Raw genomic sequence first — 287,097 nt, 5'->3', positions numbered from 1 at the left:
CATTATGATAATAACATTACTTACTTTATCATTTCAATAAGATATAAGTAAAAGTACTAGAGTAGGCGTCAGCGAAATAAATCATTTTTTTTCTTACTCTTACTTCAGTACGCTTGTAAGCGTAAGAGCTGAAGTGGACTAAGAAATAAAAATAATTTATTTTGCTTACGCCTTTATTTTAGTTTATTTTCTACTTACTTCTCACTTCTTACGCCTAATTCTTACTCCGTGTATTGTAGACGACGCTTCAGAGGTTAGTTTTTTCACAAGCGATCAGCTGCGGGCCCGATGGGAACCATGGTGGGAGTATAGGACTCTAGGTGGGGGTAGAGTTGTCGCTTCTCTGATTATCTAGGCCTCTAATCTACACACGGTAAATCTGAGTGTCGTCAGCAAAAATCAAGCGTTGGGTAAATCTAAGAAACGCACCAATGTCATTAATGAAAAGGGAAAAGAGGAGCGGTCCCAATACTGATCCCTGAGGCACGCCAGAGGTGATGGATAGCCACTCGGAGAATTTACCAACCAGATCAACGACCGCCTGAGAGCGACCAGTGAGGTACGAAAAAATTACGAGAGAGAGAGAGAGAGAGAGAGAGAGAGAGAGAGGAGAGAGAGAGAGAGAGAGAGAGAGAGAGAGAGAGAGAGAAAGAGAGAGAGAGAGAGAGACTATTTGCGTGTCTTATTACATATGTCCTCCGGGGCGAAGCCCGGGTAACCAGCTAGTATATATATTTTTTTTTCCAACTTATTTAACAGGGCGCCGATTTTTTGTCGGACTTAAAACACAGTTTATTGTTGAAATTAAAACCCTTCTCTCCCTGAAATTAAATTGACTCAATTTAATAATTTAAAAACTGTAAAGTATTTATTGCGAAAAATATTATCTCAGCCAGGATTCGGACCTGGAACCTCCTTCATTCCGTGAAGGGTGCCATACCAATTCGACTACCGAGGCATATGGTAATATTTATCGCAACAACCGGTTAACAATAGTTTGAAACGTCTTGCTCAGGCGACGTGAATAAATAATAATAAGAGAAAAATTAAGATCAAATGCCATACTGTTCAAGCTTAGATCTTTGACAGCCTTATATTAAGGTGGTCCTTTCGCGGACCCAGCTAGTCAAATAACAGTCCGTCATGAGGTAATTGAAAACAAACATATTGCAACATCCCAATAATTATAATAATATAAAATGATTTTACACGCACGATTTAATCATATTTAAGTATATTTATTAATTTAAAAAATATCACAATAGTAGTGCGGTTGGACTCGATTTTTTCGTCCGATTGACGTACAGATACATTTGGCAACACCGCAGTAGCTAGTCTTTTGTATAACCTACAAATTTGTTATCACGGCTTCGTCTCCGTCTCCGTATCACGTCTCCGTCTCCGTGTCTCCGTCTCCGTGTCTCCGTCTCCGTGTCTCCGTATCACGTCTCCGTTCCATGAGCAAAGGAAAGGCATAATATTCGTGCTGTGCACGGGCGTGAGAAAAGACACTTCGTTTCGAAATCTAAATATCGTTGGAGACAAAATGTGCTTGCGTCGAAAAAAAGAGCTGCCTTTCCGGCTGTCTCTAACGTGCCCGATTTTGAAATATGTGGTTGCCGTATTGTAGAACTGAAAACTCTTGCTCTCAATCTTTGGTGCATAGCTTGTGACATTCCTCTATCACTTCGTTACGTCAAAAGTGAGCAGAAATTCGGTCTGGCAAGCGTACTTGATGTGAAATGTGTAAAGTGTAATAAAATCTACACAATTCATACAAATAAACACCTACTAAGTGAGAGATTATACCATGTGAACCTCAAAGCGGCAACAGGAATGTTGATTTATTATAAAATGCGTAAACACAACGTTTTGTTCTGTGCTATATTTTAAAACTTACGTCATTTAATTTCTTCTTTGTAATGCATTGCAGCAATGATAGACGGTGGCATTGGAGAATCGCAGCTGAACATAATCTTTTCTGCTCTAGATATACCAAGTTTTTCAACTGCAACACTAAAACGTAATGAGAGAATTGTCGGTCCAGCTATCGAGAGTGTAGCTCGAAATAGCTGTCGAGAAGCTATCTAAGTGGAAAAATCCCTAACAGTACCTGCAAGCATTACTCCTGAGGCAGAGCTATCAAAGTGATTTTTTTCCATTCAATAAAAATAGAATTAAAGTAAAGTTCAATTTGTTATCAGATTACACATAGTCAGATATTGGGTTGTATTTTCAGCAATCCCGAACAATTTAATGATGAAGAAAACAGTATCACGATGGCAGAGGTGAATCAAGAGGAAAGCGTCAAGATCGTCGTATCATACGACGCTGGGTGGCAGAAGCGCGGAACTGGTCGAGCTTATAACAGTCTCTCTGGTTTGAATTTATGTAACCACGAGACTTCAAATACTTTATAGTTAGTTCGTTATTTGCGTCGATACTTAGGTCAAGGCAGTCTCATCGGGCATCGGTCGAAGTTAATCCTCGGGTACGCAGTTCAATGCAAGGCATGTGCATTTTGCGCACGGGGGCACTCCCGCGACGATCATGACTGTCGTAAAAACTATGAAGGTAGCGCGAAGTCTATGGAGCCTAACATGGCTGTGGAGTTGATCGTTCATAACCAGCATCTGAAGGACGAAAACGTTTGCGTTAACGTACTGATTGGCGACGACGACTTATCAACTATTGCAGCAGTACGGCGCGAATCTACCACACGAATAGATAAGTGGTCTGATCTAAACCACGCATCCAAGGCGATGATTAATGCGTTGTATGGTTTGAAGCTGCCAACTAAAATCATCGAGTATTTTTCACGATGCTTTACTTGCGCGATAAAAAAAAATGAAGGCAATTCTGAAGCAGTAAAGGATGCGTTAAAAAACGTCGTGTCTCACGCTTTTGGCAGTCATGAGCGTTGTGGCGAGTGGTGTCGCTATTTTAGCATAGGTGAAAAGTATCAGCACAAAAGCCTTCCTCATGGAAAGCCCTTATCGGATCCACAGCTAAAATCTGCACTTACTTCTGTCTTCACGAGATTCGCGAATAATTCTGACAAATTGGCACCGTGCGGTTCTAGCCAAGGCAACGAATCCTTTAACAGTACAATTGCCAGCAAAGCTCCAAAATCGAAATACTACAAAGCGTCAGAGTCCCTCAATTTTCGAGTAGCTGCATCAGTTTGCCAAAAAAATATTGGAGTGACCTACATTGAACAAGTGATTATTTTAGTTGTACGAAACTCGCCTGTATTCAATCGATTTCTCATCCGTTCCGATTTGCAACTCCAATTTTATTTACTGCTATGTTTAAGATTTATAAAAAGCTGAATCTGTCGCCGAACACAGTAAAATTCCGCGAATTGAAGGAAAATTTTAGAAAACGAAAAATCGAAAATTTACGGACTGTCGAAGCGAAACGAAGAAGACTGTTTTATAAGAAAAACCGATCAAGTAAAATGGCATCCGTACAGCGTCGCGAAGGAATTACGTATGAGACCGACAGCGGATTGAACAGTGTGTCTGGATTCATTGATGAGAGTCCTTACCAAGGTATCCTCTGCACTTACTCTTATAGACGCTGGTTTTCATGAACGGTCATCCCCAATATAAATGCGAGAAATATTTACTTTTAGCTGATACTTCCGACCACCAAGATGCAAAGATAGTAATTTTTGACCTGGAAACAACCGGACTGTCAAAGTCCTCAGAAATATGCCAGGTCTGTCACTATTGTGAAAGCTAGAAGGCGAAACACTTGACTTAGGTTTTCCTACACTTTCAGATAGCAGCTGTGCACGAGAAGGAAACATTTAATGCATATATTGTTCCAGCGGGAGGCATGTCTTCCAGGGCCGCAAAAGTCACTGGGCTTCAAATCCATAGGGGTGAGATGTTTTTGAATGATCAGCAAGTTGACACAACGCCACCTCAAATGGCATTTAAAAACTTCATTGCCTATTTACGGAGTATCGAAAATAGTATAATTCTCACAGCTCACAACGGATTTAGGTGAATTTCAGAGAATTAATTTTATTCATGCACTAACAGTAAAACGCTATTTTTTAAATAGAATTTTAGGTCAAAGATACGTTTTATATCGCACATTATTAAAGTCAAAATGCGTCTGATAATGGTCGAATATTTTATCGGTTATCATGATTTATGTTAGATTCGATGCACCGTTGATATTGCGACACATGAAAAAGTTCGGATTTCTTGAAGAATTTCAGTCTGTCGTAATAGGTTTCGCAGATACGTTGCATCTCTTTCGCAATTTATTTCCGAATCGGAAGAAAGAAAAAAAAGGTATACCCAAACAGCTCTCGCGGAAGATCTCTTAGGGTCTGAGTCGATAGCAGGAGCTCATAATGCTGTTACCGACGTCTCAATTCTAAAAAGATTAGTTTACAGTAGCTGAATTACCGACGATATGATAAAGGAAACAATAAAAATAACCGGTGAAATCTTGCGTGCAGAGAATAATGCTGTCGTCCATGCACACAACAAAATCACTCTCGAAAATTTGAAAGACATCTCGGCTGGCATGGAAACTAAAATGGCAAAAGCCGGCATCACATTGGAAATACTTGAAAAGACATTCGCTGATTTTGAACCGGAAGGGATTCGAATGCTGCTTTGCAAAGATGTTAGAGGCAAGCCTCGAGTAACGAAAAAAAAATCAAGTACTCATGGCGATTGTGCAACAGCTCGAATAGAGCAAACTTCAAACATTAATTAAAGTGTATAATTATTTATCATAATATAAGTGAATAAATATTGTATGTATAACAATTTAACAATATTTGTGTTCGAGAGCACGCGGGTAGCGCGAGAGAGCGCGAGATAGAAGACGACCACAGAAAAGGAGACAAGTGCAGAATTGAAAAATAAAACAGATATATTCAAAATGTATGTACAAGTATTTACAGTTCTTTTTTCCAGTGGCCGAAGAAAGCCGTGAAGCGCGCACAGAAGCTACGGCAAGCGACGCGGCGAAAGCGTGTTCAAAACGCGGAATAGCGAAAGGAGATGTGCAAAGCGGCGAAAAGCGGTGTGAAAAGCGGTTTTTCTGTGATCTGCGAGCGAAATCGATTCCGCGGCGCAGGCGGCGGTCCTTTTAACGCTTCCGAGGCGAAACTCCCTCCCTGGTGAAGCAAGGCGGGTGTATAATGATACTAGCGGTGATCTGCGAGCGAAAATCGATTCCGCGGCGCAGCGGCGGGTCCCTTTAACACCTCCGAGGCGAAACTCCCATCCCTGCAGATTTCTCAAAATTTCGGGAGGGTGATTGGCCGTCGGAGTCCCCGCGTCATGGAGCTGACGTCACCGATTTCACGTGGTGACCGACGGGGTCGTCATCTGTTTTCGAGTGTTTTGTGTATAGCATGGATCGTTCCTTTGTTCTAGCGTTGTTATTTGACTTTATTATTGATGACAATGTTAAAGTTTCAGGAAAGCTAATCTCGAAAGATCCATGCTATACCGAATATTTCCGTGACAAGTTTCATGCGACGATTTTACGCGAACCTTAGTCACTTTCATCTTATAAAATGCGATCTCAAACATTCCCGCCCGCCTCGTCATATGTTGACGAAACGAGACGGTGCGCTCGCTGAGGCGAGCGCTGTCGCGGCGCGACGTATCGAGTGGCGATCGATTAATGGTCTCGATCCCGGCGCGAGTGCGAGCGGCCATGTTGCGAGGTGTGCGGCTGCGCATTGTCATAACACGCGACGATCTCGAGCGAGAAACATATTTCGTGCGATACATATGTTTCCGTGAATATGTTCCGTCGGTATGTGCATGGTGCTGAAACCGGGAAAGTGAAGTGATGTTGTGACCGGACGGTATGTGTCGAGCCCGATTCCGACGGATAATATTCCTATCAAACGGTCGCCACTCGGTTTTACCTTAGACTACCGAGAAGGTAAGTTCGCATCAACGCCCCGATTATTCGCAAGACGCTAATAGGAATTATTTGTTTCAGAAGGATGTCCCTGATGGATCACCGTTGCTGCTTCTCGTCCCTGGATCCTCGCTTTACATCGCATACCAGATAGAGGTGAGTAAGGATAACTCAATTATATCCTAATTATTTGAATTTTATTTCAGACTGATGTCCCTGTTGGATCACCGTTGCTGCTTCTCATCCCTGGATCCTCGCTTTACATCGCATACCAGATAGAGGTAAGTAATTATAAAATAATTATGTACTAATTATTTTATGTTATGTTGCAGATCGACGCCCGGATTGGATCGCCGTTGCCGTTATCCGTCTCTGGATCCTCGCTTTACCTCGCATACCAGATAAGGATAAGTCCCGATAATTATGTTTAATTACGTACTAATGCGCTTCTCTTTTTTCAGTTCCCGCCTCGGATGGATCGCTGCTCTGTTGCTGCTCTGCTTCCCCGGATCCTCGCTTTACATCGCATACCGGATTGCCGCTGGACAACGTTGGACCATCGCCGAAGGACAAGGTAAGTAGAAGGTAAGTATCGATAATTTTTTTATAATTAATCAGGAAAATTTGTTTCAGAATTAATTAATCTTTAATGCCACATCATCATTTCAACGTTACAGGCCGTTTCACAATATCATAAAGGTGTCTCACAACGCGAGTTTCTCGCCTCGGTGTGAACGTCGCTTTATTTTAATAAAGTTGCACAATTATTCAAATTGCGTATCTCGGCTTATTCGTTTAGTCGATACGATGCTTTTATTCCAGATAATTATTCCGATCGGAGGACTGTGAACCTCGTGATTGTTAAACTATGATCACGCACTTGGCCGTGACCATCACTCTATCATACAATGTTCGTGCGCTGAATTAACGAACGAGTATTCGGTGGTTAAATACAATGATTAATAATGTCCGCACAATATTCCGTATCCGCGTGACCCAATGCCCGTGGTTGTCATATACTCGATAATTGCACTTCCACCAATTAACAATGTATCCGAATTTCAACTCGCGTATTGTTGCTAACACTCGATTGTATTTGGCAATTAATTGCCCCTCGCTGTTGGTTAAGACGAGTAATTTTACGCGATAGTACGCGGGAGTTCTCGGTTGTAAAGTATAACGCGTATGCCGATCGTATAGAGTGTGATACGTGTGTTCGCCACGGCTATACCCGAGAGACTGCCTCGAGCGGTCGCTCTCGCTTGGGCTCCCCACTTATGCCGGATCGTTCCCACTCCCCGGAACTTTCTCGATCGTCTATTGTTCGCGGCCGGCACATCTGGTGCGATCATGCGAAAACACGATGATTTTCACTACTCTCTCGCGTGTCCTTTTGCGCATCGCCCGTTCTAGAAGGTTCCCGTGGAAATTTCCACGCGCAACGCAGTGCGAGAACCTTCCTTCCCCGGTACCGCTGCACCAGGTTTTCACTCCCGGAAAATGTTCGACGCGGACGACGTCGACCTATGCGCACCTCCTCGAAGATGCCCCTGAAGGTGAATTTGGGTGTTCTCCCTGTAGACGACGTCCGGGTGACGTCGATGTCGTCGGCCGTTGACGCCGACCCTCTGGCTGTGTCTCCCAGGTGCTGGTATCGCTGTTCCGGGCCACTGTTCCTGGAGATGATGCGTATCCTGGGGATCTTTGTCGGAGCTCGACGTCGACCCCCTAGGCGGGTGTCCCAGGACTTGGTACGACCACCGGATGGATAAGTTCCTGGCGAAGATGCGTTTCGCCCGGTTTTTGCCGGATCATGGCGCCGACCCCCTGGGAGGGTGTCCCAGGTCCTGGTAAGACCGTCGGATATATAAGTTCCTGGCGAAAGTGCGTTTCGCCCGGATTTGGCTGGACAATGGCGCCGACCCCCTGGGAGGGTGTCCCAGGTCCTGGTACGGCCGTCGGATATATAAGTTCCTGGCGAAAGTGCGTTTCGCCCGGATTTGGCTGGACAATGGCGCCGACCCCCTGGGAGGGTGTCCCAGGTTCTGGTACGGCCGTCGGATATATAAGTTCCTGGCGAAAGTGCGTTTCGCCCGGATTTGGCTGGACAATGGCGCCGACCCCCTGGGAGGGTGTCCCAGGTCCTGGTACGGCCGTCGGGTAGATAAGTTCCTGGCGAAAGTGCGTTTCGCCTAGGTTTTGTCGGACAATGGCGCCGACCCCCTGGGAGGGTGTCCCAGGTCCTGGTATGGCCGTCGGGTAGATAAGTTCCTGGCGAAAGTGCGTTTCGCCCGGATTTTGTCGGACAATGGCGCCGACCCCCTGGGAGGATGTCCCAGGTCCTGGTACGACCGTCGGATCGATAAGTTCCTGGCGAAAATGTGTTTCGCCCGGATTTTGTCGGACAATGGCGCCGACCTCCTGGGGAGGTATCCCAGGTCTTGGTAAGACCGTCGGATGTGCAAGTTCCTGGCGAAAGTGCGTTTCGCCCGGACTTTGTCGGACAATGGCGCCGACCTCCTGGGGAGGTATCCCAGGTCTTGGTAAGACCGTCGGGTATCTTTGTACCCGAAGCCGGTATCCTTTTCGGGAACTTTGCTTCGTCGGTAAATCTGGCGTCGCACATTTGTGCGCCAGGTATGCGGGATGGTCCTCTGGTCCATTGCCTCTGCCGGTCACTACGGTTTGGGCGTCTCACGTTATCGATCCTCGCCTTCGTCCCCTCAGTCGGTATCTTCTCCATTGAGGATGCTCGTCGGATCGTTTCCGAACTCGCCTCCGAAGCGCGCGGTCGCAATGTAACGCGCGTGTGAGTGGAGTTACGGCTGACGGCCGAACTCACTGATTTCGTGACGTGCACGTGGCACGTTGGCGGAAGGACAATTGTAACAATTACGTGAAGTGACGCGCGATAAAACGTAATAACGCGAAACGACGGACGGTGAGGAAAGCGCGAGCGATTCTACGCGAGAAAGCGAGGGCTGTTCGGTGGCTCACGTATCCTCGACGGTGGTGGTGGTGTCGGCGGCCCCAGGAAGCAGCACCAGTTTGACAAGGGGCCGGACGAATTCGGAGGCGGCCGTGCGGACGGTCACCACTCGAACGACGCCGTCGTCTCCAGGATGCAGCTTAACGATCCGTGCGAGAGGCCATCGATTCGGCGGCGAGATCTCGGCCCGGATCAGGCACAGCCTGCCGACCTCAGGAACGTCCTCAGCTGTCAGCCACTTTGGTCGAGACGCGAGGTGCTGAATGCATTCGCGCGACCACCGCTGCCAGAAATGATCGCGCATCTTCTGCACCAGGTGCCATCGAGACAAGGAATTGTCCGGCCTTTCCTCAAGTGACGGCTCAGGAGCCGCCAGCAGCGGTGCCCCGATGAGGAAGTGCCCCGGCGTCAGTGCTGAGACGTCGTCAGGATCATCAGAGAGAGCGTGTAGTGGCCGAGAATTTAGGCACGCCTCAACCTGAGCGAGGAAAGTGGCCATTTCCTCGAAGGTGAGGGTCGTCTCGCCGATGACCCGTCGCAGGTGGAACTTGGTGGATTTCACCGCCGCCTCCCAGAGTCCGCCGAAATGCGGTGCGGCTGGAGGATTGAAATGCCACCGAGTTCCGTGGGCGGAGGCATCATGAGCGATGCGCCGGCCGTCGGATGACGACGCGCGGAGAAGATTTTTTAATGCCCGGTCCGCTCCAATGAAGTTGGTGCCGCAGTCGGAGTAGATGTCCGAACAGAGCCCTCGGCGTGCAGTGAAGCGACGGAGGGCGGCCAAGAACGCCTCCGTCGTGTAGTCGGAGACTACCTCCAGGTGCACCGCTTTGGTGACGAGGCACACGAAGACGGCGATGAACGCCTTGTGCGCGCGGTGTCCTCGCCCTTTGGTCGTGCGGATATGGATCGGGCCGGCGTAATCCACGCCGGTTCGTTGAAATGGACGCGCCGGAGCGACCCGTGCCCGAGGAAGACTGCCCATCGGTGGTTGCGGAGTGGCGGCTCGCCATCGGGTGCAAGTGACGCACCGATGCAGCAGCCGTTTCACCACGGCTCTGCCTCGTGGAATCCAGTGGCGGAGCCGAAGAGTACCGAGCGTAAGTTGCACTCCACCGTGGAGTGTTCGTCGGTGGCAAGACTCCACGAGCAGGCGAGTGAGCCAGGACTCCGAGGGAGCGATCATTGGATGGCGTTCGTCGTCCGGAATCAGAGCGTGTTTGAGTCGCCCTCCGACTCTGAGCACGCCGTGGTCGTCGAGGAAGGGACTCAGCTTGGCAAGTGGGCTGCGGTGCGGCACAGTGCGGCCGGCGGTGACGGCCCTGATTTCCTCCGGATAGTGCAGTGATTGCACCATTCGAAGCCAAAGGACGTGTGCCGCGTCGAGTTCCTCCGGAGTGAGTGTCGCCCGATCGTCCGGGCCGTGATCGTTGGTGCGGGAGGTGGTGCGTCGCCATCGTAGGCACCACGCGGTGACTCGCAACAGTCGGTGCAGTGACGAGAATCGAAGGAGCGTGTCGGGCTCCGTGTCGATCCTTCCGACGGCGGCTTGCACGACGGCCTTCCGTTCCGGCATCTCCGCGTCGGGGATCTCGTCGCTCTCGGCGGGCCACTGGGTTCGGTACTTCCGCAGCCACGGTGGACCCGTCCACCACAGCGGATGGCCGATCAGCTCGCTGGGCGCGATCCCCCGGGAGGCGCAGTCGGCCGGGTTTTCTCGTCCAGGAACGTGCCGCCACTGGGCCTCGGGGAGAGTTCGCTGGTTCAGCGATACCCGGTTGGCCACGAACGTCTTCCACCGGGATGCGTGACCCTTGATCCAGTAAAGTGTCACCCGGGCGTCGGACCAAAGGAAGATCGGTGCTGTGGACAAGCGTAAAGTGTCGCGAGCGTGTCGCGTTAATTTAGTGAGCAGTGCGGCCGCGGACAGTTCGAGTCGAGCGAGGGACACCTGTCGAATCGGGGCTACCTTGCTCTTTGCCATGAGCAAGTGCAGTATGGCGGAACCGTTCCTCGTGACGCGGAGGTAGACGGCCGCGGCGTAGCCTCGCTCGGACGCGTCGGCGAATCCGTGGATCTCGACTCGGGAATCTGCTCCGCTGTCAAGCCAGCGGGTCACGCGAACGAGTTCAAGCCGCGGAAGCTCCTCCAGGAAGCTCCCCCATTGTTGAGCGTCGGCCGACGGAAGAGGGGCGTCCCAGTCCAGCCCCTTCAGCCAGGTGGACTGGATGAGGATTTTCGCTCGGATCACGACGGGGGTGAGCCACCCTAATGGATCGAATAAGCGTACGGTCTCCGAGAGGACGCGCCTCTTTGTGAATACGGTGATTGCGCGCGGACGAATCGCGAAGGAAAATTCGTCTTCCGTCGGGTGCCAGCGGAGGCCGAGAGTGGAGTGTCCGTCTGTCTCCCACACGTGGAGGGCGCGTTTAAGTCGGTGCTCCTGCGGGATGCCGACGAGAACGTCTTCGGAGTTCGCGGCCCACTTGCGCAACGGAAACCCGCCCGCCGTGCAGAGTTCGCGCAGTTTGGTTTGCACGGCAACCGCGTCGTCGATAGTGTCCGCACCGGTCACGACATCGTCCACGTATCGGTCGTCCTCGAGAGCGATCGCGCCACGCGGAAACCGAGCCCCCTCGTCTTTGGCGAGTTGCAGGAGCGTGCGAATCGCGACCCACGGTGAGCACGTGAGGCCATAGGTGACCGTTGTCAGGCGGAGAACGCGCACGAGTAGTTCGACGGCACTTCGCCACAGGATCCGCTGGTGGTCACGATCTTCCGGGTGGACGATGATCTGGCGATACATCTTCTCGATGTCGGTGATCATCACGTAGCGGTGCCGACGCCAGCGCAAGAGCACGTCAGAAAGTGCCGGCAGGAGATTTGCGCCTGCGAAGAGGTGGTCGTTGAGCGAGTCTCCGGAGCTGGTGCGTTGCGAGCCATTAAACACTACGCGGAGTTTGGTGGTAGTGCTGGCTTCTTTCAACACGCCATGGTGTGGCAGGTAGCACACGCCGCGAGTTGTGTTCTCGTCCGACGGTGCTACGGCCTCCAAGTGCCCGAGGTCCTCGTACTCACGCATAAACGAGCGGTAGAGTTCTCCGAACCGGAAATCTCGGGCGCACTTGCGTTCCATGGCCGTGAGTAGTCGCTCAGCGGGCTTGCGGGTCTCGGCGAGGTGCTCCGGCGTCGAGGAGAACGGCAGTCGGACGACGTACCGGCCAGCGGGTGTGCGCTCGTGGGTGCGTACAAAGTGTTGCTCGCACTCCTCTTCCTCGGGAGTGAGCGCGACGGAGGCGGGAGGCTCGCTCTCTTGCTCCCAGAAACGGCGGACCAACTCGGCCAAGTCATGGTCGGCGGTACACTGGAGTGAGCTGTGGTGACAGTGGAGGGTCGCACCACAGCCCCCTGAAAGAATCCATCCCAGGATGGTTTTCTGAGCGATCGGCGTTTAAGGTTCGCCTCGGCGGAGACCATCCTCCAGGATGGTCGAGCACACCTCGGCGCCCAGCAACAGCTCGACTGGGTCGTTGGCGGCGAAGCGAGGGTCGGCCAGAGGAAGCCCTCGGAGGTGAGGCCACGAGGTGCAGCACTTATTCGCGGCGCCCTGGTAGAGCGAGAGACGCGGAAGCACGAACGCGACGGCGGTGAGAGTGGCTCCGGTGGTCTTCGACTTGATGGTCAGGGACACCTTGCCTCGTGTGGATCCCGACTGGGAGCCGCCGATGCCGAAGATAGACACTCGCGTGCGCGATCGCGGCAGGCGTAGTCGCTGCACCAGGGACTCCGACACGATCGACACTTCGGAGCCCTGGTCGATGAGCACCCGAACCTCGTGAGGATCTCCGTGCCGATCGGCGATAGTCACGCGCGCGGTCGCGAGAAGAATCGCCTTACTGTCGTCGGCCTTTCCGACGGCGGAAAGCGTGCTGACTTCCGCGGGGGGTGCCGTCGCGGAAACGTACGCGTCGTGCAACATCGAGTGGTGCCGCGCGTTGCACGTGAAGCAGTTCCGGGTTGACTTGCACTTCGCCATCTGATGATTGCCGAGGCAATTGAAGCAGAGCTTATTAGTCTCGACCACTGTCTTCCTCTCGCTGGCCACCTTGGCCTTGAAGTCGGGGCACCCCATGAGCGAGTGCTTCCCCTTGCAGAGCGGACACTGAGAAGGCTCGGAACGCTTCGCGACGTGAGTTTTCGCGGACCGTGATTGTTCACTCGCGGGTTTAGTGGTCTTTGGATTCGCTGCGTTCAGCGTGAGGATCCGTTTGTTGATGAAGGTCATCAGCGTAGCGTGAGTCGGCGGCTCGAAGGAGTCTCCCGAGGAGGACTCCCATTCCAGACGCGTTCGCGGGTCAAACAGTTCGACTACGAGGTGATTAAAAAGGTCCATGCCGTGCGAGTCGATGGGCCTTCCGATGCTTTCCTGCGCATTGACGGCGGACGTGACGGCGTTCTGGACGCGGCTGAGTTCGTCGGCGGTAGCGGCTTTCATCTTCGCCACGGCGGTAAACGTGGCGAAGTTGGAGCGTATCAGCTCTCTCTTATTTTCGTAGTGCTGGCAGAGCAGCTCCCACGCACGATCGTAATTTTCGCCCGTAATCGTTAATGATTTTATTATGTTTTCAGCCGGCCCCTTGAGGCATGAACGCAGATAGTGCAACCGTTCGACTTTCGAGATGGACGACTGCTCACCGATCACTGATTTGAAGAGATCACGGAAGGATGGCCAGTCCTCGTAGGAACCCGAAAATTCCCGTAATTGGATACGGGGCAGCGAAGTTCGCGACGCGCGGTCGGTACCGTGCTCCACCGGCGCGGAGGCTTGCGCGGGCTTGCGGCGATCGGCCTCGCCGGACAGGACGCTACGCTGCTGCACGTAAGCCATCTCGGCGGCCTCGAGTAAGTCTGATTGAGCGTACTCACTTTCAGCGTAGCGGCTCGAATCCTTGTAGCAGTTTCGAATCAGGTCGTGCTGACTCTCGAACTTTGCCCACAGGTCGTCGAGGATGCGAATGCGGGTCTCGATGGCGGCGAGGGTGATGTTCGCTTGCCCCATCTTCTTCAGGTTCTCTTCGGCTCTGGAGATACGTTTGAAGAGTTCGTGTTGGCTGCTGACCATGTTGCTCTGGTCGAGACTCATGGTCGTCTTCGGTTGGAGGAGGCACTCCCGAACTCGCGGTTGCCGGCGCTGATCCGGCTCGAAGGACCAAAATGTTCGAGAGCACGCGGTAGCGCGAGAAAGCGCGAGGTAGAAGACGACCACAAAAAAAGGGGACAAGCACAGAATTGAAAAATAAACTAAATATATTCAAAAATGTATAATGTACAGTTATTTACAGTCTTTTCCGTTTCAGGCAAAATACCGAGAGCGCGCACAGAGTTTAGCTCGGCGAAAGCGGCGATATAACGATTAAGTGCGAAAAGCGGTGATGAGCGGTGAAGCAAGGCGGGTGTATAATGATACTAGCGGTGATCTGCGAGCGAAAATCGATTCCGCGGCGCAGCGGCGGTCCCTTTAACACCTCCGAGGCGAAACTCCCTCCCTGCAGATTTCTCAAAATTTCGGGAGGGTGATTGGCCGTCGGAGTCCCGCGTCATGGAGCTGACGTCACCGATTTCACGTGGTGACCCGACGGGGTCGTCATCTGTTTTCGAGTGTTTTGTGTATAGCATGGATCGTTCCTTTGTTCTAGCGTTGTTATTTGACTTTATTATTGATGACAATGTTAAAGTTTCAGGAAAGCTAATCTCGAAAGATCCATGCTATACCGAATATTTCCGTGACAAGTTTCATGCGACGATTTTACGCGAACCTTAGTCACTTTCATCTTATAAAATGCGATCTCAAACACACACATAACACCAATGAACGACTTTTCTTTTCGCATCTTCAATTCTGGAGTGCGTTCAGGAATTACGCCTAGGCATACCTAGGTAATTTTAAAGCCCGGTCTACATAATTCGCGGTTCGCGAAACGCAAGACACACGCACAGTCCACATGTCACTCTAATCTCTCTGTGTATACAGGTTATTTTGACATATATACTGTGCGTGTATCTTGCGTTTCATGAACTGGGTACGGATCATGAAAATTATAGACAATAGACAATAGACTGCAGGGAGTGGGCGATCTAGTGAAATTCATTAGTCTATAGTCATGTTTGTAGTGCCGTATCATGCATTTTTTCCGGGTGCGGCACCCGGCACCGAATGACAGCCATTCACAGCTCAACTTATCGGAACTTGGGGTTATAGGTTATAATTTCTTCGAAGCTCTCATTATTATTCCAGGCTTTCAATCTCAATTTCAAAGGTACGTTATTGTTTGTGCACGTCTTCTGAAGAGTGGGAACATTAAATTTCGTACATATTACTTATACAACTGTTTATATTAGAAAATGAGGTGACAGCATTTTTACATTTTTTCAATTGTTACTAATTATTTTACATTCCCACTCTTCATTAGTGCCTATACTTTACTCCTGTAAAAGGATTTTGCGATCTATAAAGCCGTTTTAAAGAACGAGCTTTGTTTTGTCGGTATTTAGGATCCCCTTAAGTGCCAATAAGCGGAAGAAGAAGAAGAAGAAGAAGAAGAAGAAGAAGAAGAAGAAGAAGAAGACAGCTTAAAGGAAATAACAACCGCTGTGGTAAAGTTATAATTTTATAAACAATTTTACGTTTGTATATTCTGAAAACTTTACAAAATTTACATGAAAATATTATTGTTTATGTGAGATAAATTTTTTATACGATTAATACATCGGTTTCTTTAACAACTTGAAGATTCAATGTTTTCATTAACTTATATTATTAGTGATTGGTGATTTATACATAAATTAAATTTTTCTTTGTTTTTAGATGAGAACCACGGAAGAGCATTTCGGAATAATCCTCGATTATAGCGAGCATCATAGCGAGCTCATAACGAATAAATTTGTCGGAGCCAGAGGCAAAGAAAATTTGCACCGACAGTGGCAAGAGTTGGTGGACGTTTTGAATGCCCTGCAGACTGAGACGAGGACAGTAAAACAATGGAAACAGGTGTGTAAACAATTTTAATAAATTATAATTATTCATAGATTTTTTAACATTTGAGGCTCAATAATATTCATAATTCTATACAATAATAATATTCAAAGATAATATATGTATGTGTGTATATATATATATATATATAAATGAAGTATGCACGATTTTATATAAACAATAGCTTTATTTAGTACATGATTTAAAAAGATATATAAATTGACAATTTTGTTAGCTGCATAGTAACCGCAGCGAGCATTCATTGAATATAATATGGATTTTACAGGTTGTCGCAGACTGGAAATGCCGGGTAAAGAAGCAGTATGCTGAATTAAAGAAAGACTTCACAGCTACTGGAGGTGGGGCCCCGGTGATGGAAAACCTCACAGATCAGGAGATACGCCTCTTAAATATAATGGGCATGACTGCAGCAGATGGGGACGAAGGGCTACAGGAATACGGCTTGGAATTTGAAGTATGTTCGTAAAGAAATACTTATTTTTTACTTTTTCACCTACTATAATTTGATAAACATTCACTTTCTTTCTCTGTACGTACGTCTGTCTGTCTCCCTTTCTCTCTACTTTTTCTTCTATAATTTCAATATTTATTTATTTTAATTCAAGTAAACAATAGATGTTTTTTAGTAAATTTGTGGTATGTGTTGTCGACATCACAACTTTTATAGTTGAAACCGCTCGACTTCTTGTTCCTTTCTTGTTCCTTTTTCCTTTTTTTCTTCTTGTTCCTTTTTGCAGTATACATTCATTACTGACAAATCTTATCCGTTAAATCTTCAAACAGTAATTGTTCATGTTCTACAAACCTTGATATGTATTGTCGACGTTGCAAATTTTTACTTGATTCAGCACAACCTCGATTAATGATGTATGTGTATTTATAAGTATTATTCATTGTCAGTTAATTACTAAAGATTTCGTAGTGCACCATTTTTCATAAAGTAAAGTATATTGTAAAACTGAACAATGTACTTTTACGTTTCTCACGACTTCAATTTTTCAGAAGTCGAGCGGCCCTAACTAAAATTTGTAATGTCGACAATACATATCAACGTTTTGAACATGAACAATTATTGTTGAAAGATTTAACAGCCTAGTAATTGCCATGAATGAAGGTATATTGCGAAACTGAATATAATGTATTATACATGTTTAATGAATTAAATTTTTCAGAAGTTGGGTGATGTCAATTATAAATGTTGTGATATAAACACCACATACTACAAGTGTACTAAACAACATAAACAATTATTGTTTAAAGATTTAATGCCTGCATTAATTACTCTTTTCATTTGGTTTCAGGAAACTGACGAAGTTATTGAGCTTCTCTCCGCAGAGGATACAGAAAGTCCGGGTACCAGCCGAAATAAGAGGCCCCGATCTGCCTCACTGCCGAACCACTCGGAGTCGTCCAGCCAGCGAGCGCGTTCTTCCGAGTTAGTGGACAGTATTAGTGAAATGAACAATAAATCTTTGAGTGTCCTGAATGACATTAATGGAAATTTAAAGCGAATCGCGGATTGTTTGGAAATTATTGTGAAACGCGCGTTTCCGGAATAATAAATGATAAATATACAAATACATGTTTATTGATGTGTATATAACAAAAAGGCCATGTAATATATTACAGAAATAATATATACATATTATATATATATATATATATATATATATAATAAAAATTTAACAACAAAGTAACTCAAACACTATATTAAATTTCTTTATCGAATTAATTAAACGACAAAACTCTTATTGCTAATATCAACGCTGTAAATAATTTAGTATAATTTATAGAAAAATAAATGTGGATTTGTGGAATTGTATACGTATATATGTATATGTATACATGCATATATATATTTTTTTTCTCTGTATGGATTAAAAAATAATATTGTTTATTGAAAATGCAAGTTAATTAATCTTTGTCTGGCCTGCTGGCCACTTGCCAAATCTTCTTCCTGCATGTTTTCTTGTACGTTATTTTCTTGCACTCCTTCGGGACGCATATCATTCAAAACATCAAGGCGTCCACCATTGCAAATGTTATGCAGCACAGAACAGGCAACAATAATCCTTCCAACCGACAAAGGACTGTATCGTAACATTCGCTCTTTGAGGATACACCGAAACCTAGATTTGAGAGTTCCGATGCATCTTTCTACACAGCAACGTGCTTTAACAAGAGCATCTGTATAGCGGCTATCAGGCGTATTTGGTTGGGCATTGACAATAGGAGTCATCAACCACGGCTGCTGTGGGTACCCAGAATCGCCAATGAGCCACGTGTCGGTGTCTCCTACAGCAAATTAAATACACGTCATTGAAAGTTGTATATACACTTATAATGCATTAATCGTTTTTGTTAATATATGTATGTAAAATATATGTATGTATATGTATATGTATATGTATATGTACATGTATATGTATATGTATGTATGACTTTTGTACCTTACCGTGCTCGTAATTGTTACGTAAATGTTCAAGAATTGCAGAATTCCTCCATATGTAGGAGTCGTGTGTTGCACCTGCGTGTCGCGGATTCACGTTGAGAATATTTAAATCAGCATCACAGATCTGCAATATATTACAATATATCAAATTGTTTTTATGATAAATAAGCCTGTATATAATGAAGTCATTCATTTTATGTCCGCTTGCGTATATATTTAACTTACAATTTGCACATTTTTTGAGTGGAAGCCCTTTCTATTCAAGTAATTATGTTCCTCTTCTGCTGGGGTTATCAACGCAATATGCGTCCCGTCTATTGCGCCTATCGTGCCCGGAAATCCGAATGATTGAAGAAATGTTCTCTTTTTTTCTTCAATGACCCTTCGGTCAGTCGGGAACACAATCCATCTCTGCCCTAGGTGTCTACATATCAAATAAGTCACCATAGCGACATATCCCGACATCGTTGACTGAGCGATTGGGAACAGAAAATTCTGCCCAATTGACCTCTGGTAGCTTCCTGTAGCATAGAAATGAAGCACAGCCAATATCTTCAATTCTGGAGCTACGGATCTTCCATGTGCAGGGACAGACATATGTGGGCGTAACTCTTCAATGAGGTATTGAACCATTCCCTTATTTAAGCGGAAAAGTTCTATGAATTGTGATTCGCACATAGCAAATGGATCACTTGCGTCTCTTAACAAATGCCTCTTATTCCGATATGTTAAAATATCCTGACGCCTATCTTCTTCTATTTCAGCAAGAAATAGGGCATTTAAAATATGCTCTGGAAACATTTCTGCAATGTACATTTACAGAGATGCAAATTCCAAAATTCACACATATTTTCAGGAGACTTGAAATTTCAATCCTTATTCTTTTACTTGGCTGTGTACAATCATAGAATATAAAAATAATTAATGAAATGATGATATACATACCTATTAAAGTTACCAAAAAACACTTTTCAACAAAATCTTCAATCGTATACTTTGGATAGTCCTATCCAGGTTTTGACGCTTTCAATCCTTTTTGTTTACTGGGAAGGTGGGGATCCTTTTTTGTTTACTGGGAAGTTTTTTCTTACCGAAAGTATACGATTGATAAATCCCCACCTTCCCAGTAAACAAAAAAGGATTGAAAGCGTCAAAACTTGGATAGGACTATCCAAAGTATACGATTGAAGATTTTGTTGAAAAGTGTTTTTTGGTAACTTTAATAGGTATGTATATCATCATTTCATTAATTATTTTTATATTCTATGATTGTACACAGCCAAGTAAAAGAATAAGGATTGAAATTTCAAGTCTCCTGAAAATATGTGTGAATTTTGGAATTTGCATCTCTGTAAATGTACATTGCAGAAATGTTTCCAGAGCATATTTTAAATGCCCTATTTCTTGCTGAAATAGAAGAAGATAGGCGTCAGGATATTTTAACATATCGGAATAAGAGGCATTTGTTAAGAGACGCAAGTGATCCATTTGCTATGTGCGAATCACAATTCATAGAACTTTTCCGCTTAAATAAGGGAATGGTTCAATACCTCATTGAAGAGTTACGCCCACATATGTCTGTCCCTGCACATGGAAGATCCGTAGCTCCAGAATTGAAGATATTGGCTGTGCTTCATTTCTATGCTACAGGAAGCTACCAGAGGTCAATTGGGCAGAATTTTCTGTTCCCAATCGCTCAGTCAACGATGTCGGGATATGTCGCTATGGTGACTTATTTGATATGTAGACACCTAGGGCAGAGATGGATTGTGTTCCCGACTGACCGAAGGGTCATTGAAGAAAAAAAGAGAACATTTCTTCAATCATTCGGATTTCCGGGCACGATAGGCGCAATAGACGGGACGCATATTGCGTTGATAACCCCAGCAGAAGAGGAACATAATTACTTGAATAGAAAGGGCTTCCACTCAAAAAATGTGCAAATTGTAAGTTAAATATATACGCAAGCGGACATAAAATGAATGACTTCATTATATACAGGCTTATTTATCATAAAAACAATTTGATATATTGTAATATATTGCAGATCTGTGATGCTGATTTAAATATTCTCAACGTGAATCCGCGACACGCAGGTGCAACACACGACTCCTACATATGGAGGAATTCTGCAATTCTTGAACATTTACGTAACAATTACGAGCACGGTAAGGTACAAAAGTCATACATACATATACATATACATGTACATATACATATACATATACATATACATACATATATTTTACATACATATATTAACAAAAACGATTAATGCATTATAAGTGTATATACAACTTTCAATGACGTGTATTTAATTTGCTGTAGGAGACACCGACACGTGGCTCATTGGCGATTCTGGGTACCCACAGCAGCCGTGGTTGATGACTCCTATTGTCAATGCCCAACCAAATACGCCTGATAGCCGCTATACAGATGCTCTTGTTAAAGCACGTTGCTGTGTAGAAAGATGCATCGGAACTCTCAAATCTAGGTTTCGGTGTATCCTCAAAGAGCGAATGTTACGATACAGTCCTTTGTCGGTTGGAAGGATTATTGTTGCCTGTTCTGTGCTGCATAACATTTGCAATGGTGGACGCCTTGATGTTTTGAATGATATGCGTCCCGAAGGAGTGCAAGAAAATAACGTACAAGAAAACATGCAGGAAGAAGATTTGGCAAGTGGCCAGCAGGCCAGACAAAGATTAATTAACTTGCATTTTCAATAAACAATATTATTTTTTAATCTATACAGAGAAAAAAAATATATATATGCATGTATACATATACATATATACGTATACAATTCCACAAATCTACATTTATTTTTCTATAAATTATACTAAATTATTTACAGCGTTGATATTAGCAATAAGAGTTTTGTCGTTTAATTAATTCGATAAAGGAATTTAATATAGTGTTTGAGTTACTTTGTTGTTAAATTTTTATTATATATATATATATATATATATATATATATATGTATATATATGGTATTTTGTATACTGCACAATATCTCAGAAAATCTTTTTCATTTGTGTAATGCTGAAGAAATAATATATATGCCACAAACTTTGTAAATAAAGTATTTACAAGTACGTTTAACAAATATACTTTCAGTTTAATAATTGTAACATAGACATGCTTATGTTTGACAAATCTTTCCTTCATTTAACAAACTTAAAAATTTTACATAACTTTAATATTATTTATGATCGATAGAAGTGTTTTATATTTCTCAATTTTTTTATATTGATTTTTATTTTACCATTAATTTTCTAGATGAACGAAATACCTGGAAAGCAACCTGGTACAACAGTTTATGTGTACAATGACTACACCTATAACAAAGATTTTCGAAATAATAACATTTTACAATGCAGTACTCGTCGTTCTTCAAGATGTCCGGGTAAAATAACTATTGAGAAGAATGGCGAAATACATATAAAAGAAGAACATAATCATACTAAAACAAAATGCAAAATACAACAGGCTGCTATTATATCAGAAATGTTACAACTTTCCCGAGAGACGTATTTGCCTCTAAAAGAAATATTCGATAGTGTCTGTAGGAAGTAAGTACATATTCTATTTCTTAGTTTTATTAAAACAATTTTAAAATAAGGTAAAAAGACATTAGGTACTTATATAAAAAATGCTTAATAAAAAGATGTTACTTTTATGTAATCTGTTAAAAACTTGTATCAAAAAATGTTATTACTTTAATGTAAGAAAAAAGTTAAAAGTTTATTTACAAGAAACATATTTGTTTACCTTTATTAGAAATAATTTATCATGAAACTGTTTTTTTTTTGTACAAATAATAGATGTATATAAATCTGTTAAATCAGTTTTTCCTACAAAATTATTAACATCAAACAATTGTGCCAACTGACAATGAATTGTTTTGTTAAAAGTACGCAAGATTGCAAAGATAACTTGAAGTATTTAATATAAAACAGAAATTAATTATTAAGTAACAGTGTTTCTAAAATAAATATATAATTTAGGGTTTAAATGTGTATCTTTTCTATAAAAATAATGCCAACAGATGAATCAATATTTATAATACAAGTTTATTCTTTTTTAACATAATTGTATATTATTTAAATTTTTTTTATATTATATTAATATATAACAACATAGTAAAATTGAGATTCAAATATACTTGATTATATTAAAGTAATTTTTCGGTACAAGTTTTTGGACAGGTTGCATAAAAGTAAAGTTTTTTTATATAGCACCTTTTTCATATGCGCATTTAGCGTTTTTCTTAATGTTTTTCTAAAGGTAATTTTTTATGATACCATTTTTTTGTACATTTAACTTTACACGCTTTTTTAAAGGAAGAAGATATTCTCGTAGGTTATATTAAATATTAATTTATACATCTTTTTTTTATGTAAGCACTTAGCGGTTTTTCTTTTTTTTTACTTTTAACAGCCGAGATCAAAATTTATTTTATGTTATAACCTTATATAAATGTAATTATTTGACAGATAACATTATTATACATGAATTAATTGAAGCTAATATAAATTGACATAAGTTAATGAGAATAAAGTAATACAAAATATAGATTGAAAGCTTTGTTGCTTCTAAAATATATTTTTGAAACATCTTAAATATAAAGTATTTCAAATATTCGATAGATAATACGTCCAAAAATAATTACTTTTATACATGCTGTATAATAAGAATTTAATGGTTAAAAGTTACCTAAAATAAATTTTAATAATATACAGAATTTCTTATATTTTGTTAGACATATTGCTTATATTTCCTAATAAAAAGTTGTATATATAATTAATTAGAACTATAAATCACATAATCAATTAATTAATTAATAATAATTTACCTCTTCTATTACATCTCTAGAAAGGGATAAATATTTGTCTTTACACAGTCAGTCTCAAATGACTTTTATCGGACCTTGATGTTGACCTTGACCTTTAAAAAGTTTGAGGTCATTAATCTTTCCCGTCACTCGTTCAAGTTATTAACAAAACAAGACCAACTATTATCTGCTTTAACAGAGCTTTAACATGCTTTTACCATGATTAAAGCAGAGAATACATTGAGAAAAAAATTTACTGCATTTTAGTAAATATTAATTTGCATACAACTGTGATTCCATTTACTAAAATGAAGAAAATTTTCTTTTTTATTAGTATATTTTTTCTCAGTGAATACACAAATTTCTTTCTCAGTGTACTTTGTATTTATGTGCTTTCTGAAATATAAAATATAAAATTATATGGCCAGTATACATAATCGATTCCTACTTCAAGACCGTCTTAAGTAATGTCTAAAGATGCTAATTCGGTCTTAAGAGAAAGTGACGGTCTTAAATATAAGATCCAACTGTTCATATACCAACTCTTCTTTGCTTTAACAAATTATTTTTGTAACAGACATTAAACGTTAAAGTTAACGAAATAGAATAATATGGCAATTTATGGATATATAATACATGCGCTTTGTTCAAGCAGATAACAGTTAGTCATTGAAGGTGATCATTGAACCTTGTTTTGTTAATAACTTTTTATTGAACAATGAGCGACGGGAAAGGTCAATAATTTCAAACTCCTTCAAGGTTAAGGTCAACATCAAAGTCAGGCAAAAGTCATTTGGGGCTGACTGTGTAAAGGGAAATATTTACCGTAATTAATTTATCTTTTTTTAAAATATCTTCCTCATTAAAATTTAATTTACATATAAAATATCTGTCAAAAGCTCTGTGCTAACTACTTTACTCCATTTGTGTAATGAACTGTGATTCTTAATAAAGAAGTATGCGAGATAGAATTAAAATAATAAAAAAAGCTTTATACAAGGTTCAATACATAACTTCCCAACTTTAAACAAAGCCCAAGTTGTCTAACATCTAAAACTTTTTCTCTTTCTGTTATTCTACCGCTTAAGTATGCAGCTAGGAACATTGCAACACTTTCCCATTTTTTTATTTTTAGTTTACAGATTTTACTAATAAAATTAATTGTGTTTTGAACTGTCATATTCACAAACACGGAGAAGACTTTACATCGTTTTACGTCTAAAAGCACATCTCAAAAACATTTGCCTATCATTCTCCAGTACGGGAATTCTCTAACTTTTTTAGCGACAATTTTTGTATCGCTAACGTGACATTCAACTGATTTCAACCAATTACGACTCAGCGTTGAAAAGAATATATTCTAAACGGTAACAACAATTATCGTTAAAAAGTTAGAGAATTCCCGTTCTGTTCTCTAATCTCCGTGATCTTGAAAATAAATTCAAAAATCTGGCCCCTCGAACTTAATGAAAATCGACTTTTTACTTTTTGGAAAAAAAAACTTTCTGATAATATCAAATAAATAGTTATATATATATATATATATATATATATATATATATATATGTATATGAAAGGGCAGTTTTCAGTACCCAAAAAAATTTATTAATTTTATTGTATAGATGTTGAGTTCACCTCTTATGGAAGCTGAAATAATTGGAAAATTTTAAAAATGTAATCTATTTTCCGAGATATAAGCTTTGATATATTAAACGGCATTTTTAAAAACTAATACATTTTTCAAACAATTCGTTAAATTATATTATTTTTTAGAAATATTTCTGTTAGATTTATTTTATGTAAGTAATGAGAAGCATTATCTAGGCCTTGCGAGGGTATAATTTAGAAATATTAAGTCAATTTCTTTTACGTCTTGAAATAAATTTTTTAGTAAACAAATATGTTTATAGAAAGGCATTTTTCAGATCGTATAGTTTTATGTTTAAAACATAAAACCGGTACATATTTTACGATTTTACCGGTTTGAGAATAAAGTTACAAGATTAATAATGCTACAATATGTTGCTAAATAATAATAAGTAAGAAGATAATAAAAATCCAGAATAAAATTTTGCAACCTCAAAACTGCCATTTGACAGACACGATGTCAATAGTTGGGCAGTTTCCAAGTCTTTCAATTTCATACAACTAAAAACATATAAATAACAAGAATACGTTATAATATACAATCAATTAACATTAAAATAAGCCATTTACGGTCCGAGCTTGGATCTTAGTAGTCAAATAATATTTTTGATGTACAACACATATATTTCTCCTAATTTATTAATGAACTGCACACTGACTAACATATCAAATTAAAAACACAGTTTCCGTTGGAGTAATAAATTTGAAAAAATATATGTGTTGTACACAAAAAATATTATTAAACTACTAAAATCCAAGCTCGGACCGTAAATGGTTTAGTTTAATGTTGATTAATTGTATATCATAATAGTCATATTCTTATTATTTATTTTACGTCGTTTGAGAAAAACGTTCAAAATATTGTTAACCGGTTATTGTGATAAATATTACGACATGACGACAGCCTTCACGAAATGAGAGAGATTCCAGTTTCGAACCCTGGCTGAGATAGTATTTTTTGTAATAAATTCTTTATAGTTATTTAAATCGAATCAATGTAATTAAGGGAAAGGTTAGGATTTTTTTTACTCTAATGGAAAACTGTATTTGTAGTGTAATATGTTAGGCGCACAGTTTATTAATAAGTTCGGAACAATATATCCCAGACAGTACAATGTCTTAAATAAGGGATATAAGACATCTTTTAGACGTCTTTTAGTCATCTTTTTCATAAGACGTCTAAAAGATGTCCCGCTTTTGAACATGTATGTTGTCTGAGACGTATTATACTAAAAAAATACGGCTTGAGCCGTCGTGAATGGCTTATTTTAATGTGAAAACATATAAATTATAGAAAAAATTATAAAACAACTAAAAATCTATAAATTTCACAAAAAATATTATTGTTCTTATCTTGTATTGGTGGAATTACTCGATTTTATTACTGACAATAATAAATTTTCAGTTATTAAGATGTGATAGCGTCCGTAAGCAAAATATGTTAGGCGCAAGCATTTTCTAATTTTCATTAAACTCTTATATCTCAGCAATCGCAAATAATACACATATATGTATTATACAAAAAGCAGTTTTGTTCGTCTTTTGCGCTCTGGGACTTACAAGAGACGTATTGCCGGTATAATAAAACCGAGTAATTAGAAAACACATTAGGGACTAAACAGTGTTTTTTAAATCATTTTTATAACTTTAGTAATTGTCGAGATAAAAGCGTTCAATGAAAATGAAAAATTACTCGATGCTTGACTTGTTCCATTTCTGCGAGCGGTTTCATCTTAATATTTAGAAATGTGTTATTGATAGTTCTAAAATCGAGTAATTCCAGTAGCATAAAGTACGAAATTGATGATTGAATTGGACAAATGACCCAATCTTTTGACTTTGACGCCCTTTCTTACCTGTACTTGTCTATAACACATATTTAAAGTGTTCAAAAATGTTTTAATATATTAACTAACAAATATTAAAAACAATGCAAAAACAAAATTTTGATATACAATAAATATTGATAATATTGATTAACATCAACTAATTACTATTAAATAATATTATAATAATATAAATATTAATACTAATATTAAATTTAATATTAATATAAGATTTGTATATTTAAAACAATATAATATGTCTAATGTTAATAATGAGAACGCCTAAAGTTCTGCCTGATGAAGATTTTATTTAATAAATCGAATTAAAGTTAAGAACGATTAGTAATCAAAGAAACATAAATCAAGCAGGCATACATTAAAGAAACATAAATCTAAAGAAACCTTTTCTCTGTATGTGTGTACATACGTACACCCTGTATGGGACACCTTATATACAGGACGAATTATTTTAATCGACGCAGGCAAATATCTTGAAAAATATGGAAGATACGAAAAAATATTTCATACTTTTATGTATATAAGTATGAAGATAAAGTCACAGAAAAATGAATATTTTACGAGATATTTTATATTTTACATTAAAAATATTATAACAAAATTTTAAGTATCTCAGGAAATTCTTGACAAAAGAAAGCTTTATTATAGTGCTTTAAAAACTCAACGAGACCTACAACTTTCATATTAAGGAAAAAATAAACTTCCATTTAAGAAATTAGTCGCCTTCAAAATTTCCTGAAAATGACGAAATTTACGACATGACTCACATTGGAATCATGTGTCTCCCTTTAGACCATACAACTTTTGTCTGAAATTTTTCCGTATATTCATATTTTTCGAGATATTTGCCTGCATCGATTAAAATGACTCATCCTGTATATGTATAAAAGTGTGAATATGAAAAATAAATCTTTTTCATGTTTATATAGAATTATAATTATATTTATGTATAAACTTAAAAAATACGTTTTTTAAACGATTAAAATGGTTCTGTATAGTTCTGTATTGAAACGTTCCTTATTGATACTTGATTGTTGTAAAACATTACATATGTTTAAGAAACGTGTGTGAAAGTAACATATGCTATACCTTGATTGTCAGTTAGAAGGAGAAGAAGTACGTCTGGCGCGCCTAACTCACTCTGTTCAGTTCGTAGTGATACCTTGTCCCTTTGAATTGTTCAGCAGTAGTCAGCCAACATATGGCGCAAAGTTCAATGTTCATTCCAGATAAACAGGTTAGTTGATTTGGCAGCAACTTTACTAGTCAGTTAATAAATGTAGCCTTATGAGTGTTTCATACGATACTCACATTTATCATATAGAATGACGATATAAAGATACGAGTAAATAATAAAGATGTGCTCATAACAGAATGTAAAATGTAATATAAAAACTTGAGTGTATCTTTATCTGATAATAAGCCTAAACTTGTCGCTGCAATAAAAGATTTACATACACTAAAGTATGATGTAAGTAGATGTAAGTTTGATAATTAACACAATACAGTATATTTGTTTCATGAATGTAATTCTGAAGCTGTTATTATCGATTATATCGCGTCGTGATAATAAAAGTCTGAAAAATCTGGCAGGTACAAGGATTAACATTTAGATAAAACTCTCAGCCCTTTTTTGGTTGGTCTTAAAATTCGTCGGTAATAGGTCCGTTCTTTAAAATAAAAAAAAAAATATTTATTTCATTCTAACTTATTGCACTAGTTCAGAAGTCCAGCAAAAACAAATAGGCCTAATGCCTCCAAATTTCTTTAACATAAAAAATGTATCAATTTTTATCATGTTTTGTACTTGACTGAAGAAAAATCATATGAGACGACAAAAATCTTTAATAGTAATGAATTTTTATAGATAATATATCGCTTAAATAAAGGATTTTTATGGAAAATATTTAAAATTGAATGTATTTTAATATAAAAATATTTGAAATTAAGTCGATATTTTCAAGGAGTCATGCAAATTGGAGTGAAATGTTTAAATACAATATATGAAATTTTAAATAACAGAAGTTTTAGATAATAAAAAATTATGGATAGTGGAAAAATTTTGAGTATATTTTTGGAATATATTTTATATAAAAAAATATAAGGAATACGTCAGAAATTCCATTTGACAAATTTGCTGTAATTACCAGTGTAATTTAAATTTGATAACAGGATTAACTTTAAAAAAGAAAAAAGGTAAAAAGCAAAAAACTTGTATAAAAGAATATATAAGAATCATAACTGTAATCTTTTTATTCTTTACTCATTATTAAACAAAAACATTCAAATCAATTTCATAAAAATAAAAATTGACACAAATAAAATCCACAGATATAAAAATCAATAGAAGTACAAATACGCAACGTATATATCTATATTATTAAATAAAAACATTCAAATATCAATTTCATAAAAATAAAAATTGACACAAATAAAATCCACAGATATAAAAATCAATAGAAGTACAAATACGCAACGTATATATCTATATTTAAAGAAATATATCAATAGGAATGTGAAATTAACACAAATAAAATAAACGCTCTGTTCACATTTTATTTCATACGGTGTATTCGTGTGTTTCATCAGTGCTATCAGGATCTGAAACATTTATTACTTTATATCTATATGTTTTTAATAGCGGTAGGACAACACAATTATACAAGACTAATTATTTAATCTGATATAAAATAAAGAAATATTGAAGCTAAATTGAAGTTACCTCTCAAAATCTTTTCAGATAAAAGTTGATAAACATATACAGTATACATGTTTGAAGACATATATATAATATTTTAAAAAGCAAGATGGATTACTTTAATCAATCACGACTTACAATTCTGCTGAATTTTATTTTACGAAAAAAAATCTTTGACAAAAGTTTAAAGAATACGTATTTAATGGCTGTATCTGCTTCACTTTGAGTGATGCTTTCAAAGTTAGATTAAGGTTGTTTAAAATTTTTAAAATTGGAATTACTGCAATAAAAATAGTCATCATTTAAAGAAACTTAAGATAATCTAACTTGACCTTAACAACGCCACGCAAGTATACACAAATATTACAGTATTATTGTCTAAAACGCACACAATTATTGTCTAAAATGTTCTTTTGTAAGATAAAACAACAGAATTGTAGCAATCTCTTTAAGAAAATTCAAAAAAGTATATTACTCACTCTTAACAGGTTTATATTTTTTAGAAATTTCGTTATGAATCCAACTTCTAATCTGTGGAATAGAACGGCGGCTCAAACATTTGTTTTTCATTTTAATTTCTACCATTTGTTTTCCTGTGGGTTTACGTCCCGCTTTCATTAAATGTTTAAATCCGTTAGTGATTACATCACATTCTTCCTGCGTCCACCTAATACGTTTCGTGGGACCATACGGTGATGCTGTAGAATATTGATGTACATAATATTACGAGAAATCACATATATAATAAGAAATATAGGAATTAATTATTTTTTTTATACACTTACTACTGCGTTTCCTTTTTTTATTTGTTGCATTACAGATTGCACCTGCGCTAGAACTATTACTATCTACGTCAGAATTATCATTATCGATGCGATTGTCTGCTTCGCACGTCTTATTCATTACAACATCAGTCTCATATTCGTTATCTGGTACATCTTCTCCAGTATCGTCAGTTTCTCCTTGTGCTATTTTAAGTAATCGCGATATTTTTACTATTTCCAATTGTGGAATAGACTGACGATAATGTTGCATATGGATACTTCTTTCATGACCCAAATAATTGGCCAATTGTGTTATATCAGGATCTGACAAATTTAATGTAATACATTTTGTTGCAATATGTTTACGAAGTTTTGTACCTCGTAATCTAAGAGGCATTTTTGCCCCACAATCTAGAGAATATGTACGTAATAAATCACATGCTCTCAAATATTTAAAACGTTTCTTGTCATAACCCGGTAAGGCAAAGACATAGGGATTTCCTTGAGGTATATTTGCTTCTTTACGATAACGTAAAATTAAGTCTACACAACATTTCATTTCATCATCCAAAAGAACAGGTACAGATCTTCCCAATTTTCCTCTAATAACAAATCTTACATATTTATTAGCTACCTGAAATATATAAGATTATACATTTAATTAATTGCACAAATATTTATTCACTAAAAAATTATTATTAGATAGAAATTCAAAACAGAAGTATAAAATAACAGCATATATAAACAGCATATATAATGCTTGTTGTACTATACACAATTGGATCGTGCTTATTTTATCTTTTTTTATTACTAACTACTCAAATCTTGGAGCTTTATAATATTTTAAAGCATTAACAATATGCATAAATGTTAATTAGAAGAGTACTTACACTTCGAGCTTCGTGTGACAGGGATTTATATAAATCCGGATTTGTCTGTTCATTTATACCTTCTTGGTGTTTATAGTCATCGACAGTTATACGTTCAATTTCTCCAGCTCTTCGCCTATTAAATACTTGAACAGATATTAAAGTAAATTGCGCTAACTGCCGCCAAGTATTAAATGTAAATATTTCACTGAGCTGATTAAATGCCTTGCGTCTGTTAAGTTGCAGAAAACTGTGTAACAATTTTATGTCTTCTAATGAAGGCAAATCTTGTAATTGATGACGCTTAGCTTGTAATATAGATTCTTCAACAGTTTTATTAACTGAAACATGGAAGTCTTCTTGTAATAACTTTAAATAATTTTCTATATCTTGTTCTTTTTCAAATGTGTTTCGCTTTATACATTCAGCAATAGCCAGATTTCTTATTTGCTTTATAAGTGTACCAAGTCTTGATGCAACAGAAGGAACTGCATAGACTTTTGTGCTTATATTAAGGCCTGCCACCTGATTTACAGCTGTAATACAATCATCATATATTGATGGGTGATAGATACTAAAGAAATCAGTCACTTTCTTATTAATCGTTTTGAGAGCTTGTAAAAATCGTCCTAATAATCTTAAGCGGGCTCTGATCATGTCTTGTTGGTGCTGATGCTTATATTTAACACATAATTTGTTGCCATAAATAATTAATAGTTCGTCATATCTAATTAATCTAATAATATCGTCCTCTTTTAATACTGGAAATACAACATTTCTTAGAATAGAGTTTGCACACTGGTGAATTCGACCTTCAACTTTTCTTCCAAGTATTTTGACAGATCTGCCAATAGCTTTCTGTGTACATTCTTTAAAATGATGACGAATATTATTTTTAGTAAAAGATCCTTTGCATCCACCACAACATATAAAGTCACGTGCAGTCCTTTTCTTAGATTCTGTTGGTCTTCTACAAACTATAAGCTTTCCCTTATTATATGTGGGATCTGTATTGTATAAGTAAGCACCCTTTCGTCTAAAAAGTCCAATAATTTTCTGTCTTTCTTTATTACCTATAAATCATTAGATTTATATTAAAAACGAGAAATGCAAATTCATAACACAATTAGTATAACATAAATTCTAGTAAATTAAGTAAAGAATATGTACAATATCATATATCATATCATAAATATCATATATTTTAAAAAATTCTGAAAGAAACTTGCAAACAATAAAATATTTTTTTACTCTCAACAGATTAGATCATTATAGTTACTACATTAGGTGCTTTCCATTTACATCAAAACTCAAATAATTCTTACTTGTGACGTCGCTCTATCCTTTTTTATCATTAATGAATAATAGAGACAGAATGACGTCACAAGTGAGAATTATCTGAGTTTTGATGTAAAGGAAAAGCAACTATCATATTATAGTATTATTATACAGTGTTATATACAGATCATTATTATTATAATTATTACAGTATTTAATAAGATCATGATGTTACCAACGGTGTCATATTCTTGTTCATTTTGATAATTTAAGCTATTCAAAATTATGTCTTATTCAATTATTCAATTTTTAAGAAAAATTGTAAAATTCAAGTTACAATCTGATGGTATTATATATTAAAAAATATTTATTTTTATAAATATCTATATTAGTATATTTCATTATATAAATTTTTTATACCTTTTGGTAATATAGCAAATTTTTTCACTTCCTCTTCATTTTTGTGTACAGTTTCAAGATGCCTACCTATCTTTGATTGCAATTTTTTACAATAATAAAAAATTTTCTTTCCGGCACCTTCAGATTTAGAACTTTTACCACGTAAATCAGTGTTATTACAAACTGCTTGTCCAGAAACATTCAATGATGTCTGTAAGCTATCCCGCGTACTGTTATTAGATGTTTTTGAACACGATTGTTCAGGAATATTATTCTCTTCCTCAAAACTTTCCGAAGTTTCATTATGACAATAGTCAGGATCATTTGTTGCATCGTCACTGTCACAATTATTAATAATAGAAGACTCAGAACTATTACAGTCAGGATAATTTTTGTTGGAAAGTACTTCATTGGCTTGCTCTAAATTGTTATTTATTTCTTGCGCCGTGTGCATATCAGGACTATGATTAACTGATTTACTCCAATTAATATCTTCAATTTCTGTAAAATCATTATCATTATAAGTATTACAGCTTTTGACAGGCATCAGAATATTATCAATAACGTCATATTCTTGCACAATTTGATTGTTTGAGCTACTCAACACGATGTCCGCATTATTCAATTTCTTGGATAAATCCATAATATTCAAGTCACAATCTAGTATAAGAACATTATCGGTACAGACTGACGCAGACTGACTGATTTCAAACTGATTAATTTCTGTCTGATTTGAATCTCCACATAAAATATTTTCTGACAGTGTGTTGTTGGACATAACATTTGCATTTTTGGGCAAAATTTATGTGCTAAGGTTAGGATCGGCTATAAAAAGAAGCAGATAAATCGTAACATTTGACATTATCTCATTTAGTAATTTAAAATAAAATAAACAGAAATTATAACTCACCAATGTTCTTATTCAGTCGTACGACTGGTATATTTAAATTTAAATTTCTTGCTACTTTAGCAAGCATTTCACGATTTCCTGTGTACAAAAAGTTATGTTACAAATGTAATAAAGGTGAAACAAAAGTAATTTCTAAAAGATAACTATCGAAAAACCTATTGGTAATCATTAATGTTAATATATAAATGAAAAAATCTATGAACCACGCTAAATATACAATTTTTAACATAGTAATGACATACTTACTGTTAGATACAATCAACTTCCTTTTTTTACGTGCATCTCGTAAACAAACAGAGTACTTATTTCGATTTTTGTATAACCCATACATTTTAGAATGAATTATATGGCATTAACGCAGTCGATATGTTCGGGAAATACACAGTAACTATACAGTTCTTTAAGTAATCACATGTGATTTTAACTCCTAATTGTGACGGGAAAATTATTCTAATACGAATAATAACACACAACGTAGAAAGCGTCTTACGAATAGGCCACGATTGATACAGAGATCACGGCTGTCAATAAACTATGCAGGATGCGTCCACGCATGTGGCGGCAGCGCACAGCTGAAGAACAAAAAACGCGCGAATTAAGCCTGCGAGACAATAGTGACAGTGATAGCGACAAAATTTTCAACCTATCGGAATTCGTGTATCAATGCTGTAGCTTTGTCGACAATTTTGTCGTTATCATTATCGCCTTGCATTATGTATAAGGAGTTTTAGGCGCCGAGAGAATTATTATTTTCATTAAACGCTTAAATATCAGTAACCAAAAAAGATATAAAGATAGTTCAAAAAGTACTGTTTAGTTCATACTCTGTGCCATAAATAATACAAGACTATATTACTAGCAATTAATACATTTTAATTAATAAGACGAGAAAACGCGTGGAAGCCTAAGGATTCTGCCGCCAATTTCTCATTTACATTAAACGCTTGTATCTCAGGAATCACAAAAGAGAGAAAGTTGTTTTAAAAAGACTTTTTAGTTTGTAATCTATCATATCAGGATTACTTGGTTATATTACTAACCAATATAACATTTCTGATTATTGACACAAAAAAGCGAGCGAGTGTTTAACAAAACGGGAGCTGAGCGATTTCTCATTTTAATGAATCTCGTATATCTCGGAAACCGTAAAAGATAAAAGGATGCTTTAAAAACACTTTTTAGACGGTATTCGACCTTATTGAAATTACACGTTTATTGCAATTATTCAGTTCTGATTATTAAGAAATGCGCGCAAAAACCTAAGGTATTGGGCACTAAGCGATTTCTCATTATAATTAAATGCTTATAAAACTCGGCAATCACACAAGATAGAAAGATGTTTCAGGACTGTATATACTTTACGCTATTAGAATATCTCGATTTTATTACTAACAATTACGTACTTCCGTTTATTTGACGCGATAAAGCGAGCATTGTTAGTAATAAAATCGAGATATTTCAATAGCGCAGAGTATAAAAAGCTAAACAGTCCTTTTTGAATTATATGTATATCTTCGGTATGCTTGCCGAGATATTTACGATAAACTATAGAGAACAGACTTTTTGGCGCCAAGACACATGGCCTTGACCTTGCGCAGCGAGATTCTTATCAGCTGTATGTACGCTGAGTCCGGGAATGCCGGCGTGCACGGCACGTCATTGTAAACGTTTCGATGTTTCTGCTACCAGTGATCGATTACGGTTTTCGAAACACGGTAAAAATTACAAAAGTGAACAGATTTACTAGATATCGACCAATGAAATCATAGATACTCTAGTGAATCTCCTCACTTTTGTAACTTTTATGCTAGGTCTACAATGCGAGTCGTAAAGTCATGAGTCGTAAGAACTGACCAATCACAGTCGATTATTCTCCTCAAATTCGATTGTGATTGGTCAATTCTTACGACTCGCGACTTTACGACCTCGCATTGTAGACCTAGCATTACCTCGTTTCAGGAACCGTAATAAACCCATCGCTGATTTTTAAAGGTTCATTTTAAGTAAAGCGAGAGGCCTGCTTCCAAAGCAGTTTGCATTGCTAAAGCCCGGTCTACATAGGCCGCAGTTCGCAAAACGCAAGCACACACACAGTCTACATGTCAACCTAACCTCTTTGTTAGATTGACAAGTAGACTGTGCGTGTGTCTTGCGTTTTGCGAACTGCGGCCTATGTAGACCGGGCTTAAAGCCTCCTCGCTAATACGAAATGTGCCGTTAATGATATTGTAATCACGTAACTCGTGTAGCGCTAATTACAATGTTTTATATTGTTTTTTAATTATGTCGATATCTGTAATGATTTCTGAGATGCAAATATTTATTAAAAATGAAAAATTGCTTAACGGCTGATTCTTCATGTTACAGCACACTTTAATGTTTTAATAAACAAAAATACATAATTAACAGTCATTAATAAAATCGGATAATTACAATAATAGGGTAGGTTACGATCTACAAAGTCTTTCTTTAATCATCTTTCTGTCATTAGCGGTTGCCGAGATATAAGTGTTTAATTAAGTCGAGAAATCGCTCGATAGTTCCTTAGGTTTTTGTCGCTTTTACGTCTTAATAATTGGAACTGAATAATTGTATGAAGTCGAATAATTACAGTAAGGCGGAGATCGGCTTACAAAACGTTTACAATGACGTGCCGTGCACGCCGACATTCCCGGACTCGGCGATCAAGGTCAGCGCGTGCATACAGCTGATAAGAATCTTGCTGCACAAGGTCAAGGCCATGTGTCTTTGCGCCAAAAAGTCTTTTCTTTATTGTTTATCATAAATATCTCGGCAAGCATAAAAGAAAAGACTTTTGCTGTATGCACGCGCTGACCTTGATCGCCGAGTCCGGGAATGTCGGCGTGCACGGCACGTCATTGTAAACGTTTAGTAAGCCGATCTCCGCCTTACTGTAATTATTCGACTTCATACAATTATTCAGTTCCGATTATTAAGACGTAAAAGCGACAAAAACCTAAGGAACTATCGAGCGATTTCTCGTCTTAATTAAACACTTATATCTCGGCAACCGCTAATGACAGAAAGATGATTAAAGAAAGACTTTGTAGATCGTAACCTACCCTATTGTAATTATCCGATTTTATTAATGACTGTTAATTATGTATTTTTGTTTATTAAAGCATTAAAGTGTGCTGTAACATGAAGAATCAGCCGTTAAGCAATTTTTCGTTTTCAATAAATATTTGCATCTCAGAAATCATTACAGATATCGACATAATTAAAAAACGATATAAAACATTGTAATTAGCGCTACACGAGTTACGTGATTACAATATCATCAACGGCACATTTCGTATTAGCGAGGAGGCTTTAAGCCCGGTCTACATAGGCCGCAGTTCGCAAAACGCAAGACACACGCACAGTCTACTTGTCAATCTAACAAAGAGGTTAGGTTGACATGTAGACTGTGTGTGTGCTTGCGTTTTGCGAACTGCGGCCTATGTAGACCAGGCTTTAGCAATGCAAACTGCTTTGGAAGCAGGCCTCTCGCTTTACTTAAAATGAACCTTTAAAAATCAGCGATGGGTTTATTACGGTTCCTGAAACGAGGTAATGCTAGGTCTACAATGCGAGGTCGTAAAGTCGCGAGTCGTAAGAATTGACCAATCACAATCGAATTTGAGGAGAATAATCGACTGTAATTGGTCAATTCTTACGACTCATGACTTTACGACTCGCATTGTAGACCTAGCATAAAAGTTACAAAAGTGAGGAGATTCACTAGAGTATCTATGATTTCATTGGTCGAAATCTAGTAAATCTGTTCACTTTTGTAATTTTTACCGTGTTTCGAAAACCGTAATCGATCACTGGTAGCAGAAACATAGAAACGTTTACAATGACGTGCCGTGCACGCCGGCATTCCCGGACTCAGCGTACATACAGCTGATAAGAATCTCGCTCACAAGGTCAAGGCCATGTGTCTTGGCGCCAAAAAGTCTGTTCCCTATAGTTTATTGTAAATATCTCGGCAAACATACCGAAGATATACATATGATTCAAAAAGGACTGTTTAGCTTTTTATACTCTGCGCTATTGAAATATCTCGATTTTATTACTAACAATGCTCGCTTTATCGCGTCAAATAAACGGAAGTACGTAATTGTTAGTAATAAAATCGAGATATTCTAATAGCGTAAAGTATATACAGTCCTGAAACATCTTTCTATCTTGTGTGATTGCCGAGTTTTATAAGCATTTAATTATAATGAGAAATCGCTTAGTGCCCAATACCTTAGGTTTTTGCGCGCATTTCTTAATAATCAGAACTGAATAATTGCAATAAACGTGTAATTTTAATAAGGTCGAATACCGTCTAAAAAATGTTTTTAAAGCATCCTTTTATCTTTTACGGTTTCCGAGATATACGAGATTCATTAAAATGAGAAATCGCTCAGCTCCCGTTTTGTTAAACACTCGTTCGCTTTTTTGTGTCAATAATCAGAAATGTTATATTGGTTAGTAATACAACCAAGTAATCCTGATATGATAGATTATAAACTAAAAAGTCTTTTTAAAACAACTTTTTCTCTTTTGTGATTCCTGAGATACAAGCGTTTAATGTAAATGAGAAATTGGCGGCAGAATCCTTAGGCTTCCACGCGTTTTCTCGTCTTATTAATTAAAATGTATTAATTGCTAGTAATATAGTCTTGTATTATTTATGGCACAGAGTATGAACTAAACAGTATTTTTTGAACTATCTTTATATCTTTTTCGGTTACTGATATTTAAGCGTTTAATGAAAATAATAATTCTCTCGGCGCCTAAAACTCCTTATACATAATGCAAGGCGATAATGATAACGACAAAATTGTCGACAAAGCTACAGCATTGATACACGAATTCCGATAGATTGAAAATTTTGTCGCTATCACTGTCACTATTGTCTCGCATTGCGTAAGGGGCTTAATTCGCGCGTTTTTTGTTCTTCAGCTGTGCGCTGCCGCCACATGCGTGGACGCATCCTGCATTGTTTATTGACAGCCGTGATCTCCGTATCAATCGTGGCCTATTCGTAAGACGCTTTCTACGTTGTGTGTTATTATTCGTATTAGAATAATTTTCCCGTCTCAATTAGGAGTTAAAAACACGTATGTGATTACTTAAAGAACTGTATAGTTACTGTGTATTTCCCGGACATATCGACTGCGTTAATGCCATATAATTCATTCTAAAATGTATGGGTTATACAAAAATCGAAATAAGTACTCTGTTTGTTTACGAGATGCACGTAAAAAAAGGAAGTTGATTGTATCTAACAGTAAGTATGTCATTACTATGTTGAAAATTGTATATTTAGCGTGGTTCATAGATTTTTTCATTTATATATTAACAGTAATGATTACCAATAAGTTTTTCGATACTTATCTTTTAGAAATTACTTTTGTTTCACCTTTATTACATTTGTAACATAACTTTTTGTACACAGGAAATCGTGAAATGCTTGCTAAAGTAGCAAGAAATTTAAATTTAAATAAACCAGTCGTACGACTGAATAAGAACATTGGTGAGTTATAATTTCTGTTTATTTTACTTTAAATTATTAAATGAAATAATGTCAAATGTTACGATTTATCTGCTTTTTTTTATAGCCGATCCTAACCTTAGCACATATATTTTGCCCAAAAATGCAAATGTTATGTCCAACAACACACTGTCAGAAAATATTTTATGTGGAGATTCAAATCAGACAGAAATTAATCAGTTTGAAATCAGTCAGTCTGCGTCAGTCTGTACCGATAATGTTCTTATACTAGATTGTGACTTGAATATTATGGATTTATCCAAGGAATTGAATAATGCGGACATCGTGTTGAGTAGCTCAAACAATCAAATATCGCGATTATTTAAAATAGCACAAGGAGAAACTGACGATACTGGAGAAGATGTACAAGATAACGAACATGAGACTGATCTTGTAATAAATAAGACGTGCGAAGCAGACAATCGCATCGATAATGATAATTCTGACGTAGATAGTAATAGTTCTAGCGCAGATACAATCTGTAATGCAACAAATAAAAAAAGGAAACGCAGTAGTAAGTGTATAAAAAAAATAATTAATTCTTATATTCTTATTATGTATGTGATTTCTCGTAATATTATGTACATCAATATTCTACAGCATCATCATATGGTCCCACGAAACGTATTAGGTGGACGCAGAAAGAATGTGACGTAATCACTAACGCATTTAAACCTATAATGAAAGAGGGACATATACCCACAGGGAAACAAATGGTAGAAATTAAAATGAAAAACGAATGTTTGAGCCGCCGTTCTATTCCACAGATTAGAAGTTGGATTCATAACCAAATTTCTAAAAAATATAAATCTGTTAAGAGTGAGTAACATAATTTTTTAAATTTTCTTAAAGAGATTGCTACAATTCTGTTGTTTTATCTTACAAAAGAACATTTTAGACAATAATTGTGTGCGTTTTAGACAATAATATACTGTAATATTTGTGTATGCTTGCATGGCGTTGTTAAGGTCAAGTTAGATTTATCTTAAGTTTTTTTAAATAATGACTATTTTTATTGCAGTAATTCCAATTTAAAAAATTTAAAACAATCTTAATCTAACTTTATTCTTTAAACTTTTGTCAAAGGTTCTTTTTTGTAAAATGAAACTCAACAGAATTGTAAGTTGTGATTGATTAAAGTAATGCATCTTGCTTTTTAAAAAAAATATTATAGATATATATGTCTTTAAACATGTATACTGTATATGTTTATCAAATTTTATTTGAAAAGATTTTGAGAGATAACTACAATTTAGCATATTTCTTTATTTTATATTAGATTAAATAATTAATATTATATAATTGTGTTGTGCTACAGCTATTAAAAACATAGATATAAAATAATAAATGTTTCAGATCCTGATAAGACACAGTGATAAAACACACGAATACACCGTGCGAATAAAATGTGAACAGAGCGTTTATTTTATTTGTGTTAATTTCACATTCCTTTTGATATGTTTCCTTAAATATAGATATATACGTTTGCGTATTTGTACTTTCATTGATTTTTATATCTGTGGATTTTATTTGTGTCAATTTTTATTTTCATGAAACTGATTTGAATGTTTTTGTTTAGTAACGAGTAAAGAATAAAATGATTACAGTTATGATTCTTATATATACAATTTTTCTGCTTTTTTCTATTTTTCCCTTTTTAAAATTAATCCTGTTATCAAACTGAAATTACAGCAAATTAATTGCAGCAAATTTGTTAAATGGAATTCCTGACGTGTTTTGTATATATTTTTATTAAGTCCAAAAATAAGCTCAAAGTTTATTTATCATCCATAATTTTGTGTTATCTAAAATTTTTGTTATTTAAAATTTTAAATCATATATTGTATTTAAACATTCCACACCAATTTGCATGATTTCTATAAAATATCGACTTAACCTTTTGTAACTCATGTTGATGCGTTGGTATATAACAACTATTTTAAATTGATTTGCAACAGATAAATTCATGATTTAGAATTTTGATTGACACTTTGCCGGTTTTTGTAACAGTATTGTTACCAGGAGCTACAAAGGGTTAATTTAAAATATTTTTATATTAAATAATATATCCAATTTTAAATATTTTCCATTAAAACCCTCTATTTAAGCGATGTATAAAATTTATTAATATTAACGATTCTTTTCGTCTTATACGATTTTTCTTCAGTTAAGCACAATACATGATAAAAATTGATACATTTTTTATGTTCAAGAAATTTGGAGACATTAGGCCTGTTTTTTTTTCGCTGGACTTCTGAACTAGTGCAATAAGTTAGAATGAAATAAATATATTTTCTTTTATTTTAACGAACGGACCTATTACCGACGAATTTTAAGACCAACCAAAAAAGGGCTGAGAGTTTTGTGTAAATGTTAATCCTTGAACCTGCCAGATTTTTCAGACTTTTATTATCACGACGCGATGTAATCGATAATAACAGCTTCAGAATTACATTCATGAAACAAATATACTGTATTGTGTTAATTATCAAACTTACATCTACTTACATCATACTTTAGTGTATGTAAATCTTTTATTGCAGCGACAAGTTTAGGCTTATTATCAGATAAAGATACACTCAAGTTTTTATATTACATTTTACATTCTGTTATGAGCACATCTTTATTATTTACTCGTATCTTTATATCGTCATTCTATATGATAAATGTGAGTATCGTATGAAACACTCATAAGGCTACATTTATTAACTGACTAGTAAAGTTGCTGCCAAATCAACTAACCTGTTTATCTGGAATGAACATTGAACTTTGCGCCATATGTTGGCTGACTACTGCTGAACAATTCAAAGGGACAAGGTATCACTACGAACGGGACGGACTGAGTTAGGCGCGCCAGACGTGTTTATTCTCCTTCTAACAAACAATCCAGGTATAGCACATGTTAGTTTCATACACGTTTCCTAAACATATCTTATGTTTTATAACCATCAAGTATCAATATAAGGATCGTTTCAATACAGAACTATACAGAACGTTTTAGAAACCACAGAACCATTAGAAACCATTTTAATCATTTAAAAAACATATTTTTTAAGTTTGTACATATAGATAATTATAATTTTATATACCATAAAAAAATTTATTTTTTATATTCACACTTTTATACATATACAGGGTGAGTCATTTTAATCGACGCAGACAAAAATCTTGAAAAATATGGAATATACAGAAAAATGTTTCAGGCAAAAGTTGTATGGTCTAAAGGGGGACACATTATTCCAATGTGAGTCACGTAGATTTCGTTATTTTCAAGAAATTTTAAAGGCGACTAATTTCTTAAATGGAAATTGATTTTTTCCTTAAGATGAAAGTTGTAGATCTCGTCGAGATGTTTTCAAAGCACTATAATAAAGCTCTCTTTCGTTAAGAATTTTCTGGGATATTTAAAATTTTGTTATAATATTTTTAATGTAAAATATAGAATGTCTCGCGTGAAGTATTCATTTTTTTGTGACTTTATTTTCATACTTTTATGCAGTGCAGAAATTCTGTTTATAATGACGTTGCCATGCACGCCAGCATTCCCGGACTCGGCGATCAAGATCAACAATCTAGGTTAGTCTACAGTTGACAAGAGTCTTGCCGCACAAGGTCACTATGTACTTTGACGCCAAGAAGTCTTTTCTATTGTTTATCATAAACATCTTGGCAAACCCCAAATATTAGAGATGATTTAAAAAATATTGTTTAATTTATTTTCTGCGCTATTGGAACATCTCGATTTTATTACTAACAATTATGTATTTCCGTTTAACTCATCTTTGTTTATACTCTGATCTATTACAATTACTCGATATTGACAATTAAACTCTTTCGATTATTAAAGTGGTAAAGCCCACGAAACCTAAAGAATCGGGCACCGAGTTTCTCATTTCTTCAATTACACACACACAAAAAAATAAATGTCAAGTGCGAAGACTGCCACATGGTAGGTTCTATTCCTTGCGATGTATCTAAAGACCTGGAAGCAGTCCCACCTCGAGATTGGCTCTTGATTTCATTCTACAAGCCTGGTGAGGGAGTGAAGTTTGAAAAATCCAAAACATTTATATATATATTTTTTTTTATCATTGATTTTTTTACTATTTTTTGGGACCTCATACTTGCTGCAAACGACGCAGAAGCAATTCGCGTTATCTATACAATCGTGCAAATTTTTACCGGTCAGGTTGGGAAAGCGGGACCGCGGGCGTCGTCATCATGTAACCGTAAAAATTTGCACGATTGTATAGATAACGCGAATTGCTTCTGCGTCGTTTGCAGCAAGTATGAGGTCCCAAAAAAATCGTAAAAAAATCAATGGTAAAATAAAAAAAATATATAAAAAATGTTTTGGATTTTTTAAACTTCACCCTCTCACCAAACCTGTAGAATGGAATCAAGAGCCAATCTCGAAGTGGGACGCTTTCAGGTCTTTAGATACATTGCAAGGAATAGAACCTACCATGTAGCAGTCTTCGCACTCGACATTTATTTTTTTTGTGTGCCGGTGTTATCATTAAATGCTTATATCTCAGCAACTATATAAGATAGAAGGATGTTTCAGAAAGTATCTATTAATTAGTGCTCTGTTCTATTAAGATTAATTGAGATTTTGTTACTGGCAATTAAATATTTCCTATTATAAGGACAGAAAATCTAAGAAATCGCACGCCGAGCAATTTTTCTTCTTTATTAAACCCTTACATTTACTCTTGGCAACCGTAAATGTTAAGAGAATGTTTTAAAAATCATTTCGTAGGTTGAACTCTGCCCTATTGGAACAACTCGATTGTATTATTGTCTATTATACATTTCTGATTACTGAGACGGAAAAGTGCGCGAAAATTAGAAGCCGAGCGGTCTCCCATATTTATTACTTAAATGCTTATATCTTGGCAGCCACACAAGACAGAAAATTGTTTCAAAAAACATTTTAATTTATACTCTGCCCTATTAGAATTGATCGATTTTAATTGGCCCCACTGTGCGAACGATTTTTTATTTTAATTGAACTCTTATATCTAGGCAACCGTAAATGATAGAAGGGATGTTTCAAAAAACATTTTGTAGATCGTACTCTACTCTGTTGAAATTATTCGATTTTATTATGGGCAATTATTCAGTTCCGATTATTAACATGGAAAGGTGCGCAAAATCCTGAAGAATTGGGTGCTAAGCGGCTTCTTATTATCATTAAATACTTATATCTTGACAACCACTCAAGATAGAAGGTTGATTAAAAAAAAACATGTTATTTTGTTCTTTGCCTATTGGATTTTTAATACTGTCAATTAAACAATTTCAATTAGGGTAAAGTGCATATTTTGGATCAAATTTTAATCAGCAAATTTTAAATGCCTTTTTAGCTGACTGTACCTATTACATGTGAATTTTTTCACTAATTTCTATAACTATAAGAGATAGCTATAGATGATAGCGAAAAAAAATAACATATGATAGGTACAGTCGGCTAGAGAGGCATTTCAAATTTACTGATCCGAAATAGAATCTAAAATATGCACTTTATTCTATTAAGACGGGAGGTCTAACAAACCGGGGCGCCGAGCCAATTCTTATTTTAACTACTAAAAACTTTTACATCTCGGAACCCGGTAATTGATAGAAGGATGTTTCAAAGAGCACATCTTATTTTGCACTCTGCCTTTTTAAAAACACTCAATTTTATTATTGGCAGAAAATTACGCGAAAATCTATAGAATCGGCGCTAAGCGGTCTCATTTTCATTAAACCTTTTTATCTCAGGAACTACAAAAGAAACAAAGATGTTTCACAAAGCACTTTTTAGTTCGTGTTCGGCTCTATTGGAAATACTCTTTGTTGTGAGCAATTATACATTTTCTAATAATAAACCGAGGAAACGAGCAAAAACCTAATGAATTGTACAAACGATATTTCTTTTTTATTAAATGTTTTTATCTCGGCAACCGCAAAAATTATAATTGTTTTTCAAAAACACTGTTTTCTTAATGCTGTGTATTATTTTAATCAAATTTATTAATTGTAGTACTTTAGTACATCTCTGTTGCATCTTGTTCGTTATTTTGAGATACTAATCGATTAAGTGGACAGTGTCCTAGGAAATATACTCATGTTGTATGCCTTGTTTTTTAATGCAGTATAACACATGTGTGATGATACTCAAGAAATTATAATTAATTACTTAATAAGGACTAATTAATTTCCAATGTACAATCTCGTACAATAGTTAGGAAAATATAATCGATGGAAGGGTACTTTTGAGGTCTGACTGTCTAAAGAATGAGATATAAGTTATACATAGCTGTTATAACTGTATAAATATATAAAAAAACCGTTCTGGAGTGTATCTATATGAAGTAAATATGTATGTATACATTTATTATTAAATTAAAAGATATCTATATATTATAGATAACACTGTTTGTTTCAAAGGCAGATTTAAGTACTCTCTTCAAAAAATTTACGAATAGGCAGTATTCAGGTAATGTACTGATAAGTACCGCTTCGTTGGCAGGATTTTCAGTACCGACCTGGTAACTGCCAAAAGTTCTGAATCCTGCCGTGTGATATGACGGAACGACCTGAAATCTGCCCTTTCATATATATATACATACATATATGTATATACAAGTTGCTCACCTATACTAAATATTTAGTATTCAATAAGAATTATTCGCCAGTGATGAAATAATAATTCGGTATAGTTAAACGGCCTGACTGGCAAGTTTTATTAGTATATCACGACGTTTCGACCACTAATTTGGGTCCTTTTCAAGTTATTTTAACAATGCTAGAATACGAGAATAAAAGAATATATAAGAAATTAAAAAAAAAAAACATTACTCGTTGAACGGATTTACGATAATAACGATAAATAGGACTTACATGGATCATTGTGCGTCAATTATATAAAATTCGTAGCGGGTCAGAAAAATACGACGGTCTCATGTGAAGGCCGAAAAACTAATGATACATTATCGCATAATACAGTAAACATAGAAGGAGAACTTAAAGTAATACATTATCGCAAAATACAGTAAACATAGAAGGAGAACTTAAAGTGAAGAAATTATTCGATCATAGACCAATGGTAGGTTTTCAGTGTCTTTCTGTGAGTTGATTGCCCCTTTATGTTTTTTAATAAATAGCATTTCAGAAATTTCACGTTTTTTTAAATTTTGTTCTTTGTGTAAGATTGTAACATCCTGTCATTTGAAATTATGGTCGCAATCTGTTCTATGCTTACTGACGACCGAATGTTGGTTGGGGGGTTTTTTTATGTCTGCGCGATGCTCTTTTATACGCGTTTCTAAATGTCGCTTCGTTTGTCCGATATAGCATGCATTGCAATCAGAACAATCGAGTTTATAGACGACATCAGTGCATCTCCCGATCTCCAATTTATCCTTCCCTTTCCTGATTAGTGTATCCATTTTCTTAGGGACCGTATACAAAGTGTTCAAACCGTAATTTTTCAACGTACGGCGTAATCCCTCACTAAAAGTTTTTATGTAAGGGATGGGAACCTAATTTTTCAGATCGAGAGTAAATGCACTGTCCTCGTTGTTAGCGTTATCCTCATTATTCGATCGTTTGTTAATTTCTGAAATTCTTCTTTGAATGTGTTTGTTCACCAAAAGGTCCGGAAAACAGTTATTAGACAATATGGTTTTCACTAACTTGATGTTCTCATCGTGAAACTGTTCATCCGACAATAGTATGGCCTGGTCAACTAAATTAATGACCGTGTTAATCTTGTATTTCAAAGGATGACTGGAGAAAAAATTAATATACCTGCCAGAGAACGTTGGTTTTCGATACCAGTTGGTGAACAAACAGTTGCCGTGTCTAAAAACAGACGTGTTTAAAAAATTCAAGGTGTTGTTCTTCTCGAGTTCATACGTGAATTTGAGACGCGGATGATAGTTGTTAAACGTACGGACAACCTCATTAAGTTTCGAATGCGGAATGCACATAAAAATGTCATTTATCGCTGACGTTTCACCCCGAACCGTTACGTTTCGCTAATAATATTTTTTTTTATCGCGCGTCCGAACTCGTTCAAGGTCACTTTCGACGTCGCGTCCTCCCGCGAGGGGGAGCGTCGATCGCGCGCTTTTTCGTCCCGACGGGCCGGACGCGGTTTCACGAATAGTATTATTTTATCGCGCGTCCGAACTCGTTCAAGGTCACTTTCGACGTCGCGTCCTCCCGCGAGGGGGAGCGTCGATCGCGCGCTTCTTCGTCCCGACGGGCCGGACGCGGTTTCGCGAATAGTATTATTTTATCGCGCGTCCGAACTCGTTCAAGGTCACTTTCGACGTCGCGTCCTCCCGCGAGGGGGAGCGTCGATCGCGCGCTTCTTCGTCCCGACGGGCCGGACGCGGTTTCGCGAATAGTATTATTTTATCGCGCGTCCGAACTCGTTCAAGGTCACTTTCGACGTCGCGTCTTCCCGCGAGGGGGAGCGTCGATCGCGCGCTTCTTCGGCCCGACGGGCCGGACGCGGTTTCGCGAATAGTATTATTTTATCGCGCGTCCGAACTCGAGTTCAAGGTCGCTGTCGACGTCACATCCTCCTTTGGTTTTTTTTTTCGAGCGACGCGGCGAGCGGTTCGCGGAACACGCGCGACAGACTCGAGTTAACGAGGCACGGTGGTAATATGTATTTTATTTGTTAAATTTAAATCAAATTAATTTTATAAAAAAGATGTATAATGTATAAATTAATGAAACTTACGATTAAACATCATGGAAGAGTATATCCCTGACCCCTCAACAGACGGGAACGGAGCTCGGATAACAGCATGAACAATGCCATATTATCCGGCGGGTCACGCCGATCACCACCCGTTAAAAAGTCGCGCTGACCGATGCGGAAACGTGGACGAGTGTAGATAAAGCCCTCATCCAACCAGTCGGGCACCACCAGCGTAGGAGGGGCGGTTTCCTCCCCCGTATCGGCAGCCCGGAGTTCCTCCAGAGTCACTACACCTTTACATGGCACAAACTGCTCGAGAGGAGTCATAATCGTAAAAAATTGAAAAAGATGTTACGCGACGGAGAAACAGTCTCGAACTAAAGCGACTCGTTAAATTATATAAAGCTAGCAGTCATAATCAGCAAAAAAATGCGATAAAAATAATACCAATATAGTACCGGATGTGGTTTTCCGACCAGCCTCGTTGTATCGAGAGAGACCGAGAGAGACGATATCGCTCTCTCTTCGTTCACCCGAACCGTACGTTTCGTGAATAATATTTTTCATCGCGCGTCCGAAGATCGCTGTCGACGTCACATCTTCCTTTTGTTTTTCTCGAACGATGCGGTGAGCAATTGTCGTTTTTTTTTTCCGGGGAAAGAGTTTATCTCTGGGTATGGAAAACCAAAACGTTGAGATAACGAACGCGTATAAAAAGAGTTTTGCTCGCGACGGCGCGGCATACGGTGACGCGGATTGACAAATGTATCGTGACAGAGCGGTGCGAACCGATCGAAACGGGAATAAGTTGTTTTTTTTAATGCGGTATGAGCGACGAGTACGTAGAACTTTGCAAACCGGTGTTTAATCCTAAAATTAGAAAACCGATCGTAAAAATAAGCGAACCGTTCGTGAGGAATTGTTGCAGATCGGATTCGTGGAGAGTCGACGTAACGAGATATCTGATCCGTCGCGAAATCGGAATCGCCGATCGCCAATTGAACAGGAGGTTTTTCTATTGCCAAATATATATTTGAAAAGAATAGAGGACGGTATTTATACGTCTAATTGATTTAGACCCGACAGCGGTGATAATGTAGCAATGTGCATACTCGCGAATGAACGATCACCGTTATTACTCGTCCCGAGGAATCAGACGGCGAATCGCGCTGTTACGAGCCCATGCCCGCGTTCTCGTCGGATTCGAAAGAAGAATCGGCGAGACTCGAAACGTCGTTATCGTCAAACGCATGTGCGTTGGTGGTGGTGAAGGAGGACGCGCGATGGAATCTGGCGACTCATCATTTGCGGAGAGAGATCGGAGCGCGAACTGCGCGCGAGCGCGCGTGGATAGAGACGACGATGGTAAATTCCGCTAGGGCGCACGATTATACGCGTAAATTGCCGCTCAAATATCATCATTATTATCAGACGGTGTTCGGAGGAGAGAAGCTACGTAGGATTTACACCTGCGGGTCTCGTCGTCTTTTCGATCGAGTGAAATTCTGTGTTCCCGAGGGTGAAAGGCCCTTCTGGATAACATGCAGAAAAAGTGCGACGAATTGCTCGCCGCGGACGTCCGCGACGCGGACGGATATCGCGCGTGGAGACGACGATGCGACGAGTGTCTCCAGCTCCTGCGGGAGAGCTGTCGAGTCGGACGCTCCGGAGGGCGAGGCAACACCGGAGCCGTGACCGCTCTGGTGGCTCAAATAGCGCGACTGGAAGGTTCGAGGGAGGATCTGCGTCGGCGATTCGAACGCGCCGTGGGTGCCGGTTTGGACGGTGAGGGTGCAGGTAGCAGCAGCAGCGTCAGCGAAGGATTTTCGTGGGTCGAGATCGATACGGCGTTCCGAGGTCGCGTGCTCACAGGCGTTGCGACGAACTCGACGTACATCGAACCCGCGCGATTTCTCGAGGATGCGAAGAGCACCGTGCTCGAAAAAGTGCAGGACAATTTGAACAAACACGCGTGTTTGAAGGTAAATGTCATGTTCAATGGAGAATTCGTAGCGAACGATAAGATCGACGTGAAGAGTATCGTTACGCGGAACGAACAGCTCCTCCAAGCGTCCGATTTGAGCGAGTGGTACGATAGGCGCATGCGCGACGCAATTCTAGCAGGGTTGGACGAATTTCAGGAACGTGACAGCGGATGGGCGTTGTCTAGAATACTGAACTTAACGGTGAACGTGAACAAGTGTAATCCCATGCGCGTGGGATGTTGGATGGAAATACCGCGAGGTATAAGACTTAAAAAGGCGGTGGTAAACGTGCGATCGGAGAAGGACACGTGTTTCGCACGCGCGGTGGTCGCGGCTCTGTATCCCGCCGAGCGGAACGTGGAACGATGCGGCTCGTATCCCGATTACGCGACGGTGCTGAATCTCGACGGGATAAACTTCCCCATAGATCTGAAACACATCGGAAAGTTCGAACGTCAGAATGACGTATCGATCAATGTGTTCACCACTCGGGAAGAGATTGGAAAGAAAGATAAGTACGGACGGGGCGCCGACGACAACGCGATCGTGCCTCTGCGGTTAACCGACGATAAGAGGGATAGACACGTAAATCTCCTGTATCTGCGCGATACGTTGCGTGGCGTCGTCAACGGGGGTCATTTCGCCTGGATAAAGAATCTATCGCGATTGGCGAATTCACAATTGACCGTGAGCCGCTGCGCGAAGCACGTTTGCGATCGGTAAGTAAAAAAAAACTGAGGAACAAGAGAACGGAGAGATGTTATTTAATATATGGCGTTACTTCGCAGATGCCTACACTATTTCTATACGCGCGAAAAGTTGGCCGCTCACAGTGTCGACTGCGGTCGAATGAACGACTGCGCCATCGTTCTTCCAAACGAGAACGATAAGTGGCTGTCTTTCGACAATCACGACAGGAAGGAGCGACTCCCCTTCGTGGTGTACGCGGATCTGGAGTGTCTTCTCGAACCATGGGAGAGGGAGAATGCCGAAGGGGGGGCGAGATACGCTTATCAGCGTCACGTACCGTTCAGCCTGGGTTACTATCTGTGCTGCACCTACGACGATACCGTATCCACGTACAGATATCGTCGCGGCGAGGATTGTGTTTCGTGGTTCGTTAACGAGCTTCGCGTTCTCGCGCGTCGCGCTAAGACTAAATTCTCCACCAATATATCTATGATAGAACTTACGGAGGACGAGAAACGCGAATTTCAGTGCGCGACGCATTGTCACATATGTCGAAAAGTGTTCCAACCGGAGGACAAACGCATGCGAGATCACTGTCATCTAACCGGACGTTACAGAGGTCCGGCGCATGTTCGTTGCAATCTGAATTACAGAAACGTGTACGTGATTCCCGTGTTCTTCCACAATCTGTCGGGTTACGACGCGCATTTTATCATCGAGAAAATTGCGAACGATTTCGAGGGCAAGGTCGAGCTCCTACCGCTTACGAAGGAAACCTACATATCGTTCTCGAAGACCGTTAAGGAGACGCAGACGGATGGGACATGGGATCGGTACGTTAAGCTACGATTCGTGGACTCGCACAAATTTTTAGCCGCGAGTATCGAAACCCTGGCGTCCTATCTGAGCAAGGACAAGCTGAGAATAACGCGCTCGGAGTACGCGGATTTGAGCACGGAGGATCTCGATTTGCTCACTCGCAAGGGAGTATTTCCGTACGAGTACGTCGACAGTCTGGACAAGTTGCGGGAGACCGATCTTCCACCGCGCGAGGTCTTTTACAGCTCCCTGACTGACGAGACCGCGAGCGAGAGCGACTACGAGCACGCGACGAGGGTTTGGCGACGTTTTCGCGTGCGAGATCTCGGGGAGTACAGCGATCTCTATCTCAAGACTGACGTGCTTCTTCTGGCGGATATCTTTGAAAATTTTCGGGACACGTGTATGGCGAGTTACGGGCTCGATCCCGCGTATTATTATACGTTGCCGGGGTACACGTGGGACGCAATGCTGAGATACACCAACGTGCGTTTTGAGCTGCTCACCGACATCGACATGGTGCTGTTCGTGGAACGTGGAATACGCGGCGGCCTCAGTCAATGTTCGCTCAGGTACGCGCGAGCTAACAACAGGCACGTACCGACATACGATTCGTCCCAGCCCGATACGTATCTCATGTATTACGACGTGAACAATATGTACGGCTGGGCTATGTGCGAATCGCTGCCGTACGCGAATTTCCAGTGGCTCGACGACCCTGAGAATTTTGACGTGACGACCGTGCCACCGAACGGCGATGTCGGTTACATTCTGGAGGTGGATCTCGAGTATCCTGGTGACCTGCACGACGCCCACGCGGACCTGCCGTTGTGCCCAACGCGCGATAAACCGCCTGGTAAGCGGCAGGAGAAACTGCTCGCCACGCTCTATGACAAATCGCGCTACGTGACGCACTATCGAAATCTGCAGCAATGTCTGCGACTGGGTTTGCGACTGACGCGAGTTCGTCGCGTTCTGCGATTCACCCAGTCACCTTGGCTTCGTGGCTACATCGAGCTGAACACAACGTTCAGGACTCGCGCGAGCAACGAGTTCGAACGAAATATGTACAAACTGATGAACAATGCCGTCTTCGGTAAGACGATGGAGAACGTGCGCGATCACGTGGACGTGCGTCTCGTGACGCGATGGGAAGGCAGGTACGGCGCGGAGGCGATGATCGCCAGACCGAACTTTCACAGCAGGAGCGTCTTCTCGGAGAATCTCGTCGCGATTGAGCTGCGAAGGCTCGAGGTGAAATTCAACAAGCCGGTCTACGTGGGAATGTGTATTCTCGAGATATCCAAGACGCGCCTCTACGAGTTTCACTACGACTACATGGCACCGCTCTATCGCGACCGGTGTCGAATTCTTTACACCGATACCGACAGTCTGATCTATTCGCTGGAGTGCGAAGACGCGTACGAGCTTATGAGACGCGACTTAGACAGATTCGACACGAGCGATTACGCGGAGAATAACGCGCACGGTATGCCGCGCGTCAACGGGAAGGTGCCCGGTTTGATGAAGGACGAGAACAACGGCGCGATCATGATGGAGTTTGTGGGCCTCAGAGCGAAGATGTACGCTTACAAGGTACTCGGATGTGACGACACCAAGAGAATAAAGGGCGTCAAGAGAAACGTAGTCGCTAAGAAGATCACGTTCGAAGATTACGTGGCGTGCCTGCGAAACGCGCGCGAGCTGAAAACGCACCAGTCGTGTATACGCTCGTGCCTGCACGACGTTTTCACCGTGTCGGAGCAGAAACTTGCTCTCAGTCCGCACGACGACAAGCGATGCGTGAGGTTGGACAGCGTGGAAACGCTTCCCTGGGGACATTATACGGAATACCGTTGTAAAAAATAAAACAATATCATACGTTTTCTAAAAAATTGTATTATCGTAAGATCAATACTACAAAAAGGCGTGATATCTGTACAAAATTACCTTTTTTAAAAAAAAGGTAAAGAAAGGCGCCAAGTACACGCATAGTAGTGTATATGTTGTTACCTCGAAAAAAAAAACAGTGGTAGTATTATACCTTAAAAAAATCTAAGTAACAAGTGGTAGACGAAATCTTTGTATCTTGAAAAATCTCGAAAAAACCTAAACAGTGGTATCTTCACCTAAAAAAAAAACAAAGTAGTAGTATTATACCTCGAAAAAACCTAAGTAACAAGTGGTGGACGTAAGCTTTGTATCTCCAAAAATCTCATCACAAAATTACGTTACCTTATCAAAAAATGAGTCGCGCTTCAAGTGATCTATTATTACAATTACAAAAAAGAAATGATATCTCTTTTTAAATTACAGCGCCAATTACAGAGAACATACACTGAGAAAAAAAATTTGTCAATCCCAAGAAATATTTAGTCCGATACGTTCAACTAAACATTTTAGTTAGTTAACTAAACATTAGTTGAATTAATTAATTCTTGATTAAAGAAACGAAATAAATTGTTGAAACAACTAATATTTAGTTAACTAACTAAAATGTTTAGTTGAACGTATCAAACTAAATATTTCTTGGGATTAACAATTTTTTTTCTCAGTATATTTTTCGAGATACAAAGATTACGTCTGCCACTTGTTACTTAGGTTTTTTCGAGGTATAATATTACTACTGCTTTTCTTCGATTAGAATAAAAAATTGAATCATGAAGAATTACACAGAGGTAACAGTACAAAATACAAATATTTTATTAAAATATTTAAACCCAACAAGGGAATACAAGGTATTTAAATACAAAGTTTATATATGTATTTTAAAAGATTTAATCGCATCGCAAAGAATTACAGAGGTAACAGTACAAAAAATAAAAATATTTTATTAAAATACATAAATTTTTCTTGTCAAAAAACTTGGCGCTGCTAGACTCTAAAATTAGGTCAGCTTGGTGTGTGTGTGCGAGCGAGTGGGTGTGGGCGATGTGTGTGTGGGCGATGTGTGTGTGGGCGATGTGTGTGTGTGTGGGCGATGTGTGTGTGTGTGTGTGTGTGTGTGTGTGTGTGTGTGTGTGTGTGTGCGTGTGTGTGTGCGTGTGCGTGTGCGTGTGCGTGTGCGTGTGCGTGTGCGTGTGCGTGTGCGTGTGCGTGTGCGTGTGCGTGTGCGTGTGCGTGTGCGTGTGCGTGTGCGTGTGCGTGTGCGTGTGCGTGTGCGTGTGCGTGTGCGTGTGCGTGTGCGTGTGCGTGTGCGTGTGCATTTACCTTCAAACACGCGTGTTTGTTCAAATTGTCCTGCACTTTTTCGAGCACGGTGCTCTTCGCATCCTCGAGAAATCGCGCGGGTTCGATGTACGTCGAGTTCGTCGCAACGCCTGTGAGCACGCGACCTCGGAACGCCGTATCGATCTCGACCCACGAAAATCCTTCGCTGACGCTGCTGCTGCTACCTGCACCCTCACCGTCCAAACCGGCACCCACGGCGCGTTCGAATCGCCGACGCAGATCCTCCCTCGAACCTTCCAGTCGCGCTATTTGAGCCACCAGAGCGGTCACGGCTCCGGTGTTGCCTCGCCCTCCGGAGCGTCCGACTCGACAGCTCTCCCGCAGGAGCTGGAGACACTCGTCGCATCGTCGTCTCCACGCGCGATATCCGTCCGCGTCGCGGACGTCCGGCGAGCAATTCGTCGCACTTTTTCTGCATGTTATCCAGAAGGGCCTTTCACCCTCGGGAACACAGAATTTCACTCGATCGAAAAGACGACGAGACCCGCAGGTGTAAATCCTACGTAGCTTCTCTCCTCCGAACACCGTCTGATAATAATGATGATATTTGAGCGGCAATTTACGCGTATAATCGTGCGCCCTAGCGGAATTTACCATCGTCGTCTCTATCCACGCGCGCTCGCGCGCAGTTCGCGCTCCGATCTCTCTCCGCAAATGATGAGTCGCCAGATTCCATCGCGCGTCCTCCTTCACCACCACCAACGCACATGCGTTTGACGATAACGACGTTTCGAGTCTCGCCGATTCTTCTTTCGAATCCGACGAGAACGCGGGCATGGGCTCGTAACAGCGCGATTCGCCGTCTGATTCCTCGGGACGAGTAATAACGGTGATCGTTCATTCGCGAGTATGCACATTGCTACATTATCACCGCTGTCGGGTCTAAATCAATTAGACGTATAAATACCGTCCTCTATTCTTTTCAAATATATATTTGGCAATAGATTAAAGTAGCTAGGTAATATATACTTCTACACTCAGAGCGAATTGCGGGGGTCGGGGGGGGGACGTTCCCCGCGGGGGGAACGCCATAAGAGATGGGCGAGGGGGGTCCGGGAGGAGCAGGTGGTGGGGGTAAGAGTGGGGGAAAAAAGGAGTGGGGACGGACGAGGAGTGGGGGAAGAATTCCACTTCTGGCCTCAGGTACTCTGGAGGGGAGCGGGGAAGGGGGGTACCGCGATGCCGACGGTGCGCGAGGAGGGAGCGTCGTCGATCGCGGCGAGGCGCGTACTGTCGCCCGGGTCGGACGTGGTTTCCGGCCACCCGTTTTTTTTTAAACGGCGAAAATCGCGAGTCGTCCTCCCGTGAGAGGGAGCGTCGATCGCGCGCTTCTTCGTCCCGACGACGGGCCGGACGCGGTTTTCCGATGTACAACGTTGGCGATTGGCTACGCGGACGCGGTTTTCCGATGTACGACGTTGGCGATTGGCTGCGTACTTTTTTTCTACTTTTATCGCTGACGTTTCACCCCGAACCGTTACGTTTCGCTAATAATATTTTTTTATCGCGCGTCCGAACTCGTTCAAGGTCACTTTCGACGTCGCGTCCTCCCGCGAGGGGGAGCGTCGATCGCGCGCTTCTTCGTCCCGACGGGCCGGACGCGGTTTCGCGAATAGTATTATTTTATCGCGCGTCCGAACTCGTTCAAGGTCACTTTCGACGTCGCGTCCTCCCGCGAGGGGGAGCGTCGATCGCGCGCTTCTTCGTCCCGACGGGCCGGACGCGGTTTCGCGATCGTAGAGGCGCGTCTTGGATATCTCGAGAATACACGTCTTCGGGCGCCGCGGGGAAGGGGGAGGGGGGAACCGCGTTCGCGTTTCGCCGCGCCGCGGAGTCCGCGTGACGTCACACGGCACGCTCGCGTTATCTCTCCTTCGCGCGCGGTTTCTCGCTCCCGGCCCCGTTATCTTTCCCCGTTCGCGTTCTCTTTCCCTCGCGTGTTCTCGCTCGCGGTTTCTCTCGCTCGCCCCCGACCCCCGTTTGCGCGAATACCTGCACGTGTGCGTGAAGTCACCGCGAGACATATTCTTGAAAATGATAAATATAATAAATTACATTTCACTATATGTATAAGGACTATATATGTTAATTAAAATTAAATTATTATAATATAATATTATTTGATTATATATAATTGTATTATTTTCAATTGTATTTAACCATATTACATTTTTTTTAATCTAACCATATTACATTTTTTTTTTATTTATCTTAATATAAACTTAAAAAATATGTATATCTTAATAGTAAATATCTATGAATTTTAATATTATAATTATTGTATGCTTATATTTTCAATCTACATATAATGGCAATTCATAATTTCTAGGAATATTGTTAAATCTTTGTAAAACTACGTCAGCATCCAACCACTTGCCGATACAGGCTCATGGTTTAATCACACACAACACGCATTCACACTCCTTACATTTAATCTTTACATTTATGTTTAATCCATGCAATTGATTCATAATGGCATGCCAGTTCGGCCTGTACCCGTATCCCGGCACGTACGATGACGCGCGCAATAAAATAATACTATTCGTGAAACCGCGTCCGGCCCGTCGGGACGAAAAAGCGCGCGATCGACGCTCCCCCTCGCGGGAGGACGCGACGTCGAAAGTGACCTTGAACGAGTTCGGACGCGCGATAAAAAAAATATTATTAGCGAAACGTAACGGTTCGGGGTGAAACGTCAGCGATAAAAGTAGAAAAAAAGTACGCAGCCAATCGCCAACGTCGTACATCGGAAAACCGCGTCCGCGTAGCCAATCGCCAACGTTGTACATCGGAAAACCGCGTCCGGCCCGTCGTCGGGACGAAGAAGCGCGCGATCGACGCTCCCTCTCGCGGGAAGACGACTCGCGATTTTCGCCGTTTAAAAAAAAACGGGTGGCCGGAAACCGCGTCCGACCCGGGCGACAGTACGCGCCTCGCCGCGATCGACGACGCTCCCTCCTCGCGCACCGTCGGCTTCGCGGTACCCCCCCTTCCCCGCTCCCCTCCAGAGTACCTGAGGCCAGAAGTGGAATTCTTCCCCCACTCCTCGTCCGTCCCCACTCCTTTTTTCCCCCACTCTTACCCCCACCACCTGCTCCTCCCGGACCCCCCTCGCCCATCTCTTATGGCGTTCCCCCCGCGGGGAACGTCCCCCCCCGACCCCCGCAATTCGCTCTGAGTGTAGAAGTATATATTGCTTAGCTACTTAAGCTCTTCTACATCTCCCCAACAACCCTAAAAAGGTTTCATTGATACCGCTTCATTTCCGAGCAAAAGCCTTTTTTTTGTCTAATTTGACTGGACTAGCGGTCTAGCGGCGTCGTTGCGAACGAGGCCCCCGCGACCTGACGGACCCCGCGGCGCAACCGCGGACCCCCACGCGGCCCCCGCGGACCCCCACGCGGACCCGCGGCGCGAACGCGAATGGATCCATAATCATCCTGGCGACAATGGATGCTATGCGTTCGTATAATTATCGTTAGACATATTTTGTTTATACATTCCAGCAGCCGGACATCGGCGCTCGCTTTTTGTAATATGCCGCGCTATAACCGAATACCGCCGCGACGGTTAAATCGTAATCGGCAGCGGCTCTTCCTAGAAAAAACATGAAAAGGACTCCGCAACTGTTAAATCGTCATCGGTGACTTATCAATTGTTTACCTCGGCTATTTTATCTTCAAACCGTCGTCGGGCCATCGACGCTCGCTTTTGTAGTGAGACGCCATAACCGAATGGCGGCTCGCATGTTCTAGAAGGGTGAGATCATTGCAGAGTCAAGTGTCTAACTCGCTGTTTTGTTTATATTCGCCGATAAAATTCTAGCAGCCAAACGGCGCCTTTGTAATACCCCCGCGCCGATAAAGTGACGACCCCCCCCCCCGCGGACTACCCTCGGAGTAGAAGTGGACACCTACCTCCCCCCCTCGGCGATACCCCTTGTTAATACGATATGTTTATTAATATTTAATAAACATGTTCTGACACGCTCCCCGACTCCCCCCGCTCCCCTCTCACCAACGAGTTGTCCCCCCCGCTCCCTTTTGCCCTTGAGTCCCCCCCGCTCCGCTCCCCCCTCGGAGCTCCCGGGACAGAACTGTCAAAACATCTCCTACTCGCGAGCGTTACTTCTGTATAGTAACTTACGATAATTCACTCGTTTACGTGAAGCAAATTATCGTAAGTTACTACAAAATCCCGTTTAAGCGAAGGAATTATCGTAATACTACAGAAGTAACGCTCGCGTAAACATATAGTAAATGATAGATAGACTTTGTTTTGCCTTATAAGCAGAGATGGAATCGGGTGGGGTAAATCTCGCTTTGCGTGGAAAGTACAATGCTGTCTATATAGAAAATCATCCACGCAAAGCGAGATCTACCCCACTCCATTCCTGCTTACAGAACAAAACAAGGTCTATTATTGTACGATTCGGGTTTTCAACTTTCCACGCGAACCGAATCCACCTCCTCATCCACCTCCGTCTACATGTGTACCTATACTGTTTATACACATATATCTTCAAATTATTTCCCTTAGCACTGAAACAAACTGTTATATTTCTCAGATATATTTTAATAAACAACGAGCGACGGCTAGAACCTTCTAAAGGTTGCTCAGGAGAATGCTCTCTACAATACATGTGAAGGAGAAGGTTATTAAAGGAGGGTTCGTAAGGGTAAATTTTTACTGTTTTGAATATTAATAAACAAGTTTTGTGAGGTATCTCATTATGCCTCGCATAAATGCATAATAAGGAAAACTCACGCTTTAAATAAAACAATAATTTCGTCCTTTTAAACTATTCTTTCACAGTAAAACTTGTGTTTTTCTTATAGCAATTTATCCCGCGAAAAACGATTGTATTAAAACCGTATTAAAAGCTTATATGAATTTATTAAGAATCTTATTAGAATCGAATATGCAAATCAATTATAATTTAAATATGTCATATTTAAATCAAATTAAAGTACCCCATCTAATTTAATCTATATATGGATTAAACTGGACCTTGCTTTGTTAAAGTATGCAAAATCAGCCGCACAGACCTAAGGAAATGCAGAGTTAATATGATTTTAATTTGCCAAATGTGGATTAAATAAGGTAATAAATTCAAAATTAATTTGTTAAATATAATTATATAAGTCAAATATAATCATATAAGTCAAATATAATCATATAAGTCAAATTTGTCATATAAGTCAAATTTGTCATATATAAATGTTATTTGATCTTATTAGACTTTTATATAATTTTGTTTTAAATTTAAATTTATACCAATTTATAAATTTAAACAAGATTATATAAAATTTTATTTTTTAAGCGTGCTACTTTATTATAAGAGTGGACTTCACGATATAACTGATACAAAAATTGTGTCGTTCCAAGACAGTGTCGTGTCTTCTTGATACCGTTATCTTATACCACTTTTTGTCAAATTTTAATTACGAGAAACAGATCACATCGAATGCCATCTATCGGATACTTTGAGATGCAATATTCTGATCTGATCATATATAATCTTATATGACTATATTATTTATTTTTTAATTTGAATCAAATATTTTACATGTTAAGTTCGACAAATAAAGAAACAAATTTTACCGCAAATATTATTTAAACATTATTTAAACAAAAATACGTTTTAATAAGAATCAAATTAAAACCAAAGGGCCTAGCGGAGCCTAAGCATGTAAAATCGGCCCTTGATCATACAGAGCTGATATTAATGTCACAAGTTAGTACTAATATGATAAAACTTTCCATCAAATATTATTTTTAAAAATTCACTTTTTTAGAAGTTATGCAGGGAGAAAGTAAAATAAAAAAATGTATTTTTTTCGGAAACCACTTGACCAATCTTGATGAAAAAAATATATGTTATGTAGACTAATAAAAATAATTAACAAAAAAATGTCCAAAATGTTTGCCAAAAAAAGACCAACAAAAATATTTGAATTTTTTAATATTTTTTTTTAGGGTGATATTTTTGAGGTACCTCTTTGAAATTTTTACGAAAATTTCTCTTAAAGTGTCCACTGTAACATATATTTTTTTCAATTTATTTTAAATGGTGGAACATAGTTAAAAATACGAAAATCGTAAGCGTTGCGTCACTCCGGCGCACAGTGCAGTGCCATTCCGCGTTGCGGGTGTTTGATGTAACTTTACTAGCACATATGTACGTCTGCAATTAGCCTATAATATGTATACTTTTTAATTTTTATAGTTTCCAGAGTTTACCACGTAGAGGTTGCAGTACGGTTTTAAACTCCTTATTGGGGTGCTTTTTTAACGTGAGTCCCTTCGCCTCTCACTACGTTTCCGTAAAATCGGGGTGCTTTTTTAACGTGAGTCCCCTCGCCTTTCACTACGTTTCCGTAAAATCAGGGTGCTTTTTTAACGTGAGTCCCTTTGCCTCTTACTACGTTTCCGTAATATCGGGGTGTTTTTTTAACGTGAGTCCCCTCGCCTCTCACTACGTTTCCGTAAAATCAGGGTGCTTTTTGAATGTAAGATCCCTCGCTTCTCATTACACCTTACACCTACGATTTATTTAATCTTCTTCACTATCACACACTGTCTATTACTGGAATGTTATTTGTTTTCTTAAACAGATCGCTCAGTATTTCTGCTGGTTTCAAAATTTTCGCTAAATATTTTGCATGAGATACATAATATATAATTGCAGCAATATGACAGCTGCATCCAATTGTTCGTAGCCCATTAGCGATCTGTTTAAGAAAACAAATAACATTCCAGTAATAGACAGTGATAGTGAAGAAGATTAAATAAATCGTAGGTGTAGGCTGTAATGAGAGACGAGCGATCTTACATTCAAAAAGCACCCCGGTTTTACGGAAACGTAGTGAGAGGCAAAGGGACTCACGTTAAAAAAGCACCCTGATTTTACGGAAACGTAGTGAAAGGCGAGGGGACTCACGTTAAAAAAGCACCCCGATTTTACGGAAACGTAGTGAGAGGCGAAGGGACTCACGTTAAAAAAGCACCCCGATTTTACGGAAACGTAGTGAAAGGCGAGGGGACTCACGTTAAAAAAGCACCCCAATAAGGAGTTTAAAACCGTACTGCAACCTCCACGTGGTAAACTCTGGAAACAATAAAAATTAAAAAGTATACATATTATAGGCTAATTGCAGACGTACATATGTGTTAGTAAAGTTACATCGAACACCCGCAACGCGGAATGGCACAGCACTGTGCGCCGGAGTGACGCGACGCTTACGATTTTCGTATTTTTAACTATGTTCCACCATTTAAAAAAAATTGAGAAAAATATATGTTATAGTGGACACTTTAAGAGAAATTTTCGTAAAAATTTCAAAAAAGTACCTCGAAAATATCACCCTAAAAAAAATATTTAAAAATTCAAATTTTTTTTTTGGTCTTTTTTTGGCAAACATTTTGGACATTTTTTTTGTTAATTAGTTTTATTAGTCTACATAACATATATTTTTTTATCAAGATCGGTCAAGTGGTTTTCGAGAAAAATATATTTCTTTATTTTACTTTCTTCCTGCATAACTTCTAAAAAAATGAATTTTTTTAAATAATATTTGGTGGAAAGTTTTATCATATTGGTACTAACTTGTGACATTAATGTCAGCTCTGTATGATCAAGGGCCGATTTCACATGCTTACTCCGCTAGGCCCTTTGGGTTAAAGCCGCAATTGAATCGAGTAAAAGTCGCATACAGAACACATTAACTTTTTATTAAAGTTTTATATATAAATATTCTGCATCATGTATGTTTCTGGATCATATATAATCCATATAAGTTATCTTATTAAATACAAATTAAAGCCATATTTGATTCAAAGTGTTATATGATCCATATAAATGATCTAATTAAATTTTAATTAAAGCCCTATTTTATTGTGGATCATATTTAATCTACATAACTGATTTTAATAAGTGCAAATTAAAACTGTATTTAAACAAATATAATTTTAATATAAAATCTGGATTTAATTTGAATTTTACCCAAATTAAATATGATTTAATATGATTTTAGTTAGAATCATATTAGATCGTTTTTCGCGGATATTTTAAAAAATAATTTGGTCCAAAATCAAGTTTATTTATTTATAGAAAGTATATGTATTTGTTTTGCCAATAATTAATAAACGAGAAAGACTCTATTTTTATATTCGACAATGTTTGGCTAATGTGACAATTCGACCATTGGTTTTGGTCAGATTAATCGTCAAGACTTTTTTGACCATGGGTTTGGGTCGTTTCAAAATTGATTTAATCTCTGATACTTACATATATATTATATATATATATAATCATCTTATTTTTATTAAATTAAATAATTAAATTTATTGCGAAAAATATTACCTCAGCCAGGGTTTGAACCTGGAATCTCTCTTATTCCGTGTAGGGCGTCGTACCAATTCGACCACTGAAACATGTGGTAATATTTATCGCAATAACAAATCTTACTAATATGGAAACACCGATTTTTTTAGTCTTGACAATTAATCTGACCAAAACCAATGATCGAATTGTCACGACATTAGCCAAACGTTGTCGATATAAAAATAGAATCTTTCTCGTTTATTTATTTATATTTAATATGTTTTAAACCTGTTTAAAACCTTAGCATTCTTATTATGCACCGCGGGTTTCTTTATGATAAATTACTTCCTAACCCAATTATTTTGGTTTAGTCGTGAAGTATTACACACAGGTATTTGCATGTCTCGCGATTAATAGCTTGCATTAATATGTAGTAAAAAACACATTTTTACGTCCATGTAAAAGTTGCATAAATTTCTGATAAGTATCATGTTATTCGCCTGCTCACACACGATAGAAGCATATTATGCATACATGCACATTATACGTACAATACGTATAATATAATTACATTACGCGTTTTTGCGTGCACTAAATTACGAGAAGGAACTACTTATGCAGTGCATTCTCATTCACTTTATGTATTTAAATATTCACAACGTTCATTACTCACAACATTTGATTACAAATAACAATATATGAACAAAACACTAAATAATAATATCTTATTTTGCTATTAACTTTTTATGATCCGAATTAATTTTGCTTCCTCATAGAGGAAGCTTTGTAATGGTGAAAAATTTTTTTTTCGAGATTTTGATGGAAATAGGTTTAGAATGTTCTAAAATGTCGAAAAATCATATTAGTAAAAAATGTCCGGAAGTATGTATGTATGTATGTGTGTGTGTGTGTGTGTGTGTGTGTGTGTATGTGTGTGTGTGTGTACGGATTTTGTACACGCATCTACTTCTACAATTTTTTAGATACCGGTTTGAATTTTTGCACACAAATAGAGTATCATAGAAAGTATGTCCTCCTCAAATTTTATTGAAATCGGTCTACCGGTATAGATTTTATGCAAATTTTCCTTTTTTTGAAAAATGTGTTTTACGCTGCCGCTTTCTCAATATTTGAGATAGCGATTTATTTTTAATTTTATTATATTTTCCAGTTTTTTTTCTACCCCTATATTTCATATATAATTCATTAAAATTTGATTGATCAGATCTCGTATTACACACATTTGAAATTTCGAAGAATTCGTACATACATAGAAGCTTTATAAAACTTGATCTGATCAACCAAATTTTAACCAATTATATATGAAATAGGGGTAGAAAAAAGACTGGAAAATATAATAGAATTAAAAATAAATCGCTATCTCAAATATTGAGAAAGCGGCAGCGTAAAACACATTTTTCAAAAAAAGGAAAATCTGCATAAAATCTATACCGGTAGACCGATTTAGAAACTTGCACATTGTTTTCTTAGAGTTTTTAGGTGTGTAAGTAGAAATCTGCATATTGTGTTAGTTTTTAAGTGGACAAGTATTTTTAGTATTTTTTAGTGAATGTATATAATTATTTACGCAGTCCCCAAAAGAGTTAAGTGTGAAATCAGAACCTTTGCTAACAAAGCTTCCCCTATGAGGAAGCCAAAACAAATAAATACCGATAATTATACCTCGAATAAAATAAAAACTTGCACACTTAGGAACTATGAGGAAGCAATGTGCAAGTTTCTACTTGCACAATTAAAAACTACGAGGAAACAATGTGCAAGTTTCTACTTGTCAATATATCTGTCAATCGTTATATAATTAGATACTCCGTTTTATTTTAAACGTTAACAGAATATTGACTGATAGCATTGCTTAAACAATTATAAGTTTTGCTTTGCAGAAATTTTTATTAAAAAGTGGTTTATCAATTGTATGTATCGATTTATTGTGTGTCCCCGTAGGGTTTACAAGGCGTTTTTTACAAGGAACGTACCCAAACCTCATACAAAATTTGCAATTCCCCTTCGTTCAATTCCTGGCCATGTGCGACCTCACACTTAATCTTTTTCCCTTCCCCTAACCCTCTCCTCTTCTTTCACGTCTTCGTTCGTCTCCTTCTACCTCTTCCTATTCTTCCTTCCCGTCTACTTCCTGCCCTGGGTCTGCTGCTCATCATCCGCGCTCCTGCGAAGTTTCTCCTCCAAACTCTCTCGTGATCTCCTCCTTCTCCGACCTCCTCTCACCCCTACTCTCCTCCACTCTCTCTCTTAATCTCCCTTCCCACTCCGCTCTCTCTCTCTTATCCTCCGCTCCACCGATCTGTCCTCCACTATCTTTACCCTTAACCTATTTCCCGCTTTTCTTCTTGCCTCTAGATCCCTCCACTTCTCCTCCTCATTCCCCAGCCTAACCAGCAACGTTATCCAATCCTACTCAGACCTCCTCCCAATTTCCCCTCATCCTCCTTCCATTCCATCTCCCTTCTATCTCCCTCACTCTCCTCTAACCCCTGAGTGTGTTATCTGTGTGCGTGTGTGTGTGTGCGCCCGTCCAAACTTTGTCCTCCCCCTTCTTCTCCCTGCTTACTTTGCTCTCTCCTTGACTCCACCTGCTCTTACTTTCCCTCTCTTCTGCCCTCTTCTACGCCTCTCTGCAATTCTCCGGCATTCCCTCTTCACTTTTCTGCTTTCCGCTTTCCGGCCTCTCCGTCATACGTTCTCTTCGCCATCGGCCATACTGCTTCCTTGCCATACCTGCATGCCATCTACGGACGTTGGACATTCACCTCCTCGATCAACTCATCCTCTCGATTCATCGATTTCACCCGCTCCATCTCATTGGCCGCCGTGTTGAGCTCTTGTGCGCTCGCCTTAAAACCGTTCGTCTCTTGCGCCATCTCCCATCTCCTCCATCGCCAATATCACCTCTCTCTTCTTTACCGGCCTGCTCTGCCCGCAGCGCACTCCAGCTCATCGCGTCCTACCGCCCCGCGGTGGTGCCAACGTACTCTTTTGGAGCCGTCGACTCCCCGCGCCGGCTCTGACCGATGCCTCCCCCGCACTTCCTTCTCGCCGACAGCCAACCAGCGGGTCCCACGTATCCTCTTCCGTCCGCCGCCTCTCCCTCTTCCGTCTCCGGCGTCCTCCCACCACTTTCTCATCGTCATCCTAACCTCACTCTCAGCACTCTTCTTCCTGCTCGAGTTTCGACTGCGTTTCCTTGATTCCGCCCTCACCTCCAATGCCCCCGCTTTCTCTCATCCTCCTTCACCTTTTCCTTTACTCCTGCCCTTCACCCATTCACACACTCACGTCTACAGCACCCTTTCCGCCTCCTCCAACTTTCCACCTGTTCACCCGCCGAGAGCTAACGGGTGACCCCAAGTGGTTTATCAATTGTAATCGTTAATCACAGCTTCGAGTATTTGAAATGTTTTGCAGAAAGTTATCAGTTAGTCTTATATCGGTTGTAAGTGAGTTAGAGATAAAATGTATTAATATAAAGTTGGCCTGTCCACCAAGAGAGGGTGCTGAGTACAGTCGAGTCAGAGACAGAGAAAGATTCAATTAAAGACATACAAAATTCGTTTCACCTTCTCTTTTTTATACAAGAAGATTGTAAACTTTATAAATAAAATGGCTGTTAGTAGTTATACTAAGGGAGTTCCAACTCGGGAGCTCCGAGGGGGGGTGAGGGAGGGGGGGTATCGGATTACGCGGGGGGCGAGGGGGGGAGGAAAGGGGGTATCGGATTACGCGGGGGGGGGTGAGGGGGTGAGGGAGGGGGGTATCGGGATTCCCCGGGGAGGTGAGGGGGAGGGGGGTATCGGGTTACACAGGGGTATTAGGTTACATGGTGATAACGCGGGGGTGAGGGGTGGGGGAGGGGTGGGGTATCGGGTTACACAAGGATATTGGATTTCGAGGGAGTGAGGGGGAGGGGGTATCGGGTTACACAAAAAAATCGGATTTTTTGCGGGGTGGGGGGAAGGGAGGGTTGACATTGGCATACCACCGGGATGACTCACCGGGATGAGTCACCGGGATGACTCACCCGCGCCGTTGGTCCGCGCGAGGGGGAGGAGGTCCGCGTTCGCGTTCGCGGTCGTCGTAAACGTTCGTCGTAAACAACATTTTTCTAGGAAAAAAGGGGGTGTTATCTCGTAGACTAAACAATTTCGCGCTATTTTTTACGACGCAGTACGTAAAAAAACAAAGGAAGAAATGACGTCATCGGGACGATGATGGACCCGATAACGCATCGAACCTGTCGGGACACGTTCGTCGTAAACAACATTTTTCTAGGAAAAGGGGGTGTTATCTCGTAGATTAAACAATCCATCTACACAGTACGCGAGACAAAGGAAGAAATGATCTTTCAAAAAATCAGTTGGAGCGAGAGAGAGGGCAAAGGGTATATAACGAGGGATGAAGCGCGTCGAGCCGCATTAGTATACGATTTGAGAGCAATACATCGGTCAAAGAGTATCGAGATTTATTGTGTGGTTAAACACGTTATCACGTACAAGTGCTGTGAAGCGATATAATAAAAGAACTGGTGCGAAAGTGATCAAACATTAGCTTTTGCGATGTGAACATGTTTTATAACAGTGAGCAAGAAGAAATGGTATATAATCGCTCATGGACACCGGACTATAAAATTGACATCGATGAAATCGAAGAAAGCAGTGACTTTATATACTTTGATCATTTATTTTATGATGAAGGTTTATTAGATGATATCGCCAGTGCTTTGCGTGAAGAAAAAGATCGAGGAGGAAAATCGACGGATGTGCAACGAAACTCACTAGCGCAGTTTGTTCGCGATCGCGAACACGGGATACGAGGAACCGATAAACACATCGTTCATAGACAAGGAGTTGTTATCAAGGATTTCGAATATAGTAATAACTGGTACGGTAGCTCAAAATGGAGAATGTACATACAGGCGCGGAACGAGGATAAAGCTCATACAGCTTTATCTGTGACGAAGTCCTTTCCTTTAACAATAAACCTAACTTTAGGTCCGAGTATAAGGAGTGTCACTATTGGGAAGTGGCAATGGGAGTTACGTAAAAGTGATGGTTGGCATGATGGTGATGAACAATATGTGTCTGCAACGCTATTACCGTATGAACCATTGATATTTAATAAAGTATCGCTATTGGGCGACTACAGTTGTCGACTTCGTAGTGATGAACAACCTGAATCTGATGAACAACCTAAATCTGAATAGATAAAACATGGATCAATTTGAGCAAACCGAACGCGATCTATTGGAGCTATCCGACCAAGTAGCTACCGTGGGTGAATATTTCACATGGACACTGCAATGCGCGGAATTCGTCGAGCAGCTCGAGACACGCTGTAGTGCCAAACGTCAGCGGCTCTCCGACAATCCAACGATCGGGCAGAGGCAATCGTTGGTTGCCCGAATCGCGCGACTCGAGGGTGTGAAGTCGCGATTGGAAAGACAATTTATCCATAGCGGTGGTAATTATGCGAATGCAGGCACCAGTGGCGACACGCGCGCGGCAGAACTCGTATGGCGAGAAATCGACGCCGGGTTTGAAACGCGAATAATGACCGGTGCGGTAATTAATACAGAACATGTAGAACCGCGACAGTTTTTGGAAGACGCCTGCAGCGTAGTGTGCAAGCGAGTACGAGACATTATAAAAACACATAACTGTGTCAAAGTGAACACCGTGTTCAACGGGGAGTTTGTGGCGGGTGATAAACGTGCCAATAAGAGTATATGTACAAATAACATAGAACTCTGTGGTACATCGCACTTGCATGATTGGTACGAGCTGCACGTTATCGAGCCCACATTAGCGAAACTCGAGGAGTTCCAGGAACGCGACAGTGGGTGGGCGTTGACTCGAATTTGACGGTGAGCGTCAACAAGTACAATCCTTTGCGCGCGGGGTGTCACTTGGAATTGCCTAAAGATATTAAAGTAAAGAACGCGGTGATCAATGTGCTGTCTATGGACAATGCATGTTTTGCATGGTCAGTGGTCGCCGCCTTACATCCAGCCGAAAGACATTCAGAACGGGAATCTTCGTATCCACATTATTCAAGGGTACTGGATTTACGAGACATTGAGTTCCCAATGACGTTGAGTCAAATTAAACAGTTCGAACGACTCAACGATATATCCGTCAACGTCTATACCATCGAGGGACAGAAGACGTCAAACGTTCTTCCAATACGGCTTACCGACCACACGAGTGTTAAAAAACATGTTAATCTGCTGTACATGCAGGATCCGCGAGACAACAATGTTGGACATTTCGCATGGATTAAAAATCTATCCCGTCTCGTGAGCTCACAATTGAGCATGCATCATGGTCAGAAGTACATTTGTAATCGGTAAGTACTTATATTTTTTAATAATATATATATCATTTTTATATTTTGTGTATAAAAAAAATTTATATTTTATGATTCTTTTTTTTGCAGATGTCTTCACTACTTTAGTTCGAGCGACAAATTGCAGTCTCACACTGTGGACTGCCGAAAGATAAACGACTGCGCTATCAAACTACCGAGTGAAGACAACAAGTGGCTGTGCTTCAAGAACCATAGCAGGAAAGAGCGACTTCCCTTCGTGGTGTACGCCGATTTGGAGTGTGTGCTGCAGAAAACACAACCGGAGACGGAACACGCGTCATACGCCTATCAACATCATCGAGTATGTAGTATAGCATACTACGTACAGTGCTCGTATGACGAAACGTTATCAGCGTATCGATTTCGTCGCGATAACGACTGCGTCGCGTGGTTCGTCGAGGAACTCAAAGGATTTTCGCATCGCGTAAAGAACGTCTTGTCCGACATTGTATGCATGGTAGACCTAACGCAAGACGAGTGGGAGACATTTCACAGCGCGACGAAATGTCACATATGCGAACAACAGTTCGCGCCAAATGATAATCGTGTACGCGATCATTGCTACTTGACCGGGCGTTACAGAGGTCCAGCACACTCGACGTGCAATCTGAATTATAAGGATTCTCACTTCATCCCAGTAATATTCCACAATCTGTCAGGCTATGACGCGCACTTTATTATCAAGGAGATAGCTGCCGCGTTCGAAGGCTTAATCGATGTACTGCCTATAACAAAGGAAAAGTACATCTCATTTACTAAACACGTGAAAGACACCGCGGAAAGATCTGATTCGCGAAGCGATATAAAATTAAGATTTATCGACTCATACAAATTTCTGAGCGCGAGTCTCGCAAAATTGGCATCCTTCCTCGATAAGGATAAATTGAAAATTATACATTCCAAATTTTCCGCGTTATCCGACGACGTATTCGAATTATTGACGCGAAAAGGTGTCTTTCCATACGAATACGTGGACAGCGTCAAAAAGTTGGAGGATACGTGTTTACCACCGCGCGATTTATTTTACAGTTCCTTGACCGGTGACACCGTATCCGAGAGCGATTACGCGCACGCCGCGAACGTATGGCAGCAATTCTCCGTTCGAACTCTGGGCGAATACAGCGATCTATACCTGAAAACCCATGTCTTGCTGTTGGCCGATGTGTTTGAAAATTTCCGCAACAGCTGCGTCGCGAGTTACGGGCTTGATCTCGCGTACTACTACACTTTACCAGGCTTTACGTGGGACGCGATGTTGAAACATACATGTATCAATTTTGAACTACTGACCGACGTTGACATGGTCATGTTTATCGAACGTGGTATACGCGGCGGCCTGAGTCAATGTTCCGGCAGATACGCGAAGGCCAACAACAAGTATATGGAGTCATACGATTCATCGAAACCGTCATCGTACCTAATGTACTTCGATGTCAACAACTTATACGGCTGGGCGATGTGTAAGCCACTGCCCTACGCGGAGTTTCGATGGGTCGAAGACGCGTCAAATTTCGACGTTAACGCGATCGCTTTGGATTCGCCTACGGGCTATATTCTCGAGGTCGATCTTGAGTATCCGCAGGATAAACACGACGCGCACGCTGACCTACCGTTCTGTCCGATGCGCGATAAACCGCCCGGCAAACGGCAGGACAAACTTCTCGCCACGCTGCACGATAAGAAGCGTTATGTCATCCATTATCGCAATCTGCAACAGTGCACGCGCCACGGTCTTCGCATCACTAAAATACATCGCGTATTACAATTCGCTCAATCTGAGTGGCTCCGCTCTTACATCGAACTCAATACAAAATTCAGAACACAAGCCAAAAATGAGTTCGAAAAAACGTTATATAAATTAATGAATAACGCTGTTTTTGGGAAAACAATGGAGAATGTACGAAATCACGTCGATGTAAAATTAGTGACGAAGTGGAAGGGTAGATACGGTGCAGAGGCAATGATCGCACGACCGAATTTTCACAGCAATAGCGTGTTTTCAGAAAATCTGGTAGCCATCGAACTGCGCAAACTCGAGGTGAAATTCGACAAACCGATCTACGTCGGCATGTGCATCCTCGACTTGTCGAAGGTGTGCCTATACGAATTTCACCACGAATACATGTCTCCCTTGTACCGCGACTCGTGTAGAATCATGTATACCGACACGGACAGTTTGATTTATCATATCAAGTGCGACGACGCGTACGAGAACATGAAACATGATATAGTCAGGTTCGACACAAGTGACTATGCGGTAGATAACGCTTATGATATGCCTGTCGTCAATAAAAAAAGTGCCGGGCCTGATGAAGGACAAAAATAACGGGGCCATTATGACCGAATTCGTTGGACTTAGGGCGAAAATGTATGCCTTGCGAGTCGATAGCAAAAAAGATTGTAAAAAAGCAAAAGGTGTCAAAAGCAACGTCATCGCGCGCACCATCACATTCGACGACTACACGCGGTGTTTGAACGATGAGATCGAAATGACTCGACCGCAGTCGTGTATAAGATCAAAAATGCACGAAGTGTACACTATTAGCGAGACGAAAATCGCTCTGAGTCCGTACGACGATAAGCGATATATCGTATCAGATTCGACCGATACGTTGCCGTGGGGACATTATCGCATACCTTTATCATAGTAGTTATCATAATAAGGAACAGTGAAGATTCATGTATGTATGTATGTATGTAATATAATGTATGTATGCATGTATGTAATAAAATGTATATATGTATGTACATATAAATGTAATATAATGCATGTATGTATGTACATATAAATGTATGTACGTAATGTATATATGTAATATAATGTATGTATGTAATGTATGTAGTATAACATATATGTATGTAAGAAATAGTCCTCAAGTAAATATCGTATTATATATCAGAAGGGATATTAATAAGGATGTCGCGCACATGTATTTAGTATTTAATACTTTTTATTATATACTGTATATGTATCACACATATTTCAAACATTTTACATGTATCATTTTTTATATTAAGAATAAAATACAGTTTGCACGAATTAAATAACATTGTTCTTGTGTATCCAAGAGTTGTGCGATCCATCGAATCCCAGCCATTTAACGTAAACCTCGTCGCCCCTCCTGCGCAGTACTTTCTCCACGAGATACACGTCTGGATAAGTCGCGCGATGCAACTCGTACTCGTAGAACCCTCCAGAGACGGATTATCCACGATAGTCCTCGAGTAGATAGGTTACGGGATTAGTACGCTGCACTTTAACGATCTTAAACACCTCGGTGGTCCAATTCGGCGTGTAACCCTTCTCAAAAATTGTCTTGTATTTGCTGACGCGTACCGAGTCGCCCACTTTGAATTTTGCCGGGCCCGCGATCTTTATCGCGCTGTACACCGTAGCCAAGAGTCTTTCGGCGATCGCGGGGGTAACGTCGACGGGTCGCATGCCGATGGTTCGATGCTTGCGCGCGTTGTAATCCGACACGAGTCGCGGCAACGCGTCGACCCACTTGTAATTTCCGTTGAGCGTAAACATCTTCCACATGTTGTTCTTTAACGTACGATTGAATCGCTCGACGACCGACGCTTTCAACACCGAATACGTGGAATAATGATTGATGTCGTGTTTTCTGACGAGACGTTGCACGTCAGTGTTGTAAAATTCCTTCCCCATATCGGTTTGTAGATTACTAGGGCACCTTTCGCTATCTCGAATTATCTCAGCGATAGCGTCAGCCGTCTCGCTGCCACCTTTACCCTTGAGCCCTCTCTCTCGCTCCAACTGATTTTTTGAAAGATCTTTTCCTTTGTCTCGCGTACTGCGTAGATAAATTGTTTAGTCTACGAGATAACACCCCCTTTTTCCTAGAAAAATGTTGTTTACGACGAACATGTTCCAACAGGTTCGATGCGTTATCGGGTCCATCATCGTCCCGATGACGTCATTTCTTCCTTTGTTTTTTTTACGTACTGCGTCGTAAAAAATAGCGCGAAATTGTTTAGTCTACGAGATAACACCCCCTTTTTTCCTAGAAAAATGTTGTTTACGACGAACGTGTCTCGACAGGTTCGATGCGTCATCGACAAAAATACACGCTCCTACGCAGTGCGATATCGAGTTAGTCTTACCCATTGTACGCCGCCTAGCGGCGTCGTTGCGAACAAGGCCCCCGCGACCCGACGGACCCCGCGGCGCAACCGCGGACCTCTACGCGGCCCCCGCGGACCCCCGCGAACCCCCACGCGGACCCGCGGCGCGACCGCGAACGCGAACGCGGACCTCCTCCCCACCGCGCGGACCAATGGCGCGGGTGAGTCATCCCGGTGACTCATCCCGGTAAGTCATCCCGGTGGTATGCCAATGTCAACCCTCCCTTCCCCCCACCCCGCAAAAAATCCGATATTTTTGTGTAACCCGATACCCCCTCCCCCTCACCCCCACGAAATCCAATATCCTTGTGTAACCCGATACCCCGCCCCTCCCCCCCCCCTCCCCCCCGCGTTATCACCATGTAACCTAATACCCCTGTGTAACCCGATACCCCCCCTCCCCCTCACCCCCCGGGGAATCCCGATACCCCCCTCGCTTGCAGATGTATCATGAGAGATGGGGACATCAAGATAAGCTCGACATGTCAAAACGTTGCTTGAGAGAGAGTTAGGCATCAAAGTTAAATTGTACAAAGAACTTTGCGAACCATGCATTTTTGGAAAAGCACATCGTTTACCATTTGGCATCAGGAAGAAAGCAGCTAAGCCCGGAGAGTTGATGTCGACCGAAGAAGCGTTATTTAGTTGTGTTTAAAGACAGTTACACAAAATTTCGCTATGGCTTTCTTGTTAGAGAGAAGTCAAAAGTCAAGAATGTGCTAAGACAGATGATTACACATGCGAAAATATAAGGACATTCAATCAAGGAACTATTGAGCGACAATGGTGGAGAATTCGATAATGAAGAAGTTAAGAGAATTCTACATGAAAACAGAATCACGCAGAGACTGACAGCGCCATTTACGCCTGAACAAAATGGCGGTAGTGAGCGTGAAAATCATACAATAATCGAGATGGCAAGGACCTTCAAGTATTCAAATCCAGATTTCTAGAGGCAATTTGAGCTAAGTTAGTAATTTCCGCAGTGTATATTCTAAACAGAACTGGAAAATTATCAGAAGAAAGCGTCAGTCCATATGAGCTCTGGATGAATAAGAAACCGAGGATAAAACATTTACGTATAATCGAATCTGTTTGCTACGTTCACATCCCAACTCAGAAACAAAAGAAGATGGATGAGAAAGCTGTAAAAAGATATCTTGTAGGATATGATGGCGACGAAAGATATCGAGTCTATGTAAAAGAAGAACATAAAGTCGTTTTATCCAGAGATGTACAATTCCAGGAAAAACCTAGGGAATGTGAAGAAGGAGTCGAGTTGTTATTTCGAGATATCGAGTCTGAAGAAGAATGTCGAGAAGAAGAACATGAAAAGAACGACGAGAAAGATTACATGAAACAGAAGAAAGCAGTGATGAAGAAGATAAAAGATAAAGAAGACTCTCAGCTGTTATTAAGACGATGTCTCAGAGATCGCTCGACACTCAGAAGACCGAAAAAACTTGACAATTTTATTATGATGGCGGAAGAGTTCGTTAACGAAACAAAAAATCCTGAAACTTTCAAAGAAGCTTTGAATAGTAACCAAAGTGCTAAGTGGAGAAAGGCTATGGACAGAGAAATGGCCTCACTGAAAGAAAATCAGACTTGGAAACTAGTACATTTACCAAGAGGCGCCAAAGCAATACTATGTAAGTGGGTCTATAAGGCAAGATTAGTTGTCAAGGGATTTAACCAACGTCAAGGTATTGACTATAATCAAACATTCAGTCCGGTGGCAAAGTTGGGAACGGTACATTCAGTTTTAAGTATTGCTGCAAACGAAAAGATGCATCTTGCACAATTTGATGTGTCAACAGCGTTTTTGTATGGAGAACTCGAAGAATGAATATTATGAAACAGCCAGAAGGATATGACGACGATTCGGGCTGGGTCTGCGAACTCAAGAAAAGTTTGTACGGACTAAAACAAGCGCCAAGATGTTGGAACAAACGTTTTGGAAGTTTTCTTACAAAATTGGGATTCAAAGTCAATGAAGCTGATCTATGCCTGTACATTCGAGAGAGAGACGGCAAGAAACTTATACTAGTTGTATACGTGGATAATTTGTTGGTTGGAGCAACTGATCCACAAGATTTAGAAGTTTTTCTTAGAGATCTGAAATCGGAATTCAAAATAATCTCAAAAGAAGTAGAGTACTTTTTAGGACTTAAGATTAAACAAGAGAAAAATAACATTAAAATAAGCCAGAAAGCTTATGCAAGAAGAATTCTTGAGCGCTTTAATTTCTTAAATTGCAAGCCAATCTCAACGCCGATGCTGAAGAGTCCTGAAACTTCAAGAACAGGGAAAGATGATAAGGAGCACAAGTTTCCATATAGACAAGCAGTCGGTACACTGATGTACCTGATGCTCGGCACAAGACCAGATCTGGCTTACAGTGTGGGATTCTTGTCAAGATCACTCGAGAACCCATCTGAAGAAGATAATATTGTTCGAGTAAGGAGAATATTTTGATACATTGCAGGGACTATCGATTTGGGGATAGTTTATTGTCACAACACAAATAAAGGTATTCTAGAATGTTTCAGTGATGCAGATTTCGGAGGATGTACAAAAACTGGTCGATCGACTTTGGGAGTAGTTGTCACATATGCAGGCGGAGCTGTTTCGATAGCTACTTCGACAACAGAAGCGGAGATTGTAGCTGCAAATAAAGCGGTTAAGGAAGTCATTTGGCTGAGCAAATTATTTGAAGGCATCGTGAAATTAAAGCAAGTTCCGGTTCTTCAAGTGGATAATTCAGCGGTAGTAAGATTGGCTCAAAATCCGGAATTCCACCGTAGAACGAAACATATTGCGATCAAGCATTTTTTCATTCGAGAGAAGATAACTGAAGGAAGGCTAGGCATTCAACAAACTTCAACTGAGGAACAAGTTGCAGACATCATGACGAAGCCTCTACCCAGAATACGTCTGAAGATTTTGTGCAATCGAATGGGACTTTCATAAAAAAAAAAAGAAGTTTTTATTATTATTATTATTTTTGTAACTTTTGTTTGATTAATGTTCCAAAGATATTAACTTTAAATTAATAAGGGAAAGTGTTAAAGTAGAGATAAAATGTATTAATATAAAGTTGGCCTGTCTACCAAGAGAGGGTGCTGAGTACAGTCGAGTCAGAGACAGAGAGAGATTCAATTAAAGACTACATACAAAATTCGTTTCACCTTTTCTCTTTTATACAAGAAGATTGTAAACTTTATAAATAAAATGGCTGTTCTATCTGGTCAATATAAAGCAGATAGCACTCTGTTTGATTTCGCACCTAAACGTGACTCGATAGTTAGTTAACCTGACGCGTTTATCTAGAACATCCGTAAACCGGTGTACGACCGAAAATAAGTTGGCGCTGCAAGTTCATATTTTTTAATAAACTATAGCTTAAACGATTGCTCCCTAATTGCTCCCTCAGAATCGACAATTGCTCCCCTTTTAAAAGTATTATTTTTTAAGATATTTAAAAAAAACCTAAAATTTAAAATTTTCACTCAAAAACATATTTTTAATAACTCTATGCAATTAAATCCGGCATAGAACGATTGCTCCTTAATTGCTCCTTATTGCTCTATCATAATTATATGATTTATTGCATTTTTATTGAAAAATTAACAAATTAATCATTTCACAAGTGACGCCGCTGCCACTTATCGGCCGCCCAGACACCGGAAATAAGTTGGCGCTGCAAGTTCATATTTTTTAATTTACTATAGCTCAAACGATTGCTCCCTAATTGCTCCCTCAAAATCGACGATTGCTCCCCTTTTAAAATTATATCTTTTGAGATATTTAATAAAAACGAAAAATTTCTAATTTTTATTGAAAAACATATTTATAATAACTCTATGCAACTTTATAGGGCATAGAACGATTGCTCCTTCATTGCTCTTTATTGCTCCATCATAATTTTAATGATTTATTGCATTTTTATTGAAAAAATAACAAATTAAACATTTCAGTATCGGCCGCCTATTGTAACTATGGCTCGGCAGCGCATGCGCATGCTACCATAACTATTCGCATGCGCGATGGTATCTGTTAGAGCTCTTACGGATACCATAGCGCATGCGCGTATGGCTTCTGCTTTCTGCTCATGGCTCCTCCAATTTTATGTGCTTCCATCTTAACTATTTCTCGCTTCGCTCTATTGGGATTTTTAATTGCTCCATTCGTATAATTAATTTTGTATGATATTTTAGCAGAGAACTGTTTATTTTCTTGGAAAAATACATTTCTCACAGTCTTTTGCAAGTATATCCAACATAAAACGATTGCTTCTAAAATGCCCACCTGTCAGCATTGTGCATGAGCCCTTATTGACGTTAGGCTTAGTTTCCACGCGTCGCGTCATCTGTCGTTAAAGCCTCTTGCACAATGCCAGGCAACAGGCAATAGGAACAGGGAATAGAAATCAGAAATCATGTATAAATGCAGAATAAACAGTGACACAATCAATAGACACAGAGTTTCAGTCACGTTGGAAATTCTGTGCCTATTGCCTGTTGTCTGGCATTGTGCAAAGGGCTTAACCAATCTAAATATCCCATTACAAATAATGTAATAAAATAAGATGTTTTGATTGGTCGCGTTAGGCCCGGTCTACAATGGATGTCGGAAGTCGGAGTCGTAAGAAATTGACCAATCACAACCTATTATTCTCCTTGCGGTCGAAAAATAATGAATGGTCAATTGATTGGTCAATTTCTTACGACTCCGACTTCCGACATCCATTGTAGACCGGGCCTTATCTGTCGCGACCAATCAAAACATCCCATTTTGATCCTGTCACAAGTAATGTAATAAAATGGGATGTGTTGATTGGTTATAACTTGTGATGACGCAACGCGTGACGCGCTCAGCGAAAACTCGGCCAGTGCCCATCTACAATGACTACAATAGGTGTTTTAAGCCCTAAGGGTGCCTCCCCATGCAAGACGGAATCGCGGAAAACGGAATCTCGGAATCATTCTGATTGGTTAGTCCCATGAGGCTAACAGCAATCGTTAATTACAACCTAAAAAGTTTGAATGCTATGATTGGTTGGCAACAGGCAATAGGCACAGAATTTCCAACGTGACTGAAACTCTATTGATTGTGTCACTGTTTATTTTGCATTTAGACATGATTTCTGATTTTTATTCCCTGTTCCTATTGCCTGTTGCCTGGCATTGTGCAAGAGGCTTTAACGACAGATGACGCGACGCGTGGAAACTAAGCCTAACGTCAATAAGGGCTCATGCACAATGCTGACAGGTGGGCAATTAAGAAGCAATCGTTTTATGTTGGATATTCTTGCAGAAGACTGTGAGAAATGTATTTTTCCAAGAAAATAAACAGTTCTCTGCTAAAATATCATACAAAATTAATTATACGAATAGAGCAATTAAAAATCCCAATAGAGCGAAGCGAGAAATAGTTAAGATGGAAGCACATAAAATTGCAGGAGCCATGAGCAGAAAGTAGAAGCCATAGGCGCATGCGCTATGGTATCCGTAAAAGCTCTAACAGATACCATTGCGCATGCGCATAGTTATGGTAGCATGCGCATGCGCTGCTGAGCCATAGTTACAATAGGCGGCCGATACTGAAATGTTTAATTTGTTATTTTTTCAATAAAAATGCAATAAATCATTAAAATTATGATGGAGCAATAAGGAGCAATAAAGGAGCGTTCTATGCCCTATAAAGTTGCATAGAGTTATTATAAATATGTTTTTCAATAAAAATTAGAAATTTTTCGTTTTTATTAAATATCTCAAAAAATAATAATTTTAATAGGGGAGCAATTGTCGATTCTGAGGGAGCAATTAGGGAGCAATCGTTTGAGCTGTAGTAAATTAAAAAATATGAACTTGCAGCGCCAACTTATTTCCGGTGTATCAGACTACGGATTGGGATTGAGATTGGATTGAATTTTGACCAATCAGAGCAAAGTTTACTAAACTTGAGATCAGTTTTCTCTGTTCTGATTGGTTAAATTTCAATCCAATCTCAATCCCAATCCGTAGTCTGATACGGGCTTTAGGCTGAGTTCCCAATGTGCGCGTCACGCGTCGCGTCATCTGTCGTTAAAGTCTCTTGCACAATGCCAAGCAACAGGAACAGAAAATAAAAAAAAATGAAACTCCGTGTTTATTGCCTGTGTCACTGTTTATTCTGCATTTATACATGATTTCGGACTTCTATTCCCTGTTCCTATTGTCTGTTGCCTGGCATTGTGTAAGGGGCTTTAACGACAGATGACGCGACGCGTGACGCGCACAGTGGAAACTCAGCCTAACGTCAATAAGGGCTCATGCACAATGCTGACAGGTAGCGGTGTCGTCACTTGTGAAATAATCAATTTGTTAATTTTTTAATAAAGATGCAATAAATCATTAAAGTAATGATGGAGCAACGCGTAGCAATTAAGGAGCAATCGTTTTATGTTGGATATACTTGCAGAAGACTGTGAGAAATGTATTTTTCCATGAAAATAAACAGTTCTTTGCTAAAATATCATACAAAATTAATTATACGAATAGAGCGATTGAAAATCCCAATAGAGCGAAGCAAGAAATAGTTATTCTACCAAAAATCAATAGGAAATGTTGACTAAACTCTTTGAGATATAGTTATGAACAATGGAACTATTATATTACGTTTGAATATTTCCACCAATGGCTGCCGAGCCATAGTTACAATGGCGGCCGATAAGTGGCGGCGGCGTCACTTGTGAAATTATTAATTTGTTAATTTTTCAATAAAAATGCAATAAATCATAAAAATTATGATGGAGCAATAAGGAGCAATTAAGGAGCAATCGTTCTATGCCGGATTTAATTGCATAGAGTTATTAAAAATATGTTTTTGAGTAAAAATTAAAAATTTTACGTTTTTTTTAAATATCTTATAAAATAATACTTTTAAAAGGGGAGCAATTGTTGATTCTGAGGGAGCAATTAGGGAGCAATCGTTTGAGCTATAATTTATTAAAAAATATGAACTTGCAGCGCTAACTTATTTCCGGTCATCTGTAACAGTAAGGTCTCTCAAACTTCGCGTGATAACAATAGCAGTCCTAAGTTTAGTTAATAGAGTCCTAAAGTTTTGAGAGTTTATTAATCAAATTGTCCGAAATTCGCGCTTTGCAAACAATGTTTAGTTTAGACGATATTTACAAGATATAATAAGTAAAAAAAAATTTGTCTGTTGAGTTATGTGAGATATTGTTAAGTGTATTAATCAATTAATATTTTATAATTTGAACGTCTATCTATTATTTCGACATTATCTTGATAAAAAACAAAATTTTATTTGCCCTAAAAATCCTTTCGCATATATTCGTAAATGTTATTTTTGGATTATTTTTTCTTCTCTCTCTTTTTCTGAAACCTCACGGATTTCTTTTATTAAATAAATTTATTTAATTTCAGATACAAAAAGCCAAGAAATGGACTTGGTTTACAATATATCTTATACACACTCATACCAAATTTTTTTAACTTAACGCGTGCAACTATTAATTCATTATTCCGTATTTTCTTAAATTTTTTTTTAGAAAAACCATCCCTTAAGCACTAAACGACTGAATCCATTATTTGCACGTTAAACTCACAACCTAAACTCAAAAATATTTAAACCTAGTCCGCTTCAGCAGTAGGCCAAAAAATGGACATTATTCACTTATACACACACACACATACCTTCATACAACAACGTTCAACAACTAATATTAATATTCCATATATTTCTAAATTCTTCTCAAATCTCCTTTAATCCAGGAAGAACCAATATTATCTCGCTTTATCTTTAAAATAATTTCTTGCATCCTAAAACTTATAAAACTTGAATTCTAATGCATTCTCTCTAAACCTTAACTCCAGAACCTCTATCATATTTCATATATCTTAAACTCATATCTTCCATAACTTCTGCATGCGAAACTCAAAGCCTAATCTTAAAACTACAAAACATAATTTTCTCTCTTTTTCTTTATTTTTATTTCTACCTTAATATTACAACCATTGTCCTATTTTTCAACCACATATTGACATAATTCTTTACCTTTACCTTAAAATATTAACGCAACTCTCTCATCTTACAATACTCAATTTAACTGTAACCCTTACACACTCAGATATTTACATACACTTACATATAATAAACTCGACTAATAACAAATCTCCTGCTTCCTAACTAATACTTTCCTATGTCCCCCTACCAAACTCATCACACCTCCCTGTATGCCCCTCCCTCCTTTTCTTTTCTTTTCTCTTCCAATATATTATCTTTCTAATCTTAATCTTCCTGATCTTTTGAGTTCATTCCTAATTTAACTTAAAAAACTTATGTGCCCTCGAATCGCTCCATTCCTCTTCCTTATTTCGCCAAAGCACTGCTCCTTTATTCCTTTCCTACTGAATTGTTTCCCAGCTCTTCTTCTCTCGTTCCCTCCAAAGCAACATTTATTTCCTCCGCGCGCGTTCTCTGGTTATCTTCCCGTACCTCCTATCTGCCGTTGCATAACTAATATACCTGTATTCGCATCCGTGCCGTCCAAAGATATATTCTAATATTTCCAGAAAAATTCTGCATTTTTTCTTAAACTGTAACGTTCATACCTCTTATTTTTCCTCCTTCTACATTTCCTTCCTCTCCTCTTCTCACCAAGCCTTGTGTCCTCGTTTACTCCTTTTCCTATTTCCATCTTCTTTTACCTTTCCTTTTCTTCAATGCAGATAAGTTTTGCCAATCCTTGTTCCAGGATTACGCCAATCGCTTTTTTTTACCTTTCTTTTGTTCATTTTCTCTTTTCTTTATCATTGGCTTAACTCTTCCTCAGTTACTTATCTTCTTTTACTTCCTTTTCCTAAAACACCTCTGAACCCGCCAATCCTTGTGTCCTAGCTTTATTTTAGTTTTCTTCTTTTCATTTTCATTAACCCGGAGCTCGAGAGTTTCTACAACTACTTTTTTCTTCTTTCTTCTTCACATTTAATCCTCCCTTATTTCGTATAACCTCTTCTATAACAGCGCTTCTTTCACCTTCCTCTTGTCCTCTCCTGTTTTCTTCCCTTTTCCTCTTCTTCCCCTCTTCTTATTCTTTTTCCTATATATTTCCCAATCTAAAATTTACCTGTGTTCTGAGTTCAACCTGTCATCCCTTTAACTATCTTCTTAACCTATGCTTAATTTACGACCAAAGGCTCCTTAGCTAATCACTTATCATACAATCTTCTTTACAATCATCGATCGAAACCTTCCCTACTTGACCTACATTACCTTTACCGCCTTTACCGCCTAACTGACTCGTCACCAAAACCTCATCCTACCACGTTCTCTAAACACTTCTCTACTACTTTTCTCTACTTGCATTCTACTATCTCCCTTCATTCTCATCGCATCCCCTATTTACACCCTATCTTTCCATTATCCCTAATTGCTACATACTAAACTTTAAACCCAGAAACAAAGCTAAAATCGCACAACGCACTTTCACCGCTACCATTCACACACGTGCCATCTAACCAAGTCCGATTTTTTTTATTAAACATTTTTATTTTTTTTCATAGGTCACGATGTCGTACATGGAGATTTACAATGAAAACATTCGCGATCTTCTTAATCCTAATTCGGGATATTTGGAATTACGCGACGATACTCGTGGTCGCAACGTTCAAGTCTCAGGATTGACGGAAGTCTCTACTAATTCGACAGAAGAGGTATTTATTTATGTAATATAATGCAAGTTTAAGAAGCATTAAAAAAATAATTAAAATATTAATTTAAACAATTTAAAACAAGTAGATGATTAACTCCTACAATTTTCATATAAAATAGTCACAGTTAAATATATAGTTCTTTTCGGTCTAGATTAGAAGCGAATAATCACGAAATAATTAGAAAAATTTATTTTAAATTCTTATTTAATTTGTCACTAGTTAGCATCCTTTACTTGTATCCTGGAAATTTGAAATAAAAAAAATAATAAATTGTTGCAATAATAAATGTAAGACTGTGTGACGCCAAACGACATTAAATTTTTGAAGTGCATTCTTGTAAAAAATAATGTTTTTTGACGTTTATGTATCCGTATTCCTCGAAAAATATTAAAAATTTTTTTAAATTTTCTTAATCTTTTTAGAAATAAATGGACTGTTGATTGTTTAGTGTTAAAAAATTATAATTTTATTATTTGCACGTGCAAAGTTATAAAAAAACTAATTTTTTAAAACTATTAAATACCAACCAAAATATAAACCTTATTTATAAAAGGTTATTTATAAAGAAACCTCAATCAAAACGTAGCCAATTATATAAGAAAAAGAATAAGAAAAAAAATAATTTAAATATATTAACTTTTAATCACACACAGTGATGAGAAAAAGAAACGTAATGCCTTATGATTTCTACCTTATAATTTTTCTGCGTTCCTTCAGAGTGAACAACGTTGAGTGGTTTATTTAACATTTACAGGTAATGCAGCTGTTACACAGAGGTAACAAAGCGAGGACAATAGAGCCGACTGCTGCGAATAAGACTTCGTCACGAAGTCATGCGCTTCTCAGCGTTATAGTTAAACAATTGTCTCATCGAGTTCAAGATGACGAACAACGTGTGCGTAACAAAATAAAGCAAGGGAGATTATTTATGATCGATCTCGCCGGATCTGAACGGGCTAAGCAAACAAAGGTAATTTTTATATCTTGTTTTTTTCAAATTACGTAGAATGTTTAATGCAATTGTTGGCGCAGGTAATGAGCAAACACAATTTGCTAATCAGACAACTTATATTTAATACAAAAGAAATTACAACTGACTTATGTGCGAGAGGCGACTGTGACCGACGACAGACTGAGAACGATACTGATCGTTCATCGATGACGCATAGACTATCGATAGCGGCGGTAGCGCTCCTGGTAGAATTACCGAGTCACCACTCTACTCGGTATAAGATATGAGATGTCGATAGAGCACGACTACTTTACCCCACAGCAACAATTATTTTTAAATTTTGATTTTGATTTTTTGATTTTTTTACTTTAGTAGCAAGAAAAATTAATTATTCCCGGGTGTTTACATTAGTTTCTCAGTTTGCGATTCAGTGTTTATAAGTGAAATTTTAAACAAATTTAGTGACAATGCCGCTGTGTGCCATGAAAGGGTGCACAAACCGTTCTGGAAAAGGGAACTACCGATTTTTTTCTTTTCCAAAAAAAAGGAAGCTCCGTGAAAAGTGGATAATGGCGTGTGGAAAGAGAATAGGGGAAATTAAGGAGAAAAATGGTATGTACATGTTAATACAATTTACTTACAAGATCATTTTATTGTTCTTAAGGTGGCTCTTCCGTGTAGGGCCGGAAATTCATGTGTTTATATTTTTATATTTTTCGACATAAATTTACTTGAAATACATCTCAAACATAAGTAAAATTACTATCAGCAAAATTACAAAAATTTTAACTACTGAAACATTAATTTAATAACAATAATATTGAGACACTTTTTTATGATTTGTATATAGTTGATCACTTTGGCGTTTAACAGCTCCTCAGAATTGTCGATAATGTCATGTTTTTAATGCACGTTTTGATTAATAATTAATAATTAATTAATTACGGAATTTATTGATGCAGCTCGTGTGCTCAGCTCATTTTAATGAGTCATGCTACAAGAAGGTGTCCTTCGTAGACGAGTTAGCAGGAACACCAAGGAATTCTAGGCCCCTCAACCCAGATGCTGTACCCTTTGCATTTCCAGGGAATGATGGTAATATGTATTTTATTTAAGATATTCATATTCGTTATTAAATTTAGATTTGGACTCAATAATTTTCATAAATAAATTATATAAGCGAACATCTTTTTTCACGTTTATATGGGAATTCTAAATAATAAACATTATCTCTGCAAAAGTCTTTCTCTGTTTAGCTTCTATTAGGAGTAAAATTTTCCAATTAATATTTAATATTTAATAATTTCTCTTTACTTTTTTTCTATTATTATGTTATTATTTTCTTATTATTACAATTATTTTTTAGACATCCAGCAAATGCTTTATGAAGTCTGTGAATTGAGCCCCGTAAATGTTATTGCAACATCCGCAGAGACGTCCACACGTATTAGTGCTCCTATTAGTAATTGTAAGTTTATTATTAGTTAATTCAACTGTGTGTTATATTGTATACACTGTATATGCGATTAAGAAATATTTAGTTTTGGGTTGAAAATTAATATTTTAATAAATATTTCAGTGGCTGACCAGATATCAGAAGCTATAGTGACCTGTGAAGATCCAATGACGTCAACACTTGATATCTCCGGTAGGTATATTTATTATGCACAATTCCCAGTAATTTATTATAATGGAGATTGTTTATTTAACAATTACATCTATAACATAACGACTTATTACAATTAATTTCAGCATTTGACCAGATGATTGGCGAGTTCAACGAAACGAGTTCCAGCATTGAACCAGCTGCATCAACATCTGCTGCCACGTCCACCAGTATCACTGGTTCTGGCGAGTTCAACAAAATGAGTTCCAGCATAGAACCAGCTGCATCAACATCTGCTGCCACGTCCACCAGTATCACTGGTTCTATTCGTACGTATAAAATATTATTTTTTACTATTTTTTAATTTTTTTAATTTGGAAACCAGTGTCGTATGAACAACATTGGTACAGGTAACAAATATTACAGTTATATTACAAATATAATGACTTTAATTACCGATAGTGAATGTCATACCTAAATTTTTGTTATGAACAAAGTTTTACTGCATTTCTGCCTTCGATAAAGAACTTGTTATGTATTCAAATTCTTTATCGATGATTTTTATTTGAGACCTAAAACTTTATTATTATTATTGTTAAAAATATTGTAATTTAGAATTTCATTATTGCTACCTAAAGAAAAGTTGGCTCAAATAAATCATCGATAAAAAATATGTACACATAAAAGTTCTTTATCGAAATAGAATTACAATACAACTTTCTTCGTACAAAAAATGTAGGTCTAAAATTCACTAGCTGTGACTAAAATGTATTAGTCCTTTAATTTATAAAAATGTACATATGTTAGTCACCGACAGTAAATTTGAGACCTACATTTTTTGTACAAAGAAACTTTTACTACATTTCTGCTTCGATATAGAACTTTTATGTGTATTAAAAGCTTTGTAATGAACATGTAACGGCCTGTCTTTATCGAACGCGGACTGGTTTACGGGATCGGGAGTTCGATGAGAGACCCAGAGACAGTAATCAATTTGCCATGGGATAGTAACATGCACTTTATTCAAGATTCGAGATTACACGCAAGCTGGACGCGGTATATTACATGCGGAACGCGGCTACAGATATCAGAACGCGGGGCTAGGCTATATGAACCGAATTAACACAGGTGATAATGACGGAACGCGGTATATTACATACGGGACGCGGTATATTACATACGGAACGCGGCTACAGGTATCAGGACGCAGGCGCTCGGCTATATGAACCGAATTAATACATGTGATAATAACGGAACGCGGTATATTACATACGGGACGCGGTATAGTACATGCGGAACGCGGCTACAGGTATCAGGACGCAAGCGCTAGTTTATATGAACCGAATTAATACCGGTGACAACAGCGGAACGCGGTACATTACATACGGAACGCGGTATATTCCATACGAAAGGGTGGCGGAATCCCGCGGGCTCGCTTCGGCGGGGATCGGCTCGCTTCGGCGCTCGTCGGCGTCGTGCGGGAAGGCACCGGTGCGACGGATTTCCCGCGCACACGGCGCGTTTCAAGTCTTTAAAAAATGTGGGCGCACCACGCCCTGTGGTCGCCCGACGGAAGATCGGTCGGGCGGCTCCCGGCGGGTGGTAGCCGGGGACGATGCCTTGTCGTAAGGGGTGCATCGTTACAAACAGTTTAATTATTGTTACTTAAAACCAATTTTTAGGTTTGAAATAAATAATCGAGAAAGAACTTTTATGCGTGCATATTCTTTATCGATGATTTATTTAAGGCCTAAAACTTTTTTTAAGTAGCCATAATAAAATTTAATTATAAAGCTTATAATGAGAGTTCTCATTGCGTAGTCGAGACGTAGCATCGGTCGGGCTCGGACAAACAGTACACAGTTCTGTGTAAAATAAAACTTATTCGTGTTTCTTTTTTTCTGTGTATAATTTCGCATGTTTTAACTGTGAATTGGTATATCACTAAAAGCTCTCAAAATGCTTGCGCGTGAAATGAAGACATTGTTGATTAACAAAATTAATTATGTTCTCTGTAGGTTATTCCTTCAAAAATGTAATTTTCTGCAAACATTCAATTTTGAGTGAAACTTTTAGTTTATGCTTTCTTGTGTACACATTTCAGTATCTTATGTCATATTGAAGGCTAAGATTAGTTTATGCCTTCTTGTGTACACATTTCAATATGTTATGTCATATTGAAGGCTAAGATATTAAGTTCAAACTTTTATTTTCTCATATAACAATTTGTGTTTTAATAATACATTGCAATGTACAGTTCCAACATTATGTATTTTATTTTTATTTTTCGTTTCAGTGATGACAAATGCGAAGGATACGCCATTGTGTTCAGACAACTGCGTTGCATTAAAGAATGCATTAACTGTGGAAAGTCGCAATCTTCGCCAACAGTTGAAGAGGTGCAATAAGTTGGCAGAAAAAAAATGGCGCAACAAGATGCAAAATTTACTTCGAAGAGTATTCAGTCCAGGTCAAGTTAAACTTTTGCTGAACCCTGAACAAAAGAAAACTCGCTGGTCCGCAGAAGACATTGCAGAAGCTATTTCTCTTCGTAGTGTCAGTCCGAAAGGTTACCGTTATTTTAGAGAGAAGAAAAACTTGCCGCTCCCGGCACTCTCAACCCTCAGAAAGTGGGTCGCAGCATTCGATGTGAATGAGGGTGTCCTACATGATGTCATTGAAATAATGAAGTCAAAGGACAAAATATGACTGATATGGAAAAAATAATAGTCCTCTGCTTTGACGAAATACATTTAGCTAATCGTGTAGCAATTGAACGGAAAGAAGAGCGTGTGATTGGGCCGCATAAAAAGTGCAGGTCTTCGTTGCGAGAGAATTATTTTCTAAATGGAAGCAACCCATATATTATCAATTTGACCAGAAAGTTACGACGGAAATTCTCTTCAATATTTTGAGAAAATTGTACAACAGCGGTTACCGTGTTGTTGGAATGACATGTGACTTAGGACCGGATAATCAAGGACTGCTGAAGTGTTTGGATATTGATCCAATTTCCGAGGGAAGAAAAACATTTTTTCTCCATCGAAGTGATGCCAACCTACGAGTGCACGTGTTCGCAGATCCACCACACCTTATTAAACTTCTTCGAAACCATTTTATAGACCTTACAGTAGACGGTCAGTACATTTCAAAAGATGCTCTGAAACGATTGCTGTACCTCAATTCCGCAGAGTTAAAAATAGTTCATCGGCTCTCAAGGCTTCATCTAGACGCACAAGGAACCCAGAGACAAAATGTGAAGCTTGCTACTCAATTTTTTTCCAACACAAACGCGCAAGCTATTAAGTAGTGTATGGAACAATCATTGATGGAGGATCGAGCGGAATGGCACGCGACAGCGGAGTTTTTACAATTAATTAACGACTGGTTCGATGTTTTTAACTTTAACAGCTGTAGAAAATTTGGAACTCATCCTGGCCTGAACGCATATGGTATCGATCTAGAACGGCAAGATGCCATCATCACGAAAGTTTCATCGACGATAATGACACTTGCTCTCAATAATTCCAAGAAAAAACAGACTGGTTTACTTCCTTTTCAAAAAGGAATTCTGTTATCAAACAAATCATTGGTAAATCTTTGCAATGATTTAAAGAGCTTTAATGCAGATGTGTCGTATATTATGACTAATAGATTGAATCAGGACGTCTTGGAAAATCTATTTGGATATATTCGAGCGATGGCAGCCGCTCATGATCATCCGGCAGCTATAGATATGAGGTACAGACTGCGGTGGTATATTTTGGGAAAGCATTCTTCAGATGTATTCACCGAAGGTAGCAATACCAAAATTCAAGACACTACTGATGAAACTTGCCTTACATCCATGGAATTACGTATTGAGGAAATTGACAAATGTTTTGAAAATGACGATATGGAATTCCCTATAGGCAACGTTAATGATATACGCGAAGGTTTGTTCCTTTAAATTTTGCATCGTATGAGTTTTTGAACATTTCAGGGACCGTATTCTCGAGCCTACCCTAATAATTTTTGTATGCGACATTCTATTTGAAAGACATTGAATTTCGCATGCGAGTTTCATGAAAACGATTCGAGACTAGGACTCCAGGGCACGTAATCTGGACTTGTTCGGAATGGATTCCGATCGGAATTATTCCGTTTTCCATAATAGGTCCTCAGACTTTCCACAAAATATTTCATTTTGTTTTTTCAATGTTTACGTTTATTTTCTTTAGAATGTAACACTGTAAATTACAATTCAAGTTCAGCTGAATTAAATCTTGTCGACGAACTGGATAATTTTATAAAAGTTATAGACGTTATAGAAGAAGAGGGTCTGAAATACATTGCAAGATATGTGGCATTTAGGTTCCGCACCGAGTTTCCCACATTGGGAATATCGAGTGAGCTTTTAATCGATCCAAAACACGATTGGATTTACCAGATATCTAAAGGCAAACTTATACATTCTTCAGATGATCTAATGACTGTCGCTAGGGTCATGAATGTCGAATTTCAAAAGTATCATGGTTCATTTTTTAAAAAAGGACCGTGGATTTTTAGAAATTTAGCTACAATAGTTATAGCAAAAATCGAGAGTACAATAATTATACCGGAAAAAGCATTATTATGCCTCATACGAACGCGAACGTATATTCATTTACAAAACGTTAATAAATCTATCATGGCTAAAAACAACCGGAGAAAATTTAACAAAAAAATGTCAAAAATTATAAATAAAAAAATTACATAAAACGTAATTAATTGATTCCTTATTTACCATTCCATCATTTAGTATTATTAATATCCCAATCATCACGGGTTTATAGTTGGACGGATATATTCCGAACAGGACTTAATACTTATTTATTAGTTATTACATTTTTATAACCATTTATTATAGTAATGTAAACGTATAGTATTTTCAATATTTACTTATAACATATCTAAAATAAGAATAATAATTATACAATTACAAAAATTTAATAAACGTTATTATATAATAGCTATAATAATATTCAAAAATAATAATATTACTTCACAGTAGCTAGCAAACGTCTATTTTCTATTTTTACGTCTGCTTTATATATGTTTACATTCAGTCATATTCAAAATTGGCGCGAGGAAATGGCGCAGAGTTAGGACCTCTGTTCATTGGCTGAAAAAAATAGCTGCGCAAAAACACACCTTGTTTATTACATCATGTACTAGAGTATATATATAAAATTGGCCGATCTTTTTCAATTGATTTCTTAGTAAAGTAATGCGAATTTTGCAAAATGGTAGAAGACTAGCTTTTCTACTTATTGGTTTAACTCACTCTACTTGCATACAAGAGGTTCGGCGATTATTACCGGTCACCCTGTATATAATATAACTATATATGTATATTTTTACTAATATTTTAATGATATTTTAACTCTATGTATTTTAGTTTAGAATAATTTTTTAAAATAAGAGCTTGCACGTATACACGTTTACAACTATGTACATACATGCTTTTACTGACGCACGCGTCAATTTCTCGTGCAATCATCTAAAATTTAAAAATAATTTTTTGAAACTTCTAAAATAAACAATTCTTTTAATGTTATAATCACACTGTTGGAAAATTTTTGTAGTTTTATTAAAAAAGGTCCTTGTTAAAATTTTTGTGTAAAATAATCAACACATACATGTGTAAATTTAACATATACCTGCTATGTTAATTGAAATTAATAAATTAAAAATGTAAAATTATTAAAATAATTTAAAAAACATGTTAAAATAACACAATTTGAACGTATTTATTAAAAGCTTTAAAATTTACAGAAAAAGAATGTTGATTTTATTCTATAAAAGAAGTGGGAATAAAAATTTATAAAAAAAGAGTGTTGATTTTACCTTACAATCTTTAACTTCAACATAAAAGTTATGTTAATTATACATATAATTAACCTCAAATTACAATCAAAATTACATTTCCTTTCTGTTGAAATATTTTAATATAATATCGCGTGTTACCATTTATAGTCCAAGAGCCCGCTGCACAAAGCCCTCCCTCATCGAACATCCGGCTGAATTTTATTTGAATAGATAGCTTTTTTTAGTGGTTAACCCTGTGCTGGGTTTTATATGCCATGAAACTTGACCAAAATGTTAAAAAAGGGCCACTTCCGGCGTGATTTTTTGAGATGAAACCCCCTTAAAGAACATCCGGCTGATACTAGTGCCAATCGATTCAGGATGTCAAGCACTTTGATAAAAAAATATGCTGCCACCCCTTACCTTGACAGGAACCATGGCAGCAACCCTTAAACGTGACATATTTTCGTATCGTACCTCCCTCACAGAACATCCGATTTTTTTTTGGAAATGTAGCTTGAACATTCCTGAACATAAAAAAACAATGCTGCCATCGCTGGCCTTAACCAAAAATTTTTGTGCCACCCGTAAGTCGCGCGACTTTTAACTGCCAGTTTGTAACGGGTCAATATTTATTCTTTTATAGAATATACAATTTTTTGGGGAGAAATGTAGCTTGAACATTAATGAACATAAAAAAAACAATGCTGCCATCGCTGGCCTTGACCAAAAATTTTTGTGCCACCCGTAAGTCGCGCGACTTTTGGCTGCCAATTTGTAACGGGTCAATACTTCTCTCACAGAACATACGGGTAATCTCTTGCCATGTATTTAAATAGAAAATAAGAAAATCTTTGACGAGAACAATCTTAAGAACCGACTATGAATATCGTCCATACTAGCGCAAAAATTCCCATCGAATATTTTGTGGAAAAAATAGTTTGTGATAAACAAGCTGCGCGTACATTGGTAGAGGTATGGAATGAAACAAGGTAAGTTCATATAACATTCACGTATTTTTATTTATTTATTCTTTATTCTTATTTTTTTCTCTATTTAAAATCTTAAAAGTAAGAGATATAAAACATAAATATATAAATCACGTGAATTTTTTTAATTGCTATTGCTGTTGGAACTATCGACAGTATAGTCTTCGTCGTCACTATCATTATGCTCTATGACTAATTATGCTCTTATGCTCTATGCTCTATGAAAATTCAACTCTTAATGGAGTTGGATCTTCGTGGAACCATAGCTCTACTGACCCTGGCTGCATGAGGTAATATTGTTCGCCCTAAATTTAATTATTTAAATGATATATAAATATCAAAGATTACATGACGATAATCGAACCAAATCGTGGTCGTATTGTCTTGGCGATTATAATGGCCAGTAGAGTCGATTAATATTTCCATTGTTGTTTATCATTTAACTGGCGAAGTAAAAGTAATTTATTCCATTTATATTTATATTTTATAATCCTACTTTTAAGATTTTAAATAGAAAAAAATAAGAATAAAGAATAAGTAAATAAAAATACGTGAATGTTATATGAACTTACCTTTTTTCATTCCATACCTCTACCAATGTACGCGCAGCTTGTTTATCACAAACTATTTTTTCCATAAAATATTCGATGGGAATTTTCGCGCTAGTATGGACGGTATTCATAGTCGGTTCTTAAGATCGTTCTCGTCAAAGATTGTCTTATTCTTTATTTAAATACATGGCAAGAGATTACCCGTATGTTCTGTGAGAGAAGTATTGACCCGTTACAAATTGGCAGCCAAAAGTCGCGCGACTTACGGGTGGCACAAAAATTTTTGGTAAAGGCCAGCAATGACAGCATTGTTTTTTTATGTTCAGGAATGTTCGAGCTACATTTCCAAAAAAAAAATCGGATGTTCTGTGAGGGAGGTACGGTACGAAAATATGTCACGTTTAAGGGTTGCTGCCATGGTTCCTGTCAAAGTGGGGGGTAGCAGCATATTTTTTTATCAAAATGCTTGACATCCTGATTCGATTGGCACAAGTTTCAGACGGATGTTCTTTAAGGGGGTTTTATCTCAAAAAATCATACCGGAAGTGGCCCTTTTTTTAACACTTTGGTCAAATTTCAGGGCATATAAAACCCGGCACAGGGTTAACCACTAAAAAAGCTATCTATTCGAATAAAATTTAGCCAGATGTTCGATGAGGGAGGGTTTTGTGCAGCCGGCTCTCCTACTATTAACACATCCATATTATGTTAAATTAACACAAAAATTTGAGTGGACCGTTTGGGACATGTGATTTATGTTATATTTAACACAAATTTTCTAACTGTGTATTTTCTTTGCGTCAGAATTTATAAACATTATTACTTTATTTTTCATCATCTTGTATCTCCACAATTGAAGATACGGAGCCAATAAACAAACTACCCACAGTATGACAACAGATTTGCTTAGATGTCGTAACAGATTTGATATCATATATGTGTCCGCATTAAACTCATGTTTTGTCGATAGATCCTGCCACTATAAGACAGCAGATTGTCGACAGAAACAAAAAATCTGTTATTTCATAAATAGTTAAATGGAACATTTTAATAGTTACGAAACGGTAAGTTTTGCTCAGTTTCTGGAGTCAATCTGCAAGAATCCATTATATTCTGTTAGCAGATTCTGTTATATTTCTGCTGGCATTCTATCGATAAAAACACTTTCACAATCTGTTTTCGACATATTTGGCTATCCGGGGAGATATGAAACACTAAAAATATAATGTTAAGAGTAGCATAGTAGCATAGATATATAGATATGATGATTCTAATTCAGTGGGTGTTTAGGGGAAAGTTGGAATGAGGGGGAATGCTGTGTAAGAGGTGAATGAGTGGTTCGAGGAGGCAGAGAAAGGCCTCTCCATTGGAAAAAATGGTGGTGGGGATAGAAGCCATGTGAGAAAAGCCACTCTGATAATTTGAGGAGTGACTCTGCTGCTTTTCAGAGTGTGGGAGAAAAGGTTTTTGCGCCATCTGCTGATGTCTTATTTTTTATGATAAGAGAGATCGGATTATGTGCAACATGCGGTGTTATCATGTCTGAATAGAGAGAGTTTTTGGAGTACCCATTAATTTCTTATGATAAGAGAGATCAAATCACAACATCCGGTGTCATGTAGCTTTCGGTCGAAATCGCGGGAAGCATTGATCGAACAGCTGCAGCTTGATGCATCCGACATTGTCTCCATATAAACGTATGGCGAGGTGCTACTAAAATTAGATTTACTAGAAAGTGTATTCAAAGTTCGAAGCATAAGAATGTCAAAATGGAGAACGTGAAGAAAAGTCAGCAGAAAGATATAGTGTCGCTCTCTTGGACGAGCCATTTGTGGCTCAAATAGAAGTAGAACGTGATAAAATTAAAGTGTATGTAAAATGGTTAGAAACTAACACAATTCGCATATCTCTTAAATAAATAATATAGCTGTATTGTAGAATTTATGTGTAGTTATAAAACAATAAAGTATGTACATATATATTATAACGGTGTCTTGTAATGTCCTCATGGTAAAGTATCGCAGGAATCAGATATCGTTTCAGATGTCGTTGTATGAAATGAAAGCGAGCTTCAGTTTGGATACGGTGTAAACTCGTACATACACACGGGGACAGGAATGCCTTCTCACTTGAATTTGCAAGCGTATCGGGGCATATTCAGAGCGCGTGCTCCGTCTCTAGATATTCGTTCATTATGACTGTAAGGGTATCCTCACAAGACTCTCGTATAGTAATGCAACGTAACGTAACGTGGATCAGCGCACGAGAAACGTACCGGTTAAGGTGTTATACGTTTTTTGTGCGTTGATCTACGTTACGTTACGCTACATTACTATACGAGAGTATTGTGCGGAAGCTCTTAATTACTCGGCAAAGTTGTCTTAACATATATTTTAAGAATATTTTATAATAATATATTTTAAATAAATAAATAATTCATTAATAATATATATAATTTTAGGGTGTATTAATTAATAATATAATATCAGGGAAAGTTACGTTTGAAAAGTAACTCGTTACCGCGTAATTCGTTACTCATTAAAAAAGTAACTTATCGTTACCGTATACAACTCGTTATTCTTAAAAGAAGTAACTCGTTACCGTTATTTGTTATTCATTGAAAGAAGTAACTCATTGTTACCGTAACTCGTTACCGTTATTTGTTACCGTTATTCATTCGAAAAAGTAACTTATCGTTACCGTAACTCGTTATTCTCATTGCAAGAACACCAAAAAAACGGTTTTGCTGAAAATTCAAAAAATTTAGCTAGACACAGAACTGAAAATAATTTGATTATATTTTGGTGCACCATCAAAATAATTATGTAGAACGATCAAACTGATTTTTAAAATGTCAAAATTTTTTACAAAATTATTATTATACTCTAGCGACTTGCTATAATTATTTTGATGGTGCAACAAAATATAATCAAATTATTTTCAGATTTGTATCTATATTGCTAATTTTTTAGAATCTTCAGCAAAACCGTTTTTTCGGTGTTTTTGCAATGAGAACAACGAGTTACGGTAACGATAAGTTACTTTTTTCAATGAGTAACGAATAACGGCGAGTTACGGTAACGATGAGTTACTTCTTTCAATGAGTAACGAGTAACGGTAACAAGTTACTTCTTTTAAGAATAACGAGTTATATACGGTAACGATAAGTTACTTTTTCAATGAGTAACGAATAACGGTAACGAGTTACGGTAACGAGCTACTTCTTTTAAGAATAACGAGTTGTATACGGTAACGATAAGTTACTTTTTTTTAATGAATAACGAGCAATGGTAACGAGTTACTTCCGGAAAGAACGGTTTTGTTGAAGTATCTAAAAATTTAGCTAGATACAGAAAATAATTTTGTTGCAAAATCAAAATAATTATAGTAGGTCGCTAGAGTATAGATAATAATAATTTTGTAAAAAATTTGGACATTTTAGAAATCAGTTTGAACATTCTACATAATTATTTTGATGGTGCAACAAAATATAATCAAATTATTTTCAGATCTGTATCCAGCTAAATTTTCTGAATCTTCAGCAAAACCGTTCTTTCGGTGTTCTTGCAATGAGAATAACGAGTTACGGTAACGATAAGTTACTTTTTTGAATGAATAACGAATAACGGTAACGAGTTACGGTAACGATGAGTTACTTCTTTCAATGAGTAACAAAAGTAACGGTAACGAGTTACTTCTTTTAAGAATAACGAGTTGTATACGGTAACGATAAGTTACTTTTTCAATGAGCAACGAATTACGGTAACGATTTACTTTTCAAACGTAACTTTCCCTGATATTATATTATTAATTAATACACCCTAAGATTATAGATATTATTAATAAATTATTTATTTATTTGAAATATATTATTATAAAATATTCTTAAAATATATGTTGGGACAACTTTGCCGAGTAATTAAGAGCTTCCGCACAAGACTCTCGTATAGTAATGTAGCGTAACGTAACGTAGATCAACGCACAAAAAACGTATAACACCTTAACCGATACGTTTCTCGTGCGCTGATCCACGTTACGTTACGCTGCATTACTATACGAGAATCTTGTGAGGCTACCCTTACAGTCATGATGAACAAATATCTAGAGACGGAGCACGCGCTCTGAATATGCCCCGATACGCGTGCAATTTCAAGTGAGAAGGCATTCCTGTCCCCTGTGTAATGTAAGTTGTAGCACGTTACGTAACGCGACTTATCGTACACGAACGTGCAATGATGAGCTTTGGTGAGGAATTTATCACATTGTTTTCCGAGAGGCTTGTCGCGCGTCGGAAAATAACGAAAGGTCTGTATAAGGATTGTGGAGTTCTCACGGAGATGCGAGGTCGACCTCCAGAATGTAGCCGATAATGAAGTCTGTGCGATGTCACAGACAGTACGTTGAAGCTTTCGATGTGGTCAATCTATTGAAATTCGGCGTACTCTATAGCGGTTTACACATTGTCCAACTGTACAGATATTGTTCACATCGAAGTACAGAACGTCGATAGTTTCGTACAATGAATTGTACGATGGTACGTATTTGTTGTTGGCTCCGCGTACCTGTTTGAACATTGTTTCATTGTCAGACAAAACCGCGTATACTGTGTTCCACAAACAACACCATGTCGATGTCAGTGAACAATTCGAGTCGAACACCGTATTTTTTAATATTTTGGCATTCCATGTGTATCCCGGTAGTAATATGTAGAGTCCAACCTGTAACTGTTGATAGAGGTATCGGAATGCGGAAATTTTCGAAAATGTCTGCCAAAAGAAAATCACATCCGTTTTGAGATACAGATCGCGATACTCGTCAAGACACTTTACGTGAAAGCACTGCTAGAAGTTCAACGCGTGCTCGTAATTACTGTTGCGGTCTCGCCGGCCAACGAACTGTGGAAGGCCTCGCGCGGTGGTAACTGCAGCTTATCAACGCTGTTGACTCGTACGGAAATATACTTTTTAAGCCAGTCAATTCACGGTTTTAAATCAAAGTAAAATTTGGAAGCTTAATTTATGTGCAATTTGATAGTAAATGGCACTGATATAAACATATCCATTTTGTGGTTCGTCAACCCCACTCGTTTTTGAGGAGGAAAATAATTACCATGTTTAAAACTTGTTTTAATCTACCATTTTTCAAAAATTATTACAATTTAATTTCTGTACAGTTAACTGGAACTACATTAATATATTTTTAAAATGTTTAATTTTTTTCTTAGATAAGCTGAACGTGAACAAAGTAGGAAACCATGAAACCGCACAAAATTTTATAGCGACCTCTATAATGTGATTAAATATGTACCTATATTTAATAATAATAAAAATTCTTAAATATTGATATATGCACATTTAAACCCGCAATCAATAACATTTCAACAAAATATGTGTCTCAAAAATAATTTATAAAAAACATGCTTTTCTTTTGAACTTCAAAGTGTTATTCTCCCTTAATTGAATTCGCTGTTACAGAACCAAGGCAAAAGACTGCAGGAAGGCGCGCATATCAATAGATCCCTTCTGGCGTTGGGTAACTGTATCAATGCTTTATCTGGTGGAGCACGATATGTGAATTATCGCGATTCTAAGCTTACCCGATTGCTGAAGGATGCCCTCAGTGGTAACTGTCGTACTGTTATGATTGCCCATGTTTCACCAGCAAACGCGCACCGTGACGAGAGTAAAATTACCTTGATTTACGCGGACCGCGCCAACAAAATCTCCAATAAGATTGAGCGGAACGTATTGGACGTCAGTTATCTACATGTTGCGCAGTACCGTGATGTAATTACCGACCTGAAAAGCGAAATTTCGCGTCTGCGGAATAAAATGAAGGGTGAGAGACCGAGGCAGATAGAGGCGGAAAAAGAAATTCCGGGCGACACGCATGGCAACGATTTCAAATTGTTAAGAGAAAAAATCGTTTCCGCGTTTAAAGAGCAGATGCGATTGAGGTGCGTATGCACAAATAAAGTACTATATAAAAATCCAAAATCTGTTTTCTTTGAATTTATGTTAGTAAATTTAAATTAATATTTTAAACTTTTTTTGGTTAAGTTTACCCAACCTTCTCGGAAGGAAGGGGGGTGATACCCTATATTGTAGCGCTTGACAAGAGGAGTTGAGTGGTGATACTCTCCTTTGTTAACTCCCAAACGTTGAACCCCCAAGGGGGAAAACGTAAAACAGTCTAAAAAATAGATATTTGCACATTTATTCATTTTTTAACCTCTTACGAATTATGTAGCACCTAACCTTTTTTTTGTTTCGGAGGAAGAGGGGAAATGCCTCGCGCATTTAACCGAGGGCCGGCCCCCGGGATATGTGGAGTTTACACCCACTAAAACCCTTCTCCCTAAACACCGCACTACAGACTACAGTTACGACACGCGGAACACACGAAGCAATACTTCACGTGTCACAACAGTCCTCACGCTTGAGGCGACAGAAAACGTAATCCACAAACACAAGACCAACGACAGGTCGAACAAAGAGATGCTTTGATCCCCGAGAGAAGCCATCCCTAGTCGGATGGCAAAACGCGTGTGCGCCACCATCCCACCGCCTCGAAAATCCCACACGATGACGGATACGACGCCGATCTACAACCGCATCGCGGGGATTCCTTCATCGGCTACGAGGATGGTTCGCTCGGGGAGGTCCATCCCATAAACTACTCGTACACGAACCATAAGGACGTGCACGAACAACACGAACAGAAACCTCCTCTACCCAGAGAGAGGTTCTACATAGACAAAACACCAGTGTGACCACGCATTCGTCTAATAAGACGTGCACACCTTGCACCAAACAAACAAAGACGGACTAGATTACTAGTCCGCGTGAGTAGGCCGAGGTAACTCGGCTGGACAGAAGAGCTCCCAGCAAACGAAAAAAGATTGAAAAGCATTAAAACGGGATTGCCAGGAATTCAATTCAGGGATTTTCCGAATTCTACTCTAATGCAATTCCTTTACGGATTCCATAGGATTGGATGAAATTGAAAATTTCTTTTTTGGATTTCATGGGATTGGACCATCTCATTTCGAATCCCATCTAATTTCATCTAATTCCGCCAAAAAAGGGATTCAAAGGTATTAAAAATTTTTAATATTTTTTAATCCTTTTTCGTTTGCTGGGCTGTGCCCCTCTCTTAGGCCCCACGCGAACGGCTGAAAGACATGAAAGAAGGGATATCTCTGCCGCGAAACACGGAAACCCTCCAGAGGACGGCCGGCCGCGGACCGCCGCCACAAAGGGCTACCGACACCCACCGAGTAGTAGTGGACCGGAGCCCCAAACAGCAACGAGCGGCAAACCGCGGCCGACCAACCCCAGGAGAGCCCCGCAGCCCAAACGACGAAGAACCCAAAACAAACGTAAAAGGTCCAACTTGGACCGAATACACGTGGACCGTGTGCACTATGGCAGAACCCCATAGGGGATCCGCCCAGGCCCCCTCCCCGGACCATCGCGCGCGACATCATCCGCCCACCTCCATAAGGAAATGGGCAGATGCATAGAAGGAAAAGAAATCGCCGCTCAGGGACCACTCCCCGACGACCGGCGGCCCACGTCCCCCCAGTCCCTCCTGCGAGCTCCTAAAATAAAAACTTTAAAAATAAATAACAGAATACATGACCTACAGAAAATCCGACACCATAAACAAAAACAAAAGGCTCGAAGAACGAGCCCCGAATCCTACGGGCTGAGAGGAGCACTAGAGGCGGAAACCCCGTAGGTAATCCGCCCCAGCTCCCCCTCCCCAGACCGCCACGCCTAACATCATCCACCCGCCTCCATATCAAAGGTGGATGGATGTACAGGGGGAGGAGGAACCGTCGCCCGGACACCTTCGGCCGGTCTAACCGGTGGCCCGCGTCCCGCCGTATTTCGTGTAAATGTTGTAGCACTACACCAACCTTCGTTTCATGACTAATGGTAGTTTCTTTAGCGTAGTGGCCAACGTTTTTCTTCGAATCTATGACCCTAACGACCCCTTCCAACGTAATCAGAGTTCTTCCCTCCTCACAGTCGCCCAAGTCGACCGGCCTCAGCGCGTTGCCATGTAAGAATAGTTTATCTAGAAGTTGGTTAAGGATATCCGGTTCCAAGGTAATGGTTAGACCAGGCGTAGATCTTTTAAGCCGGTTAAGAACAATCTTGTAAGAGAGACTCCAGGAATCGTCGTCCAGGGTCTCGATTAGTTCTTGCCAAGACTTGGACTTGGCCCTGCGAATTTCCAATTTGAGTTCGCGGTTGGCTAAGATAAAAGCCGTTGTTTTTGTGCCAGAATTTCAGGCGTGTTCCTGTTACGACCTCGAGACCAGGCCCTTCTAGCCGTTACAGCTGTTCTCCTAAGGCGCGCAATTTCCTGGCTTCACCAGTATGTTTTAGGTCCAGATCTACGGTCGTTTATACGAGGAACCGCAGCTTTGCATGCGTTTGCGACACACAAATGTATCCACTTATCAGGCTTGGCGCGGATCATGTACTCCTCGTTTAAGGGAGTAACCGCGTAGGTCCACTGTGGCACCAAACCTAACCTAACCTTGCGACCGTGCGCAAGCGCGGCCCGCGTCGCGGAAACCCCGGAGCCAAAGGTGGTGCTGCGGCGCCTTTCAGGGGAGGCAGTGCGGCTGTTGGCGAAGCAGACGGGGCCAGAGGATGTGGCCGTGCCGGTAGGGGAGACCCAGGAGCGGGCCCCAAGCCCGACAGACGAGCTCGGGGTGCCTACTGACATGGGTAGGCTCCTGAAAATCGTGGAGATGCTCGAGGCTGAGCTGCCCGAGATCCTTGGGGCGGAGACGCAGGGGACCGTGGCGCCGGGAGAGGAAGAGATGACCGGGGGCGATCCCGCCATAGGCGACCACGAGCCCGTGGGGTCATTTAGGAGCCCGCAGGGGAGCGGCGGCTCCAACATCGACGAGGCGGAGTACCGTCGAGCGTAGTTATAAGATTAGCGATCGCGTTCCGAGGATGGGAACACGATGATCCAACGCACTTAATGTTTTCTCGTCGCACACGGCGGGGTACAATGGTTTTGTTTATTTTCCCGTAGGATCACAGTGCGAACATTGGTCCCATCCGGCGCATTAATAGTTATAAGTTTATTCTGCCGCGCCAATAGTTTTCGTTTATTTTCTCTTTTGCGTTCAGTTTCGGTTGTTTGGAAGACGATGGAGATACGCGATATTATTTTGTTCCCGTCGGCGCGGGTACGGGAGATCACGCGGCGGCGTGACAGGGCGAAGGCTCAACCACACTTTCCAGGAACAGGTTCCCGTGCGGATAGCCGGGAGGTTGCCGCACACTGGGGAGAACGAAAGCGCGCGGACGCGACATGGCGGACCGTCCGGGAACTCGCACTAGGTGCGTCATCCACGGGAGTCGGACACTCCCGACGTCTAGGGGCACGTCGCCGAGCCCACGAAACCAACTTCCGTCGAGATCGGTCGGCCGGGTAACAAAATGGCGGACCGTCCGGGAACTCGCACTAGGTGCGTCATCCACGGGAGTCGGACACTCCCGACGTCTAGGGGCACGTCGCCGAACCCACGAAACCAACTCCCGTCGAGATCGGTCGGCCGGGTAACAAAATGGCGGACCGTCCGGGAACTCGCACTAGGTGCGTCATCCACGGGAGTCGGACACTCCCGACGTCTAGGGGCGCGTCGCAGAGGCCACGGAACCAAGTCCCGTCGAAATCCGTCAACCGGGTAGCCAAATGGCGGACCGTCCGGGAACTCGCACTAGGTGCGTCATCTACGGGAGGTAGACACTCCCAACGTCTAGGGGCACTTCGCCGAGCCCGCGAAACCGGGTCCCGTCAAGATCTGTCAGCCGGGTAGCAAAATGGCGGACCGTCCGGGAACTCGCACCAGGTGCGTCATCTGCGAGAAAAGGACGTCCACGATTGTCGGGGACGTCCGTACGAGCGTCCGAATCCGATCGCCGGCGAAATCCGACGATCGGGGACAAAGTTAGAAAACCGTCCGCCATCTCGCGACCTGGACATCGGCTGCGGGGAGAAACCGCGGGAAGCGTGATACCAGGTTCGGAATAAGCCCCGAGGGGGGTCGGCGTCGTCGGCGAGCCTGATGCTCTGCACCCGGGCGTCTTCTTCAGGGAAGTCGTCCGGATGGGGATACTAGAGGGAGTAATAGACCTGGCGCACGGGTCGGCGTCAACGGCCGAGCGAAAATAAAAGTTTTGGAAAACGACTACCCTGTTGCCAGGACGGAGCAACCGCGCGAACGCAATAAGCATGGAAATTTCCACGGGGATCGGCGCAATCGGCGTAAACACCCGCGTGGAAAATTACCGGCAGCCGACGCGTAGACAACGGCGAGAGAAAGCGGGAGATACGCCCAAGTGGTGGTATACGGTACCGATAGTGGGGAGCTCGAGCGAGACGAGCGACTCGAGGCAGTCTCTCGGGGATGTTCGCGCGTATAACACGTAATAAGATTCGCTCCGTGTCGTCGCGCTAAGTCACCGCGATCGTTATACGAGTTCGAGAATTACGGCTCGCCAACATTCGTAACAACCGGGAACGCCCGCGGAACGCGTTAATTGTCGTCTTTACACTGACGAACGGCCTTTTTAGACCGAAATAACTTCGTGCGTCGTAGATAAACGGGGCGTGTGTGCCTACGTATACGAGCGTCCGACATTTTTTGTGACTTCAACTTCTGTGAACAACCAACACTGAAAATCAATAATATTGAATAAATTAAACAATATTTTCATAAAACATATCGAGAATTTATTAAATTGGACTTACCTTCTGACGGCCTGATCCATTGTCGTCGATCACTCGAAGTCCCTCGTTGATCCTGGATTCCGGTGGCAGCGACGATCCTGATCGATGACGGCGAAGATCCAGCGGTGGCAGGAACCTGAAAAAGGAAGAGAATTCGTCTGATTGATTGTTCGAGATATCGTTCGTTACTTACCTTCTCGGTGGTTCAAAGGTCAAACCGAGTGGCGACCGTTGATTTCAAGGGACACGTAGCGTTGATTCGTGCCTCTAATAGTACCGTCCGGTTACAACCTAACCTCATTTCGCGCGAAAAATATGCGAGGAGGCAGTACCTGGGAGGAGCTTTACCTCCAAACAAACTAACCTAACCCAATCCAATTGTTGTGTGCCTTGCAAAGTACATGCATGAACTTTTCACGCGTGGAAGGTTGTAAACCCATGTGGCATCTCGTTCCGCGCGAAAAGTGTATGCGTGGAGGCAGTAGGTTCAGCCCCCCTGCGGGTGGCTTCACATCTTTTAAACTAGACGCATAGTGTGCCTTACAAAGTACATGCGTGAACTTTTCTCGCGTGGAAAGTTGTAAACCCATGTGGCATCTCGTTCCGCGCGAAAAGTGTATGCGTGGAGGCAGTAGGTTCAGCCCCCCTGCGGGTGGCTTCACATCTTTTAAACTAGACGCATAGTGTGCCTTACAAAGTACATGCATGAACAAGATTGTTAGATTAGGTTAGGTTGTAACCGAACGGTACATAATCGGGCTACGAAACACACTGTTTTGTCCTCTGAGTCATCGGTCGCCACTCGGTTTATCCTTAAACTACCGAGAAGGTAAGTATCTATGACGTTAACGACGCTATGGTTAACCAATTTGTTTAAATATTCTTATTTTCAGATTCCCGCCACGGATGCCTCTTCACCGTCGCCCGTCCTCGGATCATCGCTGCCTATCGCCTACCAAGGTCAACCAGGGACAACGATGGATGACCACCGCTTGATCAGATAAGAACGTGTCAACTAATTACTTAACCCTTCTTTCTTTTTAGATTCCCGCCACGGGTACCTCATCTGCATCGCCTCCTCTCGGATCACCAATATCAGTCACCAGCCTGCGTCAACGTGGGACCAAGATGGCTGACCACCGCTTGATCGGGTAAGTTACTGTATTGTGGTAAATTAATTTAATTAATTCTCCTAATTTTCAGGTTTTCACTACGGGTGCCTCATCTCCGTCGCCGACCCATGGATCATCACTGCTGAACGCCGACCAGGATCACCGCGTACGCAAAATGGCCGACCACCCCTCTCACGGGTAAGTATAAGTAATGTGGTAAATTAACTTAATTAATACTGCTTCTTTTCAGGTTTCCGCCACGGCTGCCTCATCCACGTCTTCCACTGTTGCGGCACCGATGATAATCTTCGACCCGGAAGGACTCTTTCACAAGATGGCTGACCCCCGCTTGATCAGGTAAATAGAAGGTAAGTAATCGATAATTTCGTTTATATTTTCACAAATGATTGTTCCATTTATTTATCTTTATTGTTTCACACAGATGGTTGTTCACAATTATTGTTTCCGCACAAGATGGCGGTCGTACGTCTCGCAAAGTGCGCAGATTCGCTTGTCGGTGCAATCTAACCGTACGCCTTTTGTATCGACGACTTTCATCGCGTTATGCGGGCGTTCCCGTTTGTTTCGGACGCTGGGTAATCGAAATTCGTAACTCGTAACGCAATCGCGATAATTAACACGACACGCCGAGGTATACGCGCGAGATATGTGTTACCTCTTCGAGCGCCCACGAGAGACTGCCTCGAGTAATTTTCCTCGCTGTGGCTCCCCAGTTACAATATTTTACCCCCTCCATGGCGTCACGGCCGCTTTCTCCCGATGGAATATTCCATGCTACGCAATAACATCTGGTGTTTACCGCTCGCGAGTGCCAGATGTTCCCGGCGGAAAATTCCGCTTGATTCGCCTTACGAACGACGCACTTTATCGATGCCCGGGTAGTGGTTTTCCACCCCTTACAATTTTCGGAATTTTATGGCGCCGATCTGCGCGCACGGCCTCTTCTACGTCCCTATAGCGGAATCCGGACCGACTTCCTGGAGAAGATGTCCACGTATACTTCGTGATACCCGCCGTTGACGGCGACCCCCGGTGCCCGCTTCTACGGCACCGACTAGTCCTATTTCGAACTTTGTTCTCGTAGCCGATGTCCGGATAGCGATTTCGCGGACCGTCATCGTAACTTCTGTCCGGGTAATCGGATTTCGACGGCGATCGGTTCTTCGGGTGTACCAGGTCCCGCTCGTGAGGCACCGCGGGTTTTTCCCCGTGGATGACGCTTGGTTCGCTATCTCGTCACCTAGTGCTCGGATCGCAGCGCTTTTTGTTCCTGCCCCTATCTTACGACGCTGCGGTGCGGCACCGGTGGTTTTCTCGAGGCTTCGCGCGTTTGTTTTCCACGCAGTTGACCCCTAGTCAGCTATCTCTTTACCTAGTGCCCGGATCGCGGCGCTTTTCGTGTGTGCCCCTATTTTGCGACGCTGTGATGCGGCACAGGTGGTTTTTAGTCGCGCGCCCCGCACGGTTTGGTATTTTGTGTCCGCGTTTCCGTATCCTATCGCTAGGCTCGATCGGTTTTGCAAATTTCCGCGAATTCGTGTCCAGGCATTCCCGGCTTGAAGATTGTGTGTGACCCGATGCCTTTTTTATTTGCGCTGTATCACGATCCACGCGCGATTAATTAACGAAAATTTTTACGGCTGGGCCGAGCACCGAAGTGCCAGAAAACAAACTTAACTTGGTATGGATCGGTAACTAAAGAAGGAAACTATGTTATTCTCGCGCGAGCCGCTGCTCGGCGAGCGTTGTCGCATAAACTATATCTGTCTCATTCACTATTACGCCGGACGGATCTGGGGTACACAAAATCAAATTTGGGAAACATAATTTATTATATAATCTTAAATCGTGCCCCTTTTGCGCCATCATTGTATCCGTCCTCGGAACGCTTTGCGCTGTCTTAAATCTATTCGAGGGCCTTCCCCTCGTCGTACGTGACTCTCCGATGACGGAACCCCGCGCTTCCCTACCTGGAATGAGTAGTTGTTGTCTCTGTCCCATCAGGTGGCCGACACGGCGCATACGGTTGCAAGGTTAGTTTAGGCGCCACATAAACCGTAGGTGGTTAGAAGGTGATTAAATGTGCAAATATCTATTTTTTTAGACTGTTTTACGTTTTCCCCCTTGGGGGTCCAACGGGTGAGAGTTAACAAGAGAGAGTACCACCATTCAACTCCTCTTGTCAAGCGCTACAATATAGGGTATCACCACCTCTCCCGAGGGGGGGGGGGTTGGGTAACCCTAACCCTTTTTTTATTTATTTTAAACTTCCGATTACCGTTAATATTTTAAACAAAAATACAGTTTACTATATGAAATTTTTGAAGAAACATGATGGTTTTGAAATCTTACACATTACCATAATGTAGAACTATCTTCACGATAAATACTTTAGGATATACAAACATAAAGGAAAACATAAGAATTATCGTTTGATCATACACCACATATTTAATTATGTTCTAATTATTTTTGTCTAACAAATATAATAAAATTTATTACATTATTTCAGCTATTTGTATTAACAAAACACAAATACAAAAAAATTTTTTAAATCGTCGATTTGGAAAACAAACTTGGTCTTCTAATTCTCCAGAAATTAGAAGATTAATGTGAACTTAAACCTTAAATACATCGTTTAATTTAATTGATATGACAGGCGAAAGTTGATCGAACTGGACAGTCATCTTCTGAGTCTGAATATCGCTGCTGAACAGCAACATTCCATAATCTTGCATTGGGAATCAAGGAATAACAGTGTATACGGAAAATCACGAGATTCCAGTACATATCGTCCTGGTACGAATTACCAAGTAGACGAAATAGATGATGCAGGTAAGCAAATATCGATTTATTGTTATAATTTAAACCATGTTATAAATCATCATTTAAATTTTCTTATTAAGCATCATTTGGACAAAGATTCACTATTAGAATTAAAGGATTAATACTCAAAAGTTTTGAAAAGTTTTGAAAAGGTTTTTAGTTTATGCCAGTTCACACACATATTTATATATTTTTTGCAAGTAGATATTTTATATTTTCTATGTTAAATACTTTATTTAATGTAGAAAAATAAAATATAAAGATAATATAGGGTTTAATTTTGCTTATTTTTTAAACTTCCCAGGAAAATGTCTTGTTTATTACAGTCAAGTATTTTTCACAATACATATTAATTAAAAAAAGCAATTTAAAAAATAATTAAATTATTTATTAAAATAATCAGAGAAAAATTGTTTTTTTGGTATTAAATAATAATGTATTAGATTATTATTCTGGCATATTTATTACATTTAGTCTTTATTTACAAAATTGATTTAAAAGAAAAACACCTGAGAAAATCTTAAAAAAGTCAGAAAATAAAATTTTAGAAAGAAAAGACCTTACCAAGTGTTTGAGATCGTAACGATTTGCAGAACAGAAGTGACTCATTTTGATTATCCTGCATAATTCGCATCGCAAAAACCACTTTCGAGTGCATGTCAGCGCAAGCACGCATGAAAAATGTGCACTTAATATTTCGCCGCAAACTTGTCGCGATGATGTTCATTATAGCATGGATCTTCCTAGCATTCGCATCCTGGAAAGTTCGTCGACATTCGCTCGGCGAAAACAAAGTCAAGCAACAGAGCCAACACAAAGGAAAGATCCATGCTATAAACATTGCGGTTAAAAACAAGTAACGTTCCCTTCGGGTCGTCACGTGAAACCGGTGACGTCCGCACGATGATGTAGGGCTTCGATGGCCAATCACCCTCCCGAAATTCGTGGAAATTTGCCTGGAGGGAGTTTCGCCTCGGAGGCAATAAAAGAACCGCCGCCGCGGAATCGATTTCGCTCGCAGATCACCGCTAGTACACCGCTTTTCTATACAGCTTATACCGCTTTCCGCATTGATATTCGCACTCGTTTGCTTAACAGCGTCTTCGCCGCTTTTGCCGTGCTAAACTTTGTGCGCGCTCACGGCTTCTTTCCGTTGCTGGAAATTTAGAACTCTGCTGTAAATACTTATACATACGTTCATATTTTTGACATTATAAACTTTGGTTTTCTGTACTTGCTGTTACTTGCTTTTGTGGTCGTCTTGTTACCTCGCGCTACACCGCGCTACCGCGCACTCTCGAACACCAAGAAATTAAAAAAAAAATCAGAAAACTAAAATTAAAACATTATAAACGTTTATTTCATTGACTACAATTGGCAAATAATCATCGTGACGATTCGACCATTGGTTTTGGTTCAATTAATCGTCAAGACGTTAATGTTAATAATCTTTGATACTTATATATATAAGAATCTCATTTTTAAATAAATTGTCTTCACAATCAATCGGATCAAAACCAATGATCGAATCGTCACGATGATTATTTGCTAATTGTAGTCGATTAAATGAACGTCTAATATTTATTATAGCTACGGTCCACTTGACGCTACAAATGCTTCAAAGCATTTCTCTTCTCTTTTCTTTCAATGAAGAAAGAAGAAGAACGCTCCAAAGCATTTGCAGCGTCAAGTGGATCGCAGCCTATATCGTTGGCGAATTACGAATGTACTTTCGATTTAATTATACACCACGACTTAAATATCGGTGTCTCCATCTTATTATTGTTTAGTGTGTTATTGCGATAAATATTACCACATGCCTCAGTGGTTGAATTGGTCGATGCGCAGTATGGATCAGCGCAAAGCAGAATAATTAGTTAAGTTGACTTAGGGTGCCATTACATGGAGCGCGGAAACGCGGAAACGCGGAAGACAAAATTTACTAGATTTCCGTCGATCCGTTCCGTCTGTTTTGAATGCCTTATATTACATGGAGCACATTTTGAGCGGAAAAGCGGAACGGAGAATTATAAATCACGAGATAAAATATTAATTTTTAACGGTATTTATTGATTAAAATGCTTGTATTCAATAGATAAGCTAAAAAGATAAGCATATTAATAAAAATTGCAACAAATTAAGTAAACACAATGTTCAGAAATAAATACAAATGTCTATTTGTCACTATACTGTTCCGCTTTTTTACGCTTTTTTTGTGTTCCATGTAATATAAGGAGAAACAAACTCGCGGAACGAGCGCGTCAAATGTTCGTTCTTTTTCTCTGTACTGTTGCACGCAGATACACCTCAGATAGGTTATGTATTTTTATAATATATTCTATCCCGCTTAGAATATTGTGGACATTTTTCCGTGAAATTGGAAAAGTGAAAAGTATATTATGGATCCAAATATCATGTTAATGATTATTATGAAGTTTCTTATACAAGCAAGAGATGAACCGATGAGATATGCAGAAATAACAATGAAAAAAGTGACTTCAATGTATTATTTGTATTTGCGTTACAAGAAATTGGAAGACAAAAAGAATCGAAGAATATGGGTACGACCTATTTTTACCGAAGAAAGAAGACTTGCACAAGGTGACAGCAACAATTTACTTGTGGAGATGAGATTGACAGATCCCGAAAAATACTTTAACTATCTCAGAATGTCATCAACAATCTTCAATGAGTTACTCAAGCTTGTTGGACCATTGATCGAAAAACAAACAGTAATTTGAAAACCAATACCGGCTAGGACAAGATTGGAGGTGACTTTACGTTGGTTGGCATCTGGTGATAGCATGACATCGCTATCATATGCTTATCGCATTGCCCAATGTACACTATCACATCTTATTCCGGAAACGTGTGAAGCAATTTGGCTCTCTCTACAGAAGAAGGTTATGGTTGATCCAACTCAAGAAAATTGGAGTAGGATTGCAGAAGATTTCGAACTGATATGCCATATTCTTCACTGCATAGGCGCTATCGATGGGAAGCATGTCGAAATTCAGGTATGTATATTATGAATTTATTTACAATAATTCAGGTTCAATATACCTAAAAAAAAAAGAAAGTGGTAGTATTATACCTCGAAAAACCTAAGTAACAAGTGGTAGATCTTTATATCTCGAAAAATCTCAAAAAAATCTAAGCAGTAGTATCTTTATTTCCGAAAAATTATAACCCAAGTGATACACGTCACAAAATTATGTTACCTTATCAAAAAGAAGAGTCGCGCTTCAAGTGATCTATTACAATTACAAAAAAGAAATGATATCTCTTTAAGTTAGAGCGCCAATTACAGAGAGAACATGTATATTGCCTCAAAAAATAATTGTTGCACTACATTGAAAAATCTTTACATTGTGTCAATTAGAAAAGAATGTATAATAACAATTTTATAAGATTAAAAAATTTTATTTAAATTTAACAAGGGAATACAAGATATTTAAATACAAAGTTATTTACATGTGTATTTTTTAATGGCCACAAAGAATTACAGAAGTAACAGTACAAAATAAAAATATTTTATTAAAAAACATAAATTTTTCTTGTAAAAAAACTTGGCGCTGCTAGACCTTTTAAATAAATAAAAACAACAATAAATAAAAATAATTCAGAGAAGAATACAATGGGAGTAATATTAAATGATTATCAGCGTGGATGTGGGAATGAGTGATATGGGTGTGCGTGACTACGTGGACGGCGGATAATGCGGCTTATAATTAAGTATAGAATAAGTTTATTTATTTATTTAAAATTTCGAGGTCTAGCAGCGCCAAGTTTTTTTACAAGAAAAATTTATGTATTTTAATAAAATATTTTTATTTTGTACTGTTACTTCTGTAATTCTTTGTGGCCATTAAAAAATACACATGTAAATAACTTTGTATTTAAATATCTTGTATTCCCTTGTTAAATTTAAATAAAATTTTTTAATCTTATAAAATTGTTATTATACATTCTTTTCTAATTGACACAATGTAAAGATTTTTCAATGTAGTGCAACAATTATTTTTTGAGGCAATATACATGTTCTCTCTGTAATTGGCGCTCTAACTTAAAGAGATATCATTTCTTTTTTGTAATTGTAATAGATCACTTGAAGCGCGACTCTTCTTTTTGATAAGGTAACATAATTTTGTGACGTGTATCACTTGGGTTATAATTTTTCGGAAATAAAGATACTACTGCTTAGATTTTTTGAGATTTTTCGAGATATAAAGATCTACCACTTGTTACTTAGGTTTTTTCGAGGTATAATACTACCACTTTCTTTTTTTTTTAGGTAACAACATATACACTACTATACGTGTACTTGGCGCCTTTTTTTACCTTTTTTTAAAAAAGGTAATTTTGTGCGGATATCACGCCTTTTTGTAGTATATTACGCATTGTATAAACAGTATGTACAGGATAAAGCTATTTGGAGGTATAATACTACCACTTTGTTTTTTTCGAGGTAACAACATAACAGGGTAACAACATAATACATATACATATACACTATTATGCGTGTACTTGGCGCTCATTTTACCTTTTTTTTAAAAAGGTAATTTTGTACGGATATCACGCTTTTTTGTAGTGTTACGCAACTTAATCTTATAAACAATATATCTTATAATTTTATAAACCGTATATAATACAAGGTATGAAGCTAAAAGTGTTACGGACTATTATTTCTAAAGAAAACAACAATTTAATATTTTGCTCAGTTTTTTAAAAATAATAATCTGTAACCCTTTTAGTTGTACACCTTGTATATATTTTTCAATTTCAACATAAAACATAATCGCAATAAAGCATGATTAATGTTAATAAGTCGTTAACTGTAAAATTCTTTATTTATTTTTATTTGCGTGTCTTACTGAATGTTGTTCGCAACTGTATATGTACCGATATCTTCAGGTATCGATATTTTTGATAATTATTTTTACGTCAGACATAATTTTAATTCATCCAATTTTTATTATGTCTAAACATAATTTTTGTCCGTCCAATTTTTATTATGTCTAGACATAATTTTAATTCAGCGATTTTTATTATGTCATGACATAATTTTAATTCTGCCGCTAGGGAAATTTTAAGTCGATTTTTATGAATCAAGCTTGAATTCAATGTTTAGGTGTCCCAGGTTGCCGATGACGAGGTCCACATAGCGCGCTCTATAGTTTTCGGTGTCCAGGTGTATTAATACCTTGAATTTGATGGCCACGTGTTCCAAGTTGCCGATGACGAGGTCCACATAGTGCGCTTCGTAGTTTTCGGTGTCTACATGTATTAATACCTCGAATTCGATATCTACGTGTCCTACATTGGGTGCGTTCAGCCGATACTTTGCTAGCCTAGCAATCGTGAGCAGTCGCTCGTTTTCGCTCGTTTCCTCTTTTTTGACTTACTGGATTAAAAAGAGAAGAAACGAGCAAAAACGAGCAACTGCTCACGATTGCTAGGCTAGCGGAGTATCGGCTGAACGCACCCATTCAGATTTAAAAAGTTATTAATACACCTAGACACCAAAAACTATGAAGCGCATTATGTGGACCTCGTCATCAGCAACCTGGGACACCTAGACATCAATTTCAAGGTATTAATACACGTAGACACCGAAAACTACGGAGCGCAATATGTGGACCTTGTCATCGGCAACCTGGGACACCTAAACATTGAATTCAACATATTATTACACCTGGACACCGAAAACTACGAAGCGCACTATGTGGACCTCGTCATCGGCAACCTGGGACACGTAGACATCAAATTCAACGTACGATTACACCTGGACACCGGAAACTATGAAGCGCACTATCTGGATCCCGTCATCGGCAACCTGGGATACGTGGACATCGAATTCAAAATATTAATACACGTAGACACCGAAAACTACGGAGCGCACTATGTGGATCTTGTCATCGGCAACCTGGGACACCTAGACATCGAATTCAACGTACAATTACACCTGGACACCGAAAACTATGAAGCGCGCGCACTATCTGAATCTCGTCATCGGCAACCTGGGACACGTGAACATCAAATTCGAGGTATTATTACACCTAGACACCGAAAACTACGGAGCGCAATATCTGGACCTCGTCATCGGCAACCTGGGACACGTGGACACCGAAAACTACGGAGCGCACTATGTAGACCTTGTCATCGGCAACCTGGGATACCTAGACATCGAATTCAACGTACGATTACACCTGGACACCGAAAACTATGAAGCGCATTATCTGGATCCCGTCATCGGCTACCTGGGACTCGTGGACATCGAATTCAAGATATTAATACACGTAGACACCAAAAACTACGGAGCGCACTATGTGGACCTCGTCATCGGCAACCTGGGACACGTAGACATCGCATTCAACGTACGATACACCTGGACACCGAAAACTATGAAGCGCATTATCTGGATCCCGTCATCGGCAACCTGGGACACCGTGGACATCGAATCAAGAATATACAAGCGCACTATGTGGACGCAACCTGGGACACGTGGACATCGAATTCAAGGTATTAATACACGTAGACACCGAAAACTACGGAGCGCACTATGTGGACCTCGTCATCGGCAACCTGGGACACCTAGACATCGAATTCAACGTACGATTACACCTGGACACCGAAAACTACGAAGCGCACTGTGTGGACCTCGTCATCGGCAACCTGGGACACGTGGTCATCGAATTCAACGTATTATTACACCTGGACACCGAAAACTATGAAGCGCACTATCTGGATCTCGTCATCGGCAACCTGGGACACGTGAACATCAAATTCGAGGTATTATTACACCTAGACACCGAAAACTACGGAGCGCAATATCTGGACCTCGTCATCGGCAACCTGGGACACGTGGACACCGAAAACTACGGAGCGCACTATGTAGACCTTGTCATCGGCAACCTGGGATACCTAGACATCGAATTCAACGTACGATTACACCTGGACACCGAAAACTATGAAGCGCATTATCTGGATATCGGCTACCTGGGACTCGTGGACATCGAATTCAAGATATTAATACACGTAGACACCAAAAACTACGGAGCGCACTATGTGGACCTCGTCATCGGCAACCTGGGACACGTAGACATCGCATTCAACGTACGATTACACCTGGACACCGAAAACTATGAAGCGCATTATCTGGATCCCGTCATCGGCAACCTGGGACACGTGGACATCGAATTCAAGATATTAATACACGTAGACACCAAAAACTACGGAGCGCACTATGTGGACCTCGTCATCGGCAACCTGGGACACGTAGACATCGCATTCAACGTATTATTACACCTGGACACCGAAAACTACGAAGCGCACTGTGTGGACCTCGTCATCGGCAACCTGGGACACGTGGACATCGAATTCAACGTATTATTACACCTGGACACCGAAAACTATGAAGCGCACTGTGTGGACCTCGTCATCGGCAACCTGGGACACGTGGATATCGAATTCAAGGTATTAATACTTAATACACGTAGACACCGAAAACTACGGAGCGCACTATGTGGACCTCGTCATCGGCAACCTGGGACACCTAGACATCGAATTCAACGTACGATTACACCTGGACACCGAAAACTACGAAGCGCACTGTGTGGACCTCGTCATCGGCAACCTGGGACACGTGGACATCGAATTCAACGTATTATTACACCTGGACACCGAAAACTACGAAGCGCACTATGTGGACCTTGTCATCGGCAACCTGGGACACCTAGACATCGCATTCAACGTACGATTACACCTGGACACCGAAAACTATGAAGCGCATTATCTGGATCCCGTCATCGGCAACCTGGGACACGTGGACATCGAATTCAAGATATTAATACACGTAGACACCAAAAACTACGGAGCGCACTATGTGGACCTCGTCATCGGCAACCTGGGACACGTAGACATTGAATTCAACGTATTATTACACCTGGACACCGAAATCTATGAAGCGCATTATCTGGATCCCGTCATCGGCAACCTGGGACACGTGGACATCGAATTCAAGATATTAATACACGTAGACACCAAAAACTACGGAGCGCACTATGTGGACCTCGTCATCGGCAACCTGGGACACGTAGACATCGAATTCAACGTATTATTACACCTGGACACCGAAAACTATAAATCGCACTATCTGGACCTTGTCATCGGCAACCTGGGATACATAGACATCAAATTCAAGCTTGATTCATAAGAATCGACTTAAAAATTCCCTAGCGGCACTTTCTGCCAAGCATAGAGAACCTACTTTTCCGTTGACTCAATATTTATTATATATATACCTAATTTTTACTTAAATAGAAATCTTCCTCCTGACCGATAAGTTTATCGACCTAATTTTGAAATACGCGCGCGATATCGAAACTGGCGATACCTGCGCCGCCAGCGGCGAAAAAGTGAAAGTGACGTTTCTCTGATAGATCGCGGCGTTAGGAGGAGGAGGAGGAGGAGTATCTTAAAAATAAATTTTCACATTTGGACTTTGCGTCGCCATATCTCCGCTTGTAAGGCACGTAGCGGAATATTATGAGAGAAACCCCCCCCTAATTGGACCCCAAGCTATCGATCAAGCCTACTTAGAACTTGATCCATTCACTCGTTATCGAGATCTCAACATCTCGGGTACTCGCAACCCGTCGCGTCGCGTAAAAGAGTCACGGTCGGTCTCGCTCCGCGTGTACTTGGCGCGAGACACTACCGTGTCTCTTGATTACACATTAATAATGCAATGACATATGTGAAATGAGAAATATATATATATATATATATATATATATATATATATATATAACACAATAATGGTTTTCAATTTGCAGGCACTGCCTCGTAGTGGCTCATGCTACTACAATTATAAAGGAAGGCACAGCATAAACTTGCTCGCAGTAAGTGATGCCAAGAGTCGTTTTATTATTGTGGACATTGGAGCTGAGGGAAGGCAAAGCGACGGAGGTGTTTTCGAAAACAGCGGATTACCGCATCTACTGGAAACAAATGCTCTCCATTTGCCTCTACCTACACGTCTAAATAATATGGATTCGGATTTTCCATACGTTTTATTGGGAGATGAGGCCTTTCCTCTGAGCACCTATATGATGCGATCGTACCCTCGGAGTAGACGGCTGAATATCAATAGAAAAATTTTTAACTATCGCCTGAGTCGAGCAAGGATAACAGTAGAATGTGCTTTCGGGCTTTTGGTTGCAAGATGGAGAATATATTGTCAACCTCTTGTTGCATGCACACGTACTGCTGTAAAAGCTGTACAAGCAACGGTTGTCTTACATAATTTCATTATTAATAATGAATTAGATCTACCATTTGCAGCAAGACAGTATTCTAATATACAAGAAGAAGAACACAACCTCCTAGTTACAAGTACCGGACTTACAGCTGTAAGTTATAGAAACGTTTCGCAAAAGTCTGCAGCACTGAAAATTCGAGATAACTTTGCTTATTATTTCGAACATGTAAATCCTCTATCATGGCAGTTGGACAAAGTTTTAACTAACAACTTTTAAAACACTGTTGTGAGCGCACAACGCCCTTGGCAACCGAGTTGCCAAGCGTTAAAGAAACTCGACCCCAGCGACAAAACGTAGAGAGCAAGGTCCATCCACGAGGACCAATATCGCTGACGCGAAGGTCAGCGCCGAGCGCTGACCATAGAGGTTAATGCTACCACGGGCGATCCCGAGGTAGCAACCGAAAACCGATGTAAGACCGCCGAATCGAACAATCAGGCAGTCGGTCTGAAACCATCAAGCTGTCGCGTCGAGTCACCTGCGAGTTATCTATAAACGAGACGCGAAGTGGAACTTGTAATAAGGACACTCGTGTAAGGCAACTCAATTTATTAAAGTGGTTCAAAAATAACGCCTTCCTTCATCCTTCATATCGCGAACGGAGCACGATCCCTTTTAGCCGACAAAACGGCTAACAAATTGGTGGCAGCGGTGGGATCTGCCCCATCGATTTGCCAGGAAGGACCGGACTGCCGAAGAACCACGCATCTGAAACAAGAACGAGTTCGATTAACAATCGGTGGCAACATATCCCGGAAAGGAAAAGCCAGCCGAGACCCGAGCGAAAAGACGGTAGCAGCCGCGAGTGCAGAAGTGACACCTGAGACGGCCACGACCTACCGCACGGAATCACCGACTCCGAGCGACGCAGAGACACAGCGAAGCAGCGTAGCAGCGCGGCAGGGACGCAGCGATCACGCAGGGACGCAGCCAAGCAGCGAAGCGGCCCGACGGACCGATCAGGCGGAGCAAGGCGAAGCGGCCAAGCAGCAACATGCGAGTCGCAGCGATTTTGTAAGTGCGAAAATTTATGTAACCGCGAGCGTTAAGTAAATGTCGGACGACCCGAACCGACAGCCGCCCGTCCCGCAAGCATCATTTATACATAGCAAGTCCGCGCAACGCGCCGCGCGTAACCTCGCCGTGCGCGCGACGCGATCCGCAGGCGAAGGGTTAAACCGGCCCGCCGAAAGCGAAGGGTTAAACCGGCCCGCCGAAAGCGAAGGGTCAGACCGGCCCGCCGACGGACTAGACCAAGTCCGCTTGAATTTAGAGTCACGTTTTGCCGAAGGAGAAGCGCCCGTGCTATCTCCGAACGTCATTGTAGAACGCGAATTTCCGTTCGACGAGGTAGACGCGAGTGTAGTAGGCGAACACGCAAATCGCGATAACGACCAGACAGACTCACTCACAGACGTCTCCGACGACGCGCCAAGCCGCGCGTCACAACGAGGCGAATTTTCTCTCACGTCGTACGACAGCAGTATATTCATTCCCGACGAGAATTCCGCGGAGGCCGGGATGAGTCATACAGGAAACGCGACTCCTACCCGAGAGAACCGCGAGGAAAATACGGACCCAGCCAGGGTGACCGAACAAGGCGACGCCGAAATGGCGCAAAATAGGCCACTCGTCAGGCGACCGGCGACACACGAGCAAAATCGAGTCCCGGAGCCGACGCAACGAGAATTGAGAGCCCCGGACGCAGTGATAACCGATTTAGTAAATTTAATGCGCGACATGCAAGCACGCATGGACCGCGTCGAGGCTGCGGAATTCGACCGATCGGCCAAACTTCTTCGCGCTTTTCGCGAGTTACAGGGCCGCGTAAGCAGGATGGAATCCGCCACGCGCGAATCTTATAGTCGACAGGAGCGGCTATCACTTGATCCCGACACGCGAGACCGCCGCGTACGTAGTCAGGGCCCTTTAGATGTCACATATGGACGAACGCATAGCGACGTCCGGAATCAACCGGGTCTAGTTAACGGGTACCTCAGCCTTAAAGAGGCACGAGCAATGATACCCGAGATTAACGGCGAGTCGCGCGAACGTGTCCGTGAATTCGTGAACGCGAGCACGTATGCAATGAAGAATATCCAGCCGACCGACGAGTCAATGCTACTCGAAGCTATTCTGTGCACGAAATTTAAAGGGAAGGCAATGACGGACTTCGATACACGCGACATACGCGATTTTGACCAATTGAAGCGCGAGCTCGAGTCAGAATATCTAGGGAAACGCTGCATGACGCATCTGCAGCTCGAATTTAATTCGTTAACGCAAAAGCCGGGCGAGAGCGCGCAAGACTTCGGTAGGCGCGTCGAGAAATTAGCCCGCGAGCTTTACGAAGCAATGGAAGAGGGCAAAGGTCATACGCAAGAACAGCAAAAGGCCATACTAGATAATATCAAAATTCAAGCGCTGCATAATTTTCAAATTGGATTACATGATGACATAAAATTGTTAGTGAGAGCGCAGCGATTCCAGAGCCTGCAAGAAGCGATAACAGGCGCCAGCGCGGAGGAGAGAGTTAAAGGCCCCTCCCCGCGGAACGCACCGGCAACGGCAAAGAATAAATATCCCGCGATAAATGCGCGAACCGCAGGGAAGGGAAAACGGTAGAATGCCACAAGTGCGGAAAAAACGGTCATTACGCGCGAGATTGCCGTACGAGCCGTCACGCAAACAGATATGCATTGCCGAAAGCCGAGAAGTCTAGCATTAACACGATAGAGTGCTCGTATTGCAAGAAGGCAGGGCACAAGCGCGACGAGTGCTGGTCGTTAAACGGACGACCGAAAGCCGAGCGACCGCGCCGAACGAAAACGGAAGCAGTTAAGAAAACGCCCGTGAGTACTGTCAGAAAGACAAAGACGCAGGAATCTAGCGAAGAGGCATCCTCCCGCAGCAGCAGCGAGGAGGATGAGAAGCCCAAGAGAAGCAAAGCGCGCGCCGCCGAGACTTATCGAGTTGCACAGATAAGTAAGAAGCATGAGGAAGGACCGCTAGACTTAGTGACACTGCCCGTGCAGGAGGCAGAGAAGGGGGAAATGGACCTGTTACTAGACTCAGGCGCAACCCTCACGTTAATAAAAGTAGGAAATTTAAAAGAAAAAACAATGGTAAAGGAAGAACGGTTAGCGTTAGTAGGCGTAACCGGACACCAAATTCATACGATTGGGAAAATAAACGCCACTGTGAACTTAAGAGATAAAAAGATTCGCCATACGATGTATGTGGTGAAAGATGACTTCCCAATCGAATATCAAGGCATCTTAGGAAATGATTTCCTCACCAAGCACAAGGCGGATATCTCAAACTCGAAAAAACGATTAAAAATCGGCTCGACTTCTTTTAAGCTACGACCTTTCCGCAAGGTAAGACTTCCGCCTTACAGTGAAACAATCGTGGAAGCCGTCACTGATCATAATCATGTCGGCATAGTGAGAAGCGGCGAACCCGCCCCAGGAGTTTTTATCGGGCATTGCCTAGTGCAGCCCGTCGAATTTAAGTGTCCGATTAGCGTGTTGAATGTGACGGACAAGCCGGTGGAGATAATCACTCCGTATGTAACCCTAGAAGACTTGCCGCCGCCCGACACCGCGGACGTTCTCTCATTACGCGCGAGCGACGAGCGCGAGACCGTCGCCGAACGACAAAAGAAAGTACGCGAGCAAGTACAGCTCGACCATTTAAATGCAGAGAAGCGAGCAGCCGTAGAACAAATATGTGATGACTACGTTGACGTGTTCTACATAGACGGCGACTATTTAAGCGCGACTACCGCAATAGAGCACGAGATAAATACTCGGCCAGGTAGCGCGCCCGTGAATGTGAGACCTTATCGGTTACCCGAGAAGCATAAGGCCGAGGTGAAAAAACAAATAGAAAAGATGCTCGAGGATGGCATAATCAGCCCAAGCACGAGTAATTGGAACGCGCCGATAATAGTCGTTCTTAAAAAACCGGACGCATCCGGAAAAGTGCAATTTCGCGTGGTTATCGACTTTCGAAAACTAAACGATCTCACCTTGGGAGAATCTTTCCCCATGCCGAACATAACTGATATACTAGACCAGTTAGGTAACGCAAAATATTTCAGATTTTGGCCTCGGGGTATCACCAAATTCCTATGCACAAAAAACATAAAAGTAAAACAGCTTTCTCCACCCCGGATGGGCACTTTGAATTCAATCGCATGCCATTCGGTTTGAAAAACGCACCGGCAGCATTCCAGCGACTAATGTACGCGGTGCTGGCCGGACTACTAGGGCTGAGATGTTTCGCCTATATCGACGACATCGTCATATATGGAGCGACACTAATGGAACATATCAAACGAATAATCGCGGTGCTAATCAGACTTCGAAAATGCAACTTAAAGTTGAAACCGAGCAAATGTGCATTTCTACGCAAAGAAGTCGTATATCTGGGTCACGTGATCTCTGAAAAAGGGATCTCGCCGGATCCGTCGAAATTAATAACTGATCATAAGCCATTGATCTGGCTGTTCAATGTCACCGACCCCGGTTCAAGACTAATTAGATGGAGGCTTAAATTAGAAGAGTACGATTATGAAATCATACACAAGTCCGGCAAGAGTAATCTGAACGCCGACGCATTGAGTAGAAACCCGATAACAGAAGCGTCAGCTGTGCATGTGACACAGCAAGAAGAAGAAGATACACCTCGAGAATACTCGGAGGAGGAAAAGAAACAGATATTATATGAGTATCACGACTCGCCTATCGGAGGGCACCAAGGAGTCGTACGAACGTTAGACCGAATCCGACTACAACACGATTGGAAAGGTATAACGAGGGATGTCGAAAATTACATAGGCAGATGCGAACACTGCCAAAAAAACAAGCTAAGTAAAAAAACGAAGATGCCAATGGTAATCATAGACACGCCGGAACGACCGTTTGAAAAATGCGCCCTCGACATCGTCGGTCCGCTTACGGTCACAAATCAAGGAAACAAATATATTCTGACGTTTCAGGATAATTTAACGAAATTTAGTAAGGCGATACCGATCGAAAATCAAGAAGCCAGGACCATCGCCAAAGTATTCGTAACAAAAATCGTGTTAGAACACGGAATTCCAGAAAAGATTCTCACAGATCAAGGCACGAACTTTACAAGCGAAATATTCAAGAACACGTGCAAACTATTGAAAATTGAGAAGATACAAACAACGGCGTATCACCCTGAGAGTAACGGGGCACTGGAAAGATCGCACCGTACTCTAGCCGAATACTTGAGGCATTATATTAACGAAGATCAAACTGATTGGGACGAATGGCTCCCTTACGCGATGTTTACGTATAACACTACGCCACACTCTACTACCGGTTTCACGCCATTCGAATTAGTTTACGGGCACCGACCTGACCTACCAACGGCCCTAACAAAACCGCCGAAACTAACATATTCGTATGACGACTACGCAAAAGAACTACGCGAACGGATCCGCGCAACGAATCAAGTCGCGAGGGAAAATACGAAAGATGAAAAAGCAAAATCGAAATTACATTTCGATAAAAAGATCAATAAAGCAACCTTTAAAGTAGGCGATAAAGTGCTACTTTACGATGAAGAAGCTCGACTCGCAATGGGTAGGACCATATGTTATCTTAGAAAAGCATAACGACGTAAACTACACAATTAAAATCAAGCGAAAGATGCTACGTGTTCACGCGAACCGATTGAAAGCGCTAGTCGAAGAATAAAAGCACACACGGCAAAGCAAAAGCAGGATAAGCAAAAAAAAAGAGAGAGACGAAAGTTAACAGTACTCACCTAAGAATTATTCCGCCGCACGAGGGAGACCTCCCTCCGCCCGGTGGCCACGTCTAAGGTTATCCGTAAAGGAAAGATCAGCATGTACCTCTGAACCGCCTCTTCGTAAGTCGGAGGCGGCGAATCTGGCGACGCTGGCTCCTCAGTGGCGCGGGGAGCCTGAGCCACACGCAACCAATATGTGCGTAAACAGGCATCGCACGTGGACGGTGCGAAGAAACGATTGCACCTGAAGCACCTCATTTTAGCACTTATAATTTAACTTCACAATATAGGAGCGTTAGATACTGCACGAAGAGTAGCAGTAGACTAACGCAAAAACGCGCTACGTAAAAAAGAAATGACACTTGCTGACAGATAAAGTCAGCATAAAATAAAAGATAAATAGAACACCTCCAGGAACATATTCATATTACAGGCTAGCTATCATCCTACACCTCGCAGAGGAAACGACATCGGAGCAGCCACCGTACGAGATGACAGCGTTCACCGCCGAAGCCGGCATATATTATGAGAAAATCGGACAACTACAGCAAACGAAGGCAACATGGAAAATGGCAATACGCATAGACGTAACCGCCTTAAACATAAGATATCAACAATTCCAAGAAAATTTAGCGCGCATCGAAGAAATCTGCAACCATGCCATCAGAAGCGTCAAAAACACATGCCAAATCACTCTCCAGACCATTAAACGAGAGAATAGTAAAACGACACGCAACCTAGAACAACTACGAACCATTTACCGATCACCAGTAATTAAACGAGGCCTGATCGACGCTGTAGGTCAAATTTTGGCACTATGGACGCTGAAGACGCGAAAGTAATAAACGAACAAATACAATTACTAAATAATCAACAACAAACGTTGCAGCACGCAGCAAAAAATCAATTAAAAATCATTAATGCTACCATAGGTCATATGGAAAAACTAGAACAAACACTTTCATATAATGAAAACTTAATGGCTAACGTTACGAGAAAACTAGAGGAACAGCTCATATACCGAGAGGGAATAGACGAACAACTTCTAGTATTAACTGCTATTTTAAATGACCTCACGACAGACATAAATGACATTACAGATTACCTGACTCACGCAAAACACAATATTTTATTAACGCGTGTACTCCCAACCGAAAAAATAATCGTAGAACTAAGAGAAGCGACCTCACACATAGATATAAGATTAAACTTCCCATTTAAAATACAAGCCGAAAACTGGAATTCTATCCAAAAATACCTAGATGTAAACGCGTATTATGATAATTCGAACATATACACTATCCTAGCGTTCCCATTAATAGCGTATCCAATGTATGAAATAATAAAGATCACACCTGTACCAGTACACAATAGCCACAACGTTTTCACCTTCCTAGAACCCTCTCACACCCTATTAGGGATAAATCGAGAAAATCACAACTATGTAATATTAAAGGAAAACGATTTAAATAAATGTACACAAGAGAATACTAAGTTCACCTGCGCTCAGAACCTCCCTGTCTATTTTATAACGGCGAATGCACCGACCGAAATACAGCTCTTTGTAAAAACGTCTACACATATAGAAAATCGTAAGCAACGTCACATTATATCAAATGTAACATTCTGGATTGCAGTATCCGAACCTCAGACATGGTTATTTTCCACCCCAAAGACAATTGACATAGTAATTCAATGTAACGAATTGCCGGAAATAAAAATAAAAATAGAGAAAACCGGAAAAATAACATTACGCGACAGTTGTAAACTAACTACACCAGATATATATTTAGAGACAACAAATCGAGTTTACAATAAATATGTAAAAATGTATTTACCAGAGTTTAATATAACAGACATCATAGAAAAAAGTATAACGGTAAATAATATAAAATAGAATCTGATAAAGAAATAAAACTGGAACCAATAATCAAAGATCCAACAGAATTAATGAAAATAAGTTTAAGTTTAGAAGAAATCCAAAAGGAGATGGAAAATAACCAACCCAGCATATTCACGAATAAAAATATTATATCTTCCATAGGCTCCACGGTCACAATTGTAATAGTAATAAGTATCATAGCCGTAATCATTTATGTAATAAAAAAAAAATGAAGGGACCATTAAAACTTTGTAACAAAAAAAAAAAATCAAAAAATCATGTAAAAATAGCACATAATGTAACCTCTCAGGGAAAAAGAAGACGCATAAATAAACGAAAAACTACGTTTTTCTTTTTCCGCGGGGTGAAGGGTGTTGTGAACGCACAACGCCCTTGGCAACCGAGTTGCCAAGCGTTAAAGAAACTCGACCCCAGCGACGAAACGTAGAGAGCAAGGTCCATCCACGAGGACCAATATCGCTGACGCGAAGGTCAGCGCCGAGCGCTGACCATAGAGGTTAATGCTACCACGGGCGATCCCGAGGTAGCAACCGAAAACCAATGTAAGACCGCCGAATCGAACAATCAGGCAGTCGGTCTGAAACCATCAAGCTGTCGCGTCGAGTCACCTGCGAGTTATCTATAAACGAGACGCGAAGTGGAACTTGTAATAAGGACACTCGTGTAAGGCAACTCAATTTATTAAAGTGGTTCAAAAATAACGCCTTCCTTCATCCTTCATATCGCGAACGGAGCACGATCCCTTTTAGCCGACAAAACGGCTAACAACACAGTTTTCATTTAATGCATTGTATTTGTATGTAATATTTGTATGTAGCCTGTTTTGACGATCTATATTTCTATAGTTTAATAATTCGTACAATGTAATGAATCGAATAGAAAAATATTTTATTATATATATTGTAGGCGATTTTCCATAGACGTTGGTAACGGCCGACGCGCGGACCGTTGACGCGGTCATGTTTATCTCGACAAGCTAGTCATTGTTGACAAAGTCAAGTCGCACGAACCGAGTTCGTGAATAGATGTAAGGACGCTGATCGCCGAGGCCGAGAGAGCCAGAGCCCTCTCAGCCCGGGAACAGACAAGACGACATACCAGGAGAGGTGCCGAGCCCAGAGATCGAGCGGAAGAGTCCACCCGCGAGGCAGAGCATTATTCCTGCGGTGTAATAAACGGTCGCTTCAATAAAGTATTACGGAAATTATTCTTTCTGTGGCCATTCTCTACAATATATATATATATATATATATATATATATATATATATTGTCACGACTTTTTCACTCCCGGACCGCTCCGGGACGTGTGCCGGATCAAAAGGAGTAAGGAGAGCGGGATGACGGGCCTGTCCGACGATTCCCTCGCACCTCCGACACTTCGCGAAACGAATTTACCGTTGGGCGCCAGACGCGTCAACGCGCGTCCGCGAAATCGCGAAAGAAAGCCAACACGAGACGCAAAGCGAGACGTGCGGATGTGCGAGGAATCGGCTAGCTCGACCTAAGGGCTGGGGCGGGGGTGATGAAGGGCGGCGCGATATTCGGCGGGGTGACACGCCATAAATAAGGCCACGAACTCGAGCAATTAACAAATCAAAATAACATTTATTCGTTAGAATTTCACGCGTGAACCAATAAAAGCCGAGTCGGCTTCGGTCGGTCAGACAAATCATATCATCAATCGCGCGAGCGTCAGAAATGAAACAAAAGAATTAGTAATAGCGCGGACACCAGAATAAACGAGGTACTGCGTTATCGTATAGTAACGCTCAGAAGGCGCTGCGATTATCTCAGAACAGTATGACAAAACTTACAAGTAATATGGAACATCGACGGTAAACACGAAATAAGCACGGAATTAGAAAATAAGATCTCGCAGGAAAAGTCGCGACAGGACGATACCTCACGCTCGGAGTGCGTGAACGCAACGCCGGGAGTTGCGCGAGAATTCTGTCGCCAATTATCTTAAGCCTAACGCAAGTATGAATCGTGGCGTAAGCCACGTCCCAACGTAATGAGGATCGAACGCAACACAATAACGCGAGATCAATTTCGGCGCGATCGCAAGGAGACGCGAAATACTATAACAAACGCGAAAATACGGACTTAATCTAACGCGAGAAATGACCAAAGGTAGCGCCAGTCATTCGGGCAAAAACAATACTGTCCTCAGGGATTTCCGAACGCGAAAACGGGACGCCGAGGCAATCGGCGTAGCGCGAAATACTGAAAGAAACGCGAGGAACCTGTGCGGGATTACCGCGAGCAATAATAACACGCAATCACCGAACGACGCATCCGAACATAACTACCCTAACACGCACGATTCTCTGAGGCAAATAGCCACTCATAGACGGCCGATTAACGCGAATGATGTGCCGACGCATGCGAAATTCCACAAGAGCAATGTTTGGTAATTTGATACGCCGGGAACACGGAAGGCGCGAGGCACAACCACGAGCGCGGACATTATGCGAAACGGACGCGCAGCAACAGACTTCGCCACGAATCTATTGCGATTTCCAGAGGCTCGCAATCGCGTCTTTACTTCAATTCCGCGGCCACGATACCATCCCGAGGCCCTTCGCTCTCGCTGTCGATCGCTATTCGATACGCGGTCTCAAGGGACCGCACGCTTCGCGATATTACAACGTTATCCCGGACGAGAGCGTGCACCGGAGGGCGGCGTCGTGGCGTTAATTACTGCGATTAATTACGCGATTAATTACTGCGGGCAACCTCACAGGTGTGATGTCTTCTCGTAGGGCTCCTTGCCGTCACCTCGTATGGAGGATCGCCGCAGCGTAACAGAATTTCCCGACTCGGGGCGGCTATCGCGTAGCTTTTAAAGAAAACGTTCGCACTCGCCGACGGACGACCAGAGAGTCTCGCTAGATTCGCTCGATAGCGGAATCGATGCGGCACCCCCTTCCGTAGGGGCGTGCCAACCAATCGAGAGCGAGCTTGAAAGCTCGCGCGATATTCTCAAGCAGGATCGTCGTAAGGTGGATCTTTCGGGGGCGCGCAATGGTCCCTCGGCGGCGTAGCGACTTCTTCAATTTGTCCCTGGGCAGCGGACTGAACTTTGTTCTGGCCGGTGTGCCTCCGGTTGCCCTCGGGGCGGTGATCAGTCACCCCGCGGGCCGGTATTTCGTGGAGGCAGCTTGCTGAGGTCGGGTTTGCCCCGGTACCTGGGGCCCCGTTACCGGCGGCCTTGTCCATCGCCGCCTCATTCGCCGCACGCCTGCCGCGTTGCTCTCGCCGCCCGTGATCCATGTAGCTTCCGCTCTCGCCACCCCTTCTCGGTCCTTGGTCCTCCCGGACCCCTCTCGTTATCGGTACTCCCTCGAAGATTCACCGTGGTGCAGGTGAGGCGCCGTGCGCATTATATACAAGTTATACATAAAAATAAGAGAATAATCAAAACGCGGAAACGATATCGATTTCTGGCCTCTGGAGATCTCGTCGTCGCCTCTTTGGTTCGTCCCTGGGCGCAAATTTCCGCGCCTTGTGACGGCGGCGGGGCGCTGCCACGAAGCGGCGGGCCGCAACGTCACAATATACATGAAATAAAATAATATGTCAACAAAGTAATATGTTTATTAGGGATTCTCTCGCTCAATACGTTCCATATTCTCCTCTTGGATAGCAATATCTATAATTCTTCTTTGCAGATTTCTGCGTCGTATGTAGGGTAGTCGGCGTAAAATGTCACCAAGCTGATCTAAATAGCTGTCCACTACATCACGTTTTTTCCATGACGCTTCATCAATCATACTGAGAAATTTAGTTTCCATATCAGCTTGCCTTTGTGCAATCTTTGCTTCTGTAAGTAAATAATATATGCCTAATTAATAATCGGTACTTAATAATACATGATGAGTATCTAAAATACATAAAACCAAAAGACAATTGCTGCAGACTTTTATTTCTCGCCTCTGATGGTGAACATGATCTTCGTGATGATGCGTTTGATGTACTTGCAACGTCCATCATGGAATCATCACAAGTCGAGTGGTCTGCAGCCATGTCATTCCTTTGCATATCATTCTCATCAACACAGGATGAATTTGCTTTTAAAAGGTGCTGGATAAAGCTGACAGTCCTGGAAACAAAACAATTTTACAAATTATGACATTCAATTGTACGCAATTTGAATGTTTGCAAAATCTTAGTTGAAAGATAATATAAATACTTACGGTGCTGTCTTTTCAGTATTGTCGAGAAATTTCATTTCTTCATAATAAGCGAAAGAACTACGTAACGGATGGCCAGATTCCGCCGCAGAACCACTTCGCACGTATCCTCGCATTTTCTTTCTAGCTTTTATATACGCATCTCGAAGTTGTTTCCATTTCTGCTTTACTTCTGGCACATATAGAGATCCTATGATATTGTACAGAGAATCGTAAATTATTTACTTTATCATGCAAATAATATAATTCATATAAATAATTAAAGAATGATATCTCACCATCAAATACGTTTACAATTTCTTGCCAAAGATTTTCTTTTTTTAATTTTGTCCTTTGATTCGATGGAATAGAATGGTCCCACAAAGCCTTTCGGGTACGAACTAATTCAATGAGCAACTCATCTTGTGTGAATTCAGACTGTACATCTCTTTCTTTCGTATGCGGTATATCTTCAGTTTCATGTCTTTTTCCTTTAAAATAAATAAAAATAATAATGACTTAAATTACCATGAAATGACTCAATTGTCTGTTCTAATGGATCAATAATTAATTTTTTTACAACATTTCAATGTTTGTGTGTACTTAATAAGTTGTTTAATACTATCCCATATGTAAAATATACATTGTCAAAACAAAAATGTGTAATTATAATTATTCATAATAGCATTCACCATTTTGCAAAATTATTATGTCCCCCAAGGAAGAACTTTATAATATAATTTTACATATTATTATATATATTATTATATATATTATATTACATATTATGTAATCTATATATATAAAGGAAGATGTCCTGACTGACTCACTCATCAACGCCCAGCCCAAATCCCTGAACCAAATTTGTACCAAAAATATATGAAATGGGGGTAGAATTTTCCGGGGAGTGCCACTATGTGTATAGTTTTTTGTTACCGATTTTCTGGAAACCGGTTTTTCTAATTTTTCTAATTTTTCGGGAAATAATTCACCGAATTTCAAAGAATTGTAGATCAAACAGGGGTAGAATTTTCCGAGGAGTGCTATAAAGTGTATAATTTTTCGTTACCGATCTTTTTGGGAACCGGTATTCGACATTCTTTCATTTTTTTCGGGAAATAATTGACCGAATCTCAAAGAACCGGTTTTTCTAATTTCTCGAAAAATAATTGATCAAATTTCAACAAATTATAGATCAAACAGGGGTAGAATTTTCCGAGGAGTACTATGAAGTGTATAATTTTTTGTTACCGATCTTTTTAGAAACCGGTACCAAAATTTTTTCAATTTTTTGAGAATTAATTGATTGAATTTTAAAGAATTGTATTTAAAACAAGGTAGAATTTTCCGGAGAATGCTATAAATTATATAGTTTTTTGTTACCGATCTTTTTGGGAACCGGTATCTTTTTGAAAATCGGTTACGAAAGAGAGAGAAAGAGAGGGAGAGAAAGTGAGAAAAAGAGAGAAATTTTTTTAAAGAGAGAGACAGAGAGGGAGAGAAGGAAAGGGAGAGAGGAGAGAGAGGGGGAGAGAGGGAGAGGGAGAGGGAAGAAAGAGAAAGAAAGAGAGAGAGAAAGAGAGAAAGAGAGAGAGAAAGAGAGAGAGAGAGAGAGAGAGAGAGAGAGAGAGAGAGAGAGAGAGAGAGAGAGAGAGAGAGAGAGAGATTTGATTGATTGAACTTTATTAGCCTTCTCGGCTATTTTTTACATAAAATATCGTTAAATTAATTCCTCTACATGAGGTACAATATATTCTCTTAACCTACGTTTGAAAGGTTCAATTCTTTTGCATTGCTTAATTTTTATCGGCAGAGCGTTATACATGTTCAAACCTTCATAAAATATACTTTTCTGTGCGCTTCTCGTCCTGCGATATTGAATTCTAATATTCTCAGTCTGCCTCGTTTGCCGTCCACTCACATCTCCTACTATTTCTATCCTATTACTTAAATGTTTTGGCATTATGCCTCTTACTACCTTAAAAATAAAAATACATACATTGTACATTAGCCTCTGTCTTACATTCATAAACTTAAGGGTTTGCAGCATCAATTCTACCTTTGTATATCGCGAACACTGCAGTATGACTCTCATGGCACGGTTTTGTGCCACTTGCAGTCGATTCAGTTGCGTCTCACCCATGCCTATTAACATCGTCACGCAATATTCAAAGTGAGGCGCTATGATAGACTTATACACAGTACATCTAGTGTACGCCGATATATCATTTCCTATTCTATTCAGAAAACTCACTTTTTTCCCTATTTTCTTTAACATATAATCACAGTGATTCTCCCAACGGAGTTTACTATCGATCATTACACCCAGATGTTTCGCTATCTCGACACGCTCAATTATAGTTCCATCCAAACTTTTTACTATTATGTTTATTTTTATTTTTTTCCTTATACTTCTAACTATCATATATTTGGTCTTATCTGCATTCATTTTTAACATATTCACATTCATCCATTCTTCAAGTATACCGAGCACCATATTTAGTTTTATTTCTAATTCCTCACAACTTTCTCCTGTTACACTTGCGGTCGTGTCATCTGCAAATAATCTAAATATACTACCCTCCGGACAGACTTTAACTATATCATTTATATATAAAATAAACAATAGAGGTCCTAATACTGATCCCTGTGGCACGCCATATACTGTCTCAATTATTTTAGAACATATATCATTGAATCTAACTTGTTGCTTTCTATTACTTAAATACGATATTATCCATTCCAGTACCACTCCACTTATTCCATACTGATATAATTTTTCCACTAATCTTACCCTATCTATTGTCTCAAACGCTCTCCTAAGATCCAGGAATAACACCCCCACCATTTTTTTCTCCTCAATTATCAACTTCCATTTCTCGATAAAACTTTGAATTGCTGTCTCACACGACTGCTGTTTCCTAAATCCCGATTGGTATTCGGTTATTATTTCATTGTCTTTTAGAAATTTTTCCAACTGTTTTTTTACAACTAACTCTAATACTTTTTTATATATCGGTAAAATATTGATCGGTCTATACTCGCTCGATTTTTTTGGTTTGTTTACCTTTGGTATCGGTATTATCGTGGATGTTTTCCATCCTTCTGGGAATTTACCTGTCCTAAGCGAATCATTTATTACCCCTACAAACTCATCTTTTATCACAGGTAGCACCATTTTCAGTATATCACTATTTATCCCTTCCTCTGTTCCGTTCTTTCGTGGTAGTTTCCTAACAATTTGTTCCAGATCACTTGCACTAATTGGCTCAAAATTTTCTATAACTCCCTTATTCTCGATTACATAAATAGGTCTCCTACCTGTGCCTTCTATCCCCTTATTACCAATAGATTGCACAATGTTGCTAATACTTTTTACATAATATATATTAAATTTATCAGCTATATTGCTGTTCGAGATTCCCTTAACGTTGCGCCGTCCGATCAGATGGCAGCATCGATCGGGTAACGACGCTCGATCACCGCGGCAGCTTGCGCCCGCACGGGCGCGCTCATCGCCACCGTCTTCCTCGCGATCGAGTGTGTGTGCAAATGGCCGCGCGGTGACTAGACGCATAACGTGTGCTCTGTACGGTTCGTTCATTGACTTCGGTTAATCGTGCACATCGCAGTGCTCGCGCTGTTGTAGATCGTATCATAAACTGTGAAATAGGCCGCTCATCAACTCTGGTGCCTCAACACGACGACTCAGGCTCACATGTGCGCGAGTGCCGACCGCCACGTGTCTCACCGGCTCACGGGCGACTCACCACACGAGGAGGGCAATTGATATAATTGTCGCTCGCCTGCAACGATCATACAAAGACTTTTTTTTTATACACCGCTCATCGATTCTCAGGTCAGACTGTAACAATCTCGATACATTAAAGACGGCTCAGACTGTGGTCTGAGTTACACAAAATAAAGTGCATATTCGAGTTAACACCTTCCACGCGCGTCCTTCTCATCCCGCTTTCATCGTCGGGATTAATCAGCGATTTCGGGAACATTTGGTCCTTCGAGCCGGATGCGTGGATGTTGGAGTGTAACTCAGACTCGAATCATGTGAACGGAGCGTGCCATTCACGACATGCCGCGTAGACATTATCGCGCGCTTTCGCGAGTGAAGGACAGACATTCTCACTCGCGCTCGCGAGTGTTACGAAAACATGCTCACGCGCTCCCGCGAGTGTACATAGACATTTTCACGTGCTCACTATATGACATTGTAGACTCTCGATTCGCGTAGTGTTGTCCTAACGCGTTTCTCGAACGTTCTCGCCTCTTGCAGTGGTTCTCATACGTGTCCCGACATTTCTCAGGTCTCTCATCGGGCGCAGCTCATTGACGTCTCATCATGCTGGATCCCGCCAAAGCCGCGACGGGCGGCAAGACCCCGCCATTGCTCGTGCTGCCGGACGACAAGCGCACTTCAGATCGCCAGGCTTCGCCGGTGCGTTTGTCTACTGAACTCACCTTAAAGGTGAAGACTCAGATGAACCGCATCGCGACAGTGCGGAGAATCGGCGCGACGTTACCATCGGCTGTAGAGGACACGTCTGTGGATGAGGTTTTACAGATCTCTATCCAATTCGAGGAGGTGCACAAGGCGTTCCTCAAGGAACACGCCTATTTCGAGGTCTCATGGCCGGCGGCGCTCATCGATCATGAATATTTCTCCAACGACGCCTTCGCCGTGGAGGCGGAGGAGTGCATGACGGCTCGTCGCGCTCTGGCAAAGCTCAAGGGCGCATTGGCGGAAAAGATCGCTCCGACTACGGCTCCTGTAGCGGCTCAGCCCTCACAATCTCAGCAGAGATTGCCGGACATCAACATCCCGTCCTTTAAGGGCGTGTACGAGGCATGGCCTACATATTGCGATCTCTTCAAGGCAGTGATTTATGACAGCCAACGGCTCACAGACGTGGAGAAACTCCACTATCTGCGGCTCTCACTAGAAGGCCCACCTGCCCAGCTCATTTCCGGATTGCCTCTCACCGCCGACTCGCTCAAACCATCATGGGAAATGCTCGTCGATCGCTACGAGAATAAGCGACTGCTCATTCAGTCGTATCTGGACCAGCTCTTCGCCAGCTCAACACCGGTGCAAAAGAACGCCAAGGCACTGGACAAGCTGCTCAACTCGTTCAAGGAGGCCATAAAGGGCCTACAATCATTGGGCGTCTCGCAGGATCTTGGCGACTGCGTCTTGGTGTACCAGCTGTCTAGGCAGCTGGATCGCCAAACCAAGGAACAGTGGGAGACATCGCTGGGCGCCGCGCGCGAATATCCACGTTTCGAGAAACTCGAGCAATTTCTCACCTCGCGAGCACGAGCACTCGAGATGATAGAGTCAACGGCCAGCTCAGGGAGCTCGGCAGGGGCTGCGTCAACAACCCGGCGATCCTCGACGGCTCATCATGCGGCAGCCCAACCGGCACGCACCAACACCTCAGACGGCTCAACGGAGTACCCGTGCGATTGCTGTAACGGCACGCATTTCGTGGTGATGTGCCCTAAGTTCAGGGAACTCTCACCGGGCGATCGACAGAAGCTAGTGATCTCACGGAGGCTGTGCTTCAACTGCCTCGGCCGTCACAACGTTCGCTCATGCAAAAGCTCACGGGGGTGCAAGAAGTGCACCCACCGACATCATACGATGCTGCATGAGGCACATCAAAGCGACTCATCCTCGAAGCCAACCACCAGCTCAGCCTCAGCATCTCAATAAGACAACGGTGCAATCGTCACTCACTCATTTTTGGCTCGCTCATCACACTCAACATTACTCGCTACGGCCCTGGCTCAGATCAGCTCATTGGTTAATACTCAGTATGTACGGCTCCTCATCGATACAGGTTCCGAACTTACCTTTGTCTCGGAATCGCTCATACGTCAGCTCAATATACCTCGTCATCATTCTGTCATTCTTATCACCGGAATTGGTGGCGGAAAGTCCACGCAAACTCGAGGAGTTGCATTACTCAAGCTCCGCTCACTTCGCTCAAGATCAGACGTCATTATTCATGCTCACATTTTGCAGACGTTAACAAACATCTTGCCATCATTCAACGCTGCACCACAGGAATGGCCGCATCTCACCAAGTTGACCTTGGCTGATCCCGATTTTCTGACACCACGGCCAGTGGATATTATCATTGGAGCTGACTCATATGGGCAGATCATCAAGCCCAACATCATCAAACAAGACACATTGATGCCAATTGCGCAGCTCTCAATTTTTGGATGGCTCGTTCTCGGACCTGTCGACACATCATCATCAGCATCTGCTGCAGTGCATCATGCATCAATTCAGGAGAGGGAAGATGCTCTCGATGAGTTATTGTCGAGATTTTGGACACAGGAAGAAGTGCCTGCGAACAACAATCTTGAGCTTACTCCTGACGAGCAAAGATGTGAAGAACATTTCAAGAGTACTGTCTCACGGGATTCAACAGGTCGATACACAGTTCGACTTCCACTGAAATCATCACCTGATACTCTTGGCGACTCGTATCTCAATGCGCATGGATGTTTGCAAAGTTTACAAAGGAGACTCTCCCGAGATGACAACTATCGACGGCTGTATCATCAATTTATGACAGAATATCGAGATCTCAACCACATGAAGAAAGCCTCACCCGTTTCCAGTCAGCAAACGCAATATTATTTGCCACATCACGGAGTGCTCAAACCAGACAGTGCAACCACGAAATTACGTGTGGTATTCAACGGCTCGAGCGCATCCACATCAGGCCGCTCACTCAATGATATCATGCACACAGGAGCCAAGTTGCATTTAGACGTCACCGATGTCTTTGCTCTGGATTCGACAATTTCGACACCTAGTTGCCACGGACATCACCAAGATGTATAGACAGATCAACGTGCATGAAGATGACTGGGAATTACAACGGATTCTCTGGCTCGACGAACTGCTCAATGAAGTGGCATATTATTTAACCACGGTCACGTATGGCACCAAGGCTGCCCCGTTCTTGGCAGTACGAACGCTGCTGCAACTGGTGAAGGACGAAGGCCATAATTTTCCTCTTGCAGTGCCGTCCATCCTTCAAGGTCGATACGTCGACGACAGCTTTGGAGGCGCTGACACTGTCCAACAGTTAATCAAAATTGCATTGCAGCTGAAGAACTTGTGCATGGCAGGCGGTTTTCCCTTAGCCAAGTGGCACGCGACTCATCCAGACGTGCTCACTGCTGTTCAAGCAGAGAAAGACCAGGGCTCACAAATTACATTTGACGATTGCGCAACCAAGATACTCGGATTACGATGGCTTCCTCAAGAAGACTCATTTGCATTTGCAACAAGAATCTCGTCGCATACCGATCATCTCACCAAACGCCTCGTTTTGTCTGAAGTGGCTCAAATATTCGATCCACTAGGCTTTGCATCACCAGTCGTGATCAAGTCGAAGATGCTCTTGCAGGAACTTTGGCTTCATAAGCTCCAATGGGATGAACCACTGCCATCCCAGCTCTCATCACGGTGGCTCATCATCAGAAAGGAACTCACCAGCTTGCGCAAGATCTCAATACCTCGGTGGTATAACACATGGAGTACATCGACAGTGGAATTTCACGGCTTTTCTGATGCTTTTCAATTGGCAATGGCTGCAGTCGTATTTATCACCGTCCACGGCTCAAATAGCGCCTCGATTTCATTGGTGTGCTCCAAAACAAAGGTAGCACCTCTCAAGCGGCTCACCATCCCGAGACTTGAACTCACCGCAGCACTGCTGCTCTCACGACTCATGCAATACGTTCAAGCCACATTGAAGTTGAACGTCACAGCAACTCACCTGTGGACGGACTCTGTTGTGACACTCACGTGGATCAAATCTCATGCATCGCGCTGGAAGGATTTCGTGAGAAATCGGGTTTCTCAAATTCAAGAGCTCACTGCAAACGCACATTGGAAATACGTACCAGGTACGTCCAACCCAGCCGATTGCGCATCACGAGGATTAACTACTGCTCAACTCCAAAGTCACTCATTATGGTGGACGGGACCACCGTGGATACTCACCCCTGAAGCTTGGCCATCTCAACCCGCGCTTTCGGACGAGTTGAACTCGCACGAAGCTCGTTCTGGCATTGCGCTACATGCGGCCGCATCTCAACCGGAATATCACTGGAACCTGAGATATAGGTACTCAACTCTCAACAAATTATTGAAAATAACAGCTCTTTGTTTCAGATTCATATCGCTTCTGGGAAAGTGCCGACGCACGCCACTGGACTTGCACTCAGCTTTGGAGGAGGCCAGATTCTTTTGGATTAAGGCTACTCAAGCGGCATACTTTACGCACGAGATCAAGATGCTCACGGCCAACTCGAGACTACCAACTGCTCACGCATTCAGTCGATTGACTGCGTATATAGACGCTCAAGGGATCATCCGAGTTGGCGGCCGCCTCAACCAATCAGCACTAGCTCAAGACAGCAAACATCAGGCGATTTTGCCTCGCCACTCCCGGCTCTCAACCTTGATCATTTCACACGCCCATCTGCGTACTCTGCATGGAGGAACACAGCTGACATTGGCTCATGTCAGGCAAAGTTACTGGATCATCGGCGGACGGGCTCCGGTGAAGTCTCATATCTTGCGGTGTGTCGTGTGTGCTCGGCAGAGGGGGATCCGTGCTCATCAACTGATGGGCCAACTACCTCTCTCTCGGGTTACGCCGTCACGTCCGTTTACTCACACAGGAGTTGACTATGCCGGACCGCTCACCATCAAAACATGGAAAGGACGAGGTGCGAGGAAATACAAAGGATGGATCTGTGTGTTTGTCTGTTTCTCCACCTCAGCAATTCACCTCGAAGTAGTCAGTGACTACTCATCAGAAAGATTTATCGCAGCCTTCCGAAGATTTTCAGCGAGAAGGGGAATTGCTCAGACCATATATTCGGACTGCGGGACAACATTCATTGGAGCAGACGCCGCGCTCAAGACAATGTTCATCCAGAGCTCACAAGAACATCAACGGATCGCTCAAATTCTATAACAGGATTGCACCAGATGGGAGTTCAACCCACCAGGCGCTCCACACATGGGGGGCAAGTGAGAGGCGGTGGTGAAATCCGTCAAGTTTCATCTGAGACGGACTATCGGGGAGACTCTACTCACTACGGAAGAACTCACAACGTTGCTTACTTAAATCGAAGCCATTCTCAACTGACGGCCCTTAGAACCGCTGAGTGACGACCCGGAAGACGTCTCAGCGCTCACACCAGGTCATTTCCTCATTGGAGGTCCACTCACTACCATACCCGAGCCATCTCTGATTGACCTAGCAACCTCACGGCTATCTTGATGGCAGCTCATCCAGCAGCGAGTTCAAAATTTTTGGGCACAATGGTCGGCTCATTATCTGCAACGCCTGCAGGCGATCTCCAAGTGGCATCATCCTAACAACAACATTAAGGTGGGCTCTATCGTGCTGCTCACCGACGAACGCTCTCCACCGTGCAAGTGGCCACTCGCCAGAGTAACAGCTTTGCACCCCGGCAAGGATGGACTCACCAGGGTGGTTACCCTCAAGACGGCCACCACGACACTCACTCGGCCAAGTGCCAAGCTTGCAATTCTACCCATCTCAACAGAATGAAGGATCAAGAGTAAGGAATCATCAACAAGGTTGCTGATGGCGGGCGGAATGTTCGAGATTCCCTTAACGTTGCGCCGTCCGATCAGATGGCAGCATCGATCGGGTAACGACGCTCGATCACCGCGGCAGCTTGCGCCCGCACGGGCGCGCTCATCGTCACCGTCTTCCTCGCGATTGAGTGTGTGTGCAAATGGCCGCGCGGTGACTAGACGCATAACGTGTGCTCTGTACGGTTCGTTCATTGACTTCGGTTAATCGTGCACATCGCAGTGCTCGCGCTGTTGTAGATCGTATCATAAACTGTGAAATAGGCCGCTCATCAACTCTGGTGCCTCAACACGACGACTAGGCTCACATGTGCGCGAGTGCCGACCGCCACGTGTCTCACCGGCTCACGGGCGACTCACCACACGAGGAGGGCAATTGATATAATTGTCGCTCGCCTGCAACGATCATACAAAGACTTTTCTTTTATACACCGCTCATCGATTCTCAGGTCAGACTGTAACAATCTCGATACATTAAAGACGGCTCAGACTGTGGTCTGAGTTACACAAAATAAAGTGCATAGTCGAGTTAACACCTTCCACGCGCGTCCTTCTCATCCCGCTTCCATCGCCGGGATTAATCAGCGATTTCGCGAACAATTGCATTCTTCTATGTTTTCTAATATTTCAAAATCTACATTATCGATGTTCTCTGAACCCCTTTGCTCACCTTTAATTAATTCTTTCAAAGTTTTCCACATTTTTGTAGGATCACTCCTATTATTATCTATCATATTCTCATAATATTCTTTCTTTTTTGCTTTAATAAGTTTAACTACTGCATTTCTTTCATTTTTGAAAAATCCCCAGTCCTGTTCATTACCTGAGCTTATTGCTCTACTATGAGCCTCATCCTTTCTATCTGTTGCCATTCTGAATACCACATTTTCCCTTCCCATATTTTCGAAATCTTAAACTTTTTCTTAGGTGCTACAGTATCCATTACACTTACTATACTATTAACCCATTGGCTGTTTAAGAGAATTTTACTATTTGGGCCAAAAGTGTGTTGAAAAAAAGTTTATCGAATTATTATGAAACTTGATACCCTTATGTTTTTTGAGTCTCTGAATCCGAATATGATGTCAGATTTACAAAATTCAAAATGGCGGATCCAATATGGCGGATCAAAATTACAAAAAATGGTCTGATTTTCATCAAATTTGGTACCCTTATGTTTTTTGGGTATCTGAATCCGAATATGATGTCAGATTTTTAAAATTCAAAATGGCAGATTCAATATGGCGGATCAAAATTACAAGAAATGTTCTGATTTTCATGAAATTTGGTACCCTTATGTTTTTTAGGTCTCTGAATCCGAATATGACATCAAAATTAAATAATGGCGGGTCCAATATGGCGGATCAAAATTACAAAAAATAGACGGAATTTTATTTATTTTTTTATTTATTTTATATTATATTAAGATCTCTCTGATACCAAAAAACTTAAAGAATCCAAGTTTAATGAATATCAATACATTTTTTATAATTTTAAAGCGCCATATTACATCCGCCATTTTTTAATTTTGATGTCATATTCGGATTCAGAGACCCAAAAAACATAAGGGTACCAAATTTCATGAAAATCAGACCATTTTTTGTAATTTTGATCCGCCATTTCGAATTTTGAAAATCTGACTTCATATTCGGATTCAGAGACTCAAAAAACATAAGGGTATCAAATTTCATGAAAATCAGACCATTTTTTGTAATTTTGATCCGCCATATTGGATCCGCCATTTTGAATTTTGTACATCTGACTTCATATTCGGATTCAGAAACTCAAAAAACATAAGGGTACCAAATTTCATAAAAATCAGACCATTTTTTGTAATTTTGATCCGCCTAATTGGATCCGCCATTTTGAATTTTGTACATCTGACTTCGGATTCGTAATCAGCGACCCCAAAAACCCCCGTGTAACAAGTTTCAAGCAAATTCAAAAAGTTTTACTTTGTTTTTTCTACGTTGCGGCTATAGCCGTCATACGCATTCTTGGCCACTTTTATTTTTGCGGCTATAGCCGTCATCGACAGTTAAGGGGTTAACAAATCTCTCCGCCCTTATACTTATATCTAGCCCTTGACCTTGCTCAGTTCTTTCTTCTATTATTCTAAGAAATTCATCTACATTAAATTTACTACAGTCCTTGCCTCTAAATTCTTTATATTTATTTCTCTTTTTATTCATATATTAGATTCTACTTTTAGCCATGCATGGTCCGTTATTTTCGGTTTCTCATTCACTTGTACCTTTATTTCTTTATTCGAAAAAATTAAATCTATCATTGTTCGACTATCTTTTGTAACTCTCGTTGGACAATCAACGTATTGCCTCATCCCTAGGTTTTGCATTACCGTTAATAATTTCTTTGTGTAAAATGAATCTACCATTATATCTATATTAAAGTCCCCTATCACTATACAGTCATACTTTATTATTAGATCTTCAACCGTATCTTCCAAAAATCTCACAAAATCGCCATTTGACGCACTCGGCGAATGATACATTACTGCTATCATACCTTTATACAAATTCTCTCTTATTTCTACCACCACGCACCAACAATTTGACACTATCTTTTTCTTATCAACTATTTTAAATTTAATATCATCCTTAACATATATATATATATATATATATATGTAGGTCTGGAAGTATGTTCCGGGACTTTTATTTTTGATATCGGTATATTCCGGGACATTTGGCAGTTTCCAGGACTGTCCTGGAAAAAATTGATGTCCTACGGCATTTTTTGGGACAGTTTTTTGAATCTGATTACATATATATGCGTTATATTCCAGGACTGTACATTTCAAAAAACGTAAACAGTCCCGGAACATACCTCTGGACCTACATATATATATATATATATATATATAACAGTACTCCTCCTGTGTTTCTATTTTCAGCATCACATCTAACTATACTATACCCCGGTACATTGACCTCACTATCCTCAATTTCTACAGTCAATTTAGTCTCGGATAACGCTAGAATCGCAGGATTCACCCTCTTCATAATCTGATGTTGAATTTCATCCTTATGCGCCAAGAAGCTCTGCGCATTTGTATACCAGAGTAATTCCGCTTCTCCCTGTAGTTGCTATTTTGCATCTTCCCAGCCGGCTCTTTTTTTCTCTTCCTCCAATACTTTCTTAAATGTCGGACATTCCGAATTCAGCGCCTCGTGTTCAACATTTATCTTCAAGTTGTACGTCTGATTCTTATAGGTACAGTTTACACACCTCTTCTTCGACGTCGTACATTCATTCGCCTTATGATTTCCTGCACATTTATAGCATGTTTCCTGTCTCGTGCAATTCTTGGCAATATGGTAATAGCCCCAGCATTTAAAACATCTTCTAACACTAATATAATTAAATATAGGACACTTTCGCCATCCTAAATTTATTTTTTTCTCTGTTTATTAGTGAATTATGAGTGCTTTCATCCACTTCAATTATTACGGATCCTTGCTCAGTATCCTTATTTTTTCCTCTTAATACTTTCTTCACTAGGTGCATACAGGATTCTTCGCCAATTCTATTCTGCTTCTTGATTGTATCTATCAGTTTATCATCCTCCATTTTCATTTCTTCTCCACCAACATTAATTATTTTAATCTTTGGTTTCCTCTTCTGTGGCTCAGAGACCTTGACCTCCTCGCCCATTGCCGCTTGTACCGTCGTCTTTAACTTATCCTTCTCTTCTTCCGTCTCACATCCTAAGATCACTGTCCCTTTACTTCCCTTTCTTAATTTGGTAATTCCTATTTTCATTTTGGTTATATCAATTTTATCTTTAATTGTTTTCTTCGTAATTTCACTCTCTTGTTGTACTTTTGGTTTTATAATCAAGATATTTTCTTCTTTCCTTTCTTTAATCACATTGCTATATTTTCTTGTCGCTCCACTTGACGGTCCATATGCCCCTTGCGTCAACATTTTTCTCAATTCTTCTATTAATGCCTGTTTAATGCCTTCCATCTCCTCACGGACTATTTCTTTTATCATTGACTTGATGTCCTTTTTACATGCTGCCTCATCTTTTAATTCTTTCACTGTTTTTACAAGCCAATCTATTTTTCTATCAATATCTTCTGTTTCACTCGCGGCTGCTACTTTATTCCCGCTGCTTGGCGCCGGACTCATTTTTGCAGGTACCGTTGCTCTTCCTGCTGCTGCCACTGCTTTATTTATATCAGCTACTTTATCACCATCACTAATAATTAACTTCTCGAATGGGCCAGGACAGGACACCAAATCGCGGTTTCTATCATAAATTTTGTGCTTAGATACACAACCTGGATGGTAAAAAAGCTTAGTACAGGACTTGCATGCTATCACCTCCGTTTTTATCGCCTTCTTACATGCCGAACATCGATACTCGGCGTATTCCTCGTTCATTTTGCTAATATCGGCAGAGACAGTTAATTGACTCGTCACTTTAACACGTCACTTTCACACGTCAGCGTTTTGTGTTCGTCGCCGATATCTACCTGTCGTACGAGGCTTCGATGACCTCTGTACGAAATGCAGTTCTCGTGTCTATGTATCAACATATTCCGGCTAGATAACACTCATGGCTACCCCCGGTCTATGAAGATATTCGTTACACAACTTTTTAACACTCTCCCTCACTTCTAAACCACCCAAAAATTAACACTTTTACGGAGCGATGTTTCACACGTCTGCTTCTGCTGAGAGAGAGGGAGGGAGAGAGAGAGAGAGAGAGAGAGAGAGAGAGAGAGAGAGAGAGAGAGAGAGAGAGAGAGAGAGAGAGAGAGAGAGAGAGAGAGAGAGAGAGAGAGAGAGAGAGAGAGAGAGAGAGAGACTATTTGCGTGTCTTATTATATATGTTCTCCGGGGCGAAGCCCGGGTAACCAGCTAGTCATTTATAAAAGAACCATTGTTTAACATACTCATAGTAGCCACAGCATTTTCGTCAACATTTATGACGTCAGTATTTTCATCATATGCACCAAAACAATGATGGTCTAAATTGTTCCACATGATCCACGTAAAATGAAACCGCAGTATCCACACTTTGTAGCCTGCAAACATATACAAGTGTTTAATTATCTTTATTTCACATAAAATGAGGTTATGACTTCATTCAGTAGGTATATATTAATAGTAATTTTTTTAAATTTGATTTAAACGTTATGTCAATTCATTATTAATTTACAAATACTATAATATACTTAATACTCAATACTCAAATACTTACTGGACCGTTCATTATAAACGTTTTACACTTTTTTATATACTTTGATGTATTGTTTAGCACTTCTTGGCACACACACACAAAACACGCATGATTTCCGCTGTTCCGTTCAAATGGGTTTAATTGGAATAGAAAAAAGCGACGGAAACGCGGAATCTTGTTACTTTTTTTCCGCGTTTCCGCGCTCCATGTAATGGCAGCCTTACTGTGTTGAAGCTCGAGTCCGCTTGAGGTTGTGCGCAAGTCTGTGCGAAGCCATGGTACCTCTGTTTGCCTTACAAAAAAATGTATAAAAAATTCCCAAATTTTCTGCGCAACTTCAAACCGGTCTTAAAATTTTTCTAATATTCCCCAGAGTATTACCTATAAATTTCAAAAAAAATAGAAAATGGGGTTTTTGAGATATTCAAATTTTTTTGTGTTTTTTACTCTATTTGTTTAACAATATTATTATAAAAATTTTGAGTAATTTTTTTAAAAAATATGATTAAAATAGCGTATTTTATGATCAATAAATTTTTTTCTTAGACGTTGTCTAATAGGCGAGAAAATTCATTGAAAATCTTGCAGTCCTCATTTTGCGCAGACTCTATTTCGGAAACGCTACATCTCTATATACATAAAACAAAGTCGGGTTAGTTACAGCACTTATAACTCAAGAACGGCTGGATAGATTTTAATGATCTATGATTTGTTGGATTCGTCTCCGCCCCAAATAGCAGAATAACTAAAAAAAAAAAAAAAAAAAAAAAAAAACCGGGGCCGGGACGAAGCCCGGCGGGGCATGCTAGTTTATTATAAAAACGCTCTTATATGGGTATAGTACTCTTAAAGACCTGCTAAAAAACGAGCCGCCATCAAAAATAAAAAGGTCGAAGTTTGACCCCTCGCGAATTGGCGTGGAATGTCCCATATATAAGTATCAAAGATTATTAACATCTTGACGATCAATCGGACCAAAACCAATGGTCGAATTATCACGATGATTATTTGTCAATTGTAGAAATGAACGTCTAATGTTTATTATATGGCGTTGGCGAATTACAAATGTACTTTCGGTAAAATTAAAACTTCGTAAATATGTATATCAGCCCACTGAGTTGTTTGCAGCGAAAAACTGATAATATCTTAATGACTGTTTAGATCTTTTAGAGGGTGACCTGGAGGATGACGTAGCCGTGCAACAAGCGTGGACTGAACTGACGGAAATCACAAGAGAGCAAGAGAGATATGCCGAAATGCGCGCTGCTGCGGAAAAAGAACTCGAGGCCTGTCGAAAGTGTAGCGCTATGCTCGAGGATGTGAGGCTTTGCAATCATCATTTTAATTATATATAATGCAGTTATTATCATAATCACATATAATAATATAAAACTAAATTTAAAAGGCAAAAAAGAGCAAGGGTCTGAATAAGCGATTTTTATCGTAATAATATCAATATGTAGCGAAACTACGATAACATTTTATGAAAATAAATTTTAATCAAGCACATTCAGAGAAAGCTTATAACTCAAGAACACCATGACATTTTCTCTAGCAACTACCTTCACGCATCAACTCTGATGAGGAGCGCGAGTTATTGGCGTTGATGCTGCGAGTTCACGAGCTCGAAGCAGACAAGATGATGTTGCAGAGCGAAAGACTGGTCAAGCAGCACGAACTCAGACGTCGTGAATTATTGCTGCTCCGTTATGATCGACAGCGACAAATTTCTGACGAGATTATCACCAGGCAACGACGGATCATGGAAGGTCAGTGGTATAATCGGGTTTCCGATTCTTAATTGTTCCTATTTTTGAGTGGCTTGCATATGGTCCATATATATCTATCTTATATCTTATATTGCACAATAATATTGAATGTTTAAGGTTTCTGGATACTCGTCGCGGCCATGTCGGAATGTGACGTCAAAAGCGAGAAATGACACGTTGAAAATTTTTGCAGGATATTTTCAAATAAAAACATATTTGCTTAAAATAACACTACAGATCATTTCAGCACATTTCAAAAATACTCCGCGTTGCATCCCTTTTCCTTGACAGTTATTAAATATCTCAACATATCCGTAAAAGGAATGTAATACGATGCAGGCTTATGCGCAGGCGTATGACTTATAGGTTTCGTATTACATTCATTTTATGGCTGTTTATTAACTGTCAAGGGAAAGGGGTACCCTGGCGAAAATGAGCAGTTTTATGTACGTTTCTTTGACTTTGGCGTTTACGTGAGCGTTGCGGGAGTTCGTTGAGAGTTTGGAAACGGTCAGTAAAGATTTCATAGAGCAAAAATTCGCACACTGCAGCGTTTAAAAGGCGTTTGTACATAGCGTTTTTGAGAGTTTACACAGCGTTTACATGACGTATGACGTTTGCTGAGAGTTCTTTAAAACATTTATAGATCATCTGTTAAGCAATTAATAGACGTTTACGAATACGGTCCACTTGACGCTACAAATGCTTTGAAGCATTTTTCTTCTCCTTTCTTTCAATGAAAAAAAAGGAGAAGAAGAACGTTTCAAAGCATTTGTAGCGTCAAGTAGACTGCAGTCTACTTTTATCATTGGAAACTGCATGCAGCCTTTTAGTTAGAAGAATAATTTTTATTAATAGTAATGGAGGTTTCGAAAACAAATCTACTTTTCGCCTCACAGGGGGTCTGCTTATATACGCGGCTGGATGTATTTTAAATGCGAGAAAGATGCGCCGCCTAGCGGCGTTGTTGGAAGAGCGTTTGCTGAATGGAGGAAAAACGCTGTGTTACAGAGTCAGGAAAAGCGTTTCTTAGGCGTTTCCAAGCCGTTTGCGTAAACGCCCTATAATTCGCCGCATTGAAAAAGTGTTTGCTGAACGGAGGGAAAACCACTTTTGTCTTACAGCGTTGCATGGGAAAAGCATTTGCTAAACGTTTGACAAGTTTGACAACAAACTCTCTGCACAAAAGTGAATCAGCGTTTACTGAACGTGCTCTGAAAGGCGTCTCCTCAACATTGCAGAACTTTCACGAAACGTTATATATAGCGTTTTAAACCTTTAAAATCCAACGGCGTTGTGTAAGCGTTCTTACAAAGTTTGAAAGCGTATAAACTCTTAAAAAACCCTCATCGAACGGTTGTCAACGCTTTATAAAGCTTCTTATTTTTGCCAGAGTAGACCTAACCTAAACTCAGAGTATATTTTTGAAGTGTGCTGAAGTGATCTGAAGTGTTATTTTATGCAAATACCTTTTTATTTGGAAATGCCATGCAGGAATTCTCAACGTGTCAATTCTCAACATTTCTCGCTTTTGAGTCACATCTCACGAGATGTCGGGAAAGAGCCCAGGAGCCTTAGGGCCATTCTACAACACGTCGCAAACGATGGCAACTCAGGCAACTGCTAGTTGAAAAGTGTTATTTCCATATTGCGCTTGTCAATTGCGGTTGTCAAAAGAGAGTTGGCGAACTTTTAATTTTTTTTTGGCGACAGTAACTGGCAATCAGCAATCAGAAATAACACTTTTCAACTGGCAGTTGCCATCGTTTGCGACATATTATAGAACCGGCTTTAATGCATAGGGAGACCGGGGCACACTCAACACGATTTTTTCAAAAGCAATTTTCAACAACTAATTAAAATTTTCAAGCAAATACAATGGTACATTTTACGTCTTGCGTTTTACGTTTCGTCGGTAGGGTACTGTCGTGAGTGTCTAACATAGAGACAGTATGGATTGCTCGTATAGAATAACGTACTTTTATTACAATATCAGGAGATACAGAGCTCGTAACCGCCAGACAGAATACATCCACGAACCGGCGACTTAAAAACTAACTGAGAACGGACTCTCGCGCTATACTCGTTCTTGATTGGCCGATCGCGCGCATGTGCTCATACATAACAGTACACATTTAAAGAGTGTTCCTTAAGATACAAAATTGCTTCAGAAAGTTTTGCTGTGTACGTCGCTTTGTTTTGTCTCCAGGAAAGGAAAAATGAGGCGAAGACAAATTTTTAAATTGAAAAATGCCGGGGTAAACTCGACACTTTGTCTGATCGACAATTTGATTTGGAACTTATTTTTTTATTGTCTGAAAATGAAAATACACACACACACACACACACGCACGCACGCACGCACGCACGCACGCACGCACGCACGCACGCACGCACGCACGCACGCACGCACGCGCGCACGCACGCACGCACGCACGCACGCACGCACGCACGCACGCACGCACGCACGCACGCACGCACGCACGCACGCACGCACGCACGCACGCACGCACACACATTGTTTATCGTATATTTAGAAACTATAAAAATTCGGAATAAAGTAAAAGAATAATTGGAAAATAATATAAAAAATTGTTGAACATTCAATTATTTTCTTCTAAACTTATGTCTGAAAAACAATTAACGCAGGTAAACTCGCGATCGGACGTGCGCATACATTTGTTATGAGCCATATGGCTGCATCGTTTATTTTTTCTGCAGCTGTTTGATCTTCATTTTTTCCCTTTTTCATGGCAAGTACGGCTTCTTTCATCATTTTTTTTTCTATTGCTGGTCTTTTTGTACGTACGTACCATTTTACTGCAAGCTAAAAACAAATAACTTATTTACAACGCTTTATCAAAATAATTAGTGTCGACTTTGCCCGGACGCCCTTTTTCTTGTAAAAGCTACATGAAGTTGTATACCTTGTAGATACCTTGAATTGTATAATTTGTAGATACCTTGAATTTTCTTAACCTTTAGAGGCCGGGGGTGGTTGAAATATCGACCACCCAAAAAACACAACCTATTTGATGTTTTCAGGCAAAATTTGGTATGTTAAATAAGGGAAAAATAGTAAAAAAAAAAATTTTCCGGCTTCTAAAGGTTAAATATCTATATAAGTGTAAGACTTTAGACGGCGATTCCTCCTGATTTTGATGAAATTTTATAGGTACGTAGTACTTACTAAATGTAGTCGGAGCCACTAGTTGCAGAAATGCCTATACTCCGTTCAGATGTAACATCCACAAATTGGATGAAAACTTGTCCGTTTCGGGCAGGTCTCCGCTCATAGATACCCCCCTCCACACCGAACGTGCCGTATTTACGTATATGGTACCTACATATTGTTTGTAGCGCGCCACACTCTCTCCATTTTGCCTGAGCGCTAAATATAATAACGGTGGATGTTCTTTCGTTGGATAAAGTATATAGTGTCTAAGAATTTTAATTATTCAGCCTAATTAACGCCTAACGGTCTAAATAACTTTTCAAGATTGCGATATAAAAAAATAATTAAAATTCAAAAATATTTTGCTGAAATGTTTCATTTTATTAGTGTATTAAAAAACTGTAAGGGAGATCGGCGCTGTTGACCCCAGGGGTACCTATGTTGCTTACGTTGCTTTTTTAGTGTTTATCTTGAGAAGAACAATGAATAAAATTGCGATATTCCTTTTAAAATATAGATACTTTTTCCTGAGTTTCATTAAAATCTAAATAATATTACAGTTAAGAAATAGAAATAACTGATTTAGTAAATAATAGCAAAGTAAATTTTTAAGTTTCTCGAAATTTTGTACTAATATATTGTGATTATGTTTTATTTATAAAACTTTTTTTGTTAATAATTTTTTAATAAACAACGAGCGATGATATAAAAAAATGTAATGAGAAATTAAGATTTCTTGATTTCTTGTTTCTTTTTTTATAATATTTTGCCAACACTATACATATAGTTTCCTAATAATAAACTAATAAAATAAAACACTTTAGCAAAATATTTTTTAATTCTAATTATTATTTTATATCAAAAGCTTGAAAAACGTTAATTAGGCCAAATAATTAAAATTTGAATTTCTAGAAAAACTAGGCATTTTAGTAACTCCTCACTATAATAACTCCGATTATATTTATTAAATACTACGTACCTGTAAAGTTTTATCAAAATCGGAGGGTAATAGTCTTCCAAAGTTAAGCCTATATGTATAAGTAAGTACGAGACATTATAAGTATATCAATTATAATGTCGTGTAACTTTAGAGCCTATTTTTTTGCATGATTACATATATGTATAAATAAAAGTTAAACACTTTCGCTCAATTTACGGGATTTAAACAACAGACGGTCGTTTGGCGCTTCCGCCTGATCTGCAAAATCTATATGCCATGTATCAACAAGAGATCCAAGCCACTACGTATGTCGGAAGCAGTCTCAGCGATCTCGCCGTGTCTCCAATCGTGTTGTCTTTCAGTCGCGACAAGTTACCGCCTATATCCAGCAGGATCAGCATTTACGATAACTTTAGCAGTGATTTGAGAATAGTCAGTAGGTAAGTAAAATTGCGCGTGCATCGTTAAACAATTTTTCTGTTTAGAATTAAATTATATTGGACACTATTTTCTGATCGATGAAAGATATCGATCGTTTATTCATTGTAGCAAATAAACTAAACTATGTTTTGATTTATGCGGATAAATGTACGTATGTACGCGCTAAGATACTTTGTTCTTATCGCGACGAAGTACGTACATTTATCCGCATAAATCGATACATACAACACGACAACATGAGATCAATAATATACAATAATGATGAAAACGATCACTCTCGCCTTCGCATCACCGTTGCATCGCGTGCAAGGGTGAAAATTTTTATGCGATTTCCAAGAACACATTACGCGTCCTTCCTTGCCAAGGCGTGTAAACAGTGGCTCGTCTATGTTTATCACTCATCGCGATTGTTATGCGCCTTATCGATTTTCCTCATAGTTGACCATTTTTCATATTTCTTCGTTCGTGTGCGATCTATTAACAAAATTATACTAAATTGCATTCTCGTCTCGCTCCGGGAAAATAATGTATGTATATATGTATGTATATATATATATGTATGTATACATATTAAAGAGAAAGATTATTTGGAGAAACAGTTCCACGGATTCCGATTGGGATTCGCCGTTACCACCGATTCAAGAGCCACAAGAAGTGGAGCACGTGATGGGACCAGTGGTGCAACCGTTAATTTCACCAGCCGTTTTATTTCCGCCGATATCAGCAGCAAACTCACGAAATCAGTGAGAACATTTCGTTTATATAATAATAATCGATACACAAAATGTTATATATTGTATATTATATATTGTATTCGAACACATATGCGAATGGTTCCAATAATTTTGGCGACAAGTTTTACAATTGGACAGTTGTTTTTAATTATGTTTTCGTACACACAGAAAAATATCATTCTACAACCAAGAAAAGCAATTATTTATTTTATTTTACTTGTTCTAAGTAGTAGTTTTCTTCAACAAAGAATATTTTCTTAATAATAGTTTTAAGATATACTCGTCACAAATCTTAGAAAAGCTCATTATTTTGTGCTAAAAAAAAGAACACATTCTTTTTCAAGAATATTATGAAACTTTATCGAAGAAAAACCACATAGAATATTAATTTGAATATTTGACGATATATATATATATATATATATATATATATATATATATTAATATATATATATTAACACAAAAATATTTATTAAATAGAAGAAATTTAGTATGTTTTTTTCAATTCTATGTGCACACATGCACACATACACAACAGAATCAGAATAAATAAAATATAGTTTAATAAAGAGAAAGTTATTTTTACGTAAATCCATGTTTTCAATTCAAATAAATTATTTTTTCTAGAAACAAAGTCTCAGAACAAGTAATTACTTTTATTTTCATAGATTAATTTATCATAATTCTTCAGTTAAAAATATGAAATACTTTAAATTAATGAATTATTGCTTTTGAAAACTAAATATTGCAGCATTAAGAATATAGTCAGAGGTGTGGTCTAGTAGTAAAGTGTCAGATTTGTAGCCACGAAGAATCATAGGAATTTCAACATTCTAAACTGTATTCCTCCGCATAAAGACCTGCTCGCATCCTAAGAAACTTCATGTTCCATTTAGGAATTAAAGGAATCAGTCATCATCATCATCATCATTATCATCATCATTATCATCATCATTATCATCATCATTATCAGAAATATAACCTCTTTTTGGAAATAAGCGATTATTCTAGAGAAATAAAACGTATACTTGATTCAAATAGCAGATAAACTTTTCTCAAGAAAATGTGATATCTTTATTAAAGTATATGATTCTCTTTCGTAGACTCTATATATAGTAAGCAAACCAAATTTTCCCAGTAAGCAAAATTATAGCAACTAGTCTGTCGGCAGATTATTAGTAACTGATTCGATCAGACATGTCAGCAGACTGACATCAACTGCGTCCGCATTCAGCTTATGTTCTGCCAGCAGAATATGCTAACATAATCAGATTAGCAGTAGAAATCGCGCAGAGCCTAAACAGTTCTAACACGATCTGTTCAATTTCGGCCACCAATCTGCTGTTTGATTATGTTAGCAGATCTGTTGTACTTCCCACACAACACGCATGTCATAATGACGTTGTAAGAGACGTCTTAAAAGAGACGTCTCTATGATTTGTTAGAAATACGTCTGTATGACGTCATAAAAAAAACGTCTTTTAGACTTTGTTAAAAATACGTCTGTATGACGTCATTAAAAAAACGTCTTTCAGACTTTGTTAGAAATACGTCTGTATGACGTCTTAGAAAGACGTGTTTGAGAGTTTAACAAAATGTTAAATGTTAAATAAACAATGTCCATAATGTTTAAAGTTCTCAAATAATTGTAAAATATTTTGCAAGATTAGTTCATACTTTTTATTAGGAACTTGCGCTCTGTCTGCATCTCGATAATTGCGCGCACAACGGCTACTTCAGAGGCTACTTTGGCCACGATTGGATGGCGCATAAGGCGTGTTATTTGATTGGCTTAGAATGAGGTCACGTGACTAGCGCCTGCATGCGCCGGCACGCGCTGGGCTTTTGCGCCTTTTGCAAACGTATCGCAACGTGGAGGTCGTGGAGACGATGGTCTCACAATACGATATTTATTTCGACCCTTCGCCGCGCAATCCTTTGGGCTTAACGAACCCACGGACCCGAGTTTAATAGTGGAATAACACTCTTCAATAACAGAGTGATATGTGTTGTACGATCTTTCGGAATTCTGCTATGGCGTAACGGTGAAAACGCGCGATGATGAGCAGAATCGTGAGGCCCGCGGGCCATTGTAGGGGTGGCCCCATCTACTCCATCCTTTTGGCTGGATACTTTTATTTCGAACACCCTGTATATATATAACTTTACGTATAGCTACCGTCAATTAAACAATTGAATAATCAACGAAACATTTGTTGAACGTTGCTATGATTACTCCTCTAACAAAACCTCGGAAGTTAACGTTTTATCCTAGTGCATTTGCTTCTTGCGAAGGTTAATGCTGCCGCTGAAGATTAATACAACTTCAAAAACAGTTCTTCCGTAAAAAGAATTTTATTAGTAAACTTTCGAGCAGAGATTATGAGAATTGAGTGTCTTTTGACAACGGTATATAGAATCTCGTAAGAATTTATTGTCCTCTCTGATTCTGACCGGGTAACATCACTGATTCTAACAAGGTAAAGTATATAAACTTTTGCTTACTTTTGAAAGTCAACGACACAGTGGAATGTATTGCTTACTCCTGGAACAAATTCTTGGATGTCTAATGTTTTACTTTTATTTTAGTGCGTTTGCCTTTTGCATAGGTCTGTTGATCGCTACAAGAACAGTTCTTCCGTAAAAAAGAAAATTAATCAACTCTACAACAAAGAATTGGAGAATTGAGTATCTTTTTTTTGTAATATCACTGATTCTGACAAGGTAAAGTATATAAACCTTTTATTTTTACACAGTTTCCACTTAGCGCTTCACTCGTTGCGTCATGTGTCGTTAACCAATCTAAACATCCCGTCACAAATAATGTAATAAAATACGATGTTGCTTCCTTATAGAGAAAGCTTTATTTTCGTGAAAAAAATTTTTTTTGGTTATCTTTGGCAAAGAATGTTCTAAAACGTCAAAAAATCACTTTTGTACAAAATGTTTGTATGTGTGTTTATGTGTGTGTGCGTGCGTGCGTGCGTGCGTGCGTGCGTGCGTGCGTGCGTGCGTGCGTGCGTGCGTGCGTGCGTGCGTGCGTGCGTGCGTGCGTGCGTGCGTGCGTGCGTGCGTGCGTGCGTGCGTGCGTGCGTGCGTGCGTGCGTGCGTGCGTGCGTGCGTGCGTGCGTGCGTGCGTGCGTGCGTGCGTGCGTGCGTGCGTGCGTGCGTGCGTGCGTGCGTGCGTGCGTGCGTGCGTGCGTGCGTGCGTGCGTGCGTGCGTGCGTGCGTGCGTGCGTGCGTGCGTGCGTGCGTGCGTGCGTGCGTGCGTGCGTGCGTGCGTGCGTGCGTGCGTGCGTGCGTGCGTGCGTGCGTGCGTGCGTGCGTGCGTGCGTGCGTGCGTGCGTGCGTGCGTGCGTGCGTGCGTGCGTGCGTGCGTGCGTGCGTGCGTGCGTGCGTGCGTGCGTGCGTGCGTGCGTGCGTGCGTGCGTGCGTGCGTGCGTGCGTGCGTGCGTGCGTGCGTGCGTGCGTGCGTGCGTGCGTGCGTGCGTGCGTGCGTGCGTGCGTGCGTGCGTGCGTGCGTGCGTGCGTGCGTGCGTGCGTGCGTGCGTGCGTGCGTGCGTGCGTGCGTGCGTGCGTGCGTGCGTGCGTGCGTGCGTGCGTGTGTGTGTGTGTGTGTGTAATGCTTTTGTTGTTCGTTTATGCTTTAACTTACGTAATTTTTGAGATGCCGTAATGTTGAAATCTATTTTTTTTATTGATAACGTATTATATAAGAAAGTTTGGGATTAAATTTGGCGATGATTAATAAAGCAGAACATTTTAAATTTTGTCAAAGATATGAAAAAAATTTTTTTTTACGAAAACAAAGCTTTCTTTATGAAGAAGCAAAAAAGTGTGTAAATTAGAAACTTGCACATTGCTTTCTCATCATTATAGATCGCTACCTCTTATTTTATTTCGCTCATAAAGTTAATACTAATAATTATGCAACAAATAAAATACAAGCTTCCTCATAAGAGGAGCTTTGTGATCGAAATAAGATAGAAGGTAGCGATCTGTAATGATGAGGAAGCAATGTGCAAGTTTGTTTGATTGGTCGTGACGAATGACGCGTGACGCGCTCAGTAGAAACTCAACCTAACTGATACGTAAGAAAGATAAAATATATTCTTCATACGGTTTGTAATAGATATATGTTTAAAAGTATACGAATTTTCTATTGCTGAATTACCTACACCAGTTTAAGAATTGTAGATACACTAAAACATGATAATCTTGTATTTACAATTGTTGTACTTTAATATACGAAGATCCTTCAAGTATAGATGATAATTTGATTATTACGAAAAAAAACCATAAATAACAGGCTTCAGTTATCTCGTTTTTCAAGGTAGTTCCTCTCTTTGTAATGCAAGTACGTTATCAGACCAGTAACTTCCATATTCAATATTTTTTTGCATATTTTCGCTACTGTCTTTCGTATCATTTTTTCTACTTCTGTACTCTTCTCTATCTTCTTTTAAATTTGTTTTTTTCGTAATCCCCTTCTTCATTAAATATGTATATTTAATCACATTATAAAAGTTGCTGTAAAATGTTTTGCGATTTTATAGTTTCTTCCTTTGTTCATGTTTAAATCATTTGTGAAAATAAATTTAAATATCTTTTATATTTATATTAATGCAGTTTTAGTTGAGCGTACGTAAATTAAAAAAAAATATTTACTATTTTTTACCCCAAAATATACTTTTTAATCAAAAATTTTTAATCAAAATTTTAAAACACATAAACAACTACAATAACAATAATAATAATAATAATATATAATACCGTACGTAATGTGTCATGTATTTTTTAATAGGGTTTCCGTGGATAGGGAAAAACGCAATACAGAAATCCCAAAATTTAAGAAAAGGAAATCTAATAGTATGGATATTTAACGATATTAATATTTTGATTGCAGAGATTACGGTTTCCAAAAAATCGTTAATGAAAAATTATACACATCACCGCCATCCTCGAAAAATTTGAAAATTTTTGAAACACATTCCACCGGTACATCCGCGCAACGCGTGAGAAAAATAATATATATCTTTATCATACTTTATACTATAATATAAAATCCGACTGTTTGTCTGTCTGTCCGTGAACTACTCATTCGTTAATGGATTGTATCTCAAAGAATTGTATATGATGTAGGGGTAAAATTTTCCGGGAATTGCCATGATGTGGTTAATTTTTTGTTACCGATGTTTTGGGAAACCGGTTCAGAAAAAAATTAAATTTTTCATTAATGTATTGATTTTTTTAAAACTGGTGTTAAAAATTATCTAATTCTTCTGTCCGCGAAATATGTATTTACATTTTTTTTATTGATAATTTGTATTGGTAATTTTTCGTTAATGTATTGATTTTCTTGAAACTGGTGCTAAAAATTTAATTTTTCATTAATGTATTGATTTTCTTAAAACTGGTGCCAAAAACATACTTATAATATAAAACCCGACTGTTTGTCTGTCTGTCCGCGAACTACTCATTCGTTAATGGACCGAATTTTAAAGCGAATTATATATAAAATAGGATTAAAAAGAACTAAAGAATGTGTAATAGAATAAAAAAAATTGCTAATAAGGTGATTGCTCCAATTTCCGCAAACTTTGAGATATCAAGCTAAATTTTTTTTATAGATAATTTTTTGTTACCGATTTTTTAGAAACCGGTTTGGAAATTATTCAAATCTCGAGAAATAATAAGTATTAATCGACCGATTTTCTTGAAACCAGTGCCAAAATTTTTTTAATTTTTGAAGAATAAGTTTAATTTTTCATTAATGGATCGATTTTCTTGAAACCGGTGCCAAAATATTTTAATTTTTTGTTGATGAAACCTGTACCAAAAGATTACTAATTTTATGGGGATCGCTACTATGAAGTTGAAAATTGGGTTTTATGGGGTTCTATTGGTGCTCCTAATTAATGGGTGAGTTCGGGGAGAAGGGAATAGATTTTGAGCCCGCGCAAAGCGCGGGCAAAAAATCTAGTATACATATATGTATACGTGATTTTGTAGTCATTTTTTATCCCAAATTACAGTTAATGCAATTAATACCTTGTTCGAAAACAATTATTAGGATGTGAAGCGATGTCAACACTTAAATAATGCTATGCAAGAAAACGATAGTGTCCCATTATTGGAATTAGGTTCCGATACTGAATTTGTTCTATCAGATGCAAATGTTTTGCATCACAAAAATACTAAAGAAAATAATGAGCCACAAAGTCCGTCGGTATTATCATATCGAAAGAAAAGACGGAAACAATGTGTATGTCGACCTACATTTTATCCAGTCGAGGAGAATAAGGTAAATGCAACAGCTGTTACTGAAAATAAGTCACCTGAAAAAAAATTGTTAAAAAAAGATAAGATTAATGTGTGAATATCACTTAACAGTTGTGGTAACGTCAGTTGCTTAAATATCTAATAAAAAAATTATTTATAGATGGTCAAAAAAAAAGCTTAACATGCAATGTACAAATGACAGAGCAAAATTAAACGGCTCGGATTGCTGGCAATGCAGAGAAGTGAGTTTTATTTTTAATGCAATATTAACAGTATAATTTATATGAGATATAAATATATATATATATATATATATATATATATATAAATATATAAATAAATAAATATAAATGTTTTTCTTATAAAAAAGTAATTCATGATATTTGATTTTAGGTATTATGAAATGTTGTCATTGTCAGAAGAAGATTTAAAAAAACGGAAGAATCAAGTCTCGCGACATCGATACAAATATAAGCAACCGAATACACATGAAGGTATAATATTTTATTTTATTATTACTTTTTTATATTTTTTATAATAAATATAATCTTTTTAAAGGTTTTTAGGATCCGGAGTTTCCTGAGACATCAGGCACTTGTTGACAAAATAAAAAGTGAAATGTTTCGTTATTCTGATTTTTAAGGATTTTATCGCGACTCGTAATACAAAAATATTATCATAATATGACGCGTATAATCCTTTGGTTAACGTATTAAGTAACCAAAAGTGATAACTCGTAGCTCATCCCTTATTATTGTTTTTTTTTAAATATATATTTATAATAATATAGTATCAAGATTATGTGCAGCAGATGTAGAAGCATTATCAAATGACATATTGTCATTACAGAAATTCATATCAATTGAATTTGCTCGTCGCCCACGAACCATTACCGAGTTAGATCGTTGGAAAGCGACTGAATTTTGTATGTTTCTTTTATATTTTGGACCCATAATTTTAATGAAATATTTACCAGTGGATTATGTGAAACATTTCTGTACTCTGCACACTGCTATACGTATTTGGTATGAACCCGAAGATTGCCTGCGTAATAACAAATATGCTGAAGATTTATTGCTGCATTTTGTAGAAACATTCAAAATACTGGTGAAGACCATATCGTATACAATGTTCATAACCTATTACATCTATGTGAAGATGTTAAAAGATATGGTTCGCTCGATACATTCAGTGCATTCCAAATCAGACAAACCATTATCTCAACTACATAACAGGATTACTGAGTTCACAAAAATATCAGGCAATAATCCTGATGATAATGATCCGGATACATTTGAGCTATTGCTTGTAAAGTCTGCAGATGGAAAAAATTTACCTTTGGGATGTGTACGTTCACACAGAGAAATATGGTTTGCTAAATATAAATTGACAAGAAAACCAGCGGATAATTGCTGTTACGTTAAAGACGGATCCGTGTTTTGTATCGATTATATTGGTTTCAAAAATGATATTGCTGTTTTTCTGGGAAGAAAATATATGGATCTTAGACCTATCCCGATTTATCCTTGCAATTCGCAAGATATGAAAATTCATAAAGCAAGTAAGCTCAAAGACATAGAAATGATACCTATTACAGAAATTGAAGGAAAAACCTTCAGAATAATATTGAATGATGTACACTACATAATGCCTCTTTTACATTTAGAAATATAGTTGAATGTATATAACACGGTTGTACAAATATTTATCCATCTCTAAACACTTATTATGCTAGGCGACAAATAGGATTGATACTATCTTAGTAAATGATATAAAGGTACACATTTTAAAATATGGATTATAAAAATAGATATTGAAATAAACAGCATAAAATATAAGCTTTTCATAATTTTTGTATTGTTTCAGATGTATTACGTCATATTTTATAATAATTGGTGCTCCGTAGTACCTAACAGTTGGGTGGATCCCATAAATAAGAGTTTTGCATGGCCACCAAAGGGTGTACTAATATGAGATCAGCAATTATTAAAAAAATTATTCCCCATGATAACTGGACGATTTTAGAGTACCGAAAGATTATTGGACTATACGGTAATAATAATATAATTGTTTTGACAATACAATGCATTTTTTTATATATATATTAGGTTGTTCCAAAAGTTTGTATGTACTTCAATAAATTTTTGCATTGATTTTGTGCAAGACAATGACAAAAATTTTTGGGTGCACCTAATACTTACAATTCAAACATTAATTTATTTTTACATACTTATGAAATAGCGAGAAAACTTGAAAAGGAAGCTGAAACAATCTCTAAATCTGATGAAGCAGCCTTCAACAACATAGTACATGCAACTCAAGAAAACCAAAAAAGAACTATTAAAAAACCACTATTTCATGACAAAAAAGAGGATGATAGCAATGATGATAATAGCAGTAAGTCATTTATATGCACATAGTATCTCAAATCTTTTGACTTTGATTGATGTTATTTTTAATGTTGTATTTATTACACATTCTATCTTAGAATTTTTATTAATATTTGAGCTCATAAAACTGACAATTAACGTTGATGTCATGTCATAAAATTGAAAGAATTAGGATGATCTGTACATATATACATTTAAATGTACGCCATGTCTATACATATATATATTTTTTACAGATCATATTCAAAAAAGAAAAAAGAAACATATGGCAACTCCTCCATGTACATACATACCTGCAAATTCCACATGCAAATTCGTTGATACCGAACAAAGCATGGATGGTATGTATAATTGTTTGATTTTTTTATAATGCAATTCTAATTATTCTGCATATAAAAGTATTAAAGTAGTTATAAAAAAATTAATAGTTTACAAGATATTATATATTTTATTCTGATACACTTTGATATAAAATATAAACTATATCTTGTAAACTTTATTTTTTGGTAACTGATGTACTTTAACACTTTTATGAACAGAATAATAAGAATCAATAAGTGTAAAGAAAAGACATTGTTGCTTTTCAAAAATGACATGTAATTGTATATTTTTTTATGCAAAGCAACAATGTGTTTTCTTTACATCAATTGATTCTGATTTTATTATTCCGTACATAAAAGTGTTAAGGTACAGTTACCAAAAAATGAATAGTTTATGAAATATATTTTATATTTTATGTCAAGATGTACCAGAATAAAATATGAAATATCTCGCAAACTATTGATATTTTTATAACTTTACCTTAATACTTTTATATGTAGAATAATTAGAAGAATCATAGCATAACATGGAAAAAATTATATATTTATGAAAATGACGGTGACTTTTATGTGACCTTGAAAAATCAATTTTTTTGAACATTAGTTTTATTAGTATTTGTCCCACTTAATCCTATAACTTTTGTCTAAAACGTTTTTCCATATCTTGCATATTTTTCAAGGTAATTGCTTGGACAAACACCTTGTATACAGAGCATTTAAATTGAGACTCCTAAATATGTAAAATATGAAGCAAAGTAGAAAGAAATATTTTAGTCAAAAGTTGTATAGTGTAAAAAGATGCTTTTAATGGCAGTATTAATTTGACCATACATAAGTGGCGTTGCTAAAGCTAAGTTTAGGTCAACTTTACTTTTTTTAAATAAAAACCTATATTTTTTATTGTATCATCTTTTTGTAGCAATAAATTTGAACAACTTTTGTCTGAAACATTTTTTATCTGCCTAATACTTTTTGAGATATTCAAGGAAAACTTGGTAACTTTTTCAATAATAAACTTACAATATCTCGATAATTTTTGTCGGACGAAAAAGTGGTAAAGGACTTTTTGACTTTATTTTATCTGAAGAATATGCTGTTGCAATAGTACCCCAACTTTTGTCTAAAATCTTTCTATTTTGCTTTATTTTTTAGATATTTAGGTGTCTCAATTTAAATGTCCCACCCTATATACATCAAACTAGAGTGATAATGATAGCACATGAATAACTGCAATTATTAATTTTATAAAATATAGACACTGATTTTTAACAATAAAATATAATATAAATATTATCCTACAGGCTACAATAAAAAAGTAACTCAGCGTGTTGTAAAGCCAACTTCTCCTTCCGTTGAAAGGTCCACAAATATCACAAATGTATCCAATAGTGGTACAATAAATGATATGTATAATTTTCTATATTGTATTGTTACGCTCGTCGAGTAAGCTCGCCCCCGTAACACTATCGCGCACTCCACACTCGCACACGTATTTTGCGAAACTCGCAAAAGGAAAAAGAACTCAAAAGAACTTAAGAAATGCGTTTATTCCAAGCTCGTAAAACAGAACGCGTGCGGATTCCAAAAATCCGCCAGACAGAAAATAAATAAATCCATCAACAAACTCCCGTTGTCAAAGAGCGCGCTTCACAGCTTTCCGCGACTTCTTTACTCAGTGTCCAGCACGGGCGTAACATTGTCCCCCTCTTCTTAAGTTGTCGTCCCGACAACTAGAGGAAAGTTACAAGCAGTTTCTTTCTCTTAGATTTCCGGGAACTTGAAACGCTTCCTGCTCTACCTCGAGCTAAGCTGCGAGTTAACGAGCTTTGTTTCTTCCCTCAATCCAAAAACGCTTCTTTCCACGTGTGAACCTCTTCAACGTCGGCTTTCCTTCTGCTACCAGCGCTGTCCTTTTGAGAGTCTTTGGACTGGAGGGGGAAGCTTTCGTGGACCCTGCGTCTCGCAAGACTCCTCAGTCCCCGCCTTGGCATTTGCCCTAAGTCCCACGGAAAAACCACGATCAAAAACCGTGGGCAAGGCGGTGTTCTATTCAGCTAATATCTTCGCCTGATGTTGTTCGGCACCATCTTCCCGGAGAAGTAGCTAAAAGTAACAACAAAAGAAAAATATCTTTTTCTTAAAAACCTAAAAACTAATTAAATGAATTGAAATTTTTTGGGTTCCGCGCTCCGGATAAAAATCGTGATTCGAAAGGAATTACCTCTCATAAAAAGTAGCTAATCTATCTAAATGAACGACTTTGTTCTTATGCCGTTTAGACCTACGAATGCAATAAACTACATCATTTATTCTTTTAACGACTTTAAAAGGACCTTCCCAATTACTTTGTAACTTAAGAGTTATTCCTATTTTTCTTTGAGGATTAAATAACCAGACTTTTTGCCCAGGCTCATAGCATAATTGTCTATCCTTCCGATCATAAAGCGCCTTGGCTTTTTGAGACTTAATTTTCATACGTTGACATACAATGTTATGAATGAGATCCATTTTTCCTTTCAAGTGACGGAAATATTCTCTTTCCGAAGGAATAATCTCAGAACCAGAAGGATGTCCGCGAAGTAGATCCAAGGGTAATCTTACTCCCGACCTAAATGCAATTCAGAAGGAGTGAAACCAGTAGTTTCATGTTTAGAAGACCTATACGCCAACAACCCTAATGGAATCCAACGATCCCAATCTCGTTGATTTTCAGCAACGAACTTTGCCAGATATTTAACAACGTCTGATGTTGACGTTCCACCTGACCATTGGATTGAGGATGAAATGGAGTAGTTCTTGTTTTTTTAATTTCCAATAACTGAGTTAGTTCCAAGAATAATCGAGATTCGAAATTTCTTCCTTGGTCAGTATGTAATTCCGAAGGAATGCCGTATCTAGAAACCACTTGACTCAAGAAAACTTCCGCAATCGTTTTAGCCCTAATATTTCCAAGCGGAAAAGCTTCCACCCATTTCGTGAAACAATAAATTTGCATAGAAGACTTTCCTTTATCAGATGGCCCTCTCTTTGAAACGCAAACTTTACAAGTCCTACACCAATGTTCGACATCCTACTTACAGAAAGCCCAATAAAAATGTTTCCGGATCTTCTCTAAGGTCTTATTGACACCAAAATGGCCACCTGTGGAAGAATCATGAGCTTCTTCTAAGATTCGCGAAATCATTCCTCGAGGAACTATAGTTTGAAAAACAACGGAACATAAATTTAGAGACTCCCATTTCCTACACAAAATCCCGTCTTTAATCACCAGGGAATCCCATTGGAGCCAATAGTCCTTAGAAGTCGAATCTCTCTGAGCTATTTCTTGACGAAGAGGTCGCCTATTCTCCTCTTTTCCACGATAAATTCCTACAATTGAAGGGTCCTCCAATTGCATTCTTTTCCAGTCCGCAGATTCAATTTCTTTGAAGATTAATCTTCTAAAATGTCCCCTTACAATACTTTCTTCCCCTAACTCCACTTTATCACAATATCTGCAGTTTCCTTCTGCACATGGACGCCTGGACAACGCGTCAGCATTTGCGTGCACTTTTCCTGCTCGGTGCTTGACCACGAAGTTAAATTGTTGTAGGCGTTCCATCCAACGTGCTAACTGCCCTTCTAGATTCTTAAAAGACATCAACCAGCGTAACGAAATATGATCCGTTCTAACCGAGAATTTACGTCCATATAAATAGTGATGGAAGGTCTTCGAAGCCTCCACCAAAGCTAACAGCTCCCGACGAGTTACGCAATAGTTCCTTTCAGACTTGCTCAAAACCCGACTATAATAAGCTAAGACCCTCTCCCTACCATCCTGAATCTGAGAAAGTACCGCGCCCAAGCCGTGACTTGAAGCGTCAGTATCAAGAATAAATTCTCTTTTTTCTATTGGGAAAGCTAAAATAGGAGGAGAAATTAAGTTTTGTTTAAGCTTCTCAAAAGCTTCCTGACAACGCCCATCCCACACAAATTTTCTAAGATTCTCAGTTAAAAAAAATAATGGCTTAGCAATAAGAGAAAATCCCTTCACAAATTTTCTATAATAAAAACAGAGTCCCAAGAAGCTTTGCACTTGCTTCTTATTTTGAGGAATAGGCTACTCTTGAACGGTCTTAATTTTCTCCGAATCAGTGGAGATTCCTCTTTCTGAAACGACATGGCCTAAGTATTTCACTTCTCTCCCGAAGAAAGTACATTTTTTTGGATTGAGTTTTAAATTTGCACCCCGTAAACGAAGAAATACTTCTCTTAAATTTGCCAGCATTCCCTCAAAAGTTTTACTATAGATAATGACATCATCCAAATAAATCATACAGATCTTATTCAATATCTCACGAAGAACCTGCTCCATCAATCGCTCAAAAGTAGCAGGAGCATTACATAATCCAAATGGCATTACAGTAAACTGCCATAAGCAATTTCCTATAGAGAAGGCCGGCCGTTTTCTCCCTATCCTGAGGACGAAGCTTCACCTGCCAATAGCCGCATTTTAAATCTAAGGTGGTGAACCAGGAATTTCCGAATAAACGATCAAAAAGATCATCTATCCTGGGAATAGGATAAGAATCTTTTTCTGTAATGGCATTGAGCTTCCTGAAATCGATACAGAATCTAATCGTTCCATCTTTTTTTTTAACTAAAACAGCTGGAGAAACCCAGGCGCTATGAGATTCTTCGATGACACCACGTTGTTTCATTTCGTTTAAAATCTTTTCCACCTCTTTTCAAATATGCAGTGGAATTCGCCTAGGAGCCTGTTTAATCGGAGAAGAATTTTTCACCCTAACAGCATGCTCAACGACGGAGCAATTTCCTGCAACCACATCTTCCGAAAAGACATCTTGAAACTCGATTACCAATTCAGCAAACTGCTCCTTTTGAGAAGCGTTGAGAGTTTCGGAATTTTTCTCAAAAAATTTCTTAAGGAAAAAAGGAATCCCCCTATCAAAACTACAAATTCGGGAACAGAAAAAGTTTTCTTGACTCTCTGACACCGTTTCCTCAAAAACCGAAGAGAAAACGCTTCCTACCCTTATTTTTGAAAGAAAGTCCGCTCCTAGAATACACTCGTTTTTTATGGCCGCTATGATTACCGGAAAATCCAAAGAAAATTTTCCTATTTCGATTCCAACCACCACTCTATGTTTTACAGGAACCGTTTCTCCCGTTGGATAAGTCAAGAAATATCTCTCTACAGGAGTGGGTGATTTCAAAGAACCTAACAAATCTTCCTTAAGTACCGACACATCGGAGCCCGTATCTATTCTAAAGACGCAAGTCCGGCCATTAACTCGGCCGCGAAAACAAAAATCACTTAACCCGCTACTTATCCTACTTAATTTCGCAGGGCCTTTGCACCCCTGAGCCGAACATGCCCTGCTGAGCTCGGCTATTCCGAGTTTCCCTTCTCTTCGGTAGTTAGAGAAGAGCACTCCGACCGTAAGTGCCCTTTGGCACCGCACTGCCAGCACGTACTCCTTTTCCTCACGCCCGAATCTCGTCCTGAAACCCGAATTCTTCTTATTTGCAGAACTCTTTTCATCTTTCTCATTCCCCGCCGATTTAATTTCGTTCCCAGCTTTGCCTTTTCCGAGACCTCTACTTTCAAATTTCCGCGAAAAACTATTCGCTTGGATGACTTTTATTGCCATGGCCCTCTCTATGGCGGCTCTCAAGGAAGTTAATCCCTCTAACTGAAGAGTTTGTTTTACGAAACCGTCAGAAAGCGCCGCAACGAACTGGGCGCACGCAATCTTATCCCGCACCTCGGCCGAGCATTCCAAATAGGCTAAACGCGCTAAACGTTCTAAATCCGCTCCCAAAACGGGCAGATCTTCTCCGGGTTTTTGTCTCCGATTAGTACTGGGTGTAAAACGTTTGAGACATATGCGCTTCGCCAAAACGCAACTCTAACCTAGCCTCTAATTCAGAATAGCGAAGGCTCTCGAATTCGGTTACCCCATCCAATACGGCACGCGCTTTCCCTCTTAAGCTCGAGGCTAAAAGCCACGGTTTTCGAAGATTCCACCCAGCCATTCGCTTGCGCAATTAAATTGAACTGTGCTAAATATTCGCGCAGAGGAACAATCCCGTCGAACGTGTCGGGCTTTAATTTATAACCGAGCGCCGTCTCAGGGTGCAGTTCCATGAAGCGTATTGCGCGTATCGCGGATTGCGCGTATCGAGAATCTGACCAATCACAGACGTTCCGCTATTTTCGATACGCAGGAGTTTCATTCCTATGGTCCCATGGCGCGGAATTTGCGTAAGCGGATCAATCATGAAACGCTTTTCATTATTTCCTTCATCTAAACAATCTTATGATTGGCAAACCGCCGATCCGCTTATGCTAATTCCGCTTCATGGGACCATAGGAACGAAACTGACTTCTGCACAGTCACTTCTCTACAATTGACAGAATCGCTTGTAAAGAAAATTGCATAAGCATCAATTAATTAAAATTAATTAATTATATTTGTAAAATTTGTGCAAACTAAATACATACCGTGAGATCATAGAAAGAAAGAGAGCAGGCGAAAAAATATTCATAATGTGTAAGTAAATTTTATTAAATGTTAATTTGTTTAACATAATTAAATTAAAAAATTTGCAATTGGTTTTACAGGTGTAGAATGAAATAAAAAACAATATTGCTTTCGCTTTTGTTATTAACAAAACGTCTAAAACACTGCAATTATAATATTTTCATTAGGCAGGAAATATATCGTAAAATTATTAAAATGTATGCGCTTTATTCTATACTAAAAAAAAAATGAGAAAAAAACTATTAATAAAGGAAAACGAAAATATTGGGTCAGTCCAATATTTACTATTGAACGACGGTTAGCACAAAGAGCAAGCAATAATTTTGTTGATGAACTAGAGCAACAAGATCGTGAAAAATTTGTTAATTATTTCCGAATAAAACCGGCACTTTTTGAGAAATTATTACAATTGATCAGACCTTCGGTTACTAAACAATCTGTGGTTCGAGAAGCTATTCCACCTGAAACAAGATTGCATATAACTATCAGGTACTTGGCAACAGGAGATAGTACGCGATCATTATCGTATGCCTTTCGTATTGGACATAATACTGTCTCTAAAATAGTGTCAGAGACTTGCGAAGTCATTTGGAATAATTTGAAAGATACCGTTTTTATAAAAAATGATGAAAGCAGCTGGCAAAATGTTGCCGATGATTTTGAACGGCTTTGGAATTATCCCAACTGCATAGGAGCCATCGATGGAAAACATGTAACCTTCCAGGTGACGTATGAATAACTCATGTAATTAAAATTAAAATTAAAACTAATTATAACTAATTAAAACTTACACTGCAAACTTATATATTTTACATTAATATTGCACATAAATGTTTTTCGATAAACTTCCGAAAACGGCCCCCCTCCGATTTCGATGAAACTTTGTGAAAAGCTTCGTTTTGGGTCAAAATGAAAACCCTTAAAAGGAATTTTAGCGACTCCTATGATAAAGTCATTTTTTTTAGATAAAATGATAAAAAATATAGGAAAATCTTCATAATTCTACAGGATGTTATAAATTGAATATATACTGTTTGTATTTAAATAATCAAGGTCAGAAGCTAGTATGTATATATATAAACAAGCTTGTAAAGCGCGCCACGAACCCATGTGACATCTCGGTTCGCGTGGAAAGTGTATGCGTGAACTATTTCGGGACTACCGCACCTCCCCCGAAAGCACGGAGGGGGGGTGTGCGTGAACCTCGGTTTGCGTGGAAAGTGTAATATATTACAAAGCATATTATTTATGTATTCTGCTGTAAGTATATAATAAAAACATTAAATCATTAAATACAAACAGTATATATTCAATTTATAACATCCTGTAGAATTACGAAAATTTTTCTATATTTTTTATCATTTTTTCTAAAAAAATGGCTTTATCATAGGAGTCGCCAAAATTCCTTTTAAGGGCTTTCATTTTAACCCAAAACGAAGCTTTTCACAAAGTTTCATCGAAATCGGAGGGGGGCCGTTTTCGGAAGTCTACCCATGTTTTTTATTGCAGGCTCCACCGAACTCCGGTTCGACATATTATAACTACAAAAGAAATCACAGTATCAATCTCTTAGCAATTAGCGATGCCAAATATCGTTTTATTATTGTCGATATCGGAGGCGAAGGCTGACAGAGTGATGGAGGAATTTTTCATAACATTGTGCCCTATCCCGTGGTGGCAATGCTCGTAGTCGACTTCCTATTTGGAGGAGAAAACCGTCAACAGCATCAGGCGTCTTTTTTGACTCTTCAATGTTTGATAAGATTACTCTTTTTATTTCAATATCTGAGCTATCATCGTGTTCTTTTATTTCTGAAATGTAAAAACAATGTCTTTTTTACAAATTAAAAAGATTGGAATTATATTAAAGAAATACTGGAAAAATAATGAAAATTTAATTCTTTTCTTTGATGACTGCGACTTAAATGAGGAAGAATTATTAGTTGCTGGATCAGATGTGTTGGCCCAGCTATCTAACGAGATAGAATCTGATGAACTTTGAGGTAATGGAACCTTTTCAGCAGTATTGGTTATCGATTGTATTGGACATTCATCGATGTCTGCCGGTAGTGCCGGTAAACTAGTGTGACTGTGCTGTAGTATTAAATCCGCACAAAATTACATTTTTTAAAAAAAGGTAAAAAAAAAGGCGCCAAGTACACGTATAGTAGTGTATATGTTGTTACCTAAAAAAAAAAAGAAAGTGGTAGTATTATACCTCGAAAAAACCTAAGTAACAAGTTTTAGATCTTTATATCTCGAAAAATCTCGAAAAAATCTAAGCAGTAGTATCTTTATTTCCGAAAAATTATAACCCAAGTGATACACGTCACAAAATTATGTCACCTTATCAAAAAGAAGAGTCGCGCTTCAAGTGATCTATTACAATTACAAAAAAGAAATGATATCTCTTTAAATTAGAGCGCCAATTACAGAAAGAACATGTATATTGCCTCAAAAAATAATTGTTGCACTACTTTGAAAAATCTTTACATTGTGTCAATTAGAAAAGAATGTATAATAACAATTTTTTAAGATTAAAAAATTTTATTTAAATTTAACAAGGGAATACAAGATATTTAAATACAAAGTTATTTACATGTGTATTTTTTAATGGCCACAAAGAATTACAGAGGTAACAGTACAAAATAAAAATATTTTATTAAAATACATAAATTTTTCTTGTAAAAAAACTTGGCGCTGCTAGACCTCGAAATTTTAAATAAATAAATAAACTTATTCTATACTTAATTATAAGCCGCATTATCCGCCGTCCGCGTAGTCACGCACACCCATATCACTCACTCCCACATCCACGCTGATAATTATTTAATATTACTCCCATTGCATTCTTCTCTGAATTATTTTTATTTATTGTTGTCCTTATTTATTTAAAAGGTCTAGCAGCGCCAAGTTTTTTTACAAGAAAAATTTATGTATTTTAATAAAATATTTTTATTTTGTACTGTTACCTCTGTAATTCTTTGTGGCCATTAAAAAATACACATGTAAATAACTTTGTATTTAAATATCTTGTATTCCCTTGTTAAATTTAAATAAAATTTTTTAATCTTAAAAAATTGTTATTATACATTCTTTTCTAATTGACACAATGTAAAGATTTTTCAAAGTAGTGCAACAATTATTTTTTGAGGCAATATACATGTTCTTTCTGTAATTGGCGCTCTAATTTAAAGAGATATCATTTCTTTTTTGTAATTGTAATAGATCACTTGAAGCGCGACTCTTCTTTTTGATAAGGTGACATAATTTTGTGACGTGTATCACTTGGGTTATAATTTTTCGGAAATAAAGATACTACTGCTTAGATTTTTTCGAGATTTTTCGAGATATAAAGATCTAAAACTTGTTACTTAGGTTTTTTCGAGGTATAATACTACCACTCTCTTTTTTTTTAGGTAACAACATATACACTACTATACGTGTACTTGGCGCCTTTTTTTTTACCTTTTTTTAAAAAAGGTAATTTTGTGCGGATATCACGCCTTTTTGTAGTATATTACGCATTGTATAAACAGTATGTACAGGATAAAGCTATTTGGAGGTATAATACTACCATTTTGTTTTTTTTCGAGGTAACAACATAACAGGGTAACAACATAATACATATACACTATTATGCGTGTACTTGGCGCTCTTTCTTACCTTTTTTTAAAAAAGGTAATTTTGTACGGATCAACAGCTACGTCTAAAAATAAAATAATGTATCAATATGATATTATGGCTACGATCAACGTGACACTACAAATGCTTCGAAGCATTCCTCTTCTCTTTTCTTTCAATGAAGAAAGAAGGAGAAGAAGAACGCTCCAGAGCATTTGTATCACGTTGACCGTAGCCTATATATCAAGATATATATAATATCAACAACCTGTTCTCACCGTTCTCTGGATAGAATTGTAACACTGCTCTTGCGCTTCTTGACAGACATGCATACAACGTTGATAAGAAACGATATAAACGTCTTGTAGGATTGTGCAAAGTTTTGCTTGCATAGCACAACCACAAGCGCAGAAATACTGACAGCCCCATCAAACGTACCAGCTTTAAATGGCAATCCTTGACCTAAAAAATAAAATAATGTATTAATATGATATTATGGCTACGGTCAACGTGACACTACAAATGCTTCGAAGCATTCCTCTTCTCTTTTCTTTCAATGAAGAAAGAAGGAGAAGAAGAACGCTCCAGAGCATTTGTATCACGTTGACCGTAGCCTATATATCAAGATATATATAATATCAACAACCTGTTCTCACCGTTCTCTGGATAGAATTGTAACACTGCTCTTGCGCCTTGACAGACATGCATACAACGTTGATAAGAAATGATATAAACGTCTTGTAGGATTGTGCAAAGTTTTGCTTGCATAGCACAACCACAAGCGCAGAAATACTGACAGCCCCATCAAACGTACCAGCTTTAAATGGCAATCCTTGACCTAAAAAATAAAATAATGTATTAATATGATATTATGGCTATACGGTCAACGTGACACTACAAATGCTTCGAAGCATTCCTCTTCTCTTTTCTTTCAATGAAGAAAGAAGGAGAAGAAGAACGCTCCAGAGCATTTGTATCACGTTGACCGTAGCCTATATATCATTCATCGCACAAAATTTTTTTAATTGCAAATCGAAAACGTACCTCGAGTTGAGCTCTTCTGCGATCAACGAAGTCGGGATCGAACGTGTCAGTCGTCACTTTCTGCCAAGCGTAGAGAACCTTCTTTTCCGGCAGCGATAGTAGATGGGTGCGTTCAGCCGATACTCCGCTAGCCTAGCAATCGTGAGCAGTCGCTCGTTTCCTCTCCTTTTAATCCATTGGGTCAAAGGAGAGGAAACGAGCGAAAACGAGCGACTACTCACGATTGCTAGGCTAGCGAAGTATCGGCTGAACGCACCCAATGTAGGGATACGAAATCTTTAGATAAGCACGAAGCAATTCAATTCAGTATATCGCCGGCACGATTACGGTGTTACTGCCGTTTCGCGTACGCGCGTATGCGCGCGTTGTCGCACCTTACCTCGCGACGCGTAATAAAGAGTCACACGATCGGTCTCGCTCCGCGCGTACTACCGTGTCTCTTGATCGATCGAGATAGGTTAACTGATCAGATGATGAACTGACTGACAGGATAGCGCTCTAAACGAACGCACTGTCTGCACTGCACTGCACTGCGACACTAACGCCGCTAGCCGCCAGTGTCGAAAAAGTGAAAGTGACGTTCTCTGTTTGTTACATGTATGTTATAAAGAAAAGCGGTTGACGGAGACGACGTATCTTAAAAATAAATTTTCGCATTTGGACTTTGCGTCGCAATATCTCCGCTCGTAGTTCACGTAGCGGAATATTATGAGAGAAACCCCCCCCCCCTAATTGGACCCCAAGCTATCGATCAAGCCTACTTAGAACTTGATCCGTTCACTCGTTATCGAGATCTCAACATCTCGGGTACTCGCAACCCGTCGCGTCGCGTAAAAGAGTCACGGTCGGTCTCGCTCCGCGTGTACTTGGCGCGAGACACTACCGTGTCTCTTGATAAATCAATTTATAATTGTAATAAATTTTCTTTAATTTTACAAAAAATATTTACGGTGATTTTCCTATTATGTTATCTAGGAATTTCATCTGGTTGTACAAAGCAAAAGTCATCTTATCATTTTTTATACTTGCAGAAGATCCACTCGGTATGTATGCGTTTTCTTTTTTCTTCGTTTTAACATAGCTGTCGCGAAGTTGTTTCCAGCGTTTTTGAACAAATTCTAGATTTTCGTTTTCTTTAATATTAAAAAAATCAAAATTTGGAATTAGTTTTTAAAAGAGAAAACATATAATACTTATTGCAGTATTAGTTGAAATATTTTATTATATACATTTTATTATATTATGTAACTTGTAAAAACGCTCCCATTAAATTTCCAACTTCTTTCCATAATGCCTTCTTTTTTAAACTTGTTCTGTCTTTAAGAGGTATACGGTGGTCATATAATGCAGGTCTAGAGTATACAGCATTAACAAGCGCCTCATTATATTCACTTGTATTAGTTGTTTGAATGCTTGTCGATTGATCTTTCTCAACTGTAAACATAAAATAAGTATGAATATGTATATAAATGAATATATATATATATATATATATATATATATATATGTAATCAGATTCAAAAAACTGTCCCGAAAATTGCCGTAGGACATCAATTTTTTCCAGGACAGTCCTGGAAACTGCCAAATGTCCCGGAATATACCGATATCAAAAATAAAAGTCCCGGAACATACTTCCGGACCTATATATATATATATATATATATATATATATATATATATAAATTGATGTCCTACGGCAATTTTCGGGACAGTTTTTTGAATCTGATTACATATATATATATATATATATATATATATATATATTGTCACGACTTTTTCACTTCCCGGACCGCTCCGGGACGTGTGTCGGATCAAAAGGAGTAAGGAGAGCGGGATGACGGGCCTCTCCGACGATTCCCTCGCACCTCCGGCACTTCGCGAAACGAATTTACCGTTGGGCGCCAGACGCGTCAACGCGCGTCCGCGAAATCGCGAAAGAAAACCAACACGAGACGCAAAGCGAGACGTGCGGATGTGCGAGGAATCGGCTAGCTCGACCTAAGGGCTGGGGCGGGGGTGATGAAGGGCGGCGCGATCTTCGGCGGGGTGACACGCCATAAGGAAGGACACGACTCAAGCAATTAACAAATCAAAATAACATTTATTCGGTCGGTCAGACAATCATATCATCAGCCGCGCGAGCGCCAGAAATGAAACAAAAGAATTAGTAATAGCGCGGACACCAGAATAACGAAGCGCGGCGTTATCGTATAATATAATAAACGCGCAGAAGGCGCTGAGAGATATAGTATGACAAAACTTACAATTAATATGGAACATCAACCGTAAACGCGAAATAATCACGGAATTAGAAAGTAAGATGTCGCAGGAAAGGTCGCAAAAGGGCGATACCTCCCGCTCGGAGCGCGTGAACGCAACGCCGGGAGTCGTGCGAGAATTCTGTCGCCAATTAGCTTAAGCCTAACGAAAGTATGAATCGGGGCGTAAGCCACGTCCCAACGTAATGAGGATCGAACGCAACATAATAACGCGAGATCAATTTCGGCGCGATCGCAAGGAGACGCGAAATACTATAACAAACGCGAAAATACAGACTTAATCTAACGCGAGAAATGACCCAAGGTAGCGCCAGTCATTCGGGCAAAGACAATACTGTCCTCCGAAATTTCCGAACGCGAAAACGAGACGCCGAGGCAATCGGCGTAACGCGAAATACTGAAAGAAACGCGAGGAACATGTGAGGGATTACCGCGAGCAATAATAACACGCGATCACACGACCGATTAACGCGACGGGTGTGCCGACGCACGCGAAACGCCGCAAGAGCGATGTTTAGTAATTTGATACGCCGGGAATACGGAAGGCACGAGGCCCAACCACGAGCGCGGACATTATGCGAAACGGACACGCCGTCAGACCTCGCCACGAATCTATCGCGATCTCCAGAGGCTCGCAATCGCGTCTTTACTTCAATTCCGCGGCCACGATACCATCCCGAGGCCCTTCGCTCTCGCTGTCGATCGCCGTTCGATACGCGGTCTCAAGGGACCGCACGCGTCGCGATATTATAACGTTATCCCGGACGAGAGCGTGTACCGGAGGGCAGCGTCGTGGCGTTACATTTCGCGATTAATTACTGCGGGCAACCTCACCGGTGTGATGTCTCCTCGTAGGGCTCCTTGCCGTCACCTCGTACGGAGGATCGCCGCAGCGCAACAGATTTTCCCGACTCGGGGCGGCTATCGCGTAGCTCTTAAAGAAAACGTTTGGACTCGCCGACGGACGACCAGAGAGTGTCTCGCTAGATTCGCTCGATAACGGAATCGATGCGGCACCCCCTTCCGTAGGGGCGTGCCAACCAATCGAGAGCGAGCTTGCAAGCTCGCGCGATATTCTAACGCAGGATCGTCGTAAGGTGGATCCATCGGGGGCGCGCAACGGTCCCTCGGCGGCGTAGCGACTTCTTCAATTTGTCCCTGGGCAGCGGACTGGACTTTGTTCTGGCCGGTGTGCCTCCGGTAGCCTTCGGGGCGGTCCTCAGTCACCCCGCGGGCCGGTATTCCGTGGAGGCAGATTGCTGAGGCCGGGTTTTCCCCAGGCGCCTGGGGCCCCGCTATCGGCGGCCTTGTCCATCGCTGTCTCATTCGCCGCACGCCTGCCGCGTTGCTCCCGCCGCCCGGGATCCATGTAGCTCCCGCTTTTGCCACCCCTCCTCGGTCCCTGGTCCTCCCGGAACCCTCTCGGTCTCGGTACTCCCTCGAAGATTAGCCGTGGTGGGGGTGAGGCGCCGTACGCATTACAATTACACATGAAAATAAGAGAATAATCAAAACGCGGAAACGATATCGATTTTTGGCCTCTGGAGATCTCGTCGTCGCCTCTCTGGCTCGTCCCTGGGCGCAAACTTCCGCGCCTTGTGACGGCGGCGGGGCGCTGCCACGAAGCGGCGGGCCGCAACGTCACAATATATATATATATATATATATACGTATATAAACCAGTGTGCATTTATCATAAAATTTGATTGTTATAATTATTATTTTTAGATAATTACTAATAGTTGCAACATTGTTGTTATCAATGTGTAAAAGATGTTTTTCCTCATTATAATGTTTCAAACAATTATGTTGTAGCAAGCTAACATCTACAAACCCATCAAGTAGCCCGTCAAGTAGCCACCCACAGTATCCACATTTTATTGGCTGTAAAAAGTAAAAAAAATAATAAACATAAATAATTTGTTATTCATAATAAAATATATTCCTATTTATATTAAACTGAAATAATCAATGCAAACTAGAGAAATGTTTCATCAAATTTTAAATTAACCTCAAAATATTATTAAAAAGCACAATGTAAATACAAGCAATTACAAATATTACAATAATATTAAAAACTGCTAATTAGATACTTACAGGACTTTTATCTCATTTGTTCATCATCATTTGCAACAAGAACTTCCGAAATCAGTGTCTTCTGTTTTGTCTCTCTTTCAAGCTGTTTATATTCGACGCATATTACGCTACAATAATGGATTCGGCGGAACGGCAGCGTATCGAAAATAGCGGAACGTCTGCGATTGGTCAAATTCTCGATACGCGCAATCCGCGATACGCGCAATACGCTCCATGGGACTGCACCCTCACTCGAATCTCCACACACGGTGCGCCCCGCACACGAGCCCTTGCCCGTGCCCATCACACGCAGCGGCTCGACCGAATTTCCGCACGCGGCGCGCCCCGCACACGCGCTTTCACCCGCGCCTATCTCACGCGTCGCCTCATTCGAAATTCCGCCGCGAAAAACATTATTGGAGGGACTTAGTTGATGTACGGCTAGTTGCTCCTGAAGACGTGCCACCGTAGCATCGCGTTCCTTCAGGCGAGCCTCCAACTCGCTGCGGAAAAGCTGTTGCTCCTGCTGCTCCAGCCGCCGCTCCTGGCGCAGCTTTTGAAGCTCCAAGTAGACAGCTTCGAAAGCACCCGCCTCTTCCTCCGTCGCCCCCGCATCCTGCGGACGGGTCGCGCCCGCCTCCGTTGTTGCCGACGCCGCGGCCTGCGAACGGGTCCTCGGCGGGGTGTGCGTGGTCGTCATCCTGTTCGGGATACTGCGTTCGTCGCCTCGTATCCCGGACGAGCCCCCAAAATGTTACGTTCGTCGAGTAAGCTCGCCGCCGTAACACTATCGCGCACTCCACATTCGCGCACGTATTTTGCGAAACTCGCAAAAGGAAAGAGAACTCAAAAGAACTTAAGAAATGCGTTTATTCCAAGCTCGTAAAACAGAACGCGTGCGGATTCCAAAAATCCGCCAGACAGAAAATCAATAAATCCATCAACAAACTCCCGTTGTCAAGGAGCGCGCTTCACAGCTTTCCGCGACTTCTCTACTCAGTGTCCAGCGCGGGCGTAACAGTATATACACTTTGTAAGCTTTAATATATATGTACAGTTCCACAAGTAGACAGTACTATAATAGAAAACAAACCTATAAATCTTATTAGTTTACAAAGTCTATTAGAAAGTTTACTGTCTTTTGCGTAGTATATACAGGGTGATTCAAATTCAAAAGGTTACTGCCAAGGAACATATAAAGGAATCGAAATAGAACAACTTTTGATTATAAATCTATGTTCCTGAAAGTAATCCTGAGTCAGTACAGAAACCGTATTCTCGAGCTTGCCCTAATGATTTTCATATGCGACTAACTATTTGAAAAGCATTGAATTTCACATGCTCATGAAAACGATTCGAGAATAGGGCTTCAGGTCTTTGAATATATGAAAAACTCGGATAATATATTAATGAAATAATTGTAATTTGCTACTCTTTTATTAGCATTATTATGTTGTTATTAAAGTTTTGTTAAGAATTACATTAGCTTACAAACTAAATTTCCAAAGGTATTCCAATTGACGACCACATTCAAAGCATTGCGTTGTTGAATAAAATTCTAGTTTTGACTCCATCAAACACTTTTTATAAATTTGGTTTATAAACTAATGTAATTTTTAACAAAACTTTAATAAAATATAATAAAACTAGTAGAAGAATAGCAAATTATGATTATTTCATTAGTATATTATTCAAATTCCATGTATTCAAAGGTCTGTACTGACTCAGGATTACTTTAGAGAACATAAACTACGTTTACGCGAGCGTTACTTCTGTAGTAACTTATTACGATATATTACTCGTTTACGCGGAGTAAATTATCGTAAGTTACTACAAAATCCCGTTTACGCGAAGGAATTATCGTAAGTTACTAGAGAAGTAATGCTCGCGTAAACGTAGTAATAGGTACAGTCGTTCACGGAAAGGTTGCAACACTTTTTTTTGGATGGGTTTTGGAACGCACGAATATTTAGAGACTGCGAGCCACTGCGTCTAGGGAGTCGCCGTGACGGGCCGTGACCAGCAGTGAGCTGTAAGTGAGAGGTTAAGACAGCTGTCAAAAGAGCACATACAGGGTGTGTATACACAGCAAAAGACATCTTACAGCGTAACATCTGATAACAGGTAGGAACAAGACATCTTAAATAACGTATACTTTTTACGATATTTTAATTTAAATAAATAAATAAATAAATAAATAAATAAATAATTAAATAAATAAATAAGTCTATTTGAATTAAAATATTTAAATTAAAAAATAGAGTAATTTCAAGAACTTTCAAGTCTTAAATTATTTCTCTTACATATTTCGCGACGCTTGATAAGTCTATCTAGTTAAGATATAATATGAGCTAAACGATTTGTTATATATTTCTATGCGTTGTAGAATTTTGCCAAAAAGGACTTGAATAAAAGAAAATTTTATTTTGCAATAAATATTCTAATATATTTATAATTATAAGTCAGATATGATTTGCTTTACAAAGATGCAGACTGTAGTAACCATCATATATATTTTTGCAGATAATATAAAGAAACGAGGAACTGTCTCCTTGCGCAAACGTATATAGCACACTCTTCTGCATGTTGACAAGTGGATGAGCATGAGTGGATACATCTATTTATGGCTTCCGTGAACCATTTCCAAGGAAAGTCCCACGACCACCTGCAGGTTGAACGATAAATAAATATATTATTCAGAATAAAACATGAAAATTTGTTAGCCTAACTGGCAATAATTTTAATATTAATACAACAACGTTTCGACCTCTACTTTGGGTCCTTATCAAGTTATAAGTTATTTAGCAATGATTGAATTGCGCGTCAGGTTTTGAATCTAATGTTCGCTATGTGTTATACTTCCTGACCATATAGTTTAACGATGATAATAAGATTCAAAACCTGACGCGCAATTCAATCATTGCTAAATAACTTATAATTTGATAAGGACCCAAAGTAGAGGTCGAAACGTTGTTGTATTAATATTAAAATTATTGCCAGTTAGGCCGACAAATTTTCGTGTTTTATTATTTTATCACTGGCGAACAATTATTTTATGGATTATTCAGAATTTTTTTCTAACGAACAATTGTCCAAGGCGAATAGATTCGCAGAAACTTATTTCAATCAAAATCCAAACACTTTGTCAAGCATTATAAAGCTGATAGAAAAGCGTAAAAATAATCTTAAGAGGCCGTATTTATTTTTACAAACCGATTTGGGAAAATGAAAGAGACCAATTGATCTGATCAATCAAAAATATCAAATGTGACGCAAGATATATAATTATCTGCATAATTTTTCTAATAATATTATTTTTATTTATTATTACCGTTTTGTAAATAACATTTTATTCAGTTTTAATTACTTCTAATACGTCTTAATATTTTTTGAGTTCAACGAGTCCTGAGCTGAGCGTTGAATAGCGGCCGAAGAGGACGACCACGACGGCTCGCGCCGCCATGGAAGCCTCGCAGCAAGGAAGATCCGCGGGAGGCCAAGGCACGGGACCGAGCTCAGATCCCCGAGACTGGCGCAAGAACGCCGATCGGTTCACCTCGCCCAGGCCTGGCACGTGAAATAATGGCGTCGCTTTTTAATATTTAGTATTTTATTAATAGACTGGAAGTTACTGATAAAATTATCTACGACATATTACTGTTGTGTAATTAACAAATTATTTATATAGTATTATAGATTTGATGTTGTTTAATATCCTTCGTAAAATATTGTTTATAAACGCACTAAAGGTACGATTTATTACATTTGATATAGAGCGAATACATTTTTTAAATTGAATATATAATAATACTTTTTGTAGACATTATGTAATACTAATAGAATACTTAAATTTCAATATAAATTTGTATTATAATCGTTGATAGACTTTGAAGAAAAGACATGAAATAATAGCGTCGTTTTGTAATAAAAGCTATATTTCTAAACAGTAGTTATTATTATCTGTAGAATAAACATTGTATTTTCTGTTGAATCTTCAAAATTTAATATTGTTCGACAATCATCTGCATTCTCCGACTCTACCGCACAACTAAATATCTCTTCCAATCTTCTTGAACGCCGGAAAATTAAATACGGTATCCAAAGTATTAAATCCAATTATAATATCGATATCCTTTTGTTGCTGTAATCGAATTTCCTGCGACTGGCGAACAATGTTCGGTGGCGGACTGCAAATTGTTGAACTTCTTGCCGTTTATGTGCAAGCATTGTCAGGCCACCTTCTGCAAAGAGCATTTCAATATGGTATCGCACGAGTGTTTAAAAACGGAGACCGCAAAATTCGTTGTAGGACAATCGGCAAGCTTCCTGTGCTTGCGTCGTTGATCGAAATGCCTTGTATCAAGTGTAAGCGGCATTTTTGCGTGGCGCAGGCATCACGGAGCTGAGTGAAACGGAGAAGACACAGAAAAGGAAGAAAGGGGAGAGACAAAAGATAATAAGGGAAGAGAAGAGGAGAGGAGAGGAAAAAAAAGAGCAGGAAGGGGGAGGATAAAAAAAAGAAAAAAGGGGGGGAGTGGGGGGGGGGGGGTGGGGGGGGGGGGGGGGGGGGGGGGGGAGGGGGGGGGTGGGGGGGGGGGGGGGGGGGGGGGGGGGGGTGGGGGGGGGGGGGGGGGTGGGGGGGGGGGGGGGGTGGGGTGGGGGGGTGGCGGGGGGGGGGGGGGCGTGCTAGGGGGGGGGGGGGGGGGGGGGGGGGGGGGGCGGGGCGGAGGGGGGGGGGGGGAGGTGAGGGGGGGGGGACAAAAAACAAAGAACAAACAAAAAAAAAACACAAAATAAAAAAAAAACAAAATCAAAAAAGAAAAAAGACCCAAAGAAACAAAAAGAACAAAACAAAAAAAACAAAACAAGAAAACAAAAAAAAAAAAAAAAAACACCCAAACAATGCCAGAAAAAAAAAAAAACACAACAAAAAACAAGGAGAAAAAAAAAAAACAAAAGAAGAAACACAAAAAGCCTAAACTATAAAAAATAAAACATAAAACTAAAGCACCAAAAACTAAAAAAAAATCAAAAAACAAAAAAAAAAAACATAAAAAATAAAAAATTGAAAAAAAAAAAAAAAAAAAGAAAAAAAAGAAAAAATAAAAGGGGGGGGGGGGGGTAGGGGGCGGGGGGGGGGTGTGGGGGGGGGGGGGGGGGGGGGTGGGGGGTGGTGGAAAAAAGAAAAAGCCCTAACAAACACACTACTAAATAGACAGACAAACAAAAATCAACCACAAAAAAACATAAGAAAACACAGACAGATAAAAAAACACTAGTTACCAAAAAGAAACTAAATTAACAAGAAACAATAAAACAAATAAAACAAAAAAAAAACAAAAAATAACACTAAATAAAACCCAAAAAAACAAAAAAAAACAAAACAAACAAAAAAAAAAAAACACACAACAAAAAACCAAACAAAAATAAAAAAAAACAAAAACCAAAGGGGGGTGCTTCGGCACAAACCCCACAAAAAAAACACAAAACATCACCAAAACACACTCCAATTTGGGGTTTGAAAAAAAAAAAAAAAAACCGGGTGTGGAGGCGTGGGCGGGGTCAGGGGGGTGAAAAAAAACAAAAACAACAAAAAAAATACAATTAACAAACAAACAATTTTCCAAAACAAACAAAAACAAACCCGACATACAACACCAAAAAGAAGCTAAAAAAAAACATGCAACAAACCTCCCACCACGACATAAAACCACCACCACACCACAAAAAGTTATTATTATTAAAAAAAACAGAAAAATATTTTTAAACGGACAACGTAAGCATAGATGGGTATTCATACAAAGAGTGACCGCCAAAATAGCCTCTTTTTTAACCCGTGAATTAGATTTTACTTACAAGTACTAATGATAATCTATAATGAGTCATGAATCCTAGAAAGTTTTAGATTTAGCGGGCTTTTTGATTTTTAAGGATATGGAGAGTCAAAAGTTGTTGATTTCACAATCACAGGCCCCACAAAAAGAGAAAAGTTGTTTAGCCATGGACTAAGACCAGGGTGATGGCTGATTTTTTTTATCGATAAAGTATCATTTAAGGAAGGTTGGTATTGAATTTGGCGAAATCTGCATATTGTTTTAGTTTTTAAATGGACAATATTTTAGTATTTTTTAGTGAATGTACATAATTATTTACGCAGTCCCCAGAAAAGTTAAGTGTGAAATCAGAACCTTTGCTAACACAGCTTCCTCTATGAGGAAGCCAAAACAAATAAATACCGATAATTATACCTCGAATAAAATAAAAACTTGCACACTTAGGAACTATGAGGAAGCAATGTGCAAGTTTCTACTTGCACAATTAAAAACTACGAGGAAACAATGTGCAAGTTTCTACTTGTTTGTATAATTTATGTGATTGTTATATTTATCTAATTTATATGAATATTACAAATAACTGATGAATAACTAAAATCTCTCGTTGCAGTGTGGTATCACCACGTCGATAGCACACACACCGCAAGCTGGTAGGCTCAACACCCCGCGCGACGGAGAGTATGCGTTCACTCAGCTCGGCCAAGACATTCGGACGAACGGCGCTAACGACGACGACGGCAACGTTGGGGAGGACGACGCGACGGTGCACGAGACGGTGTTCGCTCGCTCAGATTCGCAAATCCACCCGTGCCAATAGCGAGCATCAACGCGGACGTTGGATGCGTTCGACGATCGAAGGAAGGTAAGTGGCCGTGGAAGGAAGAGGCAGTCATATATAGGTATGATTGCCTGATATACTCTATAAAAAGAAGAAAAATAAGCTCAATTTAATTATTTATAAACTTTTTCTATTTTGAATTTTACAAAGTAATTTACTCAAAGAGTAATATGTTTCAGGTACGGTGTCTTACCTGAGGTGAGAACTTCTCTTAATTATATATATAGGAGACCGATCATACATGACGACGGTAGTGGAAATTAAAAAAAGCATAAACTTTAAAATTACCTCGGATAGCTTTTACCTTAGAACGCTCTCATTCAATATTAATTCATTCAATCATTCATTCATTCATTCATTACGTTCATTCTATATTATAGTTTAATAATGTTTCTATATTTTAAAATATAGAAACATTATTAAACTATAATATAATATTTCATCGAGATTGTTCAAGCTACAATCATTCAATACCAAATTCATGCATAATCCATGGAAGGTCACATAGTATTAATACCGCGTGACACTTCCATGGTTGTCTAGCACCGCTCTTAATCTTTGGGGCATAGATTGCACTAAATTGTGGAATAGCGCGGGCCTTGCGCGGAAACCCTCCCACACATTAAGAACGTGTTGCTCAAGTTCTTTGCGTGTACGCCGAATTCTTGGATTCCACTCTTGAACAATTATGCCCTAAAGATTTTCGATCACATTCATATCCGGAGATTTGGCTGGCCAATCCAACGTCCTAAGGTTGGGTTGTGTGGCCAACCATTCCTGAACCAATCTCGATCGATGCACTCCTGAATTGTCTTGAACAAAATTGACACGAGGTACACCAGGAAATGTTTCCGCAACGTATGGCATCATATTAGTGCGCAATATGTTGACATACTCCTCACCGTTCATACGCGGTGTGGTGCGTACCAATGGTCCAGGGCCACGCGAGGTCATGCACCCCCAAAACGCTAACGTGATGCGGCCACTTCGTTCGCGGAAATATACGTTATTCGCATCGTACCTTGTGCCTTTTGTTCTCCACAATGTCACACGTCCAGATTCATCCGTTGAGAATACTTTTTCATCAGAGAAAATAGTATTCTTTCATTCATTCTCCCAAGCCAAATGTTCAAAGGCAAAAGCCATCCGTTGGTCTTGGTGATTTTCTGTTAACGCTTGTTTTTGAGCAGGGATACGATGGTGATATCCCTGTTCTCGCCATCTACGCCGAACAATTTCCGCGGAACAATTCAAATTATGTTCCACTACCGTCTGTTGTGCTGACCGGAATCCGTTCCCTTGCATCAAATTGCGGAGAAGTTCGTCGTTTTCAGCGGAAGTACATCGCGGTCGACCTGGTATCGGTCGTGGGTTCACGTGCCCTTCTACTCGCATTTGTTGCAGCACTCGATATACTGTACTCCTCTGCAATACGTTAAACGCATATTTTAATGATTAAATTAAATAATGCAATAGACGAGTTTAATGACGTGTAACTTATCCAAATAGAGAAGTACAGAATCATAAATGCATGGATACTTTACATTTACGTGACATATTCTCGAAACTACTGTTACCGTCAATCCTGCATTTGTATATGCAAGTATTTCACCTCTAACACGTTGCGAAGTAGGACCAGGCATTTCAATATTGTATGTAATTTATATATACACAAATATTTAACGTTAAAAATGGTTAACTCGTCTCAGTTTAATAACGCAAACACGTTGTCAACATAAACAAGTTGTCAATTGTTATTATGTAGGGAGATATATCTGAAAATATCTGATACACATATCTGAAGATATCTCATTACAACCTTAGCATTCTATGTAACAAATGCTTAATAACAATATAACTTTACACCTAATTCAAGATTTTATACACTTACAATATTGCGCGTTAGAAATTTGTATAAAAAAAGGTACATCATTAATATAATGCTCGATTAAGATATTTGTTATTACACGTGTTAATAAATTCAACGTTCAACATTCGCATGCACTTATATACTTGCAATATTTAATTTGTATAATACAAATAAGCTTAAATATATAGCGTTAACACTGCGATTTATTTATTTATATAATGAAACAAAATGCATATTGGAGACAGAATCAATCATTCAATTTTTCTTTGCCGTTTTTAAAAATGTATTTATTAAATTACCGCAAGTTCTTTATTTCCAATTTGTGTGAAAGCACCTACCGTACGATCTATATCTTCGGTCGAGTGCGCTGCGCTAATCTGAACACGTATTCTTGCTTTATCTTTTGGTACCACGGGATAGCTGAATCCAATGACGTAAATTTCCTTTTTTGTAAAAAAAAAAAGAAAGAAAAAGAGAAAAAAATCATTCTCGTGCAATATAATAGAATAAGTCGTAAAACTTTGATAATATATGGTAGGTGTTGTATATTTTATCATTGATAGTTTATTTCTTTAAAGATTTTATAATTTACAGAATAATAAATTTCTTTCGCCAGTATATAGAATAACAATTAAAGTAATTTAAATCGACCTGACTGGCAATATATATAACGTCTTTCCGATATGAACATTGAAAAACTGTGAGCCAACTTGGTTTGTCGGATTCACACAGCACTTTAGCAGGATTACTATTATTCTGTTTATTATACACCGTCGACCTAGTAATCGGTGCTCCATCTTACAGTTGTTATTGCGATAAATATTACCACAGCCCCAGTGGTCGAATTGGCACGACACCCGCACGGTATACGGGAGGTTCCAGGTTCAAACCCTGGCTGGGGTAATATTTTTCGCAATAAAATTAAAAACTATTTAATTTAGAAATTACATCAACGGACCAAAACTATGGTCGAAATTAATAATGTCTCGATATCGATCTGAAAAAAGTGCTGTGTGAATCCGACAAACCAAGTTGGCTCACAGTTTTTCAATGTTCATATCGGACAGACGTTATATATATTGCCAGTCAGGTCGATTTAAATTACTTTAATTGTTATTTTATAATTTATATGAAAATAATATTCATACCCATCATTTTATCTGCAAATGTTGTTGCTAATTTTGCATCACCCAACATAACACGACAAATAGGATGATTATCGCCGCTGACAATGAATCTAGTTTAGTCATCGCATTTCTGAAATGCTCGGTATTGCCTGCTAAACGATCCAAAAACTTTGTGCTGTCTGTTATAAGATCCATCATCTGTTAATAATGTATAAAGTAATGTTTAAATTAGAAAAGTTTAAATAGCAAAATATAAGTTTAATATCACTGCCTATCACTACGCATGCTGCCTGCTGCCCACCGCCTCTCTTCATCATCTTCATTACCCTCGTGGAAGCTGGGCTTTTTCACGTATTACACAGTGGCGATGGGTTGAGGTGAATCCCTCCAGGTCGATGCCGATCGACAGTGTCTTCATTTACAGACCGGACAAGCGGCTCGAGCTTTGGAGGTTCACTTTTTAATCTTTCAGATCTGTAAGAATTTGATTTTTTTCTACAACCAAAAACAGGGTGTTTTGTAGGGGCAAAATACCTTGTTTTTGGCTGTAGAAAAAAATCCGGACGTGTAGGGGCAAAACTGAGGTCATATTCGGTTTCAGCAGGCGAAAATACATGGGAATACCATGGTCTAGTCCATGGCGTAAACAACTTTTCTTTTTTGTGGGCCTGTGAAGTTGGTGAAATCAACAAATGCGATAAGTGAAAGTCAGGAGGCACAAACTCACACTGTAAATGTGATTGAAAAATGTGTGAACAACGCAGAGGTGTTTAATGTGATTTTTATATCATTAATAATGTCGAAACAAAAACACGTGTAGATTCTTAAAGCCTTTTTTCAAATAAAAACTAAATACAACGAATATGAAATCCAAACGAGTGGTGACAAGCGTGGTACATTGTGAAGCGTGGCTTTGAGTTAAAAACCAATGTAACTTTGCATCAAAGAAAAATATTGATTTTTGGACTTAACAGTAGGACTGAAAAACCGCGCATAACACTCCGGAGAAACTTTCGGATCTAGGATACATTCTGTGTCGAGACGTGAACATTGCATCGCGTGAGATTGCATTAGAGGACTGAACTGAGAATGGATGACGCAAAACAGCGTCGTCTGGCCAAAACCTGAGAAATTATTGAGTACATTTAATTTCTCCATGTCTCCTCCGAAAGATAGCCCAGTTTCGCCGCACGAGCCCCACTCGTGTGGGGAGTGGCAGTTTGGAATATAAAAATTCCTGTGATCAGGTGGACTCGAACCCGGGTCCTCGGGATTACGAGTCTGGCGCTTTACCACAAGACCACACTGCTACCCAATGTGCAACTAAATCCCGGCTCTAGTTAAAGTACCTATTCTACTTATTAAACTGTGAGCTTTAAAATGTTTCTTTAAATTTCTCAATAGTGGGCTCCTTCTATTACAATGCGTTTAACTGTAGTACAATTTTCATATGAGGAAATTATTCCTTACTAGAATTTATTTGAATGGTATACAATTGAGGATATTGAAACAAATAAAGAAGTTATAAATTATACAATACATATGTATATAACTTTCTTATTTAGTTCAATATCCTCTGAAACACGTATATGTATATATATACATATATATCACGTTATTGGACATATAAATAAATAATATATAAAAATATAGTATTAATATTTCTATAAATATATTTGATAACGGAAATATACTTTTATATACATTTTTACTACAATTTTTTTCATGTTTATTTAATCATTTTTACATTATTCATCTCTACATCATCTCTACACATCATCTCTACATTATTCCAAAAATCGCTCTTTAGTTATCGTGCACCGGCAACTCAGATTCACGCCGAGATACCGAGAAAGCATTTCCAGCGTAAAAACATTCGTCGATCGCGCGAGCTGTGTGAGAGCGACAAGGAGGGAGCGATATTCTCCCTCTCGCTCGGAACGGCCGAGCGCTGCCGACACACCGATAGACCGAGCGTCATTTGTGTGCGTTAGTGGAGGGGAAAATTCGCGTGCGTGCCGGGGCTCGAAATCGCAGCACGTCACGGCTACTCCCTAGACGCAGTGGCTCGCAGTCTCTAAATATTCGTGCGTTCCAAAACCCATCCAAAAAAAAGTGTTGCAACCTTTCCGTGAACGACTGTACAAATTTACAGTAGTCACGGATCACAGTAGCCTGCGATGGTTGCATAACCAGAAAAACCCTACAGGTCAATGGGCTTTTGAATTGCTAATATGACTACACCGTTCAATATCGAAAGGGATCTCTGCACCACGTGCTGGACGCACTGTCGCGGATGTATGAGGGGAAGAGAGAAAAGACTGTAAGCGTGAGCGCCGTGGTAGAGATCCTGGAGTATGAGGATACATCTGATGCCTGGTACCGTAAGCGATTCAACGAAGCAGCTACCGATCCCAAGAGGTTCGCACATTAGAGAATAGTGGAGAGGCGGTTATATTTTTTGCGGCCGAAATTGGTAATCTCAGATATCGTGGAAGACCTAGATCGGTGGAAGTTGGTGCTACCGCAGGAGCTCCGCGCGGAGGCCTTTCGCGAGTCACACAACGCCCCTCAGGCAGGTCACCTAGACGTTGAGAAAACCTACCATCAAATCGCCGTTTCGTATTATTGGCCGAACTTGTTTAAGGACGTATCGAAGTACGTCAGATCGTGTGACGTGTGCCAACGAACAAAGGCCGAACAGTCGAGTCCGGCAGTTGGTGTTGAAGACGACGATGATTGTCGCCTTCATCGAAATGGACCATAGGAAATGGGATAAGCATCTGTTGCGGCTACGGTTTGCACGTTTGTTGTATTAATATTAAAATTATTGCCAGTTAAGGCTAACAAATTTTCATGTTTTATTCTGAATAATATATTTATTTATCGTTCAACCTGCAGGTGGTCGTGGGACTTTCCTTGGAAATGGTTCACGGAAGCCATAAATAGATGTATCCACTCATGCTCATCCACTTGTCAACATGCAGAAGAGTGTGCTATATACGTTTGCGCAAGGAGACAGTTCCTCGTTTCTTTATATTATCTGCAAAAATATATATGATGGTTACTACAGTCTGCATCTTTGTAAAGCAAATCATATCTGACTTATAATTATAAATATATTAGAATATTTATTGCAAAATAAAATTTTCTTTTATTCAAGTCCTTTTTGGCAAAATTCTACAACGCATAGAAATATATAACAAATCGTTTAGCTCATATTATATCTTAACTAGATAGACTTATCAAGCGTCGCGAAATATGTAAGAGAAATAATTTAAGACTTGAAAGTTCTTGAAATTACTCTATTTTTTAATTTAAATATTTTAATTCAAATAGACTTATTTATTTATTTAATTATTTATTTATTTATTTATTTATTTATTTATTTAAATTAAAATATCGTAAAAAGTATACGTTATTTAAGATGTCTTGTTCCTACCTGTTATCAGATGTTACGCTGTAAGATGTCTTTTGCTGTGTATACACACCCTGTATGTGCTCTTTTGACAGCTGTCTTAACCTCTCACTTACAGCTCACTGCTGGTCACGGCCCGTCACGGCGACTCCCTAGACGCAGTGGCTCGCAGTCTCTAAATATTCGTGCGTTCCAAAACCCATCCAAAAAAATGTGTTGCAACCTTTCCGTGAACGACTGTACAACTTGAAGATAAATGTTGAACACGAGGCGCTGAATTCGGAATGTCCGACATTTAAGAAAGTATTGGAGGAAGAGAAAAAAAGAGCCGGCTGGGAAGATGCAAAATAGCAACTACAGGGAGAAGCGGAATTACTCTGGTATACAAATGCGCAGAGCTTCTTGGCGCATAAGGATGAAATTCAACATCAGATTATGAAGAGGGTGAATCCTGCGATTCTAGCGTTTTCCGAGACTAGATTGACTGTACAAATTGAGGATAGTGAGGTCAATGTACCGGGGTATTGTATAGTTAGATGTGATGCTGAAAATAGAAACACAGGAGGAGTACTGTTATATATATATATATATAACGTTATAATATATATATAGTTATTAGATCTTCAACCGTATCTTCCAAAAATCTCACAAAATCGCCATTTGACGCACTTGGCGAATGATACACTACTGCTATCATACCTATATATATATATGTTAGGGATGATATTAAATTTAAAATAGTTGATAAGAAAAAGATAGTGTCAAATTGTTGGTGCGTAGTGGTAGAAATAAGAGAGAATTTGTATAAAGGTATGATAGCAGTAGTGTATCATTCGCCAAGTGCGTCAAATGGCGATTTTGTGAGATTTTTGGAAGATACGGTTGAAGATCTAATAATAAAGTATGACTGTATAGTGATAGGGGACTTTAATATAGATATAATGGTAGATTCATTTTACACAAAGAAATTATTAACGGTAATGCAAAACCTAGGAATGAGGCAATACGTTGATTGTCCAACGAGCGTTACAAAAGATAGTCGAACAATGATAGATTTAATTTTTTCGAATAAAGAAATATAGTACAAGTGAATGAGAAACCGAAAATAACAGACCATGCATGGCTAAAAGTAGAATCAAATATGAATAAAAAAAAAATAAATATAAGAATTTAGAGGCAGGGACTATAGTAAATTTAATGTAGATGAATTTCTTAGAATAATGGAAGAAAGAACTGAGCAAGGTCAAGGGCTAGATATAAGTATAAGGGCGGAGAGATTTGTTAATAGTATAGTAAGTGTAATGGATACTGTAGCACCTAAGAAAAAGTTTAACATTCCGAAAATATGGGAAGGGAAAATGTGGTATTCAGATGAAATTAGAATGGCAGCAGATAGAAGGGATGTGGCTCAGGACTGGGAATTTTTCAAGAATGAAAGAAATGCAGTAGTTAAACTTATTAGGGCAAAAAAGAAAGAATATTATGAGAATATGATAGATAATAATAGGAATGATCCTACAAAAATGTGGAAAACTTTGAAAGAATTAATTAAAGGTGAGCAAAGGGGTTCAGAGAACATCGATAATGTAGATTTTGAAATATTAGAAAACATAGAAAAATGCAATATAGCTGATAAATTTAATATATATTATGTAAAAAGTATTAGCAACATTGTGCAATCTATTAGTAATAAGGGGATAGAAGGCACAGGTAGGAGACCTATTTATGTTATCGAGAATAAGGGAGTTATGAAAAATTTTGAGCAAATTAGTGCAAGTGATCTGGAACAAATTGTTAAGGAACTACCACGAAAGAACGGAACAGAGGAAGGGATAAATAGTGATATACTGAAAATGGTGCTACTTGTGATAAAAGATGAGTTTGTAGGGGTAATAAATGATTCGCTTAGGACAGGTAAATTTCCAGAAGGATGGAAAACATAAACGATAATACCGATACCAAAGGTAAACAAACCAAAAAAAGCGAGCGAGTATAGACCGATCAATATGTTACCGATATATGAAAAAGTATTAGAGTTAGTTGTAAAAAAACAGTTGGAAAAATTTCTAGAAGAGAATGAAATAATAACCGAATACCAATCGGGATTTAGGAAACAGCAGTCGTGTGAGACAGCAATTCAAAGTTTTATCGAGGAATGGAAATTGATAATTGAGGAGAAAAAAAAGTGGGGGTGTTATTCCTGGATCTTAGGAGAGCGTTTGAGACAATAGAGAGGGTAAGATTAGTGGAAAAATTATATCAGTATGGAATAAGAGGAGTGGTACTGGAATGGATAATATCGTATTTAAGTAATAGAAAGCAACAAGTTAGATTCAATGATATATGTTCTAAAATAATTGAAACAGTATATGGCGTGCCACAGGGATCAGTATTAGGACCTCTATTGTTTATTTTATTGTTTATTTTATATATAAATGATATAGTTAAAGTCTGTCCGGAGGGAAGCATATTTAGATTATTTGCAGATGACACGACCGCAAGTGTAACAGGAGAAAGTTGTGAGGAATTAGAAATAAAACTAAATATGGTGCTCGGTAAACTTGAAGAATGGATGAATGTGAATATGTTAAAAATGAATGCAGATAAGACCAAATATATGATAGTTAGAAGTATAAGGAAAGAAATAAAAACAGACATAATAGTAAAATTTTGGATGGAACTATAATTGAGCGTGTCGAGATAGCGAAACATCTGGGTGTAATGATCGATAGTAAACTCCGTTGGGAGAATCACTGTGATTATATGTTAAAGAAAATAGGGAAAAAAGTGAGTTTTCTGAATAGAATAGGAAATGATATATCGGCGTACACTCGATGTACTGTGTATAAGTCTATCATAGCGCCTCACTTTGAATATTGCGCAACGATGTTAATAGGCATGGGTGAGACGCAACTGAATCGACTGCAAGTGGCACAAAACCGTGCCATGAGAGTCATACTGCAATGCTCGCGATATACAAAGGTAGAATTGATGCTGCAAACCCTTAAGTTTATGAATGTAAAAAAGAGGCTAATGTACAATGTATGTATTTTTATTTTTAAGATAGTAAGAGGCATAATGCCAAAACATTTAAGTAATAGGATAGAAATAGTAGGAGATGTGAGTGGACGGCAAACGAGGCAGACTGAGAATATTAGAATTCAATATCGCAGGACGAGAAGCGCACAAAAAAGTATATTTTATGAAGGTTTGAACATGTATAACGCCCTGCCGATAAAAATTAAGCAATGTGATAGAATTGAACCTTTCAAACGTAGGTTAAGAAAATATATTGTACCTCATGTAGAGGAATTAATTTAATGATATTTTATGTAAAAAAAATAGCTGAGAAGGCTAATAAAGCTCAATCAATCAATCTCTCTCTCTCTCTCTCTCTCTCTCTCTCTCTCTCTCTCTCTCTCTCTCTTTCTCTCTCTCTTTCTCTCTCTGGTGAGTACAGCGTGCACGTCTGTCTTATTGCTCCTGCTTTGACCGGATATTTTTCTGCCGTGAGTTGCCTTCGGGCTATTTTGTTGCAGGTGTGAGCATGTTCTTATATAGCTCGTCACGAGCTACTATCATTTTCTCTGCCACTGTCTCTTAATTCCTGGAAACTGTGTGACGAGTGTTTCTCATTATTCTAACCAAATTTCTGAGAATCATTCTCGAGGATCATTGAATCTTACTGCGCATGAGCCTGCTATCTGTTCTGCCCCCTTCTGCACTTTACTCTCGAGGTGCGCATGACGATCTGCTGGGCCTGTTGCGTTCTGGGTGTTGGCTGACCTGCGTCTGGAACGGCTGGTGGTGCTGTCGAGTGGGGGTTGGTTGCCCTGCGAGCGTTCGATCTTGATCTTCGATACGATTGTCGCTAGTGATTGTGCGCGGTGAGAGTTAGCGTGCATTTTATCCGGTCGCTCTACGGTTCAACCTAGGCGTCGTCACTTGCGTTCTTGACGAACTTGGGTGTAATTCTTGCGTTGTGGTCATTGTATAACTACACATGCAGCCTACGTGTTATAAGTGCAGGAAATCAATTGCTAATAGGTTGATTGAGTGCAAAGAGTGCAGAAAGGCATTTCATCCCGGTTGTATTAGATCCTATTCAGTGTCAAGGTACGCTGAGTCCTGCTGTATTTCTCTCTTAACATCATTGGATATACCCCCTCTTACACCAACACCTGTCACAACCGCGCTTTCATTTGAGTTTGAGAACATGCCTTCTTCTGCTGACTCGCATACTCAGTCGACCTCACTGCCTGCGACAAATGAGCTTCTGCTGGGTTTGATAGAGCAAATGAAACTGTCTGACTCGAAGATCTCAGCTTTTATTGCTAATCAACAAAAAATTAATGACGATATCATGAGATCTGATTTAAGAATTTTTGCTTTTATAGAGAGTCAGAAAAAAACAAATGAAGTTATTAATAGCAAATTAGATCTTATTAATTGCCTATCAGAAACAGTCGCCAACAATTCTCAGCGTATTTCCTCATTGGAACGTGAGAATGAGGCTCTTAAAAAAGAACTGCATGATTTAAAAATGTCTCGCTCGGAATGTCACGATGTTAGTGCTAATGAGTTTATTGTCTCCGGGTTACCGGAGCCGCTTCCATTATCTTTTTCTGTGGCTGCGCGCAACGTGCTTTCAGCGCTCGATGCTGTTGATGTTTCGCCGCATATTCTTAGTGTAAGAGTTGTCCGCAGGTTTCCCCCTGATTCTGCTTCTTTACACTTTACTGCTTTTGCAGCTAGTAATTCTTTGTTTATTACTGTGACCTCTAATGCCGTCCGTGATCTAATTATATCTAAGAAGCGAGCTAAGGGTGTTCTTAGGCAAGGGGAGGTCTGCGGAAATGACTCCAGGAGTATTGTATATATTAACGAATTGCTCACTAAGGATGGCTATGAGTTGCTGCAGCGGACCAAGTGTATTGCTAAGGAACGTTCTTTTAAATATGTTTGGATAAGGCATGGGCGGATTTGCGTGAGACGATCAGATGGCTCGTCTATTATTTACATTGATTCAAGCGCCGATCTGACTCGCCTCGATTGACCTCATGAGATGCATCCACTGAGGTGTTCGAGTCGCAATGAATCTGAGTTTCGGGTTGCTCAGTTCAACGCAAACTCCCTTCCTCGTCATGTTCGTGTAATTCTTCTCGGATACGTTTTGTTAAATTCAACGCTTATTCTTTTCGTGGACATATCAACTTGCTTGCATGTGAAATTGGATAACATTGTTTCTGGTATAGAGCTTCTAGTCCCTTCATTCCTTATTATTAGCTCGTAAATTGCACTACGCCTTAGTTCTTAGTTTATATGCACTATTTAGTTCTTTTCAGTAATACTTGCTCCTTATATTTTATTCTTTTTCACTGTACTCATTATTAGTTTAAGTTGCGTTAGTTCTTAGTTTTATAGTGTATATTATTGAGATTGCTGGTTGCTTGCCTTAAGAGAGAGAGCATGCATATCATGCTAGCTCCTGTCGCTATATTTCGCTTTTGTTTATATCACATTGTATCTTTGCATCTTGGAACTGCTATATATTATTGTAATTGCTGTGGTATTGTAACTGCTATAGTATTGTAATTGCGATATTATTGTAACTGCTATATTACTTTTTGCCCCTTAGCCATTGCTCGGGCATAATAAATCAATCAATCAATCAATCAATCAATCGGTGAGTACTGACAGTCGCTTATTATCTTGCTCTTATCAAGGTGAATTTTTCTGCTGCCGCGTGCTGCCTTCGGGCCGTCTTGTTGCAGATTCTGGCAAGCTTTTGGCTGCTCTTCACGCATGCTTATTTTCCTTCTTGGAGGCGATTTCCCTGCTCTGAGTATTTTCAAGGAAAATCATTGTGTGATCTAACCTCAATTGCGGGGTCTTGGAATTGCCTGAGCGTGGTGTTGCTTCCTGCTGCGCATGCGCCTGGCCTGTCGATCTGTTCTTGCGCCTTTCAATCAGCGCGCCGTTCGCGGGCATGCGCCTGCCTAGTGTGGACTGCTCCTGCCTCCTTTTCTGATTGGTTGTCGTGTGGTGCCAACCGCGATCTTCTGAACCAGCATATTTTCGCATCGTGTGGCGTGATCGTCTGGTGCGTGCATGCTCTTTGGGTAGTCTTATACTTGCGTGAGCGACAGTGGGGAGATGCAGTGTGCTAGGTGCAATAAACAAATAGCGACTAACTCCGTTGAATGTGAATGTAAAAGAGCGTTTCACCCGGGTTGCGTTAAACCGTATGCAGTTACCAGATACGCTGACTCCTGTTGCAAGTCGCTACTCAACATTCTGCCTCTTACGCCCGGCATCGGGCATGCTGAGCGAGCACTTGATTTTGACACCATGTCAACCTCTGCAAGTGGCGATGCACATTCTCTGTTACAGTCTCAGCCGGTTTCGCAGTCTCAAGGTGACACAACAAATAGCCTTTTATTTTTACTGACCGAACAGCTGAGGGAGTCGAATGCACAGCAACAGCGTACGAATAGTGTGCTGAGTGCAAAATTTTCTGCCTTCGTTGAGGAGCAACAGCGTACGAATAGCGTGCTGAGTGACATGCTTGACAAACTGAATTGCATTGCGAGTGGTGTTGAGCGCAATAGTCAACGTATTGTTGAATTGGAGCAGCGTTGCGATGCTCTCACTAATGAGATCCGTGTGCTTAAGGAGGATCGTGCGCTTTCTCCTCCTGCACGGAATGTCTATACCGCGAATGAAATTATTATATCGGGTGTTCCCGCCGAGATGTCTGTAGCTCCGTCTGAATGTGCAAGCAGGTTATTTAACAGTTTAGAAATTCCTGAACTATCCTGCCACATTCTGGACGTTCGACCTGTTGTACGTAAACCTCTGCCGGTTGGGACTGCTGACCTTCGCCCCTCGCCGACTCGTACATCGCGGATTGGCTCCCTAATTGTTACTCTGGCTTTGAAGGCTGTTTGCGATGTGGTTATGGCGAGAAAGCGAACTCGGCGGTCGCTCACGCAGAGGGACGTCTGCGGCAACGACTCCAGTCGGAGCGTGCATGTCAATGAGCTGCTCCCCAAAAATATTCACGATCTGTTGCAACAAACAAAGAAAATCGCCAGAGAGCGGTCTTATAGGTATGTCTGGGTAAGGGCGGGTCGCATTCTTGTCAGGCAATCTGATGGCAAGCCTGCTATTTTTATTGACTCGGTTGCAGATCTTAGCAGACTTGTTTGACATGCAGGCTCCGACCCTTCAACTTCTGCCGTTCGCGATGGCGGGTGTTCTCAGTTTGCCTGTTTTCGAGTTGCTCAATTTAATGCCAACTCTCTGCGCGGTCACATGGATTATATCAGAATGTTTTTTGCCACTTGCTTCTTCCATATTATATCCATTTCTGAAACGTGGCTGAATGAGAGCATTTCCGACGTCACTGTGGCGTTAAGCGATTACTTCTTAATTCGTAATGATAGAGTGGGACGTATGGGCGGTGGGGTTGCGTGCTATGTGCATAAATCTCTTCGTGTCAAAATTCTGGCCACCTCCAGCAATATCTGTTTTAACTCGCCTGAATATATTCTGTTTGAAGCACGTGTACCCGATGGTGAATCCGTTCTTTTTGCAACTATTTATAGAAGACCTAAAGGTCTTTTCTTGCACGATTTTGTTGAGTCCTTAAACCAATTCTCTCACCTTTATAAGAATATTATTGTTGGTGGTGACTTGAATTGTAATCTTATGTCTGCGAGTTTTGAGGCGAGTTACCTGCGTGATCTCATGTCTGGTCTGGCTTTGCATATTATTGATTCTGGGCCTACCTATCACACGGCAACTTCTGATTTTTGGCTTGATGTGTACGTGATTGATGATGTCGAAAAAATTAAGTCCTTCTCTAAATCTCAGTGTCCTTTCATTGCCGGTCATGATCTCCTTGTGCTGTCTGTGTCTCTTAATTCCAAACTCTGCCTATCATCTACTATTTCTCGACGGAATTATAGGGGCATTGATGGTTCTAAGTTTTGTGATTACCTTCGTTCCATTGCTGACTCTGTACGTGCCAAATTGGACTCGTTACCCTGTCATGCCGGCGTGGACAGTTTGTGCGAAGTGCTGTCTGTCAGCTTATTGGGTGCACTTGACGTCTTTGCCCCTATTCGTGTCTTTGAAATTAAGAAGCCTCTTGTAAAGTGGCTTACCTCGGAACTGATGGCAAAGTTACGTATTCGTGATCAGTTGTATAAGCGTGCCAAACGTGCTAATAGCCTCCTAGGTTATGTCACTTACAGACTTTTCCGTAACAAGCTCAATGCTGACATCAGGCGAGCTAAGAGCGAATATTACTTTAATTCCCTTATGTGCGTCAATAATCCTGCTAAACTCTGGAAAGAGCTTGCTCGGCTTGGACTCGCCAAATCCACTTTTGCTTCTCCTTTGCAATTCTTCTCGCCTGACAAGTTAAACACATACTATGTATCTGTTACGAACGCTCAGCCGATCTGTACTTACTCTAACTTTATTTCAGCCATTGCTTCAATCAGTGGTCCCTCTGATTGCCCTGAATTCGTCTTCTCTACCATCTCGTCAAATTCAGTATCCAAGGTTTTATCCGAAAAACCTTTTCACTCGTTTGCATCGGGTGTAGACGGAATTCCCTTGTTCATTCTACGTCTTGCATTGCCTTTCATCCTGCCTTTAATAACATCCATGATGAATCGATCTCTGGACACTTCTGTGTTTCCGTCTGAATGGAAAAAAGCCTACATTCGTCCACTCTCAAAAATTCGAACACCTCTATCACCGTCTGACACGAGACCGATTGCAAACCTGTCTGAACTTTCTAAATTATGTGAGAAGATTGTAGCTTCTCAAATTCTTGATTACTTACATGATCATGACATCTTAAATCCCAGACAATCTGCATATCGTGTGGGCTATAACACACAGTCAGCACTGCTACGTGTGAGTAATGATATTAAACAGGGCATTGATGATGGATTAATCACCATCATGATACTCTTCGACTTTAGTAAAGCGTTTGATACAGTTCCCCATTTGCTGTTGCTCATCAAGCTTAAAGAACTTGGATTCTCAGATGCTGTCCTCAATTGGATTTTTTCGTACTTAACAGGTCGTTCTCAAGCGGTTATTGATGACACTGGTAATCTTTCGGAATGGCTGTTTACCTCATCAGGAGTCCCACAGGGCTCTGTACTTGGTCCTCTCTTGTTTTTACTTTTCATCAATGATATATATAAAATATTACGTTATGTGCTGCATATGATCTTTGCTGATGACATTCAAATTTATTATTCATGCTTACCTTCTAACATCTTACGTGCATTGGAATTAATTTCAAGGTTATTATATTTGGCAGTCAAGCGCACATAAGTAGTATTGATATCAGTCGTTTTCCACCCATTATTGTAAACAGCACGCCTTTGCCATTCGTTTGTGAGGTAAGAAATTTAGGTGTTATTTTTACATCTAATCTATCATGGACGAGACACATCTCGTTTATCTCACAGAAAGTTCATCATGCGTTGAACAAATTGAAGTTCAACAAGAACTCTCTTTCCAAACAGCTTAGAATCAAACTTGTTACAACATTAATTTTACCTCACATTGATTACTGCTGTCTCGTATATCATGGCCTGACCAAAGAATTAAACATCAAATTGCAAAGACTAGTTAACTGTTGTATTCGATATATTTTCGATATTAAGCGTGATGACCATATCACACCGTATAGACGACAACTGGGATGGCTTTCTGTTGAGAATAGACGGCATTATTTTCTCGGTTGCCAGATGTATCGTATTCTACACATGCGTTCGCCCACCTATTTGTCTGAGCTTTTCACCTTTCCTGATCCATCACTCAAGCGATCTAATCGTCTTGCTGAATTATCTGTTCAAACTTTCCATATTCCTGCTCACAGAACAGTGGCTTACAGAAATTCATTCCATCTTTCCGCTGTTTATTTTTGGCACTCACTTCCTAATACAGTCACATCGGCAGCATCTATAGCATCTTTTAAAAGTCTTCTTCGCGAGTTTTTGCTTTTGTCAGAGTCTGAGTGATCGGTCTCCTCCCTTTCTATTGTGTTCAAGCGGTACTATTTTGTTAGTTTTAAGTTTCGTTAGAATTAGTATAATATGTTAATCTTACGTTATATTTTGTTGAGAGCTTATAATTATGTTTATAACTACATTTATACACTTTTGCTCCTTAGCCATTGCTCGGGCATAATAAATCTATCAATCAATCAATCTCTCTCTCTCTCTCTCTCTCTCTCTTTCTCTCTCTCTCTCTCTCTCTCTCTCTCTCTCTCTCTCTCTCTCTCTCTCTCTCTCTCTCTCTCTCTCACTCATTCTCTATTAAAGCATGTTTCGAGTAATAATTATTTTAGGCAATTTTTGTATATCTAACAAAAATAAAATATTATTAATACTATTTAATATTATTCAACATTTATATATATTTAATCTAGAATACTTGTTTTAGTCTATCACAGAATCTGTCTTTGTTACTTTAATAAAATTTCTTTTTTATTGTTATTTCTACAAAATATAATTATTTTAAAAAAATATTAAAATAATTATTTATATATAATTATATACCTTAATGCTATTATCAATCTTTGTTCTGCAGGAAATGCTCGATAGCTATTTTTTGTTAAATGAGGTTCAGTTAATTGAAATAATTTGTTAAATAAACATAAATTCATTCTCGTATAACAAAAAAATAAATTTTTCACATTTTTTAAATTTTGGAAAAGTGTCTCATAAGCTCCTTATTTGTATCTTAATTGGTTTATTAGTCGCACGTACCATCTTCTTTTATACCATCTAATTTATTTTTTTTTCGTTTTAATAATTTATATAAAAGCATCCATTGTAAAACAAGCAATAAAAATTGCTTATTTCTATGCATTATTTTAATATACCTGAAATTAAAATTGTTTTTTATAAAATAAATTAAATTAAATATTATACAATTTTAATAATTGACAAAATTTTTAAACATATAATACTATTAAATCAAATAATATTTAATTAAGTAGAACATTTTTATTTATAAGTACATTAGATAAATTTCTTTGAACAAAAGAGTTAGGTTATATTCACAGTTATTAAAATATATTTCGAATATGAAATATTATTATTACATATTTATAAGTTTAATATGTATTATGTCAAAACTATTTATAAAATATTCATTATTAATTGTATAATAAAATTGTTATTTACATATATACATACGTTTTACGTTTATTCCTTAAAACGTAGCGTCACGTCGCGTATACTACACAAAACAGAAAAACATTAACACAGTATTGTGCGTTACATAAGACAAAGACTTAAGGCATAAAACACGGCTTTAAGGTTATAAGACAGCCATTCTGCTTAGGCCCTTCCGCTCGCGGTTTTGTTCTTCGATAGCTTCATATTCCGCAGCGCGTGCGTGCAAATGTCCCGGACTGGTGACGTCATCCAGGCGGATGTAATATTTATACTCGGGGCTCATATTATCGTAGAGTCGTTCGAGTTGGTCGTCCGTTGAAAATCCTCCGGCTTGTCGCATGCTCGTAAGAAGAGCCGTCGCGTATTTGTGAAAAAGCTCGTCAGGTTTTTGGAACCGTCCCTGGATTTCTCGCAACAGCTGCGCGCGGTATCGCCGGTGTAAGAACTGTTTGCGGAAGTCTTTTTGGAAATCTTCCCAGGAGTCCCACATGCCGCCTGATTATTCCGGTACCAGAGGAGAGTATCTCCTCGTAGCAGCTCCGGCAGTCCCAGTAGGAGCTGGTCTCCGAAGTACCCGTATCCCTGGCGTAATTTCTCCACTCGTTCTAGGAACGCAAGTGGATCCTTTCCGTCGAAGTGGCATCCCCACTTCCGGATTTGATCTATGACCTTAGCCGGGTCGGGCCGGTCGTTCGTTTGGTCATCGGCCATTGTGTCCTCCGGCTCGTCCTTCTTCACGGAGTATTTGTACTCCGGGTTAGCGTCCACAAATAAATTTCGGAGTCTGTGTCGGAGAGTATCGATCGTGCCGCTGGGGTCGATCTCTAGCCTTTCTAATTCGGCCGTCAGCTCGACTTTAGATAGCCGGTAAATCCAGCTCTTCATGAACTAGGTGAGAGAACATCTGCACGACTACGTGGCGCTGCTACAGCGCCGCGGAGAGGGCGGATGACGGGGAGGTGGGGCGGGCGCTTAACCGGGTTAAAAGCCGCGCGTAGCGGTTCCCGGCCCCAAAGACCGACGGAGTGCACAGTCGGTTCCGCCCGCCCCACCACACCACCCCCCGTGATAGCATCCGGATATGAGGGAGGGCCGTCGCCTGTGGTGCGTGCGCATGGCGCGCACCAGCGCTGCGCACGTGGCACCACGGGCATCGGCCAGGGAGAGGTAGGAGATGTGGAGTGAGGATAGTGCTCCACCTTCCTGATGCCTCCCAGGAGTTGGGCGACGGAGTCGGAGGTGGTGTCCCTGACCCGTCGCGGAGTAGGAAGGATTCCCAAAAAATGTTAGGACTGTGGGGGGAGAGGTACTTCCCAATTGGGATACCTCCTCTCCATCCCTAGGGATTAACGGCGCGAAAGGTGCCCGGAAGCATGCTGCTCAGCGATTCCCGGGCACCCTCCAGCTAAGTGCCAGAGGTGAACACCCGCAGAGGTTTTAGTGGGTAGGCCCGCATACGGGAGAGTCCCACATAACCCCGGCTCTAACCCGGAGAAAGAGAGGGAGAGGAAGTGGGAAAGGGAGAGGAAGGAAGAAAGAGAAGGAGAGGGAGAGGGAGATGAAGAAGGAAAGGGAGAGGAAGAGGGAAAGAGAAAGGGAGAGAAAGAGGGAGAGGGAGAGGGAGAGGGAAAGGAAGAGGGAGAGAGAGAAAAAGAGGGAGAGGGAGAGGAAGAGAGAGAGAAAGAGAGAGAAAGAGATTGATTGATTGATTGATTGTTTAATATGCCCAAACATAAGTTATAGGGCAAAGATGCAATACAGCAAAAGACATTATATTCAACTTAATATTAACTGAAAAAGAAGAGTATAAACATGATAAAAAACATTGCACAATAATGCTTACTTAAAACTAAAATTACTTAAAACTAAATATATGTATAACCTAATAAAACGCTACTTAAAATTAACGGAAACAATATTGCACACCAGTCACTCTGATTCAGACGAAAATAAATACGCGCGAAGAAGACACTTAAAGGATGCAAGAGACGATGCCAAAGTAATATTACCAGGAAGAGAATGCCAGAAATAAATAGACGAAAGCTGGAAGGAGTTTCTGTACGTAACTGTTGTATATGAGCAGGAATATGAAAAATGTGATTTGAAGAAGTGGCTAATTGTTCGGATCTCCTAAGCGATGAATCGAGAGGTGTAAATAGCTCCCTTAAATACACAGGTGAGAGCATATAAAGTATGCGGTACATCTGACACCCAAGAAAGTAAAGACGTCTGTTTTTGACTGAAAGCCATCCCAGGCGACGTCTGTACGGAGTAACATGCTCATCTCGTCGTAAGTTGTAAATAAATCTGATGCAACAATTCACGAGTCTCTGCAGTTTGGTGTTCAGTTCCTCACTTAGGCCATGTTAAACAAGGCAGCAATAATCCAAATGAGGTAAAACTAAAGTCATCACTAACTTAATTCTAAGCTCAGTAGAGAGAGGGTTTTTGTTAAACTTAAGCTTATATAGCGCCCAGTGAACCTTTTGCGAGACAAGCGAAATGTGCTTCCTCCAAGAGAGATTTGACTCAAAAACGACCCCCAAATTCTTCACCTCACTAACAAATGGTAAAGGTACGTTGTTAACTATGATAAAAGGTAAAAAGTTGAGATCAATATTATTGGTGTTTCTATTGCTGCCGAATATAATTACCTTGGATTTAGCAGGATTCAGTTTTAAACCATTTACTGAGGCATAATCAAAGATAGCGTTTGCATCCTTAGAGATCAAGTTGAGATTGTGAAGAATATCAGAGGGTGGACATGCTCGATATATCTGTACATCATCTGCAAATATCATATGCTCTAAATACAACAATACTCTGCCAATATCATTTATAAACAAGGAAAACAAAAGCGGTCCTAAAACAGAGCCACTCCACACGACGTAAAAAGCCAAGACGAGAGACCCTCCGCATCATCAACCACCGCCTGAGAACGGCCTGTCAGATATGAATAAATCCATATAAGGATTGGGTCAGAAAATCCTAACTCTTTAAGTTTGATAAGAAGTCAAAGATGCGGAACTGTGTCAAACGCATTGCTAAAATCAAAAGAATCATAATCAATATGAATCCATTGTCAATCGCCCTCTTGATCTCATCACACACTCGCAGAAGAGCAGACTGGGTGTTATGACTCGGGCGATACGCAGACTGTCTAGGATTAATGAGATTATATTTATTTAAATAATCTGTGATCTGCGAAGCAACGATCCTTTCGCGTATTTTCGACAGTTCAGGTAGATTAGCTATCAGTCGCGTATCCGATGGGGATAGAGAAATCCGTATCTTTGAGAAAGGACGGATAAGCGCCCGCTTCCACTGAGATGAAAAAGAAGAGGTTTTTAGTGAGCGGTTAAGTAGCACAGTTAGACACGATGAAATCGCAGGCCAAGCCATACGCAGAATGTAAAGAAGTAAAGTCATCCACACCTGATGCGTAAAAATAAAGAGGTCCCGCAGAAACCAGTTTATGGATCATGTCAAACGTTATAGCAGAGAAAACAAACTCAGGACGCTGAGATAGACAAGAGACCAGATCGATAGCAGAAATAAAGTCGGTAAATGAGCAAGGTGACAGAGTAGCGGAAACAGACACACATAGTAAGAATTCAGTTGATGAGGAGTAAAGAAATGTAAAAGAAAAACCAAGGTAGACTTTACTAGACCCAGACGAGCAAGTTCTCTCCAAAGTTTTGAAGGATCGGTGATGTTTTCAAGAGATTTAAGTTAAAACTCACTTTTAGCGCGTCTAATGTCTTCATTAAGCTGATTACAAAAAAGTCTATAAGTGGCATATTCAAGTAAACAATTAGAGCGTTTTGCCCGCTTATATAGCTGATTACGAGTATGCATCCGAGTCCTAAGATCACCCGTCACTGTCAGCCACCGCACTGGAGGCTTCTTAATTGTAAATACACGAGTGGGAGCAAAAGTATCCAGTGCTTTTAACAGGTTGCGAGACATCACTTCGCAGAATTTATCAACATCAGCGTCATTAGACACTTCATCGATTTCAGTTTGCACTGTACCAGCAATAGACACAAGGTAATCTAAGAACTCAGAACAGTCAATACTCCTGTAGTTTCGCCGCAAAATAGTGCGTTCAGACATCGAATTAGAATTAAGTAACATAGATAACTCTATTATATCATGACCAGCTATGAAAGGACTCTGAGATTTAGCAAAGAATAAAAGCTTACCAGCATCATTTATAATCAAAACATCGAGCCATGAGTCTGAGGTAGCCGTGTGATAGGTAGGTTTGGAATTAATAATGTGTAATGATAAGTTGGACATAAGCTCACGCAAGTAGTTCGCCTCATAACTGGTCGATGATAAATTACAATTCAAGTCACCTCCGATTATTACATTTTTATACAGGTGTGAGTATCTAGTTAATGTCTCAACAAAGTCATGAAAGAGGAGGCCATTAGGACTTCTATAAATGGACGCAAATAGCACTGATTCACCATCCGGAAAGCGTATCTCAATAATTAGATACTCAGGTGAATTATCGTTAAGATTACTGGAGGCAGCTACAACTTTGACTTTAAGCAATTTATTTATATAGCATGCTACTCCCCTCCGCCCGCTCGCCCCACTCTGTCATGACGTAACAAAAAATAATTATCTAGAGCCACAAGGTCATCAGAAACGCCTGCATGAAGCTAAATTTCAGACACAGAAATTACATGATAGTGGTTGGCATTGAAATATAGTCTGATGAAATCAATGTGACCGCGCAGAGAATTGGCGTTAAATTGGGCCGCGCAAAATTGAGTGGTCCCCGAAGCAAAGCAACAATGTGTAAATGATGATATAGCATGATCAGACAACGCCGAGTGACTGGGGTCAACACATCAAACAAGCTTATCGAGATCAGCCTTAGAGGAAATCAGAATTGCGGGCTCACCGTCAGAGCGCCTGACACGAACACGACCACCCCTCACCCAGACATACGCGTAAGATCTATCCTTGGCTACACGCTTCGTCTGTTGAAGCAATTCGTAAATGTCCTTAAGGAGCAACTCGAGAGAGAGAGAGAGAGAGAGAGAGAGAGAGAGAGAGAGAGAGAGAGAGAGAGAGGTAAAGGGAGAGGAAAAGAGAGAGAAAGAGAGAGAGATAAATATAATTTATTATGCCCAAGTAAAGGCTAAAGGGCAAAAAGCAAACGTAACATAGAATTACAATACTGAAGCAGATACAATTGCTTTCAACAATATTAGACAGTAGACATAAACAATTTAAACAACTTAAAACTACCGGACTTATAGACTAACGCACTACAAACTAACATACTTAAAGCACGCCAAAACAGCAAGTTGATACTTTTAGTCAGATTTGGATGCCAGCAGAAAAGATCAAAGAAGACTTTTGGGTAATTGTATAGATGGGGGGGACCACCTTGGATGACCTTGATATTTTAGTATGTTGTCAAGGTTACTCTCCTGAGTGACCTTCAGAAGGTTTTAGCCCGCGCTCGTTATTCGTTAAAAAATTATTAACAAAAAATGTTTCAAAAATATAGCAGCTATTTTGAGTATTGGAAGGCATAAATAACTAATATATACGTGTGTATGCCCTGCTTTAAAGAAAATCACAATTTCTATAAAGCAGAACATACACACATGTGTGAGTGCCCTGCTTTAAAGAAAATCATAACTTTTATAAAGCAGGGCAACACACGTGTGTGTGTGCCCTGCTTTAACGAAAATCACAACTTCTATAAAGCAGAACATACACACATGTGTGTGTGCCCTGCTTTAAAAAAAATCACAACTTCTATAAAGCAGGATAAGACACGTGTGTGTGTGTGTGCTCTGTTTTAACAAAAATCACAACTTCTATAAAGCAGAACATACACACATGTGTGTGTGCTCTGCTTTAACAAAAATCACAACTTCTTCGGGGCTACCGCACCTTCCCCGAAAGCAGGAGGGGGGGTGTGCGTAAACCTCGGTTCGCGTAAAAAGTGTATGCGTGAACTATTTCGGGGCTACCGCACCTCCCCCGAAAGCAGGGAGGTGGTGTGCGTAAACCTCGGTTTGCGTGAAAAGTGTATGCGTGAACTATTTCGGAGCTACCGCACCTTTCCCGAAAGCAGGGGGGGGGGTGTGCGTAAACATCGGTTTGCGTGAAAAGTGTATGCGTGAACTATTTCGACATATATATTAGTCATTTATGCCTTCCAATACTCAAAATAGCTGCTATATTTTCGAAACATTTTTTGTTAATAATTTTCTAACGAATAACGAGCACGGGCTAAAATTTTCTGAAGGTCACTCAGGAGAGTGACCTTGACAACATACTAAAATATCAAGGTCATCCAAGGTGGTCCCCCCCATCTATACAATTACCGACTTTTGAATGATGCCAAAGATGATGCAGAGATTATATTGTCAGGTAACGAGTTCCAGAGATAAATTGCAGAGATTTGGAAAGAGTTCCTGTATGTTACCGTTTTGTGGGCAGGAATGTGGGAGGTCTGAGTGGAAGCAAACGTTCGAATCTCCTCAGCAGAGGATCAGGTTCAGTAAAAAGCTCACAAAGATAAGAAGAAGATCGCATATGGAGGATACGATACATCTGGCAGCTCATGAAGTAAAGCCTCCTATTTTCGACACGGAGCCATCGCAGTCTTTGCCTGTACGGTGTTATGTGCTCATCACGCCTGAGATTATATATGAATCAAATACTGCAATTTACTAGTCTCTGTAATTTAGTGTTTAATTCATCCGTCATACTGTGATAAACTATAGACAACAATAATCAATGTGAGGTATTATGAGGGTAACAACCAGTTTTGTCTTCAGCGTTATTGAGAGAGAATTTCTGTTGAATTTGAGACTGTAAAGTGTTCGATGAACTTTTTGAGAAACATGGATGACATGCTTCTTCCAAGAAAGATCAGACGTAAGGATAACACCAAGGTTCTTGACTTCACTCACAAAAGGTATTGGCGTGTTATTGATCACTACTGGCTGTAGGAGATTCAGATCAATGTTTCTAATATGTGTTCGACTACCAAACACAATAATCTTAGATTTGCTCGGGTTGAGCTTAAGATCGTTTGACTCAGCATAATCGAATATGGGCCTGGCATCCCTTGTAATCATTTCAAGACCACGATTTATGTCGACCGGTGCGCATGAAAAATAAGCTTGAACATCGTCTGCAAAAAGCATATGATACGTATGTAGCAAAACACGGTAAATGTCGTTGATATAGAGAGAAAACAATAGAGGACCAAGCACGGAGCCCTGCGGTACTCCAGATGACGTGAATAGCCACTCAGATAAGTTTCCAACGTCCACCACTGCCTGAGATCGGCCTGTCAGGCAAGAGAAAATCCACATTATAGCCTCGTCAGAGAAACCAAACTTTTTCAGCTTTATACAAAATTGAAGGTGTGGAACGGTGTCAAATGCTTTTCTGAAGTTAAATAGTATCATTATAGTAATATGGCCGTTATCAATCGCGCGTTTGATATCATCACAGACCCTTAAAAAAGCAAACTGGGTGTTGTGACCCGAACGGTAAGCAGACTGTCTGAGATTTATTAGATGGAATTCATCTAGATATTGTGTAATCTGTGAGGCGACAATTTTTTCGAGGATTTTTGACAGTTCCGGCAGATTCACTATCGGTCTCGTGTCAGACGGAGACTGTGGATTTCTAATTTTCGACTGTGGGCGAATTAGTGCTCGCTTCCATTTCGATGGGAACATGGAAGTTTCCAATGATCGGTTGAACATTACGGTGATCACTGAGGAAGCCACTGGCCAAGCGATACGCAGAACGTGCAGCGGAATGCCGTCCGAACCTGACGCGTAGGAATGCAGAGGTGCGATCATGAGAAGTTTATATATGTCACATGGGAGCACAGCAAAGAATTTGAACAGTGGTCGTGATGCTGGTCGAGGAATCGGGGCAACGGCAACGACAAGTTCTGCACATGAGCATGGCTGCAGAGCCCTAGAGACTGACACGAAGTACGCATTCAGCTAATCTGGCGTAAAAAAGTGTAGCAGAGAGACTTGTGTCTTTATTAACAAGTAATATAATAATTTTAGATAATATAAATGTAAATAAATTTTTGTAGATGAATAAATTTTAGACAATGATTGATCTTAAAAATACTTCAAATATTTATATTAAGGTGACCTCATTGTATGCGTTTTATATATAATTTATAAATAACCTACTGTCCAATAGATCTTAAGTCTGATTTAAACTTTTTCCATTTAAATATATACAGGGCTTCCTGTTTAAATCTTCGCATCAAATAAATATCTCGGTAATTAAGAACAAGGTTTTAGAAAAAAATGTTTTAGATGAAAGTGTAGGCTATTCGATAACGTCGACTGTATGCGTGGCGAGGTGGACAGGAAAACACAAGTATTTCTATAATGCTCTATATAATATATTTGCTCTTTGTACACGTCTGAATGCTATGACACCACGAGCTCTTCTGTTGTCACACAACACCGCACGTAAGCGTGGCGCCCCGAGGCTCGCGCCACTCGGGAGCTGCCCTCTAGAAGGGCGAGAGCACGTCGCTCGTTCAAAGCCCAGCTTCTCATACTCCCTCCCTTTGTGCGAGCGATCCGTGTTCGTCTATTTTTCTTCTTTATCTGTAACATATCAAAAATCAATTATCGAGTAAAATTGATCTCTAATTCTGTTCAAACTCTAAATTCATTATATTGTCTCTTAGATATGCAAATGCTTCTAAAGGTAAAGGTTTTGTCATAATGTCTGCCAAGTTCTCTTTGGTCTCAATCCATTCGACTTTCACCTTCCCTTGATCAACACACTGCTTGATAAAGTCTCCATGAGTGTCAGCCATATGTTTTCTGTTTCCAGTTTCTTCTTTTTCTTCTAAGTTTTTCTTTATTTCTTCTAAGTTATCATCAAACATTTTAAGTTTGTGACTTCCATCCTTCTTAGTGCAGTTTCCTGCTGCTCTGTTATCACACCAGACTGTTGCAGGCAAGAATGTTTTTCCAACAACATATCTGAGCGACTTGTCTAATGAGATTACTTCTTGACAGGCCTCACTCATTGCTAGATACTCTGCTTGACAGGTAGAGAGTGTGACATATGTCTGTTTATGACTTCTCCATGCTATCTCACATCTCCAAATATTTTGATTATATATCCTCCAGTGGATGTAGAATCAATGCAATCTCTGAAACTAGCGTCTGTCAGCGACTCTAACTCATCTGTTTTACCTTTAAACATCAATCCTCTATTTGCAGTTCCTCTAAGATATCTGAAGACTCTTTTTACATCTTGCCAGTTTTCTTCCGTGGGCTCTAATTGTCTTCTTGCTAAATATTACTGCAAAGGCTATATCAGGTCGTGTAGCATTTGCCAGATACATTAAGCTTCCTATAGCTTCTCTATAAGGTACTCTTTTAGTTTTCTCTTTAATACTCTTTTCTTCTAATTTTCTGTTTTTATTGCTCACTTTTCTCACGTGAACAGGCATGGCTCATGTAGGTCGTTCTCTAATCCAAGTTTCTTAGCCTCTTCTGAAAATCTCTTATTCCATCTTTTCGGACTTATCTTCAATCCATATAAAGCTCTATTCAATCTACACACCTTAGTCTTCTTGGTGTTTTCATCCAGTTTTACTCCCTCTGGAATTTCCATATATATTTCATCTTTTTCTTCTAGAATTTCATTTAAAAACGCAGTCTTAACATCTAGCTGACTAGCGTATAAGTTATATTTATTTATTATTGCTAATATAGATCTAACCAGTGACAATCTTGAAACCGGTGCATATGTCTCTTTTAGATCATACACATTTTTGTCTTTACATCCTCTTATCACCAGTCTCGCTTTATATCTGGTTGATCCATCTGCTTCTAATTTCCTCTTAAATACCCATCTTGAATCTATTATATTAGGTCGTCTTCCATCTAATTTCTCTAATGGTCTATCGACAAGTTCCCACACTTGAGTAGCATACATAGATTCAAGTTCCTCTTTGACTGCAATTTTCCAATTCTCTCTTTCGTTACTTGATATAGCTTCTTCATAAGTAACAGGCTCTCTATTTAACGATGCCATAAGGCATTGATGTAATTCATCTTCATTCTCTATATTCCGTTGAATGTTTTTCACATTAATATAATTAGCAAAGCTAACATCTTCTATTTTTCTCCGCACATCAGTGTCTCCATTATCTTCTAGTTTTCTTTCAGTTTTACTTCTAGTTATTGGAGCTTCACTTTCCTTTCGTGCGTCCTTCTGCTTCTGTTCGTCTAGTTGTGTTGTTTGTTTTCTCGGTCTACCTCTTTTTCTTTTCTCAAGAATCTCTAGTTTTTGTTTTCCTTTTTCCTCATCCTCTACAAATTCTTTCATCTAATTTTTATCTAAGTCTTTTTCTTTTTCTATTTGACTGTTTTGATATACATTTTTATATGTTATCTTTTCATTAAATCTAATGTGTCGGGACTCTAAAAATTGTCTTGTGCTTGGATGCCAGAGTATATATCCAGTGTCAGTATATCCTACCAACACACCTCTAATAGCTCTCTTGTCAAATTTCGACGTAGGCTTTGGTACTCTTGCATGTCCAATGCATCCAAATCTCTTTATTTGCTCGAAATGACAACTTGTTTCTGATGAGAACTTCTTCAAGGGGATCTCATACTCTATAGTCTTATGTGGAGATCTGTTGTACGCATGCACAGCAGCGTCAACTGCCAGCTCTCACATACTCTTTGGTAATCCCGAGTCGAACATATATGTTCTTATTTTCTCTTGCATCGTTCTGTTGAACCTTTCTGCAACTCCATTATGTTCCGGAGTGTACGGTGGTGCATATATGGCTTCTATATTTTCTCTTTTTAACACTTCTTTAAAAGCACCTCCCATAAATTCCTTGCCTTGATCTGACTTCACACTCTAATATGGAGTTATCAAACTTAACTGTCTCTAATCTCTTTTCTACTTTTTGTAGCTGTCTTAAATAGTTTAACGACACATGACCTAATCTAACATGCCATAACATCGCCTCATTTATTTTCTCTAATTTCTTTACTTTTTCAATTACTGAGCTTTCACACATTTCTTCTATATTCTCTAATGTTTGTATATCTTCTAACTTAATGACTTGATCGAGTTCAGCATTATTGTGTTCTATATTTTCGTTCACATTTGTGAGCTCTCTTTCATTCTCCCTCCCAATCGCAGAGCCAACATTGTCTCTTTCGTCTAATTCTCCCTCCGAAATTGATAATTCACTGGTCTGAATGTTTGCTTGCGATTGTTCAGGAAACTCACAATGTGGAACAATTTCTGCTCTACATCTATACACAGCACATTCTATACTTTCATTGTCTTCTATATTATTATTTTTAACCTCAAATTGCATAATCCAATTTGGTTTCTCATAAATTCCTTCTTTTGGTTTTCCTTCAATTGCTGTTTGCGATGGTATAGTTTTCTTGGCTGGTTGTATTTTGGTTACTTTCCCTTTATTATCTACTCTTTTTGTTCCTTTTTGCGCAAATCTACCCTTTTTCTTTATATTTTTATTAACGGTTTTATTTGTATACCTTTTTCTCTAAATCTGTTCGTCTGGGCTCCGGCATTAGGACAGCTATCACCCTTGTGTCCTCTAATCTCCTGGCAGTAATAACAGAACCAGGCCTCTGATCCCGCTAGTGGGCAGTCCTTCGCCATGTGACCCAATTTGTTGCATTGGTAGCACTTTATTTCTTTGTGCTCTTCTGCGGTAGCCCTCTGCACTCTAATTTCTGGTTTCTCTAGCTTCTCTCTAACTTCACTTTTAGTCTCTGCCTCTAACTGCATCATGAAAGATTTTATTTCATCTACATTCATTTCTTTAAGATTAGTTTGTCTTCTAATTAAATCTACATTCCTCAGTTCCGGCACATTAATTGACACAGCTTGATACAATGCAGATCTCATTTCTTGTTCTGTGAGAGGTACCGCATCTTCGCATGATTCATATTCTCTAATTATTGAATCAAAGCGTTCGCAAAAATCACTTACTTTTTCGTCTTTTCTCATTTTAATTTGATAGAGTTTAGTTCGTACCGATGCATGAGTAACGTTTACTTCACTCTTTTTATAACTTCTTAATTTTTTCAAAATTTTTTTTGGATCTTTCTCATGTAAAATCCTTTTATGATAATTTTCATCTAAATGATTGATTATTATATCTTTAACTAGACTTTTTCTCTTAGCAACTTTTAATTCGGAAAGATTTTTTGGACTATCAAAATTTGAATCTATTACATCTAATAAATCGTTATTCATTAATTCGGATTTTAAATAATCCATCCAAAGATCAAAGTTGGATTTTTGCGTTAACTTATATTCTCTTCTAATATGCAACCTTTGACTGTTTAATTCTACCTCTAAAGCACTCTTAATTGTCTCTAAACTTCTATTTTTCTCAACTGAACAGACTGTTTCATCTAACTTTTTCTTTTTAGGCTCTACTTCTGATTCTTTAACCGTTTGTATACCGTTTTCTACTTTACTTTGCGTATTCTGTTTATTTACCTCTAAACGTCTAATCTTTAGTTTCTCTTTCTCTAAATTTACGTGGGCGACTTCTACCATATTTTCCATCATGGAGGTTGCTTGGGTCATAACCTTATCCAACATCTTTAATACCGAGTCCATTTTCTCAACCATCTTTTCTTGTTTTTCGTAAAGCATCTTTGTCCCTATAGGTAGTACAGGACGATTTTCAGCCCATTCTCTATTTACATCTATGTTTTCTATTATTTTTGGTTTGCCGCGTTTCGGGATTGCACCCTTTGCTTCTGCTCGGGGGGGTGTTTATCCGCCCCGGATTCGCGAATGGTCAAACTCGGTTGAAGGACCAGAGGGCCCGTGCCCTCACGAAAACGATTAGAAATGCCAAAAAAGGGGGGGTGCGAAGCGACTCACCGTATCGTAGCCCGTGATGTCCTCGCACAGCCTCCGTCCTTCCTCCTGGTTCTCGTGGTGGCGGAGAGTCAGCCCAGGCAGGATGGTCGTGCAAGACGCATGCGGATCACGTGATCGTGCGTGCAGGCGGAAGACAAGCAAGCAAGCGTTAATGCACACGATTCGAATCACACGGCGCCGTTTCGCGGGGTGCACCCGGGCGCGGAATACCGTCCACAAAATCACTATGTGGCAAGATTCTATCGATACGATGTAATTCTTCTCGAAAAGCGAGAGACGACGATGGTCCGAGACGTGAGGCGTCGAGTACGGCCCCAAATTTTACTGTCTTCTCTCGCGTACGAAATACAACTGTGCCGGTGCTTGCGCCTCGCGAAGACACCGGGAAGAAGCCCCTCTTCTTCGTGCTTGGGGTGGCCGCCCGCGTGCGGGCAGCACGAGTCGGGTGAGTCGCGCGAACATTGACTATCGAATGGATCGCGATCCGCCAACGTCGCGCGCGAGTCGCTAATACGAAGTGAGCCTCGTTACCGACCGTAAACGAGACAAATATATACAAAGATGCTAAGCAACTAATCTAACGCGAATACAATACAATGACGCAACTAACAACTATTTACAAGTAACTATTTACACGCGAGTACCAAACATCCCGCCCACCAAAATGCAGCGAGATGCATTTTTTTTACGGATCGGGGTTGGTCGCCTGGAGAAGTGTGCCCATCGGCAGGGGGCACAGCTTCACCAGGGGACGCACGATCGAACCGCCCGTCACTCGGACCGTGGCGACCCGCGGAACGCCATCGCGACCCGGGTGAAGGGACTCTACGCGGCCGCGCTTCCATTGGAGAGGCGACGCGCTCTCCTCTCGAATGAGTACGAGTGAGCCCACGGCGAGCGGATTAGCGGAGGTCCACCATTTGGGACGCTGCTGGAGAGTACAGAGATACTCATGATGCCAGCGTCTCCAGAAGTCCTGGTGAATTCGCTGTATTAATTGCCATCGACCTAAGTGGTTCACGGGGAGAGGAGTCAAGTCAGGAGAGGGAATGGCCACCAGGGGCTCCATTGTGAGGAAGTGACCGGGAGACAGGACCTCTAGGTCCAGAGGATCCGTGCTCACGGGACAAAGCGGCCGCGAGTTCAATACGGATTCTATCTGAGCGAGGACCGTCGCGAACTCCTCCAACGTCAGAATCTGCTCCCCCACCACCCGCCGTAAGTGAGTTTTAAAAGATTTAACGCCCGACTCCCAGAGGCCCCCGAAATGGGGCGCAGAGGGAGGGTTGAAGGACCATCGGATCCTCTCCCGCTCCGCCGCGCCGCGCATGTGTGCTGCGAGCTCCCGAGAAGCGCCCACAAAGTTCGTGCCGCAGTCACTATATAACAAGGAGCAGCGTCCGCGACGGGCTACGAAGCGGCGCAGCGCAGCGAGGAAGGATTCCGTGGTCAACGAGAGCGCCGCCTCCAAGTGGACGGCCTTAACCGCGAAACAAACAAAAAGGCAGACATATGCCTTACGAGGAGACCCCTCGCGCTCGGCGAGTGACGAGCGTGAAGGGTCCCGCAAAGTCGACGCCGCTCACCGAAAAGGGCTTGACCTGGCTCACGCGGTCGACCGGTAGCTCCGCCATGAGCGGTTGACTCGGGCGAGGGTTCGCTCGGAAGCACCTATAACACGCAGAGAGCACGCGTCGAATTGCGCGATGGACTCCGAGGATCCAGAACTGTTGTGCGAGGAGATATTGGAGCGTGCGTCTACCCGGGTGCAGATTCGCACGGTGCTCCCGCTCGATTATGAGGTCGGTTAACCGGTGTTTGTTGGGCAACAATATAGGGTGCTTGGTCTCGTAGGCCAATCCCGAGTGAATCAGCCTGCCGCCCACCCTGAGAAGACCCGTTGGGTCCAAAAAGGGAGCGAGTTTGAGAAACGGTTTTGGCAGCCCTTTCCGGTGCCCTAGACGATCGATCTCCTCCTCAAACGAATCCAGCTGGACGAGTTTGATTAACGTTAACAATGCGGAATGCGATTCGTGTTGGTCCACGGCCAAGGTCGCGGGTGCCGGCCTGGCCCTGGAACGACTTAGGAATCGAGAAACGTATGCGACTATTCTACAGATTTTGTCTAGCGACGAGAAGCGATCCAATAACGCGAGCAATGAACCGGGCGGATCGAGTGACACGAGCGAGGTGATCCGCTCTTCCTCGCGGGGAAGCGACTCCTCCGAGAGGACCGGTTCGACGTGAGTCTCGAAGTCCGCCAACCACTCGGGTCCCTCCCACCACATCGAGCTAGCCACGAGGTCCCGGGGAAAAAGACCGCGCGAGCAATGATCCTCTGGATCTTGATCCCCGGGCACGTGTCCCCAAACCGCAATCGGAATCCTCTCCTGTATACGAGCGACGCGGTTGCGTACGAATGTCTTCCATCGATGCGGAGAGGATCGGATCCAACAAAGCGCGACCGTGGAATCGGACCAAGCGCGCTCAGTGTCAATGACGGTGTGACCCCGTAACACCTGACGGACGTACGCAGTTAAATCGGCGAGGAGCAACGCGGCACAGAGCTCCAATCGGGGTAAAGAGACCGCGCGGAGGGGAGCCACCTTTGACTTGGCACAAAGAAGCAAGCGTTTGCTCTCCGATGGAGCGACGACACGCAGGTAGATTACGGCCCCGTAGCCCAGCTCACTTGCGTCACAAAAACCGTGGAGCTCATATCGAATGTTATCGCCCACTGGGAACGTGCGCGGGATACGGAGCGCGGTCAACGCGTCGAACTCCGATTGGTAACGCTCCCCATTGGCGGCGGACCTCCAACGGGGGTTCGTCATCCCACTCGAGCTTTAGCGTCCATAACCTCTGGATCAGGCACTTCGCGGTGAACGTCAACGGGGTCAAAAAACCCAAGGGGTCGAACACGCGGGCCACCTCCGACAAAATGGTGCGTTTCGTGCAGTTCCGATTCAGCGGGTTGATTTGAAAGCCAAAGGTGTCCGACTGAGAATGCCACCGGAGTCCCAGGACCTTGAGGACCTGGTCATCGGCTGACTCAAACGAAAGCATCGCGTCGCTACAGATTGATGGGTCGAGCCCCTCCAACGCTTCGGAGTGGCTGCTCGCCCATTTTCGCAGTTCGAAACCGGCGCCTCGGAACAATTCGAGGAGCTGATCTCGCAGCGCGACGGCCTGACCGACGGAGCGGACGCTAGCCACGACGTCGTCGACGTACAACGATTCGAGCAAGGTGGTGTAAACTAGGGGGTATCGTTCGCGATTCTCCCGCGCTAATTGAAGCAGACAGTAAATGGCCAGGAACGGCGAGGCCGTATTCCCGAAAGTGACCGTGTTAAGCAAGTAATCGAGTATAGGGTCCGACTCCGAAAACTGCCAGTCCATGCGTTGGTAATCGCGATGCTCCGGCGTGATCCAGATCTGCCGAAACATTTGTTTTACGTCGGCGGTGAGAGCCACGGGTTTCGCGCGAAAGAGGAGGAGAACCGCGACTATGTCGGGCTGTAGCTTCGGTCCGCTTAGAATCGTATCGTTGAGAGATAACCCGTTCGGGCCTTTCGCTGAGGCATCGAAGACGACGCGAAGCTTGGTGGTCGTACTGTCAAGTTTGTGCACCCCGTGGTGCGGCAAATAGTAAACCCGGCCGTCCGGAGGAGCGGCCTCACTCGCGATGGTCATATGACCGCTATCCAGATAATCCTGCATAAAGGCGTTATAGCTCTGTCGAACGTCCGGATTTGACTTGAAACGGCGCTCGAGTGCGCGCAATCTATTTACGGCTATCGGCCGCGAATCCACGAACGTGGGAAGGCCCGACGCGAACGGGTACGAAACGACAAAACGACCCGGATGGTCACGGTAAGTAGTTTTTTCGAAGAACTCTATACATCGCTGATCCTCCTCGGATCGAGGAGGGTGTTCTGGCACGTCCTCCAGTCTCCAAAATTGCTCCACCGCGGCATCAATTGACTCGAGCGTGGTGGCAAAGGTGTGCAGTGGCTGCACTTGTAACGCCGGAGAGACCGCGCCCATCAGTACCCAACCGAACGCGGTATTGAAGGCGTCCGGTTCCCCGGCTCTCCCGGTGCGGCGACCGTCACGTAGCACGGATACAAAGGAATCCGCGCCCAGCAATATATCGATAGAGCCCGGCAGATGATATTCCGGATCCGCGAGCGGCAGTCCCGTTAAGTGACTCCAATCCTTAGAGTCAACTCGATGGTTAGGCAACGGCGAAGTTATGCGAGGGAGCACCGTGGCTTCGATCGGGAAACGAAGATCATCCCGATTCTTTACCGCGAATCACGAGTGAAGTGAGGCCCCGAGTGGTGGCAGCCTTCGTCTCGTTGACGCCCAAAACGGCGACGCTATGTCTAGTCCGCGCGAAACCGCCCCTTCGAAGGCAGCTTTCTGTAATAAAGTTTGCCTGGCTGGCGCTATCCAGCAACATGCGTACTGGAAATGCGTTGCCCCTAACGTCAAGGGCCTCGGCCCGCACGGTCGAAAGGAGCACCACACTGTTAGAAACGCTGGCCATCGAAACGATGGGCTTGTTTTCGACGATGGTTGAGGGCGCGGACTCGCTGGCGCCCGAAGCTATCGAGGGAACGGTTGCGGGAGAAACCGTGTTAGCCTGCTCGAAGTGCAGGAGCGAGTGGTGTTTCGATTTACAGGACCGACAGGTCCACGAGCTGGGGCAGGTTTTGAGGTTATGACCCGAGCGCAGGCAGTTCAAGCATAATCCCTTGTCACGCGCGAGGTCGTGCCTCTCCCTTGCCGAGAGTTGAAGAAAACCGGCGCATTTTGCTAATAAATGCTGCTCTCCGCATTTTACGCACGCGGCGTTCCGGGTGACGAGCGAGGTAGTCGCTGCGCCCTTCTTCGCGGGAGTCGACGGCTTCGATTTGCCCGATTGCGCCGAAGGACCCGCCACTGACGCGAGAACCGAGCAGTAACTCGATAGGTATTGTACCAGCTGATCGAAACTCGGCGAGTCCACCGACATGTGGCTCGCTTCAAACTTCTCCCGTAACGTAGGGGTGAGTTTTTCCAGCAAGTGATTATACAGCATAAAATCCCACGCCTTGACCGGATAGCCTAACATTCCAAGAGCGCGCGTGTTCTCGGTGAACCCGTCCAATAACGCACGGAGAGAGGCGGGAGTATCCCCGACCAAAGGCTTAGCGTGTACGACTGCACGCCAATACTGCTTAGCTAACTCGCGCTTGTCCGAATAGCGCGCCTGTAATGCGTCATACGCGATGGGATAATTTTCCACTGTCAACGGCAGGTGTTTTACGACACCGAGAGCCTCGCCAGAGAGCGAAGTCAGTAAATGCTGAAACTTCTCGATGACGGTAACGTCGAGGTTATTGTGAACCGCCGCGTCGAAGAGCGCGATAAAGGTCGGCCACAGCGCGAGATCTCCGCTGAATTGAGGGAGCGCGAGCTTCGGCAGGCGAATGGCCGAGCGAGACGCGGACGATGGAGCCGGCGGATCGGCCTTCCGTGCGGCTCGAGCCAATTTCTCGTATCGCCCCACGACAGCGAAGCGCAATCGGTCGAACTCGTCGCGAATCTTATCCTCCGTCTCGAACTCGTCGTCCCCGACGTCTTGGATAATCTTTAGGTGATTTCCCTCGAAATCATCTACCACTTTCGCGACCGTCGGGTAGCGCGCCATAAATTCCGCCTTCTGAGTCGGGTTTTCCGATGCGAGCACCGAGTATTGATGAATTTCCCTCATGCGGCGAATGCATAGCTCGCGCCGCGATCGAGCCCCCTTCGTCATGGTGAGGATGATCTATACGCGCGCGAAGACACGAAAATCAACAACGGTTCGAAGGCTTTGTCCTACAGGAGTGAGAAGGATCGGGAGATGACAACTAATATTTGCGAGCAAATGTATGTGCACGTGATCAGAGCACGTGCCAAATATTTTCAAAGGTCTCGCTTCGAACGCGGAGACCAACAACAATATCGAAAAACACCGCACCGGTCGCCAAGGTCGGGAGGGGCGGGCGTCTCGAATTCGACGGTTAAGCTGAAGCAATGGAATATCGCGAATATTCGATCGCTTATTATTGCACAAACTATGATTAAGAGAACGGCACCGAGTGTGCAATCGTACTCTCGAGCGCAAAAAATAATAAGGTGTTCTCTCGATATCGAGAAATAATAGCGCACGCAACGAATATGCGGATATTCCCGTCGCGACGTGCTGAAAGCGACGTACGGACGACAGATATCACGCGGTCCGAACGTGCTGATGATTCCGTCAAATGATGTTGCACCAAGCGTGCAGCGAGCGCGAATTTCACTTGAGAGAACGGCACCGAGTGTGCCGGCGTCTTCTCGATCGCGAGGAATTACGGTACGCGCACAATCCCCGCGCGAACTTCCCCTCACCGCGCGCCGAATACACGCGGGGGAGCGAGAGTGATCACGCGGTGCGAACGTGCACGCGTCAATTATCGCGTTAATCTGTATTGCACGCGGGTGCAGGGGTAGCGTGTCGAATAATGGCACGCGCGAACAATCTTCACGCGTATTTCTTCGCCACAGCGTGCCGAATGCACGCGCGGACAAGAGCGATCACGCGGTGGGATCGTGCACGCGCCGATTATCGCACAACGGAATGCCCAACAGGGCCGACTAATATTACGAATTAATGCGAAGTATTGCGAATCGCGCGAAAGGTTGGCGGAAGTAACGAACGCGAAGCTAGATCCGGCTCGAAGGACCAATGCTCGGGGGGGTGTTTATCCGCCCCGGATTCGCGAATGGTCAAACTCGGTTGAAGGACCAGAGGGCCCGTGCCCTCACGAAAACGATTAGAAATGCCAAAAAAGGGGGGGTGCGAAGCGACTCACCGTATCGTAGCCCGTGATGTCCTCGCACAGCCTCCGTCCTTCCTCCTGGTTCTCGTGGTGGCGGAGAGTCAGCCCAGGCAGGATGGTCGTGCAAGACGCATGCGGATCACGTGATCGTGCGTGCAGGCGGAAGACAAGCAAGCAAGCGTTAATGCACACGATTCGAATCACACGGCGCCGTTTCGCGGGGTGCACCCGGGCGCGGAATACCGTCCACAAAATCACTATGTGGCAAGATTCTATCGATACGATGTAATTCTTCTCGAAAAGCGAGAGACGACGATGGTCCGAGACGTGAGGCGTCGAGTACGGCCCCAAATTTTACTGTCTTCTCTCGCGTACGAAATACAACTGTGCCGGTGCTTGCGCCTCGCGAAGACACCGGGAAGAAGCCCCTCTTCTTCGTGCTTGGGGTGGCCGCCCGCGTGCGGGCAGCACGAGTCGGGTGAGTCGCGCGAACATTGACTATCGAATGGATCGCGATCCGCCAACGTCGCGCGCGAGTCGCTAATACGAAGTGAGCCTCGTTACCGACCGTAAACGAGACAAATATATACAAAGATGCTAAGCAACTAATCTAACGCGAATACAATACAATGACGCAACTAACAACTATTTACAAGTAACTATTTACACGCGAGTACCAAACAGCTTCAGTCTCCTTCTTGTTCTCTTTTTCTTCTAAACAATTTTTTTTTTTTTTTTTTTTTTTTAATTACTCTATCTTTGAATACACAAGTATATTATCCTTCTTGATTGTTTTATTTAAAAAAATACTCTCTTACCTTCATCTTTACTCATCGTTTTATTGCTACCTTTTTCTTTCTCTACCACTGTGACCACGCTGCTGTCACTATCGTAGTTAACCAGTGAATCTTGGTTTTCTTCCTCATTCATCGGAAGATTTTTCGTCTTTTCTTCTTCCATCTAAATCGGGATTCAAATATCAATTGAACATTAGCATTCCTCTTTTGACAAGATAAACCAACATTCATATTGACCGATAATAATTTACAATTTCTATCACTAGATCTCTTTCAGCGATAAAAATGTAATGCTTATGAGGCTATATAGAACGCACTGCAATTCACAATAACCCCAAAGCGAGAAAACCACGCGCCTCTGCAGGGCTATCCGCACGCGCACACCACTGTCCGTTGCGATCTCCAGCACTGCTGAAAAGATCTATGGGAGCTCGGGTTGATCACGCACCCGCACGGGGCCCATACAAATTTACGCGGCCTCCCTGTACAGTAGTCAAGCTACACCGCACAGCTAGTCATGCTCAATTACCGACCCGATACGTGTCGATTTTGAAAATTTATTCCATACACATGCTTGTATATATATATATATATATATATATGTATCTAATACATGATATACATATATGTATATTTGAAAATTATCCAATGCAATGTTACGGAATAATAAAAACGCGCCTCGGTTATATATACGCAGTGCTCTCAGCGCACACGTACACGGCACGCACTTGTGTGCGGTACAGAGTCATCTGTCACACACATGCTACCGAGGCCGTCGGTAGCAAAAAATAAAAATATCGACATATTGATTATTTTTTATTCCAATTCCTACTACCCTGTAGTACGGCGCTGTAATTCGCGTTAGAGTTCGCCGGCCTTCTTTACCGACGCTTATCGAGTTCGTCTGCTGCTCCAGCATCCCCTTGGTGATAGTATTCATCATGAGTTTTGGGTGAGTGCGAAGAATGAGCTACGAAGTATGTATTACGTAGAAAAAATATTGCGTAAAATGGTTAAATCGGTTCCAACTTTGTCTAACTGGCTTTTCACTATAAATGGGTTTCAAAAATTGTGAAAAACTGTTAATAAAATTTTTGATTTTAACACATTAAATACGCGTTTTTGTAATCAAGATCCGTTAGAAAATTTTTTAAGTCAAATCAGAAGTCATGCTGTTCGCCATGTAAATCCGACACCTCGACAGTTTGAAGATTCTTTTATTACTTTATTAATAAATAATATAAAATCTGTTTCTATTATTGGTGGTAATTGCGAAATCATTAAGGATGATTATTTTATGTTGTTTTCATTAGACAAATATTTTAAAAATAACGTTTCAAATATTGAAGTGCAAAATGTTGATCGCAACGACGAACGTGATGATGAACCGCATGTTTTAATTACTGATAAAATTGTTGCCGATGAATCAATAGTCACATTATTGCTAGATAATTCGCAAGAAATTATTACATTAATTTTGAGAAAAGTTAATGATTGTTCAGATTGTGCTAATAGTTTAAAAAGTGTAATGTTCTTTGGCCCCCCCTCTCACCTCCCCCCGTGTGTGTGTGTGTGTGTGCATGCATAACATCTAAAATTTAAAACCTAACTGCTTCAATCGAGATGCTTGGTTATTCTGCACGATTGATTCATTTAAAATTTGCGCAGTTTTACATGCGCGTGCGACCACTGAGCATGCGCATGTGGCCGCAGGGCACGTTCAGTGCAGTTCAGTGTTGCTACATGTCGTCGGTATGACAGGAATCATAACCTTCTTGTCAACTTTAACGATTAATATTTTGCGTCGCAGGGCAGAGCGACACTTTTTTCTGCCAGACTCATTCGTTTCGTGCAAAAACGCGTCGAATAAGCCTAAGTTCATCAAAATCGGAGGTGAGGGGTGTAAACTGAATAATTACCGAGATTTCCAGCTAATAAGAACGTTCGAGAAACGCTGTTAGAAGTTAGAAGGAGACAAATTCTTCTTGCCTCTTGATAGAAGTAGAGAAAGATGAAATTAAAAGAGAATATGTACAATAGAAAGAGATAGAAAGATGCCGCTTGGTGGCAAGTCGGCGACGTGCGCGTGCAAGTCTGAGCGTGAACGGCAAGAGTCATTGTTTTTGGCGCGCGGAAGTCCGATCATGAACGGCGAGAGTCATTGTTTTTTTGGCGCGCGGAACTTGTTGCTGGGCGCGCACAAACACATAATCGATTTCGACTAACAACATGGCATCGATGCTAGATGGCTAGATTACGATACATGAAAATGTATGCGTATGCTAGATGGCTATTATAGATTGCGATACATGTATATGTATGTGTATGCGTATGTATAAAAACTTTATATGACTCTATATGAGTTTATTTTTTTGAAATCGATATGTATCGGGTCGGTAATTGAGCATGACTTGCTGTGCGGTGATTACTGTACAGGAAGGCCGCGTAAATTTGTATGGGCCCCGTGCGCGTGCGTGATCAACCCGAGCTCCCATAGATCTTTTCAGCAGTGCTGGGGATCGCAACGGAGAGTGGTGTGCGCGTACGGATAGCCCTGCAGAGGCGAGTGGTTTCTTGCTTTGGGGCTGTTGTGAATTGCAGTGTATTCTATATAGCCTCATAAGCATTGAATTTTTATCGCTGAAAAAAGTTTGGTGATAGAAATTAAATTATTATATGTCAATAAAAATGTTTGTTTATCTTGTCAAAAGAGGAATGCTAATGTTCAATTGATATTTAAATCCCGATATAGATGAAAAAAGAAACAGAGAATCTTCCGGTGGAGGAAGAAGGCCAAGATGCGCTGGTCGACTACGACAGCGATAGCAGTATTATCACGGTAATAGAAAAAGAAAGAGATAGCGAGGAGACAATAAGAAAAAATAAAGGTAAAAAAATATTTTTTTGAAAATAAAGTAATCCAGAAGGATAATATATATGTGCATTCAAAGAAAATAAAAATAGTAATTTTAAAAATTCTGTATAGAAAAAAAAGATAAAAAGGAGAAGACGGAAAAAAGAGGTGCAATCCCGAAAAAGAACTTGTCTAAAATCAGAGAGAATATAGATGTGACCAAAGCATGGGCAGAGAACCGTCCAGTACTGCCAATTGGAACCAAAATGTTATATGAAAAGCAAGAAAAATTGGTCGCAAAAATGGATAATTCGATGCAGATGCTGGACAAGATAATGACGAAGGCCACCGAGATGATGGAGAATATGGTGAAAGTCTCCCGTTTAAACCTAGAGAAAGAAAAAGTTAAACTTAGACCTTTAGAGGTAAATAATAAAAATACGCAAAGTTTAGTACAGAATGATATAACAACGGTTAAAGAATTAGAAGTAAAGTCTAAAAAAAGAAAATTAGATGAAGCAAGAGTCTGTTCCGCCGAAAAAAATAGAAATTTAGAGACAATTAAAAGCACTATAAAGGCAGAACTAAAAAAATCAAAGGTTGCATATTAGAAGAGAATATAAGCTGACGCAAAAATACAATTTTGATCTTTGGATGAATTATTTAAAATCTGAGTTAAAAACTTAGCGTGTAGTTAAAAACACACATTCACATATACGTGTGTGCGTGCGTGCGTGCGTGCGTGCGTGCGTGCGTGCGTGCGTGCGTGCGTGCGTGCGTGCGTGCGTGCGTGCGTGCGTGCGTGCGTGCGTGCGTGCGTGCGTGCGTGCGTGCGTGCGTGCGTGCGTGCGTGCGTGCGTGCGTGCGTGCGTGCGTGCGTGCGTGCGTGCGTGCGTGCGTGCGTGCGTGCGTGCGTGCGTGCGTGCGTGCGTGCGTGCGTGCGTGCGTGCGTGCGTGCGTGCGTGCGTGCGTGCGTGCGTGCGTGCGTGCGTGCGTGCGTGCGTGCGTGCGTGCGTGCGTGCGTGCGTGCGTGCGTGCGTGCGTGCGTGCGTGCGTGCGTGCGTGCGTGCGTGCGTGCGTGCGTGCGTGCGTGCGTGCGTGCGTGCGTGCGTGCGTGCGTGCGTGCGTGCGTGCGTGCGTGCGTGCGTGCGTGCGTGCGTGCGTGCGTGCGTGCGTGCGTGCGTGCGTGCGTGCGTGCGTGCGTGCGTGCGTGCGTGCGTGCGTGCGTGCGTGCGTGCGTGCGTGCGTGCGTGCGTGCGTGCGTGCGTGCGTGCGTGCGTGCGTGCGTGCGTGCGTGCGTGCGTGCGTGCGTGCGTGCGTGTGTGTGTGTGTTGAGAGAGAAATATATACTTGGTTCGTGAAAAAGCATGTGGTCATAGGTTTCCACTTTAAACGTCTCTGGACAGAAAAGTACTGAATTTAGAGAGTCGTGCCCATTGAGTTTTTTGTTCAGGACGTCGAGGACAACAACATACTTAAATTTCAGCCAATTTCACCGGGAGACAGATTTTCATGTAGTCTGTGCGGGGCCCTTTAAACATTTGTAAAGTCTAAATATAAAAAAATTGAACACGTTATTTTACACTGTATAAAAATTTATAAGCACAATTATAATGCAAATATAAAATTATAAGTACAAGTTCAGATCTAACACTGCACATAGTAATGTTGAAGAGAAAAAAGTAGGTTTTTTTTAGTATTGTAGAATACTCGTAAGGGGTAGTAGATATAGTATGTAACTTTTATTTACTTTATTAACTTTTTCAATCAGTTTTGACAAGATTTACAATAGGAATAATAACAAATTTCTTGTCATCAATATAAGGTATAAGAATACATTTTTGTAATAAATTTTCTGGTAAACAGCACATTTTGTTCTCAGTTAACATGGCTACTGTAGAAAATGAATTAGAAGAAATTGCTCCATGTGTACAAAGTACTTCGTTCAATACTTCAAACACTTTTCCTATAATAACACATTGTTTAATTTGACTGTTTGCGGTTGTAACAGTTAGAATGTTGCATATGTCAATTATCTTATCACTAGTTTGGACAGAACTGTTATGTCTTCTTTTCAGTTGTCTATCACTGCAATGATACAATATGTTTTTATAAATGAAACGATCGTAGCTGCACGCATTAGTTATAATTTTTTCTCCTAAAACTTCTGTTATTAAATATTGCTCTATAACAGATAATTCCACTTGTTGAGCACATCCACAAATTTTTAAAAGTCCAAAATCAAGATACTTATCAATATTAGAGTCCCCAAACATTTTATTAAACAGTAATTTTTCTGATACACTGCAATTTTGTTGAAGAAAAATGGTTCTGTTCTTAATGTTTTGCAATCTTAAATAAGATTTACAAATTTGTTGAGGAACGCTCTGAGAATTGTGAAACATTTTAGTTAAAATACTATTGTAATGCTCAAACGGAAACGCCGATCAAGCCCACAAAGCACCGAACTGTTTTACACTATCTGGGATATGAAGGAGAAGATGAATGTTGTGTTTCATATATTCCTTTCCGTACAGAGTTTCAGTATCTTCAACAAATTGTTGCAAAGCTCGTTTAGCAGACATGAATTCCTGAATACTAAATCTATCTTTTAGCATAGTATAAATACTAAAAACTAAAAGCAGCCAGTGTTTGTAATAACGGAAAGGTAATATATCTTTCAAACATACAAGCGAGTAATAAAGTAAGTGGTGTTTCCACTGAGATGCTTTCCACAATCCGAAGTTTTCAATAGAGTCAGTAGTTCTAGAAATTTCGTGACAAGGCATAATTTTCTTCAATTTTTGATCATACAAATTAACTTTTGTTCCTATGTACCACGGTTTCTGAAAATTCTTTGAATCAAACCACATAGTGGCAAATGTTTTGCAAACACCTAGCAGTACACAGTGCATATATTCGGGCGGAAAGGAATATATAATATTGAACAAAGGTATGAACATCGTTAGTGAAAAACTCCAAACACTCGCCGTTTTTTAGTAATTGCTTTTTTTACATGTTTTACATGTTTTTTTTTCGATCTCTTAAATTCTATTCCGCCGCAATAAACACGTGCATGGTTTTTCCCAACTTGCATTCTCTCTCCTTTATTTAAACATAAGCTACATCCAAATTTCCCATTATATTGGGAAATATACTGAATGACTGGTCTAGCAGTCTAGCAACAGAATCGATTGGGGAAAGAAGAGTGTGCACTTTTATTGTTATAGGATCTACTTGTCCAGATGGAGTAAAAGTAATACCGTTATTGTGTAAATCTCTTAAATCGTCTACAAATGGCTTTAGAAACAACTGCATGTTTGGTTTCACCGTTCCGTACCATAATCCACATAAAATAATAGAGTTTCGTCTGTCACGGTACGGTAACTCATTAATTGCAACTTGAATAGGCCACATAGATACTTTAGAAGATTTAAACCCTTGTACCCCATCCGTATTCCATTGAAATGTAATATCAAGATCGGAAATTTTGTTTTTACGCTTTAATGAATTGTATACACTTCCACTACAAATATCTGATACGTAATTAGTATTATTCGTTCTCTGAAACTTAATTATTATAAGAACAACTAACAACATTACTTAATTGTTCTTTAAGTAGAAGTTGTATAAAAAAATTTCCATCGTGTTGCAATACCTTCTGGTTGTACTTTTTACGGCAATTGGGACATTTTGTATTTATGTTTTTCCCAACAAAATCGAGTAAAGTGAAACAATTAATGCAGTAGAAATGTGTTACAATGTTAGCAGCTTTTGGAAATTTGTTTAAAAAAAGATACTTCGATTTGTGCACTATCGTAGGAAGATGACAGTTAATGAGAGATAAAAGATCTTCTAATCCGACATCAGTGATGTTGTGACGAATTATAAAACTCATAATGAGCAATTCACTTTCTTCTAATGTTAAGTTGCAAGATTCGTATAGTGGAGCACCTCGTTCCTGAGAATAATGATTGTTTCAAAATTACACAATGTTTTAACGAAATAATTAAAGTTAATATTTTACTTGCATATTACTTTTTGTTAAATATTTCTAAAAGTAATGTATATTTAAAAATCAAATACTTAATATACATAAAATTAACTACATGATGATATATGTTATCAATTCGAAATGTTATAAACTGTTTAAAATCATTACTTACTTGATAGTTATCATATGTTATTTCATCATCAAAACCATATTTGTTGTTGTCATGTTCTGGAGGATTTTCATTTTTTTTATTGTTTTCTGACTGATTATTTTCCTCTGACAGATTTTCATTATTTTTCTCTCTGTCTGAACCAGTATTATCCTGTGAATGATTTTTTTTACACTTTTGAATAAATGATGCATGAAGTAAGCATTTTTAAATTTGATCTCAAAAAGAACAAAACAATTTTTTATTTAAGTTTAAGTCTTATTTGAAATCGCTTAAGTATTTAATTATATCATGTTTTCCTAAATACTAATAAATGTTAAACATCTATTACAAATTAGAATAATATACTTCTTACATTATCTTCAGCACATTCGCTCATTGCACTCTGACCTGCTTCATAAACATTATGTTGTTCACCAATAATTTCATCACCGATAACATTCATATTACTAGAACCTTGATAACTACTTCCAGATTCTATTTCCTGTATAAAAATAATAACATATATAGAAACTTTCAACAATTACTTTTACAGCACTTTTTTATAACCAACTATTTCAAAATTAATGATAATTTTGTTTTGAATTAATTTTTTAAAATAATGAAGAAATGTTTATAAAAGAATATTCCTAATTTTTTGATAATAAATAAATGTTTATGACAGAAAAAACATGATAGAAGTAATTAAAATGTGATAAATACTTACATCTGCGTTTTGAACTTCATCAACAAGTAATTGTCTACCTTTTTTAAGACGTGAGAAATAAGTTGATTTAGGAATTCCATCCTCCATATACTTTTTATGAGGACCCCTTTTTTTCATATTTTACATGTAAGGCAAGATCATATGATCTTATTTTTACAATTACATAAAATAATTATAAATTCCACTTAATGACTATAAACACAAGGTGATGTCAAACCCGGAAATTTTCTCAAACACAAATATTAGGTTATATTCACAATAACAAACCGAAGTAACCGAACACGCGCGTTCCACACAAGCCCTCACGGCCCTCATGGTGCTCAGTGAGTCCTTGCATCTGATTGGCGTATATCCACCAATCAGACACAAGGAAACGAGTCACATGACGTAGGCTGATGGCAGAGAACGAGACGTAAGTGTGCGCTTATATATCTCGAGTCTCGAGGTTGTCGCTGCCATATTAGCCGTCCTTAACCTCTTTTGGTCAAAAACGAAAGACTTCGCAATATTACGTGAGTAATAGAATAAAGTGAATGTGTTGACTTTCCTGCTGCGATTTTGATGTTCTCCAAAGTAATTATGAGTTATAAGTGGAATATAAGTGACGAGAAGTGCATATTAGTGCAATTCCCGAATGAAAACAATGAACTCGGGATTGGCTTCCAAGATTGGTTGCAATGTAAAAATGATGAAATAAATACAGATACCATACAAAGTTTAATTGATAATGAATCCGAAACTACAATGCTTTGGCCAAAGTGCGACGTAGGGCCTGTGAATATTACGAAAAAAAAAACCAAAGACTGCGAGTGGAATAAAGTTGTCGTTAAGATACTTGCATCTGGTCGTAAGTAATTTAAAAATTACATTAAAACTGTTTTGTAACATACGATGATATATTATGTCATTAATAATATTCAGATAAATACAAACCATTTAAATCAATTTTAGCATGGACTGTCATGTGTGAAAATTAAAACTCATTGATAAAGTATGGTGTTATCAATCCTACCAGACAGGATCGACGAAATTTTGCAAAAAGACAGCATGACGAGAATAGTGATAATATAAAACAAGCAGCGACAAAGAAGGTGATGATAAAAAATAAAACAATATAATATTTTATCTTTTTATATTGTAGGTAAAAACATAACATTTTACCAAAATTTTTTTGTATAAATATATTTTAGGATTGTTAAATTTTATTTCTGAATAACTTTTCGCACTAATTTTTAAATAATTATATGCTGATTGCTTTTTTAGACGTCTGCTCCAAAAAATAAAAAAAAGTCTTGTAACGTTGATAAGTCTGCTACATTCTTAGCTGAATATAAATAACAGCAGCTGAAGGTAAGTGTTATTACCTATTATAATAACACTTATGTTGATGACAAAGGTTCAGTTTTTTTACGAATAATGTTTTAGATTTATGTTTTAATTATTTCTGTATTTAGAAGAAGTTAAAAATTTTGTACAACGAAAAAAAAGTGTTTTATTAACGTTAAATGTAATATTGTATTATAATTGGACTAACATTATAATTTTAAGTTCCACAATTATTTTGTATTTATCTATAGTTTATTTTTAAAATTTTTTAAATCGTATTTACTGGTTAACATTTACTTTTATTTGTATATAGGATGACACTATAGATATAGAAGAATCAGAAGAAGAATCTGTCGATGACAGTTCATATGATAATTTTAACATGTCAAAAAAGTCAAAAAATGCACTGTTAGATAAAATCAGCGTTTTAACTTATCAAAATAAGAAGTTAAAAGAAGAAAATGCTAATTTGCTCGCTCTGCAAAGTATGTTATTTTTACTTACAATTAGAAATAATAAAAATTACATTCCTCATTAACAGTTATTTTTTAAATTATAAAGTAGTAATTGAAATTCTTAAAATATGAAATATTTAATTTGTGTAAAAAATAATGTGAGCATACATTTTACTTTTATTTTTGGTTAAAATAGAATTTATATAAATACAATTAAGCATTGTTATTGACTGTAACTGGCAATGATTATAATCGTAGCAGCGATTATACTCGTCGTGACGAATCGTCACCCCATTTTTCGACCAACGATTCTTGGTCATTTTTTAAATTGATGTAATTTTAGATGCTTATAATATAAGCGTCTTGATTGAATAATAAAATTTATTGCGAAAAATATTACCTCAGCCAGGGTTCGAATTTGGAACCTCCCTCATTCGGTAAAATGTTACTTATTCGGTTTGAATTTACACCGTTGACTGAAAAATCAGTGTTCCATCTTACATTGTTATTGCGATGAATATTGCCACATGCCTCGGTGGTCGAATTGGTACGACGCCCGCACGGAATGAGGGAGGTTCCAGGTTCGAACCCTGGCTGAAGTAATATTTTTCGCAATAAATTTTATTATTCAATCAAGACGCTTATATTATAAGCATCTAAAATTACATCAATTTAAAAAATGACCAAGAATCGTTGGTCGAAAAATGGGGTGACGATTCGTCACGACGAGTATAATCGCTGCTACGATTATAATCATTGCCAGTTACAGTCAATAACAATGCTTAATTGTATTTATTATTCTCACTGGCGAAGCAAATGTTACTTATTCGGTTTGAATTTATATACATGTTTCAGACGTGGTCGGTAACGTGTAACTTGGACGTGGTGGACGGCCCAAGGAGAGAGGAGCAGAGAAAGTGGTGCGAAAGGAGAGAGAAGGGAAAGAGAGAGGCCGGAGGAGGCGGATTGGATGGAGAGGGCATAGAGGAAGATGAGGAAATGAAGGAGACGGGAAAATCGAAGCAGGAGGAGAGAAACGGAGGATGAAAAGGGCTGAGTGATATAGAGGTTAGGAGAGAGGCTGATGGAGCGAGAGGGGGGAGACGAGCGGGGGCAGCAGCACTGACGCGAGATCGCGCGGCGCTTGCGCAGGCGCGCCGGTGGTGATGAGCGCGGAGCGAAATGGTGTGCAGACGGAAAAGAGGTTGGCAAGGGGAGCGGTGAGAATAGAGGACGCGGTAGGAGGAGGAAAGTAGATACGGCGGCGCGGGACATCAACGGGCGAGAGGTTGTGTGGGGAAAGCGGAGAGGCTAGAGGGCGTAGCAAGAGGAAGAAAGTTGAGACAACGGCGCTGGATAGTAGCTGAAAAGGGTTGGTACGACTGAGAGAAGAGGCAGGGAACCGAGAAAATTTGGACGCACTGGCAGAGGTTTGAAAGGAGGCAGAAGTGTAAAGGAGGAAAGTATACAAAAGGTGAACGGAAAAGGTTTAAGGGAAATACGAAGGAGAAAAACCGTGGAGGAGCGGACTGAAAACTGTAAGTAGAAGAGGAACAAGAGGGGCGAGGAAGAGAAGGGCGGGATTGAAGGAACGGAGGTAGCAGCCCAAGTTACACGACGAGGGAGCTGATCGAGTTGGTAGCAGGGAGTATCGATCGGGCGATCGATTGATCTGTCGAGACAGAGGGTTTGGCGATGGTAGCGCGGCAGGTGCGGAACAGAGCAGGGAGTCGGCTCGACAGATCGATGGATCGAACGATTGAAGGGGCCGGACAGATAGGTGATGGAAGGAGAAGGAGAGAAGGCGACGTAGAAGTGGAACAAGGAAGGGGAGGAAGTGACGAGCGTGCGTGAGCTGGACTTTGGTTGACAAAAAGAAGGAAGGGGAGTGGGAAGGGTGAAGATGGACGAGGATAAAGCGGTGGAGGTGAGGGTATGGATACGGACGAGGACGAGGGCCATAGGAAGAAAAAAGAGTAAGAGGGAGGTAGGATGGAAAGGAGAAAGGGTCTGGGAAAAGAAAGGGGAGGGAGGGAGAGAGGTTTTGATAGTGGAGATGGAGGATGAGAGGGAGAGGGCAGAGTTGCTGGGAAGATTTGGAGAGGTTTGGCAGAGGTGGGGGATTGGGGTGGACGAGGACCTTTCGATGGAAGAGAGGAGGGCAAGGTGGAGGATGCTGGAGAAGGTGAAGGAAGAGAGGGACAAAGGAAGAAGAACGAGGGGGGAAAACAGGAGACTGTGGGTGGATGGAAGGGAGATAGAATGGAAGGAGGAGTAGGGAAAATGGGAGGAGGTATTCGCATACCTAACTATCTTGCATAGGCATTTACCAAAAGATCAAAGTTCGAGTATTTATTACCACGCGTATATGGAATTACTCTTTTTTATCAGTTACATTTATGCCGCGTTTTGACAGAAATATCAAGCAGAATCTCGGATGGTTCAACCTTCTTTTGGGAGATAGTATTTTCTCCCGTCGAAAACACGAGAGTACAAGACGTAGTTTCCTCTCTTGGTTTTAGATTGAGTTTATGTTGCAGTTATGATTAGAAATATTTATGATATCAAATACTACGACGTAGTTTGCTATAACTTTATATGATACGACTCAGTGTAGAAAATTGCTTCGCCGTTAGTGTGATATGTTTTGCGAAGAACAATATTAAATTTCTTTGCAAACGGCTTTGTTTAATTAAAAATATTTTATAAAATTGTATTAATTTTTAATTGTTTATTAAAGTATTTCTTTAGTATTTAGATTAAAATTCACTAATGACCCAAGCAGCATTTTTCGGTTAACTTTCCGACTAAGGACTACTTTTCTACTAATCACAACGTTGTAAGCGGTTCAAGAAAGTTATAAAATGTAACTTATAATTACTAACGTTTTTTGGACGTTGTCTAAACGTTAAAATTACGACGTGCTTTTTTTATCACTTTCCCAACGTCAAATTCGAAACAGTTTAAGTCCTATTACCCGACATTAAGATATTTAACGTTCGCCTGACGTTATACTCTGCACTACACTTTTCGAGCGACTTCAATACGTAATTCCCAACGTAAACCAACGTTTTGTTATCAAACGTTGTAAAACGCTAACGTTGTGAAACGTCGCCTGTGGTCATTTCTGACTGACGTTAAGAAATCGCGAGAAATAGTAACAAATTCTGCCTTAAAAAATGTAGAGCAGATTACTGCTGCGTCAAGCGGGCATCGTCGACGGCAATTCGCGGCGTCGTGCGTGAGCTACGAGGACTATGCGACGAATGTTGACGATCCACGGCCGAACCGGTCCATTTCATCTCACGCGGTTATCGTCGCGTCGTCGGGAAACAACGCGCGCGCGCCGCGCGGTTCACAGCTCGAGAGCGCGTTTGCTCGGCTGCACGGCTGCCATAACCATGCTCTAGATCACCATATAGATGGTATTGCATAGGTCGGATTTGGTTAAGATATACGACTCATTCGCAAATCTAGTATAGAATTTTCAACTAATTAATACTTTATCGACATGTTAAGTCAGTTTGGCGACCTTGTTAAGACTTTTAGTCAATATAGGTACAATTTTGCCTACAGTGGTATACTACATAGTTTGGTAAAGTCTGAAAAAGTTAATTACTTTATACGAAAAGACAAATTTTAGTAGAATTTATCGCACCTTTTACTACGTAAAGTTTGATATAGTGTGGAACGCTGACTTCGCTAATTTCATTCCTCAAAGAGGAAGGCAAATAATCCGCCATTTTCCAGTATATTTAGATTTAAATTTTTTAACGCATTTTATTAACAATTTAAAGCATTTATATAATATCTGTTGTTAAAGTTTTGACAACATATTTATCTTAAAAGTAATTTTGATGAAAAAAAATTTAAATCTACACTTTGAAAATTTTAGTTATTTATTAGAATATTTAGTAAATTGGAATATTTTAGAAAAAATTTGTTTAATTTTGACCTATCATTTCCACATTTATCAATAAAGTGGGTTTTGTTATACAATTTCAGTACTGGGTTCGTGTATTTATGGCAAAATTACAATAGTATCAAAGACTGCGCAAACTATATTTTTCCTATAAAGCCATTTTATTTATGCCAAATTGATAAGTACGTATTATGATACATTTATTACACCAATGCCGTCATATGGTTTGAATGGAAGCACGAAAACTACACCTAAAATGTACGTTGTGAAAAAATAACCTCAGGTCTAGCAGAGTGTACAAAATCAAAGTTTACATACCAACGTTAAAACTGGTGGAAAAAATGTAACCTCAATTTAACTTATATAAGTCGGATTCCAACGTTGGTACAACCTAAATTTGATTCCCCAAATTAGTGCAAAAGAGGGTTGAAACGACGTAGCAAAAACGTTGGATACCAACGTTAAGTGTGTTTATCTTAACGTCGGGCGGACGTCAAAATGCTGCTTGGGATATTACTTCAAAACTTGCAGATAATACATTGCCTCAAGTATGTCAATAAATTTTAAAAATTTATTATGCTTTTCAATAAAAAATTATTTTAATAATTTATTAATAATATTAAAAATTGTAGATAAGGGCAAACGTTGATGAAAAGTCAAACGTGCGACACAAACAATGCTCCAGTATCTTTTCATTTGGAATAAAGGAAACTAATACTGAATTACTAGATATTGCACAGGACGAAACAAAAACTAATTATTATACGGTAATATATAAATTTAAAAAAAGGTAAAAAAAGGCGCCAAATACACGTAAAGTATTGTATATGTTGTTATCTAAAAAAAAAAGAAAATGGTAGTATTATACCTCGAAAAAACCTAAGTAACAAGTGGTAGATCTTTATATCTCGAAAAATCTCAAAAAAATCTAAGCAATAGTATCTTTATTTCCGAAAAATTATAACCCAAGTGATACACGTCACAAAATTATGTTACCTTATCAAAAAGAAGAGTTGCGCTTCAAGTGATCTATTCCAATTACAAAAAAGAAATGATATCTCTTTAAATTAGAGCGCCAATTACAGAGAAAACATGTATATTGCCTCAAAAAATAATTGTTGCACTACTTTAAAAAATCTTTACATTGTGTCAATTAGAAAAGAATGTATAATAACAATTTTATAAGATTAAAAAATTTTATTTAAATTTAACAAGGGAATACAAGATATTTAAATACAAAGTTATTTACATGTGTATTTTTTAATAGACACAAAGAATTACAGAGGTAACAGTACAAAATAAAAATATTTTATTAAAATACATAAATTTTTCTTGTAAAAAAACTTGGCGCTGCTAGACCTCAAAATTTTAAATAAATAAATAAACATATTTTATACTTAATTCAGATTTAAAGTTATTAATACACCTAGACACCAAAAACTATGAAGCGCACTATGTGGACCTTGTCATCAGCAACCTGGGACACCTAGACATCAATTTCAAGGTATTAATACACGTAGACACCGAAAACTACAGAGCGCAAAATGTGGACCTCGTCATCGGCAACCTGGGACACCTGAACATCGAATTCAACGTACGAAAACACCTGGACACCGAAAACTATGAAGCGCACTATCTGGATCCCGTCATCGGCAACCTGGGACACGTGAATATCGAATTCAAGGCATCAATACACGTGGACACCGAAAACTACGGAGCGCACTATGTGGACCTTGCCATCGGCAACCTGGGACACCTAGACATCGAATTCAACGTACGATTACACCTGGACAACAAAAACTATGAAGCGCATTATCTGGATCTCGTCATCGGCAACCTGGGATACGTGAACATCGAATTCAAAGTATTAATACACGTAGACACCGAAAACTACGGAGCGCACGGTGTGGACCTCGTCATCGGCAACCTGGGACACGTAGAAATGGAATTCAACGTATTATTACACCTGGACACCGAAAACTATGAAGCGTACTATCTGGACCTTGTCATCGGCAACCTGGGACACGTGGACATCGAATCCAAGGCATCAATACACGTGGACACCGAAAACTACGGAGCGCACTATGTGGACCTTGCCATCGGCAACCTGGGACACCTAGACATCGAATTCAACGTACGATTACACCTGGACACCGAAAACTATAAAGCGCACTATCTGGACTTCGTCATCGGCAACCTGGGACACGTGGACATCGAATCCAAGGCATCAATACACGTGGACACCGAAAACTACGGAGCGCACTATGTGGACCTTGCCATCGGCAACCTGGGACATCTAGACATCAAATTCAACGTACGATTACACCTGGACACCGAAAACTATGAAGCGTACTATCTGGACCTCGTCATCGGCAACCTGGGACACGTGGACATCGAATTCAAAGTATTAATACACGTAGACACCGAAAACTACGGAGCGCACTGTGTGGACCTCGTCATCGGCAACCTGGGACACGTAGACATGGAATTCAACGTATTATTACACCTGGACACCGAAAACTATGAAGCGTACTATCTGGACCTCGTCATCGGCAACCTGGGACACGTGGACATCGAATCCAAGGCATCAATACACGTGGACACCGAAAACTACGGAGCGCACTATGTGGACTTTGCCATCGGCAACCTGGGACACCTAGACATCGAATTCAACGTACGATTACACCTGGACAACAAAAACTATGAAGCGCATTATCTGGATCTCGTCATCGGCAACCTGGGATACGTGAACATCGAATTCAAAGTATTAATACACGTAGACACCGAAAACTACGGAGCGCACTGTGTGGACCTCGTCATCGGCAACCTGGGACACGTAGACATGGAATTCAACGTATTATTACACCTGGACACCGAAAACTATGAAGCGTACTATCTGGACCTCGTCATCGGCAACCTGGGACACGTGGACATCGAATTCAAAGTATTAATACACGTAGACACCGAAAACTACGGAGCGCACTATGTGGACCTCGTCATCGGCAACCTGGGACACCTAGACATCGAATTCAACGTACGATTACACCTGGACACCGAAAACTATGAAGCCCACTATCTGGATCTCGTCATCGGCAACTTGGGACACGTGAACATCGAATTCAAGGTATTAATACACGTAGACACCAAAAACTACGGAGCGCACTATGTAGATTTTGTCATCGGCAACCTGGGACACCTAGACATCGCATTCAACGTACGATTACACCTGGACACCGAAAACTATGAAGCGCACTATCTGGATACCGTCATCGGCAACCTGGGATACGTGGACATCGAATTCAAAATATTAATACACGTAGACACCAAAAACTACGGAACGCACTATGTGGACCTGGTCATCGGCAACCTGGGACACCTAGACATCGAATTCAACGTACAATTACACCTGGACACCGAAAACTATGAAGCGCACTATCTGGATCTCGTCATCGGCAACCTGGGACACGTGAACATCGAATTCGAGGTATTATTACACCTAAACACCGAAAACTACAGAGCGCGATATCTGGACCTCGTCATCGGCAACCTGGTACACGTGAACATCGAATCCAAGGCATCAATACACGTGGACACCGAAAACTACGGAGCGCACTATGTGGACCTTGCCATCGGCAACCTGGGACACCTAGACATCGAATTCAACGTACGATTACACCTGGACAACAAAATCTATGAAGCGCATTATCTGGATCTCGTCATCGGCAACCTGGGACACGTGAACATCGAATTCAAGGTATTATTACACTTAAACACCGAAAACTACGGAGCGCGATATCTGCACCTCGTCATCGGCAACCTGGGACACGTGGACATCGAATCCAAGGCATCAATACACGTGGACACCGAAAACTACGGAGCGCACTATGTGGACCTTGCCATCGGCAACCTGGGACTCCTAGACATCGAATTCAACGTACGATTACACCTGGACAACAAAAACTATGAAGCGCATTATCTGGATCTCGTCATCGGCAACCTGGGATACGTGAACATCGAATTCAAAGTATTAATACACGTAGACACCGAAAACTACGGAGCGCACTATGTGGACCTCGTCATCGGCAACCTGGGACACCTAGACATCGAATTCAATGTACGATTACACCTGGACACCGAAAACTATGAAGCGCACTATCTGGATCTCGTCATCGGCAACTTGGGACACGTGAACGTCGAATTCAAGGTATTAATACACGAAGACACCAAAAACTACGGAGCGCACTATGTAGATTTTGTCATCGGCAACCTGGGACACCTAGACATCGCATTCAACGTACGATTACACCTGGACACCGAAAATTATGAAGCGCATTATCTGGATCCCGTCATCGGCAACCTGGGACACGTGGACATCGAATTCAAGATATTAATACACGTAGACACCGAAAACTACGGAGCGCACTATGTGGACCTCGTCATTGGCAACCTGGGACACGTAGACATCGAATTCAACGTATTATTACACCTGGACACCGAAAACTATAAAGCGCACTATCTGGACCTCGTCATCGGCAACCTGGGATACATAGACATCAAATTCTAGCTTGATTCATAAGAATCGACTTAAAAATTCCCCAGCGGCACTTTCTGCCAAGCGTAGAGAATTTTCTTTTCCGTTGACTCAATATTTTATATATATATACCTAATTTACCTAAATAGAAATCTTCCTCCTGACCGATAAGTCTATCGACCTAATTTCGAAATACGCGCGCGATATCGAAACTGGCGATACCTGCGCCGCCAGTGTCGAAAAAGTGAAAGTGACGTTCTCTGTTTGTTACATGTATGTTATAAAGAGCGGTCGACGTAGACGACGACGTATCTTAAAAATAAATTTTCGCATTTGGACTTTGCGTCGCAATATCTCTGCTCGTAGGGCACGTAGCGGAATATTATGAGAGAAACCCCCCCCCCCTAATTAGACCCCAAGCTATCGATCAAGCCTACTTAGAACTTGATTCGTTCACTCGTTATCGAGATCTCAACATCTCGGGTACTCGCAACCCGTCGCGTCGCGTAAAAGAGTCACGGTCGGTCTCGCTCCACGTGTACTTGTCGCGAGACACTACCGTGTCTCTTGATAGAATAAGGAAAAGGCTGTAAGGGTCACACGCGGTTCTTCAAGCGTAGTTTCAAGGCAATTTTATTCACAATAAAACAATCCGTACGTTTCGACTCTAGTTCGAGTCATCCTCAGCAGTAATTCAAATTAGAACAAACGTTCTCCTTTATACATAGCAAGTTTGCTGTTTGGAAATTTTCAGAAACTTACGACTACGACAGCCAAGTCTGTAAAATTAATTTAATGTAAAAATCCAGACAAGTTCACAAGTTCAGAAAACTTACCAAGTAGTCTGGAGAACAGAAAAAACAATAGTATGTGCTACACAAAGGCATGGTGAGAAATTATGTAAAGAGCGATCCGGAGATCCTGTCTCCTCGACGCAAGCAAACGATATGAAACCGTATAATACGCAGCAAGAAGTCTCAAGTCAAGAGTCGGTACAATAAATAAAAGTGTAGGTCAGGGACAAATAACAAAGGTAAAAATCGACATCCAAATACAGAATATTAAACGCTAATTCTGCCGAAGAGCAAAGACAGCTATAGGCATGTTTTTACAATTTGTCTAAAATAGAAACGTATGCGTGGTGTAGAAACACTGTGTCGGTTTGCGAGTTCAAACTGTTCTTTTGTAATTTTATATGTAGCATTTCAGAAATTAGTGGCTTAGATAAGAAGCTCTCTCTGTCAAGGATTTCCACATTTTCCCAATCAAAGTCGTGATCAAAATTGATTCTATGCTCAGTTATGACGGATTGAGTTGCTGTATTTCTATTAATGAGATTACGATGTTCCGTAACTCTCGTTTTTAGTTGTCTCAAAGTCTGCCCAACATATGTGGCGTCACAATTTTTACAGGAAATTTTATATACAACATGCTTGTTTGATTGGGTGGGGAGAGTATCTTTCTGAACTCTAAAGGTGCCTACTGATGGACGCGGCAAATGCCGCGCGCGGCAGCGCGGCAGTTCAGAAGGAACTAGAATCTAGGGGCTTCTGAACTACTCCTACGTTGCCGCATTGAAGTTAGATCAATCCAACTTCATTTGCGGCATCGGCGGCATCGCACAAGTGAGCGAAATTTAACGATGGCCGGAGTGGAGATTCCAAAGGTTAGTATATATTTATGTTTGTATAATGATTTTAATAAAAAAATGTTAAGATAGCAATCATAAAAGTAATATATATATATATATATATATATATATATATATATATATATATATGATTGTTTATAATCATTAAGATTGGAGGTTAAGTATTTTTTTTACGTTTTGGAAAACTAACATACCGTAACATGTGCAAACAAATTATCTATTTCAATTCTTATAAATATTTATATATGACTTGTGAAACCGAACTTTCGAATGACAAACCAGATGATATTGATATTTTTTTTATTGCAGAAAGTACACACATGCGGAATGTGCGAGACAATTCTCGAGGAGGAAGAAATACCGTCCCATGAATGTTGGGCAAATTATCCAGGGATTGTTTGTGACGAGAACACCCTCTATTTGTACCCCCAATGTGGTAAGTAAAATATGAAAGGAATGATATAATATTATTTAAGCGAATGTAACAATTTTAATATCTTATAGAGAATGGAGACATTGTGTGTCGAAGTGCGATTGACGGAGCAGAACTGTTTGTTACAAAGTCGCATCTTCCGACAAGCGAAGAGCTGCTAACACCGAGCCTGGGGCGAAACCTTGAAGAACTAATAATTGCAGAAGTGTCGGCACGAAAGCTGTTGTGGAACCAAAAAATAAATATAGCAAAACGTGACAGACGAACTGTACAACAGCTTTGGGAGCAAGTGGCTGATGCAACAAATGGTACGTGTGTGTGTGTGTGTGTGTGTGTGTGCGTGCGTGCGGGCGGGCGTGCGTGCGGGCGTGCGTGCGTGCGTGCGTGCGTGCGTGCGGGCGGGCGTGCGTGCGGGCGTGCGTGCGTGCGTGCGTGCGTGCGTGCGGGCGGGCGTGCGGGCGGGCGGGCGTGCGTGGGTGCGTGCGTGCGTGCGGGCGGGCGTGCGTGCGCGGGTGCGTGCGTGCGTGCGTGCGTGCGTGCGTGCGTGCGTGCGTGCGTGCGTGCGTGCGTGCGTGCGTGCGTGCGGGCGTGCGTGCGGGCGTGCGTGCGTGCGTGCGTGCGTGCGTGCGTGCGTGCGTGCGTGCGTGCGTGCGTGCGTGCGTGCGTGCGTGCGTGCGTGCGGGCGTGCGTGCGTGCGGGCGTGCGTGCGTGCGTGCGTGCGTGCGGGCGTGCGGGCGTGCGTGCGTGCGTGCGTGCGTGCGTGCGTGCGTGCGTGCGGGCGTGCGTGCGTGCGTGCGTGCGTGCGTGCGTGCGTGCGTGCGTGCGTGCGTGCGTGCGTGCGTGCGTGCGTGCGTGCGTGCGTGCGTGCGTGCGTGCGTGCGTGCGTGCGTGCGTGCGTGCGTGCGTGCGTGCGTGCGTGCGTGCGTGCGTGCGTGCGTGCGTGCGTGCGTGCGTGCGTGCGTGCGTGCGTGCGTGCGTGCGTGCGTGCGTGCGTGCGTGCGTGCGTGCGTGCGTGCGTGCGTGCGTGCGTGCGTGGGTGCGTGCGTGCGTGCGTGCGTGCGTGCGTGCGTGCGTGCGTGCGTGCGTGCGTGCGTGCGTGCGTGCGTGCGTGCGTGCGTGCGTGCGTGCGTGCGTGCGTGCGTGCGTGCGTGCGTGTGTGTGTGTGTAGAAGGGGAGAGAGATTGTATACGTAGTAAAAACTGTCGTCTTCCGTCTACATTTAACCGCCAAAGCCGTAGAGAGTTCTTCCTTGGCGCTTCAGGGCGTAGACAACGTCCATGGCAGTTACGGTCTTCCTTTTAGCATGCTCGATGTAGAAAAAAACAATACAATTTAAATGATTTAACAGTACAAAATGTACGATTTTATTATTACAGGCGAATGTTCTGTCGATGAAGTAAAGAAAAAATGGAAACACTTGAGGGATCGCTACATGAAAATTATTTCCCTTGAGAAGTTGCCAAGTGGATCAGGAAGTAAGTCATCTCGTAGGAAGTGGCAGTATTACGACATGTTGTCTTTCTTACGGGACACTTTTTTGGAAAAAGAGTTAGTATACTTCACAAAAGTATTCACTGAAATATTGGAGACAGTTAGTATTTAGTATCAATATATCTCATTTTATTGCATTTCAGGACAGTTTCAAATATGCCGAGTCGTGATGAAAACCTCAACAACGATAATGTGGAAATCCGTGTGGACGGAGAAGTCAACGATGCCGTTGATGCATCGAAGGGTATGTTTCGCTCATAAGGTGTATTATCTTTCACTTGTTAGTACTATTACAGCTAGCTACATCAATTTTTCCTAATAATGCAGAATGTATAAAATCATTCTTTCATTTTTAGAATTGAAAAGAAAATGAAAAAATACTGACTGCGAACAAGACGTGATGAAGCAGATAGCGGTGGCCTTGCAGACCCCACGACCAGCAATGCCATTGCCAACTCTTGTTCTTGACGAAATTGACAACTTCACTTCAATGGTCGCCAGTCAGTTACGAGAGTTGTCGCAAGTCCGCAGACGCAACATAATGTTAAAAATTCACTAGTTATTACACACTGAATTATTGCTCAACGACGTTAATAATAATGTATAATAATATTATTTAACTGAACCGGGATACCAAGAAATATCATGTTACGATTATTTGGGAAAGTAGAAAAGAGAAATTGTCGAAAGTTAGTTTGCACTGTTAAAAATTATAATTTATTACTTTTACACGTGTAGTATACAAATAACGATTACTTAGTGGTAAAAAAAACATTTTGTGGAGTACATAATATACGAATTATATTACAAATGAAACAAGGTAATATTCAGATATAGTCGTATCATTGATCGTTTTGCCATGCCACTGAGCCTTCATTATTGAAATATTTACAGAATTCATCTCTAATGAGCATAGCATCTTGAGTACTTGTATTTGTGCTACATTTGGAGATGTTCCCGAATGCACAACCATTTTCGATAATCATCCTCCACGAACCTTGCATGTGATCACCCTCTGCCGTCTCTCTATCTAGCATATTTGGTAAAATGTAGCTGTTCTCGATGTCACTCTTGCGGAGCTAGTTATGAATGCAGATTGTAGCTTGCACAATCTTCATAGCAGTTTCCACGCTACTAATGATGGGTTTTCGGTAAATTCGCCACTGGCTAGCAAGTATTCCAAAAGAGTTCTCTATCACTCGCCTGGCTCTGCTGAGTCTATAATTATAAATGTGCTATTCGGCAGACAAGTTATTCTTTCCAGAGAATGGTCGTAGCAAATATGACTTTAGTGGGAAGGCTTCATCCCCGACAATGCAGTAAGGCAAAGACGGTTCTCCTTTATAAAAACTGTCCGATTTTGGGATATTCATTTTCCCTGCATCAAGTTGTTGACCCATTCGGCTTTCACGAAAAATGCCTCCATCACTTCGTCTGCTATATGCACCAATATCGACGAACCGGAAAACGTAATTGGCATTACAAATAGCTAATAGCACAATGCTGTGACTGTGTTTGTAGTTATAGAAATTGGAGCCAGCATTGTCCGGACACTGAAATTACACAATGATTATTTCACGTTTTTTACATACTGCAAGAAAATTAGAGTTCGCTCATATTGTTTTTTTCTATTTATTTCCCGATAGTTTTCGATATTTGAATAATGCCTCAAAAGAATCGTTATAAAAGTGTAACTTACTTGAATGGTTACGTGCTTTCCATCGATTGCCCCAATGCAATGCGGAAAGTCCCATATATCTTCAAAATCTTCTGCGATCCTCCGCCAGTCATCTTCGAATAGTCGAGGTGGAAGGACCAAAGGACACAGGTGTTCCCAAATAGTCTTGCACGTTGTAGCAATAATATTGCTTACAGTCGTCAAACCTATCAAATATTGATACATCATTGAAGACATGGAGTCACCAGCTGCCAGAAATCTGAAACATAATAATTGATGTAATGCAACATTCACATTGATATAATTAAAGTAAAAACAAGAGATGTTTACCGTAATGTCAATGTCAATCGTTCTGCTGCACCTATCGGTTCTCGCACGACGTATTGTTTCTCCATATGTGGGCCTACAATGGCTAACAACTCTTCCAATTGCGTGGTTGACATCCGAAAATAATTATGGAACAACAGATCTTCCAATTTTAGTGTTGGCAGTAAGGCATGGTAAAAACCATACTCACAGCGTTTTTTTAAAATTGGCGCAACCCAGAAACGCTTCTTTTTGTTAATCCGTTTCTTTTTTCTAGCTAATAACAAAGCTAATGATCCGAGCAACTTGTCACGTCGGTCTGTTTCTGCATTTTGTTCGTTAATTATATGAATGCACTGCAACCACTCATGAATTTTCATTTTCGCAGACATTATTTACTGATTAAACTGATAACGTGATAACTGACAACTCTGATAACTGCGACTGAGGTACTAAGGAATTGAGATTATACAGGTTATACCGCGCCTGCCGAGGTATTTCACGCGGCAGACGCTGGCAGACGCGGCAAGCGACATCAGCATCAGAAACCCCTAGAAGCTAGTTCCTTCTGAACTGCCGCGCTGCCGCGCGCGGCATTTGCCGCGTCCATCAGTAGGCACCTTAATGAACCTTTTCAATTTATTAAGACTAAAGAAAGACAAGTTTACCACACTTTTGAATTTCTCCGATATATTAGGAACATATGGTATAGTAAACCATTTACCCCGACATTCTGCAATCGTAGGTAGAGGTACGTTCTGTTTCCTGGTACGTTTCTGGAGCAAAGATTTGATTCTCGTATTAATGGTATTGAATATGAATGTTAACGGATAGTCGTTATTTAACAAAGTGTCAATTATTAGTTTAATATTCTTTTGATGATATTTAGGGTGTGATAGTATAAACGCCCTATCAACCATGCCAATAACTGTGCCTCGTTTTTGAGAAACGGGGTGTTGCGACAAAAAATTCAGGTACCGTCCCGAAAATGTCGGTTTGTGAAACCAATCGAATTCTAGGAAGTTATTGTTGTTAATCAACGTTACGTCTAAAAAATTTATCTTATTGCCCCCTACTTCAATAGTGAACTGTAAACGAGGGTGGTATAAATTGAAAGCATGTAAAATTGCGTCAATAGAATTCGGTGGTACAGCCATTACAATGTCATCTACATATCTAAAGTAAAACGGTAATGGAAATGTAAAAGATTGCAACACCCTGCTTTCCAAGTCCTGCATTACAATGTCGGCGGCGATAGGCGAGAACGGAGAACCCATTGGCGAGCCAAATTTTTGTTTATAAAAAGTGTTATCGAAGATAAAAAACGTTGAGTTTAAAATTAGTTCTATAGCTTTCAAAAATTCAGCTTTCGGAATCTTACAATTCTTAGAGATATATGCCCATCTACAGGAGATGCTTTCCAACACTAAATTTGTAGGAATATTGGTAAATAATAATATAACATCAAGTAAAATAAAGATGTAATTATTGTTAATCTGTGTGCTGTTAAGTTTAGAGACAAGTTCAAAACTATTATTTATGTGACTATTGGGTATGGGTATACTTGTAGAATCAATCTTATGCAAATAGTGAGCCAGATCGTATGTTGGATTGTCAATAGAAGAAATAATTATTCGAAAAGGATATCCTGCTTTGTGAATTTTTGGCAACCCATAGGCCCTCGGCAAGACCCCATCGCTACATAATAATTGCTTGTATTTTTTGTCACAAATATAATTACGGCTCTTCCATCTCACAAGTATATCTCTAGTTTGCTTAGTAATCTGCTTTATAGGATCCTTATTAATTTTAATATATGTATCTGTGTCTTGTAACATCTCCGTAATTTTAAGTCTATACATGTCCGCGTCTAAAGCCACAGTACAGTTACCTTTATCCGCCCTCGTGAAAATGATATTAGGATGGTTGTTTATATATATTTTGTTTTTTCTGTTCTCCAGACTACTTGGTAGGTTTTCTGAACTTGTGAACTTGTCTGGATTTTTACATTAAATTAATTTTACAGACTTGGCTGTCGTAGTCGTAAGTTTCTGCAAATTTCCAAACAGTAAATTTGCTATGTATAAAGGAGAACGTTTGTTCTGATTTGAATTACTGCTGAGGATGACTCGAACTAGAGTCGAAACGTACGGATTGTTTTATTGTGAATAAAATTGCCTTGAGACTACGCTTGAAGAACCGCGTGTGACCCTTACAGCCTTTTCCTTATTTTATTTAATTTCGAGGGTCTTGTCACTACTTTCATGGTAATATATAATATACTTAATTTTTTAAAATAGTTATTTTATTTCTGTATTATTAATAATTATAATTATTATTTATAAAGGCTGTTGAATGTAACAAAGAAAACATTCTTTCTTCTAGCGGATCTATAGAATATAAAAGCGAAACGAAATCCGTACTACAGGTGCTGTATAATTTTACTGAATCGCATACATATATACATTTTCATGAAAATTTTAATATGTAACATGAATAATATTATTTTTATGCACAGAGTGACAAAGTTCAATTGGCTGAAAATATTTTCATCGATAAGTATACGTTGAAAAATAGCGATCACAGCAGCGTAAAAAAATTAACAAATGACTTGTTATTACATGTTTTTGGTTCCGAAACATTAGCTGTTAGCAGTGTTACTGGTAAACTACCAAATTTATATTCTAGATTACCTGAAGGTCAGAGGCCTAAGGTAAAACCGATGTTAGATCATCATAAACTGAATGCTTGTAAAGGTTAGTTAATATAAATCTTGTTATGCAATATTACCACAAATAATTATATATTATATTACTTTAAAATATTTTTATACGTTATATATGTATGTTACAAATTATGTCTTGAAACGATTTCCTAACGAAAAAAATGCAGAAAAAGAATTTTGCGACACAACCAAACGCAAATGCAACAATGCAGTTCGTCGTCGTGTAGTGAAAACTATTCCAGCTTCCTAGATTCTGCCAAAGAATATGTACTTTACGGATGTTTTTTTTTAATAAGAATACCAAAAACCGATATTTGCAGATATTATAACATTGTTAAATTAAAATTATAAAGAAATTATTTTTTATGTTCTAGAATTTAGATTTTTGTAGATGAGGGCAAAAACGTAAGAGATAATTTTGTTCTAAAATAAAACAATTCTATGTTATAAAGACACAATATAATAAAAAAAGAAGATAAAATGTCCTTACTTAATATTTAATGTGTACACGTTATGTAACTGTTAATCGTTTAAATAATTAAATAACAGATTGAAAAAACTTTTTATATTTTAAATTAATATATATATACTACTTTTTCAGTTTACGATATCTTAGATTAAAATAAGTATTTATATTATTAATAATCACTACTTTATTTTTTGTCTCCTGGTGGACAGAACTTAAAATTTAAGATTTCTCTAATCTTGAACATTTTTACAGTTCTCTGTGTGCGTGAAGCTATATATGTCAGCATAGTTTATTTGCTTGCATGATTATTGCTGCACGAATGTACTACTACGCTACCTAAGAAAAACAAAAATTATATAAAAGTCAACATAACGTCAAAATGACGTTATTTTGATATCATCTTGACTTTTTGTTCTACTTGGGTAGTACTGCGCAAGTACTGCGCCTGTACCACACGTTAGTATCCCATGAGTATTCGATAAGTACTAAAAGAGTACTGGTGGGAGTACTGGAGGGAGTACTGGAAGGAGTACTGGAGGGAGTACTGGAGGGAGTATTGGAGGGAGTACTGGAGGAAGTACTGGAGGGAGTACTGGAGGGAGTGCTGGAGGGAGTACTGGAGGGAGTACTGGAGAGAGTGCTGGAGAGAGTGCTGGAGGGAGTACTGAATGAGTATTGGATGAGTACTGAAAAGGAGTACTGACGAAGTCAGTATGGTCAAATTTACTAGTACTTTGAGTACTTATGTCTCCAGTACTTTTACCAATACTTTTTCCAGTATTAAAACCAGTACTACTTTTTTATCCGCCAGAAATTTACTAGGAAAAGACAAAAAGCTATGCTACGTGAAATCAGATCAAGGCAAAGAATTCACGGGAGGTGCTTTTAAAGAAATATTAAAAAGAGAAAAGATAGAAGCCATATTTGCACCACTGTACACTCCGGAACATAATGGAATTGCAGAAAGGTTCAATAGAACGTTGCAAGAGAAAGTAAGAACATATATGTTCGACTCGGGATTACCAAAGAGTATGTGGGAGTTGGCAGTTGACGCTGCTGTGCATGCGTACAACAGATCTCCACACAAAACTATAGAGTACGAGATCCCGTTGAAGAAGTTTTCATTAGAAACGAGTTGTCACTTTGAACAAATAAAAAGATTCGGATGCATTGGATATGCAAGAGTACCAAAGCCTACGTCGAAATTCGATAAGAGAGCTATTAGAGGTGTGTTGGTGGGATAACTGACACTGGATATATACTCTGGCATCCAAGCACAAGAAAATTCATAGAGTTTCAAAACATTCAATTTAATGAAAAGGTAACATATAAAAATGTATATCAAAACAATCAAACAGAGAAGAAAAAGACTCAGACAAAAATTGGATGAAAGAATTCGTAGAAGATGAGGAAAAGGGAGAACAAAAATTAGAGATTCCTGAGAAAATGAAAAGAGGAAGACCAAAAAAACAAACAACCCAATTTTAGAAAAACAGAAACAGATGGTCGAACGAAAGGAAAGTGAAACTCCAATGACTAGAAGTAAAACCAAAAGAAAACTAGAAGGTAATGGAGACACTAACGTGCGGAGACTAATAAAAGATATTAGTTTCGCTAATTATACCAATGTGAAAAATATTGGATAGAATATAGAAATGGAAGATGAACTGAGTCGATGTCTTTTGGTATCATTACATAAAGAGCCCTCGACATATGAAGAGGCGATGACAAGCAGCGAAAGAGAAAATTGGAAAAATGCTGTAATAGAAAAACTTGAGTCTATGCAGACCAATCAAGTATGGATGCTTGTTGATAGACCGACAGAGATGATGGATGACAAACGAGCTAACATTATAGATTCAAGATGGGTATTTAAAAAGAAATTAGAAGCAGATGGATCAACCAGATATAAAGCGAGACTGGTGATAAGAGAATGTAAAGACAAAAATGTGTATGATCTGAAAGAGACATATGCACCGGTTTCAAGATTGTTTTTGGTTAGATTATTGGCAATAATAAACAAGTATAATTTATATACCTGCCAACTAGATGTGAAAACTGCATTCCTGAATGGAACTATAGAAGAAGAAATATATATGGAAATTCCACACACAGACGGAGTAGAAGTGAATAAAAACACCAAGAAAACAAAGGTGTGTAAACTAAATAGAGCTTTGTATGGATTGAAAATAAGTCCGAAAAAATGGAATAAGAGGTTTTCGGAAGAAGCTAAAAAACTTGAATTAGAGAATGATCTACATGAGCCATGCTTGTTCACGTGGAGGAAAGAAGGTAAAATAATGATCATATTACTTTATGTAGATGACATGTTAGTGTTGCAAGCAATGATCTGAAGAAATTAGAGGAAATCATAGAGAAGTTGAGTAAAATCTTTGAGACAAAGAATTTTGGAGAACCTAAGAATTTTCTGGAAATAACGATAGAACGAAACAAAGAAGAAAGATATATGAGCATTCATCAAATGCAATATACTGAAAGCGTACTGAAAAAGTTCCATATGAATGAATGCAAGCCTCAGAGCACTCCTATGGTTACCAGAAGGATGAGCAACAAAAACAAAAGGAGTAAATTAGAAGAAAAGAACACTGGAAAAGAAATTATAAGAGTACCTTAGAGAAGCAATAGAAAGTTTAATGTATCTAGCGAATGCTACACGACCTAATATAGCTTTTGCAGTGAATTATTTAGCAAGGAAACAATTAGAGCCTACAGAAGAAAACTGGCAAGATGTAAAAAGTCTTCAGATATCTTAGAGGAACTGCGAATCGAGGATTAATATTTAGAGGTAAAACAGACGTGATAGAGTCACTAACAGACGCTAGTTTCAGAGATTGCATATTGATTTTACATACACTGGAGGATATATAATTAAACTATTTGGAGATGTGAGAGATAGCATGGAGAAGTTACAAACAGACATATGTTACACTCTCTACTTGTCAAGCAGAGTATCTAGCAATGAGTGAGGCCTGTCAAGAAGTAATCTTGTTGGACAAATCGCTCAGATATGTTGTTAGAAGAACATTCTTGCCTGTAACAATCTGGTGTGACAACAGAGCAGCAGGAAACTGCACTAAGAAGAATGGAAATCACAAACTTAAAATGTTTGATGACAACTTATTGTTAGAGGAAATAGAGAAAAACTTAAGAGAAAGAGAAGAAACTGGAAGCAGAAAACATATGGCTGACACTCATGGAGATTTTATCAAACAGTGTGTTGATCAAGGGAAGGTGAAAGTCGAATGGATTGAGACCAAAGAAAATTTGGCGAACATTATGACAAAACCTTTACCTTTAGAAGCATTTGCATATCTAAGAGATAAGATAATGAATATAGAGTCTAAACAAAATTAGAGATTAATTTTACTCGATAACTGATTCTTGTTGTGTTTCAGATAAGGACTATGTTAAGTTTGAATCTCGCGTTTTCACTAGTCACTATAGATAGAGCCGGCCCGGCAGGCGTGAGAAGTCGTAGGCTAATCTCTCGTGTTTTATATACTCACGGTTCTTCTTCGCTCGCGCTGCCGGAATGTTCCACTCTCTCGATGTAACTGCCACGAGGAGGTGAAATAAAGGCACGTTTGTCAAATCTTAAGACTGACTTGGATTGATTTACTTAAACAGGTTATGGGCCCAGGTTGCTCGCATTGTGCATAAAGTTAATCTCGCGGACGTAAAATTGCGAGGAGTAGAGATAACTGGATAACCTGTATAACCTCGAAGTACGTACAAGCGCATCAAGTTTCGCGTGGTACGTGACGATTGCAAAAATCACCAAAATGTCGGACAAAATCGACGTGGCATCCGTCGGAAAGTTTGATGGCAGAAACTATCACCAATGGAAGTTCCAGTTGTGCTGTGCCTTACGCGCAAAAAGCCTCTTCGAGATTGCTAAAGGGATAGAGGTAAAGTCGCCGACGGTCGGAGACGTGCAGAAGAAATGGATCAGGGACGATGCGTATGCCATGTTCCTGCTAACATCGGCGATGGACTACTCCCAGATCACCCTCATCGAGAATTGTCAGTCGTCCAAGCAGATATTAGATAAGTTAGACGCGATTTATGAACAGAAATCGAACATGAATAAAATGATAGCGCATGAAAGGTTTTCTCAGTATAAAATGGAGGTTAATGATTCGATAGCGCAGCATATCGCGAAGGTAGAAAATCTCGCACGGCAGGTTAAAGATACGGGAGAAAATTTAAGTGATATAGCGATAATGACTAAAATATTAGGTAGTTTGCCTCCTAGATTTAGAAGCTTCCGCCAAGCGTGGCTATCGTTAGACGAATCGAAGCAAACAATTCAAAACTTAACGTCGCGTTTGTTAGATGAAGATGCGAGCTTAGGCGCGTCCGATAGCTCCGAAGTTGCCCTTGCCGCTTCGTCAAATAAGGATAAATTCGCTACTCGAGGAGAAAATAAACAGCGAGCGAAATTTGATAAATCAAAAATAACTTGTTATAATTGTCAGAAGAAAGAACATTTTGCTAAAGAGTGTCGTGGAGAAAGAAAATTTAGAAATAAGGAGCAACATGATACACAGCAAAAATCGCATCATGATTCACAGCAAGGAAGCTATTTTGCATTTAACGTATGCGAGAGCAATGTAACTGAGAAACCGGTCAATTTTGATAATGAAGTATGGATATTTGATAGTGGCGCTACATCTCATATGACGTATCGTCGAGATTTCTTACACGATTTCCAAGAAATAAGTAATAATACTGTTGTTGTTCTAGGTAACGGACAAGAGTTGGCTATAAAAGGAAAGGGTAACGTCAAAATAAGGAAGCTTGTTAGTGGAAAATGGTATAATGCGGTTATTGCTGATGTGTTATACGTCCCAAATTTGAATAAAAATTTGTTCTCAGAAAAGATTATTGCGAAGAAAAGTATGAAGATTGTCAAAGAGAATATTTACGCAAACATTTTCGAAAATAATAGGCTAACTGCTTCTGCGGTGTGTAAAGAAAATAATTTGTATCACATGCAGTTTAGCACAGTTGTCGTTCAGGAAGCAAACGTAGCGTCAGGAGAGAGCCTATGCAGTTATGCAGATGGCACGAGAGATTGGGTCACTTGAACATAAAGTCTATTAAAGAAATGGTTTCAAAGAACTTGATAAAAGGCGTAGAGTTGTCGGATATTGAGAAATTTTTCTGTGAAGCATGTATGTACGGAAAGCAGCACAAGTTGTCTTTTTCTCCATCGAAGCATATTAAAGCAAAGGTCGAAGAATTCATTCATAGTGACCTTTGTGGACCAATGTCTGTACCATCTGTTCAAGGCGCAAGATACTTTGTATCATTTAAGGATGATTTCTCAGGATATAGAGTAGTTTTCTTCATCAAACATAAAAGCGATACTTTAGGATGTTTTAAGGAGTTTAATAAGCTTTCGATGAATAAGTTTGGTAATTCTGTAAAAATATTGCACGTAGATAATGGAGGTGAATATTGTAATGAAGACTTTAGGGCTTATCTTTCGCGGTGCGGAATAGAATTAGAGACAACTGCTCCAGCAACTCCTGAGCAAAACGGGAGAGCAGAACAAGACATGCAAACAATTGTGGAAAGTGCTCGGTCGATGCTGTACGCCAGAGACGTTCCGCTATACTTATGGGCGGAGGCTGTAAATACAGCAGTCTACATTTTGAATAGGACTGCAACATTGCAAGCACCGAGTTCAATGCCTTACGAACTCTGGACGGGGAAGAAGCCCATCCTAGACCATGTCAGAACCTTCGGATGTGAAACATACATGCATATTCCCAAGGAACAGCGCAATAAACTTGCCGCAAAAAGCAAGAAGTTGATACTGGTTGGTTACGACAAAAATTCAACCAATTATCGACTGTATGACGTTGAGACCAAGAGAATAAAGGCCTCGCGTAGTGTCGCATTTAATGAGAACGCCGCAATGCCTGAAGAAAGGAAGATCATCGCCAGAATAATCTTCGGGAGTGACACAAATGAAGCACAGTGTCAACAGCCTGGAAAGTACTCCGACAAGAATAAGAGTCCTAAGAAGGATCAGTTGGAGGACTTCAAACAGCAACAAGATGTCATTGACGAGAGGGATTCCACTGACGATGAGGCATATAACTTACGTGCTCGAGATACAATCAGGAAACCGGAGCGGTACGAGGCACATTACGCGGACGTTCGAATTCCAGAAACATATGAAGAGGCGTTAGAAAGCAACGAAAAGGACGAGTGGCGGGAAGCCATCCAAAGAGAGATCGACGCACTCTTAATCAACGAGACGTGGGCGGAGACACCTCTTCCAGAAGGAAAGGAGGCAATAAGCTCACGATGGGTTTTTAATATAAAACAAAAACCTAGTGGAGAAGCTCCTCTCTTCAAAGCAAGACTATGTGCAAGAGGTTTCGCTCAGAAAAAAGGCATCGATTATACTGACACCTTTTCTCCGACAGTGAGGTATGACTCTATCAGGATCATGCTAGCAATCGCAGTACAAGAAGATTACGAAATTGTACAGTTTGATGTCAAAACCGCATTTTTGAACAGTGAACTTAAGGACAGTGTCTATATGCTACCGCCGGAGGGAATAGTAATTAAACCAGGCTTAGTATGCAAGCTCAAGAGGGCACTGTATGGCCTTAAACAGGCCGCTCGCTGCTGGAACCAGCGACTTGACGATTTTCTGAAGGCCATCGGATTTACACAGAGTGAAGCCGACAAATGCGTGTACATAGGGATCTTCAACGGTTCCAAGGTTTTGCTCGCCGTGTACGTTGACGATGGATTGATCATGGGAAACGACAAGAAAGTTCTTCAATACATCGTGTCCCAATTAGAGAAAGTTTTTGAAATCACAGTAGACGATGCACGATGCTTTGTTGGAATGGAAATAAAACGTGACAGAGACAAAGGCTCCATATTTATCAGTCAGGAAAACTATATCAGGCGAATAATCAAGAAGTTCAACATGGACGATGCAGATATAGTTTCCACACCGGCTGATGTTTACACGCATTTATCTTCAGACACCAGTCACAAGACAGAAATCGAAGTTCAATATAGAGAAGCCGTTGATAGCTTGATGTTTGCCGCGATCGTCACAAGGCCCGACATCGCATTTGCAGTGAGAGTCGTGAGCAGATATCTAGACAGACACAACAAGGCACACTGGAATGCAGTCAAGAGAATAATAAGATACCTCAAAGGAACTAAACACCACGGGATAATGTACACAAAAACTGAAAGACCAAGTGCACTGGAGGGATACTCAGACTCTGATTTTGCCGGTGACATAGATATGAGAAGATCTACCACAGGCTACATTTTCAAGCTGAGTAATGGACCAGTAACTTGGAACAGTCAACGTCAACCGATAGTATTACTGTCGACCACAGAGGCGGAATACATTGCTGTTTCTTGCGCGACAAGAGAGGCTGTATGGATACGTCGGTTACTACAAGACATAAAGAGACGTGTAGAAGGACCGACATCGCTTTTCATCGATAACCAGAGCGCAATCAAGTTGATACGAAACGCCGAGTTCCACAAACGCACTAAGCATGTGGACATTCATTATCATTACGTACGCGAAAAACTGGCTAGTGGCGATATAGATGTACACTATGTGAATAGTAAAATTCAACTTGCAGATATCTTGACAAAGGCTATTCCTCGCGATCGATTTCAACTTATATGTACAGAGTTAGGCATAATAAGTATAATGTAAAATACTCGTGTAAGCACCTGTTTATACTACTCACTACATAAAATTTTTGTTTAAGGTAACGTTTAGAAAGCGCTCAATTAGTGGGAGTGTTAAGTTTGAATCTCGCGCTTTCACTAGTCACTATAGATAGAGCCGGCCCGGCAGGCGTGAGAAGTCGTAGGCTAATCTCTCGTGTTTTATATACACACGGTTCTTCTTCGCTCGCGCTGCCGGAATGTTCCACTCTCTCGATGTAACTGCCACGAGGAGGTGAAATAAAGGCACGTTTGTCAAATCTTAAGACTGACTTGGATTGATTTACTTAAACAAACTAAATTTAGAGAAGGATCACGGATCGCTCGCACAAAGGGAGGGAGTATTGAGAGCCGGGTTTTGAACGAGCGATGCGCTCCCGCCTCTAGAGACGGCAGCTTCTGTGTGGCGCGCGTTTTAAGCGCCACTCATGCGTTACGGTCGTACGGTCGTTGTCTGCGTGCAGTTGTCACGGTCGTGTGCATAAGAGCCTTGACCATCGTTGAGTCAAGACGCGTTGTGTGTTGTTCTTGTGAATTGAATAAAGAGTTCCTATAGTATAAAGCACTTGTACAGTCAATGTCCTGTCCATCTTCACGTATCGTTCCAAGCGATATTATTACAACAGTACACTTCAATGTACTTCAACGTAATTCATCAATTCACAAAGACACAGTAGCACAAAACAATTAAACTAATTGTAAAATAAATATAAATTTTATATAATTTGTGATATAGCTGCCTCTGCACGATTTTAAAAACCTATAGTTATATATAAATAAATATTATTATTGTTTGCCGCATATTATCGAAATGTATTCTTGATAAATTGTAACGCATTAAGGTAGTTCGATGATGAAGGGCCGAAGTCAAAACAATGTTTATGATTTTTTAATTTATATAATTATAAAAAAACTAGATTTTTCGCCAGTGCTTGGCGCGGGCTCAAAATCTATTCCCCCCTCCCTAAACTCATTCATTAATTAGGAGCACTAATAGAATTTCATGAAACCCAATTTTCAACTCCATAGTAGCCATCCCCATAAAATTAGTAATCTTTTGATACCGGTTTCATCAACAAAATTATCAACAAAATTATCAACAAAAAATTAGAAAAATTTTGGCACCAATTTCAAGAAAATCGATCCATTATTAAAAAATTATCTATTAATAAAAAATTAAACTTATTCTCTAAAAATTTAAAAAATTTTGGCACTAATTTCAAGAAAATCGGTCAATTAACACTTATTATTTCTCAAAATTTAAATAATTTTCAAACCGGTTTTTAAAAAATTGGTAACGAAAAATTATCCATAAAAAAATTCAGCTATTTCAAAGTTTGTGGAAATTGAAGCAATCACGTACATTTTTTTTAAACAGAAATCGGAAACCCTTTTATTATTAGCAATTTTTCTAATTCTATTACATTCTTTAGTTTTTTCTACCCCTATTTCATATAAAATTCTTTAAGATTCGGTCAATTAATTCCCGAAGAATTTGAAAAATTTCGGTACCGGCTTCCAAAAAAAAATCGATAACGAAAAATTATACACTTTATAGCACTTCCCGAAAAATTCTACCCCTGTTTCATATGTAATTCTTTGATATTTGGTCAATTATTTCCCGAAAAATTAGAAAAATTAGAAAAACCGGTTTCTAGAAAATCAGTAACAAAAAACTATACACATCATGGCACTTCCTTGGAAATTCTACCTTTATTTTATATACTTTTGATAAAAATTCGGTTCACTAACGAATGAGTAGTTCGCGGACAGACGGACAGACAGACAGACAAACTCAGGTCAAAAATAATGTCAATCTTAAAATCAAACAACTACTTTCAACCACAAAAGAATTTCTGAAAAAAAAAACGATAATTTAATTTTAACGCGCGCAGATAAAGGTAATGTAACCATGGCTCTGGATAAAGATAAATATGTTGAGAGTATAGAGGAGATACTTAGAGACACGGATACATACATAAGAATTAATAAAGATCCCACGAGGAAACTCACTAACAGCATACGCGATTTGTTAACAAGATGGAGTAAGTCGGATTTCATCTCGAGATCAACTCACAAACGGATTTTTACTAGTGACGGAGTGCTATCGAGAGCTTATGGCCTCCCGAAGATCCACAAACCGAATTGCCCGTTTCGACTGATAGTTTCGTCCTTGAACAGTCCAATATATGGGTTGGCTGCTTTTATCCACCGCACAATAGCCTCCCGGCCGCTCGCAGTCATGTCGCTAATAGCTTTAAATTAATTGAAAGACTTTCAAAAATACATATAAGTGACAATTTTGAACTAATCTCACTTGATGTAGTCTCGCTTTTTACGAACGTACTGACAGAAATGGTCCTAGACAGCATTTGCGTTAGATGGCACTTAATTTCTAAAAAATGCAAAATTCCAAGATCTGAATTTCTGATAGCGGTGAGATTGGTTCTAAATTCAACTTTTTTCACGTTCAATAGTATTATTTACCAACAAATTTTCGGCTCACCAATGGGCTCTCCTCTTTCTCCCACAGCTGTGGATATAGTTATGCAGGACTTAGAAGCCAGTGCCCTCGCAACATTAAAATACACACCCCCATTTTTTGTGCGATACGTCGACGACATTGCTCTCGCAACTCCTTCTTCCTCACTGGACCACACATTGGAGGTCTTCAACTCCTTCCATCCAAGGCTCCAGTTTACTGTAGAGGTTGGGGAGGGTGGGAGGTTGAACTTCTTCGAAATTACAATGATTCGTCGAAACAATCGGATAATATTTGATTGGTTTCATAAACCAACGTTTTCGGGCAGGTACTTGAATTTCATATCTCAACATCCTGTTTGCCAGAAGAGAGGTACAGTCACAAGTTTAATTGATAGAGTTTTTTTGTTGTCTCATCCATCGTTCCATTCAAAGAATCTAAAATTAGCTGTACAAATTTTACTTAACAACTGCTACCCGCTGGATTTCATTTTTAGAATTTTCCACGAGCGCATTAAGTCTCTCATTAACAGAGTACGTTCTGGGACAGATAGATCTCCTGAGGTACAACCTGAAGAGGCGGCGTCCTTTTTCACGATACCGTATATTCCGCATATTAATGACCAATATAGAAACATCTTAAAAAATCATAAGTTGAGGCTATCATATTATAGCCTAAATAAAATGCAGAATTGCATTAAAGCACATAAGGACGCCCTTCCGAAATTTGCACATAGCAACGTAGTATATAAAATTAACTGTGAAGACTGTGATGTTTCTTACGTGGGTCAGACTGGTAGGCAACTACAAACCAGAATTAAAGAACATCAGGCCTACATAAGAAGAAACACAACCAGTCGCTCAGTAATAACAAAGCATAGATTAGAGTTTGGTCATGATTTCGAGTGGAATGCGGTAGAAATTTTGGACAGCGAACCATATATCAATAAACGGTTAATATCTGAAATTATATGTATTGTTGCGCTCGACCGCGCGTTCGCAGCACACACCTTCACACACTCACTCGCGAACGCGGCGCGCAATCCCGTTACCGGGAATAAACTCACACAAATAGAAAAGAACTCGTTTAATGCAGTAATGTAATTGAACAATGGCTCATGAACACGTCTGAACGGTTCGAAGGCCCGGCGGAGAATCTGACACTCGGCAGAAGTAAACAAACAAACGCAACAGCTGGTCGTCAAGGCTCGACGTCACGCAGCGCTTCGCGACTGCTTTTCGGGCCTCTACCGGGCGTCTCGGCACGGGCGCAACACTGCCCCCCCTCTTCCTAGATTGTCGCCCCGACAATCAAAGGGGAGCAGCGCCCAGACGAGTACAGCTTCTTGCCGCCACGACCTTCTCCTCACACTCGACCTCTGGGAAGAGCTGGCCAGACTCCCCCAAGCCGTCTTCAGGAGGGCCGTCCGCACTGTCTCGCCCTCGAGTCCTTCGGTACTCCGAAATGACGTCCTCTTCCTCGACCGCTGATCTTCCGCGAAATCTTCGGACAAGGGGGGGGAAACTTCCCGTGGACCCTGCGCCCCGCAGGGCTCCCCAGGTCCCCGCCCGGCATTCGCCCTATGGCCCACGGGAAAACCACGGGTCAAAAACCGTGGGCAGGCGGTCCACTTCGGATTGGGAGTTCTGCCTGTCGATCTGCCATACGTGGAGACTCCTATCGATATCTCCAACACATGCCGTCGATTTCCTCTAAAACAAAAAGTCATACGACGCACAGAAACAAAAAATAACATAACACTTTAAAGATTAAAAAGAATCAATCACAAGACTTTTTTTAACCATTTTTATTTATAATCTGTTCTAAACAAAATTCACTATAAACCGGGCTCCGTTCTACTCTAAACTTCCCCCTATCAACTTCCTTACAGAATATAAAGCTAGCCTGTCCGAGTGGACAATTTTTCTTTTATGTCTGGGAGACCTTTGGATGCAATATACCACGTCGCTTAATTTCTTCACTATGCAAAAGGGCCCCTCCCAGTTGCTTTGTAATTTTGGGGCTTTTCCTTTAGTTCTGCGAGGATTGTAGAAACAAACTTTTTGCCCTTTTTCAAAAAGAATACGCCTAGCTCCACGATCAAACCAGGCCTTCACCCGGGAAGATTTAACATCCATACGCTCTCTCACTATAGAATGGATTTCTTCAAATTTTGACTTCAAATTTCTAACGAAGCTTTCCACTGACTGCGCCTCCTCCTCATAAAGCCTTGGAGGACCTCCCTGTAACAAATCCAAAGGTAATTTTAAATCTCGAGCAAAACATAATTCCGCAGGAGTAAAGCCAGTTGTCTCATGTTTTGAAGACCTATAAGCTAACAAAAACATGGGAATCCATCGATCCCAGTCCTTTTGACTATCAGAAACAAACTTTGCCAGATAGTTGGTAATAGTCTGGTGTTGTCGCTCTACTTGTCCATCCGATTGAGGATGTAAGGCAGTAGTTCTCGTTTTTTTAATCCCAAGAAGATCCATTAACTCTGCGAACAACTTCGACTCAAAGTTCTTTCCCTGATCGGTATGCACTTCCAAGGGAACTCCATATCTAAAGACAAATTGATTTACGAAGATCTCCGCCACAGTTTTAGCTCTTATATTACTTAGAGGAAGTGCTTCCACCCATTTGGTAAAACAATCTACAATAACAAGGAGATATCTGTTTCCGGAATTGGTTGTAGGGAGGGGGACCAAGAACGTCTATCTGAATTCTCGCAAATGGTGCCCCAACATTGTAGATTTGTAAAGGGGATTTCCCTTTCCCAGAGGGACCTCTTTTAGAGACGCAGGCTTCACATGACCTGCACCAATCTTCAATATCCTGCTTACAAGTTGCCCAATAAAAGCGCCTTCGAACTTTTTCCAAAGTTTTATTAATTCCAAAATGCCCACCTGAAGAAGAATCGTGGGCTTCTTCAAGAATTTCCTTGACCCGACTTCGAGGAGCAACAAGCTGAAGAAAGCTTGTTTTCAGACTTGGAGCTTCCCACCTTTTATAAAGAATTCTTTCTCTTAAAATTAGCGCATCCCAATGCGACCAATAAATTTGGGCAGAAACATTCCTATCAGGGATCTCAAAACGCGGAAGACGGATTCCAGCTTGCTTACCCCGTAGGATAAAAGCTATTCCCTCGTCTTCCCCTTGTTCCTTTCGCCAAATTTCCAAATTCTCTCCCTGTAGAATTAATCAAGCAATCGTTTTATTCAATTCCTCCGTAGACTTCTTCTCAATCTTGGCACAATAATTACAATTGGACTTCTCACATTGGCGTCTGGACAATCCATCAGCATTTTTATGTGATAGCCCCTTTCGATGCACAATCTCAAATTCATACTCTTGGAGTCTTTCCAGCCAGCGTGCCAGTTGTCCCTCTAAATCCCTGAAAAACATAAGCCACTTCAAAGAAACGTGATCTGTGCGAATTAAAAATTTTCGTCCTAAAAGATAGTGGCGAAAAAATTTTATTGAGTCTACTGCCGCTAAGAGTTCCCACCGAGTAACGCAATAGTTTCTCTCAGCTTTATTGAGAACCCGACTAAAAAAAGCTATGACTCTTTCTTCTCCCTCCTGCTTCTGCAATAACACCGCGCCAATACCGACATTTGAAGCATCGGTATCCAAAACAAATCCTCCCTCCCCTTTAGGAAAGGAAAGTACCGGAGGGGAAGACAAAACTCGCTTTAATTCTTCAAACGTTTTTCGACATTCCTCTCCCCAAATGAATTTAGTCTGATTTCCCGTAAGAGCGTAAAGAGGTCTTGCTAAAAAAGAAAATCCTTTAACAAATTTACGATAGTATGAGCAAAATCCTAAGAAACTTCGTAATTGTGTTTTGGTATGTGGAACCAACCAATTCGTAACCGCGAATATTTTTTCGGGATCCGTGGCTATGCCCTCCGCCGAAACTACATGCCCCAAATATTTTACACTTTTTCTAAAAAAAGTACATTTCTTTGGATTAACTTTCAAATTTACTTTTCTTAATCGTAATAGTACCGTCTTTAAATTCTCCATCATTTCAGAAAAACTCTTTCCAAAAATTATTACATCATCGAGATAAACCAAGCAAATTTTTGATAATAAATCTCTTAAAACTTTCTCCATCAGACGTTGAAATGTAGCAGGGGCATTGCAGAGGCCAAAGGGCATGACGACAAATTGCCACAACCCATTTCCAATTGAAAACGCAGTTTTCTCTTTATCCTCGGAACGAATCTTTATTTGCCAATATCCGCTCTTAAGATCTAGAGTACAGAACCAAACGTTACCTGATAATTGGTCGAATATGTCATCGATTCTGGGTATAGGATGAGAATCTTTTTTAGTTAAATAATTCAGCTTCCGATAATCCACACAGAATCTGATTGTACCGTCTTTTTTCCTGACCAAAACTACAGGCGAAATTCAGGGGCTTTGTGACTCCTCAATTACCCCTTGTTTCCACATATCCTCAATTATTTTATTTACTTCCTTCCTCATGTGGACAGGAATACGACGAGGAACCTGTTTAATAGGGGAAGAATCTCTCACATTTATCACATGTTCAATAATATCGCAATTTCCTGCAACAATAGTTTCGGAAAACGCATCCCGGAAATCTTCCAGAAAATCGGCAAACATTTCCTTCTGAGCCTCATTTAGACTCTCAGTTATTTTCGAAAAGTTCTTTTAAGATAGAAAAGTCTACCTCGACAGAAGTTTCAACACGAAAACAATCAAAATTTTTTTTCTCATTGAATTCGGAATTAAAGAAAGGTTCAAAAATATTTTCCAAGTTCACTTTTTCAAGAAAATCCTTTCCTAATAAACATTGATCGCTAATTTCTGCAACAAACAAAAAGATCTCTACGGAAAATCTACCAATTTGAACTTTCATTAAGACTTTAGATTCTACAGAAACTCTTTCTCCAGTTGGATATCTTAAATTACAGTTTCCTATTTTAATTCTCTCTACCTCTTTTCCAATAAAAGTTTCATTAACAATCGAGACATCGGAGCCCGTATCTATCTTGAAAGAACAGCATTTTTCGTTTAATAAACCTTTATAATAGAAATCTTTCTTATTGTTAGATTCGAAATGATCAAAATAAACAATACCGACTTTCGGGGAATTTTTCACAAAAGTTGAGCCTACCCCGCAAAGCTCAACTAAATCGCGTTTCCCTCATTAGGGCATTCTGACCGAAAATGCCCGGTTTTTCCGCACGTCCAACACTCCCCTCGGCCGGCGCCAAATTTGCTGCCTCGCCAATTCCCTTTCGGGCCCTTTCCCTCCTTATTCCTTTCCACAGTCTTCCCTCCGACATCGCGTTCCTCATTCTTTACCAAATTTCTATCTCCCTTTTTCACGAAATTCTTGTTTAAATTCTCCCTGTATCTCTCCGAATTATCCCCCTGGATAACTTTGAGCGCTTTAGCCCTTTCAACGACCAGAATTAAGGAGGTTATTCCCTCCATCTGAAGCGCTCGCCGAATAAAATTATCGGAAACCGCCGTAACGAATTGCGCACAAGCGATTTTATCGCGAAGCTCATATGGGCACTCGGGGTACGCCAGGCGTGAAAGTTTGTCAATTTCGGATCCGAGTGTCGCCAAATCCTCCCCGAATTTTTGTTTACGGCTCGTAAACGCGACGTAACAATTCTGTGATTGTCGTCCCTCCCCGAAGCGCAACTCAAGTTTCGTTTTAAGTTCCGCGAAATCTAACCGCTCGACATCTTGAACCGTTTCCAAGACCGAGCGTGCCTTTCCCCTCAGGCTCGAAGCCAACGCGATCGTTTTTGTGGCGTCATCCCAATGGTTCGCACGCGCGATCAAACTCAATTGCGAGAAATATTCCTGTAACGGGGTCGTTCCGTCGTACGTGTCGGGTTTCAGTTTATACCCCAGGTCGGCACTCGCGACCGCGACACTATCACTCGCGTGTATTCGCGTTCCCACGCCGCTCGAGTTCACGTCTCTTTCCCCCGCATGCGCGACTCGCGCTACCACGGCGCTCGGGATCGCGCCCCTTTCGCTCGCGTACGCGTCTCGCGTCCCCGCGCCGCTCGGGATCGCGTCCCCCTCACTCGCGTGCGCGTCTCGCGCTTCCGCGCCGTTCGAGATCGCGATACTTCCGCGTATGACTTGCGCCCCCGCGCCGCTCGCGACTCGCGTCCCCGAGTCCCCAGATACTCTATTATAAGAGTGACTTAGCTGTGCGCCGGAGTTCATCCCTCGGAGAAGACGGAGCTCCTCTTCCTGCCGGCGGAACGTCTCGGCGTACTCCCTCTCTCTCCGCGCCTGTTCCTCGCGCAGGAGCCGGACCTCTCGTATCACCGCCTGGAGGGTCACTACCTCCGACGTCATCTCCGCAGCATCCGACTGTGGAGTCGCTACTCGGAGTCGTTTCCTTGCAGCCATGAGGAAATCGTAGCTCGTCGCTCGTCGCTCGTCTAGTCCTCGCTCGTCCGAACGATCCGTTCGATCCCGGACGAGCCCCCAAAATGTTGCGCTCGACCGCGCGTTCGCAGCACACACCTTCACACACTCACTCGCGAACGCGGCGCGCAATCCCGTTACCGGGAATAAACTCACACAAATAGAAAAGAACTCGTTTAATGCAGTAAAGTAATTGAACAATGGCTCATGAACACGTCTGAACGGTTCGAAGGCCCGGCGGAGAATCTGACAGACGGCAGAAGTAAACAAACAAACGCAACAGCTGGTCGTCAAGGCTCGACGTCACGCAGCGCTTCGCGACTGCTTTTCGGGCCTCTACCGGGCGTCTCGGCACGGGCGCAATAGTATTAAAAGACAGAGGAATGGTCTGAATATGCAGACGGACACCTAGGATTTACCCGAGAACTATCTCGATGTGATCGAGGGGCTTCCAAAAATTTGAGAGCTCCGCGTTTCACGCTTTATTTATTATATTATTGGGAATCTGTATTATACATAGATTACCGTGTTACAAGGTTTTTGACTGGCATTACCGTTATTTGTTTTGCAACGAATATTCTTATACATCGATCTCTCAACTGGCATTACCGTTATTTGTTTTTCACCGAATTCTTATACATCGATCTTTTAACCTCAAGACAAGCGAAACATATTAGATCGGTCATTACCTCTTGAAACATTGTCGAGACAGCTTGCGTCCGTTATCTGTGCGCTGTACCGTTCTACGATCAAGTATTATCTCTCGAAGCAATGTCAAGATAACTTGCGTCTGTTGTCTACCGTTTTGTGCGCTATACCGTTCACGATTTCATTGTAAGTAACTTCAATTTTATATCGATATGAACCGTAAATCAGTGTGTCGCTCCGTATGTACGCAGGTATCGTGTAACATATAATGAAGTACCAAATGCATCAGCATGGTCCTCCTGGCCTTCTAACTTGGGAGAGACTCAAGGTTGCTTGCCTATGGAGTAGCGCACACACACCGGAATGACCGCATGGAAAAAGGAACGTGCAACGTGCGAGTATACAATATCCCAATGACCGCGTTACAATAGAGTTTCTAATTTACACGTTTCTAATTTATTGCGCTGAAGATGACCACAAAAAATGGTCGAAACGTTCGCGAATTTTTTATGTATTGACAATAAGAAATATATATAACTTGCGCCTTATTTACCGCGCCGGCTCTTACTGCCTCTTTCCCTTTAATCGAAACTCAGGTTTTATATAAGAGTATGATAGGATAACGTATCGCAATGCTTCGTAATGACGTAAAAAGACCATTAGTAAGTAATTTTTACGTTGTGGAATAATATTTTGCTTGAAATAGATTAAAGTAAAGTATGTGTTAACGCGTCGCTTGACTAGTTTTCAACTTAAATTACATTAATTTAAAAAAAAAAACTGTACGGTAGATCGTGTTCACCTTCAATAGGCTTCTTCACAGTGTCCTCTTTCTATCGATATATATTGTTCGGACATTTTTGGCAAAAGATTTTTCGCAAACTCGTGTTATTTATAAGAAAATACCTCTTTTCCTATTAGACCAATATTAAAATCATTAAAATCACCTAATTTTAAAATTAAATATTTTGAGAACGGGACGGTGAATTATCTTTTTTCTGAGTTTAATCGATTCAGGAGAGTTCCTTCTTTCGATATAAAAAATAAAACCTATTACTTTTGGAAAAAGTTTTTTATCATCAAACTAATTAACAAATAATTATTATAATTTACCAAGCTAATAGCAAAATATTTTTCCATATTGCAAGATAATTTAAATTAAAGAACACAGGTAAGTGTCCAGCAAACATATAGATGGTTCCACAATGGAATAAGTTCTTAGTTCTACGACCTATGTATTTTTAATTTTAATTCAACGAATAAAAATTTTATCTAAATACATAAATGTTTAGATGATCAAACTTTGAATTTTAATTATACCCACATAATTTTAATTCATCCAATTTTTATTAGAAAGAATAAAAATTGTATGAATTAAAATTATGTCTTGACATAATAAAAATTGTATGAATTAAAATTATGTCTAGACATAATAAAAATTGGATGAATTAAAATTACGTCTGACATAAAAATAAATCCACATTTTTATTATGTGTACACATAATTTTAATTCATACAATTTTTATTATGTCTACACATAATTTTAATTCAGCCAATTTTTATTATAATTCCGCATTTTTATTATGTGTACACATAATTTTAATTCATACAATTTTTATTATGTGTACACATAATTTTAATTCATACAATTTTTATTATGTCTAGACATAATAAAAATTGGCTGAATTAAAATTATGTGTACACATAATTTTAATTCAGCCAATTTTTATTATGTCTAGACACATAATTTTAATTCATTTTTATTATGTCAAGACATAATAAAAATGAATTAAAATTATGTGTACACATAATAAAAATGCGGAATTATTTTTATGTCAGACATAATTTTAATTCATCCAATTTTTATTATGTGTACACATAATTTTAATTCATTTTTATTATGTCAAGACATAATAAAAATTGGATGAATTAAAATTATGTCTAGACATAATTTTAATTCATTTTTATTTTGTCTAGACATAATAAAAATGAATTAAAATTATGTGTACACATAATTTTAATTCATCTAATTTTTATTATGTCTAGACATAATTTTAATTCGTCAATTTTTATTATGTCTAGACATAATTTTAATTCATTATTAAGAATCGCAATTTTTCTGAAGACAATTATTTTTTGAAACTTTTATATTGAGTATAATTTTATTTATGCTATTAAAAAGTAAAACGGCATGCCATACTTTTGATTCTAATGTTCGTTATACGATCCTATTTCTCTTATTATTATCCTACATTTTATATAACAAGAAAGATACGATAATGAAATATAGTGAAATAATATTAATTTTATAATAAGAATTATTTTATATCTAAGTTTAATTTTATGTTATTTCATGAATTCTTTATTACTTTAAATAATTTTATATGATAAGTATGAATTACATAAAACGCGGTTAAAATGTAATTTTGTTAACAATGTATCTGTAATGTACCTACATGTAAAATGAAAAATGTAATAGTAACATTTAAGGCGTCATTATTAATGTTTTATTAAGTAATTAAATTATAATTGGAATAAAACGTATACAGCATATACAAGGCAAATGCTCCCAATCATTTTAGAAATTAATTATATTGTTGCGCTCGTGCTCTGACACCCGTTACAAGGCGGCGAGTTGCGAAGCGTCCCTGACGACCAGCTGTTATGGATTTATCGATTTACTGTTTTTCAGTTGTTGTGTTGTTGTTGTTCCGAGCCTCCGTCTCCGAGCGAACGTGACGGCTCGATTCTGTATTTATTCCGTTTGCTCTAATAAACGAGTCTTTCCTATTTTAATATTGTGTCGCCTCATTGACCGCGAGTGCCGATTGCGCGAGCGAGTGAGAGAACGAGCGGTGAGACGTGAACGCGAACTCGGCGAGCGCAACATTTTGGGGGCTCGTCCCCCAAGCAGCATTTTTCGGTTAACTTTCCGACTAAGGACTACTTTTCTACTAATCACAACGTTGTAAGCGGTTCAAGAAAGTTATAAAATGTAACTTATAATTACTAACGTTTTTTGGACGTTGTCTAAACGTTAAAATTACGACGTGCTTTTTTTATCACTTTCCCAACGTCAAATTCGAAACAGTTTAAGTCCTATTACCCGACGTTAAGATATTTAACGTTCGCCTGACGTTATACTCTGCACTACACTTTTCGAGCGACTTCAATACGTAATTCCCAACGTAAACCAACGTTTTGTTATCAAACGTTGTAAAACGCTAACGTTGTAAAACGTCGCCTGTGATCATTTCTGACTGACGTTAAGAAATCGCGAGAAATGGTAACAAATTCTGCCTAAATGAATGTAGAGCAGATTACTGCTGCATCAAGCGGGCATCGTCGACGGCAATTCGCGGCGTCGTGCGTGAGCTACGAGGACTATGCGACGAATGTTGACGATCCACGGCCGAACCGGTCTATCTCATCTCACGCGGTTATCGTCGCGTCGTCGGGAAACAACGCGCGCGCGCCGCGCGATTCACAGCTCGAGAGCGCGTTCGCTCGGCTGCACGGCTGCCATAACCATGCTCTAGATCACCATATAGATGGTATTGCATAGGTCGGATTTGGTTAAGATATACGACTCATTCGCAAATCTAGTATAGAATTTTTAACTAATTGATACTTTATCGACATGTTAAGTCAGTTTGGCGACCTTGTTAAGACTTTTAGTCAATATAGGTACAATTTTGCCTACAGTGGTATACTACTTAGTTTGGAAAAGTCTGAAAAAGTTAATTATTTTATACGAGAAGAAAATTTTAGTAGAATTTATCGCACCTTTTATTACGTAAAGTTTGATATAGTGTGGAACGCTGACTTCGCCATTTTCATTCCTCAAAGAGGAAGGCAAATAATCCGCCATTTTCCAGTATATTTAGATTTATATCTTTTAACGCACTTTATTAACAATTTAAAGCATTTATATAATATCTGTTGTTAAGGTTTTGACAACATATTTATCTTAAAAGTAATTTTGATGAAAAAAAATTAAAATCTACACTTTGGAAAATTTTAGTTATTTATTAGAATATTTAGTAAATTGGAATATTTTAGAAAGGATTCGTCTAATTTTGACCTATCATTTCCACATTTATCAATAAAATGGGTTTTGTTATACATTTTCAGTGCTGGGTTCGTGTATTTATGGCAAAATTACAATAGTATCAAAGACTGCGCAAACTATATTTTTCCTATAAAGCCATTTTATTTGTGCCAAATTGATAAGTACTACGTATTATGATACATTTATTACACCAATGCCGTCATATGGTTTGAATGGAAGCACGAAAACTACACCTAAAATGTACGTTGTGAAAAAATAACCTCAGGTCTAGCAGAGTGTACAAAATCAAAGTTTACATACCAACGTTAAAACTGGTGGAAAAAATGTAACCTTAATTTAACTTATATAAGTCGGATTCCAACGTTGGTACAACCTAAATTTGATTCCCCAAATTAGTGCAAAAGAGGGTTGAAACGACGTAGCGAAAACGTTGGATACCAACGTTAAGTGTGTTTATCTTAACGTCGGGCGGACGTCAAAATTCCGGCCGGGATTGGACGAGCGACCGCGGAACAGGAGAGCGACGGAAATTCAAACGGACGGAATGGCCTCATCGGCGCCTTCCTCAAGGAAGCGAGCACGAGTGGGGACACCGCAGCCGGACGCCCCGGAGGTGACGTCGTTAGCGGCAGACCGTCATCGAAGAAGTACGGCAGCTGCGCGAAGAACAAGCGCGGAGGGAGGCGCAGCATACGGAGGAGCTGCGATGTCGGGACGAGAGGCAAGCGGAGGAGCTGAGGCGTCGGGACGAGGAGCTACAACGTCTTCGTTTTTTACAGCTAAGTCCTACCATAAATAGAGCGACCGAAGAAACGCGGAGTTCGGGGGTGCGTTCTGCGTTTCCCGGGGCGGGTGATGAGCGCGCGGGTACGTCGACTTATGGCGTGTTTCCGGTAGTGAGTGGTACGCGAGCGTTTCCGGCGGCTTGTACCGCATTTCCGGGAGCAAATGACGCGCGCGTGGAGCTGGGCTTTAAACTTAAGCCCGACGTTTGCCATGGGTCGGTTCCGCTGCGAGAGTTTTTCTCTCAATTTGAGATCATCGCGCATGCGAATCAGTGGAGTGACGTGTCGAGAACTATTGCGTTGGCCTTGTGTTTAAGAGGGAAAGCGCGCTCGATTCTGGATTCGGTCGAGAATATCGGGAGCTTGGAGTACGCGGAATTAAAATCAAAGCTGAAATTACGCTTTGGGGAGGGACACCTTTCTCAGAATTATTATTCGCTTTTCATAAATCGAAAGCAGAAATACGGGGAAGATTTCGCGTCACTCGGTTCTGAGTTAGAGAGACTTGCCCGTCTAGCGTATCCCGAGTGCTCTTACGCGGTCCGACTATAACTACTCTTCACTATGTAATAATATCATTATTATTTTTTATTTAATTTTCGATAATTTTATACCCATTATTAATATAATTGTTTCTGGTTTGCCTACATTGTTTAGCAGCCGGGTAGAGCCTCCTTAAACGCTTCCTAATTTTTACTAACATGGCCAAATTGAACGTTTTGGTTTTTCAAAAAATTTTTTTTTAATTTTTTTTTAACGTATTTCCTATAGATTTTGGAAATTTTTGTGACACAAATTGTTGATTTACAAAACGCGACGGTCAATTTTCTCCAAATTTTTTGTAAAACTATCATCGATTTCACAACTTTTAAGACTAAATTTATACTGAGATATACGGATCTATTTTTTTTTTTGCGATTTTTTAATTTCTATCTTTTATTTATCCGTGCTGCCAATATCTGAAAAAGAAAATAATTTTACACAGGAAACTACTATTAATAATTATCTACGACATAGTTAGTACTTACGTAAATGTTTTTACAAAAGTGCTTTCAGAAAAAATACAGTGAAATTAAAGCGTTTATTATTTATGCGTGATAAATTTTTTATTAAAGTAAAGCGTTGTTTCATTTTTTTACACGTTTTAATATTTTAAAATTGAGATTCAACAGCTGATGAAAATTGTTTAAATCGCAAAGTGCCTTCTCCGTTGGATTACAACAAGGATCTTTTTTGCGTTCTGTTTTGCGTTACGTCTAATTATATCCGCTTTGTCTAATGATTCTTTGCTCTTATATAATCTTTGTTAAGAAGATTGCGCATGAGATATTTGGCACAGATTTATTTTATCGGCCAGTTAGATAGTTTCTTTGAGAGTGAGATTTTCGTCATAATGAAGGGGAAGATTTCGCGTGCCGCTAATTCTCTTAACAGTTCCTTCTACTCCATCACAAGGACATTTGCCATGTCTGTTGGCAAAATAACCATTCAGCACCAATTTCTTCTTCATGAAAATTAAGATTTACAAAGAGTTTAATATGTTAAATTGTGGAGGTGCTCCGTCGGAAAATTTGCCAATAGGTCTATGCGCATCTTCCTCTAACAAGACTTATATTCAGATCAAGAAGCTGAGACAAGCGATAGAGAGAGCTAAGACAAACCAGGAACGCAAAATATCAATTGTGTAATTCCAGACGGAGAAGGCCCTTGAGAGTTTAAAAACATGTTCATCATTTTCATCATCTGTTGATCTCAAATGTTTTAAAAGTATTTAAACGTTTAAATAAATAAACGCTACTTAATCAAAAAAAATTTACCAAGCATAAATAATAAACGCTTTATTTCACTGTATTTTTTCTGAAATCAATTTGTAAACTATTAGTAAGTAATCACTATGTCTTAGATAATTAATTAATAGTAGTTCCTGTGTAAATTATTTTTTCTTTTCAGATATTTTTCAGCACGGATAAATAAAAATGGAAATTAAAAAATCAAAAAAAAATAGATCCCGTTATTATCTCATTATAAATTTAGGCTTAAAAGTTGTGAAATCGATGATAGTTTTTTACAAAAATTTGGAGAAAATCGATCAGTACGTGTTTTTTGTAAATCAAAAATTTTGTCAATTTGTAAATTTTATAGAACACACAGTTTGAAAAAATTTTTTGATTAAAAAAAATTTGAAAAAAAACGTCCCATTTTTTTGGCCCATTTTTCGTAAAATTATGGGCGTTTAAAAAAAAAGTAACGTATTTTTCAAAAATCGATATTTTGAAAACGGTTCGACAAAAAATTTGAAAAAAATCATGGAGGGCCTCTTTCAACTAATACTATAACATAAAAATTTTTCAAAAAATCGGAGATGCAAAACCCAAATGGTGTCCGATTTGGCGCGGTACGCCCTATATATATCTTCCATCGCGTAAATTCTACAAATGAACTTTGCTTGAAAATACATGTGATATAAAAGGCACAAAGAAATTTATGCAAAATTATTCTTAGTACAAAGTAATCGGAGCACGATCCTGGAGACATTCCGTGTCCGCGATAATCGTCATCGTGGACGAATCTCCGGGGCCCAGAGAAAAAATAATCGTATTATACAAACGATAGACCCCCGATATTGTCGTACAACATGGTATGTGTACCTATCCCTATATAGCTTATTCCTCTCTATATTATAATGAAAGAAACGTATCCTACTGAAAAAGGCCCGTTTAGCGAGATAGGAAGCCGATGCCAGCTAGTCTCACGCGAAAAGCGAACGTCGAATTTATAACACAATGGCTGTGTTCGGGAAGCGCGCTATAGCGCTATTGCATCATTCTATCTTTATCGCTTCATGAGGTGTAAAACAAGGATAAAATAAGGCAAATAGCACTAATAGCGTCTTCCCGAACACACCTAATAAATTAATATTTAGCATCTCTATCGAATTTCTATCAAAAAATGAGACAGGTCATTTTTTTGTTTCTAAGAGAATTCAATCACTCTCTCTAACCGAATTTCACTATATTTAAACGTCAGAAACGCACGTGGTCCGAGTTAGCACAGGTCCGACAGATTTCTTTCTATAGACGGCATAGTTGCCAAAATATATTTCATGAAAAGAAAATTAATCTACCAAAATCAAATAATATTATGAGCATTGCACAAAAAATATAATATAAAATATACACGAAGAATGTATTTTGAGAATCAGAAAGATTAAAAAAATGCGACAAAGTTTTTTTCCTCCGCGATGAAATTCCAACGAGCACTTCTAAGGTCAACGCGCATCCTTTGCTAAACGAATGAATTCATACACGTTTTGCAGCCAGATTTTTATTGACGTGATACAGACGGGTGTACATCTGAGCCTCAATAAAGCGCAAGTTTAATCGTAAATCAGTTATGCGAAAGATCTTAGATCTTATATTTGTCAATAAAGTTATAAAATCCGCAAATAATGTGAAAATTTGCGCATAGTCCCTCGTGATCGAATATAAATGGATCGCGTCGCTTCGCTAATGATCGGATGAACACTTTCTCCAAAACGCAACAAAATATTTGCTCCACGAAATAAGCTCGCACAAATCGCATCTGACAAAACTGAAATTTAACAATTATATGTAAAATCATAAAGCTATAAATTAGTTTTTGTTTTTAACAAGAGAAGTTGAGACACGTAGCGATAAAATTGAATGAATTTCCAACACGATAAAGATAAGTTTAAATAATTTTCTTCTACGGTTTTCGTTTCTTTTTTAAAAAATAAAAATGTAAAAAAAAAAATCAAAATAAAGTAATATGTAACAAAAGTTTTTCTTGGTGTAAATTTTTAAAAGGAGAAAGCAAGTTTGAAAGAATAATATGATGAATCAACATTCTCTGAATACATATAGAAACCATTCAATTTTTTCCCGACGCGTTGTGGAAAATATGACGGCTCCGTATAATCGTTAATTACCGCTAACGAACCGTCGTAAGCAAATTCCTCGAAACGTTCGCTACAAGAGAAAACGAAAACAATTTTGGGACAAGAACGGAAGCGTTCGTTTGATCGTCATCGTCTTCGTTTCTAAGCCGAAAAGATGTACGTACTCCACTAAGATAAATCATAATTATTCTTGATATCAGCATTCGCGGCACCCTAAAGTCCCGATGGATAAAAACTAAATACTTATTAGTAGCATTTGAGTTTGATTTAGTCAGGCAACGTGAACACAGTTACACGTTTGCCCGCCTCTGTGAAAAAAAAACGCGACAATCACCTTTTTTCTTTCTTTTCAAGTACTCTGTGTATACTTGTAAACTATAAATGTACAAAAACGATTAGGTACTCGCCGCGATGGAAAGAAAGTAACACAATACAATTTCTTTATGATTCTCGAAATCAAATCTGTTTGGATTTCTAAGCACAAGGAAAAACATCTCTTTTGCTTATGTATTATTCGACAAAGCAATGATACTCTTCATGGAGTGCAGTAACGGCTGTCGCATACTAACAATGGAAACGAAGACGAGGGCGAAAACGGATAAAAGATTGAAAAGCGCACTCGGAAGAGAAATTAAAGCACCGCGAGCTTCCTCTTCTCGACGGTCCTTCGAGTTTATTCGCGAGGCAACGATACTTTACGCAAATATCCAGTATTCTGTATACAATCATAATTAGCTAATCATCCGTCCGACGAAACATATCGCTCGCGTTAAAACAGCCGCTTTACTGCACACGTTATGCAGTTATAGATAATTAACAATAAACTGAATAAAAATCTTAATTATTAATATCATTATGTTATAATAATTCAGATTTTTATTCAATTTGTTATGTATACTGTTCATCAGCTGCGTTACCCTCTACTCTGATGCTTAAGACTGAGTGTATATTTTTCTATATATATATAAAGACATAATAAAATTAGTTATATAAATCAATACTATATAAATTTAATATTTATTGCATTTGTGTTATAGAAGTTATTGTTTTATTCCATCAAGAATGGATTCAATGGATCGATAGATCCTTTGAAATAGTTTTACATCATTCATTTACATTACAAGAAAAAAATTATTTAAGGTGCAAGAGATGCAGTAAATTGCCAAGTCTAATAAGTACCCGCGTCAATATATACTATGTATACTAATTCACATTCCCAATTGTGCTACTGTTATTATTTGTCATCAGACAATTATAAACATACACATAATAATTAGATAGATATTATATATATATACGCATGTGTGCATAAGAATATATGTAATTTATAAAAAACGGATGCTTATCAGCCTTGATACGTTACTGCCTTCTGCTACGCGGACGGCCAGAAAGCATTTTCAGGTTCAGGCCGTATTGCTAAAGAATCCAAGACGCGGCAACGCCGCGCGGCGTTGCCGCGTCTATAGCATATGTCTCTCCACCGTGCGTCCGTGTGAGCAATTCAGTGGTGTGTGTACGTGTACGGACATACACCACTTCATAGAACCTGAAATTAGTTGGTAACACTGAAACCGGAGTTTCGCGTTGTCACCACGCGAGGTCTCCAATATCAGTTCGGCCTTTGCTTTTAGTTGACAGAGTTGACATTACCGACGTCGAGGAAGTTTGGCCTTAGCTTTAGCATCCCCTTAATGGCCCACGAGTGCTTGGTCGTGTTCTGCAACAGGGGATACTCGTACAGATCCCACGAACGGAAACCCATACTTAGATATCGTCCGTTTTCCAAAGTGCGCAGCATCGACAGCTTGTTGACCTCGCTCAATACCACGTGAGGCATTCGCCACTGTATCTTGAGTAGTTTGACAGTAGGCTCCAACGCGAGACTTCCCATCAGACAATTGTTGTCGGTGCGCGATCGTATCAAGATTGATTCGTAACAAGCGTTGATCACCACGCGTTTGTAATCCTCGCAAAATCCCAGTAACATGTTGAGCGGTACGCAAAAATTGAAGTATCCGTTCGCGTTATTATGTGGTTCCCAGCCCGCGTTTCGCAGGATCACGCTTCTGTCGGACGATACCGTTACGTAGTTCTTGAGCGTGCTGGTTATTCTTACGTTTCTGCAATGATCAATCTTCACACCGTCGAGCTCGTATCGAATTTCATCGAACATGAACGCGACGCAATTATTCCCCAATACCACGTCATCGGCTTGGCCGGCTGCTCTGGTCACCGTCAATGTTCCTTCGACGTAGAGAAAACTTTTGCACGGCAACGTATACAGATCTTGCTGTTGTATGGGTATTCGTATCTCGTCGCTATACTCGAACGTTGTGTTGGCGTACGGGTTGTACGTGTGAGTCTCGATCTTGACGATGCGATCGTCAAAAACCGGCTCGCCTCCGATGTTAAGAATTTCAGTCATTGTTCAGATGTTTCGTACCGCGAATCCCAGAGATTGTAAAAATATAACGTTCGATGAGTTGAGCTTCTTTCTCGTCTCTGTTTTCGTCTCAGTTTTAACGCTACCAAATGTCGATTTGATGATATCGTCGATCGTCGCAGTCGTAAAGATATTTTTATTTGTCGCGTGCTCCGAGTCGTTCAACACGAGCATGTCACACGTCGCGCATTATCGCTGTAGCCGTCGTACGTGCAATCTGACGGTGATCTCTTCTCCTCGAAAATCGAGCAATCGTCCGTCTTGATCCGTGACGCGTATCGTTAGATCCGTAACGCTTCGCGCGATGATCGGCAGATAAATGATCTGCGCCGGCGTTTCCGATACCTTATATCCCGGTGGTACGCTCGGTGAAAATTCGTGTATCGTGTGAACACGTTTACCGTTGCTGTACGCACCCGCGGTTACGTTACACTCCTCGCGGATAATGTTTACGTTGATAATATTAATCGACGCGTCCGACTCGTGCCACTGTCTCGGATGCAATATACGCTTCGACGAGAATCCCAGCAGCGATCCAACGTTGTTCGGTTTGTTAAAGTTCACTCTGAAAGCGCACTTGATCTCGCTCTTCATCGTATTTTAATTTGCGCGGAGCACTATCGGGTATTCCGCGGCCTCGTCTTCGTAGCCGTTTGCGCGAGCGGTCGCCTCTCGCGCGATATTCGCGACCGACGTACGATCATCGTTGGAACGATTTACGCGTCGCGGGCGTTTTCGTGAAATTTTGCGTTTCAAAAACTCATTTATGGCTCGTATCTTATACGATCTTTCGGGAATTGTAATTTCCGTGTCATCCTCGTCGAAATAAAAATTGTTCGAAGAATTCACGTTCGGAATCGTGTGATAAGTCTCAAAGCACGTTAGACCGAGTTCGTAGTCACCGTCGCTCAGATCCACTGCGGGAAAATAATGCTCCGCAAGGATGCTGCTCTTCCCGGTCAGCGTGAACGTTATAGACATGTCGGCGGAAACCGTTAACGAATACTGAGTCACTACGGCGCACCGTCAGGCTTTAAATTAGCGTCGATCGTCCGGAGAAATTGCAGGCACAATTGTCCACAGATGTTCTGATCGTATCGCTGATAAGACGTGCAAATGTACTCGATCTTCGTCACGCTCGGCCCGAAATATTGCACCAATTCTTTCGGTGGTCGAAGATTGCCGAAACTGTCGAAATATATGCATCTCTTCCAGCTGACGCCGCGCGGCTTTGTTATCGTTCACGGCCTTTACGACTCCCGCCGCTCCGCCGGCCAGAGAACCGAGAACTCCCAACAACGGTAGAATCGGCAATACGCCGCCTCGTTTCGCTGTCGGAAGTATCCGTTTTTTTGTTAGATTCTTTTCTTCATAGTTTTCGATTTTTTTTGTTTTCAAACCTATTACGAGCTTCGTCTTAGCCTTCATGGTCGCCTAGACGGCTGTAGCGGCAGCTCTCTCTCTCCGAGAGTCGAATCTCTCGCAGTAATGCGTTTTCGCGCTTCCGCAGCGAGTATCTCGTCCGCCGCGTGTCTCTCGGTGAGATCGCGGTTACGCGAATAGGCTATGTCGTGCTTGCGACACGCCGCGTCCAATGGATTAATACCTTGATCGCTTCTCGCCAATTGTTCTTGTAAACAAGTTCCCGGACCGCAAAATTGATAGCTGGGAATGTGTAATTCAAACGGAAGTGCGTTTATCGCGCGATTTAACAGGCCTCCACCATTTTTTTTTCGTTGACATTCGCCGCAATCCTTTATCATTGGCGCGGGACCGTCGATGTGCATTCGCTGCCACGGTCGATTGTAATGTTCGTAACAGCGACAATATGTCTGAACCTCCAAATCCGCCTTTAAATGTTCCGGAAGCTTGTCCCACACGTAGTGGACGTGATCGCCGCACGTTTGCAGCAGAACGGCTTTCGGCACAAATTGCAGCTGTTCGGCGCTCAAGTCGCGAATATCGGAAGATCTCGACAGTAGGACGAACATTTTTGCTACTGAGCGATTCGCGGTTCCGCTCGCCTATAAATAGGCGTTCGAGTCAGCCAGAAAGTCGGCAGTGTGGAAAGAAATGAGATTCGTGCGACAACCGTTGGCGATTCGCGTGACGAATTGCGACGTCAGATCACGGTCGATGGGGGGCAACGTGGAGAAACGCAAGCACGGTACGATGTTACCGACTACTATACGCGCGATCATTTGCGGCCCTTCGAATTGCGGTAAAACCAACGTTCTGATTAGCTTGCTGGAAAGTCCGCACGGTGTACGTTTCGAAAACGTGTACGTGTACTCGAAATCGCTGCAACAGCCGAAATATCGATATTTGGAAAATTTGTTGACATTGATCGACGAAATTGGCTATTTTACGTTCTCCAATAACAGTGACGTCATTCCACCGAGCGACGCACGTCCAAACTCGATCTTCGTCTTCGATGATGTGGCGTGCGATAAGCAAGACGCTGTGAGAGAGTATTTCTCAATGGGCAGGCACTCGAGCGTCGACTCCTTCTATCTCTGTCAGACGTACGCGAGAATACCTAAACATCTGATACGGGACAACGCGAATCTGCTGATCCTGTTTAAACAGGATGGTACCAATTTGAAACACGTGTACAACGATCACGTGAATACCGACATGTCGTACGATAAATTTTGCTCGTTGTGCCACGATTGTTGGCAACAAAAATACGGATTCGTAGTGATAGACAAGGACAGCGTGCTTTCGAACGGCCGATACAGAAAAGGATTTAACGTGTTCGCGATACCGTAAAAGCGATCAGTCGTTGCCGATACCTCGTCGGAGGTGAAACATTAGCGTTATTACAGAGAGAAATCGACACTCTGCTTTTTGTTCCGCGATGGCTGCGATCGACGAAAGCGAGAATATTCGCGAACGCGAGAAGATCGTGAAAGAGATTGTAAAGACGAGTAATTCAATTCGCAAGAAACTTTGCGCTTTGAAGACCGGTAAGATCGAGAAGGACATTGAGTTGGACACGCACTTTAAACCTCTCATCGGGCCATTGAAAAAGATCGTTGACAACTCGAGCTTGATCGCGGTGAAAAAAGAGGAGCCGACGGAGAGCGACGCTGACGCGAAAATCGAACCGTTATCCGTTCAACAGCGCGGGGAGGAGGAGGATGCTACACCGAAGAGAAAGAAGAAACGATCAGACTCCTGGCCGGATCTGTCATCGACACCGTGTAAATCTGATCAATCGAAACGACCGATAACCTCTACACCGATAACCTCTACACCGACGCGAACCGTGCAACGTACAAGTCCCGAATTTCTTGAAACCGCGAATGTTTTTGAAACCACGGACGACTCGATCAGGACGACCGTTCATAATCGGTTGCAAACGTCGGAGGGTCGAAAATGGTTTATAGAATCGTTGGAAGATCACTTGGGTCCACTGAGCCGAATTTACATCGCAGATGTTTTGGGCGCCTGTCCAACGATGGACATAGCGTACGGCGTTTATCTCGGCAATAATAAATTGATGCTTGGTAATAAAAGTTTTGACGTGGACAAAGCGGATAACATTTATATCGACGGCGTACGATACGCCGGCACACCCGGTATTTACGTGTTGATCTTCAAAAAAATACCCGATGACGCGATCTACCCGGAGGACGATAAGATCAAGTACAGGAGCATGTTGTTGGCAACGAGTGCTCATAAATACAAGCACGATCTTCTCGGGCGACTAAAGGGCAACGTGGGATTCAAGTATCGATTTGTAATTTCACCGTTGATGTCTACCGAATCCAAGAAGAAAAAATCCGGAAAGGGATTATCCATGCCTCGCGCGATGACGCTAACCGACAATAAGATCAACTACGTGCACTGGAACGACCCCAACGAGCTGGTGGAAAGTCTGCGATTGCTCGACGCTTCGCGTCAAGCTGGCAACAGTGCCCACGACAACGAGATCATGTCGATCATCGAGGAACTTCGCGAAGCCGGGCTTATTATAAATTAAACCATGCGACGGCGATCCGTTCAATCAGCGTCGAAATGCCGATCAACAAATTTGGATTGTTCGAGCACAGCGGAGACGCGACGAACGCCATTTCGTAACATCGATGGAGCGGATTAATGAGAAATTTCGTGCGCAATAACGCTCTGTGTCGCGCCGCCACGGACTTTGACGCAAAGTCGCGCAAGATTCGTCGCGTAGCGCAACCTGAGACTGACGGTGACGCAGTTAACAAACTGTACGTTGATCAATTCTTTAAAATGTTGAACAATCAACGAAAAGAATCAGACGAGAAGCTGACTGCGTTCAAGAAGGATCTGCAAGCGTTACGGACTGCGATAAACAAGCTTCGCCATTCGACTACCGTTGAATCGGACGCGACAACGAACAAGAATGGACAAACGGTTCAGCAGAAACGACTATCGAAAGGCGTCGAGTGAAGAAAAGCAACGGTTCATTAACGACGGCGAGGAACGGCAACAAACGAACTACGCGGAAACAGAAAAGGCTACAAACGGCTAGAGAACGTCGACGACGACGACGACGATGAGTGGTAAGAAGCAGTTAACTGACGACGACGACGAGCGACAACAAACGATTCACGAATGGTTCAGAAGCGGTTACGAATGGTTCAGAAGCGGTTACGAATTGTTCAGAAGCGGTTACAAACTGTTTGGAAACTGCTACGAACGATGCACTAGAAGTAGAAACGGCGACAACGAAACATGAGACCGTTAAAATCGACCGATGCGGATAAAAATATCAAAAAGCGACACCTCTATTAAGCTGGACCCCCCACCAGCGCAAATCAAGTTCACACTAGGTCAAAAATTTAGTGCTATTTAAGTGCTAATTAAGTGCCCTAGTCCGAATTTCGGTGCTCGAACCGTTTAGCAGGAAATCGCGTAAAAAATGGGGGGGTCCAGCTTGCCATAAAGCTGGACCCCCCCATATCAGAAAATGGTCCCACAGAGAAGATAAGTACACTATAATTTAGTGCTAATTAAGTGCTAATTAAGTGCTCTAAAAAAACGATAAAATGTTAACAGATTATAACATTTATTTAAATATACCATTATATATTGAACACAGAACCGTCGCGGTCGACACTAACACTTAAAAAGATTGCTGCATGAATATATTCGTTACTAAAATGATCGAAAACATATATTTCCCAAATCTGAGTTCATTGCTAACAGTAAAACAATTACAATAATTAACTTAGACCAGCCGTTGGCGCTGAGCACTAAGTTCCGTCATCTGATCGTCTACGAATTAGTTGCTCGCATGATTATAGTATTAAAATAATTTTCAGACATTGTGTACTTTAAAAGAATATCACGATTCGAATTTAGTGTTAGCAGCTTAGTGTTGAAATTAATTAATAAATCAATACAGCGCGCGCTTCGCGGATAAACTAATTAATTTCAACGCTATACAGCTGGCACTAAATTCAAATCGTGATATTTTCTTAAAGTACAATGTCTCAGGATTATTTTAAGACCATAATCACGCGAGCACCTAATTCTTTGACAATTCTGTAAGGAACTTTAGAGCGCTGCGCGCGCGCTCCATGGATAAATTAATTAATTTCAACGCTACACAGCTAGCACTAAATTCGAATTGTAATATTTTCTCAAAGTACAATGTCTCAGGATTATTTTAAGACCATAATCACGCGAGCACCTAATTCTTTGACGATTCTGTAAGGAACTTTAGAGCGCTGCGTGCGCGCTCCATGAGTTAATTAATTGATTTCAACCCTTTGCAGCTAGCACTAAAATCGAATTGTAATATTTTCTTAAAGTACAATGTTTCAGGATTATTTTAAGACCATAATCACGCGAGCACCTAATTCTTTGACGATTCTGTAAGGAACATTAGAGCGCTGCGTGCGCGCTCCATGAGTTAATTAATTGATTTCAACCCTCGTTTCAACCCTTTGCAGCTAGCACTAAATTCGAATTGTAATATTTTCTTAAAGTACAATGTCTTAGGATTATTTTGGGACCAAAAACACGCGAGCACCTAATTCCTTGACGATTCTGTAACGGATTATAGAGCGCAGCGCGCGCGCTCCATGGATAAATTAATTAATTTCAACGCTACACAGCTAGCACTAAATTCGAATTGTAATATTTTCTTAAAGTACAATGTTTCAGGATTATTTTAAGACCATAATCACGCGAGCACCTAATTCTTTGACGATTCTGTAAGGAACATTAGAGCGCTGCGTGCGCGCTCCATGAGTTAATTAATTGATTTCAACCCTCGTTTCAACCCTTTGCAGCTAGCACTAAATTCGAATTGTAATATTTTCTTAAAGTACAATGTCTTAGGATTATTTTGGGACCAAAAACACGCGAGCACCTAATTCCTTGACGATTCTGTAACGGATTATAGAGCGCAGCGCGCGCGCTCCATGGATAAATTAATTAATTTCAACGCTACACAGCTAGCACTAAATTCGAATTGAAATATTTTCTCAAAGTACAATGTCTCAGGATTATTTTAAGACCATAATCACGCGAGCACCTAATTCTTTGACGATTCTGTATAAGGAACTTTAAAGCGCTGCGTGCGCGCTCCATGAGTTAATTAATTGATTTCAACCCTTTGCAGCTAGCACTAAATTCGAATTGTAATATTTTCTTAAAGTACAATATCTCAGGATTATTTTAAACCATAATCACGCGAGCACCTAATTTTTTGACGATTCTAAAACGAATTATAGAGCGCGGCGCGCGCGCTCCATGGATATATTAATTAATTTCAACGCTATACAGCTAGCACTAAAATCGAATTGTCATATTTTCTTAAAGTACAATGTCTCAGGATTATTTTAAGACCATAATCACGCGAGCACCTAATTTTTTGACGATTCTAAAACGAATTATAGAGCGCGGCGCGCGCGCTCCATGGATATATTAATTAATTTCAACGCTATACAGCTAGCACTAAAATCGAATTGTCATATTTTCTTAAAGTACAATGTCTCAGGATTATTTTAAGACCATAATCACGCGAGCACCTAATTCTTTGACGATTCTGTAAGGAACTTTAGAGCGCTGCGTGCGCGCTCCGTGAGTTAATTAATTGATTTCAACATTTTGCAGCTAGCACTAAATTCGAATTGTGATATTTTCTTAAAGTACAATATCTCAGGATCATTTTAAGACCATAATCACGCGAGCACCTAATTTTTTGACGATTCTAAAACGAATTATAGAGCGCGGCGCGCGCGCTCCATGGATATATTAATTAATTTCAACGCTATACAGCTAGCACTAAAATCGAATTGTCATATTTTCCTAAAGTACAATGTCTCAGGATTATTTTAAGACCATAATCACGCGAGCACCTAATTCTTTGACGATTCTGTAAGGAACTTTAGAGCGCTGCGTGCGCGCTCCATGAGTTAATTAATTGATTTCAACCCTTTGCAGCTAGCACTAAATTCGAATTGTAATATTTTCTTAAAGTACAATGTCTTAGGATTATTTTGGGACCAAAAACACGCGAGCACCTAATTCCTTGACGATTCTGTAACGGATTATAGAGCGCAGCGCGCGCGCTCCATGGATAAATCAATTAATTTCAACGCTATACAGCTAGCACTAAATTCGAATCGTGATATTTTCTTAAAGTACAATGTCTCAGGATTATTTTGGGACCAAAAACACGCGAGCACCTAATTCTTTGACGATGCAGTAACGAATTGAAGAGTGCTGCGCGCGCGCTCCATGAGTGAATTAATTGATTTCAACCCTTTGCAGCTAGCACTAAATTCGAATCGTGATATTTTCTTAAAGTTCAATGTCTCAGAATTTTTTCAAGACCATAATTACGCGAGCACCTAATTCTTTGACGATGCATAGCGTTGAAATTAATTAGTTTATCCGCAAAGCGTGCACGCCGCGCTCTAAAGTTTGTTACAGAATCGTCAAAGAATTAGGTGCTCGCGTGTTTTTGGTCCCAAAATAATCCTGAGACATTGTACTTTAAGAAAATATCACGATTCGAATTTAGTGCTAGCTGCAAAGAGTTGAAATCAATTAATTAACTCATGGAGCGCGCACGCAGCGCTCTAAAGTTCCTTACAGAATCGTCAAAGAATTAGGTGCTCGCGTGATTATGGTCTTAAAATAATCCTGAGATAGTGTACTTTAAGAAAATATTACAATTCGAATTTAGTGCTAGCTGTATAGCGTTGAAATTAATTAATTTATCCATGGAGCGCGCGCGCAGCGCTCTAAAGTTCCTTACAGAATCGTCAAAGAATTAGGTGCTCGCGTGATTATGGTCTTAAAATAATCCTGAGATATTGTACTTTAAGAAAATATTACAATTCGAATTTAGTGCTAGCTGTATAGCGTTGAAATTAATTAATTTATCCATGGAGCGCGCGCGCTGCGCTCTATAATCCGTTACAGAATCGTCAAGGAATTAGGTGCTCGCGTGTTTTTGGTCCCAAAATAATCCTAAGACATTGTACTTTAAGAAAATATTACAATTCGAATTTAGTGCTAGCTGCAAAGGGTTGAAACGAGGGTTGAAATCAATTAATTAACTCATGGAGCGCGCACGCAGCGCTCTAATGTTCCTTACAGAATCGTCAAAGAATTAGGTGCTCGCGTGATTATGGTCTTAAAATAATCCTGAAACATTGTACTTTAAGAAAATATTACAATTCGATTTTAGTGCTAGCTGCAAAGGGTTGAAATCAATTAATTAACTCATGGAGCGCGCACGCAGCGCTCTAAAGTTCCTTACAGAATCGTCAAAGAATTAGGTGCTCGCGTGATTATGGTCTTAAAATAATCCTGAGACATTGTACTTTGAGAAAATATTACAATTCGAATTTAGTGCTAGCTGTGTAGCGTTGAAATTAATTAATTTATCCATGGAGCGCGCGCGCAGCGCTCTAAAGTTCCTTACAGAATTGTCAAAGAATTAGGTGCTCGCGTGATTATGGTCTTAAAATAATCCTGAGACATTGTACTTTAAGAAAATATCACGATTTGAATTTAGTGCTAGCTGTATAGCGTTGAAATTAATTAGTTTATCCGCGAAGCGCGCGCTGTATTGATTTATTAATTAATTTCAACACTAAGCTGCTAACACTAAATTCGAATCGTGATATTCTTTTAAAGTACATAATGTCTGAAAATTATTTTAATACTATAATCATGCGAGCAACTAATTCGTAGACGATCAGATGACGGAACTTAGTGCTCAGCGCCAACGGCTGGTCTAAGTTAATTATTGTAATTGTTTTACTGTTAGCAATGAACTCAGATTTGGGAAATATATGTTTTCGATCATTTTAGTAACGAATATATTCATGCAGCAATCTTTTTAAGTGTTAGTGTCGACCGCGACGGTTCTGTGTTCAATATATAATGGTATATTTAAATAAATGTTATAATCTGTTAACATTTTATCGTTTTTTTAGAGCACTTAATTAGCACTTAATTAGCACTAAATTATAGTGTACTTATCTTCTCTGTGGGACCATTTTCTGATATGGGGGGGTCCAGCTTTATGGCAAGCTGGACCCCCCCATTTTTTACGCGATTTCCTGCTAAACGGTTCGAGCACCAAAATTCGGACTAGGGCACTTAATTAGCACCTAAATAGCACTAAATTTTTGACCTAGTGCGAACTTGATTTGCGCTGGTGGGGGGTCCAGCTTAATAGAGGTAAAAGCGACGGTTGGTGGACGAACTGCACGCTCCGGCGAGAAGAAATTTTCCCCGCAGACACGTCATAGTGCGAGGGTACGACGACCTGTGGCGGGCTGACATCGTCGAGATGCGTCCGTACTCGCGTTTCAACGGAAACTACCACTACATACTTACCGTCATCAATGTGTTGAGCAAGTACGCGTGGGCCGCCGCTCAAGGGTAAAGGCGGCAGCGAGACAGCCGACGGTATCGCTGAGATAATTCGACGCAGCGGGAGGTGCCCTACAAATCGACATGGGGAAGGAATTTTACAACACCGCACAGTGGGCCAAAACGGCAATCTAGCTGGACAAAAGTCGATTTTCGAAGATTAATATTTCTTAAAATAAACGATTATATTTTTAAGAAAGATATCTGATAGTTCATTTTCTACAAAATATTTACCATTTACACTTGAGTAGATATATCAATAAGAGATCTAGGCCGGGGATCTCAGGGGGGGTGAGGGGCGGGGGGGGGAAGGCGCCGGGGGGGGACAACTTGGCGGCGAGGGGTCAGCCGGGGCGGGGGGGACGACTTGGTGGCGAGGGGTCAGCCGGGGCGGGGGGGGCAACTTGGTGGCGAGGGGTCAGCCGGGGCGGGGGGGACAACTTGGTGGCGAGGGGTCAGCCGAAGGGGAGAGCGGGGGGGGGGTGACTCGTTGGTGAGGGGAAGCGGGGAGGGGGGGGACGACTCGTTGGTGAGGGAGAGCGAGGGGGGGGGTCGGCGAGCGTGTCGGGACATGTTTATTATTTATAAATATTTATAAATATTAATAAACATATCGCATTGACAAGGGGTACCGCCGGGGGGGAGGGTTGTCACTTTATCGGCGCGGGGGTATTACAAAAGCGCCGTCCTCTCGTTCGCGTTCTCTCTCGCGCGCGTTCTCTCTCGCTCCCGTTCGCGTTATCTCTCCCTCGCGCGCTCGCTCCCGGTCCCCGTTCGCGTTATCTCTTTCTCGCGCGCGTTCTCTCTTGCTCCCGTTCGCGTTATCTCTCCCTCGCGCGCTCGCTCCCGTCCCCCGTTTGCGTTCTCTCTCGCTCCCGGCCCCCGTTCGCGCGTTTCTTTTCATTATAATAAATAATTGAGAGAAGGAAAGATAATTTTAGATACAGTGATATGCATTTTAATATATATACATTTATTTCTCATGTAATGCATCATGTACAATATTATCTGCAGCATACGCCAACAGTTCACAATCAATAATTGAATTCTTATCATAAAATTCACGCAAGATTCTAACTGCGTTACATTTATCGGTGATACAATTTTGGCGTAAAATGATTACAAATTGTTTAAATTTTTCACTTACGCCATGAACATTTTGGCACAGTTGAAAATACACATTCTCGACGCAATGTTCTAGTTCGAACAAGAAGAGTACGGTTGACGGTTTCATGTACAAGCTGGTGTCGCACGAGGCCAATTTTACAATATCTGCGTCGCGTATTTTAACGAGTTCGAGATCTCGAAACGCTAGCGATGATGGTCCTGCATGCGATGGTGACCGCACGAGTTGCTGAATATCCGCACGTCTTTCGATGAACGTCACCCACGTTGCATGAGGCAGAATTATTCGATTGCCTCGGTTATCGCCAATATGTATATCCACAGAGGACATAGGTCCCACGTTGATCCCA

At 40.1% G+C, this 287,097-nt stretch overlaps 14 protein-coding genes, 4 long non-coding RNA genes and 4 pseudogenes across 27 annotated transcripts; 10 read left to right on the top strand and 12 right to left on the bottom strand.

Annotated features, from left to right (window-relative positions):
- Positions 1–2,600: 2,600 nt before the first annotated feature.
- LOC143894375 (uncharacterized) lies at positions 2,601–4,017 on the top strand. The gene is made up of 4 exons (XM_077400568.1): positions 2,601–3,221; positions 3,317–3,554; positions 3,638–3,723; positions 3,787–4,017. The coding sequence occupies exons 1-4, from the start codon at positions 2,601–2,603 to the stop codon at positions 4,015–4,017; spliced, it is 1,176 nt and encodes a 391-aa protein (XP_077256694.1).
- A 4,886-nt stretch (positions 4,018–8,903) lies between these two features.
- On the bottom strand, positions 8,904–12,035 carry LOC143894374 (uncharacterized). Its single transcript, XM_077400567.1, has one exon. It carries the CDS (start codon positions 12,033–12,035, stop codon positions 8,904–8,906), a length of 3,132 nt encoding a protein of 1,043 aa, XP_077256693.1.
- Positions 12,036–14,983: 2,948 nt separating this feature from the next.
- On the top strand, positions 14,984–17,615 carry LOC143894364 (uncharacterized). The gene is made up of 5 exons (XM_077400557.1): positions 14,984–15,216; positions 15,452–15,553; positions 15,765–15,947; positions 16,219–16,407; positions 17,255–17,615. The coding sequence occupies exons 3-5, from the start codon at positions 15,765–15,767 to the stop codon at positions 17,510–17,512; spliced, it is 630 nt and encodes a 209-aa protein (XP_077256683.1). The 5' UTR covers positions 14,984–15,216; positions 15,452–15,553; the 3' UTR covers positions 17,513–17,615.
- Positions 17,616–29,181: 11,566 nt separating this feature from the next.
- Positions 29,182–33,648, bottom strand: LOC143894360 (uncharacterized). Its single transcript, XM_077400552.1, has 5 exons — positions 32,763–33,648; positions 31,086–32,137; positions 30,217–30,829; positions 29,911–30,129; positions 29,182–29,334 (listed from the first exon to the last, which is right to left on the bottom strand). The coding sequence occupies exons 1-5, from the start codon at positions 33,517–33,519 to the stop codon at positions 29,294–29,296; spliced, it is 2,682 nt and encodes an 893-aa protein (XP_077256678.1). The 5' UTR covers positions 33,520–33,648; the 3' UTR covers positions 29,182–29,293.
- Positions 33,649–38,669: 5,021 nt separating this feature from the next.
- Positions 38,670–40,758, top strand: LOC143894367 (uncharacterized). The gene is made up of 5 exons (XM_077400561.1): positions 38,670–38,938; positions 39,107–39,184; positions 39,270–39,716; positions 39,803–40,021; positions 40,559–40,758. The coding sequence occupies exons 1-5, from the start codon at positions 38,854–38,856 to the stop codon at positions 40,576–40,578; spliced, it is 849 nt and encodes a 282-aa protein (XP_077256687.1). The 5' UTR covers positions 38,670–38,853; the 3' UTR covers positions 40,579–40,758.
- Positions 40,759–48,922: 8,164 nt separating this feature from the next.
- On the top strand, positions 48,923–53,559 carry LOC143894365 (uncharacterized). The gene is made up of 2 exons (XM_077400558.1): positions 48,923–50,610; positions 50,680–53,559. The coding sequence occupies exons 1-2, from the start codon at positions 49,448–49,450 to the stop codon at positions 53,267–53,269; spliced, it is 3,753 nt and encodes a 1,250-aa protein (XP_077256684.1). The 5' UTR covers positions 48,923–49,447; the 3' UTR covers positions 53,270–53,559.
- A 14,641-nt stretch (positions 53,560–68,200) lies between these two features.
- LOC143894373 (uncharacterized) lies at positions 68,201–72,022 on the top strand. The gene is given in 4 exon segments (XM_077400565.1): positions 68,201–68,825; positions 68,978–69,335; positions 69,426–71,646; positions 71,648–72,022. Coding segments are annotated over 4 exon segments (3,561 nt in total). The 3' UTR covers positions 72,005–72,022.
- Positions 72,023–82,841: 10,819 nt separating this feature from the next.
- LOC143894354 (kinesin-like protein KIF19) lies at positions 82,842–167,187 on the top strand. Of its 6 annotated transcripts, none has more exons than XR_013256085.1 (11): positions 82,846–83,227; positions 83,982–84,197; positions 98,629–99,110; positions 107,714–107,889; positions 145,125–145,282; positions 145,519–145,732; positions 150,080–150,287; positions 159,171–159,356; positions 159,546–159,701; positions 159,931–160,035; positions 167,052–167,187. XR_013256085.1 is itself a non-coding variant. In XM_077400549.1 (8 exons), exons 1-8 carry the CDS (start codon positions 83,084–83,086, stop codon positions 151,033–151,035), a joined length of 1,746 nt encoding a protein of 581 aa, XP_077256675.1. In that variant the 5' UTR covers positions 82,847–83,083; the 3' UTR covers positions 151,036–151,410. The 6 variants fall into 6 exon arrangements, 3 of the variants coding, with proteins under 3 accessions (XP_077256676.1, XP_077256677.1, XP_077256675.1); XR_013256086.1 differs by lacking the exon at positions 167,052–167,187 and adding an exon at positions 161,316–161,428; XR_013256087.1 differs by lacking the exon at positions 167,052–167,187 and having other exon boundaries at positions 159,931–160,036.
- LOC143894369 (uncharacterized) lies at positions 126,651–132,250 on the bottom strand. Its single transcript, XM_077400563.1, has 5 exons — positions 132,190–132,250; positions 129,372–129,563; positions 129,097–129,283; positions 128,821–129,002; positions 126,651–128,723 (listed from the first exon to the last, which is right to left on the bottom strand). The coding sequence occupies exons 1-5, from the start codon at positions 132,248–132,250 to the stop codon at positions 128,500–128,502; spliced, it is 846 nt and encodes a 281-aa protein (XP_077256689.1). The 3' UTR covers positions 126,651–128,499.
- Positions 141,637–143,684, bottom strand: LOC143894355 (uncharacterized; annotated as a pseudogene).
- A 1,227-nt stretch (positions 167,188–168,414) lies between the features above and the next one.
- LOC143894371 (uncharacterized) lies at positions 168,415–177,146 on the bottom strand (annotated as a pseudogene). Its single transcript, XR_013256092.1, has 6 exons — positions 175,607–177,146; positions 175,246–175,393; positions 172,490–172,664; positions 172,415–172,422; positions 172,180–172,363; positions 168,415–168,651 (listed from the first exon to the last, which is right to left on the bottom strand). The product of XR_013256092.1 is annotated as an uncharacterized LOC143894371 (transcript).
- On the bottom strand, positions 170,429–171,937 carry LOC143894356 (uncharacterized). The gene is made up of 3 exons (XR_013256088.1): positions 171,231–171,937; positions 170,843–171,024; positions 170,429–170,648 (listed from the first exon to the last, which is right to left on the bottom strand). It is a non-coding gene; the product is annotated as an uncharacterized LOC143894356 (long non-coding RNA).
- A 336-nt stretch (positions 177,147–177,482) lies between the features above and the next one.
- Positions 177,483–179,282, top strand: LOC143894359 (uncharacterized). 2 transcript variants are annotated; one of them, XR_013256091.1, is made up of 3 exons: positions 177,486–177,709; positions 178,109–178,256; positions 178,980–179,282. It is a non-coding gene; the product is annotated as an uncharacterized LOC143894359 (long non-coding RNA). The 2 variants fall into 2 exon arrangements; XR_013256090.1 differs by lacking the exon at positions 178,980–179,282 and having other exon boundaries at positions 177,483–177,709; positions 178,109–178,930.
- An 8,901-nt stretch (positions 179,283–188,183) lies between these two features.
- Positions 188,184–274,964, bottom strand: LOC143894353 (uncharacterized). Its single transcript, XR_013256084.1, has 3 exons — positions 274,829–274,964; positions 188,697–188,909; positions 188,184–188,297 (listed from the first exon to the last, which is right to left on the bottom strand). It is a non-coding gene; the product is annotated as an uncharacterized LOC143894353 (long non-coding RNA).
- Positions 196,850–197,224, bottom strand: LOC143894352 (uncharacterized). The gene is made up of 2 exons (XR_013256083.1): positions 197,154–197,224; positions 196,850–197,094 (listed from the first exon to the last, which is right to left on the bottom strand). It is a non-coding gene; the product is annotated as an uncharacterized LOC143894352 (long non-coding RNA).
- On the bottom strand, positions 211,319–218,600 carry LOC143894368 (uncharacterized). Its single transcript, XM_077400562.1, has 5 exons — positions 217,161–218,600; positions 215,654–217,057; positions 214,602–215,229; positions 212,447–212,712; positions 211,319–211,720 (listed from the first exon to the last, which is right to left on the bottom strand). The coding sequence occupies exons 1-5, from the start codon at positions 218,598–218,600 to the stop codon at positions 211,439–211,441; spliced, it is 4,020 nt and encodes a 1,339-aa protein (XP_077256688.1). The 3' UTR covers positions 211,319–211,438.
- On the bottom strand, positions 225,108–227,317 carry LOC143894363 (uncharacterized; annotated as a pseudogene).
- LOC143894366 (uncharacterized) lies at positions 229,922–247,019 on the top strand. Its single transcript, XM_077400560.1, has 7 exons — positions 229,922–230,028; positions 232,331–232,362; positions 234,409–234,464; positions 234,549–234,683; positions 246,355–246,435; positions 246,526–246,763; positions 246,861–247,019. The coding sequence occupies exons 1-7, from the start codon at positions 229,922–229,924 to the stop codon at positions 246,980–246,982; spliced, it is 771 nt and encodes a 256-aa protein (XP_077256686.1). The 3' UTR covers positions 246,983–247,019.
- LOC143894357 (uncharacterized) lies at positions 240,364–242,630 on the top strand (annotated as a pseudogene). The gene is made up of 5 exons (XR_013256089.1): positions 240,364–240,535; positions 240,604–240,840; positions 241,909–242,080; positions 242,167–242,267; positions 242,401–242,630. The product of XR_013256089.1 is annotated as an uncharacterized LOC143894357 (transcript).
- On the top strand, positions 257,243–259,068 carry LOC143894362 (uncharacterized). Its single transcript, XM_077400556.1, has one exon. It carries the CDS (start codon positions 257,309–257,311, stop codon positions 258,536–258,538), a length of 1,230 nt encoding a protein of 409 aa, XP_077256682.1. The 5' UTR covers positions 257,243–257,308; the 3' UTR covers positions 258,539–259,068.
- LOC143894361 (uncharacterized) lies at positions 258,942–263,968 on the bottom strand. Of its 2 annotated transcripts, none has more exons than XM_077400553.1 (2): positions 260,717–263,968; positions 258,942–260,627 (listed from the first exon to the last, which is right to left on the bottom strand). In XM_077400553.1, the coding sequence occupies exon 1, from the start codon at positions 263,853–263,855 to the stop codon at positions 262,602–262,604; it is 1,254 nt and encodes a 417-aa protein (XP_077256679.1). In that variant the 5' UTR covers positions 263,856–263,968; the 3' UTR covers positions 258,942–260,627; positions 260,717–262,601. The 2 variants fall into 2 exon arrangements, with proteins under 2 accessions (XP_077256679.1, XP_077256681.1); XM_077400555.1 differs by having other exon boundaries at positions 258,942–261,387; positions 261,501–263,968.
- A 21-nt stretch (positions 274,965–274,985) lies between the features above and the next one.
- LOC143894370 (uncharacterized) lies at positions 274,986–275,722 on the bottom strand. The gene is made up of 2 exons (XM_077400564.1): positions 275,062–275,722; positions 274,986–275,014 (listed from the first exon to the last, which is right to left on the bottom strand). Exons 1-2 carry the CDS (start codon positions 275,720–275,722, stop codon positions 274,986–274,988), a joined length of 690 nt encoding a protein of 229 aa, XP_077256690.1.
- Positions 275,723–287,097: the final 11,375 nt, after the last annotated feature.

This window comes from Temnothorax americanus, unplaced genomic scaffold, assembly GCF_048541705.1.
Source record: "Temnothorax americanus isolate GAGA-0224 unplaced genomic scaffold, ASM4854170v1 Scaffold138, whole genome shotgun sequence".
Taxonomy (NCBI): domain Eukaryota; kingdom Metazoa; phylum Arthropoda; class Insecta; order Hymenoptera; family Formicidae; genus Temnothorax; species Temnothorax americanus.
This window is presented reverse-complemented; position numbering and strand designations above follow the sequence as displayed.

What these genes read in the sequence shown, in the direction of transcription:
- LOC143894375 (XM_077400568.1), top strand. Translation starts at nt 2,601, where the DNA reads ATGGCTGTGGAGTTGATCGTTCATAACCAGCATCTGAAGGACGAAAAC. An exon ending in TGATGAGAGTCCTTACCAAG is followed by an intron (nt 3,555 to 3,637) that starts GTATCCTCTGCA and finishes ATTTACTTTTAG; the next exon opens with CTGATACTTCCGACCACCAA. An exon ending in AGTCCTCAGAAATATGCCAG is followed by an intron (nt 3,724 to 3,786) that starts GTCTGTCACTAT and finishes CTACACTTTCAG; the next exon opens with ATAGCAGCTGTGCACGAGAA.
- LOC143894374 (XM_077400567.1), bottom strand. Translation starts at nt 12,035, where the DNA reads ATGGAACGCAAGTGCGCCCGAGATTTCCGGTTCGGAGAACTCTACCGC.
- LOC143894364 (XM_077400557.1), top strand. Translation starts at nt 15,765, where the DNA reads ATGAGAACCACGGAAGAGCATTTCGGAATAATCCTCGATTATAGCGAG. An exon ending in CAGTAAAACAATGGAAACAG is followed by an intron (nt 15,948 to 16,218) that starts GTGTGTAAACAA and finishes TGGATTTTACAG; the next exon opens with GTTGTCGCAGACTGGAAATG. An exon ending in AATACGGCTTGGAATTTGAA is followed by an intron (nt 16,408 to 17,254) that starts GTATGTTCGTAA and finishes ATTTGGTTTCAG; the next exon opens with GAAACTGACGAAGTTATTGA.
- LOC143894360 (XM_077400552.1), bottom strand. Translation starts at nt 33,519, where the DNA reads ATGTCCAACAACACACTGTCAGAAAATATTTTATGTGGAGATTCAAAT. An exon ending in ATTTGCTATATTACCAAAAG is followed by an intron (nt 32,138 to 32,762) that starts GTATAAAAAATT and finishes AATGATTTATAG; the next exon opens with GTAATAAAGAAAGACAGAAA. An exon ending in TGTCACACGAAGCTCGAAGT is followed by an intron (nt 30,830 to 31,085) that starts GTAAGTACTCTT and finishes TATATATTTCAG; the next exon opens with GTAGCTAATAAATATGTAAG.
- LOC143894367 (XM_077400561.1), top strand. Translation starts at nt 38,854, where the DNA reads ATGTATGGGTTATACAAAAATCGAAATAAGTACTCTGTTTGTTTACGA. An exon ending in ACGACTGAATAAGAACATTG is followed by an intron (nt 39,185 to 39,269) that starts GTGAGTTATAAT and finishes TTTTTTTTATAG; the next exon opens with CCGATCCTAACCTTAGCACA. An exon ending in AAAATATAAATCTGTTAAGA is followed by an intron (nt 40,022 to 40,558) that starts GTGAGTAACATA and finishes TAAATGTTTCAG; the next exon opens with ATCCTGATAAGACACAGTGA.
- LOC143894365 (XM_077400558.1), top strand. Translation starts at nt 49,448, where the DNA reads ATGCAGAAAAAGTGCGACGAATTGCTCGCCGCGGACGTCCGCGACGCG. An exon ending in GCGAAGCACGTTTGCGATCG is followed by an intron (nt 50,611 to 50,679) that starts GTAAGTAAAAAA and finishes GTTACTTCGCAG; the next exon opens with ATGCCTACACTATTTCTATA.
- LOC143894354 (XM_077400549.1), top strand. Translation starts at nt 83,084, where the DNA reads ATGTCGTACATGGAGATTTACAATGAAAACATTCGCGATCTTCTTAAT. An exon ending in GCAACGACGGATCATGGAAG is followed by an intron (nt 145,733 to 150,079) that starts GTCAGTGGTATA and finishes TTTAAACAACAG; the next exon opens with ACGGTCGTTTGGCGCTTCCG. An exon ending in GATTTGAGAATAGTCAGTAG is followed by an intron (nt 150,288 to 150,887) that starts GTAAGTAAAATT and finishes TTGGAGAAACAG; the next exon opens with TTCCACGGATTCCGATTGGG.
- LOC143894369 (XM_077400563.1), bottom strand. Translation starts at nt 132,250, where the DNA reads ATGGTGCTACCTGTGATAAAAGATGAGTTTGTAGGGGTAATAAATGAT. An exon ending in AATACTGAAAAGACAGCACC is followed by an intron (nt 129,003 to 129,096) that starts GTAAGTATTTAT and finishes TTTTGTTTCCAG; the next exon opens with GACTGTCAGCTTTATCCAGC. An exon ending in ATCAGAGGCGAGAAATAAAA is followed by an intron (nt 128,724 to 128,820) that starts GTCTGCAGCAAT and finishes ATTTACTTACAG; the next exon opens with AAGCAAAGATTGCACAAAGG.
- LOC143894368 (XM_077400562.1), bottom strand. Translation starts at nt 218,600, where the DNA reads ATGAGGGAAATTCATCAATACTCGGTGCTCGCATCGGAAAACCCGACT. An exon ending in CTCGGGGCCTCACTTCACTC is followed by an intron (nt 217,058 to 217,160) that starts GTGATTCGCGGT and finishes GTTGACTCTAAG; the next exon opens with GATTGGAGTCACTTAACGGG. An exon ending in TAAAGATTAGACGTTTAGAG is followed by an intron (nt 211,721 to 212,446) that starts GTAAATAAACAG and finishes TTCATGATGCAG; the next exon opens with TTAGAGGCAGAGACTAAAAG.
- LOC143894366 (XM_077400560.1), top strand. Translation starts at nt 229,922, where the DNA reads ATGTCAAAAAAGTCAAAAAATGCACTGTTAGATAAAATCAGCGTTTTA. An exon ending in CAAAAACTAATTATTATACG is followed by an intron (nt 234,684 to 246,354) that starts GTAATATATAAA and finishes TTATTTATAAAG; the next exon opens with GCTGTTGAATGTAACAAAGA. An exon ending in TAAACTGAATGCTTGTAAAG is followed by an intron (nt 246,764 to 246,860) that starts GTTAGTTAATAT and finishes TGTATGTTACAA; the next exon opens with ATTATGTCTTGAAACGATTT.
- LOC143894362 (XM_077400556.1), top strand. Translation starts at nt 257,309, where the DNA reads ATGGTCCTAGACAGCATTTGCGTTAGATGGCACTTAATTTCTAAAAAA.
- LOC143894361 (XM_077400553.1), bottom strand. Translation starts at nt 263,855, where the DNA reads ATGGCTGCAAGGAAACGACTCCGAGTAGCGACTCCACAGTCGGATGCT.
- LOC143894370 (XM_077400564.1), bottom strand. Translation starts at nt 275,722, where the DNA reads ATGACTGAAATTCTTAACATCGGAGGCGAGCCGGTTTTTGACGATCGC. An exon ending in GGAAAACGGACGATATCTAA is followed by an intron (nt 275,015 to 275,061) that starts GTATGGGTTTCC and finishes CCCCTGTTGCAG; the next exon opens with AACACGACCAAGCACTCGTG.